Source organism: Triturus cristatus, chromosome 9 (assembly GCF_964204655.1).
Source record: "Triturus cristatus chromosome 9, aTriCri1.1, whole genome shotgun sequence".
In the NCBI taxonomy this organism is placed as follows: domain Eukaryota; kingdom Metazoa; phylum Chordata; class Amphibia; order Caudata; family Salamandridae; genus Triturus; species Triturus cristatus.
The window spans coordinates 962,561,684-962,850,041 of NC_140592.1; positions in this window are offsets into that span (position 1 = coordinate 962,561,684).

Below are 288,358 nucleotides of genomic sequence, written 5' to 3' on the forward strand. Positions count from 1 at the left end.
AACATCCTGGATTAAGCAGAAACAGTTACCTTCACCCTGCTTGTCCTCTCCACGGCTTTTAACACTGTCTCCCACAACACCCTCATCACAAGGCGCCGCGCAAGTATCTGCTCTCAAATGGATCTGTTACTCACTCACAGAAAGAACCCAAAGTGTCAGTCTGCCACCCTTCACATCAGAGACCAAGAAACTGATATTCTGTGTCCCACAGGGATCGTCCCTCAGCCCTACTCTTTTCAACATTTACATGACACAGCTCGCCAACATCATCCAATCTCAAGACATCACCATCATCTCCTACGCCGATGACACCCAACACATTTTCTCCCTGACGGACAATTCAAACACCGGCAGAACCAACTTCACCAACTGCATGACCATGGTAGCAGACTGGATGCGAACCAACTGCCTGAAGCTCAACTCCAACAATACAGAAATACTGGTCTTTGGCAACAGGACTAGGCCTGAGCGTAAAATTCTGCTCTACTTGTGGAGTTTACATAGTTTTTCTCACTCCACACTCCACGTAGAGTGCAAAGTTCCGAAGAACTTTGCATAGTGGATTGGAGTTTTGCCTCTCTCATGGCTCACCAACGTTAAGTTGGCGAGAATGGGCGAGGAAAATTGCACACTTGACCACCTCCCAGTGAAATCTCTAAACATGGGTGGTCGCGGCAGGTCACTACCATTCATGTTGAGGTACCTGCTACTCACGTTGAGGAAGTTGCCGCTTGAGTAGAGCATCTACTGGAGTGGCAGAAAGAAGCTGTGCCCTCTTGTGCTGTGCCCTCTTGATTGCACCCTTTGCGCTAATTTTACAGTGCGGGACAAACTCCCAATTTTAAAAATCAACTCAAGCAGAGCAACTTACCTCACTCTACTGCTTATGGAACTCTGCAGAGCGTGGCAGAGTTTTTCCAGCACACACAGAACTCAGTGAACTCAGCCTAGGCCTAACCAAGACCTCATCATGAGATTCCACCTGGTGATCATCAGAGCTAGGACCAACACTCACAGACCATGCAAGAAATCTAGGGATCATCCTAGATGACAAGCTCAACATGAGGGCTCAAGTCAACGCACTGCGCACCATCTGCTTCTGCATCCTACACATGCTGTGAAAGATCTTCAAGAGGTTGCCTCAGAACACCAGACGGACCGTCATGCAAGCACTCATCACCAGCAGGCTGGACTACTGCAACACTCTCTAAGTCAGAATCTCCAAACAACTCCTACCCAGATTCCAGAACATGCAGAGAGCAGCTGCAAGATTCATACTCAACCTCCCATGCTGTACCCACATCACACCACACCTCAAAAACTTTTACTGGCTCCCCATTCACAAGTACAGCCAAATCAGACTTTTGACACACACGTACACAAAATAGGACTAGAATACCTGAACAGCTGCATACACTTTAACCAACCCACCAGACGTATATGATCTACCTCACTCTCACTTGTGCACACTCCCTTGCATCTACACAAGCAAAACTGGAGGTTACTCATTCTCCTACATCACACCCAAAACATGGAATGACCTCCCACATCACATCAAAGCATCCTCCTCACTTCTTGAGTTGCACAAAAAGCTAAAGGCCGGCTCTCCATTTAACTCCTCTTTTTAAACAACAAGGGGGCCCAAGTAAAGTCTGCCAGGGACCTTGGGAATCAATTATTCTACACAACAATGGTCCCTAGGAAATTAGGGATAAGCAAACAACAGTGAATACAGACTCAATCAGTAGTTAAACTTGTCCAGCCGGACAGAGGTTCAATATTTATTTTATCAAAAATTCTTTAAGATATATACAAATGAAGATACTGAGAGTGGGACACAAGCCTGCATCCTACTACAGAAACATAAAGACATACAGTTTGGGGAACATTTAAGGGAGGCTCAGGCAACGCTCACCGTTTGTTTTCAAGAAAAAATACATTAATTAGGTAAACAAATCGTAAGGAACTCCTCTACATAGTAAATGATAACATCAAAGTTAATGTATGAGACGTTTTAGGGTGTCAACGGCATTTCGATCCAAGAGAGCAATGTGTGGATCATCTTCAGGACATTAAATAAGCATGCCTGTTTGTAAGTGCCTTACATTACTATATTAATTTATATTTGTTGGGAGAAAAGAGGAGGGAGGAAACATAAAAAGGAAAGAATTAGGAGGATGTATATTAAGTTCACGCAACCTCATATAATTGGCGAGCTAGTCAGAATACAGTAGCACCATAAGAGAATTGTAAATCACATTATATGACATAGTCTGATTAGATTGGCACAGAGGGTATAAAATAATGCAGTGACAGGGTGTTCAGCATAAGAATTACGGCGCAGTGACTCGATTTATATGACATAGTCAGATTAGATTGGCATTAATCGCATTATATGACATAGTCAGATTAGATTGGCACAGAGGGAATAAAATAATGCAGTGAGAGGATGTTCAGCATAAGAATTACGGCGCAGAGACTCGCATTCTATGATATAATGCGAGTCACTGCGCCGTAATTCTTATGCTGAACACCCTGTCACTGCATTATTTTATTCCCTCTGTGCCAATACTTTGGATGATAATAATCTTGGGTTTATGACAGATTACCGATAGGTAGTAGAATTGAATTTCTACAGTCATCAGCTAGTCATAGGTTCTAAATCATAGAAGTACCTTAGCGGACAATTCAGTTTGTTTAAGTCATCACATTCATCAGGTGTTGATACATCTTATCACTGAGACAGCAATAATTTAAATATATATGTCGGATTACAAAACAGAAGATCATGAGCTAATAGCTTTAAATATGTACATCCATCATGTGACTTTTAAATCAGGTAGGTACATTTGAGGTCAGTAACCTCTAATTACAAACTGATTGCAGAAGTAGGTCCTAGGACTCCACAGAGGTTCTCCACCTGGATGTTCAAGCATATTTAAGAAGAAAATGTTTGAGGCCTCTTTTAAAGAAGGATATCAATGTGGTCTTTTTTGTTGTTGCATATTTCCATAGCGCGAACTCGAATCGAAGGCATTGGAGCTCTTCACATGAGCACAGCATTTACATTACACACTCAGGCACCGGGAGATTAAGTGATTTGCCCAGAAACACAGGATGTGGACGTGACACCGAGGCTCGAACCCTGGTTTCCAGCACCAAAGACGGCAGTCTTGCCGACGGACCACATCCTCTCTCCAGGGTGCTGGAGAGCATTCCAAATCTTGAGTACATTATCAGAGAAGGAACGTTTCAGTGTGGGTGTGTTTTTAATGTGGGTGTGTTGTGCATCAGAAGGGCATGTCTTTTCAGGACTGTGTTTTTGCTGCAGAGTTGAAGCTTTTTGAGACTGGCATATATGGGTGCTTGTAATTGAACAGAGTTCCAGGGGCAGCAGCCTGACGAATGCGAGAACTCAGACCTTTTTTTGTAGAGACCCTACAGGCAAATGCGTGCAATACTGACTTGAGAGAGCCAGGCCATTGTGGTTTTAGCAAATCCTTCCTACCACCTCTCATCACAGTTAGAAGGACATTTCCGTTACCAATGTCTAAGATCACTAGGCCTAGGACCACCATTCTGAGGTCTTACTTAGGGAGAAAAAGGCTTGAGTTTGCAGAGTAATATACTTGGCGTTTGACATTTCTGGTTATCTTATTGAAATGAAAGTTAAGAAAGAGTAATTTATTTAGTGTGAAGTCCACGGATTTATCAGAAATCACTATCTTGGATGAGAAGTCCATGGTTTCTAGTTAATGTTTCCAAATTATGGGCATCTCCTGACCTTTGTTAGGGAAATGTGTGAGGAATTCTGTCTTTTATGGGTTCAGTTTGAGCTCCATGTTTTCATACTGGACTGTGTTTTCTTCTGTTAGTAAGTTACATCTGGGTGTTGTTCAGAAAGTCAAACTTCAAACCTAACCAGCCGTGGCCTGTGCAGGCAAGAGCAGTGGGGCTGGGTGGGGGGAATTTCGAAGGACGATGAGGAGGGATAATTAAAATATTTGTTTAATTTTCCCTCGTCATCGTCTGTCGAAATCCCCCTCCCAACCCGGCCTCACCACCCCACCGCTCTTACCTGCACGGTCCGTGGCGAAACATAATTGAGTGTCACTTTTGTGAAAACAGATTCCCTGTTTCATCAGTATGTCACAATGGTTCAACATACACAATACAGAGTAAAGGGGTGAGTGCACAGTATTTTGGGATCCTGTAGGGGACATTTATAGGACTGGGCATTGAGTTGCTAGTTTTAATGCACTGTGAGCTTTTTGTCGCATAGGAATTGAACCAGTTATGCTCAGTTTATCCAATGTCCATTGTTTCCCTCTAGATATTGTGGGGTACAATACCTACCAGCATTGGTAATGCAACGGTTTTTCTTATGTAATTAATATAGAGCTGTTTTCATCAATCATCGTCCAGCAGAAGGAAAGAGATCCCTGACAAATAACACGGGAATGGAGAGGATGTGACACAGTGGCCAGAGCTGCTGACTCGAGAGGTGAGAATCCCAGTTTGAGTCTCGGCAAATCACTTAATTTCTCCAGCTGATAAATTGTTATATAAATATGCTGCAATAGTAAAAGGCAAAACTTTATGAAAACCAAAGTGGATGTTAACAGTATTTCGGTAGCTGGAAACTGATAAGAGAAGCAGATGCAGATCAAGCATTGGTAAATGCAGGAAAATATGCTACAGCCAATAGAAATGGAGGAAAGGTAAGCGGCACACACATGAACCACTGCAAAGCCAGGAAAGAGAGGAAACAGGATGCAAGTCCCTTTTAGGTTTATATTAAAAACAATAGATTTCTCAAGCACCGAGGAAGCGCTCTACAGGCGAAACCTAAAAACCATGGATAAGTACAGGAAGGGACGCCTGATTTCCCTCCTCAAAGTGGCATAAGTTATCATTGACAGTTTGAAGGATGAAGGCTCCAGGCCTGTATTCGGATTGGTATTTAAATTTGAAGTCGCCTTGCAGATCTTTTTCGCCTGTGCAATCATCTAAGTGGTTGGCAACACATCTTTCCAGAAGGGCAACCCCGCTTTATTACAGCACCAGGAAACAGCAAAAGCTTTGCAGGAAGAGCTCTATAGCAACAAAAAAGGTATGGCTATTATAAAATATAAAACAGACACTATCCACAAGATAAGGCCCCTCAATAAAACCACCCATGGTACAACCGGTAAAGGAGTAGCAGGAGGCCAATGTTTATTCTTTAAAACAGGAGTTTAAGAATTTCTGCTTCATTTCAAACGCAGCTGCCTGTGTCCTATCCACTTTAATGAGTTTTGCCTTTTAGTGGGCCACGAATTTAAAATGAATTTTGTTGAAAAATAATGCATATTTCCGCGATTCCTTGTTGCAGAAACTGTTTTACCCATCAAAACTGAGCTCACTGTAGCATGGACTATAATTACATTTCAGAGTGATATATACACCACTTCCTACTCCCCGAACAGAGATTCAGAAAGCAAAATACCAATTGTCTTCTGGAATAGGAAAAAATGCTAAATACAGCAGATTCACCTGGTCACTGAGCAAGAGCCATTCATTCACCCACGCTTAGGCTGTGCACAGCGCATTCCATTCCATTCATCATGTACCCTTAATGGGTGCTCCTGATTGTCAATGTGCGCTGTTAGTGTACTAGGACCATCGCACGTGGTCATCTGACACAGCCTCGTGGAGGATCTTCCAAGGAATAGAATAGATGTGAACAGGTAAAACCCCCAATCTGTAGAATCTGTAAACATCCGCGATGATCAGTAAACGTGTGGAGATCTTTTTTTCCTGTAGATTATGCGGTCATTGTATTTCAGTGTCTGGCTGTTGTATTAATAGAACTTTTTTTTTTCACTTAACATTGAAAAAAAAAACCATTTACTATTTTTTTTATTCTTCACTGCTTACCACGAACCCAACGTTTACGCTGTTTCTCTTGTGAAACCCCGCATGTCCGATTTAAAAAATCAAGTAAATATTTAACACAATTTCCTTGTCATGTAATCCCTACGAGGGGTTTCAGTTTGCGTTTTAATCCTACCCAGTTCGTCCTTTTGCATCAATATATTATTTCATTGATTACTTTATATTCATTTTGTCACCTTGCAGTGCCGCAGATGGACTCAACAGGAAGGGAAGCATCCTCTACTCTCTGTAGGAGTGATTTGGGATGAGGAAATGCCCTGCACGGATGTAGGGTTTTCTTCTTCGCCTAAGTGATTTAGGGTAGATTGCAGTAGGGAATGGAGATAATAAGCGTGTGTATGGGACAGAACAGGACATTCAAATGCATTGGTTGAAAAGTGACGAAAACTGGTACATTGTGCACTAAGAGAGTCTAGTTAACCTGGTCGGCAGCCTGCCTGCCTACCAACTGGTGCAGCAGAGGAACTCCCATCCAGTCTAGAGTTCGTCAAAGGCTTGGCAGAGATTGTTTTGGTAAAAGGGCTTTCACAAATACAGGGGGAGCACCTTTGGCACAACCGCAATGCAGATCAGCCACCATATCATGACGTGCGGCTGTTCTGGTGCCATGTTTTGCTTTATTTGACAAACAAACCCCCAAAAGTGGGGAATTATCTGTTCAATACAAAAATCAGTGGCCCTGACTCAATGGGACTCTTCTCCATGTCCATGGTGGCCATATATATTTTCTGCACAGGGCTCCTCGCATTGTGGCCCTGGTCAGGAAAGTTATGCATCAGAATATCCACCTCAAAATACAGTGGCCCTTCCAACCCATTGAGGTGCGGTCAGTCTGGTGATAGGCTTTATTTGGCAGAGACAACTGAGGCTCACAAATTGAAAACGTAGAAGGTCCCTCATCTGTAACTTAGGCGGAGAAACCATACAGGAAAAGAGTCCTGCCAATTTATGGTAGAGATTCTTCTTAGACAAAGCCTAAAAGCCCATCTAATTTTTCTTTTATGTTTTCATTCAAAATTAGGTTGTTGCAGGACATTCAGGAATGTTACGGTGATTATGGTTGAGAGGAAAATATTTTGGTACGCGGGAAACTGTTGGTAGGATTCAACAGCCACAACGTGGGAAAAGAGGACTAGAATTTAACATTAATGGAAATAATCTTAGGGTCTGAGAAAAGGGGAGACACTGATTTCTGAGAAAGTGAGACTAGGGCCACTAGAGAGGAGACCGCAACGTTTGAAGTAGTGGGAGGTGAGGTCTGGGGAAGTGATAGCTGTCAGATTACTGATGGGTGGTTATAGTTAATGATCTAATAAGCTTACCATATATTTGTAAAAGGAAATGTAATAATCATGTAAGTCAATAGAAAACCAAGTTATGGTAGCTGGATGTTCAAATCTGTCTTCATCAATTGCAGCCTTTTTTTCTTATATAAAGCCATGTCTGTAATGGCGCTGCACTTTGTGCCCTAAGGTATTGCACACTCACTCACAGAAGTGACAGGTTTCAGACCACTGAAAGGGGTCCATAAATTCGTTCTGGACTTTTCTAGAGACACTTTCTGATGGATCTTTTCAGCAGTATGAAAGTGTAAAGGGAAGAAAGTCATTAGCACACAATCAATTTGACCCACTACGTCCAAACACATAACTAAAGGAACATTTTGAAAGGTTAGTTTGATTTCTTACAACGCCAACAATAGTTGGACATAAATGTAATTCAACACAAGTGTATCAGTTTCAGTTCCTCCGCTATGGCAGGGGAACGTCACCCCACTGCTTTTGAGCAGCGTAAAGGAAAGGAAATATAAAATGATAATAACTTTGTGTTATTATATTTTATGTTTCCTTTGCGGGCGGGTCTGCTCTGCTCATGGAGCAGTGCAGGTGAAGAGTGGTTTGCCCACTCCTAAGTGCTCAATGACTGTTTGGTCTGCCCTTTTGGGCCTCCCAAACCAGTCACGTGCACTTTCCCCATTCTCCATGCAGGCTGCATTACAGCCTGCATAGAGAACATGCCCAGGCCCCCATTCCCTGGTTTAACATCGAAGTAGGACACTCACAACCAATCACAATGCTGCACTGCAGTGTTGTGATTGGTCAGGAGAGCCTGGCTGTTCTTCCTGGCTTCCTGTCCCACGAGGAGAGCAGGAGCAAGGAGCATAGATGCATTTTTTGTTTCACATTTACCTCCCAGCCCCCGCCTCCCCCCGCCGATGCCCCGCCACCCACTTGTCATACTGGCCACCACTGCAGTGTATAGAAAAACAAAGGAAACAGCATAAAGCCAAATCTACATACCCAACTCAGATGGTGCAACATAAATAGAAGTATTAGTTCAAGAAAGAGGATGCAGATGATCAGGAAGCAGGAGCCCAAATTTCCCTGCATCGAGGCTTGGTGAATAAAAAGCATCAAACCTATGATGATGTTGATGATGAGAAATTTGTAGAGCGCGACAAACACCCTGGGGTATCTAGGCGCTGCCTTTAATCCAATCAGTACAGACAGAGAAGTAAACAATTAAACCATGAACAACCTAGTTTTAAGGCCCTTCCTAAATTTAAAGAGACTATGTTTCTTTTTCAGCGTGATAGGCAAGGAGTTCCAAAGGTTGGCCATTGTGGCCGTAAAGCTCTTACCACCCCATCTCACCCTGCTAACTCAGGAACAGTTAGGTTTCCCACTTCGGCCGATCTGAGGGCTCTGGCAGGGGTGTGAGTTTTAAGGAATTTTGTCAGCTGTAATGGCCCCATGTTGTTCAGAGATTTAAAAGCGATACACAATGATTTAAATTGGATCCTCTGAGCTACAGTTAGCCAGTGGAGTCGGACTAAAGCTGAGGAGACTGAGTCAAATTTAGAAATGCCCAACAGTAATCTTGCCGCAGCATTCTGGGTCGTTTGAAGTTTATTGATGCTACGCCGTGGAGCACTAGACAAGAGGGCATTATAGTAGTCCAGTCTTGAGGAAATCATCACTGAAACCACCGTCTTCTTTTGATCCATAGGTATTGCCTATCCATACTCTATCACTAAAATGACATCCCTATGTTAATAGATAAACAATTCAAGTCAAGAGGAAAAAGATCAGTCGTGGAGTCTTCCTAAGAAGTCTCTCCATCCTCAAGATGGGCCAGGTAGCACCAAGCCACCATTTCAAAGGAAAGACCTCGCTCGGAGAGGCTCCCTCTTCAAAGGCAAGAAAGATGTGGGCACTTTCACTAGTTTAAAAAAACAGTTATCCACGGGTAGTTTCCCATGATGCACAGCTTTACATGAATCCCACGATGAATGCAGTCATGCGCATACTTTTGTCCGGTGTTCTCCATGTACATCTTTTGCAACAATTGGTCCTTGATTCCCAGGCCCTTTCCCATGTGAAACCAACATCTTTCGTTTATCACCTTTGAGTCATACGATTGTGATTTCTTCTCTCCTGTGCTAGCTGCTAAAACAAAGACATTATTTTGCCTAAAGAATGCTTCTTCACCTGCAATGCAAAATGTGAGAATGAACAGTTCCACTGTGCACATGAAATTTAGAACATTGATTCTAAAGCGAGAGTTGTATTGGCTTCCATTTCAGACCTCCTACTTTGGTTAACATATGAACGTGTCACTTAAGCATTAAGGATTCACATATTTACTATTACATTTCAACTAATAAGATAAGCTAATTATGAAATTTACCATGGATGAACACCTTCAGTACATGAGTAGTGCCGGATTCCACAACACAAGTTCTACATAGTAAAGTAATCTGCTAGGTACATGCATTTCCTAAGCTAATTCTCCATGCACTTGTTAGTAACTTAAAATATGTCACGTAGTTACGTTAGTACATTTCAAAGTTCTCACACCTCACATTGCACAATATATGATTAGATGCGGGTGCGCTCTACACGTGATTATGATGCACCTCTACAATTGGAATGAGACTTCCTCTCCATTACCATGAATACGTTCACTTGATTCACGCTCTGCCATGACATAGGAATAGTCAATATGAAGGGGAGATCATTTTAACAATTAAAATGCTTTGACAGAAGGGTGTAAAAGAAAAGAACATAACACCAAGAAAACTTTTGGTGAATCTAATCAACTTAAACATGAAAATAAATAGCAGTAATGTAGAAGAGCAATGGAGTCTCAAAAACAAAAAATAACGAAGACCATTCTCGTGTAAATATTCAAAGAAAGTTGTAAATTACAGGACAAGAGAGTTTAAAGGCGTGAATAAGAGGCTGCAAACAGTCAACATGTGAAGTAATTATTGTAGGCGACTCCTAAGCATGAAATATTTTTGAAATACCTACTTAATGCACTTATTTTCATGTCAGTGGGATCACAGGTTTTTCAAAGAATCACAAGGCTATTGGGGAAGTAAACTTGTACATGGATTAATGCAATGTCTTATCTGTAGGGCTCTCTTTCTTCCGGAAATACCCACTTTAAGCTTGTTAGAATGCTTTACAGAGCTTCGTGTTTTTAGAAAAACTGAATATGTACCAACTTCCTGGTATTCATCTTACTAACGTGCCATTTTCCAGTCTGCTCACGGTAAGTGGTAAAAAGTCCATCGGTCCAAGTGGCTATATTATCAAATTCTTTCCCTCTTGATATTTGGAAGAGACAACTCTCACCTCTAGTTTCAGAAGTAACAGGGATCACTGAGCGACATTAAAGTGAACAGTGTGATCCCTTTTTACAAACCCAGGAACCCGCTGCTTTTCCCATTACAGAATTCAATTAATTAAAAACAAAAGCACAAAAGAACCCCATTTACCAAAGGTCACTTTATACATGGAAGCCAATAACAGTCGCGCACCCTTACCCACCTTAATAGGCTTGGACTTCCTTAAAGTGTTCAGTGGTCTTGGTAAAGGGAATGCTTTTCAACTTCTGGGGATTCCTTGCACTGGATCTCAGAAGCAGACACTGTATCAATTTCTGAATCACCTTCACATTCTTGAATGCCTTGGGTCTAGTTTACTTCATTAGCCAAATAATTTCCCATCAACTGGCTCAGTTACTTGGGAATATCTATCACCCTCCTATTTAGTCCCTTCCCTTCTTGTTTCTATTCCAGGTTGGTCCCCCAGTCACTGCATTCCATGCATCTGTCCTCATTTCTCCAATATAATTTCAAAATTGACGTGGCAGCCCCTTCTCTTGTATGCTTTTCTCTTCACCTTCATGCAGTAAGCCAGATTCTCTCTTCAGCTTTGCATATCTGGGGGATTCTGCCCTCCCCACCATCTGGCCCCATCATTTCTTGCCACCATTAGCTCCACATTATAAAACCATGGGGCAATTATCAAGGACGGCGTTAAAATTATCGCACCAGAACATGGGCTTCTATGGGAATTCACAAGGGCATATTATCAAGCCCATTATCTCTGCTTTAGCGGCAGTTTTCTGCCGCTAAACCAGCGATAAATTTTACCGCCGTCCTTGATAATATGCCCCCATTTTTGGGGGGATTGCGTTGCATCGCTCTTTGTGCGTAACACCATTGTTTTTGGGAAGATTTCAAAAGAAACCTCCGAAACCATTATTAAAATATTGCGTTATATTTTCCCCAAACTTCTCAATTAGGAGATAGTGCCAAGTAATATGATAGAAGAAATAATTTTCCCACATCCTCTCAGGCACACGGCGTCTTGAGCCCACATTTGGTTGCTAATATATGGCACTTGGGGCAGGAGTTTTAATTGAATCAATTAAAATCTAGTTTTAATGGCTGCCTTTCTAGGATAGCTACATGCTTCTTCCCAAACTTTCTCGTCAATCTGGCCTAAGTCCATTTCCCACCAGTGCCTTTGTTTGCAGACCCTGGCAGATGTATTGTTGATTAGTATGCAAAATATTTATGATACAGCCTTCTTATGTAGTTGTGAGGACAATACCCTGTATTTCAGTGATGACCTATCCTGTATGTCTAGTAATTTCATAGAGTGTTTGACTAATTTGCATACCACAGGTGTAGGTACTTATATCTTTGTGACTCTACCAGAGACATTTATTTAGTCTTGAGCTCCTAAAACGTTTTGGTTCAATCTTGTCCCCATATGTCCCCTTTATTTGAGATTCCAACGAAGTCCCATGTTTAAGCCCAGCCAGTCCTTTAACTTCCCTTAGGCTGTCACTTTTCTACAGTCTTATTTCTAGGATAATTCTTTATCCCTGGTAGCTGGGCTCTTGCTGTAGTCATCATTGGAGAAAATTACCTTTTCTGCTTCTGTGGTGCCACATAGAGTGCAGGGGTACCACCATCTGTTTTATTGAGGGCTGTTGGGGGCTTTCAGAGGCTCAGAAACCTCCAAGAAGAGTATCTCCAAATATTTCCCTAAGTTTCCCAAGCCATGGATATATGAACTTGCGAGGCTGTTCTACATTATTTAAACCAATCCTGGAACTTGGGCTTTTATTCTAAAGGCTGTGGAGTGCGGAACTTAATGTTGAATGGTCTTAACGTTCTAGGGTGTAGTGTGTACATCCAGTTGGTGGTATAACCATGTAGCGGTACAAAGTCAAGAAAGGGTGTGGAAAGATGAAAAATGAAATTACTATTTTCTATAGGAGAACACAGTGAACGTTAGGTAGACAAGTACACTAGTAAGAAAATGTCACCACAAACCTTTACTCAGAGCTCTGAGCATCTTCATTTTATGAGTTTTCTGAAGCGGTATACTGCTAGAAATCACTTTCTTCCCTTACACATGATCACTGCCCCTCTCAAGTGGAAAGAGTTTACATCCAGCCACTCAGAAAATGATCAATGTCAGATCACTCATTATGGAAACCGAGGCATTACAATGTGAACCCCAAAGAAGTATGTTGGATAAGACCTAGAACGAAAGGTTTTCCTCGCAGTGTTAGCTCCAGATTCCCCCTATCGCGTGTCTCCGGGTTGGGGTGGTATACGGTAGTGTTTGTGGTGGTTAAGGCAGCATGGTCAGAGATGGCAGAGAATTCAGCAGAACACACAAAAACGGCATTGCACAGGAATTATGCGGTAATTACTGTACATACCTTATTTTTTTCCATGGAGAATTTTGGCATGTCAAGCATGCCGAAATTTAACTGGAGAGAATGTATAGATAAAAGATACAGAATACAGAATTTGGTGCTGAGAACACTGATTCTGCAAGGTCTATCCCGGGTTCTGTGGAAGCCGCTAAATCGGCTCGCAACTTGGGAGTGTTGTTCGAACCTGGCCTACAGCTGGATGCTTCAGTAAGTAAGACCACAGCGACCTGTATGGGCCTGCTTCGTGCCTTGCGCAAAATTTTGCCATTGCTTCCACCAGGTGCAAGAGCAGAGGTAGTGCGTAGTACCATTTTCAGTAGGTTAGACTACTGCAACGCACTACTTCTAGGAGCTCCTAAAATTCTGATCCTTAAACTGCAGAGGATTCAGAACATGGCTGCGAAACTGGCTTTGTCGCGACCACGCTCTGCTTCCTCTTCAGCGGCTTTAGCTGATCTGCATTGGCTGCCAGTGCAGCAGAGGATTGCTTTCAAGGCACTATGCCTTATATTTAGAGCGCTGCATGGATTGGGGCCTATCCCTCTTCAGCATCTCTTCTCATGGTATCAAACTGCCCGACCATTGAGATCGTCATCGGCGTTTCTGGTGAGGATTCCTAGGATCACTAGAGTAAGGATGGGTGGCCGTGCTTTTAGCTATACGGCTGCCACATTGTGGAATTCTCTACCTCTGATACTGAGGAGTAGCCAACATCTGCTTTCTTTTAAAAAGGATCTTAAGACCTTCCTGTTTCCAAGCGCAATATAAACATCTGTGATGGTTTGATAGGATCTCAGCGCCAGGATACCCTTTGGGTGACAGCTGCGCTTAACAAGAAATAAATACATTACATTACATTACATTACATTACATTACATAACATTTCCAAGTGCAAAACTTAGAAAGACCTCACACAGTTAATATGTCACCCCAGGAAACCAGCATTTAGAGGTTGCAGTACATACATTACAAGATTCCACTACACCCATAATCAAGCCTTGGCACTCTCCCTCCAATTACAAAACAATTCATTATTAAAAAGACAGACAAAAGTCACAGGCCTGACAGTGCATTCTCATCCTCTCCTTGTGCATGCACCCTTTTGGCTGCCATAGCGCCAATGTATGAACCCTTGTGCTATGGTGAAAGGATGACTGCATTGTAGGCAGGATTGTTTTAGTGCTGGAAAGTTCACCTTTGTGCACTGAAACAATCCTCAGAAGTATTTTCCTCTTACTAAGTGTGCAGCAGAATGCAAAAACTTAGAAAGAGGAAACAACAAGGAGAAATAAAGACATTTCTCTTGTCACGCCTCCCATGGGGAGGGGTAGCACTTTGAGGAATACCGGGTTTACCAGTGTTGGTAAATTTTCGAATGAGCCAAAATTCATGGGTGAATGCGTGGTAACACCCACACCCACACTCCTCTCACAGAATGCCTCCTATGGCCAGAGTAACATAACGCAGCGATTTGCCCTGCATTATGTTACTCCAGATTTATCAGGCCACGCAAGGTGGCCTTGCATGGCTTGATAAATCATACTTTAGTGTGGCGTCACCCTTGCGTCCCCCCTTATGTGGGGCAAGGGCAATGAAACACATTGATAAATATGCCCCCAAGAATGTAAACTATCACTAGGAAGAATGAAACATGTCTGCACTGGGTACTGCTTTATTTTGGGTACACCGTGAAATAACTGCGCTATTGGATTCACATGAAACAAGTTATGTGAGAGTTACAAGCAATGTTAATTATCACGCCCTGACAGTTTTCCCCTGCTAAATTCTGGCATATTAAACCTGCTGAAACTTATCGACCTGGGGACAATTATGTCTGCCCTTTTTTATTTATCTATTTATCCTCCATTTTCACATCCCTTTTTTCTGTGCCACTTGATAAAGCTCCACCAAAACACCCCAAATCACAAGTCTCAGAGTGCAACAAATGTAACCACTTTTATCATCCTACATTTCAAACATCTGAAATGCACAATTATCTATGATTGATTTAACACGCTCAGCAAAACTGAATGTAGATTTAATGTTTGAACACCAGATTATATTAGCATATATGGGCCAATAAACCTTTATTGGCCAGGATAGTCAGGTGGATTGGGATGTCATCAGTGGTGCAATAAATCCCTCTACTCTCACAGGGGTACATTATTTGCTTTGTACTGGCACAACTTGGGTTAATGTTGCCGAAGTCTCAAAGAGAGAACAAAAAGTTCTTTACTTCTGACTATTTCTTTAAATGACGCAAAACAATCTCACATTAAAAAATATATTTTTGGGAAATCAAATACAAATGTAACTTAAATGTTATTTTTTAAAATTTCCTTGAGGAGTAACTATAATTTACACTACTTGCAATGCACAGCTTATGACCTCACATTTCATCACCTGCATGACATGGTCAGTGACATGACTCATAACATCACTGATGACATCAGTGAGATCACTGACCATGTGGTAAGTCCCCCCTCAGTGAGCCAGGACTAGGGTGGGGAAAATATATATATTTGGGGCAGTGGCCCCCTCCCCAGGCCAATTTTAGCCTCAGTGACCTCATCCCCCAAGGTCCGGCCTTGTAAAAAAGGGGAAGGGGGAAACAGCCCCCCAGGTCACTTTCGGCCCTTTGGACATCCCCCATGGTGCACCCAGATATGTGAAGGGGGAGGGGGCCATATGACCCCCTCCCTGGGCCATGTTTGGCCCCGGGTACCACATCTCCTGGGACCGGCCTTGCATGAAATGTGGATCAGGACAGTGCGGCCCGCTTTCCTGAACCATTAATGGCCCTGGGGACCCAATCCCCCAGGACTGACTCAGGCTATGTCCCGAGCAGCCCAGTCCTGAGGCGTAGTGGCTTCCCTACCGCACGGGCAGGGAAACCAGTGATTGCTGTCTCATGGTGGGAGCAATTTCAAATCTCTCGCCAAGTGGGAGCAAACACCCAGTCTGATCCCAGCGGGCGGGAGCATGAACATTTTTTAGCTGTTTGACTGCCCAAGGTAAAGCGGGCAGGAAAACAGATAAAAACAAAGAATGCTCTCACCTGCAGGGAGCACAAACATACTGTGGTGGGTGTCCTGGAGGGGCACCATGGTGCCCACCCTTTGTTGGCCGGGTCCCAAGGGATATGGTCCCAGGGGCCATAATTGACCTGGGGTGGAGGGCCACACAGCTTTCAACCCCTTTGGTCATTGGCCAGGCCCAAACAATGGTGTCCACGTGGCTGAAACTGGCCCGGGGAGGGTGCTGTGTGCCACCCTTCACCTTTGGAATATGGCCAGTCCAGAGGAGATGGGATTTCCAGGGCCGAAATTTGTCCGTTAAGTGGCTGTATGCCCCATCCCCCTTTAATACAATGGTGAGCCCCGGGGACTGGGTTCCCCTGGCCAAAATAGGCCCAGGGAGGAGGGGCACATGTCCTCCTCTGCCACTAAATGTGTCGGGACCCCGGGGAATGGACCCGTCTCCCCATTAAATATGGTGCTGGACCCCGGGGGATTGCATCCCTGGGGCCAACATTAGCATGGGTAAATTGGCTGTATGCCACCCTCCCCATGAATTATGTTGCCAGGGCCTGGGGGATGTGGTCCTTGGTATCAAAAGTGGCCCAGGGAAGAGGGCCTGTTAGTGTGTTCACGGGTTTGTGAGTGAATATGTGAGTGGCTGAGTGGTTCTGTGAGTGGTTGTGTGAGTGGCAGTGTGAGTCTGTGAGTGGGTGTGTGAGTGCTTGTGTGTGTGTTTGTAGCTGTTTGAGTGTGTGAGTGGGTGTGTTAGTTTCTATGTGAGTGTCTCTCTGGGTAAGTGAGTGGGTGTGTGAGTGATTTTGTGGGTCTGTGAGCGGTGTGTGTGAGTGGCCGTATGCTGTGTGAATGGGTTATGAGTGCGTAAGTGGGTGTCTAAGTTAGTGTGTAAGTAGGTTTGTGGGTGTGTGAGTGGGTGTATCTAAACCTCTATCCTAACCTGCTTCTATCACTTTTCAATTTTATTTTACCCTCTTGGATCTGAGTCCGGATGTAAAAAATAGCAGCCAAAACTTTCCTCTCAGGTTGTGGCCAGTCAATCATGGCACTTCTGTTGGCATGTGGCTCCATGGAGCCACTGTGGTGGATCTGCATCTCTAGATATACACAAATCTTTTTTCTTTAATAACTCCAAAAATACTAAACATATTTAGACCCAATTAATAAAAGCACTCTTTCTGGACCATGATCTAGCTTTCTGCAAAATTTAGTGTAATTCTGTTCAGAGGTTCAGGCTGCACTCCAAAACTTTCCATTCAATAGCTGAAGTGACTGTCAAACTTGTTTTGAAAATCTAGTAAAGATTATCAAACAGGGCTAAACGCTCTTGCTATGGAAGCTAGATCCTAACCATAACAATCAACTGGTGGCCGCCAGTAGATTATATATATATATGTATTCACTTTAAAAAACGTAGGTTTCAGGCACGTTATAGTTAGAAATTAGCATATAAAAAACCTTAGAAATTCACTGGAAAAAACATAGGTTTTAGCGAAAGTTATAGTTAGTTGGAAATTTCACTCGTACAAAACCATAGAAATTCCCCCGTTATAGTTAGTTCAGCTAACTATAACTCGCGCCCCCCAAATGCACTGCTGATGACGTCACATATTACATCACTCATGACATGGTCATTGACATCACTGATGACATCTCAAATGACATCACTGATAATATCACTGATGATATCATCCAGTGACTATGTGTTTCTGTAAACTTTACATATCTTTAATATATATAGGGAAAGGCATATTGAAGAATAAGTGGGTGTATAAGTGTCTGAAAGGATGATTTAGTAGGTGAGTGATTAAACTTATCTTACTGTATGAATGGGTTAGTGAGTAAACTGTGTGAATGTCTGTATCTGTCTGTTGGTGTGTAAGCTGCTGCATGGGTTTGCGAATAACTACATGAGTGTCTATATGGGTTATTGATTGGTTGTATGAGTATCTGTATGGGTGCCTGAGTGTTTGTGTGGGTTGGGTGTGTGTGACTCTGTACATAGATGTGTGAGTGGGTAATTCACTGGGTGCATGGTCTCAAGAGTGCATCTGTGATGGACTGTATGTGTGGGTGAGTGTGTGTATGGGTGTGTTAGTGAGTGAATGTATATCTCAGTTGTATATGTGTGGGTAACTACATATGTGAAAGGCAGTATATATGTTTTTGGAGGATATAAATGGCTATAAGTGAGAGTGTGTGATTGTGAGAGTGGCTGTATGGATGAGTCTGTGCTTGTATCAGTGATTGGATAAGAGCACAAGAATGTGCTAGTATTTGTATGAGTAGGTGAGCTGGTGTGTTTATAACTGTATAGGTGAACAAATGGGAGTGTGATTAATTATTTGCATGACTGACTAGGTGTGTGAGTACCTCTATGGATGAGTGGCAGTGTGTGAGTGTCTATATAGGTGTATGAGTGCATATGAGAGTCCTGTACTGAGTGACCGTAAGTATGAGTGACTGTACGGGTGAGTGAGTGGATGTGTGTGTAGACCTAAGATAAGAATCAGTGAGTGGGTATGTAGTTATTGGTGTTGGAGTGTCTATTATTTTGAGAATGGCAGTCTGTAATTTAGAGTGGGTGTATCAAAAGTTATATTAGGATAAGAGAAGATGCATGAAATTATCACATGGATGATGTAATCAGTGATGTCATTTGATATGTCATCATTGATGTCACTGACCATGTCATGAGTGATGTAATATGTGATGTAATCCGCAGTGCATTGCGGGGGCGCAAGTTATAGTTAGCTGAACTAACTATAACTGGGGAATTTCTATGGTGTTGTACAAGTGAAATGTCCAACTAACTATAACGCCCCTGAAACCTATGTTTTTTTCAGTGAATTTCCAAGGTTTTTTAAATGCTAATTTCTAACTATAACATGCCTGAAACCTATGTTTTTTTAAGTGAATTTCAAAGGTTTTTTAAATGCTAATTTCTAACTATAACATGCCTGAAACCTATGGTTTTTCAGTGAATTTTAAAGGTTTTTTAAATGCTAATTTCTAACTATAACGTGGCTTCTATTGTTTTTTAAGTGAATTTCTAAGGTTTTTTAAATGCTAGTTTCTAACTAATCCTACAGAGGGAGAACATGTGAAGAAAGAAGAATAAACACACAGAAAGAAGCAAAAGAAATGCAGAAAGAAGCAACAGAAGTCCACAAAGATGAAGAAAGGTGCAGGAAGAAGCAATACATGTGCAGAAAGAACCAACAGAGGAGCAGAAAGAGGCCTTCTTGCAAAATCATCCTGTGCCCACAACTTTTTCAGACGGGTACTGGTGGTAACTGACTCTGACAAACCAGGCCTAGAGCCAGTGCTATGCTAAAAGAAACTTAGGGGCAGGTTTACAACAAAGCAACGCAGCATGGTGCAGCAAGTCATTTTGCTGCACCGTGCTGCATTAGTTTGGAAAGCACAGAGATGCAACATATTTAAAAGAATATGTCGCATCTCTGTCCTTCCCCTGCGCTGGCGCACAAACTGCAGCCATGCGCCGGCACCCTTGCACCATGGTGCAAGGATGCCTGCGTCGTGGGGAGATTGTTTTTGTGCAGGAAGGGACACCTTCCTGCACAAAAACAATCACAAGAGGCTTTTTCCTCTTTCAATGCGTGCTGTAGAATGCAGCATGCATTGAAAGAGGAAAAAACTAGGAGAAATGAAAAATTTCTCCTCGTTGCGCCTCGCTATGCCACCTCTAGGGTGGCGTAGCATTCACACGCATTTCCTGATTTACGATTTCTTGTAAATCTGGAGATGTGTCTTGTTCCATGGGTGTTGCGTGGGAACACCAACAGCAACACCCATGGAACGCCCCTTCAACGCAGAGTGCTGCGTGTGAAGAGGCCATATTTGCGAGGAGAGGAAAAGTCACGCAGGGTGGCTTTTCCTCTCCTTGTAAATATGGAGGAGCCCCCTGCGCCACCAGTACGTCACGAAAAGTGACGTAGTGGTGGCGCAGGGGGCTTGTAAATCTGCCCCTTAGAATACAGTGAAAACACCTACATACACTAGGGAACACTATGCTTTGGGGTACCCTTGTGATTAGCATGACCTCCTCTGTAAGTCCCTAGTACATAATAGGGCAGGGGGACTAAAACTACCTCTTAAAATGTGCTACGGGGCGCGTTTGCACAGTGGTGAAGGGAGGGGGTGACCTGAGGTGACATGTGTGCAAACACGCCCTCTAGCCGTTTTAAGTTGGGAGATTAAGTCCCCTTGAATCCTGACAGTCCCTGGGGTCCAACTAGCCAACAAGGTACCTCCAGTAAGCGCCACAGAACTGCGTTGCAGAGAGGTGTAAAAAGGGGCATGGCCTGGCACACCTCTCTGCAACGCAGCACAGTGGCGCTTACTGGGGGTACCTGGTGGGGATGTTGGCCCCCAGGGAACCGCAGGATTGAAGAGGAATTAATTCCCCAACTTAAAACGCACCACAGGGTGTGTTTGCACACATGTCGCCTCAGGCCCTGCCCCCTCCCTTCACCACTGTGCAAAAGCGCCCCGTGGCACGTTTAAAGTTGGGAGATTAAGTCCCCTTGAATCCTGAGGGCCCCTGGGGTCCAACTAGCCCACGAGGTACCTCCAGTAAGCGCCACAGTGCTGCGTTGCAGAAAGGTGTAAAAAGGGGCATGGCCTGGACCTCCTCTCTGCAACGCAGCGCAGTGGCGCTTACTGGAGATACCTGGTGGGCTAGTTTGCCCCCAGGGGCCTCAGGATTGAAGGGGACTTAATTCCGTAATTTAAAATGCGCCGCAGGGCGTGTTTGCACACCTCACCTCAGGCCCCGCCCCCTCCCTTCACCACTGTGCAAACGCGCCCCGTGGCACATTTTAAGTTGGGGGATTAAGTCCCCTTGAATCCTGAGAGTCCCTGGGGTCCAACTAGCCCACCACGTACCTCCAGTAAGCACCACAGAGCTGCCTTGCAGAGAGGTGTAAAAAGGGGCGTGGCCTGGACCACCTCTCTGCAACGCAGCCCTGTGGCGCTTACTTGGGGTACCTGGTGGGCTAGTTGGCCCCCAGGGACCCCCAGTATTGAAATGGAATTAATTCCCCAACTTAAAACGCTGTCAGCTCTGATAGCTTCACACAGAGATCGTTTGGTACCTCGGAGTTGGTTCGTTGCAGAAAGGGTTCCACCTCTTGATCGTCTCAATTCTGTAAGCTATTACAGCACAGAAGGTTGATTAGATCAAGTGAGGGAAGGAAAGGATAGGAACAGCAGGGAGGGAGACCTGTGAAAACAAGGAAACGATTAGACACCATTAGCTAAATGCTATTCTTACTCTTGAGAGCTGTTCTAGATAAGTCGCTTACACTCTCTAGTACCTGTAAAAGAAAACAACAACACCTGGTCTTCATTATCATCATGAAATGCATATGGTTCTTTCTTTTCTTTGTTTCTTGTAATTCAATCACCTTTCAAGACATGAAACAAATAGCAGCATAAATACACTAGAACGAAGAAACCGTACATAAGCGTATTGAGAGCGTATCCAGTAATAAAGAGGAAGGTGTTTTTCTCTTGTACCCACCCTTCAACTCAGGGCACTGTGCTTCACAGGGAGCTGCTCAATACGTCCTTCTAATGCCCCCTGTTACTCAAAACATAATTGGTAAAGACACTGAATCAATAGAAAACACAGTTTCTCAACAGCACCAAAACCCAAATAGTGGGATACATTTGATAGGATATGATCCAAGAAATATTCACAGTTATAGGATATATCCACCGTTTCTCAACACAGCTTCGTCATACCATTCCAATGTAGCCCCGTAAATATTGCCGTTTCTAATCCTGGCTTTGGCCATTAGTGCATCCTCCAGAATACCACGCACACACTTACATCGGTGTTCTCTGTAGGTTTATGAACACCCTGCAAAGCTAGAGTTTGAGCCGTTTCCATCACGGCTGTCATATCACAATCAATGCCCAGCACTCTCGAAGTCACCGTTACTTTGCACGTTACTATTAAAGACACATCAACTAGACTTTTCTGCTGCTCTCCATAGCAGTAAATTGTGGTGCTGCTCTTTTTTATCCAACAACCTATTGTGTGTCCCGACAACCAAATCTATAAAGTGTTACCCACGCCGTTTACATCACGGCCGCGTGTAACAAATGGAATCAAATCACACTCACCCAGAACTACTCGTAATTGAAGGTTGGTGCATGCGCACCCTTCCCCAACGATTACAGCCCAAAAATGGGAACCAGCAACCAGTGTCTTAGCAGGATACAGGAAGAATAACTGGCATCGCGTGTTCCCCCGGACTTCCTTTAATGCCGTCTTGATGCCGGAACATACGTCAGGACGTCTTGCGTGCGATGCCCGATGGGAATCAAAGTCCCAACTCCGTGGGTGGTGACGGGAAGCCCTCACAATGTTCTTAACGGGCTCCCGTAACAAATGCGCCACAGGGTGTGTTTGCACACATGTCACCTCAGGCCCCGCCCCCTCCCTTCACCACTGTGCAAACACACCTGTGGCGCGTTTTGAGTTGGGGGATTAAGTCCCCTTGAATCCTGAGGGACCCTGGGGTCCAACTAGCCCACCAGGTACCTCCAGTAAGCGCCACAGAGCTGTGTTGCAGAGTGGTGTATAAATAGGCGTGGCCTGGACCACCTCTCTGCAACGCAGCCCTGTGGCACTTACTGGAGGTACCTGGTGGGCTAGTTGGCCCCCAGGGACCCCCTGTATTGAAGGGGAATTAATTCCCCATTGTAAAACGTGCCACAGGGCGCGTTTGCAGTGTGTTGCTAGGAGAGGGTGGGGCCTCGGCATGATCTCAGAGTTTAAAAAAAAAATAATATTTAGAAGGGGGAATGCGTGGCCCCTGTTCTTTTTACTTTTTTTGGGCCCTGGAGTCCCCATCCCCCAGGGCCTTACCTCCATTTAAAAAATAAATAAAAAATTGAATGGGAAGGGGGCCGCATGGGCCTCCCTCCCGTGGCCAATTCCAGCCCCGGGGACCCCATCCCCCTGGGTATGGCCACATAAATATTAATTTTTAATAATGGAGGGGGGCTGGGTGTTTATACCCTGCCTCCTTTTCTTTTTCTTTTGCATTTCTTTTTCTGTTTTTTTGTGCCTCGGTTACCGAGGCAAAAGATGGTTGCCAACACTTCCTGTTTTGGAGTGTTGACAGCCAATTAGAATCAAGCTCACGATCGGGAGGGTGCGCGGATCTTCCGTGCCTCTAAATATCGAAACTTTTATTTTTTTATTTTCTCAGTAACTACTGAAGTGATTTACACCATTTAAAAAAAGGATGCTTTCTGAAGCAAGCACTACCTTTTTGCCAAATTTGGTGTAATTCCGTTCAGCAGTTTCGGCTATAACAGTGTCTAAAGTTTCCTATGGGAAAAATGATTTTCCCGACCTCTATTTTTGGAATTTCTTAGAAACTTATGAACGGATTTACACCATTTAAAAAAAAGGTCTCTTTCTGAACCAAGGGCTACCTCCTTGGTGTAATTCCGTTCAGCAGTTCGGGCTGTAGTCGTGTCTAAAATTTCCAATGGGAATTAACATGGAGAAAGCACGTTTTGGGACCCCCTTTTTTCTCAGCCCCTGCTTGCCGAATCACCCCGAAACTTTCAAGATAGGAGCTGGCCGGAGCGGGCCATAAGTTTTGAAAATTTTGCGAAGATTCATCAATCGGCGCTAAAGTTATTGGGAAAACAAAAAAAGCTTTTTGAATAGAAACAAGGTCCTAACTATAACTACCTACTGGTGACCGCCAGTAGGTAATATATATTACCTACTGGTGGTTGCCAGTAGGTAGTTATAGTTAGCACCTATTTTCCATAGAAAATTCACAACATTCTATTCCCAATAACTTTGACGCCGATTGACGAATATATATATATAGTTAGGACCTAGTTTCCATAGGAAGAGCATTTTTCCTATGGCTGTCAACACTCCAAACCAGGAAGTGTTGGCAGCCATCTTGTGACTTGGAAGAACCGAGTCACAAGAAAACAGAAAAACAAACGCAAAAAATAAGAAAAGGGGACAGGGTAGAAATACCCTGACCGCCTAGGCCTGCTCAGGGGGTCTCACAAGGACCCCCAGGGCCAAAAAAAGCTGTTTTTAAAAAAAAGAATCTGTGAAATTCACGCTCCCAGCACAAATTTTGGCCGAAAAAACCCAAAACCAAGCGCGGGCTCCCGTGCTTTGTTATTATTTAGCCCCCGGGTGGGCCACGTCCCAGGGGCATGACATATTATAATTAAGGGGATCCAGGGACTGCCACCCCTGGGGCTTTTTTAAAATATGTGCGAGGGGAGCATTGCCCCCTGCAGCCCCGGGCTTGTTTAAAAAAAATAATAATAACATGTGTGGGGAGGCTCGAGCCCCCCCCACATGCCCCGGAGAATGCCGCCTCCCAGGGCACTAAGTATTTGAATGTGGGGGTCCGTTACGGACCCCGAGCCCCGGGGACTACCACCTTCCCGGGGCTGTGCAATTGGTGGGAGGGGGAACGCGCGGACCCCCTCCTGGAGCCCTTGATGGCCCTGGGGAACTCCCCCCCCAGGGCTGGCTCCTGCAGTGTCCCGGGGTGCCCTGGGACACTGCTGTTTGCAATGACAGGGCTGGAGCCATGCGGCTCCTGCCCTGTCATTGCAAACTGCTTTTTTTCATTGAAGCGAGGCAATTTTGACCAATAAAGGATTCATTTCCGATCAGTGTGTGAGTGCGTTCCTGCCGAGAGGGGCAACTGGAGCTTGAATATAAACGCAGCAGCCCTTGCCGCGAGGCACGCACCAACCCGTGAAGATTGGGTGCCATGGGGCTTGGTATGTGACCTTGCTTCGAATATAGAACACTGACTATGGTTTTTGATTGTCTCAAGGTGCGGAGGCCCATTCAGGGCTTTGAATTATGCAAGAAACCGCTGATATAAGTGCACCCATTCAGGGTTTGATGCAAGACACACTACGAGATCCAGAGGTCTTTGCCCATTGAAGGGCGTGGTATAACTACAAATGAAGGTGTGTCCTGTAAATGCACGTGGCTGTCGAGCCTTTGAGAAAGAAGCATCACGGCTTTGAAACGCGTCAGGCTGAAACGACAACCTTTGCTGTGCAATGCGATCTGCACATTGGAGGCAATTTTGACCAATAAAGGATTCATTTCCGATCAGTGTGTGAGTGCGTTCCTGCCGAGAGGGGCAACTGGAGCTTGAATATAAACGCGGCAGCCCTTGCCGCGAGGCACGCACCAACCCGTGAAGATTGGGTACCATGGGGCTTGGTATGTGACCTGGCTTCGAATATGGAACACTGACTATGGTTTTTGATTGTCTTCAGGTGCGGAGGCCCATTCAGGGCTTTGAATTATGCAAGAAACAGCGGATATAAGTGCACCCATTCAGGGTTTGATGCAAGACACACTACGAGATCCAGAAGTCTTTGCCCATTGAAAGGCGTGGTATAACTACAAATGAAGGTGTGTCCTGTAAATGCACGTGGCTGTTGAGCCTTTGAGAAAGAAGCATCACGGCTTTGAAAAGCGTCAGGCTGAAACGACAACCTTTGCTGTGCAATGCGATCTGCACATTGGAGGCAATTTTGACCAATAAAGGATTCATTTCCGATCAGTGGGTGAGTGTGTTCCTGCCGAGAGGGGCAACTGGAGCTTGAATATAAACGCGGCAGCCCTTGCCGCGAGGCACGCACCAACCCGTGAAGATTGGGTGCCATGGGGCTTGGTATGTGACCTGGCTTCGAATATGGAACACTGACTATGGTTTTTGATTGTCTCCAGGTGCGGAGGCCCATTCAGGGCTTTGAATTATGCAAGAAACAGCGGATATAAGTGCACCCATTCAGGGTTTGATGCAAGATACACTACGAGATCCAGAAGTCTTTGCCCATTGAAGGGCGTGGTATAACTACAAATGAAGGTGTGTCCTGTAAATGCACGTGGCTGTCGAGCCTTTGAGAAAGAAGCATCACGGCTTTGAAACGCGTCAGGCTGAAACGACAACCTTTGCTGTGCAATGCGATCTGCACATTGGAGGCAATTTTGACCAATAAAGGATTCATTTCCGATCAGTGTGTGAGTGCGTTCCTGCCGAGAGGGGCAACTGGAGCTTGAATATAAACGCGGCAGCCCTTGCCGTGAGGCACGCACCAACCCGTGAAGATTGGGTGCCATGGGGCTTGGTATGTGACCTGGCTTCGAATATGGAACACTGACTATGGTTTTTGATTGTCTCCAGGTGCGGAGGCCCATTCAGGGCTTTGAATTATGCAAGAAACAGCGGATATAAGTGCACCCATTCAGGGTTTGATGCAAGACATACTACGAGATCCAGAAGTCTTTGCCCATTGAAGGGCGTGGTATAACTACAAATGAAGGTGTGTCCTGTAAATGCACGTGGCTGTCGAGCCTTTGAGAAAGAAGCATCACGGCTTTGAAACGCGTCAGGCTGAAACGACAACCTTTGCTATGCAATGCGATCTACACATTGGAGGCAATTTTGACCAATAAAGGATTCATTTCCGATCAGTGTGTGAGTGCGTTCCTGCCGAGAGGGGCAACTGGAGCTTGAATATAAACGCGGCAGCCGTTGCCGCGAGGCACGCACCAACCCGTGAAGATTGGGTACCATGGGGCTTGGTATGTGACCTGGCTTCGAATATGGAACACTGACTATGGTTTTTGATTGTCTTCAGGTGCGGAGGCCCATTCAGGGCTTTGAATTATGCAAGAAACAGCGTATATAAGTGCACCCATTCAGGGTTTGATGCAAGACACACTACGAGATCCAGAAGTCTTTGCCCATTGAAGGGCGTGGTATAACTACAAATGAAGGTGTGTCCTGTAAATGCACGTGACTGTCGAGCCTTTGAGAAAGAAGCATCACGGCGTTGAAATGCGTCATGCTGAAATGACAACCTTTGCTGTGCAATGCGATCTGCACATTGGAGGCAATTTTGACCAATAAAGGATTCATTTCCGATCAGTGTGTGAGTGCGTTCCTGCTGAGAGGGGCAACTGGAGCTTGAATATAAACGTGGCAGCCCTTGCCGCGAGGCACGCACCAACCCGTGAAGATTGGGTGCCATGGGGCTTGGTATGTGACCTGGCTTCGAATATGGAACACTGACTATTGTTTTTGATTGTCTCAAGGTGCGGAGGCCCATTCAGGGCTTTGAATTATGCAAGAAACAGCTGATATAAGTGCACCCATTCAGGGTTTGATGCAAGATACACTACGAGATCCAGAAGTCTTTGCCCATTGAAGGGCGTGGTATAACTACAAATGAAGGTGTGTCCTGTAAATGCACGTGGCTGTCGAGCCTTTGAGAAAGAAGCATCACGGCTTTGAAACGCGTCAGGCTGAAACGACAACCTTTGCTGTGCAATGCGATCTGCACATTGGAGGCAATTTTGACCAATAAAGGATTCATTTCCGATCAGTGTGTGAGTGCGTTCCTGCCGAGAGGGGCAACTGGAGCTTGAATATAAACGCGGCAGCCCTTGCCGCGAGGCACGCACCAACCCGTGAAGATTGGGTGCCATGGGGCTTGGTATGTGACCTGGCTTCGAATATGGAACACTGACTATGGTTTTTGATTGTCTCCAGGTGCGGAGGCCCATTCAGGGCTTTGAATTATGCAAGAAACAGCGGATATAAGTGCACCCATTCAGGGTTTGATGCAAGATACACTACGAGATCCAGAAGTCTTTGCCCATTGAAGGGCGTGGTATAACTACAAATGAAGGTGTGTCCTGTAAATGCACGTGGCTTTCGAGCCTTTGAGAAAGAAGCATCACGGCTTTGAAACGCGTCAGGCTGAAACGACAACCTTTGCTGTGCAATGCGATCTGCACATTGGAGGCAATTTTGACCAATAAAGGATTCATTTCCGATCAGTGTGTGAGTGCGTTCCTGCCGAGAGGGGCAACTGGAGCTTGAATATAAACGCGGCAGCCCTTGCCGTGAGGCACGCACCAACCCGTGAAGATTGGGTGCCATGGGGCTTGGTATGTGACCTGGCTTCGAATATGGAACACTGACTATGGTTTTTGATTGTCTCCAGGTGCGGAGGCCCATTCAGGGCTTTGAATTATGCAAGAAACAGCGGATATAAGTGCACCCATTCAGGGTTTGATGCAAGACATACTACGAGATCCAGAAGTCTTTGCCCATTGAAGGGCGTGGTATAACTACAAATGAAGGTGTGTCCTGTAAATGCACGTGACTGTCGAGCCTTTGAGAAAGAAGCATCACGGCTTTGAAACGCGTCAGGCTGAAATGACAACCTTTGCTGTGCAATGCGATCTGCACATTGGAGGCAATTTTGACCAATAAAGGATTCATTTCCGATCAGTGTGTGAGTGCGTTCCTGCTGAGAGGGGCAACTGGAGCTTGAATATAAACGCGGCAGCCCTTGCCGCGAGGCACGCACCAACCCGTGAAGATTGGGTGCCATGGGGCTTGGTATGTGACCTGGCTTCGAATATGGAACACTGACTATTGTTTTTGATTGTCTCAAGGTGCGGAGGCCCTATCAGGGCTTTGAATTATGCAAGAAACAGCTGATATAAGTGCACCCATTCAGGGTTTGATGCAAGATACACTACGAGATCCAGAAGTCTTTGCCCATTGAAGCGCGTGGTATAACTACAAATGAAGGTGTGTCCTGTAAATGCACGTGGCTGTCGAGCCTTTGAGAAAGAAGCATCACGGCTTTGAAACGCGTCAGGCTGAAATGACAACCTTTGCTGTGCAATTCGATCTGCACATTGGAGGCAATTTTGACCAATAAAGGATTCATTTCCGATCAGTGTGTGAGTGCGTTCCTGCTGAGAGGGGCAACTGGAGCTTGAATATAAACGCGGCAGCCCTTGCCGCGAGGCACGCACCAACCCGTGAAGATTGGGTGCCATGGGGCTTGGTATGTGACCTGGCTTCGAATATGGAACACTGACTATTGTTTTTGATTGTCTCAAGGTGCGGAGGCCCATTCAGGGCTTTGAATTATGCAAGAAACAGCTGATATAAGTGCACCCATTCAGGGTTTGATGCAAGATACACTACGAGATCCAGAAGTCTTTGCCCATTGAAGGGCGTGGTATAACTACAAATGAAGGTGTGTCCTGTAAATGCACGTGGCTGTCGAGCCTTTGAGAAAGAAGCATCACGGCTTTGAAACGCGTCAGGCTGAAACGACAACCTTTGCTGTGCAATGCGATCTGCACATTGGAGGCAATTTTGACCAATAAAGGATTCATTTCCGATCAGTGTGTGAGTGCGTTCCTGCCGAGAGGGGCAACTGGAGCTTGAATATAAACGCGGCAGCCCTTGCCGTGAGGCACGCACCAACCCGTGAAGATTGGGTGCCATGGGGCTTGGTATGTGACCTGGCTTCGAATATGGAACACTGACTATGGTTTTTGATTGTCTCCAGGTGCGGAGGCCCATTCAGGGCTTTGAATTATGCAAGAAACAGCGGATATAAGTGCACCCATTCAGGGTTTGATGCAAGACATACTACGAGATCCAGAAGTCTTTCCCCATTGAAGGGCGTGGTATAACTACAAATGAAGGTGTGTCCTGTAAATGCACGTGGCTGTCGAGCCTTTGAGAAAGAAGCATCACGGCTTTGAAACGCGTCAGGCTGAAACGACAACCTTTGCTATGCAATGCGATCTGCACATTGGAGGCAATTTTGACCAATAAAGGATTAATTTCCGATCAGTGTGCGAGTGCGTTCCTGCCGAGAGGGGCAACTGGAGCTTGAATATAAACGCGGCAGCCTTTGCCGCGAGGCACGCACCAACCCGTGAAGATTGGGTGCCATGGGGCTTGGTATGTGACCTGGCTTCGAATATGGAACACTGACTATGGTTTTTGATTGTCTCCAGGTGCGGAGGCCCATTCAGGGCTTTGAATTATGCAAGAAACAGCGGATATAAGTGCACCCATTCAGGGTTTGATGCAAGACACACTACGAGATCCAGAAGTCTTTGCCCATTGAAGGGCGTGGCATAACTACAAATGAAGGTGTGTCCTGTAAATGCACGTGACTGTCGAGCCTTTGAGAAAGAAGCATCATGGCTTTGAAACGCGTCAGGCTGAAATGACAACCTTTGCTGTGCAATGCGATCTGCACATTGGAGGCAATTTTGACCAATAAAGGATTCATTTCCGATCAGTGTGTGAGTGCGTTCCTGCTGAGAGGGGCAACTGGAGCTTGAATATAAACGCGGCAGCCCTTGCCGCGAGGCACCACCAACCCGTGAAGATTGGGTGCCAGAGGGGCCAGAGGGGCACGGTGCGCGCTTATAGATATATATGTACTTTTAACTGAAATTTTCTCTGGAACTACTGAACAGATTGACTCTAGATATTCAAAAGGCACATCCCTGACCTGAGGACTACCTCTCTGCCAAATTTCAAGTAATTCTGTTCATCCGTTCGGGCTGTACCTTGGACTAAAGGTCCCTATGGAAAAATGCATGGGGAAAACGTGTTTTGGGACCCCCCCTTTTTCTCGGCCCCCACTTGACTAATCACCCCGAAACTTTCAGGGTAGGAGCGGAGCGGAGCGCCCCACCTATTTTGAAAAATTTGCGAGGATTCGTCAACCGGCGCCAAAGTTATTCAAAATAGAATTTTCAGATTTCCTATGGAAACACGGTCCTAACCATAACTATCTACTGGCGACCGCCAGTAGATAATATATATATATATATATATATATATATATATATATATATATATATATATATATATATATATATATATATATATATATATATATATATATTATCCCAAAACTTGCTCAGATTTGAGGCCGCAACTCACCTGCAGGCGGCTCACAAAGCCCTTGTATAGCTCATTGCAGTTTCCCATACCAGTGTTTAATCCTTTGGCCTGACGCGCGTTTCGAAGCCCATTCGCTTCTCATCAGAGGCCTCACGCAAGACAGTTCGTTTGTGCCACATCTTCCCAGCATGCTTTTTCACGACCACCATTGGTCTTCTCTTAAATTAGAGTTCCATTTTCACCAGTGCCTGCTGGGATATGTAGTTTTGGGCCATTTCACTCCCCTCAAGTGGGTTCCGTTCTTGCATGACATTTCAGGATTCATTTAAAGCCCTCCATTAGGCTCCCGGATGAGATTGTGCAATGTCAATAATGCTCCCCGCTGGTGCCGATCAAAGAGGAACGTTACCTCTCTGTTGGTTCCTGTAACACTTTCAGGCAGCGCGATCCCTCCACGGCCGAAGCCGCCGTGATATTTATTATCCCAAAACTTGCTCAGATTTGAGGCCGCAACTCACCCGCAGGCGGCTCACAAAGCCCTTGTATAGCTCATTGCAGTTTCCCATACCAGTGTTTAATCCTTTGGCCTGACGCGCGTTTCGAAGCCCATTCGCTTCTCATCAGAGGCCTCACGCAAGACAGTTCGTTTGTGCCACATCTTCACTTTACTTAAAGAAGTGACTAATGGCGGTCTCATTAAAGCATGCTGGGTAATGCGGCATAAATGTTCTGATTTCCTGCGTGGGGCCTCTGAGGAGAAGCGCAAAGGCTTCGAAACGCGTCAGGCCGAAGGACAAAATACTCGATGGGAATCTGCAATGATCTGTAAAATGGCTTTGTGAGTCACCTGCTGGCGAGTTGCGGCCTCAAATCTGAGCAAATTGTGGGATAATATATATATATATACATATATATATATATATATATATATATCTCAATCACTCGATGACTTGACTTCCCTCCCACTCCCATATATGTGTGTGTAACTGAAGAACTTAACAAATTACGGTTTATAACCAACTTTAACGAACAAGCATGGGAGGTCAGAAAAGCCTTGAGTAAATTCTGGGATGTACTGAAGGTTGATAAAGACCTACCAAAAGAAATTCTAGACTATCCCCAGATAACATATCGGAAACCTAAATCTTTAAAAGACATGGTCTGTAGAACACTGATCTCACCAGAGAGTAAAAGAAGTACTGTACAAGGATTTTATACATGCGGGAAATGCAAAGCATGTAAGTATAGGACTAATGTTAAGGAAGTCAAACTCTCGACTCACTGTAAACCCTTTAAAATTCTTAGACATTTTTCCTGCAACACTGAGTATGCAGTGTATGCGCTTAAATGCCCCTGTGACAAATACTACATAGGAAGCACAATACATCCAGCAAAGAAACGAGTACTGGAACATTTGAGGGCTATAAAAAACCTAGATAGACAGTACCCGGTGGCGAGACACTTTGCCACTCACCATAAGAGCAATAATAGCCTCATTTCATTTTGTGTTCTAGATAATGTTCCAGTAAAAGCACGAGGGGTTGATAGAACTCAAGAACTAAGAAGATTAGAGTCTAGATTTATTATTAAGTATCACACCATGCAACCAGAGGGACACAACTGTGATGAGGCGCTTGCAGTACATTTGGGTTAACAAAGTCCAGTATAACCATAGGTCCATGATTTGTTCTGTGGGATGAGGTGCCCCGGTTCTAAGGAAGCAAATATTATGTAATACATGTACTCACTACTCCTCTGTAATTTTAATTGAATTAATTGAACTAGTGTATGTAAATAATCACAAATATATATATGTTTTGACTTTTATTTTTAACTTCACTTTTACAGACTGGTGCTGAATACTTTAAGGAGAGTTTAAGACAGGACCACAATACTGGAAGTTTATATAATGGAGGATTGAGTGAGTTGATCACGTAATGGTTTAAATTACACCCACTGGGGTTGAATCAACATCGTGTGCTATTTGACATTGGCCTGACAAAGCAGATTTAAAGTGAATTCGCTGATAAAAATGCATGGTATAAATCGTTGTTAATACAATGTGTCATGAAATTCAGCAACAGCGTTAAGGAACGAATTTGTTTTTTTATATATGGTATTGAATCTCAAATAACCATTGCCTTAAGAAAAAGGAGTAATATATATACTGACAAACTCCAAAAAAGCAAAACGATACAGAAGTTTGTAGTCTGTTTTCTAGCCCCACGATGGTATGTAAAAGCACAGAGTCTGTTTTCAGTTATTTTCACTGAAGGTGTCACATGATTGTATAAACTTTGTGTAAACACATACACTCGTACTCGTGAACAAGGAGGTTTCCCTCCGAAACGCGTCGAGTGACTGGGCGTTTTTGGAAAATAAATACGCGCTGATAACTAAAGTGGCCTGGACATCGTTTTCTTTATACTGGAGACGGATTGTTTTGATTTTTGGGAGTCGCGACCCGTCTGTGCCCGCCGCTGCGAGTGGCTGGGGTTTCAGCGCGAACTTGTGAGTGGTGCTATATATATATATATATATATATATATATATATATGAAACACCAAACGACTTCCAATGTGAAATCACACGGACACCCAGGAGATTTGCAGTTCAGATTGATTTATTAACTGCAAACACAACGCGTTTCAGCTTTCGCCTTGTTCACGCTCATGGCGAAGTTTTTGGAGTAAAGTTAAATACACTTCAAAGTCTTTAAACACAAAAGACAGACTGCTTACTTCGGCAGTATTGAAACTTTTTACGATAGTGGCGGCCATTTTAACAGTGTCAAGGTGATAAATGAAACAACTGTGTAAAATATGCATGATGTCATTCCAAGCTCGTCAAAGAAAGAATTTTCTCGACATAATTCAAATCTTAAGCAAATATAATGATATAATGCCCAAGTGGGCAAAATAACAAGGGTAAATGCTAGAGCTTAAGAAGGCTTAACTACATGATTCAAAATAACAATAATGTGAGGACCTATAGACATTAATTGGCAATCAATATCAACAGGAGGTATATAATCCCTCCTCTAAAAATAATGAAAATATGCCAGTCAGTGTATCAATCAATCTAGGTGCACACAAAGGTCCATAGCGTTGTAAGACATATATCACGTCGTACAAAACAGCTCTAACAGTAAGCACAAGTGGGCCAATAAACAGCAAATTATGAACCAATAAAGTCGCAAAATGGAATAACAAAATACTTGATTTAATCAGTGGTCTGTTCAAGCCTGTAGTGCCACTACCGGAAAAATACAATAAAATGTGTTTAAGTATAAAATCACAAATGACAACATCTAACACTCAATATAGCGTACATGCAAAAATTCTCACATATCAAGTGTGTGAATGCACTGACAATTCTTCGCTTGAATTCAGACCCTTTGGGAACATAGTTTCGAGGTCAACAATATATCTTGATTCAAGTTGTCTCAAATGGAGTAACTTGTTACCTCCTCGTACATTATCTTATATCGCATCAATTACAACCATCTTCAATAGCCTCTCATTTTGCTGATGTTGATTAAAGAAATGCCTAGCCACTGGATATTGCCTATTGTTATGTCGTATAGCCCTAACATGCTCAAGTACTCTTTTTTTGGCACGATGGATTGTGCAACCAATGTATGCTTTATTACATGGGCATATCAGAGCATATACACAATAGGTTGTGTTACAAGTAAGGGCTTTTTTGATTTTAATTTCCTTACTCATGCTAGAAAAATGTACCATCGTGCAATCAGAACTATATTTACATGCCCTACAACTTTTACAGCACCTAAAACCTGGACGGCCGCCCACTCTTGGTTTAGCAGATTCAGTTTCCATATTCGGACTCAGTTCATCCCTTAGTGTTTTGCTCTTTTTGAATGTAACTTGTGGATGACTGTTCAAATATTTTTGCAGATTGCTGTCAGTCAGCAGTACATGCCAATATTTGTCCAAGATCTGCCTCACCTTCTGTGCTTGTCCTGAAAAAGTTGTAATAAACCGTAAATTTTCTGAATCCGGTGCACGTTGAGTAGGATGTAATAAATCATTACGTGACACCCCTTCTACTCTCCTGCAAGCCTCACTAATAGTTTTTTGTTGGTAGCCCCTATTTTTAAAGCGTTGTATCATTTTTGCTTTTTCTTTTAGGAAGCTGTCTTCGGTACTGCAATTACGCTTGGCACGCAATAGTTCACCATACGGAATGCTATAAACTAGCTTTCGAGGGTGTGCACTAGAAGCATTGAGAATGCTATTACCAGCAGTCTTTTTGCGGTATAATTGTGTATGTATTGAATGTTCTTCAATTTGTACAACAATGTCAAGGAACTCAACAGATGTTTTGCTGATATTCTCTGTAAAGATCAAATTAAACGGATTGTCATTTAGCTTATTAACAAATGAGATAGCCGAATCAGCATCACCATTCCAGATAAAGAAAATGTCATCAATATATCGGAGTCACAGGACACAGTTGGAAAATTCAGCCAATTGGAAGGCCACCTGCTCCTCCCACCAGCCCATGAATAAATTAGCATAGCTGGGGGCGAAGCCGGTGACCATGGCCGTGCCCTGTGACTGCCGATAGATGACATCATCAAAAATGAAAAAATTGATAGTCAGACAGAACTCAATCATATCTAAAATCATTTGTGAATGATTAAACAAGGAGATAGAACGAGTCTTCAGGAAATGTTTCACAGCACCCAAACCAAGCTGATGTTCTATGCTGGTATATAGGCTGCCCACGTCCAGAGTAACCAAGTGGTGAGATTGACCAGGTGTATGCTGAACTGGAGAATTTGGTGGCCAAAGATGTCTTGGAGGGCTTTATGAAATCCCTGCTAGCACGGATGGATAAGCTAGAAGAAGAAATCACGGCCAAGAAACAATGTAAGTTCCTAAGGGACTACAAGGATTATCTATCAGGTCGTACCCTAACCTTCCATAAAAAATACGATCATTTATTTTTAAAGGATGGAAGTGTATCTTTACCATTGGCTACTGCAACATTGGCTGTGGATATAGTTGAAAGTGATGTCTCTGGCAGTTTGTCTGATGTACCCACATCAGGAGCTATGACTAGGGAGTCCAGTTTCTTGATGTGGAAATCTATGTCGATAATAATACTTTACGGACCAAACTGCATAGAAAGGTAACAGTGGGGAATTCCATGCTACACTCCAGCAGCTCCCACCCTAAACATCTAATAAAAAGCATACCGTACGGAGAATTCTTAAGAATTAAGAGAATCTGCAGTTTAGACACGGATCTCCAACAGTGTCAGGCTGAAGCAGTACAGAGATTCTCAGAAAGGGGCTATAAGATGAAAGACTTGATCACCACATTTTCAAAAGCCAACAGGACTGATATCACAGTTAAAACTGACACGAGAATTCCCCCCAGTAATTTTGAGGCAATTAAGAACCAACACATAAGTAGTGACTCAATAAGGATTATAACAACCTTCAGTCACCAAGAAAAACAACTAAGAAAAATAATATACAATAACTGGCATATTGTTAAAACTGAATGTTGCCTGAATTGCCCTCAATAACATTTAGAGGGGCACCTTCAATGAGGGATGCATTAGTCAAAACCAGTCCTGAGGTTACTGCACCTAAAATTGGTTATCGAATAGGAAAGGTTTTTATAAGTGCAGTTCATGCAGAGCGTGCAAATTTGGGGTCAATAAACAAGAATATGCCAATTCATTTGAACCTCCACCCACTAAAATCAAGGGAATGCTCACTTGCAGAACGGAATCCGCGGTATATGTTCTTGAATGTTCCTGCCACCTACAATATGTGGGCAGCACAAAGCTGCAGGTATTTAATCGGATCCTTCAGCACCTTCATGCAATAATCAATTCAGACCCCAGCTACCCAGTTGCCCGGCATTTCAAGTTAGTGCACAATAATAACCTAAATGAGCTAAGGTATTTTGTTATTGATGCTGTGCCGAGGTCATCAAGGGGAGGCAATGGAGAAAGAAAATTATGGGGCATATTATCAAGAAACAGCGTTAAAATTATCGCAGCTTAAGCAGCGATAATGGGCTTGATAATATGCCCTTGTGAATTCCCATAGAGGCCCATGTTCTGGTGTCAACATGGGCTTCTATTGGAATTCTCTGCGGCATATTATCAAGCCCATTATCGCCGCTTTAGCGGCAGTTTTCTGCCGCTAAAGCGGTGATAATTTTAACGCCATGCTTGATAATATGCCCCTATGTTAGTTGAAAACCCAGTATATTTTATCACTTGACACTAAGATGCTGAAAGGATTGAATAAAGGTGAAGACAGGCATAATTTTCTATAATGTGTTTTAAGATGAACTTCCCAAACTGGCTCCTAATGTGACTCTATCTGTTCAATAATTGTGGTGGACTTGTGTTTATATTAGTTTTCACTCCGATCATTGTGACCTTGTCTTTACCCAATTATTTTACCTTGTTTTACCTGATAATTTCTGGTTTTACATGGTTTTTACTGGATCAATGCTTGGTTTTTAGTCGGTTTTATTGAATTATTTATATTCCCTCAATCATCTTCGTACTGTATTCTGTGTATTGAATAGTTGCACGGGCCACAATAATTGTGATAGTATTATGTGGTGCATACTGCTCAATTCTCTGATAATTGCACATATCCTTAGGCTTATTTGCGCAAATCTTCTTTACCCCAGATTCTTAAGTATCAATATATGTCATCATGATCTGATGTCCAAGATGCACTCCTAGGCATCTATAACATTAATTTTGCACTTTAATAATATGAAGTATATGTAAGATTTAGCCTGCTGTTACCTGATCAGACATTCAGTTGTTTAGCTATGATGTTTTAGTAGCTATTTTAACCCCTTCGGTGCTCATGACAGAATGGTTCCGTCATGACCCACGGTTGAGCTGTGCTCATGACGGAACCATTCCGTCATGACCACACCCGCGCAAGATTCCGTCAGCACAGCGGCGGAATCTGCGCAGCATCGAAGGGGTTAAATAATGATGAAAAGCACTTTCTTGCACTAGCACTTTATTTATTTATTAGCACTTGCATTCCTCCGGTGAATTTAACTAAAGCAAAATATGGAATAACTGTACCGGATTGGGTTGTTTTTTTCCTCAAATGTCCGTATGTTACTGATCAACTACTGCATTCAGCCAATTGGCTACAGTCTATGACTCAGGATTGTTCCGTGTTTATTTTCAGGCAGTTATTTAATTGTAAACATGCACACTGACGTTAGTAAAAGAAGATGTTCGTTAAGTATTTTGTTTAGCTTCATCGTGTCAGGGGGAGTGGTTTTACAATTATCACATCACTATATATTGTGTCATTTGCTCAAGCACGTCATGTGATCAAGACCTGGGAGACCCGGTCGAAACGCGTCATGCTGTGTAACTAAGGATTAATTGTCAGGAGTTTGTATATATACATATATATATATATATATATATAAATATATATATATATATGTATATATATATATATATTCACTTAAAAAACCATAGGTTTCACACACGTTATAGTTAGGTGGATATTTCACTCGTAAAAAAACAATGAAATTCCCCCGTTATAGTTACTTCAGATAACTATAACTCGCGCGCCCGCAATCCTCTGCTCATGACGTCACATATTACATCACTCATGACATGGTCAGTCGCATCACTCTTGACATCACTGATGACATCATTCTTGTGATAGAGTGGCGGTCGCGCGAGTTATAGTTATCTGAAGTAACTATAAAGAGGGAATTTCATTGGTTTTTTACGAGTGAATTATCCACCTAACTATAACGTGTGTGAAACCTATGGTTTTTTAAGTGAATTTGCAAGGTTTTTTAAATGCTAATTCCTAACTATAACGTGTGTTAAACCTATGGTTTTTTCAGTGAATTTGTATGGTTTTTTAAATGCTAAGTTATGTATGTATTATAATTTTTTTTATATATTTATTTTTCAATAAACTCCGTATTACAATTTTTTTTCTTTATGGGTTTTCACCGTGCGCGCACGGTGCGCGCACCCTGCGATTTAAAAAAAAAAAATTCAATGTTTTTTTCTGCCTTCGGGGTCCTCCAGGGACCCCCTGACCAAGGCTAGGGGGTCAGGAACTCTCTACCCTGCCCCCTTTTCACATTCACCACCTTCCTTTTCCACTCTCACACTGACAACAAACAAAATGGCGGCCAACACTTCCTGATTTCGACCGATTTAAACGTTGACTGACATGTAACAACCAATCAGAATTACGCTTGCGCACGTTAGGGTGCCCGCACCGTGCACGTACGGTGTGCTCACGGTGCGCGGCTATAGATATGTATGTGCTTTTTACTGCAATTTTCTCTGGAACTACTGAACAGATTGACTCCGTATATGCAAAAGGCACTTCCCTGACCGGAGGACTACCTCTTTTCCAAATTTCAAGTAATTCTGTTCAGCCGTTCGGGCTGTACCTTCGACTAAAGGTCCTATGGGAAAATGCATGGGGAAAACGCGTTTTGTGACCCCCCTTTTTTCTCGGCCCCCGCTTGACGAATTCCCCCGAGACTTTCAGGGTAGGAGCTGAGCAGAGCGCCCCATTAGTTTTGAAAATTTCGCGAAGATTCGTCAACTGGCGCCAAAGTTATTCCAAATAGAATTTTGAGATTTCCTATGGAAACACGGTCCCAACTGTAACTATCTACTGGCGACCGCCAGTAGATAATACATATATATATATATATATATATATATATATATATATTACCTACTGGCGGTCGCCAGTAGATAGTTATAGTTAGGACCACGTTTCCATAGGAAATCCGCAACATTCTATTTGAAATAACTTTTGCGCCGGTTGACGAATCCTCGCGAAATTTTCAAAATAGGTGGGGCGCTATGCTCCGCTCCTACCCTGAAAGTCTCGGGGGGATTCGTCAAGCGGGGGCTGATAAAAAAGGGGGGTCCCAAAATGCGTTTTTCCCATGCATTTTTCCATAGGACCTTTAGACACAGCTACAGCCCGAACGGCTGAACAGAGTTCCTTGAAATTTGGCAGAGAGGTAGTCTACAGGTCAAGGAAGTGCCTTTTGTAGGTTTGGTGTAAATCTGTTCAGTAGATTCTGAGAAAATAGCCTTTAAATCAATATATATATCTGAGCCAGCTTAAGGTGCGCTTACGGTGCGCTTACCGTACGCGTACGGTGACGTGCGCGAGCGCGATTCTGATTGGCTGTTAGATCTTAGTAAACATTCGAATCGGTCGAAACCAGGAAGCGGCGTCCGCCATTTTCTATCTCGCACTCTGAGGGGGTTGGAGAAAAACAAAGGCAAAAAACATATAAAGGGGCCGTTTAGAAAGCTCCCAACCACCTTGCCTTGATGATGGTGTCCTCAAAGAACCCCCAAGGCCAAAAATTCAATTTTAATTTTTTTCGAAAAATCGCCGATTACGCTTACCGTACGCGTACGGGAAAAAAATTAAAAAAATAAAAATATCCATATTTTCCACACCCCGTGTGCAAATGGTGCCTGAAGAGCACCATTTGTGCATGGCACATGTATCAAAACCATAGCACTTCAAAAAATCAAACATTACCTTTCACAACGAAGCGCATAATATGTCCTCCATGTGCGCACGGTGCGCGAAGCGCATCATGCGTACATGGCCCATCCAGTGTAACGTGGGCACGCGGCGCGCGTAGCGCACCGCGTGCCCACCCTGCGTGCACGGACTTACTGCGTAAAGTGGGCGCGCGGTGCGCGAAGCGCACCGTGCGCGCACGGAACGAACTGCGTTAAGTGGGCGCGCACGCCACGAATGGCATAAAGTAACTTAGCATTTAAAAAAACGTACAAATTCACTGAAAAAACCATAGGTTTCACACACGTTATAGTTAGGAATTAGCATTTAAAAAACCTTGCAAATTCACTGAAAAAACCATAGGTTTCACACATGTTATAGTTAGCTGGACATTTTACTGATAAAAAACCAATGAAATTCCCCCGTTATAGTTAGTGCAGGCAACTATAACTCACGTGACCGCAATCCTCTGCTGATGCTAATACTGTATTTAGACACTTATTTGCCCATGTCTTCTTCCATTAAATTTTAGCTATACATATATTGCAAATATTTTTTTTCATAAAGACACATATGTCATCAGCAGAGGATTGCGGTCACGTGAGTTAAAGTTGCCTGCACTAACTATAACGGGGGAATTTTATTGGTTTTTTATCAGTAAAATGTCCAGCTAACTATAACATGTGTGAAACCTATGGTTTTTTCAGTGAATATATATATATATATACTTTAAAAACCATAGGTTTCACACATGTTATAGTTAGGTGGACATTTCACTCGTAAAAAACCAATGAAATTCCCCCGTTATAGTTAGTTCAGCTAACTATAACTCGCGCACCCGCAATCGACTGCTGATGACGTCACATATTACATCACTCATGACATAGTCAGTGACATCACTCAAGACATCACTGAAGACATCTCAAATGACATCACTGATGACATCACTGATGACGTCATCCATTGAGTATGTGTTTCTTAACAATTTTAATATGTTTAATATATATAGGTAAAGACCTGTTGACGAATGAGTGGGTGTACAAGTGAGTAAATGGATGATTTTCTGTGGTGTGTAACTAACTCTATAAGCGAGTCATTAAATGTATCTTACTGCAGAGTAGTGACTAAACTGTGTAAATGTCTGTATGTTTGTTTCTGTATGTTGGTGTATAAGTGGCTGCATGGTTTTGTGAATAAAGCTTGCTGTTCATTTGGGATGAATATGTTATAACATTGAACTTGCAATCAGAAGATGTAAAATTCTAAATTTCTGAATCTCTTCCTATTTCTTTTAATTGCATCATTTATGACATTGCGAAATATATGAGAAATGTTTAGTTGTTGTTGATGGATCACATTACATTAAGATGTTGTGCAATGGTATTTCTGGTAGAATGCATAAGTATAGGCCCATCTGTGGGCGAGATTTCATTTTTTGATTTTTTGAATCACAACAGTAGTAATGAAATCATCATTCGTAATTGTTTTTGGCCATCCAGGGCTTGTATGAATTGCCAATAACGATTAATTCACGTTGTAATGTTTAAGAAATGCTATATTTATTGCATTTTAGTTCCGTTTTCAGGTATTCAAAGATGGGGAAACGATGAGAACTGTTGCCGTTTTTATGGATGGTCCTTTTTCTATTGCAATACCGGATACCACCAATGAATTTGTATATATAAATGAAATATGGCCTCGGCGTTTTGTGCAGAAATTGACAAAGGCTAAGTGCCGAAATGCGTCTTGCTTGCCCGGAGTTCATAAATAAATTCTCTGAACTCTCCCCCCGCGAGTGCTGTCTTCTGTTACGGGTACGATTACCCGATGGAGCTGTGAGCTGAATATATATATATATATTCACTTAAAAAACCATAGGTTTCACACAGGTTATAGTTAGGTGGACATTTCACTCGTAAAAAACCAATGAAATTCCCCCGTTATAGTTAGTTCAGATAACTATAACTCGCGCGCCCGCAATCCACTGCTCATGACGTCACATATTACATCACTAATGACATGGTCAGTGGCATCACTCATGATATCACTGATGACATCATCCTTGTGATAGAGTGGCGGTCGCGCGAGTTATAGTTATCTGAACTAACTATAACGGGGGAATTTCATTGTTTTTTTACGAGTGAAATGTCCACCTAACTATAACCTGTGTGAAACCTATGGTTTTTTAAGTGAATTTGCAAGGTTTTTTAAATGCTAATTCCTAACTATAACGTGTGTGAAACCTATGGTTTTTTAAGTGAATTTGTACGGTTTTTTAAATGCTAAGTTATGTATTTATTAACATATATTTTTTTTTTTAGGTTTTTCACCGTGTGCGCACCATGCGCGTGCTTTGGGCACACAGTGCACTTCACGCACCGTGCGCGCACGTTGGGCGCTCGGTGCGCACGCCGAAATTTTTATAAAAAAAAAAAAAATGTTTATTTCACCCATGGGGGTCCTTCTGTGACCCCCTGACAAAGGCTAGGGGGTCAGGAACTCTCTTCCCTGCCCCCTTTTCACGTTTTCCACCTTTTTTCCCCCTTTCCTTTTCAGTGCGAGAGACAAAATGGCGGCCGACACTTCCTGATTTCGACCGATTCGAATGTTGACTGACATCTAACAACCAATCAGAATTTCGCTCGCGCACGGCACCGTGCGTGCACGTGCGCGCACCGTGCGCGCACGATGCGCGCGTATAGATATTTATATGCTTTTAAATGCTATTTTCTCAGGAAATACTGAACAGATTGACACCAGACCTGCAAAAGGCACTTCCCTGACCTGAGTACTACCTCTCTGCCAAATTTCAAGTAAGTCTGTTCAGCTGTTCGGGCTGTACCTTCGACTAAAGGTCCTATGGAAAAATGCATGGGGTAAACGTGTTTTGGGACCCCCTTTTTTTCTCGGCCCCCGCTTGACAAATCACCCTGAGACTTTCAGGGTAGGAGCTGAGCGGAGCGCCCCATTAGTTTTGAAAATTTCGCGAAGATTCGTCAACCGGCGCCAAAGTTATTCAAAATAGAATTTTGAGATTTCCTATGGAAACACGGTCCTAATTATAACTATCTACTAGCGACCGCCAGTAGATAATATATATATGTATATATATATATATTTTAACACAATGGCCTGAAAGCTTGAGAGAGCACTCAACGGGTCACTGCCATTCGGCTTCGCACTTCAATCCGCCTCAGTCCTCCGATTTCAATTCATTTGCCGACACGTTTCAAGGTCTCACACCTCTTTTTCTTGGGCTGCTCAACACAACTGGCGCATTGAATGCTCACATTTTCTGCTTTGATCTTATTGGTAGGCCCCTCATGGGCTGCGTTTGGTATGTTTGTGTCATAGAGCATGCTGGGACATGTAGTTGAATACGAGTCCAATATAACCTTTAGTAGGCTCAGTGGCAAATTGTAAGTGTTTAAAAGCATATTGTTTCCTTAGTAGGATTACGGAGTAGAATTCCTTCAATAAGACTCCCCGTGCTGACTTGATGTGGAGATAGTTCCACTCCAACAGCCTATTTAAAATTCACAGATGGTGCTCTTCTCCACGGCAGGGCAGCCGTGACCTTCATTTGAACACAATGGCCCGAAAGCTTGAGAGAGCACTTAACGGGTCACCGCCATTCGGTTCTGTTTGTGGCACAAAAAAGATTTATATGCATATAGATAGATATATTGACAGATATATAGATAGATAAATAAATAGATAGATATATTAAATGTGGAAATGACAGCTTCTCTGGTGTCCAGTCCAAATAGATCTGGGACTCACATCTTCTACAGTCAACACTAGTTTTGTGATCCATTTTTCACAAATGTTGTCTTCTGACAGTTGGTATAACTTTGTTTTTTGTCTAAGTTCTGATTGACCCAAAACCAACTCAATAAAGCAAAGCTAGCTATATTTTACATGTGCTCCTAGTCTTCAAAGGAATTTGGAAAATATAAAATGTAAGTTACATTTGTATTTCTCTTCCACAAAAATATACTTTTAAATGTGAAATCGTTGAGCCGCATTTAATGAAACGGCCAGAATTAAAGAGGATGCTGTTTTATCGTAGACAATTCTGTAAAAAACCCAAGTTAAAATTGGTAATGCCACCTGAAGCTATATGTCGAGACCTATTTGTCCTCTTTCAAAGCGTGAAATGGCCAGTGTTTATTCCTTCTTCTCCCAGGTGTTTCTTGCAGGCTTCTTGCTTAATTTGTCAATAGATGGAGAGAGTTTTTGAAAGTACATCCGTGGCTTCTAGGACCCGTTAGAGCAGCCTCTTCCCTGGCCGCGGTGGCCAGGGAAGAGGGTTGCACATTACTTCCCTGCTTCCTTGTGCCTGCAATCCAAAACATTTCCTTTCGTTTTGGATAAAGACAGCAGTTCTGGGAATGCTAATTTAGATCTTTATCAGCTGAAGTTCCATCAATTGAGTCTCTTGTGCTGTGAAAGGTTTTGTTGCAGGGTGTGGGCTTGGCTGAGTAAAATGCAAATGTGCCTATAAAATAATCTGCAAGTGTAAAGGGTGCTTGGGGGCTGATTCTCACTTGATTTGATCAAAGCACTCCAAGCTTTGTGATGACAAAGATTTTTGTTTTTTTGTGGTAGTGCAAAGATTTAATAACAGAACTGTGAAGTCTGTGAATTTAATTTTAACTGCATTTACAGAGACCTTAGTACCCCAAAGGTGTGTTGAAGGGACTGTTGTGTAAAAAAGAAAATTGCATTACATACAAATGGTCTGGTATTACTAAAATCAACATTTTGGAAGCACAATTTTATTGAAAAATATTTGCATGTTTTGCAGCAATCTATCTTACACTGTGATGTCCTACAGTGCATTTGCCACAGAGTAACAATTTTTTTAATTTATCTTTCGTTTACGGTGCCCATTATTTTATATGTAGATACCTGATAATAAAAAACCTAAAAAACGTACAGAATATTTTGGGGCTTATTTATGAGAGGCTTTCATCACCAGAGGATTACTTTTTTTTATGCTCCGGCGGCGCAAGTGTCTCAACCATACCTATGAGGCTGGTCAAAGTCACCCTGCATGGCTTTGCATGGCCTCATAGATATGGAGTAAGACATTACAGCACAAGTCAATGTGTTGCCTTACTCTGCGTCAAGGAGGTGTTCTATGGGTTTTGCGTGGGCTTCCCACGCAACACCCATGGAATTTGATGCTGCTCCATATTTACAAAATCACGTAAATCTGGGGCAGCTCCAAAAACAGACGCCTCCCCAGCGGAGGTGTAACAAGGAGAAATGTTTTAATTTCTACTAGTTTTTCCTTATTCCATGTGTGCTGCATTCTGCAGCTCACATCGAAAGAGGAAAACACCTCTCGGGATTGTTTTCTTGAAGGGAGGTGCCCCTTCCTGTACAAAAACAATCCTGTCTATGTTGGTGCTAGGCAGCAATGTATGCGACAACGTGAAGGAAAAGGACAGGAATGCACCGTTTTTCATAAATAATGTGCATTCCGGCCCTTCCACTCCGGCATAGGGCAACGCAGCAAGAAGACTTGCGGTGCTGCCCTACTCCAATTCATCATAAATAAGGCCCTTTGTTTTTAGCTACACCTTTGAATACACCCCCAAGTTCACTGACCTTTGGTTTGCTAAACACTGTTTAATATTATTTCCCCACCGTAAAAATTATTTGCTGTGGAAATTGGGGGCATTTATGGTTGTCGATAGTTGTCTATGATGAGGAATACCAGGTTCTTGAAATTTTCATCAGAAGTTGGTCCTTACGCCTAAAAACGTTTGACAAGGGGGTCTCGGCATCAAAATTTTGAAGACCTCTGCGCTAGAGGCATATTTTCCTTTCATCCCAAGTACTCCTCTGGAGCTGTCACCTTCGGGTGCAATGAACGCGATCTCTTTCCTGACAGGGGTGTCTCAAGATGGATTAAACCCAGATCTGTGACTGGGGGTGAATGTTTTGCCAATGTGCAACATTCCGTCCATCATCTTGTGTGTTTTGCTGTTCACCCTATGTGGGAAGGGTATGCCCAGACGTGGGTCCCGTGCTCACTACGCCACTGGAGTCAAGCTATCCTGGCTGAAGAGGGGTGAAACCCCGAAACCGGTCCTAGGATGCTTGATTCCGGTACAGGGAAGACATGGCTTGGCAGTTCGGGCTGGACTGTTCCCATGAGGCACAGGGTCAAGATTGATTTGCAAATGGCCATGTCTGAACTGGGGTGGCGTGGTGAGCAAAATAACGATGGATTAAACCCAGATCTGTGACTGGGGGTGAATGTTTTGCCAATGTGCAACATTCCGTCCATCATCTTGTGTGTTTTGCTGTTCACCCTATGTGGGAAGGGTATGCCCAGACGTGGGTCCCGTGCTCACTACGCCACTGGAGTCAAGCTATCCTGGCTGAAGAGGGGTGAAACCCCGAAACCGGTCCTAGGATGCTTGATTCCGGTACAGGGAAGACATGGCTTGGCAGTTCGGGCTGGACTGTTCCCATGAGGCACAGGGTCAAGATTGATTTGCAAATGGCCATGTCTGAACTGGGGTGGCGTGGTGAGCAAAATAACGATGGATTAAACCCAGATCTGTGACTGGGGGTGAATGTTTTGCCAATGTGCAACATTCCGTCCATCATCTTGTGTGTTTTGCTGTTCGCCCTATGTGGGAAGGGTATGCCCAGACGTGGGTCCCGTGCTCACTACGCCACTGGAGTCAAGCTATCCTGGCTGAAGAGGGGTGAAACCCCGAAACCGGTCCTAGGATGCTTGATTCCGGTACAGGGAAGACATGGCTTGGCAGTTCGGGCTGGACTGTTCCCATGAGGCACAGGGTCAAGATTGATTTGCAAATGGCCATGTCTGAACTGGGGTGGCGTGGTGAGCAAAATAACAATGGATTAAACCCAGATCTGTGACTGGGGGTGAATGTTTTGCCAATGTGCAACATTCCGTCCATCATCTTGTGTGTTTTGCTGTTCACCCTATGTGGAAAGGGTATGCCCAGACGTGGGTCCCGTGCTCACTACGCCACTGGAGTCAAGCTATCCTGGCTGAAGAGGGATGAAACCCCGAAACCGGTCCTAGGATGCTTGATTCCGGTACAGGGAAGACATGGCTTGGCAGTTCGGGCTGGACTGTTCCCATGAGGCACAGGGTCAAGATTGATTTGCAAATGGCCATGTCTGAACTGGGGTGGCGTGGTGAGCAAAATAACGATGGATTAAACCCAGATCTGTGACTGGGGGTGAATGTTTTGCCAATGTGCAACATTCCGTCCATCATCTTGTGTGTTTTGGTGTCTCAAGAATTCCCCAGGGTCACATTGCTTGGAGATTGATCGGTGATACGTTTCAAAGGCACATACAACTTCAAACTGGTCAGTTTATGGAAGCTTTCGCCAGAAGTTGAAGGGATTCCTGCATCGGCTTGTTCCCTGGGATGTTAATATTTAATGCAATTTGTCCAAAGAAAATCAGCTGAGGCAGCCCGCCATAAACATATATTAAAGAAACTCTTCTGTACGAGTTGAAGATGCTGGGGGAACCTCAAGCTGTGAAGGTAAGGGCTTGCTTTAACCAATCAGCTTTATAGCTGACACAATGTTTGAATTCCTGCCAGTGGTGCCAAGCTGTCACTGAACTAATACCGAATTGGTTGGATTGGCCCCTCTTTGATGACATCAATGCTTAGATGGACCATTTATTCTCCATAGGCCAAGCAGATGCCTTTTTTGATGCAATGCTAGTGGCGAAGGCAATTGCTTCAGCATGACTGGATGTTCATCTTAAAACTATGCATGCCTTACTAAATATACTGGATGCATCTGTGCTCAGTTTAAATACAAAACAATTGCAATAATGGCCATTTGTTCAATCTAAAAACTGAAACAGCTCCATGTGCTAGAAAGATAACTCATATTAGGGTTTGATGTTAATCACTCATTTTATTAATTACAAAAGAATGAACTCCAGAGTTGGCCTGGCAGAATTCAAGACATCATTACTATTTATTTTAACATCATCTATTTATTAGTTCACGTCTGTGACCTGTTGGTATGAAACCAACAATAGCATTTTTAAAGTTGTTTCTGCCCCTTTATGTCCCTTTTGCATAAATAATTAAGGGTTCTTGCTTCACAACTGAAAAAGATGTTGGCACCTTCCTCACGTTAGTGTTCAGTGCAAAATAGTTTTGCTGCTCTGCATCATGAAATGCCACCACCCACCACACGAGCTCGGAAGGAAGCTTGTAGTGGAAGTGGTATAAACAGAGAGGGATCCCACAATTCAAAGAGGCAGGATGCCACACATAGACTATCCAGTCACATAAAAGGCTCCCTTTGGGTATGTTACATTCAACCTCACAACCAAATCATACATGCTTATAGTTGCACTCATCATACCATACGTTTCCCTAGAGACATCAAGGTAGGACCCTGTGACATTACACTTCTTTTCTATATTATAAAAGATTATATCTATGCTCAATAAAAACTTTTCATACATCAATTAGAAAACTCATGTAAAAACAGACTGTAATAGTTGAGAATTTCATTCAAATATAATTGATAACAGCAATTGACCTGCTGAAAGCATAGATATTAAATTCAACAGTAATTGGAAAAAGATTTCAGAAAAATACAGTGGGCAATCACATATCTCGAAATCAAGACATATACACATATGCAAACAGAACCGAGAGAATACAATAGACAAACACTTTTGTCTTAAACTCACTAATCTATTCAGTCATGATATGAGGTACGATGTATCTGTAATTCAATTATACCCATTGTATCACTCAGTGCCTTTTAGATTTAGTTTAACATTTTGCATCAACGCACTTCGGTGGGTTCCCAATGTTTATAGCCACCTTCTTCAGGGTGGAATAGTTCTCTCCTACAGTTTCAAAATACGTAATTCATGATAGTGTATTAAAAAACCCTTTTGTGTCATACTCATGATCGTCGCAAATTACCAAAGGCTTTATAGCAGGATAACAGGATAATCCTTTTTCGTAAAGTATATTCAAAAACCCTTTTGCGTCACCCTCATGATCGTCGCAAATTACCAAAGGCTTTATAGCAGGATAAACTTTTATATGATAGTGTATTCAAAAACCCCTTTGCGTCCTCCTCATGAGCGTCACAAATTCCCAACGGCTTTATAGCAGGATAAACCTTTATCTTAGGTCTTTCCCCAATTATTCTTAAATCTCAATTTTTCAGGGAAATGTAAAATTCAATTCCTTATGATATGTTTCATTCCGGTTCATTCAATAAATGCCGCTATATAAAGAGGATGACAAAGGCATCCCCAATTGAGATAAGAGTCGGGAGCTCTGAATAAATATGTGCTAAGAAGCCCCATACTGCATTGCAATTAAATGAAGAAAAGTTGCTGAGGTGTGTAGTTACCGGAATGAAAAATATCATAAGTAATTGAATCATATAGGTAGACAGGTTCAATTAGAGAGGAAGCAGCCATTATGGAACGATCTTGGTTTTTTAATGTCCTTCGATCCCTTTCCTCATCGTACCCCTCTTGGGTTCGACTGTGTGTTGCTAGACCTCTGGTTTACCTATCCCCCACCACGCATGATTGATTGTAATGCACATTGGTGTCGGGTAATCCATCTTATTATTACCTGGACACCTTTGACCCAGTTCACTAAGCACTGAGTGCTGTGTATACATCTTGATTTAGAGGATGGTGAATTGAACCACTACTTAACAACCTAAACCACTGATATGGAATGATGTTGGTTTTTAATGTCTTTGATCCCTTCCTTTATTGTACCATCTCTTCCCTCCTTCCCTCCCCCTTTTTGTCCCTATTCTCCTTTAGGTCCCTACTCAGAGGAACCTTGTTGCGGTTGCTGTATTTGGTGAGGGTATGGTTATCTACTTTTACACACAGATACGAACCGCTCCTAAATGAGTAGTCAGTAGGCTTTTTAGGTCCTGAAGAAATGCCACAATCTCTAAGAGACAAAAGGGCATGAAACATGTTGACTGACTTCCTTATTTAAATGCTTGATGAGACTACTAGATTCTCTTCTTGCAAGTATTGTAGGATTTTAATCATGACATGGAACATGCTAATTAAACTTGGATCAGCTGGTTCCCATACTTATTTTTAATTTACATATTACCCACACTCTGCTCACCTTTGTATATACACCTCACATTCCACACACACCCGCTTCATCATCGGCCAAGATCACAGGCAAAGGATCTCTGGCAAAGAGCCCCATGCGGGGCCCGTTGGTCATTGCAGCACCAGCCCAATGAGGAACTGCCCTATGTTGAAGCATGACATGCCTCGGGTGTGTGATGGCCCTTGCGCCTTATAGCAGTTTTCCCCCAGTAAGGACTTTACCTCCTTCCATCTTCTATTAGGAACAGCATACCTCTTGGTTTCACAGTACATTTCTTGGAGCTTGTGTGCTGGACCTTTTTTGCCTCTTGTCCCTCCTTATTGATTTGCTGCTCAAAGATCATGTCCATGACATTGAACAATGAGCAGTGATCTGGCTCTAAACACTGGTAAGGCTAAGTTTATAATAGTCATCCTAATAGTAAGAAGATAAGAGTTTATGTGGTTACTTGTGTCTTTGTTTGATGCCTATAAGGATGGTATGAGAGGATAGATTACAGGATTTAATCTCTGAACATTAGTTGATGAAAGGATCAGTCCTTCAGCTCACGAAATATGCAGTCCCCCCCTCCCCCCGCTTAAGATGTCAGTTTTATAAAGAGTAAGCTAATACTACTTTATGTTAGATTCAATTAGGGTTGTTGACTTTTTCACAGAACAAATAAATCAATATCAGACTACTGGCATGGTGGAGGTAATTGTATGCTGTTATCATGCCACATCCACCTTAAGACAACTAACTACATTGTCTACCATAAGATTCAGGTATCAAACACAGGTTTAAAAATCCATCTGACACAAATACCCAGCACGCTGCTGGCAGAAGCTCACTGGATATCCTGCCTACAAGACTCTGAGATCTTCGACAAAATATCTGTGCATATTGCCACATTTTACATCTGCCATTTTATGGGTGAGAAGTTACAGATGGAGAGGTCTAGGCTCCTGAGTGGACTTCCTTTTGAAACTAAACTGGGCAATAATCTTTCCTGCTTTAAAAAGGTTAACAAATTCCAGTTCTGAGTAGTAATCAACGCTTTATGTTATTATAGCGTCTTCACAGCAGAGGGTGTTGGCACTTTATGAGTACTACATAACCAAGGAACCATGAGGTATTCTAAATACGTTCTACCCACTTTGTGCAATACATTTTAGTGGGAAAATGTAATTCTGTATCTATTTCCAAATTCCACTTATTTGATTATTACAACAAAGAAAGTATGAGTGAGGCTCCATTAAGTATAATATGAGAGTGATGTGGAATTGTATTTTATGGACATGAAGAGAGTAATGTGGGGAAGGGTGAGATTACATGGCTCTGCAGGTGGTCAGTAAAGTGACCACATTGAGAAAGTCCTATTGAAGACTACTGAAGTGTTGGAGATGAAATGTGACCTAATGGCCCGACCTACACATTTTGGATCTAAGAAACCAGGTGTGAGTCCTGTCATTGATTCACCAACTTGTGTTTCTGGGCAAATCACTCAATAGCCCCATGCTAAAAAACACACCAAAAAAAGAATTTGACCTTCTGCAGTATAATCTGGTGTTCATGTAAAGCGCTCTAATTCCCTTGTGCCAAGTTCGTGCTATATGAAACTTGAAAAAAGTGAATGTAAATGTGATTCAGGGAAGAGTGAGACTTCTTTGCAGAATAGGAGGCAGTGATGTGAGATTGAGAGAGAATCTTTAAATTGTTTGAGAACAGAAGAGAATACATTCTGTTCCTTAGAAGTGTATGATGCTACTGATTAGGGAATGAGCAAACCTCTATGGATACATGTGATAGACATAATGACACTCAGGTTTGTAGCCATAATACAGATTAGGAGAAAGGATAATGACAAGAAACCATTGCCTATTCAAGTGTACTGATAAGGCAATTTTGTGAGTGTAATACAGGCTAGAGCATTAGCTCAAAGTTACATTTTCAGACCAAAAGCTAGACCTACTGACTTTGCAGGTGCTTCTCTACCAATGAAATGAGACTCCCTAGCTTACAGGGCTATGTTTAGACCCGGGTCCCTGGCTTACTGTGTCATAAGGACTCAATATTCATCTCACCTATGGAACATAGAGCTGCCATGTATTGGCAGTGCCTGGGTGCCCATTCAGCGTGCTTACGACCTAGCTGACGGTCTGGATTGCTCCATTTCAGGTGGGCATATAATTAATGAACAATTTGAATATGGTTGTCCACTAATAATGAGACTGTCTTTGCTTTACTTCTAAAGACCAATCCACTGGGGCTGTATGATGCCTTCTGTTGGAAACGTTACTTCTTGTGTACAGAAATTCTGCGCCTCGCGTGAGGAGCCTGCTCGGGGGTGTTTTTTTCAACAATTTCAATTAGCCGAAACTCAACATTTTACTTTTATTTTCTGTAGAATTTGTAATCCTACCTACAGACCACATTGGCACTACTGGTTCTACCCTCGATCCATTTCTTTATATTGACAACCAAAATGTTTTGCAGATCAGACATAATCCTTTGTCACAGGTGTCAGATTGTGCCGGTGGTTCCAAATGATGAGCATCGGCACTCTTTTTTGAGCATATTTTTCATCATCGGACCACGACTCAAAACAAGTGATAAAAGGCAGAAAGTGAAGAGCAAGGAAGGGGAAGACAGGAAAATAATGACTATGGGTGTAAGGGGAGATTTAAAAACTGCAAGAGTGAGATAAACAGATAGGAATCGTAGGGGGATGAACGTAATAGGCATTAGGTGAAATCAAGAAGCTTGGTATTCAGTGCAGGCTCCTAAGAAAAACCTTGCGCCCCTGCACTTATGTTTTTTGTACCAATTTATATACCGATAGTTTATACCAATTTAGAGACCCATTGTGCGGATAACACGCTGCATGAACGACCAGTTGCATACCCGATCTAAGTAACCAGATGTATTCACATTTAGGTGCCGATTCCGATCCGTTAAAAAAAATTACCGTACGACTCGTATCCTTTTTTTTTACGTACGAGTCATACAAGTACCATACAAACGGCCAAGTACGATTCGTACGTGAAAAATATCTACGAATAGCGTTGGGAAAAGTCTACGAGAGTGCGTCTGAAAGTTTTCACGTCCGAATATCGTCGGGAAAAGCGTACGAGAGTGAGCCAGACATTTGTACGTGCAAATCGTAAAACACAAGTCCGACCGTGCAAGTACGATCCCAACCGTCCGTCCGAATACACAATAGCACGGAAAATGGCCCGTACGGAGCTAACGCAGTAGCACACATGTACACGGGTAAACCCATGCCCGTGTACGAGCCGTACACCCCCCAACCCCAAATATGTCAGCACTGTACACCACCCTGTCTGCACTGTACCCCAGCCCCGCAACTGTACGTGCCGTCCCCCCATGTAAGCGCATCACCCCCTCATGTACGCGCCGTACCTCCGCATGTACGCGCCATACCCCAGGGCCGCACGTGTACGCACTGTACCCCCACCGTATGTACGCACTGTACCCCCAGCCCCCCACCACATGTATGCACCGTACCCCCTGCCCCCCCACCGCATGTACGCACCGTACCCCCTGCCCCCCCACCGCATGTACGCACCGTACACCTTGCCGCCCACCGCATGTACGCACCATACCCCCTGCCCCCCACCGCATGTACGCACTGTACCCCAGCACCGCATGTATGCACCGTTCCCCCTGCCCCCCCACCCCATGTACGCACCGTACCCCCTGACCACCACCGCATGTACGCACCGTACCCCAGCACTGCATGTACGCACTGAACCCCCTGCCCCCCCACCGCATGTATGCACCGCACCCCCCATGTATGCACCATACCCCCACAGCATGTATGCGCCGCACTCCAACACCGTACCCCAGCACCCTCACCCAGCATCGCGTATGTACGGATCGTACCTAAGCGAAAAAGACTCATACAGAACCAGGACACTGTAAAACAGCACAAGGAGGGTCAAATCGACTCGCACAACAACACAAAACACGTCTACACGACAAAATACATCTCAATGACTGACCTGCCACATCCAAACAGGCAAACAGAGGCCCCAAATCACAACCACCTCTTATAACACACCCACCACAATTCAAACACAGCCACACCCAAAAATTGACCAATAAAAAGGGCCCACACACACAAACCATGAGCCTTTGCAACAGACCCACTGCTGCCAGACCCCACAGAGAAACAACTCCACATTACTCATACCTTCACTACACCTTCACTCACACACCTTCACACAACCTCCTCCACAAACATCCCCCTCTTCACATTCACACACTCACACTCACATTCACACCCACACACCCACAACCATCCACACCCACACCCACACCCCACACCATGCCCACAGACAAGAATCCAAAGTTCACTAGGGCGGAGCTGGACCTCCTTGTCAACGAAGTCATCAGAGTCGAGCCACAGCTGTTTGGAACATTGGTCAGACAGACCAGCATATCTGAAAAATCTGCCATGTGGCAGAGGATTGTCGATAAGGTGAATGCTGTTGCGCCCATCCGAAGGACCAGGCATGAATGCCAAGCCAGGTGGTACGATCTCCACCGGGCGGTCAAGAGGAAAATGAATGAAGAATATGCCCGGACTAACATCACTGGAGGTGGGCCGCCCCGCAGACCCGTACACTACCATCCCTGGGAGGAGAAGGTGATGGCCCTGCTACCGCCGGTGGGAGTACACGGAGTTGAAGGAGTCGCAGAGCCTGGTGAGTACACAAACAACTTACGTGACATGGGGGCAATGGGGTCCACACCACATATACACCAAATGCACGTAACTTCCCCCAAGCACTCTCCGCACACAACCACACTCAAAAACCACGCTCATGCCACTAACGTCTCCATGCACCCTTCACAAATCAAGGCAAGGCCATGTCCAAGGCTACAACAACCACAAACAAAAGACTGGATGTCCGGGACGGCTGGGAGGGTGGGCCCCACACAGCACATTGTGGAAATGAGACGCAGACAACAATGCCCTCAGCCCATATGGCATAGGTACATACCCATGCACAATGCACAGGGACAGGCAAACTACTGACAAGGTAGCTGACACTGGGCCCTGCTGTATGCAGCACAAGGCCCTCCTGGGACCACTGTACACTCAAACACCAACTCCACAAGCACAGGTATCTAGCACAGGAACTCACACTCACTGTCATGCCAGCATGCACCATGAGGGGACAGACACATCACCTGGGAGACCCAATGACAACTCACACTACACACAACAGCAGGCCTGGTCACACACACACCCCCTAACACAAGCACACACCCCCCGGGGCAGACAACGGATTTACACACTCCCACAATGGACATGTGACACAACAAGACCAAACCAGAGCCAAATAAGCATCAGAGCCAACAATCTACAGGTCAAACACTCAGGAGAACATCCCAATCTGTCCCCCGCAACATACCCATCCCCAAGTGGACGCTGAGAGGAATGCAAGGAACATCCAACTACCTGGAAGAACTGTGTCAACTTGAATATGTATGAAACATAGATGTTGCATGAAACACCATTAACATTGTCTCTCTCTCACACACAGGGCAACGTCGTTGATCTCCCCCCAACACGGGAGGGGGAAAATCACAGTCCCAGGCTCCGCATGAAGATGATCCCACCGGCAGCGACGACTCTCACCACTCCGTGGATGACCCCGACCAACCTGGACCCTCTGATGCCCAAGCCCCTGCAGCACCTGCGTCAGGTACATCTGTGCCAACCACCACCCCCATTCCTGCCACATCCCAGGACACACCCAGGAGCCCTGCTCACACTGAACAACAGAGCCAGTCTGACCAGAAGGGACAAGGTTCTCCGGGCACCCAGGAGGAGGCAGGCAACCCTGCAAATGCCATACCTCAGGGGTCCCGTAGACCCGATGTGTCCACAACGGCAGGCCAGGCTCAAGTCGGCAGGGGTGGTGGGAGTGGAGGCAGGCAGAGGCGCGAACCTGACCAGCCAGCTCAGGATACCGGTATGTCACACATACGCAACATCCTGGACTCATACTGGCGTGACACCAGAGGCATCAACCAGGTCGTGTCAAGACTCTCCGGGATGCAGGGGACCCTCGATGAGATTAAGAACCTGCAGGTCGAGCATCATGCCAGTCATCAACAACACCAAGGATGGATGGAGGCAAGACTGGCTGAGCTCCTGGCGGTGCACAGGGACGTGAGCCAATCACTCCGTCAGATCGCCCAAAGCATGGGCAACCCTCCCTGTGCCACCAGGCGTAGACCAGCACCAGACACAGGGAGGGAGGAGGAGGAGGAGGATTTGTCTCACGGAGCGTCCCAAGCATCGTCAAGGCCTGCATCTGAGGGTCCCCGGAGGAAGGTGGGTCGTCCACGGAAAAGACCGTGAGAGTCAGCGGACCATCCACATCTCCCAGGTCACCTGGCCTGGCACCTGGCCCTCTGGCGCAACAGCAGCACCTCATCCAATGACATTCTCTGCCACATGGACTTGCTGGTCACAGTCTGACCAATGATGACCAACACTGTGCCCTGGACTCTGATGACTTCCAATGCCAAGGATACCATCTCCCCCTCTGAACTTTGGATTCTATTCCCCCGGTAGAGCACCTTAGCACATCTACCAAAAGACTCACCCCACCAAAATCAAAATCTTATTTTTCTTCACATGAGATGTTGCTGTCATTTGGCATTATTCAACGGCATATGTGTGTGGAAATGTCTAACTATGCCTGAGTATTGAACTAACTCCACCCATCCATACCCTGGGATCAGAGTCTGGTACAGGACACACATGGGTCAAAAGGTATCATACAATGTCGGCATGGAGCACAACATTCACCTGTGATGGCCTCTGGCTGCTGAGGGGGTGCTTGCTAAACTGTGCGGAGAGACCTACTTGTGAGATTCTCATCAAGGCGTAGAGGTCATGGCTCATGTGGAGGTACCCGGGGAGGGAGTCCCAGGTATGTGTGGCAGGTGGGAGAACAATGTCCTGTATGCTGGAGTACGGTGGATGTGAAGAACGGTGGCCAGGGCAAGGTTGGATGCACAGAGATGGCCCCACGGGATCTAGGATGACAGACGTACAAGATTGGTGTGGGGTCGGGTTCGTGGACTGCCTCCTGAGTGTGGGTGGGCAGTGTGGAGGTCATCCTGCAGCAGACAGTGATCCATTGCAGCTATCTATGGTGGACGGTGAGGTGGCTGAGGCGCAGGGTGTTGAAGCTGAGGTGTGCAGATGCCCCCTGGAAGTCGACCAGTGTCCTGGGAGTTTGGATGTACTTGCTTTGTAGAGGGCAGGGCAGTATTTGACACGGATGCTGTCATGGACCTGGGAGATGGTCTGTCTTTACTTGGAGTGGATCTATCAGTGGATCATGTGCATAATGCAGAGGGCGTTGCAGCATGAGGTACAGATGCTGTGGACTAGCATGGCATATGTGAGCGAGCCAAACATGATGCACACCATCTTGTGTGTGTGGCCACTGGGTGCTTGTGCAGGGCTCTTGCGGGTGAGACACAGGCACTTGACCCAGCTGGAAGGGGACAATCCTCAGATGCTCACCTCATCCCTGTCCTAGTCCAGCCTCAGGTGGCTCGTGTTCAGCCATTCATCAATGGATCTCATGCATACTTGAATGACGGAGCTGGCAATGTCTGTGTCTTTGTTGAGGGTGAGGAGCACCTGGCTGACAATGGCATACAAGCTGATGATGAGGTGCTGTGTGCATGTGATGGTGGAGAGGGGGGTCCTGGACACTCTGTAGATTGACATGCTGAGAGATGATACCTGTGCCATGTCCCAGACGATGACACCATACTACATGCTGAAGCCTTGAGTCCCACTCCCATGCCCTTGCTGGGGTACAGAGCCGGTGGGGAGTAATAGGGACGTGACCTGGTTGGTGTGACAGGGCCTGGAAGGCAGGGCAGCGCAGTGTAGGCAGTTGGAGTTGCACACTCAGCATGCAAAGGTGTTGTGTGTGTGCCCAGGGTATGTCTGACAGAAGGCATTAGATGTGCGGATGGACATAGCTCTGAGTGTGGCTGATACATCAGACTGTAGTGTGATGTGGGTTATGCAAGGACAGGATGGTGTTGCAATGTGCACCTTGCATGTGCTGATGGTTCAGCCTTTGGCACCGCGTGGCGGCAACAGTGGCATAGACAAGCCGAGGACAGCCAAATGAATGGGTGAAGGGAGGAAGTGAGGAGCATCTTGGAGGCGTGTCTGTTGGCAAATCTGGATACTCCGTGGGCCCTTGCTGCAGGGGCCGCAGCAGCAGGCGGCATCTCCTTGCAAAATGACAGAATTTGCACACAAAGACTAGGATGTCAGAAGGACAACTTCAACAGGCGCGTATGGAAAGTAAGGAGTGTCCATTGTCACATGGCACACCCAGAGACAATGCATGCACAATCACCAAAGAAGCATGACACCGGATCATGAAACAGAAGGCTGACCTGCGCACAGGAGACACACCCTTAGCAGCTGTTGATGGCTCATTGTGTGGACCAACATGCCAAAATACATACATGACCGTGTACTTCATGCCCAATAGGGAGCCCAATCCATGAGCTACTGCATGCATGTTGCTAAACTACACATGGACTCCTATGCATAATCTTCCACAACTATGCCAGATATGCCGCATGCAAAGTGGCAAGATACCTGCATTGACAGAGATGAGGCACCTTGGAGTGTGACGAACACCTTTATTACACAACCTCACACTAATGCAAATGCATCCATTGGAACAGACTCACAGGTCATTTGGCTGACCATGTGTGACCTACACTGGACACCCCCTTCAACACACAGATGTGGTAAATCCTACTGAGCTGGCACACATGTGAAGGGGTTGAGCCTAACACCCCTTGCTGCACACAGAGAGTCTGAAATTCCCCATTGAGCCTCATATTGGGATGTCCCACACTATGTCCACCATTAGCATCCCGTATGTGCCTGAGGGACGTTATACACACATTGATGCCTTCATCAGAATCCACAAACCATGACAGATGACTGCCAGGAAGGGTGACTATCAATTCATGGGAGCCATGCAACACGTCATGTGGCCCATGGTGAGTCGACACGTATGCATGGTAACACTACATGCACAGGAGCAGTTCCCACATACCACAAACACGTACCACCCACAAAATGCCTTGCTGCACTCCTTACCCCAAATGACTTTTCACCATGTCTGTGCATGTAACTCCGATCCAGCACACGTTGCAAGAATCATGAGGAATAGCAGGAGGGCAATGATGACATGAACAGACGACAGCCGCAAGAACCTGGGGAGGACAGACACACAACAAGTCAGCAAAGAGCTAGTAATCCGCGGGCATGTACATGTACTCTACAGGAATGATGTTGTCACCATGCTCTTAAGAAATTTAGTGTCCCAGCTAAAATGTGTGGAATGACATCAACACTTGAATGACACATCAGAACACACCTCCAAGTCACTTAGCACACTGTCAGCTCAACACACACATTGCAACACATGCCACTCAAGCCTCAAAGCGTGCACACTCAGACACAGGGACTCACCATCATGAGAAGAAGTTGCGGATAAGCTGACTCCGGATGTCCTCATCCTCATCCTCATCCTCACTTGCCCCGTGCCCGAGTCCTTCATCCTCCACGGGTGGATGATCCTGCTCATCCGGATCAAGGATGAGTGACACGGCCTTCTCCACTGCCATGTTGTGCAGCATGCAGCACACAATGAAGATTTTGCAGACCTTCACCGGGGCATATGGGAGGGTGCCACCGGTCTTGTGGAGGCACCGGAATCTGCTCTTCAGGAGTCCAAACGTCCTCTCAATCACGCGCCTCATCTGCCCATGTGTGTCGTTGTACTGGTGTTCTGCGGCTGTTCTGGGGTTGCGGAGAGGCGTCATCAGCCATGGCATGGAAACATCATGTGAAGAAGTGGGTCAGGAGATGCCGTAAGATACAAAGATAGCGCTGAACACAGGACCAACAGAGTATACCCACCAACAAGACATGCTCGTTCCCGTGCAGCTGCAGCATCATTTCTGGCCGTACACACATGAGTACATGAGTACGGGCCTATCACTATAGTTGGGGTGACCGTAGGTCCTAGTGATACGGCCCGTACTCACGCGTGTACGGCCCGTACACGCGTGAGTACGGCCCGTATCACTATAGTTGGGGGTACCGTAGGTCCTAGTGATACGGCCGGTACACGCGTGAGTACGGGCCGTATCACTGTAGTGATGTTGCCCTAGGGGTATGTGTGAAACGCGCCGTACCTGTGTGGGGATGTCAGAATTACAAAGGGGACACATGAGGGACAAGTATTAGGGCCTAAATGCATGCTGGTTGTCATGGATACCGAGTTTCAGGTTCAAAATTTGACATCATGTGGTCTGGAAAAATCAGTTGGCCACATTTAACATTGTTGCAAAGTGGTTGTTGACTTGACATGATGCTGCAAAATCGAAAGATGCAAAGGCTGTCACTGGTGTATGTTTAAAGGGATTGGAGGAAACGTAGGATGCAAATGAGTCTGACCAATCACTCTGTCCTCCTGTAAACGAAATAGGCCAGCAAGGCAGATATAAGGCAGCCAGAACCCATGAGAGGGCACTTGCCTGCACAACATGTCAGTCGATACCACTGCTGCTGTATTGTCTCCCTCTGGCACCATGTCAAGGACTGTGGAGAGGGCCCAGCCTTTCACCCAGGAGGAGAACCAGGCCCTGCTGGATGTGATCCTCCCACAGTACCCCATGCTGTATGGTCGACCAGGGGAGCAGGTGAGTGCTGACTCCACTACCTTTGCCTGTGCACCTTTCTTGTGTCTGTCACTTCTGGCATTGTGGCCAGGTGTGACAGACATGCAATGTTGGTTGGAGTGGGTCCCAGGGGGGGGATGACTTATGTCTCTCATGCAGGGCTTGATGTAGTTCATGTGTGCACTCCTCACTTGCATTGTGCTTACTGTGACATTCACTGCATAGTGCATGGCACATTCCGCCAGCCTAATCCTCTTGGGCATTCTTGTTCTATTGTCCTGCCATGAATCAGTGGTCACCTCGGTGTGACAGGTGACTGCACCCACAGATGTGTGTGAGAGTTGAGTGGAGCTGTGGTGAGAGTGGTGAGAGTGTCCAAATGATGTGTACGCCCCCTGGACATTGATGTGTGTGAATGTTTCTTGTCATGTGGGTGAGTGTCTATGTGGAGTGTTGCACCACATGGAGGAGGCAACTGCTCAATCCATCTGATGTGTGAAGTAAGCCGTGCTGTGTGTCTGACTTGCTGAGCTAGCCCCACACCTGTGACCCTCCCCTGGCAAGTGGCACATGTGCAGAGTGAGGTGTGCATCCGCAGTTGGCAATGGCAGGTGATTGATGTGTGCCAGTGTGTGTCTGTGTACTCTGCTGAGGTTCAGTCAGTGGCCTGGGGCATGTGACTGATTTTCGGTGCTGTCCATCAGCCTTGTGTTGCTTGGGATGCACAGTGTGTGCAATGATCAGGGATTGTTTCGCACCCCTCATGCCACCTGTGCACTTCCTATGCCATGTTGTGCATTGGTGCACCCACAGTGGAAAATGTCCCTATGACTAAGGTGCTATTACTTGCCAGCATACTATGCCCTGTTCAACAGATCAAAGATGTTCATATGTGTGTCTCTGTGACATGGTGCAGGTGTAGTGATGTTGTCCCACTTTGTCATACACACAGGTATCCCCCTACCACAAGGGGAAGATCTGGAAGGATGCCGTCAAGGCCGTGCAATCGGTAAAGGGTCGCAGGTGGCGCCTGCCACAAGTGAGGAAGAGATTGCAGGACATCCGGTGCTGGACCCGGAGGATCGCCTGGGTCATGCTGAAGGAGGAGGAGCCTCGCAAGCATGGCGGGCGCCGGCGCCTGACCCACCAGATGCGGCGTGTGCTGGCGGTGGTCTTCCCTGACCTGGATGGGCGGATACGGGAGTTACAGCAGCAGGAAGGGGGTAGGTACATGTGTGTTTGTTGTGTGTCGCCAGCTTTTGGATCTGCTCAGTCGCCTGGATACACTGCCAGGCTATATATGTGCAGTGCATATCCTGTTCCTCCAAGTCAACCTGTGCTGTTCTTCCTCCCGTTCCCTCCTTGACATGTGTTACCTGGTCTGTGTGCCATCACTATTGCACATGGTCATCTAGGCTGCGAGTTTATCAAGGTGCACACTGCTTTCAGCATCATGTGTGGGGGTGGTCTGCCTGTGCCCTGTCCGGTTCGGTCATTTGGGGGTGCTTAATTGTTGGCACTGATGCTGAGTCTCAACATAGGAGTGTGAGAGTTCAAATGAACAGACTTGCAGCATGCATTACCAATGTTGTGGCCTCAGACATGATGTGCATGAGTGGGACATATGCTTAGTGCCGGGACGGTTGCTCCTGTAACAGTCAGCACATTCCAGGACCATGGAGCAGTGTGCACACTACAGTCCCCTGACACAGCCTGCCCTCCTACTCATGTGTGTCATCCAACACTGTGCACATTCACTGTGGGTACATCATGGCTCTGCCTCTGTGGCATTGTTACTGGCCTAGGTAGTATTTTTCACATGTGTGATACATTTGTCCACTGGACAGGGATACACCAGTTTGCTTGTGCATACTCACACTGGGCAGTGCCTGTGTGGCTATTCACAACAATCTGCTGATGTTTGTTTCTGACCAATATGTTTTGCCAGCCCTACAAGGTGATGTCGTGTTAATGAAGCTAGTTTTCAAGCACAGTTATTGTAACCCTGAATAAGAGGTTTAACTTCTTGATCGGTATCAGTCCCATTGACTCAGGTATGGTGGGTGTGTGCGGGAGGGGCGTATATGTTCAACCCTGATGTTTCATTGCCAGTTCTGACTTGTGTGTGATGAGTCGCAGTACAGAAAGTCATCGTGCAGTGCCCCCGTGATGTTGGCCAGTGCTTAATGTTCGTGCGTCATTGCCAGTGTCAGTTTTTGACAATCCTGTATCCTGGTTGTACATTTTTGCCACCTGTGTGTGGTTCAGATGCTACACAGTTGTGACTTTGTGTGCTGACATCTGTGGGTACATTCTGGCTTGCCATGAGGGTGTCCCCACAGTACAGCTAGGCTTTTTTTACAAAACAATTGCAGGCCCATTAGCTTATTCGTTGTCCTGGGTGTGGACATGTGTGCCACTCCAGATGACAGTCAGTAGGTCATATGTGTAGCCAAATGTGTCATCAGGTGACGGATAGCCATGTGACAAATGACATTATTCAAGTTGTTACTCAGAGAAGATGTCCATTGGCACTCACTGCACCTGTCAACATGTCTCAATGTTTCATATGCGTGACCTTGTTGTTTTGTTGTGAAGGACAATGATGTGCCTGCATGACAGATGTCTCCCAAGGAAGTGCACAAGACACCACCTTTACACTTTCCAGGGACATGCTGGCACATTTTAAAGTAAGGCACAGTTTGAACAAAACTTGTTTGGAGTTCATACATATACATCTTCCCAAAGTGTGCTAGCAATTGGGTTAAACCTTGGTTGTTGCTGATACCAACTTATCAAGTCATCCAGACCACCCTGGTGCCATGTATATGTACTTACTGATACGCCATTTCTGTCTAACAGTGGCTGATTTGAATGATTCTGGCAGCTCAGACAATGACTGTGTACATGTAGTTTGGTGTGCAACTCCTTGTTTGACTTCTGCTATACAGACACATGTGTGTTGTGTTCACAGAGTGCCACATTCACACATGTTAGACATGTCCATTATGTAAAGGGTTGTGATTCTCCAGGAGTCACAATGTATTGCTTTGGGGGGTCAAAAGTACTCACAGGTCTCTGAGTGTGGGGACACTTTCTGCATTGGCATGTGGTATTTGGCCTTGGTTGCGACAATACTGTTTGTTTCACAGTGAACAAGAGGTGGCATGCCTTCATAGTCTCGCTGTGCTCAACTGATCCCAGACAATAGCTTCTCATGATCTTGTGATTTCAAGTTATTTGCTGTTGTGTCCTAATTTTCTTTTTATCCAAGTGGCATGGTGGGTCAACCAACTGGGGAGTGCAGGGCTTACACATGTGGGGAGTATCCTAGATGCCTTTCCTAATATGCAGTGTGGCCTATTTTGTTAGGACTCATGTGTCAGATGTATACAGATGACAGATTTTTTCCTGTCTCTTCACCTTGCCCCCAGCATCATCGGAGGACACCGAGGGAGACACCGGCACGGACGTGGAGGAGGGATCGAGCAGTGGTGCCACCACTGCTGAGGAGTCGGTGGAATCTAGTGGCACGGAGGGCGAGGGGAGTGAGGCGGAGGACCTGCCCAGTACCAACACTGACTACGAGGCTGACCGGTCCGAGGCTGCTCTCCCAGAGGGGGCGGAGGCTGCTCCCAGAGCTGAAAGCAGCAGTACATCTCTCGCCGCCCCCTCCATTCCCATCACCGCCCTCCCACTTGCTCGGGTCCCTTCTGTCCGTGCTAGGCCACACCGTGTCTCCTTCGTGCCAGGCACCGCACCCCCTAGCCCTGTCCCCCCTACTGCCCTCACTGCCGAGTCTGTGGACATTCAGCGGCAGTTGCAAGTTGGGCAGACATCGATCCTGACTGTCCTCCATGGCCACACCAGACTGCTGACCCAGATGGTGTCGCACATGGAGGGCATGTCATCAGCGATGTCTGACCAACGGAGGTTGCTGAGGTCCCTGGATTAGACACTGACGGCAGTAGCGAATCACCTGCAGCGCTGCGTCCCCCCCACCCCTGCCCCATCCACAAGTCCCACAACCATGCCTGTCACAGGCACACCAAGACATCCACACACAGCACCCCACCAGACAGTAGCAGCACACCACCACATAAGGGCAAGTGCACACCTCCTGACACGCACACTCAGGGGGAAGCAGGCACACCCACTGGGTCTGCGGCACACAGGCAGGCACGCAGCCACAGTCCTCGTCCACATGACTCACTCCCCAGTCCCTCCGATGTGACTCCCCTTGGCTCCCCTGCCCCAGATTCGGAGAAGGAGGCCTACTTTGCTGGGCTGGGCCTCAGCCCCACTAGTTCACCTGGACGCAAACGGTCAAGGCACTCCACGGGTAGGGGAGTTAAGTCTCCCAGCCTGTCCACCACCTCCCCCAGTAGTGCTGCAACCCATCCCTCTGACCACCCCCCTCCTTGGGGCCTGTTGTTTCTCCGGGTGCAGGGGAGACGCTTGAAGAACTGGCAGAAGTGTGCAGCGCCGAGCTCGCCTCCACCTTTGGCGCTGCCCCACCCCCTGTGGTGGAGTCGTCCGTCCCTGCACCCACCACACCTACCCTTTCCCCTCCTGTCCCTGCGGTGCCTGGTCCTTCCCCACATGATGCCCCCCCCCCAGTCGACAACACAGTCTTGTGATGTGCAGGCAAGCTAGGGGAGACGCATGGCCATGTGTCCCCCCCAAAGACTGATGATATGGACTGGCCATTGGCCTCTGTGAATAGTCTCGTTTACACATTCTTATTTTCATGCTGAATAAAGCATTTTCTTTTTCATTAGTAAAGTCTTGCATTTCAGGTATTGATGTTGATGCTGATGCTACAGGAGTTGGGGTTGTGGGCATGTGTTATGTTTCAGGGACATGTTGTACTCTGCTGCTCATGGGGTGGGACCTGGTATCTGCGTGCCATCACAAGGTCTCTGCAAAGATTCTTTGTCGTGTATGCTCTTTGTGTTTGGAGACATTGTCCCAAGGAGTGTTCTTTCCTCTGTGTCACCTGACATCTCCCCTGCAGAGAGTTGCACAATTGTTGTGTTGCCCTGTGTCTACATTTCCTTTGCTGGTGATGGATCCCTTCAACTCTGGCCATGCCTGCTCAGCAATGTGTCCGGCTGCATAGTCTGTGCCATCCTTGGTACTCACTGTACTTGTGTATAGAGTGTTTTGCCATGCCTTCATGGAGACATTGTCCCTTTTCCGCACAATGCATGTGTGTAATCCCAGCCTAGTACACATATGGTACTTGTCCTGCTGGGTATTTGAACACCTGACTCACAATTGTGGCCTTTGTATCTGTGGGAACTCCACCCGATTCCTTCCGTGACAGACAACATCTTGGTGGCTAGCCCAGGACCTGAACATTCCTATCAGTCCTGGGATGTGCGTGTCAGTGTGTGTTCTCTTTGGCTCTCTTAGTTTATTAGGCAGTGGCATGACTATACAGTCTTGTGGCATGATCTCAGTGTGTGTATTGTGCTGCATCCGCCAGGGGTGGTTATGCATGTGTTATTTGTCCTCACACCCACATGTGGTGTGTTATGCAGTGGGGGAAAGACATCCATCCTCCTGGGAGTGGGACACTGCTGTCAGCGATGTGTTGTTATGGCACTATCATCATTGTCCTCAGTTAGGGATACGTACATTCACCCATGGAGCTGTGGTCATCTGATAATGATGTACAACCCCCCCCATATCTGTGTCCACTGCTGAGAGTCCTCTGCACCCACCCCTCATATGTCTGGGCACTGCTGGGAGTCATAGGCACCCACCCCTCATATGTCTGGGCACTGCTGGGAGTCCTCTGCACCCACCCCTCATATGACTGGGCACTGCTGGGAGTCCTCTGCACCCACCCCTCATATGTCTGGGCACTGCTGGGAGTCATAGGCACCCACCCCTCATATGTCTGGGCACTGCTGGGAGTGATAGGCACCCACCCCTCATATGTCTGGGCACTGCTGGGAGTCCTCTGCTCCCACCCCTCATATGTCTGGGCACTGCTGGGGGTCCTCTGCACCCACCCCTCATATGTCTGGGCACTGCTGGGAGTCCTCTGCACCCACCCCTCATATGTCTGGGCACTGCTGGGAGTCCTCTGCACCCACCCCTCATATGTCTGGGCACTGCTGGGAGTGATAGGCACCCACCCCTCATATGTCTGGGCACTGCTGGTATTCCTCTGCACCCACCCACCCACTTGCGCCCTTGCTGTGGTACACTGCTGTCCTGGCCATACACCACCCCCAATTTACAGCTGATGTGCTGCACCAAGCCGTACACCTGCATCCGTGCCATGTGTACGCCTTGTATCCATCATGTAATGGGGCTGTAGGGGTACACGTGGTATGGGCCATACCCACGCTCTGGGGGCGTGGGTTCGGTCCGTACACGCGTACCCCTCCATCACCACTCCAATGGTGGTACGGACCGTACGCATGCTCTGAGGGCGTGGGTACGGTCCGTACATGTGTACCCCTACATCACCACTCCAATGGTGGTACGGCCCGCACCCACGCCCCAAGAGCATGGGTACGGTCCGTACACGCGTACCCCTACATCACCACTCTAATGTTGGTACGGCCCGTACCCACACTCTGGGGGGCGTGTGTACGGTCCGTACCACCATTGTAGTGGTGATGTAGGGGTACGCGTGTATGGACCGTACCCACGCCCTCAGAGCGTGAGTACGGTCCGTACCACCATTGTAGTGGTGATGTAGGGGTACGGGTGTACGGACCGTACCCACGCTTTGGGGGCGTGGGTATGGGCCGTACCACCATTGGAGTGGTGATGTAGGGGTACGCGTGTACGGACCGTACCCACGCTCTGAGGGGCGTGGGTATGTCCTGTACCACCATTATGGTGGTGACGGGTACGCGTCCACGTCCACTTCCATTGTGGCGGGACGTGGGATTGGTGGACACGCCCCCCGAAGTGACCAGACCATGGAGGTAATTAATGTGCAGGTTGTATTTGTATTTTGTGGGGTGTGGGTTATGTTTCCTGCCCCTTGCACCCCCCCCTTTGCCCCTGGGGGTTGTTCTGACCTTCTGCGGCGTCTGCGTCGGTTTCTGAACACGAGATCGTAGTCTATGAGGGCCGGGATGACGCGTAGGTTGGGGTCCATCGCTGTCCGTCGCGTACCGGTGCTCCTTGTTCGCGTCGTCCTCAATTTCCCGGCAGTTTTTGGCTCCCGTAAAAAATGCTACGTGCGGAGTGACGTCGGCACGAATCGTACCTGCTGGTCCGTGAAACGCTGCCTGACTCCGTCCGTACGTCGCGTATGCGCCGTCCGGAATGAGATTTGTATGTATTTTTTTGCCGGTCTGTGTTTTTTATGACTCGTACGGAAATGGTGTTTCTGTGCGAATCGTACTTGCGAGTTAGTAAGGTCGGACGGTGAAAACGCTCCGTACGACCATTTGTACCCAGGTTTTACCGGATCGGAATCGGCACCTTAGTAAGAAAACAAACAAAAGGGAATACAAAGAGAACACAGTAGGAAATCCCTGGTTCAGTGCTCTAAGCGCTATTATTGCGCACGTGATCACACAGATTTCCACTGCTTTGAGCACTGCGACTTCAGAAAGTAACAAGTAGTCTAAGCATTACAACCAATGTTAGTGCTTTTGATGGCTTTCTACCTTGCATTATAAAACCTTTCGCCTGAAACTTTGTACTGAGTCCTATTATACCTAAATTACAATTACAAATCATGTGCTTTGCCCTAGTAGCCTCTGTATTTCTTGTTCGAATTCATTGATCCCAGTGCAACAACATTGTAAACTTTACTGACAGGCAAATGAGAATACCTGACAAAATGGCACAGTTCCCATTGTACCGCTGAAAAAGCTTTATAGCTGAAGAAAAAAGTACATTTACAATTCATTGCTAAACAAGCAGAAGGAATATGTTTCTGTAGCTTTTGTCTTTATTAGGGGAAAGTTTAACTAGCTGTACACCATGTATGATCATTTTGTCAGATTACAGGAGGTTGGGTGATGTATTTCACTGGTGTGGTAAATACCTCATGTTCTGAGATGTCATCTTGGAAATAAGGCATAATATACAGAATTGCAAGCCAATTGTGCTACTAGTGCATCACTTTTTTAGACGCACATGTGGTGCAGTGTGCCTGCCCATATTTACAAGGCCACGTAAAGTCACCCTGCGTGACTTTTCATGGCCTTGTAAATATGGGTCCCTTTCATGTATTACTCTGCATTGAAGGGGCGTTCCATGGGTGTTGATGTGGTTTTTCCCAAGCAACATCCATGGAACCTGACATATTCCCACATTTACAAGTCTTGTGTAAACCTGGAAATGCATCAGAATGTAGGAGTGTCGCAACTTCTAATTTTTTGCTCTTTTTCTGTGTGCCATTCTGCAGCACACGAAGGAGCACAATGCCATTGAAAATTGCTTTTGTGCATGAAAGTGTCCTTTTCTGAACAACAACAATCATCCCTGCAACGCAGACACCCTTGTACCATGGCGCAAGGGTGTCTGCATTGGAGCAAAGCTGCTGTTTGTGCAGCAGCGCAGGGGAGAAAGACAGGAATACGCCGGTTCACTGACAGAATATCGATGTAAAAAATATAGAATGCAAAAATATCGACTCCCTATACTGAAACAGGTGAGTACAAAAATTGCGGAAAAAAATATCGATGTTAAAAATATAGTTGTACAAAATATCGTTTTTTACATATATATAAAATAATACATATTAAATATATTAAATAATAAGATTAATTTCAAATAAAGTAGATTTAATATATATAGCAAATACATTTATTTGGAAAAAGTTAAACACATACATAATTAATAAATATATATATTATTACTTTAAAACAATTAATAAATTATTAATGTTAATGTATTTTCTAATTTTAAAATTATATAATAATTTACACACACTCATATATATGCCAACAAACAGTCCAGATTCAGCGCACGCTATTTTCAAAACGGTGCAGTTTTCGAGGTCGTTCTTAACCTCGTGATATGTCAACCAACAAACAGGATACCGCACTCCACAAATCTTCATATATTTGTGCTTTATTGCAAGCGCATATTTACACCACTACCACCACCAACGTTTCAGCCAAAAAATGGCCTTGATCACGGTATCGTGAGTCCTTCGTTTGTCTCTCCACTATATATTCTTTCCATTTCAGCCCATTACATATATATAAAAGAATTCAAAAATTTATGAATTGCAATACTCCGTACACGATGTATTGTCTAACCTGCCCATGTGGCCTGAGGTATATTGAGAGCACTATACATCCCACCAAGATCAGGATTTTGGAACATCAGAGAGCCATCACCACATGTGATGTCAACTACCCAGTTGCACGTCATTTCAAAAGTCATCATGGCAGTAATAGGGACCTACTACGATTCTTTTGCCTTGACCATGTCCCTATAAACATTCGAGGAGGAGATAGACTTTTCAAACTCCGTAGACTAGAGTCTCGATTCATTATTGATCTACAAACAAAAATACCACAGGGCCTCAATAGCAGTGAGGAATTAGCAATACACCTTTAATTGTTAACATCTATAGAATAATCTTTATATGTATTGTTGAGTGCAAGTGAAGTTATGAATCCTCCTCGGAGCATAGGTGGCCGAGTAGGACACTGTTTCCTCTTCCCACATCTGTAAACTTTTACTCTTATTATTCAATTTCTAATTTTTATTTTCCATTTTCTCTGTATATAGCCTTGCATCACATTTTGTGGTAGGTAATCAATTTGCCTAGTTTTGGTGCTCCAGCAGTGAGCTTTCTTCTTTCGAAATAGGTTTCGATCTCGAAACCCTACGATAGAGTTGGATGGAGAATGCCCATCTGTGGGCTTTATAGTCACGAAAAACCAACTTGGGTCCTTTTGGGTTTGAAAGCCACGATATAGGACTTATTTAACAATGACAGCCCATTCAGGGCATAATCATACGAAGATGCAGTATATATGTACATGTATACGTATTTCATGCTGATGAAATGTCTTTATCAATAATGAATTCATTGTTTGATTGTATTTGCACGTTTCAAGATGGCCGAAACTTTTCTTTGAACGCATTGTTAAGTCCTCTTTTGATGTTTGTTTAATGGAGCACCACATCACCAATCATTGCAGAGCTTTTAATTAAAATTATGCTGTCCCGGGACGCCGTGTAAAATTGACAAAGGCAGTCGCCGAAATGCGTCTTTTGTCTGATTTTTAGCCAAATAAATCTGGTTAAACAATTCCCCATGAGTGCTGTACTTCGTACCTTCGAGCAGTGTGATATATATATATATACATATATATATTCACTGAAAAAACCATAGGTTTCACACACGTTATAGTTAGGAATTAGCATTTAAAAAACCTTGCAAATTCAATGAAAAAACCAAAGGTTTCACACATGTTATAGTTAGCTGGACATTTCACTCGTAAAAAACCAATGAAATTCCCCCGTTATAGTTAGTTCAGCTAACTATAACTCGCGCACCCGCAATGCACTGCTGATGACGTCACATATTACATCACTCATGACATGGTCAGTGACATCACTCATGACATCACTCATGACATCTCAAATGACATCACTGATGACATCACTGATGACATCATCCAGTGAATGTGTGTGTTTCTGAAAATTAAATATGTTTTATATATGTATATCTCAAGGTCGATGGAAGAATAAATGGGTATATAAGTGTCTAAATGGATGATTTGTTTTTGAAAGATTGATTGTGTAACTGACTGATTAAGTGTATCATAGTGAATACATGGCTTAGTGAGTAATGTTTAAATATGTAAATATCTGTATCAGTCTCTCACTTTGTGTATAAGTGGCTGCATGGGTTGGTGAGTAGCTACATGGGTGTCTATATAGGTTATTAGTTGGTTTTATGAGTATCAGTCTGAGTGTCTGCATGGTTCGGTGGGGGTATTACGTAGTGCATAGGTGCATGAATGAATGACTCACTCTTTGTATGTGTTGAAGACAGCATGTGTGCAGGACTCTATGGGTGGATGAGTGAGTGTATGGGTGTGTTAGTGAGTGAATGACTGTCTCAATAGTGTCTTTATGAGTAACTACATATGTTTTAAACTAGTATATGTGACTATTGGTGTATATAAGCGAGTATATGTGAGAGTGAGAGATTGAAAGAGTTCCTGTATGAATAAGTATGTGTTTCTATAAGTGATTGTTAAAAAGACTAAGTATGTGTAAGTTTCCGTAGAAGTAAGTGTGGTGGTGTGTGTATAACTGTATATGCAAGTAAATGTATGTTTGATTCTTTATTAGCATGAGTGACTATGTGTGTGAGTAACTCTATGGATGAGTGGCGTTGTGTAACAGGATGTATAGGTGTATGAGTACATATGATGAGTGAGTACATGTATGAGTGACTGTATAGGACTGTTGGTGAATGAGTGGATGTGTATGTGGATCTTAGAATTACTGAAGAGGTTGTTGTAACTGGTATTGGTATGTCCATTGTTTTTAAAATTTTAATTTCTATTTTTGAATGTGTGTATCAAAGGTTATATTAGGGGAAGAGGAGGTCTGCCACTCTATCACAAGGATGATGTCATCAGTGATGTCATCAGTGATGTCATTTGAGATGTCATCAGTGATGTCATGAGTGATGTCACTGACCATGTCATGAGTGATGTAATATGTGACGTCATCAGCACTGCATTGCGGGTGCGTGAGTTATAGTTAGCTGAACTAACTATAACGGGGGAATTTCATTGGTTTTTTACGAGTGAAATGTCCAGCTAACTATAACATGTGTGAAACCTTTGGTTTTTTCATTGAATTTGCAAGGTTTTTTAAATGCTAATTCCTAACTATAACGTGTGTGAAACCTATGGTTTTTTCAGTGAATTTGCAAGGTTTTTTAAATGCTAATTCCTAACTATAACGTTTTTGAAACCTTTGGTTTTTTCAGTGAATTTGTACGGTTTTTTATATGCTAATTTTTGTATTTTTAATTAAAGATATTTTTTTTATTAAAATAAAATTACTATATATTCATTTATATATTATCTGTATCTTTTTTTTAAATTATTTTTAAAAAAAATTCATTTAGGATAATTATTTTTTTTTTTAAAATTTTTTAAATTATATTATTTATATTCTTGGGTGCGCGCTCTGAGCGCGCTCCTAGTACTATTTCGTAAGTTTTTTATGAATTCCGGCGTACGTTATTTACGTACGCAAATATACTTCATGGTGCGCGCTGGGAGCGGGCACCCAGTACATATGCGTACGTACGTACGCATGCGTGCGTGCGTCCTACGCGCTCGACGCGGTTTACTTCCGCATACGCTAAAATTACGCGCAATAACGGTCGCGTATACGCGTGCTCAACGTATGCGCGCTAGGTACGCGCATATGACGTATGCACTTGCGCGCTTACGCGTTCGTGCATACGTCATCAAGGGGTGCGCGCTCGGAGCTTGCGCAGTGCGCGCACCTCGGGTTTATACATAATAAAACAATATTTCTTATTGGTTATCATTACTTTCAGTTTCTAATTGTTTCAATACCACACCCAATCCCCTCATGGCAAGTCATGTGATCAAGAATCATCACTTTTGATTGGTTTGAAGTACTTTCAGTTCCAGATTCTTCCCAAACCACACCTACTCCCCTCATTATTAGTTCTGATTCCTTTGGAGAAGGAGCTATTCTGTTGTTGAGAGACAATGGCTGAACAGCAACCTACTTCAGACAGTGACCAGGACACTCTTGAGAGGCAGAGGAACAGGAAGCAGAAAGACAGCTTTATATGGCAGTATTTCTCTTTTCCAGAAGGTCAGAAAAAGGTAAATGCATCGAAAGTTACATGTCTACTTTGTAAAAAAGTCTTATCTCGTGGGAATCCTAACAAGAAATATTCTTTTAGCATTCACACTATGTTGAGACATGTTTACAAAATGCATCCAGTAACTTTTCGTCGAGCTTCTGGAGAAAACCCTCCACCTGCTCAGCCGACGACATCAGCAGCAGCTCAGCCGAGCACATCTTCGGCAGCTCAGGGGAGCACTTCAGCTGCGATGGTGCCTTCACCTGTTTCTACACCTCTTGTTGGTCCACCTTGTTTGGCGAGGTTGTCTACACGGTGCACTGATTGCGGTTCTCTTATTTCTGTGGGGGAGACCAGTCTTGATCTCCTTCAGAGAAAATTTGATGCGCATCTGTGCACTAGGCCAGAGATGTTTTTTCTTTTTTTGCGTTTTTCTCTTCCTGTTTCCCTCCATTAACTCAAGGGCTCTTTTTAGAGCCACTTATAAACTAAACCCCCCAAATTTTTTTTTGAGATATTTTTTTTTGAGATATTTTTTTTGAAATTTTTTTGAGGTGCGCGCCCCCTGCGCACACCCAAGGTTTTTTTTAATTTAAAAAAAAAAAAAAAAAAAATTAATATACAAAAAGAGGTGAAGAAATTGTAGCACACAAAGTCATGCCATCATTTTAAGCACATAACACAGGCTGCCCCTTTCATGGGCTTCATTTCTTTCAGAATAACAACTTCACAAATTAAATCTCTGCCCACAATTCCTGTGCGCACACAGACTCATGCTATGTTTTTTTGAACAAAACAGTGTCCCTGAATAGTACCAAATTACTGTTACAGCCTGATACATTTCCCTTATTATTTACAGAAGCAGAAAACAGCACATTTCCTAACAGCTCCTTAAGACCATGTCCATATGTTACAGAGTGAGTAAATAAACAAGATCAATTTAAATGAGGCCATGGTGACATTGAATGTGTTTGCATTACACAGTGCTATCTGAAACAGCACACAGAGCTGAGTACTACACATGAGAGTGTTGGAGAAGCTGCTGCGTGTGTGCCAAGAGTGTGTTTCTGCAGACTATGTATTGTCAGCTGCAAGAGAGATGAGCAAGGAGATTTCCAGAACTGTAACACAACAGGCTGCCTCTTTCCTGGGACTGCATTTCTTACTGAACAACATCTTCACAAATTAAATCTCTGCCCACAATTCCTGTGTGCACACAGATTCATGCCATCATTTTAGGCACATAACACAGGCTGCCCCTTTCCTGGGACTGCATGCGCTTAACAGTCACTCCCCGACACTTTTGCCGTAAGCGTACCGTAAGCGTACTGTAAGCGTACGGTAGGTCATGTGATCATGAAACACAACTTTTGATTGGTTGAAACTACTTTCAGTTCTAGAACTCTCCTACACCACACCCATTCCCCTCATTTCTGCTTGTGATCCCTTAGGAGAAGGAGCTGGGTTGTCTTTGTGATAAGATGGCAGAACAGCAGAGCCCTTCTGAGAGTGAGGCTAGCACTAGCAGCACTACCTTGAGGCAGAGAGCGAGGAAACAAAAGACCTCTTATGTATGGGATTATTTTACTTTTCCTGAAGGCCAGCAAAAGGTAAATGCACCCTTAGTAACTTGTAAGCTGTGTAAGCGTGTACTTTCAAGAGGTAATCCTGACAGGAAGTATTCCTTTGGGAATCATACCATGATGAGGCACCTCAAGGATGTACACAAAAGGACACATGCTCGACTTACTGGAGGTAACCCTTCAGTAAGTCAACCAAGCACATCCACAGCAGCTCAGCCTGGACCATCATCTGCAGGGCCGAGTCCTTCTTCTGCAGGTCAGGTAAGCCCTTCATCTGTGGGGGGAGCATTTCCTTTTGCTGGCCCTCTGGAAATTAACCCTCGATTTCTGAGGGTTGATATTCGATGCGCCTCTTGTCATAATCTAATTTGTCATAGGGAGACCAGTGTTTCCCTAGTGAACTACAAAATAGATCAGCACACTTGTCGCAGAGACTAATTTTCCCAATCTTTCTTTCCTCTGTCCCTGCATGAACATAACGGCTGTTTTAAGAGCCAACCTTATCTTTCATTTTTTTATATATGTTTTTAAAAACTTTTTTTATTTTTTGTTTTTACCGTACGCGTACGGTGCGCGTAATTTTTTTTTTTTTTTATAAAAAACACTAAAAATCAATTATCACATTACAAGATCCTTGAGAGACTACAATTAAAAACTGAAAATGTGATTGTAGAGAAGTAGAAAAAAAGGAACCATGATATTGTTGACTTACCATACCCACTCAAAAAAATATTTATTCATTTATTTTTATAAAAAATTGCTTTAAAAATGGTTCTAGTTTTCGTAAATTTTCTATATCAATCTGAAAAAAAAGAAAAAAGTATTAATATTTTTTAAAACATTTTATAATACAGTACACATATTTACATATTTATCAAAAAATATTTTTGCCTTTCTTTTGCTGTTTTCAGAATATATTGCATTTCACTATAAATTGTGAAAGCAATTGCATTCATCATTTAACAGCGGGCAAAAAAAAAATAACAATCTCAAAGATTGTATTAAAAAAGCCCAGAATCTCTTCTCACTTAAACTTAACATTACAGAAATGCATAATATTCTAAAAAAATATCATCTAAAAACAATACTTATTTCTTTAAAATACCGTCTGATATTTTTGTTTCAGAAGTATAATCACAATATTATATCTCAAATAACTCCACAATACATCTGGTTCCATTTCCTTTAGGCCAAATAGTAATTTTAAAATTCTTTTTTGATTAAATTTCCAATGGTAATCCAATAAAATTCTAAAGTTAAATTTGTACAGATCTCACCGATTCTCTGTAACATTTTGGTTCCCGAAAGATTTATTAATAATTTATTAAGTCCACAATAGAATTGGTTACTTTTCCGCATGGCCAAATAGTAATTTTAAAAAACTTTTTTGAAAAAATTTCCAATGGCACTCCAATAACATTCCAAAATATAAATTGTGCAGATGTTACCGATTTTATCTAAATTTTTGGTTTTTGAAAGTTTCATAAAAAATTAAAAAAGTCCGCATTACAATTGGTTATCTTTCCATTAGGCCAAATGATAATTTAAAAAATCTTTTTTTTTTTAAATTCCAATGGTAATCCAATAAAATGGTAAAATTGTTTTGTCCAGATTTTGCCAAGTCTCTCTAAAATTTAGGTTTCAGGAAGATTAGATAGGAATTTGCTAAATCAAAAGGCAAACGTTGCTTAAAAACCAATTGGGAATCATTACACAGTGTCCAGCCTTTTTCACATTTAAGATAAACTGTGTAATGTCCAGAAGTAACAGTAGGTCCTTCATGGAAAATTATTGCAACAGTTACAAAAGTTTTTCCTGAAATTGATAATTGCTGTCCTGTAAACTTCTTTATTAAAGTATCCAATTTTGAACCATCAGCTCTACATCGTTGCATCATTAAAATTACATACTGTCCGTATTCCTTTAAAATTAATGTTGAAAACATGTCAGATTGACACTCACCGCATTGCATGCTATGATTAGCATCTTTAACTAATTTAGCAAAAGTGACTGTTTTACTCTCTGGCAATGTCAAATAAATAAACCTTTCATTATCAACATTAGAGCCACATATATTATAACAGTTTTCACAACTATGTTCCCATTTATAAGATAGACCAAATAAAATATCAATTGCAACTTCTTCTTCTTCCAGTACTTGAAGAAAAAACATCAAAAATTCGTGTGCATCTTGCTGTTCATTTTGAGAAAACTGTGTTCGTCCTGAACATACATCTAAAAGTTTTCTAATTTCAGTAGCACTTTCTATTTGAGTTTTATCATTACTCAGCTTTTGAAAAAGGAGACTCAGCTCAGAACAGAATCTTTTTCCCTGATTTACTATTATCTGCTCTTGCAAACTTTCCAGATAAAATGCAACATTCAGCACTACATTAGCGTAGCAGTTGACACCAGAGCTATTTTCAAAATGACATCCTACAACCTGTTCTTCTTTTTCCTTACTCTTTTTGCTTGCAATTACATCACTCCTCTTTTTTTCACATTAGTCACAAAACGAAATTTCTTTGCCAATTTGAAAGCACACTTACTGCTCTTTTTTTTTGACAAGTGAAAATCACTTTTACAGACTGACACATTATGAATCCACTTTTTAGTTTTTTTTAAAAGCCCATGTCCAGACTGCTTTTTCAGACCACCACCATGCGTTTCCTGGGTGACTGCCTACACTCCAGCAAGGGCAACCAGCCTTAGTGATGCTGAATGTATTTGCATTACAGACTGAAACCTCAAACCCCACTCGCTTGTAAATACTGTGCATGATTATACATGGAAAGGAGCTGGGTGTGTGCTAAGAGTCTGCTTCTGCACCAAAAAATCGCTCCCCCTTTTTCCTACTAATGCAAATATAAAATTACCAGAGTTGTACACAATAAATCTCTGCCTATATTTCCCAACATGTGTAACCTGGGTGACTGCCTACATTCCACCAAGGGCAACCAGCCTTAGTGATGCTGTATGTATTTGCATTACTGAGTCCAACCTCAAACCCTTAAACTATTCTTTTTTTATACCAATACACCTTAATTTATCGTGAAAACATAGTCCATATTATTTTACATGTTCCTCACATTTAAATTTCTCCCAAAACAGAAAATAATAAACACAACTTCAACAAAAAGAATTACATTTCTATTATTCATTTCTTAATTTACCATATACATCTCCTCTCAAACTCTAACCTCACCTTTAAAATTAGTTAGTTGTGATAGAAATGTGGCACTCAAACAGCATATTATCAGAGCCAGGATCTCTGTTCTCTACACCTCTCTCCTCTCAGCAGAACCAGATAATGGCAACGTTTCCCTCTATTTTTCCACACATATACATGTAAGTTTCAAATCTCAGTGCTTCCCCCTTTTTTTCAAATGTAATCACACATTTCTATTGGTTGAAAACCAACCCTTTTCCAAAAGTACCCTTCCCCCAACTTCACTTCTGCCTAGTACCCTTCCCCCAACTTGAATTCTGCCTGCTACCATAGCAACAGCTCATGGAACACTGCTGTGTGGAGTTAGGTCAGAAGTTCGCCAAACAATGTTTCAATTCCACAGAGCAAGAGTGCTTGACTTTTCAAACCTTACAGCAAATCCATAGTACTGTTCTTTAGTAACACATTTTTCTGTACCACTACAAAACATGCTTCTATAAATTTACACATACAGCCTAGTTTTTAGTGTAGAATGGTATGAAACAGCCAATCAGTTCTTTTTTTTAATAAAAAAATATGTATGCCTCCATTTCCAAACTGTCTTTCATTTCTTTTTCCCATTCTACTGAATTACACCTCCTGAGTGCATCCAGATCTCCTTTGAAGATGTTCACAGTGTGGATTGTAGGACACAGCTATGTCTTCTGGAGTGAAAAATTTGCAGAGAAAAGAGGTATGGTGAGAGACCTTGCTTTGCCAAATGTAGACATCAAATGGATTGGTCAGAGAGGGTTAAAGTGGCACCAATTAATGCCTTTGGTGAAAACCTTTCTACATCTCCCACAGCCTAACCTTATTATTGTGCACTGTGGTGGTAATGATCTAGGCACTTTAACTGGGGTAGGTCTGGAAATGCTTATTAAGGACACCTTTGTGCAATTGATGTCGCTTTTTCCACAAACTGCCTTTGTATATTCTAATATATGCCAAAGGCAAAAGTGGAACTGGTCCAACCAATTTTGTCCGCAGATTGACAAAGCAAGGAAGCACGTCAACAAATCTATTTCTGCTTTCCTCAGAGACTATGGTATGGGTTCTATATACCACAACAACTTGTGTTACAACATGCAAGACATTTATAGAGGAGATGGTGTACACTTCACTGATGAAGGCAACAGAGTCTTCCTCTTGAACCTTAGACTCTGCATCGGTACTTACTTGTAGGTACCAAAAAACAAACAATAAACACAAGGGCTCTTTTTAGAGCCACCTTATATCTAAACACTTAAATGCGATTTTTTTTTAATTTGTTTAATAAAGGTTTTTTCCGGGTGCGCGCTGGGTGCGCGCACTCGGCGATATTTTTTAACAAAATATAAATCTTTTTTTTTGCCCTACAAGGTCCTACTGTGACCCCCTTACAATGCCTACTGGGTCAATTTCTCCCCACTCTGCCCCCTTTTCAAGTTCTCCCCCTTTGTTTATCACCCCCTCTTTATGCGATAGACAAAATGGCGGCCGCCGCTTCCTGATTTCCACCGATTTGAATGTTTACTAAGATCTAACAACCAATCAGAATTGCGCTCGCGCACGGCAAGGTGCGCGCACCCAGCGCGCACGCTGCGCGCTTACAGATATATATATTGATTTAAAGGCTATTTTCTCATAATCTACTGAACAGATTTACACCAGACCTACAAAAGGCACTTCCTTGACCTGAGGACTACCTCTCTGCCAAATTTCTAGTAATTCTGTTCAGCCGTTCGGGCTGTAGCCCTGTCTAAAGGTCCTATGGAAAAATGCATGGGAAAAACGTGTTTTGGGACCCCCCTTTTATCTCAGCCCCCGCTTGATGAATCCCCCCGAGACTTTCAGGGAAGGAGCGGAGCGTAGCGCCCCACCTATTTTGAGAAATTCGCGAGGATTCGTCGACCGGCGCCAAAGTTATTCAAAATAGAATGTTGCGGATTTCCTATGGAAACGTGGTCCTAACTATAACTACCTACTGGCGACCGCCAGTAGGTAATATATATATATATATATATATATATATATATATATATTGTGATCAAGGCCTTCCGAGGCGAAAACGCGTCATGGTGGCACAGTGCACAATATAAAAACATTTGCACAAGAAATTGGAGTCCGTTCCATTTCTGATTCGGCGTCGCAGGAAGCGGTGTAGAAAAGGATTGTTTACATATATGTATGTGTGTGTATATATATATATATATATATATCGCGATGCACTCCTTCAAAGCCGCACCTTCTCGCTGGTAGCGCACTCAACAGAGCACGGACCACAGGATTCTTAAAATGCCACTTGGTTTATTTCTGTCTTCTCACAAACACATAGCGGCAGAAATGACACGTTTCGTCCCTCCCAGGGAACTTGATCACATGACGCGCATCAACCATTGGCCTTTCATTTTTAAAGGTTACACTTTTTTTCTTTTCTTAAAACTCCAGTTTTTTTTCATAGCCCACGTGATTGCAAGTTTGAAGTGCCAGGTGCTTTCTAAAACAAAAAACATCATTGTTAAAAGATAAAGGTGAAATCCTGTGATTATTCGACAAAACAACATCTGATTGATGCTGGATTATTGTTCACAGTTGAGTCCATTGTTCAATGTGCAAATATGCATATGTAAATAAATAAATAAATACATACATATATATAGATTGGAATCTCCACCACGGTAGATTGACAGTTATAACAATCAATTGAGAATTCATTATTTAAATATATACAAAATATAAATATATAAATAAATGAATAACTAAATAGGACTATAATGGGATAAAGCCGTCCTAGTTGTTTCCACAAAATTAATAGTACAAATACATTTGAACTTTTCATAAAATTTCTTGTTAGATTGCCCGATTGTTTATAAATCTGTGGTAATCATAATAAGCCTGGATTTAGTCTGTCTTTTTTGCCCTCAAGTCAAAGCTTTAAAATATTTAGGGCAAATCCTTGTTTTTTATTATCACAATGAACGTTGCTGGTTGTAAAAATGACTATGTGCAAAAATAGTGCTTAAAAAAGTGAATAGTGCCTAATAAATAGATAAAAAATGGTGATTAGAATTTAAGGGAAGGTGTTTTTTCTTGTACAGTAAAGGTACTTAGTGCAGATTGTATGGCTATGTTTTAAGGGCTGAAACATATTTGAACATAGAGGTTCAATTTATTTGTAGGGAAATTGCTGATAGAACTGACTAGCAGGGTTCTCAATATAGGACTAATGGTTATTGTCTGAACAAGCTAGCCTTCAAAATCAGACAATGTTGACGCAATTGTAGCCAGTAATAATCAACCAATACAGGAAGAGCGTACTAAGGCCACAAGCAACCAAGAATCACAAAATATGGTGGAAATCCTATATGATCTAATACATGAGGAAGATCATGGAAGTCAAGTCAATGTTGAAAATTCACCATCAACTCAAACCAAGCAGTGCCAAACACCATTTAGGCCACCTTCTACATTTTATCCACTAATGATCAAGGATACAATTGACATCTTTCAGGAGCAAGTCATTAATGGTTTAAAAAACCTGAATAGATCTATATACAAAGCAAAAAACAAGTCCACAAAAAATAAGAAAGAACTTCAATACCACCAACTGATGACAAGATTAAAAAACAACAAAGACATAGGTGCCGATCACAATCCGGTAAAAACCGGGTACGAACCGTCGGACGGAGCATATTCTCCGTCCGACGCGTACCCGGTCTTCAAAATATACAAACATGGAATTACGATTCGCACGGGTACACCATTACCGTACGAATCGTAAAAAAGACCGACCGAACAAAAAACACCTACCAATGCGATCCGGGAAAGCGCCGACCTGACGTCGGGACGCACGCAGCCAGCCATTCACGACCCAGGAATCACGATTCGCACCGACGTCACCCCGCACGGTGAATATTTTGCGGCAGCCAAAAACTGCCGGGAAATCAGGACGACGCGAACAAGGACCACCAGTACGCGACGGACAGACGGCGACGCGAACAAGGAGGACCAGTACGTGACGGACACACAGGACGACGCCACCAAGGAGGACCCGTACGCGACAGGACGACGCGATCAAGGAGGACCCGTACGCGACAGGACGACGCGAGCAAGGAGTACCAGTACGCGACGGACAGACATGGACCCGAACCTACGAGTCATCCCTGCCCTCATAGCAGTACACCTCCTCTACAGGTTACGACGCAGACGCCGCAGAAGGTCAGAATAACTAAGGGAGGGGGGAAAGTGGGGTGGGGTGGGGGTGGCACGACCAGGGCAGGCCACAAAACAACCACATGAGTGACACACTACACATGGACTGGACATACCTGACTCCCATGCCCTGGTCACCACGAGGGGGTGGGGGCGTGTCCTGATAATCCAGCGACCGCCACAACGGAAGTCCGTCACCACGCGAACCGGCAACACAACCAGACAGGTACGTCCCGTACCCACGCCTGAAGAGCGTGGGTACGAGTCGGACCACGCCCACACACGTCACCCCAACAATGGCGGGACGGATCGCACCCACGTGGCAAAGGCCTGGGTACGGGCCGCACAAACATCACATAGCGTGGGGACGGATATGTACGGACCCTACCCCCACCCCGTATGCAAGGAGCGTACCCCCAGCCCAACAGTGCAAGTACGACCCGTACCCCCACCCGCGGACGTACGGAGCGTACCCCCAGCCCAACAGTGTAAGTACGACCCGTACCCCCACCCGCGGACGCACGGAGCGTACCCCCAGCCCAACAGTGTAAGTACGACCCGTACCCCCACCCGCGGACGTACGGAGCGTACCCCCAGCCCAACAGTGTAAGTACGACCCGTACCCCCACCCGCGGACGTACGGAGCGTACCCCCAGCCCAACAGTGTAAGTATGACCCGTACCCCCACCCGCGGACGTACGGAGCGTACCCCCAGCCCAACAGTGTAAGTACGACCCGTACCCCCACCCGCGGACGTACGGAGCGTACCCCCAGCCCAACAGTGTAAGTACGACCCGTACCCCCACCCGCGAATGCAAGGAGCGTACCCCCCTGCCCAACAGTGTAAGTACGACCCGTACCCCCACCCGCGTATGCATGGAGCGTACCCCCATGCCAACAGTGTAAGTACGACTCGAACCCCCACCCACGAATGCAAGGAGCGTACCCCCCTGCCCAACAGTGTAAGTACGACCCGTACCCACACCCGCGGACGTACGGAGCGTACCCCCACCACACCAGTGTCAGTAGACTCGTACCCTCACCTCTAATGCAGTGTGCGTAACCCCACCGTGTATGTGCCAAGCGCACATATCCAGAAATCGGAGGTGTGTGTGCAGAGTCCACCCAGCAGTGCCCAGACACAGGAGGGGTGGGTGCAGAGTCCTCCCAGCAGTGCCCAGACACAGGAGGGGTGGGTGTGGAGTCCTCCCAGCAGTGTCCAGACCCAGGAGGGGTGGGTGCAGAGTCCTCCCAGCAGTGCCCAGAGACAGGAGGGGTGTGTGCAGAGTCCTCCCAGCAGTGTCCAGACCCAGGAGGGGTGGGTGCAGAGACCTCCCAGCAGTGCCCTGAGACAGGAGGGGTGGGTGGTGAGTCCTCCCAGCAGTGCCCAGAGACAGGAGGGGTGGGTGCAGAGACCTCCCAGCAGTGCCCTGAGACAGGAGGGGTGTGTGCAGAGTCCTCCCAGCAGTGTCCAGACCCAGGAGGGGTGTGTGCAGAGTCCTCCCAGCAGTGTCCAGACCCAGGAGGGGTGGGTGCAGAGTCCTCCCAGCAGTGTCCAGACCCAGGAGGGGTGGGTGCAGAGTCCTCCCAGCAGTGCCCAGAGACAGGAGGGGTGGGTGCAGAGTCCTCCCAGCAGTGTCCAGACCCAGGAGGGGTGGGTGCAGAGACCTCCCAGCAGTGCCCTGAGACAGGAGGGGTGGGTGGTGAGTCCTCCCAGCAGTGCCCAGAGACAGGAGGGGTGGGTGCAGAGACCTCCCAGCAGTGCCCTGAGACAGGAGGGGTGTGTGCAGAGTCCTCCCAGCAGTGTCCAGACCCAGGAGGGGTGTGTGCAGAGTCCTCCCAGCAGTGTCCAGACCCAGGAGGGGTGGGTGCAGAGTCCTCCCAGCAGTGCCCAGAGACAGGAGGGGTGTGTGCAGAGTCCTCCCAGCAGTGTCCAGACCCAGGAGGGGTGGGTGCAGAGTCCTCCCAGCAGTGTCCACACCCAGGAGGGGTGTAACACATGTGTGTGATGCCACAATTACCCACATCCATACTGCCTACAAGGGAACATGTCCCCATGAACTCATGTCAACTGACTCCACACACAAGTACAGTGATCACCAAGGATGCCACGATTGTTGCAGGTGGAGAAATGGCCATGCATGCATGGCCAAAGTAGAAGGGCTCCGTCACACACACAGCTCATGTACACACAGCTCTGCGCTAAACATTGGGAACACCCTGCAGGGAAGAAACTGGGTACACAGAGGAAGGAATACACCCTGGGACAATTGAACCATGCAGTAACTGCTGACATGACCTAAGGAAGTTAGCCAACACCTTGTGATGGCACACAGATCCTAGGGTGGCCCCAAAGAGCAGAACACTACTACAAATCCCACACACCCAAAGCCTTAAACACCACCCAAAACAATGTAGCAGCCCCACCAACACCAATACCACCATAGCAGGAGTGTGATAATGAAAAAAAATAATAAGCTTTATTCAGCATGAGCACAATGTCCGTGGATCAAAGGCAGTTCAAAGTCAACAAAGGCCATAGGGCAGTCAATTATTCCCAGCTGCATGGGGGACACAGTGGGATGTGTGTCCCCTACCTTGCCTGCACAGTCAAATGCCATCGTCTTCCATACTGGTGAGGGCATCAGGGGGGGGGGAAGCAACAGGCACCGCAGGGACATCAGGGCAAAGGGGCGGCGTTGTGGGTGCAGGGATGGAGGACTCAACCACAGGGGGTGTGTCATGGCCAAAGGCGGAGGCCAGGATGGCACTACACACCTTAGCAAGGTCCTCCAGGGAGTCCCCTGCACCCGAAGTGACCTCAGGCCCCAAGGAGGGGGGGGGTTCAGAGGGATGGGTTGCAGCGCCACCGGGGGAGGGTGGAGACAGGGGGGGAGACTCAACCACCCTGACCGAGGACTTCCTTGACCGCTTGCGTGGTGGCGTAACTGTGGGGCTCAGGGACAGAGCGGCCATGAAGGAGTCCTTGGGGGAGATGTGGCCAGGAGAGCTGAGGGGAGGGGATTTGGAGGGAGTGGATTGTGTGGAATGCGGACTCCCACTCTGGCTGCGTGTCACACGTTTGCCCCCCGACCCAGTGGGTGTGCCTATCTCACCCTGTGTGTGCGTGTCAGGAGGAGTGCGGTGGACCTTCCCTGCTGGTGTGGTGCCTGTGTCTGTTGTGGTGGGTGCATGCCGACGTCTGGGTGTACGTGGGACAGGCATGGAAGTGGGAAGTGTGGATGGGGCAGGGGTAGGTGGGGGGAGGTCGCGCTGCAGGAGACCCACTGCTGCAGTCAGTGTGGAGTCTAGGGACCTCAGCAAGTTGCGTTGGTCAGCCTGCAAAGAATGAATGCCCTCCAAGAATGCCTCGATGTTGGTGAGGGTTTTCCCGTGGGAATGGAGGACATTCAGGATCGCAGCCTGACCAACCTGCATTTGCCGCTGGATGTCCATAGACTCAGCATTGGCGGCAGCAGTGGAGACAGGGGCAGGGGGTGCGGTGCCTGGCAGGAAGGAGACATGCGGTGACCGGGCACGCTGGGAAGGGACACGAGCAAGTGGGAGGCGGTTGGTGGGAACTGAGGGGGCGGTGGCAGGTGTTGTTCCACTGTCAGCTGCTGGTGCAGCCTCCGCCAACTCTGAGACATCCTCCTCGGACCTGTCAGCTTCGTAGTCTGATGTGCCAGTCGACAGGTCCTCGGCCACACTATCCTCCGCCTCTGTCCCACTCGATGTGCCAGCCCCGATGTCACGGCTGCCACTGGTGCTCGGTCCCTCCGCCTGGTCCGTGTCCATGTCTCCCTCTGTGTCCCCCGACGATGCTGTGGGCAGGGTGGAGAGACAGAAATTAATCAGACACCTGTACACATCTGTCACATGAGTCCAATCTACATAGTCAACATTGCATAGCCTGAAGAGGCAGATCCCTAACATCTGCAAACCAAGGTACCGATGTAGGGCATGAAACACAGTTGGTTGAGCCACCATGCCACTGAAATACCATGGAGAGCATGAGACAATAGCTGATGACAGGAAACGGAGTCTGACATAGCACCCAGGCCCTGGGGACAATCCTGCACTGCCTCTGCACCACACAGCGTTTGTGAAAATACCTATGACCAGGGACAATATCCATGAACTTGAGACACATGCTGCATAGGTAATGCTGCAAACATGCCCAACATAACTCGGTCACTGCACCTTGCGTGTGTGTCCAGTAACATCACACACTGTCCAGACCCAGCAATTAGGAATCAGGATTTGACACATAGGCATTGCCCGCCCCAAGCAACCCCCACACGATGCTAATTGCTGAGACACAGGTGGCACCAACATCTCATAGTCTGGGTGATAAACACAGTGGCAGGCAAAAGGCAAGATTGGACGCAAAACAGCAAAGGTGCGCCTGTACAAATAATGAGGTACCAGTGCCCATCCTCAGATGAGTATAACAAGACACACAGGCACTGGCAACTGTGAGTATGAAGAGGGACAATCAGGTCAGGCTGCACAGTGGACACCTGTACATAATAGCACGTCTATATACATGGTGACAGGGGACAATGGCACAGAGCACAACCTACGCTGTAGACAGTGAGAGTGTCCACGTTGATGATGACACAAACAACACTGAGGATAAGGTGCCCCAGGGGACAGTATTGGGCACGCAACTACATGCTACTGAATGGGAATGACTGCTACACACGTCACCATCCCTGCACTATGCGTAGCGCACACTCATGCACATCATGTCACAGGCCACTACATAGGACATGCGCGCTGTAAGGCATGACACATGAGAGACCAACTCCCATGTCTGGAGCCAGCATCAGTGCCAACTGACATGGAACCCACATGCAGTGAACTTGACAGTTCACAGGCAAGGTCCCACAACCTGTTACCCACCACCACCACCCATGATGCTACAGTCATTGTTCTCGTGGACAAAGCGCCAGCCTACATTACCTTGTGAAGGAGTGACTACACACAGACCAGGGAACACATTGCAAGGAGGGGAAGGGTGGCAGGGGCGCAGCGCTACACTTGGGCAAACTGGATGGGCACAGCACCTTTAAACCCTGCCAGTGAATTAATGCCACTGTGCCCTTACAAATGCCGGTGACACACAACAAACGCACATGTACCTACCCCCTTCCGCCTGCTGCATCGCCTGTAAGCGCCTCTCCAGGTCTGGAAAGACCACCGGCAGCACACGCCTGTGGAGGTGGGTCAGACGGCGGCGGCCGCGGTTCTTGTGGCTCTCAGGTGAGTCCCCCAGCAGGAGCCGTGCAATCCTCCGCGTCCAGCACCGGATATCCTGCCAGCGTTTCCTCACCTGGGACAGGCTCCGCCTCCGACCATCCACACGCCTCACGGCACTGACGGCGGTCAGCCAGATCTGCTCCTTGGCAGAGGCGCCTACCTGTGAGGAAGTACAAGTGACACCACATCAATACACCAGCCACATGTCACAGAGAGACATATGTGAACATAATAGCTGGTTACTACATGGCATGTAATGCAGCCAACGCATTGCACCTCTGTCATAGGGACATCATCCTCTGGTGAGGGAAAAGGCAGTACGTGCCATAGTGGGTACTCAGGTGGAATGATGGCAATGTCACAATCAATGATCAAGGCTCACACTGTGCATCACACCCACCCCTCCTGTCTCAGGGCACTGCTGGGAGGACTCCACACCCACCCCTCCTGTCTCAGGGCACTGCTGTTAGTGATAGGTCCCCACCCCTCCTGTCTCAGGGCACTGCTGGGAGGACTCCACACCCACCCCTCCTGTCTCAGGGCACTGCTGGAAGGACTCCACACCCACCCCTCCTGTCTCAGGGCACTGCTGTGAGTTATAGGCCCCCACCCCTCCTGTCTCAGGGCACTGCTGGGTGGACTCTGCACACACACCTCCTGTCTCAGGGCACTGCTGGGTGGACTCTGCACACACACCTCCTGTCTCAGGGCACTGCTGGGAGGACTCTGCACACACCCCTCCTGTCTCAGGGCACTGCTGGGAGACATCAGGCACCCCCCCCCCTGGTACCCCCCCGACAGTACATGGCATGTGTGTCACACCGGGTCACAATGCCTGAAGACACAGTCACAACATAGGGACAGTCTGTGGCAGTGGCCTATGCACTCACCTGATACCCTGGTCGCCCATACAGCATGGGGTACTGTGGGAGGATCACATCCAGCAGAGCCATGTTCTCCTCCAGGGTGAATGGCTGTGTCCTCTCCACAGCCCTTGACATGGTTCCAGGGAATCAGTAGCAGCAGCTTGGTCGACAAATGCAAAGATGTGCAGGCAAGTAATCCCTCATGGGACCTGGCTGCCTTATATGTGGCCTTCAGCCCAGTCTCATGCACAGGAGTACAGAGTGATTGGTCACTCACATTTGCATCCTATGTTTCCACCAATCCCTTCAAACCTAGCAGTCTGTGGGTTCTCTATCGGTTTCATTCTCCTGCATGATGTCAGCCCCACAAACACATTGCAACAAAGTAGAAGAATTCCAACTGACTTCTGCTGTGCACCTTCCAGAACAAAATCGAAATTTGAACCTGGTCGCCATGACAACCAGCATGCATGTAGGCCTTAATACTTGTCCCCTATGTAATTAGGAGAATCACACACAGGTACGGTGCGTTTCCGGGCCCTAGGGCACCCCAAATGCATGGCAACGGCCCGTACATGCATGCCTACGTTCAAAATCACTATGGGTCTGCACGCGTATGCGTACACGTAGTGGTACGGACCGTACACACGCATGTACGCTCACTATCACTATGGGTCTGCACGCGTATGCGTACACGTAGTGGTACGGACCGTACAAATGCCTGTACGCTCACTATCACTATGGTTCTGCACGCGTATGCGTACTCGTTGTGGTACGGACCGTACAAATGCCTGTACGCTCACTATCACTATGGGTCTGTGTACCCGTAGTGATAGTGAGCGTACATGCGAGTGTACGGTCCGTACCACTACGTGTACGCATACGCGTGCAGACCCATAGTGATAGTGAGCGTAGATGCGAGTGTACGGTCCGTACCACTACGTGTACGCATACGCGTGCAGACCCATAGTGATAGTGAGCGTAGATGCGAGTGTACGGTCCGTACCACTACGTGTACGCATACGCGTGCAGAACCATAGTGATAGTGAGCGTACAGGCATTTGTACGGTCCGTACCACAACGAGTACGCATACGCGTGCAGACCCATAGTGAGAGGGCCGTACACTCGCATGTACGCTCACTATCACTATGGGTCTGCACGCGTATGCGTACTCGTTGTGGTACGGACCGTACAAATGCCTGTACGCTCACTATCACTATGGGTCTGTGTACCCGTAGTGATAGTGAGCGTACATGCGAGTGTACGGTCCGTACCACTACGTGTACGCATACGCGTGCAGACCCATAGTGATAGTGAGCGTAGATGCGAGTGTACGGTCCGTACCACTACGTGTACGCATACGCGTGCAGAACCATAGTGATAGTGAGCGTACAGGCATTTGTACGGTCCGTACCACAACGAGTACGCATACGCGTGCAGACCCATAGTGAGAGGGCCGTACACTCGCATGTACGCTCACTATCACTATGGGTCTGCACGCGTATGCGTACTCGTTGTGGTACGGACCGTACAAATGCCTGTACGCTCGCCATCACGATGGGTACACATACGGCAGCACTCCCACAGTGATTGGGGAACATACACAGGCCCTCTTAGCAGCAGTACGCCGGTTTGTACACATCACTGTGGTGATAGTCGACACACAGGTAGGAATAGGGCGAACATACTTGTCCATGGATGGACATACTTGTCCAGGAATGGACATCAAGGCATCGTCTGTGCATTACTACATGTGTGGGGCACAGGTGTGACAGGCTGTGATGTGGAACATGCCTCCTGAGTGGAGGAGGCACCAGATGTATGATGAGATGTGTACAGGTGTACTGTGTGAGGGTGCAATGTGTGCCAGGCATGCCCTTGACTCCTTTGACATGTGTGCATGTCGTACTGCGCACTTGGGGTGAGCGTCACTGGCATGGCACGGACACCAACACACGGAAGTGTCCCATGATGGCCGGTACAGGGGTCATGAAACCTGACTTGTCACTACCCACAGTGCACAATGTGACTATGTCATTTATGTGTCCGGGATTTACATCAGGTTGATGTTGTAGCACCCTCAAAAGCTGCAGCCGTTGCAGCAACCAACATGTGTCTGTGTGTAGATTATCATTGCACACTGTTCCGCACACCATGCCACATGTGGTATCTGATGTGAGGTGCACATGTATGCATGGGACACGGAGTAGCGTGACAAGGCCATGTCAGCATCCTCACAAGGAATGTGTGGTGAGTCATGACATGTGCACCTTCATGGCAAGGTGTGTGGGCAGGCCTAGTGTAATGTCATGTGACCTGTGGCTCCGGTGTTCCGCTACCAGTCTCTACAATCGGCATCCTACTTCTGCTGATGTGTGGGTGTATGTCACTTCTGTCTTGCGTCGGGCTGTTCACTTGCACTGGGACACAGCTATTCCCATGGCGTGGCATGGGGAGGTTCTCAATCACCGTGTGTGGCTGGGTCTTGGAAGGAGTGTCACCTTGCATCCATACGTGTCCTGGGCATGTAGCACATGCCTGACTCCCTATGTGGCATGTGTGTATTGGCAGATTTACATGTGCTCAGTAGACATGCGTTGTTCTCGTAGTGCACTCACTCTTCCTTGTCACTTCCAAATTACTGCAGAGCGCCTCCTGTTGCCCGAAGAATTCCAGACTTGGCCACCATGCAGGAGAATGACAGGATCCGGCTCTACCGCTTCACCCAACCGTTGATTCTGGAGCTGACGGCGAGACTGGCACCACACCTGCAACCGCAGCACAGGTATCCTACGGCACTGACACCCCAGCTGAAGGTAATGGCTGCCCTACATTTCCTTGCCACGGGTACCTTCCAATATACCATAGCTCATGTTGGTGGCATGTCCCAGAGCATGTTCAGCGGTGTGCTGCATGATTTCTTGGAGGCCATGTTGATTCACCTGGATGACTTCATCAAGTTCCCAACCCCTGAACAGATGACTGAGGTCAAACGTGGTTTCTATGCCCTGGGAGGGATGCCCCATGTCATTGGGTCCATAGATGGGACACATGTAGGTTTGGTACCACCACACGCACGGGAGGTGGCGTACCGCAATCGGAAGCACTACCACTCCATCAATGCCCTTGTGGTGTGTCTGTCCAACATGGTGATTTCACATGTCTGTGCTCGTTTTCCAGGATCAGCACACGATGCCTACATCATGAGGCGTAGCGGGATGCCTGATATGATGATGCAGCTGCGCAACGAACGTGCATGTGTTGTTGGTGGGTACAGTCTGTCTGTCCTGTATTCTGTTTGGCCGAGCAGCACTACCGCTTCGCCTGTTCTAACGATATCCATGTGCTTTCCATTTAGGGGACGCTGGCTATCCCAACATGCCTTGGCTGCTGACACCTCTCCGCAACCCCATCACGCCGGCCCAGCTCCGCTACAACACCGCCCATGGCCGGACAAGGCGAGTGATAGAGAGGACGTTTGGCATGCTGAAGAGCCGATTCCGGTGCCTCCACAAGACCGGCGGCGCACTCCCATATGCCCCGGCGAAGGTCTGCAAGATCTTCATGGTCTGCTGCATGCTGCACAACATGGCAGTTGAAAGAGCTGTGCCCCTCATCCTGGATCAAGATGACGAGGACCATCCACCCGTGGAGGACGAAGGGCTTGGCAATGGGGCTAGTGATGTGGAGGATGTGGAGCCGCAAGAGGACATCCGGACTCGGCTCATACGCGACTTCTTTGCTTAGTGGTGAGTACCAGGGTCTGAGTGTGCACGCATTGGTCCCCGTGTGGCATGCGTTGTGATGTGTGTCTCCACCTGCATGTATGGCACGTGGGTCAGAGGTGTGTGTGGGTGTGTCACTGGAGTGATGGTGGCAGTGATGGTAGTATTTCCCCAGACATAATTGTGACCTAGCATGTTGTCATACATACATGTGTCGAGTACATGCACATGCAAGTGGCTGTGCTTCTTGTGGCTGACTTCTTGTGTGTCTCTCTTCCCCAGGTACCTGCGCATGCCGTTTGCTGGTTGCATTGTTGTGGCACTGCTATTCCTCATGGACATGGCATCGTGGGCTGACTCAGCGTTACAGGCACGGACACGTTTGGAAGTCTCCATGGGGTAAGGGATGCATCTGGGGTGTATTGGGTGTGGCAGTTGTTCACGATGTGTGCACACTGCCCCGGTCGGGGTTTGGGTCCTCTGCAGACATGTGGCATCCCCATGGGACACGACATGCAGCTGGGTACACCTGAATAGATGGGCTGCCTGGTTGTCAGTCATCAGTGATGGGATGGTGGATTGTGATGAAGGCATCAATGTGTGTGACACTGCCCTCGGACACATACGGTTAACATTGTCTTGACATGGCGTGGGACTTCCACATCAGCGGATGTATGGTGTATGGCAGGCTCTCCGTGAGCAGCTGTGGGTATTTAGCTATTATCCGACACTTGTGTGCCAGTTCCATGGCTATCACGCATTTGTGCTGCAGAAGGGGGGTGCCAGTGTTGGAGCCACATGTTACTCCACATGATGTGTTCATGTGTACTTCAAGTTGCCTCTGCAATCCCAAACACATGACTATTAAAGGTGTCCCTATGCCTCCAAGGTGCCTCTTCTCAGTCAATGCTGGTGTGTTGGCACGGTGCATCCTGCATGTCTGGCATGGTATTCCCTGATTGTGGCTATGTGTCAATGTGTCGAGTGGCAAGATGCAAGCTGTGTGTGTGTGCTGAGACTGTGTAATGGGCATGATGTCCATGACTGTGTGGGTATTGTGACATGTGCCATCCCCATGCATCCAACGTTGTCCATGACCCCATTCTCTGCATCCACCGGACTCAAGCTTGCAGGACATGGTTCTGCCACCTGTCTACACGTACCTGGGTGCCCCCCAGGACACGGGCCAGGATCCCTGACCTCTGCGCATGACTGTTGCTGTACTCAATGTGTCTGTCAGCACGGTTGTTCGGCCACCCCCTCAGCTGGTTCTGACCATCACGGGTGTGTATGGTGCTCCATGTCTGTCTTGCCTAGAAAACTGTGACCCATGTGTCCTGTGCCAGACTCAGGCCCCAGGGTGTGGATGGTTGAAGTGAACAGATGACTCAGGCATGTTTAGACTGTACAAGACACATGTTAGGTAATAATGCTACCAGCAGGCATCTACTCTTAATAGTGTGATTTATTATTGGGGGGGGGGGGCCAAGTGAGGGCCTTTCCGGGATTAGGGAATCCAAAGTTCAGTAGGGGAGTTGGTGTCCTTGCCATGGGAAATCCTCAGAGTCCATGCCACAGTCTTTGTCAACATTGGTCAGCCAGTGACCAGCAGGGCCATGTGGCAGAGAATGTCTCTTGATGCTGTGATGCTGTTGCTCCAGTGGGCCAGGTGCCAGGCCAGGTGTCCTGGGAGATGGTGATGTAGCAGCCACCCTCACGGTCCTTTCCGTGGACGACCCGGCTTCCTGCGGGGAACCTCAGCAGCAGGCCGTGACGACGTCTGGGATGCTCCGTCGGATGTTTCCTCCTCCTCCTCATGATCCCTCCCTGTGGGTGGTGATGTTCTCCGCCTTCTGGCACAGGGAGGGTCGGCCATGGTGTCGGCCATCCGACGGAGTTCAGCGTGAATCCCCTGGGACGCCGTCACTTGCTCAGCCTGTCTGTCCTCCATCCTCCGTTGGTGTAGCTGTAGACAGGCTATTAGCTCCGCATGTTGCTGGGCCTGCTGGACCTTGATCCCCTCGAGGACGGACACAACCTGGGCCATGCCCGTGGTGTCCTGCCGGTATGAGTCCAGGATGTTACGGACATGGGAAAATACCGGATCCCCAGCCAACTGGTCAGGCTCGCGCCTCCGCCGCTCTCCACTCCCACCACCCCTGCCCACTTGCGTCTGGCCTGCACTTGTGGGCACATGGGGTCTCCGGGACCCCTGAGGGGTGGCATTGGCGTTGTCGCCTGCCTCCTCCTGGGTGCCCGGGACACCGTGTCCCTCCTGGCGAGCCTGGCTGCATTGTGGTGTTGGGGCAGGGATCCTGGGTGTCTCCTGGGATGTGGCAGGAGTGGGGGTGGTGGTTGGCACGGTTGTACCTGACGCAGGTGCTGCAGGTGGTTGAACACCAGAGGGGCCAGGTCGGTCGGGGTCGTCCGCAGAGTGGTGAGAGTGGTCGCTGCCGGTGGGATCGGTCTCCTGCAGATCCGGGTCCTGTGAGTGTTCCCCCCCAGTGTTGGGGGGTGCAGCACGACGTTGACCTGTGTGTGAGAGAGACAATGTTACTTTTGATCCATGCAACATCCATGTTTCATCCGTTACAAAGTTGGCACATTTCCTCTTGGAATTAGGATCTGTCTTGCATTCCACTCACAGTGCACTTGTGCATGTGTGTGTCCCTTGGGCACCAATTTGGCCCCTTTAACTATGTGTGGCACAGTCTTACTTGCTGCGTCAAGTGTGACTGCAGTCAGCAGTGGAGTGTGCATGTGTGCCGAGCTATGCGTTTGCGCCTTCCTTGTAGCACTGTACATGTGCACATGGAGTGGATCCACACACTCATATGATGCAGGTGGCTGTCCTTGTGCTCGTGTACAGGTTGTAACATGGCCCTGCGTTTTGCCATGATGAAGAGGGGGGGTTCTGGCACTGGGCACCCTTGTCTACATGCACGCAGTCCACCTGCTGACGAGCAGACATTCCCACACACCAAAGGACTGATTTGCTCTCCCTGTGTCTCCCTCCTTCTCTGTCCCCCTCTCCCTCCCTCTCTGTCCCCCTCTCCCTCCCTCTGTGTCCCCCTCTCCCTCCCTCTGTGTCCCCCTCTCCCTCCCTCTGTGTCCCCCTCTCCCTCCCTCTGTGTGTCAGCCTCCTCCCTCTGTCCATCTTCCTGTGTCTCCCTCCCTCTGTGTCCCCCTCTCCCTCCCTCTGTGTGTCAGCCTCCTCCCTCTGTCCATCTTCCTGTGTCTCCCTCCCTCTGTGTCCCCCTCTCCCTCCCTCTGTGTGTCAGCCTCCTCCCTCTGTCCATCTTCCTGTGTCTCCCTCCCTCTCTGTCCCCCTCTCCCTCCCTCTCTGTCCCCCTCTCCCTCCCTCTCTGTCCCCCTCTCCCTCCCTCTGTGTGTCAGCCTCCTCCCTCTGTCCATCTTCCTGTGTCCCCCTCCCTCTCTGTCCCCCTCTCCCTCCCTCTCTGTCCCCCTCTCCCTCCCTCTGTGTGTCAGCCTCCTCCCTCTGTCCATCTTCCTGTGTCTCCCTCCCTCTCAGTCCCCCTCTCCCTCCCTCTGTGTCCCCCTCTCCCTCCCTCCGTGTGTCACCCTCTGTCACCTTGGCCCAGCTTCCTGGGCACACACTGTTAGCAGATCTTTGAGTGGCCCTTGGCCTGTTGATGTGAGTTTGTTTCTGATCTCCAGGCACCCATTTTGTCTGCTGTGTGTCTGTGCGCTGCTGCTGTGGTGGTGTGTGCTGCCACTCTTTCACACTGTTGGCTGCTCATTAGCTGCTGGCATGTGCAAAACAGTGCCTTCACCCCCATGTGTTGATGCAAGGCATCCGCCATTTGCTGGCAAGTCATTCCTGTGTTGGGACACAGTGTTTGTCTGGCTGTGACCTAGGCCATATGGGCAGAGGGCATTGTTGTCTGCTTTGGAGTCGCACTATGTGATTCTTGGTGCCCACCCTCCCGCCATCCGGGTTACCGTGTCATGTGTTGTTGTCTTCTGTGGCCTGTGACTTGACATTGTCCAGCTGGGTGCATGGGGCATGGTGGCAGCAGTGGCATGTGCCTGCTCATGGAGTGTGGTTGAGTAATGCGATGGCTTGTGGTGTTTGCGTGCCTGTTATTAATTTTGGTTGTGGTTGCAGTTCCCCCCATGTGAGGTGCGTTGTTTGTGTACTCACCCGGGTCTCGGAGTCCTTCTACTCCTTCAACTGCCTCCACCGGCAGTATGGCCATCACCCTCTCCTCCCAGGGATGGTACTGTACGGGTCTGCGGGAGGGCCCTCCTCCGGTGGCGTTGGCCTGGTCGTGTTCCTCCTGTCTCTTGGCTCTGACCCTCCTCCGCAGATCGTACCACCTGTTCTGGCAATCCTGCTTGGTCCTCCTGGTGTCCGCAACAGCATTCACAGCATCGACGATGGTCTGCCACATGGCTGTTTTGGCTGCCTGGCTGGTGCTTCTGACCAATGTTCCAAAGATCTGTGGCTCGACTCTGAGGATTTGATCAACAAGGACCTCCAACTCTCGGTGACTGAACTTTGGATTCTTGGTAGTGGGCATGGTGAGGGGTGTGGGTGGGGATGGTGTGGGTGTGGGGGGTGTGTGGATGTTGGGGGGGGGTGTGGATGGTTGTGTGTGTGTGTGAATGTGATGAGAGGGTGTTTGTGAGGGTGGTCGTGTGAAGGTGTGCAAGTGTAAGATGTGGTGTCGCTTGTAGTCTGGTTCTGTGGTGTCTGGCAGCAGTGGGTCTGTTGCAAAGGCTCATGGTTTGTGTGTGTGGGCCCTTTTTATTGGTCCATGGGTGGGTGTGGCAGTGTTTGAATTTTGGGTGGGTGTGTTATAAGGAGTGGTGGTGTATTGGGCCTCTGTTTGTTTTTGACAGTTGCAGGTCAGTGATTGTGTTATTTTAGTGGTTGTTGGCCATGTTTAGTGGCTGTGTGCCTTTCGAATGGTGTAATGTTGAGTTGTTTTGTTTTGTCCTTGTTGTGTACGTGCGTTTTGAGCGTGTGTACGGTGTGTACATGGGCCATTTGGTTGTACGATTTGGTCCTTGTGTGTGGCTTTGTACGACTCGTACATGCGGTTGTGATGTTGGGGCATGGGGTGCGCTCCGTACTTAGGAGGTTGTGTTGGGGGTGCGCCAGGAACGTACTGGGGTGGGGGTACGACTGGAACGTACTGGGGTGTACATAGACGGTGGTACGACACGTACAGGGGTGGGGGGGTGTACATAGACGGTGGTACGACACGTACAGGGGTGGGGGGTGTACATTGACGGTGGTACGACACGTACAGGGGTGGGGGGGTGTAAATTGACGGTGGTACGACACGTACTGGGGTGGGGGTACGACTGGAACGTACTGGGGTGTAGGTAGACGGGGCTGTGACACGTACTGGGGTGGGGGTGTGGCTCGAACGTACTGGGGTGTAGGTACACGGGGGGTACGACACGTACTGGGGTGGGGGTGCGACTGGAACGTACTGGGGTGTACATAGACGGTGGTACGACACGTACAGGGGTGGGGGGGTTTACATTGACGGTGGTACGACACGTACTGGGGTGGGGGGTGTACATTGACGGTGGTACGACACGTACAGGGGTGGGGGGGTTTACATTGACGGTGGTACGACACGTACAGGGGTGGGGGGGTGTACATTGACGGTGGTACGACACGTACTGGGGTGGGGGTACGACTGGAACGTACTGGGGTGTAGGTACACGGGGGGTACGACACGTACTGGGGTGGGGGTGCGACTGGAACGTACTGGGGTGTACATAGACGGTGGTACGACACGTACAGGGGTGGGGGGTGTACATTGACGGTGGTACGACACGTACAGGGGTGGGGGGGTGTACATTGACGGTGGTACGACACGTACTGGGGTGGGGGTACGACTGGAACGTACTGGGGTGTACATAGACGGTGGTACGACACGTACAGGGGTGGGGGGGTGTACATTGACGGTGGTACGACACGTACAGGGGTGGGGGGTGTACATTGACGGTGGTACGACACGTACAGGGGTGGGGGGGTGTACATTGACGGTGGTACGACACGTACTGGGGTGGGGGTACGACTGGAACGTACTGGGGTGTACATAGACGGTGGTACGACACGTACAGGGGTGGGGGGGTGTACATTGACGGTGGTACGACACGTACAGGGGTGGGGGGTGTACATTGACGGTGGTACGACACGTACAGGGGTGGGGGGGTGTACATTGACGGTGGTACGACACGTACTGGGGTGGGGGTACGACTGGAACGTACTGGGGTGTAGGTAGACGGGGCTGTGACACGTACTGGGGTGGGGGTGTGGCTCGAACGTACTGGGGTGTAGGTACACGGGGGGTACGACACGTACTGGGGTGGGGGTGCGACTGGAACGTACTGGGGTGTACATAGACGGTGGTACGACACGTACAGGGGTGGGGGGGTTTACATTGACGGTGGTACGACACGTACTGGGGTGGGGGTACGACTGGAACGTACTGGGGTGTACATAGACGGTGGTACGACACGTACAGGGGTGGGGGGGTTTACATTGACGGTGGTACGACACGTACAGGGGTGGGGGGGTGTACATTGACGGTGGTACGACACGTACTGGGGTGGGGGTACGACTGGAACGTACTGGGGTGTAGGTACACGGGGGGTACGACACGTACTGGGGTGGGGGTGCGACTGGAACGTACTGGGGTGTACATAGACGGTGGTACGACACGTACAGGGGTGGGGGGGTTTACATTGACGGTGGTACGACACGTACTGGGGTGGGGGTACGACTGGAACGTACTGGGGTGTACATAGACGGGTGGGGGTATACATATACGGGGGGTACGTGTCGGACGTACGGGGGCTGGGGGGAGTGTTGGGCGCGTATGCGGGCACATGTCTCCATGGTTGCTATTGGTGTTCGGTGCGGACGGTGTTTTTTCCATACGGTTGTAGGCTCGGACGCACGGGATGGATCGTGATTCCTCGGTCGGACTTGGATTTTTACGTTTGTAAGGTAAATCGTCCGAGGACGTGTCGGACACATTTTCCGACCCGAGGACGTGTGGGGAATGATTCCCGGTGCGGGTCGTATGGACTTTTTACCAAGCGAATCGTGATTGCCAGTTCGTACGGCACTTGTACGATTCGTACGGTAAAAAGACCCGATACGAGTCGCACGGGGGAATTTTTTACCGGATCGTGATCGGCACCTTTGTCATTAGAAATGCCGACAAGGGCGGCAACGTGGTACTGTGGAGAAGAGATGACTATTTAAAGGAGGCAATGAGTCAACTTAATGACAAATCGTGTTACTGCGGCAGCAACAAAATGACTTTGAATTTGGTTCATTCAACACACAAAATGAAATTGATGGGTTGGCGTGACACCGGTCTAATAACTACAGATGAGTACACATTTTTATGGATTGCAAACCCAACAACTCCAATAATGTACTTTATTCCAAAAGTACACAAAGATGAAAGAAACCCCCATAGAGGCCGATTATATCAGCCAGAAACAGCATTTTTTAGAACACTTCAATATACATAGATTTCTTTCTACACCGCCGGCCTGGCGGTGGTGGTCCTACCGCCATCATAATGACCCCCTAAATTACAAACATATTTATTATTAAATAAAAAACATATTATAATAATGTTAAATACATTTGATAAATACCTACAAATATTATATTAACTAAATTAAAAAATATGTTTCAAACAAATAAATATTTGTAATTAGAAATGAATTGGAAACAAAAACATTACTTATTACATAAATTACCTTTTTTATATTTCCTACCCTATAACACCGAACAATTCACAACTCGCATCAAAATTTTAAAAAAGTACTTCAATAATTAACATAATTAATTACCAATTAAATAAATCTCATTAATTAAAAAACAAATAAAAACTCATAAAAATGCATAAAGTTCTCACACTTTTGCCCTATAATCCGTACAACCCACAGCTAAAATTAAACTGTATAAAAAATAATTACACAATCAAAACTTTTAACAATTAAAAAACTAATAGTATTTAACAAATAATTATAAGGTAATTAACATTACTTTACTCCCCACCCTTAACCCCTATAAAAGTAAAGCTCACACAAAAAAATATAAACAATTACCCTATTTAAGTATCAATGAATTAATTATTATTAATGATGAACTAATTATTAATTAAACATAAATTACTTCCCACCCTTTACCCCTAAAAACTCCACAACCCACACCTGAAATTAATTACTGAATTTCCATAATTAATTGACAATTAATTAGTTTTCATTAACAACCAATTAATAATTAATTACAAATAAATTACTTCCCACAATTAGCACTGTAAATCTCAATTAAATAAATATTAATCAATAAAAACAAATATTGTAATAATAATAGAAATACTTCCCATCCTATTCCCCTATAAACCCACATCTCACTACAGAACTAAATAACGCTAAAACTTAATTAAAATAAAACTGATAACTACTAAAAATGTAATACATATATTAAAAAACAAACAATACTTATACAAACACATACATCACTTACCTTAAATTTGATATTCTTGAACACGATATTCTTGCTGTTGATATTTTTGTGTCACAATATTTCCAACTCGATATTTGTGTAAGTCGACATTTCCAAATCAATATTGTGTTCGCATACCGAATACCTGCCCTTTTATTTAGGCGCACAGTAGCACAGCAGGAAGCTTGTTGTGCTGTGGGTGTCAAAATATTGTCACTGAGGCCCCTGGTATTTGACAAATGCCCCATTTTGCATATTTTGCTTTTTTTCCAGGTCTTTTCCCTCATAAATTTTAACAGAGTCTATCAGAAGAAAACTGTTAAGGTCTGATAATCATCACATATCTTGTTAGTTTAGTCCCTATACAAACATCGTTATGCACAGGAATTAAGGGGCTGATCTGATTCTTGAAAGGAAGGATACTTTGTCACAATTGTGCTGGAGTATTCTTACCGCCAAGAATCATTGTTCACCCATCAAACTTAACTGATGTCAGACCTTAGGGTTAATTACAGCAGAGACTACTCCGTCTCCTCTGTGTTTAAACCCCTCTGACAGCCCTGCAGAGTAAGGCTGACCCGTCATTCGTCCCATTTATTTTAGATGGGCAGAATTACAAGTCAACTTTCACTGTCCATCACCGCCAGGAAAACCCTGGCAGTAAAGGGCAGTAAAAACTGATAAATGTTCCCTTCGCCATGGGAGAGGACTCCCCTGGCAAGAAAAACATCTTATTTTTAAAAAGAAGATTCCATTTAAGTTTTTTTTTTTGAAAATTCAAAACAGGAACTTGTTTGGTGCAGGGCTCCATTACGGGGACAGAGACTTGCACCAAACCTTGTTCATTGGCACCACATGGGGCTGTCCTTTATATCTATTGTCATTTTTACTTGCAGCAGAACCTTACCATAATCTATTTGCGAATCTGAAATAAATAAAGGCACCCCTGTGGCAAATCTTAATTGAAAACGTTGACATATGCCGATGATGTTTCACTATGTATTCAAGACCCAATGATTACTCTGTCTCATATTTTTGATAGTATAACTGTTTATACGAAGCTATCTGGACATACAATAAATATTAATAAATCAGATTTTGTTTCCCTAAAAATATCTATTGTACTCCTGATACTGTGGTATTTTATGGTGTCAAAATTCATTTAAACAATTTTGAAATTACTTTTTTCAAAACTATCAAAGAAACACCAAATCATATTTGTGAAATTATTCAGGAAAAAACGAAAGATAAATTTGAAAAATTGTTTTATCTTTTTTTCTTTAGGACAAAATTGAAGATGTAAAAACATGGGTACTCACAAACTTTATCAAGGGCAAAAATTACAGTGTGGTATTGTGGCCGAGGGCCCCACCACTTGGGTTGGGGTCAATGAGGGTAGGGTCAGTGGGGGGTGGGGCTAGAGTAAAAAAAATCAAACCTGTTTCAAAACATTAGACAATGCGACAATGCTGTATTTCAAAACCAAATGTAACTACAAAGAGCACATTTTGATAATACATTGTTATTAGCAGACAATAGCAATCTTAAGAGGCATTGCATAGCTTCATACACACTTTGACCCCAATTCCTTCACAGTCTCTCTCTCTCTCTCTGTCAGTCAGTCAGTCTCTCTCTCTGTCTCTCTCTGTTAGTCAGTCTCTCTCTCTCTCTGTCAGTCAGTCTCTCTCAGTCAGTCTCTCTCTGTCAGCCTCTCTCTGTCAGTCTCTCTCTCTGTCAGTCAGTCAGTCTCTCTCTGTCAGTCAGTCAGTCTCTCTCTCTGTCAGTCTCTGCCAGTCTCTCTCTGTCAGTCTCTCTCTCTCTCTTATTCAGTCTCTCTCTGTCATGCTCTCTCAGTCTCTCTCTCAGTCAGTCAGTCTCTCTCTCTGTCAGTCTCTCTCTCTCTCTCTCTCTGTCAGTAAGTCAGTCTCTCCCAGTCAGTCTCTCTCTCTCTGTCAGTCTCTCTCTGTCTGTCTCTCTCTCTGTCTGTCAGTCAGTCTCTCTCTGTCAGTCAGTCTCTGTCTGTCAGTCAGTCAGTCTCTCTCTCGGTCAGTCATTCAGTCTCTCTCTGTCAGTCAGTCTCTCTCTCTCTCTCAGTCAGTCAGTCTCTGTCAGTAAGTCTCTCTCTGTCAGTCTCTCTCTTTCTGTCAGTCAGTCTCTCTCTCTCTGTCAGTCAGTCTCTTTGTCAGTCAGTCTCTCTCTTTCAGTCAGTCTCTCTCAGTCAGTCTCTCTCTCAGTCTCTCTCTCAGTCAGTCAATCTCTCTCAGTTAGTCAGTCTCTGTCAGTCAGTGTCTCTCTGTCAGTCTCTCTCTTTCTGTCAGTCATTCAGTCTGTCTCTCTCTGTCAGTAAGTCTCTCTGTCAGTCTGTCTCTCTCTGTCAGTCAGTCTCTCTCTGTCAGTCTCTCTCCGCCAGTCTCTCTGTCAGTCAGTCTCTGTCAGTCAGTCAGTCAGTCAGTCTCTTTCTCTGTCAGTCAGTCTCTCTCTCTCAGTTTGTCTCTCTCTCAGTCAGTCAGTCTCTCTCTCTGTCAGTCCCACTCTCAGTCAGTCTCTCTCTCAGTCAGTTAGTCTCTCAGTCAGTCAGTCTCTCTCTCTCTACTCTCTCCACTATCTCTCTCTCCACTATCTTTCTCGCTCTCTCTTGCTCTCCACTCTCTCGCTCCACTTTCTCTCTCCCCACTTTCTCTCTCTCCACTTTCTCTCTTTCTCCACTCTCACTCTCCACTCACTCTCTCTCTCTCTCCACTCTCTCTCTCTCTCTCTCTCTCTCCCTCTCCACTCCCTCTCCCTCCACTCTCTCTCTCTCACTCTCTCTCCACTCTATCACTTTCCCTCTCTCTCTCTCTGGGGGGCCATGGGCACATTACCTGCAAGGTCTGCGGGCAGCCAAGGAAGTCCTGCCGGACCACGGTGTAAAAAGAATTACTATACTGCAAATATCAGATCTACTTTTAATGCTTCCTGTATAGTTTCCTAATTATTTCTTTTTGAAATTTTACAAAATTATTTTAAAATGTATTTGGAATAAAGAGAAACTAACAGGATTTAGTTTACCAAATTTCTGCAAATATCATTATTCTCTCCTACTTGCTGCTGATGCTATGGGATCCAAAGACACTCATCCAGATTTATCACCCAAATGTCTTACAATAGAAAGAAATCTTGACAATATTTTTCCTTTGTCAGCGTCACCACCTGTGTCTTATAAGAATCTAACCATGTTTTCCCCAAAACTTCAGACTACTAGGGATGCTTATCCTCAATTTAGTTCTAAATTTTACACAAATATTATATGTTGCAAAAAAGTCTCATTATGATATAATCCTCAATTTGAGTAGATAACATTCTCTTTTTGGGAAATTGTGGATTGCTGCAGGAATTTTCTTTTTGAATGCAATTTGACAGGGAAATATTTTTCCTTTTATTAAAGAATATTAGAGCTATAATTTAAATACAATCTACCATCTTCTTAAGTTTACAAATATGAAATACTTTGTGGTGCTTTTTTAAATGCTTTTCCATTTTCTTTCAAAGACTTGTCATTTAGCCTTGAAAATACATTAAACAATAATATGCTCCTAATTTACACTAAATATTATCTCTTGTTTCCACTTGGAATCAAAATCTATTCTTCAAGTCTCTCAGATGAGCAACAACAAAAGTGTTGGCTGGAGGACATAACTGGAATACCTTCAAGTTTCTCTATTTCCAACTAATACTTGGGCCAGAATTGGAACTTGGCAGATCTGGTCCTGCCATCACTTTTTCAATGGTTTCACTGCCCTTTCTATTTAGATGTTAGCGGGTCCATGGACAAAAGACCGCTCGAGTGCTCGAGTGCTGGCGCCATCCAGTCAAGATGACTGCTGGGCCAATCATGATGTGCCTTTCCATCGAGGAAACTCTGGCAGGGATACCTCCTACTTTGAGTAGGTGGAATCAAAGGAAATGAGTTAAAAATGTACCTGTTGTTCTGTTTCCCACTTCCATTTCTGTCTTGAACTCCATTGTCCAGGTCCTCCCTTTGCTGCTACTACATGATCACAATGCTATTCAACTCCGTTGTTGCTGGGATCTAAGGTAAGCTTCTTTTACACTTGTCTTACTATAAATAATGTGTTGACAATTGCTTTAGTCTTGTGTATTTCTGCATTGCATTTACTTGCGTTTTTTTAATGTGTAGTGCTTAAGTGTAGATTTTGTAACTTATCTTGGTAAAATAAGCACACCTGTATTGACACTTTATGTTATTGTGGTGGATGTAGCTGTTGTACTTGTGGTGCCTGTGGGTGTGAATTCAATAGGGTGTGTGTGTTGTTTGTATGCTATGCAATATGTAAGGAAAGGGGCATAACACATTATCTATATATATTTTAGAAGCAAACAACATATATGTGTTTTGATGCATAAATCAGTAATACTTACCAGTCTCCACTCCACCAGGGACTCACTCCATTAGCAAACTGCCACTAGGACAACACCAGCACAACGGGGACATCTAAATAGGCTTGGCGCAAACGCGCTGACCTGATGGAGTACTGTTAGCCAGCAGAGGAGTTTGCCACCTTGACGACGGTGCTCCGCTTATGTTATGGGAAACAGTCTGTCGATGCGGATGGGAGTGCAGCCAGCACACATCTAAATATGGTGGGTGGGATACTGTCAGCTTGGAGGAGTACTTGAATACTCCGTGGCTGAGGGATCATGGGAGTCCTGCCAAAGTCTAAATCAGGCCCTAAATTTTAATTAAAATGGTTTTGGAGACCTGAAAAATGATTTAAAGTTAAACGATATGATTCATTCATATGTCGGCATTGTAATATTCATATTGGTTCTCTGAGTCACATGTTATTTGAATGTCCAATTGTTTATGAATTTGTAAAAAAGATTTGGGAACTTATTGTCAAAATGTTGTCAATGTTAGAAGATATTTCATTTCAAATGATAATTTGTAAAGCTACTTTACTTGTTTCCCCACTTTCATCAACAAAGATTAAACTTCCGAATTTTATTTCACCTACCATTAAATCTAATATTTAAGTTTGAAAATATGCAAAATTCCTTTCAGTGCATCCTCGGTGGTCATAGATTATATTTTACTGGAAGGGTTTTGATATTTCTATGACCAAGATGTCAAAAGTAGTACCACTCCATCAACACTTTTGGAAACCTTTACATTTATATAGTCTACAGAATTTTTTTTCATTTAAATTCTGAAATAATATATTGTAGGATATGTACTAACGTTATGATAATAATCTGCTCTATAATATTGCTCTAGCCCACATTTTTCATTTGTATTTTAACTTTGTTTTTAGGATCATTTCATAATAATTTATAAGGTTACTATTTTAAGAATTAATTCTATATCTTATTCATTGATTATGCCATGTATATGGTTTTGTATTGCAATTAATGTTCACTATTAAATATTCAATAAAGAAATTTGAACACAAAAAACAACTGCAAATTCATTGACCTTTATTCAAGCTTTAAACCCCTGTATCTTATATTACACAAGCCCTGTTATCTTTTTGATGTCCTAAATGTTTTTGTCTCTAAACTGTGAGATTAGACTTACTTCAGACATTGTTAATCTGCATAATCATATTATATCATAACAATGTTTTGAGACAGGTGAAAGAACATTTTGCAGTTTCCAGTATGGCACTAGCACTCAATGTTCGGGAGCTAGGGCTTATTGTTCACCATCAATCTTTGATGCAGATCATGACAGAAAGGCAGACAGAGCAAAAAGAAACATAATAAGGAAATACTAAAACAGTGGCAAAGGAAATAAAGCATGGGGAAAAAGAACTTGCAAAAGTGAGATGAATAGATAACAAGTCTAGGGTGGAGGAAGAAAGAGACAGGAGATGGAATCAACAACAGACAGCTTTTTATACAACAGTGAAAGCATTTAGTAATATCAGCAGTGTGCTACTAGGAAAATCGTTTGGTGCCTGCATTGTTTATGTTTTGTCACAAAATAAGCACTGCATGCGCATACATCCAGGTAGTGTGCGAGCTGTCTGCATAATATGAATTTTAAAGAGAGTCTGTCGTAAGCTACTCACTTGCAATGTCAAAGGTCTGAACGATTAGTGCTGTACAGCAGTCATAACTAAGAGTTTGCTTGACCATGAAGGGGGTACATCAAAACGTTCCCCTACCACAGAGCAGAACAAAGTCGCACAAAGGGCCTCATGTAGGTAGCGAAATACCGGTCGGTAACGGCCGAAAATCGGTAAATATGCCGTTACCGACCGGTATACAGACAAGTGAGATGTAGGAGTCCAAAAACCACTGTTCGGTAAATATGAGGCGGTAAAAACCGATTCATAGTTACCGAATACATAATTAACGAATCGGTAAATATGAAGTGGTAAATATGAAGTGGTAAAAATCAAAATGACATGTAGGAGCACTCGGTAATTAAGAAATCCAAGAAAATCGGTAAATAAGAGTCGGTAATTAACACGGATTGAAAGCAGGTGGTAACCAACAACAGTGCAGCTGAGCAATCCCAAAATGCAACAGCGTGGACACCCTGGCTGCTATTGACGTCATTGCAAGGCGCCTACGTCTACAGGCAGCAGGACTGAGGGTTTGTCGACGGAAGGAACGCATCCACAGACAGCGCATCACACTATTCCAGCTGACTGATGCAGAGATACATGAGAGGCACAGGCTACACCCCGAAACCATCATGGACTCAATCAGGGACCCGCACCCACTCCTGGACCAGCCAATAAGAAGGGCGCACGCCATACCCCCACATGTGCAGGTGCTCTGCAGCCCACATCTGCTGGCATCCGGCATTACTCAGGTGGTGACAGCTGCGGTGGGTGGTGTATCCCAGAGTTGCCTGTCCCGTTCCTTCAGGAATTTCTACCACCATTATATTGGCAGCATTGATGGGACACACATCCCACTCTGTCCACCAGCTGACACAGAGCACATCTACAGGATCAGGAAGTCCACCCACTCCATCAATGTGCATACCGAATGGAATGATGTTGTGAATGGTCCCGTGGGTGGCAGAACCAAAAGGTGCGCGTATGCTAATTACAACGAGGTCTGCAAGTTGTCGCACAGTGAGGCGGCTTCCAGACTGAGAGCTATTGCCCAAGCAAACATGGTGAAGGCCTAAGCCGTTATAGATATTAGCTCTAGCACTCTCACTTCTAGGATTCATACATGAGACAATAGGCACATGCAAGTACACGGCGCATGCAATGTACAAGCCCCGATTTTGGCGTGCGTCCTACGAGGTATCCCAGTGCCTGTGATCACACCTTCTTTCACTGTGCTTACAAACGGTATTCATTTAATTATGATTAATGAAGTTTGCTGCGGGATGTGAGTGGTAATCCCGTACATAACTGTCTCGCATGCAGTTGTCTGCTGCTATACTGTTCTTTTTCCACCCCCGCATGGGCGCCGGGATGTTTCCTTCTGGCCTTCGATTCCAACCTTGAAGGCAGAGTCCAACAAGTTGAGCAGAATAGAGCGCCATTGTCCCACAAAGAGGTGCCTTTGACTTCCTCTCGTGAAATATTTGTCCTTCACGTTGCTACTTCGCGCACTGAGGAACAGGCGCCTCTGAATACTGACCTCTCCCTGCATTTCGGCTCTTTGATCCAAAGTATTATCAATGCCTCGTCCACGACCGGCCTGGCTCAATTTTTTTGAACATGTGGGGCTCGGGTCTCGTGACCTCTTTCCAAACTATTTGTGGTGTAATTCCGGCATTTGTACATTCACTGTGCTCGAGCATCTTTGGAGGTGTTCCGCTGCTTCTGGCGCTGGTGGCAGGTGTGCTGCTTTTACTTTTCATACTACGGAATGGCTGCTCCTTCTGTGCCACACGAGCACCTGTCCCGTCTGCATCTTCTTCGTGATAGGATGCTTGACTACTATGGTACTTTGCCATTGGCGACTTTAAGCCTGGCATATGGATTATCCTTCAGGTATTCCTACTTCACCTGCGTGCAACCTGTATTTCACTGCCTGGATTGTCCCTTTGAATGGCCTCTGGATTTGTGCTTGACCAACATGGTGTCTCCGGTGCCGGATTTCGATCGACTGATGCGGCCCTTAGTGGCTCACGAGTTGTCCTGTTCTGGTGTCCGGATCATGGCGTGTGGAGCGGCGCATGGTATCCTGGGTAATTGGGACATCTCAGCGGCAGCCTACGACTTCTTGTCCATGAGCTATTTGGAGGAACATTCCGGGTGCCCTCTGATTGTGCTGGAGGCTCCGTTGGTTGGAGAACACGTATGTTCCTTTTCTTTACTCAATTTGATGGCTGAGACTTTTAGTGGCCCTGACAACGATTGCTTGTTGGAAGCCGTGGCCACATATGCTGCCTATACATTCATGGATTAACTGGATTGTCGTCCATTGCGCCTGTGCTACTGGACAGCACCCTGGCGCAACATTTATTTCTATTATTTCTCGTGTTTCTCTTCCTGATGGTCTGCTTGAGTATTTTACTATACTTGCATTGTGTTTTTTGGAATTGTATGCTGCAATGAATTGGACTGTAGGACTTTGGCGCTGCATTGGTTACGCCCTGTTCTGCTCTGACGAAACTGAACTCTGCGCACTCTCTTTTCTTGCCTATTACATATTGCTTCGCTGAAGGGGGCGTGTAGTGAGTTCTCCCTGAATACGTACATGCATTGTTCAGTTGGCATTACCACGTTAAATGTTATGTAGCCATGTTTGTGTCTTTGCACACGACACTGCGTTTACATGTTCTTTCTTGAATAAACTGCTGACTCGAGACTTCCTTCAGACGAGTGCATTCTGTTGTTCCCATCCCAAGCTCTGCGCAGCGACCTTGGTCTGTACATGCTGTGACACACAGTCTGGAATGTTACACAATGCATGTTTTCCACTATCGGTTGTTCGACCCACGATTTAGCCATGGCACACGCGCAACTGCACATACCTGACAGTTGGTGCTTTTCATAGCTCAGACATCATGTTAATTATTCAGACCGAAGACGAGCCTTCCTGCGAGGAGACTCCTGATGCTCCTGTGATGTGATTTCACTAAGCTGATCTTTGTGGTATGGGGTCCCCTATTCAAGCCTGAGAGACCTTCTGTAATGACATGATTGTGATATTGGCTACTTAGTTAAGGGAAGGTGGTAGTATCCTCGGTATTTTCCGATTCGCTAAATTCCACCTCGGTATTTACCGATTCGGTGGATACCACCTCGGTATTCACCGAATCGGTGGATACCACCTCGGTATTTACCGAATCGGTGAATTCCGATTCGTATTTACCGACTGTTACCGAATCGGTAACTGTTACCGAATTTTTACCTACATATAACTTACCGGTTCTACTTTACCGATTCGGTACGGCTCGGTATTTATGAACCGGTAAAATTTATTTACCTACATGAGGCCCTTAGTCTTGATAAAGTACTTACTTTACAGCGCAAAACATTTTTTGCACTGAAAAGTAGCCTTTTCATGGGTGTGACTTAGGCATTCCAATAGAACCAGCCCTGGTTTTGTGATACAAAAGCAGATCTTGAACAATTGTCTATCTTGGTTTTGTGTAAAAAAAAAAATGCCTTCGTACAGAAAGCTCAAAGTAGGAGAAATGTTTTCGTTTCTCATAATATTTCACACAGCATTGCATATGTGCTGCACTGTGCAGCACACAGTTAATGTGTAAAATGTAAAAAAATCATTTAGACATAGGTTTTCGTACTGAAAGTAGACCCTAGCAGCACTAAACACTATACACAGGGAGGTGTTCCCTTAGTTGCTCAACATACACTGTTTCTAGCCAATGGTATATTGCTCCTAAGGTGGCAGCAAAACTACACTGCAAATGCTAGAACCGGAATTTTATTCTAATTAACTGCTCAACACAATGTTGTCTTTGCCTGCCAGGAATACATACAGAGATAATTGTTATCTACAGAACTGGGAAATAAAATGTGAAAAAACGGCATATGTGTTTATTATCAGAGCATCGTTCTAACAAAGAAAGACAATTAGGAGAAAATAAAATGAGATAAAAAATAATTCGACATTAAAGGCAAGGGAAGATGCGAGATTAGACTACAACGGTGCAGTGGGCTTGTTTTATAATTGAACGACATGTTAATATTTCTCAAAATTAAAATCTTCCGAACCACCCGCAGGAGTGAACTACATTCTTTATTGAGAAGAGATGACAGAGGATGTATTGTGCTCATGGTTTTCCGCTTTATGGTGGAATGAATTAGCCGACACAGCTTAGTGAGAGGTATCTACTGGTATTGCAAAGGCTGTGAAATTTGGGCAGAATTCGGCAGTGCTTGATCTTTGCCATCTGAGGGCCTAAGGAGCTTTCGCATCAATGTAGAGCATGTGGAACTTACCTGCTGCACAAACATCAAATATATGTCTTAGGTTGCACACACCATCCAAGTTCTTTCCCCTGATTGCCTTACACCCTACAGCATCACCAAAAACGACCCCAGGTCCCAGCTGTGTTGTGCATGGTAGTGTTCCTTGCACCCACATCAATAGCCAGTTGTATGTCAGGATATCGAGTATAAAAATATGATCCAACAAAAATATTGTGATCAGAATATTCTCTTGCATAACATCTAGAAGGACCTGATTAGGATGTTGGGCGGGCCGTTTCAGATTGGAGTGGGTGGTAGGTAGGCACAAATAAAAATACATGGATTCAATAATTGTTGGCGTCCCCCTACAGTCAATAACATATGGCTAGATAGATTGAAACACACCCTGGCTGCGCAAAATGGTAGTAGCTAGCTAATCCACCATGTGCCATGAAAGCAGGAGGCATGAAAAACAAAGACAAAATGGTCACCACCCACACACAAATACACACACACACTGGCTACACAAAAAGGTCACTGCCACATTGACAGCACAGAAGTAGAAATGGAGAACAAATATTTGGTTGCCCTATTCTGCCTATTCTGCCTGGAGCTCCTCCTTCCCATCCAAGAAAACATATTGTAGCATTGGGGACGCGCATCGCATGGTGTACAGATTTGCCGACTGGGTGATTGCAGAACTACTACGACCAGAGGCAGCTGGGGGCAGTGTCATCATCAGCAGCCCCTCCTTTTCCACCGGCGACGGACTTTAAAAAGACCTTGCACCTCCCGCTTTGCGGGACGCGCATCGCATGGTGTACGGATTTGCCGACTGGGTGATTGCAGAACTACTACGACCAGAGGCAGCTGGGGGCTGTGTCATCATCAGCAGCCCCTCCTTTTCCACCGGCGGCGGACTTTAAAAAGACCTCGCGCCTCCCGCTTCGCGGGACGCGCATCGCATGGTGTACGGATTTGCTGACTGGGTGATTGCAGAACTACTACGACCAGAGGCAGCTGGGGGCAGTGTCATCATCAGCAGCCCCTCCTTTTCCACCGGCGGCAGACTTTAAAAAGACCTCGCGCCTCCCGCTTCGTGGGACGCGCATCGCATGGTGTACGGATTTGCCGACTGGGTGATTGCAGAACTACTACGACCAGAAGCAGCTGAGGGCAGTGTCATCATCAGCAGCCCCTCCTTTTCCACCGGCGGCAGACTTTAAAAAGACCTCGCGCCTCCCGCTTCGCGGGACGCGCATCACATGGTGTACGGATTTGCCGACTTGGTGATTGTAGAACTACTACGACCAGAGGCAGCTGGGGGCAGTGTCATCATCAGCAGCCCATCCTTTTCCACCGGTGGCGGACTTTAAAAAGACCTCGCGCCTCCCGCTTCGCGGGACGCGCATCGCATGGTGTACGGATTTGCCGACTGGGTGATTGCAGAACTACTACGACCAGAGGCAGCTGGGGGCAGTGTCATCATCAGCAGCCCCTCCTTTTCCACCGGCGGCGGACTTTAAAAAGACCTCGCGCCTCCCGCTTCGCGGGACGTGCAGCGGGACACGCCGGGCTAAGCCCGGGCAAAGGGCGGGCCGTCTGCGGCCGTCCAAGGCCGACCGAGGCTGGGCTGGGCCACCCCCCTGTCGTTGCCTACTCAAACGCTACAATTTGATCCAGAGCCAGGTGACTGACATTTGTTCTGTCTCCCCTTTGGGTACAAGGGGGCTGTTCTCTACAGCCGTTGACTGTCTTCTGGTTTATGTGTCCTATCCTCTTCACTGAATGTTAGCATTGGCTCTCATTTTTATCTGTGTTTTAATTTCATAACGTAAATTAATATGGCCACACATTCTACAAAACCAAGGCTTTCCCTGGTAGGGGGCTCAGTTAGGGGGACTCTAGATCATTTTATTACCAGGGCGGCTTCCGTGCTAGAACAAGAGATCGCCATCACGGAACGCCGTTTATCATTGGACCCTGTTTTTCAGAAGCGTTCCTCTCTGGGCCACATTCAACAGATTTCCTCACCGTCAATCAGGACTTCTGATCCTGAACTATCCAACGACCCTGGGCCCCCCGCGCAACTCTGTGATCCAACAGATATAGTGCCTATCTTAAACAAAACTGATATATGTCCCTCCAACTCCCAATCTTTAATGGGCACTTCCCTCGTGGACTTATCCTCCACTTATACTGCTAAGACTTCTAAGAGAAAACCTGCAAAAAATAGGTCCTCTTGCCCGAAGATCACAGCAAAAAAAATCCTTACTGTTCCAACAAAAAAAAAGGAGAAAAGACTGCTATCCGGATGTGCCCAAAACTATGCCCCAATCAATATCGACTCCTACACGAACCAGGCCTCTAACACCCCCGACACAGCCTCCCATTTCTCCTTTTTCTAACTTACTGACCGATATAGAGCATCTGGTAAGATCTCTACTTTCACCCTTAATAGAGAGAGTTAAGAACATTGCGATACAGCTAACATGTTTGGAAGCATCTCATGCCTCTCTCATTGCATCAAACAACGATCTGAATTCCCACTTATGTAAAAATCCCACTGTGGCTATTATGCCTCCTCCTCTCACTCAAACAACTACTCAGTCTAATATATCAAATCACACACAGAACATACAAGTTTCCCTGCCCATACCAGAGAAACAATTCACCGTTAAGGGGGATTTAAGAGAAGATCAAATCTCCAACCCTGTAGCGCCCCCGGGTAATAACATCAATAGGCAGCCTTCCTCAGATTACAAACTGGATAAAAGTTCCCACATTGACTTGCCCCCCGAAGCGGCTCCCTACGTAGTGACTCTCATTGGTGTCCCTGCGCTCGTTCAGGGTAAAACAGAGAGATACCAGGAACTCAAAAATAAAGTAGTACACTGGTTGACTCAAAATAGACCACTCCCCCCTGAAATTAACGGCAAAATACTACATGTCAGGAGACTGAAATGGTTGGGCCCTAGACCTAAGGACAAACAGGGTGATGTCATTATAATTAACTTTCGAGACCGTAGGGTGCTACCCCACATAGTGGACTGGTATACCCCGGGTAGGGGTTCGGGAATCTCAACGGTCGATTTAAGTTATTTTTACCCCCGCTCTCTCTTGACAAATCCCACACTTTCATACCCATCATCGAGGGCTATCATTGAGACATCCCATTTCACCATTCCAACTTCAAACAGATATGCCACTTTCTCAGGCCTGGACGAACAGGATTGACTTCCTAATCCTGGACTCATGGTTGACAATCCCCCTATCATGAGTATTTCGTCATTCATTCTAGCATCACACAACCCTAACCCCAAGAATAACACCTTGCCCATTAACAACATGGGGTGGACGCCAACTTCTGATATTGCTCCTCACTTTTCATCTTTAGAGTCAACGCCTTTGTCTGCTGGTCAGATTACCAATCTTCTTTTCACCCACTCGGCCCACAGAGATATTCCTCTCCCTAAAATTCCCTTGCATCTTTTAGAAACTGCTGAGGCTGTAACAGACTCTATGACTGGTATTATTGGTACGGATGAGTCCCTGCTGGGCGATAGCCTTTTGTCTTGGAACGTGGCAGGTCTCCTCGACAAATTGTCTAATGCCGCATGGATTCAAATCGTTTCACGATACAGTATCATCTGCCTGCAGGAAACCTGGACCACTACAGAGCTTCATCTTCTAGGGTACCAGACTTTTCATACCCCAGCTTCCCCCAGCCTCCATGGCAGAAACAAGGGAGGACTTACGATTTATATTTCTGTAGAATCCCGACTAAAACCAATTTATATCACAGGGTCTTCATATTATCAGTTAATCAGCCTGACTGGTGGCTCCTTTAAAAACGTCGTCCTTGTCAACTTCTATAATAATATCCCAAACTCACATTTGGACCTGGTGCTTAATGGATTAAAATCCGACCTAATAAAAAAAGAGTCCCAAAATAACTCTGACACCCTAATCATCTTGGTAGGCGACTTTAATTGCCCTCTATGCCCCCAGAGTCTTAAAGGCATTTGTGGCCTGACAACTGATATGGACGATTCTCCCAATCATTTTTGCCATACTAAATTGGGAGATCTCTTAAATGGATTAATATCCCATTTTAATTTATCCTTTGTCAATGACCTATGCCTTCCACCCAAGTGCTTTAAACCCACTTATAATGGGAGAGGCTGTCACACCACGATTGATTACTCACTTATATCTTCTTGGTACTCAAGGTCGATACTTACTTGTGAGACCCTTGACACTGTTATTAGCGATCACTATCCTATCGAGGTAACTCTAAAGTTAACCTCGTACACCAATGACATGGTCAGTCAGAATCCCTCTTATTCTCCTCCCCTGCAGCTGGGAACCACCATGGGCCTTTTCCTTAAATGGAACAAAGTGGTCCCCCCTATTTTCCTTAAAACCCTGGTTACCAATGTTTACGACCATATCCAAACTTGTTTGTCACCTACAGAAAACTCGCAGACAATAACAAACTCCTTCTCTGCAATTCTCTCAGAAATTAAAACTCTCCTTGCACGTGCCCCAAAGAAATCAGCCCCACTCACCCACGGCTGGTTCGACAGGGATTGTTCCAAAGCCCTGCGACTTTTGAAACTAGCTTTGAAGTCTAACCCTAGAAACCGTTTAGAGGTCCAGCAAGCCAGACATAACTACCGTATCAAGCGTCAGGCAAGGAAAAACCATCTGAAATCGCTGGCATGGTCAGCCCTTGTGGAAGCCTCTGAGAAGAGGGATAATACCGCCTTCTGGAGGGCAGTCAATGCCCCCTTTTTTCGATCCTCTCAGCCCCCGATTTTGGACTCAGCCATTACCCCTGAAACTTGGGTTAAACATTTCAGTACCGTATACAATCCTACTGATTTGGATAATCGACCACCTGAGTGGGAAACTGATCCCAACTCCTCTCCTGACTTAACTACTTTCACCTCTTTCCCCCTAAATATCTTTTTTGACCACGCTGAAGTATTGATGGCCTTAAAAGATAGCTCCTCCGGGAAAGCCCCAGGCCCAGATTGCGTCCCAATAGACGTTTTTAAGTCACAGCCTGACCTATGGGCCCCATTGCTTACTAATGTATTGAATTCTCTGAACACCACCGGCTTTATTCCCACCTGGCCAGAGGCAATTGTCGTCCCGATCTTTAAAAAAGGCGCAAGGGATAATCCCGCCAACTACCGCCCAATCTCACTTTTAGACTCCCTTATGAAGGTAGTCGGGCGAATCATTTTAAATAGAATACATGATTGGTTAAGCACTCAAGATATTATTTCTGACACGCAATATGGCTTCAGACAAGGCAAGGGTACTATTGAACAGGGCCTAAACCTGACCCTAATAATAACCAAATACACTCAGGCAAAAAAAGGAAACCTCTTCATAACCTTTGTAGACCTCAGCTCCGCATTTGACTGTGTTGAACACAGGCAGTTATGGGAATCCCTTACAGAGATTGGCTTAGACCCCCTCATTATATCATTCATCAAAGAGCTGTATAGGGATGCATCGGCCCGCGTGAGATATGGTAACAATGGAGAATGTTCTGACAGGTTCTTTATCAGACGAGGTGTCAGACAGGGTTGTATACTAGCTCCTTTACTCTTTACCCTCTATATTAACTCTGTTAGCCACCATCTGACCAGAACTTTCCATGATTACCCCACAATCAATGGTAAACCTATTCCCATTTTGCTCTACGCAGACGATGCAGCAATTATGTCCCAGACCCGCATGGGGCTACAAAGGGCAGTCACTGAATTTACTGACTTCATGTCAAAGAGAGGCTTAAATGTTAACACCTCTAAAACTTACACCATGTCCTGTGGCCTAGGGATTGGAAAAAAGCCATGCACCATTTTTTTGAACGGCAATCAACATTGATAGTTTCCCTTATTTGGGCATTACTTTCAATAAGAGAGGCACTTGGCGAGCCGCGGCTCAAGCCAGAGGTTTAGCATTGTCTAAAGCCATAGGTGCACTGACCAACTTTTCTAAAAAACTAGGGGGTCGCTCAATAAGCCCTTTACTTCAGATCTATCGGGCGAAGTGCATTTCAACTGGTACCTATGGATCTGGGATCTGGGGGATTGATCCCGTCGAACAAATCCAGCGACTTGAGAATGCTTTTCTACGTTACCTTCTGGCTGTCCCTTCAGGCACTCCTACCTATATGGTGCATACTGAACTGGGCCTCACTTACATTGCGGATACGATTAATTCTTCCCCCCTTCTCTTATGGCATAAAGTCTGAACCAACGAAGAAACTCCATTTAATAGGGAAATTATTACAGACTGTCTAAAACTGAAAGAGGTCAGGAACATCAAATGGTTGAATTACGTCAAAAGGTTGTCCACTGATATCGGGCACCCTGAATGTTTTGCTGACCCATCAACCCTAGTTAACATAGCAAAAGTCAAGCTAAAGCGACTTGTCTTAAATCACTTGTGCTGTAAACGATGGTCCCTAGAAAAACAGAAGAGCACAATTGCTGATTATCAAAATATGATTACTGTGAGTGGTATACAGCAATATTTACTCTTAGAACCATCACTGTTTACCCGCATGCTCCTGACCCGCTTCCGTACCAATACTTTATTTAGACTTCTAACCTTTCCTAACCCAAATTGCTGGTCCAGTGACTTACAGAAATGCCCTTGTGATGGCCTTTCGACTCAATCCAACATTCATTGCATTCTATTTTGTAGATTTTATCAACTCCCAAGGACCACTTTTTTAAAACCGTTGCTTAAATCATGGGGATTACGCTCATGTAAATTGGCTTACCAAAAATTAAAAACCCTGGAAACACCTTTAGCCCTGGCAGCCATCTCATCCTATCTGAAAATGACGATGAGGCTGAGGACATCAATGCAGACCTAAGTGGTCTTATATCTTGATGCTTTGATTGTATCTATTCTCTTGTTTTTTGTGATTTTAATTATGTTACAAATTGAATGTAATTTTAATTGTTTTTATTGGATTTTTTATATGTATGTACTTTTTTGATATTGTTTTTATACATATCGAATAAAGCTCAATATCTATCTATCTATTGTAGCATTGCAGGGAAAGTATTGCACATATATATATTATATCCTCAAAATGTGCGTGGGCCCACACATGGGATTGACTTTTATCCACCACCAGCAAAACAGCAGTATAAGAAAAGAAAATTAAACAAAATTTAAAAATGCCCCAAACATAAACAGCTGAAGGCAACATAAATTTATTCTCAAAAATACTTTTAAAATTTACAACAGCAAGCATCCCACATATACACAAAACATGACAGGCAAGCACATGGTAAAGAAGGTTGCTGAGAACAAAGGAATATGCCTGGTTATATAGGCCTGGACTCCAGGAACCAACCAACCTAACCGACAAACAGGCCCATGCAGACAAAAAAATACCTACATTTTGCATTTATTTTGTGGGCATCCACAAGTCCCTAAAATCATTTTTAAAAAGCTATAGCAAAGCAGCAGTGAGATTGTGAACAACACCTTCAAAAATACACCTAGAACCTACTGCAGGGCTGACTAAGTCTCAAACTACACACTAAAATACTTAACAAGTCTGTACAAAAATCACACAAAAAAATGAAGAAACGTAAAAAATATGTATTGCAAACCGCAGGACTCCATTTCATCATGCCTCGAAAAAAACTTTTAGAAATGTACTGCATTGAATTTACTTGATTTTTCCCAAAAAGTAAGCATTTCAAGGGTGTGGATGCAGAAGAGATGGCAGACAAAAAGAGAGTGAGGCTTTCCCTCCAAATTCCAAATGCAAAATGACCAAGGACTGAACATAGCACCAGAAGGATTCTTCAAGATAGGAAGATAATGTTGCTACTACATGTACAGTAGCTTCCTATATTTTAAGGCACTTTCGGGCTGTGAAAAAAAAAACGGAAAGGTGCATTTTGTGCTCAAAAATGTACCCAAACGGTCCAATCAGGTAACAATTTAACTTGAAAATGCATTTTTGTGTTGATTTTTCAGTCGCTTGCTTTTAGAAAACTGTGATTGCGTTCAGATTTTTAGTTTCACACTAAAAGAATTAACTGAATGGACAACTAATGTTCAAATTAAACCTAAGATGTTTGTTACCCACTCAGGTTATAGAGCTTTTGTTTGAGTTGTGAAGGTGCAGTTCGTGTTTATGCTGATTAAGTTGTTTTAATGCATCAAAGGTTAAGATTTTTCTACAAATGGGATTTTTGGTATGTGATGTGATGCATACTCAGCGATTATGCAAAAAGTTGGTTACACAAAATTGCAAAAATTACGCAGGTGTAATTACATTTTTGACTGCACGTGGTGTTTTCCTCTCTTCCAAGCTGTAAACATATGTTCTTTCTTAGTAGTTATGCCTTCAGTGTTGAGATAAAATCTAATCATTATCATGGGGCTTTTCAATGCATAGTACATCACCAATATGTTCCCTCCTCTTTGCAACTTTTTCTGAGGGATATCCAAATGTTTGCACCAATTATGTCCACCTTGTATCCTTTATACCATGTGCTCAAGCTGTGGACATGCTATTCTCCTCTACCATCACAGGTTCTCATAAAGAAATCCAAATGATCCATGATTCTCCAAAGTTTGTAGTCTTCAACTTTCTCCTTATCCCTGTCATGTTATCACAGTATTATGTTTTTTTGTAGTGGAGCTTCTGACGCAGAAAGTATAGAAAAAACATTCTGTGAATAAGTAATCCTTTTTGGGGGAGCACCCGTGACCCACCCTTACTTCTGCAACTAATTTCATTCCTCTGTCATCACAGTTCTACTCTACATCATAACATTCTAAAGTTGACATGGAAGAACTTCGCAAGATGGTGATGCCTCAAGTTCAGTTAATATTGAAAAAGTCGATGTCAATATAAATAACAAAATATTCATGTAAAAAATGAATCGCATTTTTATTGATGAATTTGCCGTCTACAGGAATCATAAATATGTAGTTAAACAGGCTCCTAGATCCAAGGTCACTGATTGACAGATTGCAGGTGGGATGGCACATAGCCATCAGACAAATGTGTAAACAGGAAATCCCAGATTGATCCCACACATAGGCACAGCCAAACTACAGTGGTCAAGGGAGATTGACCCCAATAAACCACACAGTGGTGCGTGCATTCCCAAAACACCATAAAGTCAAATGCAACATGAAGTTAGAACACTCAGCCAATGAGGAAACAGTACACATGGTACAGGCAGTGATCACATGCTCCCCATGCAGAACATTTTGACACGTTACCCACTGGCCACATTGTTGCCACGCAAGGTCAAGGCTCATATGGATTCCTCATCCAATGCATTAATTTGTGGCTCCAAAGACAGAGGTTCACATGCCTTGCAAAATAAGGATTGCCGAAACCATTTATTGTATTTAATGGAATGTATAAAAGTCTATATTAGACCGATTGTAAATTGAGACAGTCCTCAGACCCTATGCCTCCGACTGTTCTCTCGGACACATTGCTTAATTAAATGAGCTGTTCCTGTTTTGCCAAACGCCTCTTGTCTCTTGTTTGTTCAAGGTATTTCATGTTCAAGCAACATTTTGGTGAGCCACCAACAGAGCTGATTTATAACTTGAACCTGCAGCCAAAGGATGTCGACCCCTCTAGAACGGATTCACACTTGCACAATAAGATTGATGAGCAGACACCACAATTGATTGGATTTTTTGCTGAATCCGCAGGGCAGAGGTCCGTCGTGAAGCAGACGTCATGGAGGTTAAGAGACTGCATCAGAACCGTGGCAAATCATGTGGCATATAGCAAACTAGGGAGAAGCGTAAAAAGATAACTTAAGTGCCCTATCACTGACAGACATCTGGCATATTACCTATTTTATATGTCCTAGCTAAGTAGTCGCAAGGCGGCGGCGGACGGGATCCCACGGAAGTCACCTTTTTTGATAGTCAGCCCACTAGAAAAGGTTACTATTTATTGTATTTATTGTCAGAGTTGACATCTCAATCGTATTTTATAGTCTTAAAGTGTTTCTCAGTGCTACCAGTTTCCCAATACAATTGGAATCTGAAAGAAGTGAGAGGTGTTGGTCACTTGGACCGCTGGGCATAGCACAAATGGTATGCTTTATCTGCTGGGCTTGACACAACAGGTATGCTTGAACCGCTTAGCATGACATAGATGGTACACTTAGCCCCTGAGTGTGATATAGGGTGAAATTCGGGCATGGAGGAAAAAAAGATTTGGTCCTGGTAGATTAAGTGTTTGGCCATGAGGGGCCTGTGGTTCTCAAGTTATTCCTTTTTTTCTGCAAACTATTTTTATCTTTGTCCCAGAGCTGACGTTGACAGACTATCATGCTCACTTTGTCCTGTGTACTGTGCAGATCTTCCTCCAGTCACAGGATAGCACGTGCTAGAATCGGAGTACAAGATTGTTTTTGACATATTCATCACTTTGTCTCCGTCAGTTATTTAGGTTTTGGTTGCATGGACCGCTAGGTGTGATACAGATGCTACGCTTGGCCTCTCGGTGTGATACAGGGTGAGATTATTGATGTAACGTATATGTGGGATTTTGTGCTACTGTTAAATTATTGCAAACTGTGTTTTGTTCTAAGTATTGGGTTTTTGTTGCTGGCCCAACCCAATGTTTTATATGAAGATGCTGCTCTTTCTTACCAGCCGTAATTGATGGCAGGAGTCAGTATTGTTCAGATACTGCTTTCATTGACAAATTGTACTTTATCTGCAACCTTTCATAAGCATTGTTATTTGTGTTTATGAAATGTTCATGTTGAATTGTTGATGCATTTGTACATAGCGTTGAATTTATAGCTACGTTCTTAGAAACAGTAACCCCCTTGTGTATTTTCCCATGATTTAGATCGAAACCAGAGAGTCTTTAAAACAAAGATGCTGAGGCACAGGGCACCAATTGCGTAAAAGTCAGAGGTAAAATTAGCTTGGAGGCTTTTGGCTGGGATCCAAGCCTCACCAAATTTTCAACAAAGGAGAGGTTCTGACAGGGAAATAAGGGACCATGGTAGCCTGGTGCTGACCCAGCCAAGACATTGGAAAAACCGAATGGAACCTTTGCACGCACACAAGGGGAGAGGCAATAAGGACATACGCTACTCCTGCCGAACGCACAATATAGATAGACTGACCCCAATGGAGATAGTGGCCAGAGAGGAAGGCAAGACCTGCTCATGGTCATTCTGTTACCAGCTAGGCCATTGTACTGAGGGAAAAGACCACTACAATAGACCTTGGCCATAGGGGAAGACTGCACCCAGCATGGAGGAGGATATCCTGAGTGGAACATCCCCTACATGCAGGAATGCCTATAAAGATGGGAATGCCATGTTAAGGAGAAACCAGTAGGGTTACCAAAATCAAAGATTTACTCACTGCTACAGAAGGGCACATCAGGGACCATGTATGTGCCATGGGCACAAATGTACAAGGAAGGGCTAAGGACAAAGTTACCGCCATTGGTGAATGGAATGGAGAAATTGATCTCATGCTTTGAATAGAACACTGGGGGAACAGACCTAGCTTTAGGTAATATCAAATGCCTACTAAGCAGTCTTATCACGGAGCGGACTAACACTGTGTTGGCCAAAACTTGCATCCCTGATGTAGGAGGGCTAATGGTGAAACAATGAAAACAGAGGAGGTGATAACTAATTTTCGGGATTGGAGGAGGGTACGATGGTGAAAAGAGACAGGATAGGCATAGACTGACACAGGCCCACAAATCACATTCTTTTACAATATTCTCAAAGATTAGCTGACCACCAAGATACAAAGCGGATTGGGCAGCGTGGTTGGGTTAGACACAAAAGCCCTGGTGGGAGATACAAGCCCATATATTGCATTACCACAAAATGAAATGGATAGAGAAATAGAGGAACAAGCCAAGAGAGGCACTGGTACATTGGTCCAACACAAATTGAAAAAGACCACCCTTGAGGGGGCCTTGTTTGCCACATTCGTGCAAATGGCACCAGTCTTAAAGGGGGCTCCACCGCAAAACTCCTGAGGGTTTTAACCTTGCTAAAGTGGCAGAGGCCAGGGAGGTTAGTAGCAACCAGACTTTAGGAAATGGGCCACCTGGTAGACAGATGCTGGTTAAAAGCATACCACAAACAGAGATCGATGGGCCAAGGTCAGCCTCTGAAAAATCCTTATCCACAAAACCAAGCCCAGGGAAACCTGAATACACCTTACAGTCAGCAGCAGGGAGGCCAGTCAACCACTGCACCCCCACGACAGTGATCAGGTAATTGGACGAACACATTGCAACAGCAACCACAGACAGGGAACTCAGCCCAACAGGGACCGAGGACACAGCCTCAGCAGGGAGGGGTAACTATCTGGAGAGGTAATGCGTCACCCAAACACAGAGTCCAAATGTGGCGTAAGATAATACTCCAGAGTAAAATGCCACCCATTCACCCACATACCAAGAATGTACTGTACCAAAGCCAGAAGAAGGACCAATGATGTTGGGTATACAAACCTCTGCTTTAAAAAAAAAAAGTGTAAATATGGTCTGGAGAACACACTCTTGTGGGAATTACAGGAACCCAATGAAATTATCATTAACAATGGCACACATGCAATGTTTTCTGAATTAACAAATGAACCAAGGTCTTCTCCAACAGGTCTGCAATCGATCCTCCAACATTTCAGCTGCCACATTATCACCCCAACTAGGATCTAAAGTGTGTGAATCAAACTTATGAACTGCACTGTGGGCTTTTTGATTGAACTGTTGAATGAAAATACCTTATATCCAGAGGACCACAGACATCTCACCCTCGATCCATATCAAAGACCTGCAATGTTCAATTCCAAGTTATTAATTTTTGCACGTCTATCTACTCTCTGTCTAGTTTTGGTGCAGCTGCGCCTATTTGCTACCAAAGAGTCACCTGCCAAATGTAGTCTGTTCAGAAGCTATCACATCACTTGCGTAGTGATCTCTCCCATCTCACTTATAGTTACACCAACCAGAACACTAGCATTCAGCATGCACTACACAACACCCTCTTACACAACACAAGGTATCAGCAGATGACCTCTGTGTGCTCTAAGACATCAGACAGATCGTGTTAGGTGTGTTCGCTGAAACCCCATGCAGTATGTATAGATAGACTTTACTTGTCCCAAGAGTTGACCCCTGAAAAAGCAAAATCCCTTTTCCACTTGTACCTTTGCAGAAGCAGGACCAAAATCTAGGCCAACAAGGTAGAACCCCACAGAGTAGTAGTGAATTTGACCTGTTGCAAGACCAACCCAATGGCTCTATACCTTTTCACCCAGCCTAGCGATATTCAAACTGAGCTAGACAAGGTGTGCAGAAAGAGCACCATGGGGGAGGATACTGTTTGGCCCCTAGACTTGCCAGATAAAAGGTTCTTGGAGGTAGCAAAATCCCCAACTCAATGGACAAACATATCTGCTCCTGCCTCTATTTTTGGTCCAAGGGTGGCCCTTACCGAATATGGGGCAGGCTTCTTTAACACCAAGTGGACTAATGACAAGGAATTCCTGCGTAGGGCCACTGAGCTCGATGATTTGGAGGGAAATGGAAGGTTTGAATGAAAACATAGACACCCCATGTCAGGAAATCTGGATATCGAGGTGGGAGGATGCACTTGGCTAGAAGGGAAGGAGCAACCTCTAATTATATGGACACAAATGAAAACTGTGGCAACACCCATGGAACTCCCCTTTCACGCAGAGTAATGAGTGAAAGGGGGTCTATATTTTTAAGGCCATGAAAAGCCATGCAGGGTGGGTTTAGGTGGCCTTGTAAATATGGGTAGGCACACTGCACCGCTGGTGTGTCCAAAGAAATTACGATGAAGCAATGGGCTTGTAAATAAGCCCCAAAGTCCACAAATTGGGTAGAATGCAAGTAACTGAGAAAGTTGTAACTGTCAAAACTAAAGAACAACAGTCCCCTAATAAAGTAACTGTCAGGTCAATCCCACAGGTAGGTGCAGCAACATCACAACGGTCCAGAGAGATTGGCCCCAATAAAGCACACACGGTTACATGGGTACATGTGTTTCCAAAAGTACATAAAGTCAGATGACACAGGATGTTAGGAACACTTAGCCAATCAAGGCACAGCACACATGGTACACACAGTGATCATGAATTCCTCATGCCAGTCATCTGGACACGTTACCCACTGGCTGCATAGTGTCCACGCAAGGTTGAGGTCCACATGGATTCCTCATCAAATACCTTAATTTATGGTTCTAAAGACAGAGTTACAAATTCCTTACCAAATAAGGATCACCTGAATGTTTGCATTCAAGGAACTGTATAAAAGTCTTTGTTAGACTGATTCTAAATTGAGACAGTCCTCAGACCCTATGCCTGTGACTGTGCTCCCGGTCCCATTGTTTAATTAAATGAAAGGTTCCTGGTTTGCCAAATGCCTCTTGTCTCTTGTTTTTTCAAGGTATTTTATGTTCAAGCAACATTCAGATTTTACCAGTCACAACACTCTCCAAAGATGAATCCTCGCTAAATAACGTACTCCATGATCACTATGTGTGCTTATTACCTAATAGGTCAAGGCCAAAGAAGGGTATGCTGCTGCACCTCTACCTGTAGGGGGTAGCTCCTTCAACTAACAGTAGAACCATCTGGAAGAGAGAGTTATTTCTTGTAATGATTCAGTACACTGCAGTCCGCTTAAAATCCATAGAACAGGATCTATGAGTTATGAATAATAGCAAACAAACAGCATAATGTTAGACATTGACAGGGTCTTGGAGCATCAGTTAATAATATGGCATAAACACCCTTTCACTGAAAGAGAGCCAAATGAGGCTGTTGTTGCAAGTCATATTTGTAGACATTGTGCTGTTTGATATCTTGCTGTTTCTAACAACATCTATCTTATCTCTGACCCATGCTTGGGTTTAAATGTATGTATTAGTCCTCCAAGGAATTTTTAAAGCAAATGTCTTTATTAGAAACGATAAAGAGAAAGTTAAAAAAAACTGTATCCCAAAAGAATTACAAAAATCTTCATCAAGCAGACAGCTTTTTTTAGTATTCAATTGTTTAGCTATAGATATGAATTGACATCACAAGAGGGAAGCTGCTGTTCAGGAGGATAGAGAGGACTAAAGAGTTCCATAACCAAGTATAGCACATTCATAAAACACACAAATAACTACTCCAATCCAGAAAAGGGGCTATGAGATAAAGGATCCAACAAGGTACAGAACAGATTGAGATCCAACAGGGTACAGAACATATGGCAAAACAATTATTTATCAATGGCACCGATAAAAAGAGGCACTTAAGTACAAGAAAAGGACCAGAACATACAAATGACCATTAAGCTGTGCAGCTTTCAACGAAAGGCATCAACCAAACTGACACCGAGCGACGCAAAGACATGCTGAGTCATGCTGCACCAAACTCATCTGAAAGCTGCATGAGATCTAACACAGTGACGCCTTGTCCCGCAGCTCCTACCTGAAGGCTGATGCAAAGTGCCATATTGTCTTTATGCGCAGTTGAAAGATTCAATGGATTGGACTATGAGGAACGCAAAGCCTCACAGAGCCACACCACACATACCTTGAATCAAAGATGAGAGGTACAACTCCCAACAGGCCAAACTTGGCCCTGTATCCAGTCCACGTTCCATTAAAATGGCAACTTCTCACCTTGTCCCGGTCTGGCACAACCACATACTTACAGTTGCCACTTTGCCCCTTTTGGTTCTATTTTCATCTTAACATTTTAAAGCACATAATTCGTATCATACTGATTCCATTTTTGCTCTATTGGTAAAAATTACTCTATTTTTCTAGATAGGTGTGAGATTTTTCTTGTGTATTGCTGTTTGAGTGCTACATAAATACTTTGCACATTGCCCCTAAGTTAAGCCTAACTGCTTTGTGCCAAGCTACCAGAGGGTTAAGCACAGCTTTAGTTAGTGACTTTAGTGGTTCACCTTGACAAGAATTGTACTTATTACTTGAGTGGGGCTGTCACCCTCTCCGCTAATAACTCAATTTCTTACACTCCTGCTTCCTCCTTGATAGCTATCCCCTTGATATTTTGTGATTTTCTGAAGGGAATTAGCAACAGTTTACATTGCATCTTATTGCTGATGTCTTTCTTAGTTAGAAGAGTGTTCTCTAATGACAGAAGTTTGTACTTAGGTGAGATCTTCAAAGGGAGTGGTCAGGTTTTAAGACAACTCTAAAACATGCACTGAAGTTAAAGGGATTATATATTAAAGCCTACTGATCATATCTATACCTCCTTACATCAGTGTCTCCCTGCATTTGGGGTGAAGTACAGTGTATAGTTGTGTGAGTCTGGTAGATGCAAAGTATTCTCTGGTAGACTGAGTGGTACACTTCCAGTCACTGTACCAATGCTTCTTTCTGGTCTGGCTGAACTGCCCCAGGTTTCAGTTACCTCTCCCTTCCTATTTCTCTTCCACCTAAATGTTCAGTTACAAAGGTTCCACCTCATTATGTCCCTTCCTCTGTCCCTTGAAATAAAATAGATAAACCTAAAGCAAATACATTTAAAAGACCTGGTAGAGACCAAAAACTGAGTAAGCATTTTTAGAGTGGATTGAGTGGAAGGGAATGTGTGTGGGGAGCATACAGAGAATTAGGCATTCTTGTTTTTTTATGTCTACGTAATAGTCTCATTTTGTACCCTTTAAATCCTTTGTATCATTTGAAATCATTATGTAAAGAAGCTGGGCCTGTTCTTTGATTTTCCAGTAACCAGTTGAAGCTATGGCTGGCAATTGTCCATAATTGTATTCTTCCAGGCTTCTATCACTCAGCTGGAAGGATGACTGTGTGACTAATACCTTCTCAACAGACTCCATTGAGAATCAAAACTGTATGAATGTATATACTGATGGCTGCTGTGTTTTTCATAACCTCTCTTTACTTCTAACTTTCAGTCCTTCACCTAGCGGCAGATTTTTCTAGTAATATGACATCCTTTTTTTAAATCTTGTTGTGTGTATGAAAAAGGGTTTAGATGGTACTTTTGTGTTTCATCTGCAATAGTGTGATAAACCTCTGATATTTGCTCTCTTAGCCGCATAGATGCCGTGAAGATGGGGATATGTCACACAAACTCTGTAGGAAATTGGAGCATTAGGTGAAAGGGAGAGACCAACCTCAAATAACAATCACAATCCTTGTCAGGGTGAACCACTAAAGTCACTAAAACACATCTGCTTAATCCTCTGGTAGCTTGGCACAAAGCAGTTAGTCTTAACTTAGAGGAGACATTGTGTAAAACATTTATGCAGTAGTCAAACCTTAATAAAGTGAAAACACAGCACAGGAAAAGCCCCTAACCAATTTAGATAATTAGAGAATAATATAAAATATTAAACAACAAATTAAATGCAATCAGTAGAACTGAAGATGTGAATTTTAAAAGTTTGAATTAAAATGAATGCCAAAAAGCACAAAGTGTCAACCGCAGTTATCTGATAGCGCTAGACCGGCTCAAAACCAAATGTCAAGGACAACAATTTATGAGCGCAGGTCAGATACATGACCCAGGTTCATCCTGGTGGAAAGTTTATCTTCTGACTTTGAAACTCTTATGGAGAAAAAGTGGTCGTCGATGAGTCGTCGGTGGGGCAAGCTGCAAGATGGGTCCAAAGTGGAGCTTGACAATGGCAGATTGCTGAAAATGGGGCCCCATCACGATCGTTGACAAAGGCGTGAAAGCTCCAAATAGACAAAGTCCAAAGTCTGTGCTCAATTAGGCCTTGCTGTCAATTGAATGCTGCTCAGCATTGGTCCTGAAAAAGTCCTTTACATTCGGACTTAAAAACATTTCTGGCAGTCAGATCTACTTCAGCAGGGCAAACTAGCAAGCTGAGGTCAATTAGTGATTCAACATTGACGGCTGCCCAAGCTTTGATGGTGATCCTGATCTCAGACAGTTCTCCAGGCAGTTACTTGGGAAAATGATTATAAGGACCCCTCCTTGCAGTTTGGAGATAGGGGGTGTACATTATAATACCAGCAAAAGGTTCATAACCAAGAAGGCACATTTTGAGCGTTAAGACCCACTCTAACAGCCGCCAGCAGCAGGGACCAGGACTAGTCCAGTTTGAACTGGTCAGCTGGGCAGTTGCAGGGAGAGTGGCCTCTGGAAGCATGCTTTGTCCCTGTAGATGGAAGAGAAGGGTGACCAACTGACCCTTGGAGTCACTTCTGGGTACCTGGTTTCAATGCAAGCAGGTCCAGTCTTCCTTCAGATTTCAGACAGCAGGGCAGTCGTCCTTCTGATCTTCACAGATCTATGAATGTTCTGAGAAGAGGTCTGTGGGGTTTAGTTGTATGGCCAGTGCCAGCCTGTGGGTAGAGGGCAAGCCTTTGTCCACCCCCTAAATCAGCTCTAGTCAGTTTTTCTACTCCCACTGGGTTTGGCGCAAGCCTGACAAGAGAGAAAAAAGGGAAGCAGGCCTAGGGGTGAGCTTCATCTGACAGTGACAAGGTAGGCATTTTTAGAAGCTCGGAAAGGGGCTGGACATAGCCCCTAACCATCCTGTCAAGGGAGGAGTACCACTTCAAACACCCAGAGCCATTGGTCAACTGTCCTGTAGCAACACAACTCACCATAGGGGAGCTATTCATGGTCTGGTAACAGCTGGACACTGGCAGGAAAGCCTTTTGTTTTTAGGCAGGAAAATGACAACTTTCTAAAAGTATTGTTTCCAAAATAGTAATTTTAAATTACTATTAAAATAATTCCTTGAACCAACTTTCTAGCTATTCCTAAAACAATCCGGAAGCCGTCCTGATACACGGTGGGCATGTGCGCAGGATGGCTCCCGGACTTCCTCGCACATGCCAATTGAAATCCCTCTGGTGAACGCAGGAGAGGAATTTCTCTTTACCCCCAACAGCCTCGGGAGCTGGGGAAGAGCTTCCCCAGCTCCCCAGGCTGTTTGTTTTCCCCCTGACGTTGTACTGACGGCATTTCAGTGCAATCGAAACTGAAATGAGCCGAGAGGCTCATTTAAGTTTTGCTTTTTACGTGCTCAGGGGGCTATCTCAGACCCCTGAGGACATAGACAGGCAGGAGAGGTATCGTTGGAAAGGGGGAGAGTCTCCCATGTCCAATGATATCCCTCCCTAGTGGATCCCTGCTTGGCGATTGTCCCAGGAGGGCCATCCCCATATAGGGATCCTCCCACTAGGCACCAGGGAGGGGTGAGCGGCCCCTTGGGCAAGGGCCTTTGCTCCTCATATATTAAATTGGGAAAATTCAGTCTTTCTGCCCCTCTCTGGGGCAGATGGCGGCAGTAGCCCCAATCACCCTTCCCGGGTGGATTAAGGGGTGGGGCTGCCCAAGATGGGTATGCCAATGCCTCCACCCGTGCTTACTTACCTGCTCTGAATCTCTGGAACTGTTCGTCCTGCCGTGAGGGGAACGGCTTGCAACTTCTTGAAACCCGCTGGCAATCCTCGGAACTTCTTTTCCTGCTGTGAGGGGAAGGGCTAAATAAACTACACCTCCCAGCATTCCCTGCCCTGGGTGCCTGCCAATAACGTAATCAGGCAGCGCCGGGGAGGGATTTAAGCACGGTAGTCGTCCCGCAGCGCGGGTCGTGCTTACTTACCTGCTCTGAATCTCTGGAACTGTTTGTCCTGCCGTGAGGGGAACGGCTTGCAAATTCTTGAAACCCGCTGGCAATCCTCGGAACTTCTTTTCCTGCCGTGAGGGGAACGGCTAAATAAACTACACCTCCCAGCATTCCCTGCCCCGGGCGCCTGCCAATAACGTAATCAGGCAGCGCCGGGGAGGGATTTAAGCACAGTAGTCGTCCCGCAGCGCAGGACGCGCGCGGGCTGCGCCCGGGCAAAGCCCGGGCCAAGGGCGGGCCCGTCCTTGCCCATCATCGCCAGGACTTGCCAGGGCAGGGCCAATCTCCTAACGCTGTCTTCCCGAGGGGGTTCTTAAGGTATTGGTTCCATTGGTGCTGTTGGGGTTTACATAATTTGTTTCTGTTATCACTGTAACGAGGGACCAAGATCTTATTGTTAGTAGCGGATATAGTACAGCTTAATTCGTATTCTTTGTGCCGCTGTTACAATATCTTGAAATATTTACAAGCATTTATATTTGGAGCTTGGAGTGCACTTCTGATTCAATAGAGAACGAAAAGTGTCTTTCCGCAGAAAGAAATGACAACAAAGTCGGGGAAGCTGGGGAAGAGTGGGAAAGCGGTCCCTACAGGCTCAGTTATGGGAACACTGGACCAATTTATCGTACGTGCATCATCTATTTTGGTCTATGAAATTGACTGTACGGAAAAAAGACTATCATTGGACATTGCGGCCAATAGAAGGTCCTCTATAGGTCTCTTAGCTGGTGCATTGTCCCCTATTCCCTCTAACAGCATTTCATCCATCCCTATTACCATCCGGGGCACAGAAATCCAACCAGTTGATTGTATTGGAATGGTCCAGAATGCTCACACCGCTCTAGTGCACGCAGCCTCTAGCGAGCCCCATAGGGGGCTGGGTCTCGCTACAACACTAGTATCTCCATCTGAGGCCCAAATAGGCTCTTTTGTTGGTAGTATATCGCCTGATCCTGTAGAGAATAATGTCAGGACTCGCTATAAACGCAGTGTAAAACCAGCGCTCCCACTGCCAGTAACCAAAAGGAAGCGTGGGAACATGGCACAGAAGGGCAGTAAGGCTAAACTCCTGAAGCCAAATGTCTTAATTGAAAATCCTGGAGATAGATTGCCGCCCGTAGAGAATAGTGCTGAGTTCTCGTTCCCAAGGATGGCCGAGTCAGGTCAAGAATTATTGCCTGGTGTAGTTACTCCGTCTAAACTATCACAGTCAATATGGGATAAAATTGAACAGCTATTCAATAGAATTTGTATCCCTATTTATAAAAGATTGATCTCTATAGAGGAAAGACTCGACTTATTTGAAGGCGCAAGTGTAAAAACTACTAATAATGTCAAGACCATGGTTAGTGCTAGAACGGGTCAGAATTCAAGAGGATCCACTGAGACTAGAACCTCTAGCACAGCCCCCACAGATTGTTGTATCTATAAGTAACCCCACTCTGAACGCGAGTGCTCCTAATGCCCCGATTTCCCCTCGGCCTAGCCTAAGGCTAGAATCCCTAGCACAGCCCCCACAGGCTGTTGTATCTAAAAGTAACCTTACTGTGAACGCGAGTGTTTCTAATCCCCAGACCTCCTCTCGGTTTTTAACGAGATTACAGGCCCCATGTGGAGTGGATGTACCATTGGGTGGGTCTTACATAATTCCCCCGGTATTTGATAGGGGTAGTAGGGTGCCAAATGATTTATCCCTAGACAGACTCCCATGTATAGACCTCCCTCCTGCATCTACCCCATATGTGTGTATTTTAACAGGGGTACCAGTTTTGAGGAAGGGTCAATGTGAGGATTATATCGATCTAAAAAATAAGTGCGTTCATTGGCTCAACGCAAACCGACCATTACCGCCTGGTGTCTTGGCAAAAATTATTTTTGTAAGGAGGGTGGATTGGGTTGGGCCAACACAGAAAACGATCAAGGGTGACTGTATTATTATTAATTTTGGGGATACAAGGGCTAGGGAGCACATCTGTGGCCGATATCACCAAGGCACGGCTTCTAGGATAATATCCCTTCCCCTAACATACTTTTACCCTGCCCCCCTTTCTGGTCCTTGGGAAGTTAGCAAAAGATGGAATGGTACAGCTGGGGGTCTTGGGGGTGAGCAAGGAGTTCTGTTGGAAAATAGATTTGATGCTTTATCTGGATTAGATGAGTGTGATTGACAACAAGCCACAATTAATCATCACAATACGGAATATAACCCAAAAGGTATATACTTTTCAGATTCAAGCTCGAAGATGCCCGATGTGGGACACAAAAATTGGATTGTATATAGTCAACCTCTGAACAGGATTTTAGCAAGCAAAACCCCTACCCATGTTAGTGGGAAAAGAAACGGGGAAAATAGGAGTAATGACCGTTCATTGCAACTTAGGACGTCTACGACCTTGGGTCCTCCCTTTCCCAACCTAGCTAGCCCTATGAGTAAGGATCCTTGTACTCAGGGACCACTGACTCTGAAGTTCCTGTCCTGGAATATTGCAGGCTTGGGTTCTAAAATGGCACATTCCGAATGGTCGGATTTTATTGAAACCCATGATTTATGCTTTTTTCAAGAAACATGGGCAATAGAGCCCCTGTTTCGTTTGGGGTATCTTACCTTTCAGATCCCTGCAGTAAGACAGGAGAAGGGCCGCCCAATGGGGGGTTTGATTATTTGGGCAAGGCAAGCTTTAAGGTGTAAAATCATTCAAGCTCCCACAAACAGTATCGACATCCTTGCAATAAAAATCACTCCAGAAAAAAGCCCTAGCCTATACATTTTTGATGTTTATGCTAGAGGTTTGGTAGGTGGACGACGTTCTGATGTTGTAGCCAACCTGGATAGGCTGTTGGATAATGTACCAAGGGAATTTAGCACAGTGGTCGTGGGGGATTTCAATACTACGTTTGAACCCCTTGGGCTAAAGGACCATGACCTAACAGAGGATGAGGATTTAAAATGGGGCATACCCGCCCTTGAGGCCGAGCCAATAAAAAATGGACAGAGGCGGCCATACAAATGAAAGGGCTGTGTATTGGGCATCGGTTGAGAGCCGTAAATGGGCGCACAACATCTGATAAGAAAGGGGCCAATACCTTTAACAATGGACGTAGGGCAAGTCGTATTGATTATGTCTTGGTAGGCCTGGACCTGTGGCACTGTGTGAGAGATATGACCGTGGTTACTAGGTTGGAAAGTGACCACGACCCACTTATTGTCTCAATGTACGAGTTACTTGGAGAGGCTATGCAAGTTAGCCCAGTGGTAGAAAGTGTTGACCTGGTACTGGCAAATGATGTTCGACACCTACGATGGAAAAATGTGGCAAGATCGCAGACAGCTCTGTCAGCGATGAATACTGAGGTGGACAGGGTATTAGAAATTTGGGGTTTAGTGAAGGTAGCCAGATTCCCTTGACCCAGATTACTGAGATGCATACAGCCTTGTTTGAACAATTGAAATTGTTCTTTTCTAAACCTGATAAGCACAGTCAGGGCAAGAAAAAGGATACAGTTCGATGGTTTACTAATAATTGTCGACAGTTGCGGAGACACTTGGACCTAGCTATACGAGAGGGAGACACAGGGAAAGTAAGGTTGGCACGGGACTCCTATAAAAGAGCAGTCAAAGCCGCAAAAAAATCATGGGACCAGGCAAGATGGTCTGAGCTCAAAGAAGCTTGTGAGTCACATAACTCAAAAGCATTCTGGGATACATTCAAGTGGGACAGGGGAGGGAATCTGGACCCCCCGCAGAATAATGTTGCACACCACTTATGAGTGGAATACTTTAAATCTCAGTACGCCTCCTTTGAGGACGATCAGTCCATGGGCCCTATTGAGTTAACCTTTTTCTCTGGCGAGGTGTTTATGCTAGGGGAAGTAGATAGGGCCTTGGATACCATCACCCCTAGTCGTGCTCCTGGAATGGATAACATTCCCGGAGATGTGTTTTTGAATTATAAAACCTCATGGCGTCTGTATATAAAATATCTAGCAAATGCCATTGCGTGTGGGGCACCAATCCCGGCCTCTTGGAAAGGGGCCGAGATAATACCGGTCTTTAAAAAGGGGGATAAATCTGTTGCCGCCAATTACAGACCAATAAGTCTTATAGACTCCATCCAAAAGATCAGGGGCTGAATGATTCTACAAAAATTACAACTGTGGATGGATGATGAGCAAATCCTTACCCCACTGCAAGCGGGCTTCCGCCCCCTTACAAGCAGGTCTTCCATTTTATCAACATCTATTGGAAGACAGTCATAGTCGGGAAAGGAGCCCTCTATGCGGTATTTGTTGATTTGAAGGCTGCCTTTGATCTGGTGCCACGATGAAGGCTGTGGGATGTCCTAAGCGGAATGGCGATGCCGGCTGAATTGCTGTCCCTGATTGTCCGCTTACATGAGGATAACCATGCGCGGGTCCGGTGGGGTGTTAAGGGTGAGGTTACTGAAGCATTCCCCATTGACAGAGGAGTGCGCCAGGGTTGCGTGCTTGCGCCTACCCTGTTTTCGCTCTTCGTGAACGGGGTGGCCGAATTCCTCCTTGAGACCCCCACCGACGCCCCTGTATTGGCGAAAGAACATATACCCATCCTCATGTTCGCTGACGACACCCTGATAATCTCCAGGACCCCTAGCGTTTTACAGAAAGCCCTTAGCAGGTTTGAGGCCTTCTGTGTAACCCGGGGTCTTGTAATAAATACAGAAAAAACAAAGTTTATGACTTTTAATGAGCATAAATCTTTTAGGGGTAGGGTATTTATGAATGACGTACCCCTTGATAGAGTAGACGCTTTCACGTATCTGGGGGTTACACTTCAGTCAGACATGAGCTGATCTAAACAAATTAATTTAGCCACCCTAAAACATAAACAACGGGCGGGGATTCTTATAGCTAACTTCAACACTTCCTTTTCTAAACCCATCGGTCCATTGATGGAAATTTATGGCCCGAACGTTCTAAGCTCCACCCTATATGGTGCGGAGTTGTGGGGTTCCAGAACCTCCGGACCATAACTGTTGCCGACAACTCCTTTTTGTGTAAGATCATCGGTGTCCCAAAAAGCACCCCCATGTGCCCATTATTCCTTGATCTGGGAAGGAGAGCACTTAGAGATTTGGCTAAACTTCGCCCTCTACTATACTGGCGAAGATTGTGGTGCACAGTTGAACTCTCCCATTACGCTAAAGGGGTAAAAGACGTAATGGACTTAGACAGTTTTCACAGGATCAAATGGCTATGAGAGTTAAGGTCGTTGTTGGTCAAATTAGATCTGTTTGAACTATGGGCTGACCCCCAAAATGCTTCTTTTCCCACAAAAAAGATATTGAAGGAGAAGTATTGGGAGATGATAATGGAATCCGCTCGTCTGAAGGAGGCATCAAAACATCTGTCAGGCCGTTTTCTTGAATTTAAGGCAAAACCCGTATTAGAACAATATTGGGACCTTATAGAGAAACCTCTAGACAGGAAGCTTTATTTTCAAATGAGGATTGGATCCCTTCCTATTAGATTGTTTACCGGCAATTGGGCTGGGGCTAGCATGAAAGTTTGCCCTAATTGCCCAGATAAAGATATATCGGTTAGCCATTTGTTGTTTTTTTGCCCACTGTATAAAAATCCTCGGGCTAAGTGGGTAATTCCCATTTGCAAGCTTTTAGGCTTTAGTAAACATGGGGAGGCCCTAAGAATCCTTACAACGGACCCCTCACAGCCTATAGCTGTTGCAATGGCTAAGTTTCTAGGTTGGGCCTGGCTCATAAGATCTAGGATGTTGACCAGGCTTACCGACTCTATAGCCCTCAGTCCCAAAGATATGAATTGCCTGAGATAAATTGAATGATTATGTGTTTTAATGTTTTAGAATCAACTTACTCGGTAGTACCTATGTTTAATGCGTTTTTAAATGTTTTAGCTTCAGTATATTTATAATCTTATTATATATGTTTTATTGTATACGATCTGCTTTTATGACTAATCTGTCAAATAAAGCTTTGTTGACTGGTAAAAAATCCACAGTCTTTCTGCCCCCCCAGAAGCAGATGGGGGCAATAGCCCCTGATCTGCCCCCTGGGAGGCAGAAAGTCTACTAGGCACCAGGGATTGTTTTTTGTATGCGTGGGGGGCTCCACAAAATGGGCATGCCCAAGCCCCCAGCCCCCCAAAACAATTCCACAGCCTTTCTGCCTCCCCCGGGAGGCAGGTGAGGGTAATCGTCCAGGGGGGCAGAAAGCCCACTAGGCACCAGGGATTCGTTTATGGGCCTGCCAGTGAGTAGCCCCATAGGCAAGGGTAACTCCCTTTTTTTTAGGCGCACATTTTGGCTGTTTCCTTGATATTTTCATCCTCATCTGCACCCACGCAGGGGCAGAAAACCACTAGAAACCAGGGAGAGTTTGTGTGTGTGTAAACTGGAGTATGGCTGATTGTCAGCCTGTGCTGACCTTTGGCTGGCATTTTGCTGGCAGTGTGTGTGGACCTGCACTTGGCTAATGGTGTTTGTGGACTCGCTCTTGATGACGGTGTATGTAGATTGGCGCTCGCCTTGTGGTGTGCATGGAGTGGCGCTTGGCCGGCGGTGTATGTAGACTAGTGCTTGGCTGGCTGTGTGCATGGATGGTGCTTGGCTGCAGGGCCGATTAGCTGTAGTGGGCAACAGGCATTTCTCTGGAGGGCCAGAGGGGTGGGGGCCGTTTTTCTGGCCTTGGGGGTGGTTTTATCACTGGGGGCCAGTTTTTCAGTAGTACTGCAATATCGGGCCCTAGTAACAAAAGTGGGAGTAGTGCTTTTTACTAGCACGCCCCCCCCCAGGGCCAGTCGAGCAGCAGTCTGCCAGGGCTGGTTGCTGTTCCCAGTCTGGCCCTGGTTGGCTGACAGAGTGCGTGGGTGGTGCTTGGCTGGTGGTGTGCATGGATGGCGATTAGCTGGCGGTGTGTGTGGATGGCGCTTGGCTGGCTGTGTGCATGGATGTCGCTTGGCTGGTGGTGTGTGTGGATAGTTGTGTGCATGTACTGACTCTTGGCTGGTGATGTGGCTTGCATGGATCCCCCAGCGTTTTCTTACCCAGAATTCCTAGGCACTTTGCAAAAAAAGGGTCAGTTTTCACTGTGAAAATGTGGTGTGTTCACATTCCGTTTTGGGACGTTTCCTGTCGCTGGCACCAAGCCTACCCACACAAGTGAGGTACCATTTTTATCGGAGGACTTTGAGGAATGCGGGGTGGGTGGAATTTTGTGGATCCACGCAGATTCCAGAACTTTCCATCACAGAAATGTGAGTAAAATGTGTTTTTTTCACAAAGTTTGAGGTTTGCAAGGGATTCTGGGTAACAGACCCTGGTGAGAGCCATACAAGTCACCCCATCATGAATTCCCCTTGGTGTCTAGTTTTCAAAAATGCATAAGTTTGCTATGTTTCCCTAGTTGCAGGCACAGCAAGGGTTCAAAATCTACAGCTAGGCACTTTGCAAAAAAAGGGTCTGTTTGTATTGTAAAAATGTGGTGTGTTCATGTTGCGTTTTGGGCCGTTTCCTGTCACGGGCACTAGGTCTACCCACCTAAGTGAGATACCATTTTTATTGTAAGACTTTGGAGAATGCGACTGGGGGGAATTTTGTGGATCCACACAGATTCCAGAACTTTCCATCACAGAAATGTGAGGAAAATGTGTTTGTTTTTGAAAAAGTTTGAGGTTTGTAGGGGATTCTGGGTAACAGAACCTGGCGAGAGCCACACAAGTCACCCCATCCCCTCTGTGTCTAGTGTTAAAAAATGTATAGGTTTGATAGGTTTTGCTTGGTGCCGGCAGAGCTAGGGTTCAAAATCCACAGCTAGGCCCTTTGTAAAAAAAAACGGTCTGTTTGTATTGTAAAAATGTGGAGTGTCCATGTTGCGTTTTGGGCCGTGTCCTGTCGCAGGCACTAGGCCTACCTCCACAAGTGCAGTACCATTTTTATCAGGAGACTTAGGGGAACACAGAATTGTGAAGGTACTGCTATTACCTATTGACTTTTTACAGTTCGGCCTTCCAAATGTAAGGCAATGTGTAAAAGAAGTCACTTTTGAAAAATGTCCTATATTCACATGCTAGTATGGGTATCCACATATTCGAAGATGTGCAAATAGCTACTGTTCTAAACTCTATATTTTGTTCCCATTTCAGAAATTCATAGGTGTCTTTCATACCGATTTTTCACTGTTAAATTCTCCCAAAATATTTGCGATAGACCGGGTACACAATACAAACCTTTGCAATATGCTGCTCAGTGATTGGCTCTGGGTTCCTCCGGTTCTTGGTGAACCTACAAGTCCTATATATCCCCACAATCAGAAGGGTCTGGTGGATGTAATGGTATATTTCTATTAACAATCTGTCATACTTAGAAGAAGTTACAGGTGAAAATGTTGGCACAAACGGCTGTTTTTTAACTCAATTCACATTTTCCTATTCTTAACTGTTAGTTTCTATTAAAAACAAAACTTGAAGGATCTACACAAATGACCCTTTGCTCAATTCAGAATTGTGTCTACTTTTCTGAAATGTATAGCTTTCCAGGGTCTGTTATTGCTTTCATAGCCACGTCTACCAGTAACTCGATGGAGGTTGAAATTAACACAAAGAATAGCAAAAATAGGCGTTGTTCCAGTAAAATGCCAAAACTGTGGGAAGATTTTTGGTTTTCTGATAAACGTTTGTCAGTCCCTGAAAGCTGGGAAGATGGTGATTTCAGCACCACAAACCCTTTGTTGATACTATTTGCAGGGAAAAAAACAGATGCTTTCATCAGCAGCACTTTTTTCCCATTTTTCCCCAAAAAACTAAATGTAGCTGTATTTTGGATAATTTCCGGGTCCCCTCCAGGAAAATCAACAAACCCTGGGTACCTTTAAAATTCCCATGATGGTGGAACAAAAGGACGCAAATTTGGCATGGATACCGTATGTGGTCAAAAAGTTACAGGGGATTAAGCGCAAAAAACCCCAAATAGCCAAAAAAAGGCTTAGCACTGGAGTGGTGGTGGGGGGCGGGGGGGGGGGGGTGTGGAAGTGACTTTAGAGATTTTCACTACCAAGACAATTAAAATATTAAATATAAATGTCCTACTTTTAAAATATCATGCACATGCCCTATGGGCTTACCTTAGGCGTGGCTTATTATTATCAAAAAGAATGGTTAGGCCTGGCAAATCAAATAGGGACATTCCGTTTGGAACATGTTTAGAATGGAGAGAACAAGCACTCTACCACTGGTTAGCAGGAGTAAAACGTGCAGAGTCCTGTGGCCAGCTAATGCGGGTACAGCAAAAGAAGGCAAAAATCTTGGAGAATGCCATGCAAAAGATTGTCATTTGCAACAAGCTCTGCGTATTGGTCCAAGAATATGTGGCTTGACTGTGCCTTTCCTAAGGATGCAGGTTATTGCAAAATCTGAGACAGTGGTCCTTTGCTCTCAAATTAATTCCAGTATTAGCCGGTCAGTATGAGGGCATTTGAATCTCACCTCACCTCACTAAAAACCCAGTTTTTCTTTCTATCTGATAATAAAATTGAACTTCCCGGCACAGAAGTCCATCCAGCAATGGACAGAGGGCACAGACTTCTGTCATTGAAGGTGGGGCTGGTGTTGCATTAAGGAAAGGCTTGTGTCTCTGCAAGACAAAACCGACATGAGCATCTGTGATAGACCTTGCATCTTTTGGTGTTGTTTCCCTTGTCTTTTTGCTTCTGGCCTCCTGTTTTTGATTGTGTGCTGGACTTAGTTTTTGCTTGTGTTTGGACTCTGGGCACTTTACCACTGCTGACGAGGGCTTAAGAGCATGCTCTGTGTCTTAAATGTAATGGCCTTTGGTTTCTCCATGATTGGCACATTTGATATACTAGTGAGTCCCTTGTAAAGTGCACTACATGTGCCCAGGGCCTGTAAACTAAATGCTACTGTTGGGTCTGCAGCCCTCCAAACATGTCTCAGGCCTCCCACTGCTGAGCCTGTCTGAGCAGTTTTTAACTGCCATGTTGACCTGCACCTACTTACGGGCCCAAACCTTCCCTTTTACTATATCAGTCACCACTAAGGGGCAGGGTGCTGTACATTTAAAAGGAGGAACCTGTGCTTTTAAGTTTAGTGAAAAGCTGCTAAAAAAGCTTTTTACTAAATCAAGGCCCATCTTTCCAATAGGTTAGCATTGGAGCAGCCCGGTGGCATTTTACTGGATACCTTCGAATTGGGAGCTGATAGAAAATTGGCAAGGTAAGGTAATACTTTACTGTACAGTTAATTAAAACCATTACAAACCATCATCAATAAAAACAGTTTTGTGTGTCTATAACAGCCATAACAAATTACGATAATACTGTGGTAGGGTGTAAGTAAAAACTGCGATTAAAAGGTGCTGAAGCTAAAACTATTAAAATACAGGCAGGATGTGAGATTGGCCCAGAAACTGGCTCACTTCTATCGTACCATTGAAAAACTTTGCATGGTTGGGCTAGCTTAAATTCCCATTCAAATTCAGTTAATTATTGCAGTCCACAATCTGCCTGGATAACAAAAAGTTATCCTCTATGTAAGCCTGTGCTTTGGAGCAAAAAAAGCTCAATGGATACCGAAAATGCCAACTGAGCCCTCGTTGCTTTCTGATTATTTTGGCTCTAAGGGTACAAGTGTTGCGCTGGGTTCCATCACTGTCCTTCCTGCTTTTTCGCTAATGTGAGTGCCGTGCCTTCTTCATGCAGGTTGTGGAGCTGGCTTCTGCTCTACAGCCAAACCAATTTGGCTTTTTCTGTTTATTCTTTCACTTTGTTAAGGTGGGCATCTATGATTTCAAGGTATTTTACCAGTCGGCAGCTCAGTTGGACTTCATCACCGGAGAAGCATGCCAGGACTGCTTGCCTGCATGACCTCATCCGTTATTTGTTCAAAAGTGGTCTCAAAAGGTTCTGGCGATCTTGTAGCAGATCCTTACAGATGTTGATGAGGTGTATGATGTTTTCTTCGCCGTTGCCACAAAGGCAGCACTTTGCTGGCATTGAGGGATGCAGCCTAGGGGCCAAGTGCTTTACAGAGAGCAACAGTCCTAGGAGAAATCTCAAAAACGTCAATTTTGTCTTTTTGGTGAAGCTGGTCTGAAGATATGTTTGGGGCCTGAGTTTGGTGTAAGATTGTATGGTTAGCCAGCCATGTGCTCGCTCCGCGAGTAAGGCTTTGTCCTGCAAAAGAGATTCTTTTTTGACGATGTTATTTACTGCTTTTTTGAAGCCTGCCAAGGGCCCTCGGAGATCCCATAGTTGACGCAACCCCAGGTGTTTTATTGCATCCTCCAGGTAAAGCTTTGCAGGGCAGTTTTCTTTAGTTTGCAGTTCCTTCCACAGGAGAGCGTTGAGTGTTTTTGCTTCTCCTCTGCTTATTTTGTACCCGCTTTTTAAATATACTCCTTTGCGTGCCAGCTCTTCCTTTGCAAGCCCAAATTCGAGCCTAATCTGCGTGGATGATGTGTACCTCGGCAAGCCAAAGATCATGCGCAATGCTCTTGTTACTGTACCTTCTACCGTTTCAGCATCCCTTCCTCTCATCGCTTTGCTTCCGTAGGTGATAGATGGGATCAGTTTTGCCTGAATCACCTTTATTAGAGGGAGGAGGCTTGGTCCAGTGATCTTATTTTTTAGGTTTCTTAAAGATACCGCAGTCTTTAATCCCCTAATTTTTATTTCCTCGCATTGTGGCTTAAAGCTGCCCTTGGAGTCTAGAATGACCCCCAGGTATCTGTATTTGCTTGCGACATCCAGCTTCCTTGAGTCCAAGAACCAGTTGTTTGTTATTTTCTTTTTACGTTTAGTGATGCACATGACTTTAGTTTTTTCTTGATTGATTCTGAGTTTGTTTGTTTTAGAATGTTGCGATGTGATGTCCAACAGTTGCTGTAGGCCTATCGGAGTTCGGCTGATCAGCACCAGATCATCCGCGTAGAATAAATTTGACAGCTAGGTGCCCCCTAACTTGGGTGCATGGGAATTACTTTCATTCAGCAAGATTGACAGTTCGGCCATGAAAAGATTAAATAATGTTGGTGCGAGCACGCATCCTTGTTTTACCCCTGTGCTTTTAGGGATCTTCCTGGATAAAAATTCCCCGTGCCTAGTTTGACCTGGACAGCATGTTTCTATTGACATGGTCAAAGGCAGAGCTATAGTCAACATAGCACAGGTATAAAGGTTGTTTTGCCGTAAGTGCGGAGTCAATCAAAAGCGATAGGGCTAGTATGTTAGTGGTCGTCACCATGTTTTTGCAGAAGCCGGTTTGATTGTATGGGATTGCTGTTGTATCTTCCACCCAAGATGTTAGCTCCTGGAGTAAGAGGCCCGCTTAGTATTTCGCCTCAATATCAAGTAGGGCTATAAGACGATAGCTTCTTGGGTCGTTCCTATCTCCTTTTTTTAAAATTGGGGAGATAATTGCTCCCCTCCAGGATCGTGGGATTGTTGAGGACTGCAGGATTTTTTCAAACATTGGTTTGAAGACGACAGCCCAGTATTCCGGCTCTTGTTTAAACACGATTGGGGGAATACCATTTGGACCTGGTGCACCCTCGCGTCTCCCTTTTGAGATTCTTTTGCATATCTGTGCGTTCGTAATTGGGAATTCCCGATTTTGTACAAGAGCTTTGTTATGTTGAGATGTCCACACTTCGGAGACTTTTTTGGGAGTGTATGGCTCTTTCCAAGCTTCATGGGCTTCATTCAGATGTGTGCCAAGGAAAGTTGTCCAAGCCTCTTCAGTGGCATAGGATTCGATCCCCTGACTTCGCTCACTGATCAAACTGTTGATCTTTTGCCAAAACTGCGCGTTATTATTCGTTTTGGCATGGTATAGGAGTTTGCCCCAGAAGGCCTCATCAGCTTCTTTTTTGAGTCGCCAGATCAATTTCCTGTGAATATCTTTTAACTGTCTCATCACTTGACGTGCTGCGGGATCTATCCTTACTCTTCGGAGAGTATGGTTAATCAAGGTCTTTAACTTTTTTAGCTGGGTGTTGTTTCCAAAATTTTGATGGTTCTTGTGTTTTGAGACTTTGCCCGTTCTGTTAGTCCTTACATTATTTTATGTTCCGGTGTGGTACTGTAAATTTCGGAACCATGTTGGTAGCATGGTCCTACCCTACCGATTTTGGTATCAGCGAACCGCAAATGACTAATGCGGTATGTATGAGTGTTTTCGTCATGTTTCACCGATGAATTCACCGTGTATACGATACTACATATCGAACCCTCGGGTTCCATTTTAGAATGGTAACGATTCTGTGGTTGCCCTCACATAGGCAGTTGTTTAAGGCCATGCCTAGGCCTAAAGGACACGCACACCTTCTGTGCCTTCTTGTTGACCCGTGCAAACCCGACTCCACGGCCCGAGGTCAGTCCTGTTCGGCCGGTTCCTTTTACTGCGGCCAAATGAGATTAGCACCAGGGCTTGACACACCATAAAGTCGTTCTTCCCACACGAACCCTGACTAATCTCTTTCACACCTGACTCTGTTTCCTACTTTATGGCTTGTTTTACGAGTAGGAGGTGTCCGTTTTATTGGGGTCTGCTGATATCTGATGAGGGTTCTGAGCCTCGCTGGGTAAATAATTATGTGCTGACCGAGCTGAAATGTGGGATTATCATCATGACTGTGCTCTTTCTTTGAAGCGAAAATATGTGAACGACCACTTGTAAAATAGGGGCGGTGTTGCCCAGAGCGTAATATTCTGTATATAAGAAAAGACTGTTTTTTTGGTTTGGAGCAGTCTCCTGAGAACATACATCGTGTTGTACTTCTCGGATACCTGTGATTGGTCTGCAGCCAATAAATACGATCTTTGACTTCACCTAGAAGACTCTGTGTTTCTGTGGTCTGAAACAGGAAGAACTCGAAGTCTTCGGGTGTGTCCCCTGGCACCACTGGGTTGGTTCTGAAAAACCCAGTACTTCAGTTGGTGCCCAACGTGGGGATGATTTCAGCGGTACCGGTCCAAGCCAGAGGTTCGTGAGGAGCTTTGTGCGAAAATTCTGGAGGAAGGCCGCCACTTCATCGACCCCTGCATGTCGACGTGGTCCGAAAGTCTTTACTGCGAGGTTCTCCGCGTCCCGACGGCTACAAAGCACTGCTGCCCTGACTATCGCCCTGTTTTGGACCCTTGATGATTTGGTAGAGCGAAACGATTTAACGAGTCTTCTGGTGACGTCATCGATACCTTAGTTAAGTATAAGTGGAGCGTCTCCCAGTCCTTAGTTTGGTTCTTAGTTTGGTATCCCTTTGGGATCGCTTTGATTTGGAACTTGCAAGTGCCAAAGCCAAAGGACTCGTGTATTCACAAGACTATCGTATTCGATAATCCTTTGAAGTTTGAAACTAGACTAGTGAGCGACGATGCCTGATTCTAGTATATTTGGAAATTTGTTTTGTTTGGGTTGTAATAGGGACTCCCGATTAGAGGATTCGTGTCCGGTTCCTCCAATTGGAACTCCAACGTATGAGCTTTATGTGAAACATGGCGTGGGCCCCAATGCGTATAATGAAGTATGGATCCGATACACCAGGAAGGATGGTGTTTTAAAATGGCCCCAAAATGGTAGTTTTGACACAGAAATCCTAGATAACTTAGAAGTTAAATTATTTAAAAAGAAAGCCCGGCCGGCGATGTTTGATTCTTTCCGCCTATAGCGAAAGGAAGCCAAGCAAAAAGAAATTAAATTAGCCAAGAAAAATAAAAGAGAGAAAGGTATGTCGATAATGCAAGCAGCCTTACAGTTTAAAGATAATGAAGAAGAACAAATGAATGAGCAGCTGCATAGGCAACGTAAACTAGTGATTGATAAATGCTACCCAGCTTTGCCGCCCCTTCAGCAAGATGCGTCAAAAGAAAAGGAGAACGATCCCCTAATGTCACATTTGCTGAGTTCGCCACCCCCGTATGCGCAGAGTGCTACAGCGCCTCCGCAGCCTTTAAATGTACGGCCGCCAGTTAATTTGCCGCAAGCTTTCCCGCAGCCGCCAGCTCCTCCTCACCCGGCTCCTATGCCCACGGCGCAGCCCTCTCAAGGGCCGCCGGTTTCGCTGCCTATCTATTCTGCGCTTTGAAGTACTGGGTTTTTCATAACCAACCCAGCGGTGTAAGGGGACACACCCGAAGACTTTGAGTTCTTCCTTTTTTGGACCACAGAAACACAGAGTCTTCTAGGTGAAGTCAAATATCATATTTATTGGCTGCAGACCAATCACAGGTATCCGAGAAGTACAACACGATGTATGTTCTCAGGAGACTGCTCCCAACCAAAAAACAGTCTTTTCTTATATACAGAATATTACGCTCTGGGCGACACCGCCCCTCTTTTACAAGTGGTCGTTCACATGTTTTCGCTTCAAAGAAAGAGCACAGTCATGATGATAATCCCACATTTCAGCTCGGTCATACTGCCATACTGGAGCCAACAACTTACAAATCCCTTTCACACTGATATGCGCCATTCCATGTGCCATCGTGACAACTGGAAGCACATATGCATCAGGTAACAACCATCGCCGGTGTTCTGGCAAATCAATCCAACAACCATTTTCATCCAATTTACCCTTACTTTCTTTCCACATGCTCAATTCTTTCTCTGTGGCTTCAGCTTGAAGGGACTTCACACTCTCTATCGTGTCTTCACACATTCCAACATCACCAACCCATCTTGCAGGGCCTACAACATACATTCGATTCGTCACATCTTTTGCTGTTTCTTTCGCGATTTCGTCAGCAAACGCATTACCACGACCAACATCATCAATAACCTTCTTGTGTGCACTGCATTTCACAATCGCAACTTGTAATGGCAAGGTCAGCGACTCAAGGAGATCATTCACCAACTGACCATTCTGAATCTTAGTTCCATGCGAAGTCAGGAACCCACGTTCTTTCCACAAGCGCCCAAAACTATGGGCCACGCCAAAGGCATACTGGCTGTCAGTATATATGTTCACTTTCATTCCTTTCGACAACACGCATGCTCTTGTAAGTGCAATTAATTCTGCTGCTTGAGCCGAATTATGTGGTATACGTGCAGTTTCAACAATCGTGTGCAAAGTCGTGACAGCATATGCTGCAGTCGTATCACCATTCGGAAGCTTGAAGCACGAACCATCCACCCATAAGGTACCATCACACTCAACCAGGGGAGTATCTTTAAGATCCACTCTCCCTTTTGTTTCTTCTTCTGTTCTGAACAGACAATCATGCTGTTCAATCTCAGCTGTGTCTGTTGAAATCGGTAATAAAGTAGCTGGATTCAACGTATTGCACCTATTTATGTGCACATGACTCGCTAGCAGTGTCAACTCGTACCCTGACAATCGAGCACTAGTTAAGTGCTGTGTCTTGGTCCTGTTTAATAACGTGTCCACTGCGTGTGGCACCATCACAATCAACACGTTGTTCATTACTAACCCAGCAGACTGTCGAATAGAAACAGCTGCTGCCGCTGTGGCTCTCAAACAACTTGGCAATGCCTTGGCTACCGGATCCAAAGTCGACGAAAAATACGCGCATGGACGCTGTCTGTCTCCAAAAGACTGTGTCAGCACTGACAACGCACAACCTTCTTTCTCGTGAACATACAATGTAAAAGGTTTACTGTAGTCGGGGGTACCCAACACAGGAGCCGAACATAATGCCTTACGTAATTCCGAAAAACTTTTCTGACACTCTTCAGACCATGGGACGGGATTCGGTGTATCTTTGCATGTTAATGCTATCAAAGGTTTTGCCAGCAAAGAAAAACTCGGGATCCATTGCCTACAGTATGAAGTAATACCCAAGAAAGCACGCACTTCTCTCTGTGTTCTTGGCACGCTCAATTGTGCAATGGCCTGAATTCTTTCTGGGGTCAGTTTCCTTCCCTCCTTCGACAAGAGATGACCTAAGTAGGTCACGTCTTGTCGACAATATTGCAGTTTTGAGAGAGATACTTTGTGATGAAAGGCAGACAAATGACGCAACAATGGCGATGTAGCTTCTTTACAAATTTCCTCAGTATCCGCGGCGATTAGTAAATCGTCAACATACTGAATAAGGGTAGCACCACTAGGTAAGACAATTGTATCAAGCTGCGCCTTTAAAGCCTGACTGTATATTGATGGACTTTCACAGTAGCCCTGCGGAGCGCGTTTAAAGCGGAAGCTGCGACCTCCTAAACTAAAACCAAAAATATCCCTGCTTTCCTCTGCAAGCGGAATGTTAAAGAAAGCATTCTTTAAATTAATCCCTGAGAACCAAGCAGCGGAAACTGGGATCATAGTTAACAAGGCAGTTATATCAGGGACAACTGGAAACTGTGGCACAACTATCTTATTGACCTCTCTAAGATCGATCACAAATCTGTAAACAGGTGGCTGAGAAGGGTCAGTACGTTTTAAAACAGGCAGAACCGGACTATTGCAAACGTTGCCTCTTGTCTCTTTAATTACATCCTTTTCAATCAAGTCATAAATGATCGCTAACAACGCTTTCTCACCTTCATTAGAGATCTTGTACTGGGGAATGCGTGGCAATTTAACATTGGCTTTCAAAGTGACCACATATGGCGGTATTTCCAAGAGACCTACATCGTTAGGACCAGTAGCCCAAAGGACATCCGGAAGAGACGACAATTCAGCTGGCAGTTTATTCTTCGACAAATACATTGGAGAAATCACTTCCCTACCCAGTGTAAGTTGTACTCCCGAGGGGGAACAATATAATGTCGCATGTAATGTCTTTAACAAATCTAATCCTAACAGGTTTTCACCACAACCTGTCGTTAGGATAAGGGGTGCTTTCAGCTCACAGGGTCCAACAGAAAGGGGCATAGGACTAGAGATCGGGTTCCTAACCGGGGCGCCAGAAAAACCTACTGAAACATTCATTTCACCAGACAAAGGCGCGCCAGGGAGTTTTGAGTGCATAATTGAACTCTTTGCAGCACCAGTATCCAATAGAAAAGGCTCTGTCACACCCGCTGTAGTCACCTTAACATACGGTCCACTCTGATCCACTGGCACTGTAACAACTCCCTCTCTTTGTCTACGCCTGTCCTAGTAATCATTACCTTCCGCATTTCCATCTTCTGCATAATAGTCGTTATTATAGTACTGAGCTGTCCCACTAGTTACATTGGCCTGCTGATCAAAACTGTTCATCGTATTTTGAGGCGGAAGAGGACGCGCGTTCTGGGGAACATTCCCACGTCCTCTACCTCTAGGAGCTTGCTGACCACCTCTACCTCTCGGGCCATAAGCATTATTCGTGCGCTGCAACAATATAGGACAACTATACTTAAAATGACCTTCTTGTTTGCAATACGAACACTGATTGGGACCCACAGGAACACGCGGTTGGGAATACCCGAACCTTTGCGAGTTACTCTGAAACTGTTGGGGTTGTTGATAGTTACTCTGACCTTGCTTATAGTTATTCTGATCTCCACGATCTTAGCCATTCTTTTCCTGTTCTGTCTATGTATACAGTGTGCTCCTGCAATGTGTTGCCTCTGTGTTACATCATGTGTAAGGAACCCTGTATCAAGGGACGAACTAAGCAATAGGATGATGCTACAGCAACATCTTCATGACTTTATGAATATGGACCTGGACTCAGATTTGTATAAGTATAGTTATTGCCTATGTAAGGGCAAAAGGAGGGTCTGTGGTACTGTAAATTTCGGAACCATGTTGGTAGCATGGTCCTCCCTGCCGATTTTGGTATCAGCGAACCGCAAATGACTAATGCGGTATGTATGAGTGTTTTCTTCATGTTTCACCGATGAATTCACTGTGTATACGATACTACATATCGAACCCTCGGGTTCCATTTTAGAACGGTAACGATTCTGTGGTTGCCCTCACATAGGCAGTTGTTTAAGGCCATGCCTAGGCCTAAAGGACACGCACACCTTCTGTGCCTTCTTGTTGACCCGTGCAAACCCGACTCCACGGCCCGAGGTCAGTCCTGTTCGGCCGGTTCCTTTTACTGCGGCCAAATGAGATTAGCACCAGGGCTTGACACACCATAAAGTCGTTCTTCCCATATGAACCCTGACTAACCTCTTTCACACCTGACTCTGTTTCCTACTTTATGGCTTGTTTTACGAGTAGGATGTGTCCGTTTTATTGGGGTCTGCTGATATCTGATGAGGGTTGTGAGCCTCGCTGGGTAAATAATTATGTGCTGACCGAGCTGAAATGTGGGATTATCATCATGACTGTGCTCTTTCTTTGAAGCGAAAATATGTGAACGACCACTTGTAAAATAGGGGCGGTGTTGCCCAGAGCGTAATATTCTGTATATAAGAAAAGACTGTTTTTTTGGTTTGGAGCAGTCTCCTGAGAACATACATCGTGTTGTACTTCTCGGATACCTGTGATTGGTCTGCAGCCAATAAATACGATCTTTGACTTCACCTAAAAGACTCTGTGTTTCTGTGGTCTGAAACAGGAAGAACTCGAAGTCTTCGTGTGTGTCCCCTGGCACCGCTGGGTTGGTTCTGAAAAACCCTGTACTTCACCGGAATGGTCTCGTAATGTTTATCCGCCTTTCATTTGTTGAATATTCTGAGCCTAGTGTGTTGGCGGTGGGGCTTAGTATTGTGGGAGCCACGATCGTGGTTTCCTGACGGAGATAGTCGCTGTAGTCCATTGAGCCAATATGGAAATCTCTTGCCTTTTGATACAGGCTACGAGAGAGGAATGTAAATCAATTGTAGAGCTAGCCTTGGTGCTATGAAATGTAGCTGCTTGGGGGCGATCCCCTGAGAATCTACCGTTGAGTGCTCGGAGGCCCAGCTCTTCTAGTGTTGCCAGGAGTCTCCTGTTTTCGAGCTTCTGCCGCCCGAGGTGTTGTCTTGGTGGCTTGGCTCCCAAACAAAGGGATCCTCATCTTCAGTATCTGAGGCTGAATTGCTAAGCATATTTAAGTTGAAGTCCCCGCTGATGATAAAGCTGTTGGTTTTCTCAGTTTTTAGTAATTTTATAAGTTCTTCCTTCAGCTGCTTTGCTCCCTTGGTTTTTTCCGGGGGGTGTAGGTAGAGGTTTATTAGAACTATGTCCTCTTTTTTGTTATGCTCACAAGATGTCAGTCGCAGTGCTTGTATTGCGTTCGGAGGGGCTAGCTTGTAAGCCAAGGGCACTACTGCAACAATGGTCTTTAGCAAGCTGTTTGTGGCAAGGCCTCCCTTCTTGTGGCCAAACAATGAACTCTGTGTAGGTGGCAAAAAGTTCAGGTTATAGCCTGACAATGCTGGTGGAGTATCGGACCAGGTTTCCTACAGTGTGATGATGTCAAATCTTTGCAAATAGATGTTTAATTCCGAGTCCGTTAACTTGTCTCCTAGGCCGTTGATGTTCCAGGAGCACAGGTTGAAGACGTTAAGCGTCTTTCCGGCTTTGGCTTTACTTAGAAAATTGGAGTTTGGTGTCTCTGTACTCACAATTTATAAACACATCTTTTAGTGAAGTTGTTTTTTATATGGCAGGCCTGGAAATGCGACTTTTAGAAAGTTGGCATTTTCTTACTTTAACCATTCAGTGCTTCTGCCTGTGCCTTGAATACACATCTGGGTTGGATGACGGCTGGAATTTGTGAATCCACTCTAGAAAGTCACACACAAAGGAAGCTGAGTTGTGCCCTGCATATCCCGATGGCCCATCACCAGGCTATGGGTCTTCCTGAGCTAGAGTGGTAGACAATTGCACTGTAGGCCTGTGCCTGTCCCCACACAAAGAACTACATACCCCTGTGTCATATCGCCATGCCTGTCCTGTTCGAAACCCAGGACCAGGCATGGCAGGAAATGGAAGGGGTGGGGCTTTCAGGGGCAAGCCGGCAGTGCACGCGAGGATAGAAAAATAAAGGTGTGCTGAATCTCCCGCTGGTGTCCCGTGTGTTTCCTAAGGCGGGGGCATAGCGGGGAACACGAAAACTGGCGACGAATGGACACACCCCCCTCTATCCTGCACACAAAAGCGCTACTGTGAGCAAAAAAAGTGGAGCGCTATTACGATCCACAAGGTGAGAGCGCGAGTGGTGGCTGGAACGCTGACACGACGCCCCTCTTGGGGAAAAGATCAAAGAGTCTGGGGACACGCTTACAGCCTGAATTAACCCAACAAAGTCACTACAGGATAGCTGGCAAGAGTCACTACGGCGGCCATCTTAAGATCAGGCACCGCCCATTGACCAAGCCTGGTTCCTAACACTGCGGCCATTTTGAAGTCAGGCAACACTCAGAAGAGCACCCCAGAGCCTGCCAAAAGCGCAACTAGGGCCCCTAGACGCCAGTGGGGTTCATTGAGGCACAGAGTGAAGCCACTTGAAGTCAGCCACTACCAGAAAGCACCCCAGAGCCCGCCAGAAGCATGACTGAGGCCCCTAGACGCCAGTGGGGTTCCTTGAAGAATAGAGTGAGGCCACAGATGCCTATCATGTCTACGCAACCCGACTCGGCGCAACAGGCGGCGACCGGCTCTGCACCCGCCGGCCCACCGCCTGGGCCAATGTTCATGGGAGTATCATTCCTGTGTCCTCCCGAACCTTTGATACTGACGACTGGAAACAGTATGGGCCCCAAATGGAAGAATTGGCTTGAAGATTTAGAGGATTTCATGAAGGGCTCCCAAGTCCGAGATCCTGACTAGGGGTGGGCGGAATTTGCGAAAGCGACTTTCGCAAATTATCGCGAACATGTTAAAAATCTCCGCAAACAAGCGGAAATATCGCGAAGATGCGGAAGTTTTTTTCCGGCATGTTCGCGAGATTTTCTGCATGGTTGCGGGTCGCCAACTTACCCATGTGGTTGCTTGCGGGCGCGGCCATCTTGTTTTCAGTTGTCTCGCGGTGCATGATCGCGAGAAAAAAGACGTGATCGCGCAACGCATGATGTCACTGCGGACGCGAACTGTCGCGAGACAGCGCAAATGACTAAAACAATACAACATCTCATGGAAAACGCGACCGGATCGGGAAAACTTGTCGGCGAACGCGGGGATTCAGGTAAGGCGATCGCACGCGCGCGAGAATGTATTATTTTACAGCGCGAGCAAGAACCAAATTATCGCAAAGCTGCGGAATGCGGAAATTTTGACATTTCCGCGCTCTTCGCGGAACACGGAAATGCCAAATTATCGCAAATTCCGCGAACGGAACGGAAATTTTGCCCAGGCCTAATCCTGACCAGCAACTCATTGCATTATGAAACTTAGTGGGCAAAGATGTTGGACAAATCATTAAAGAACTGCCCCCGGCCAATATGGTGTCTTATAATGACGTGAGAGAAGCCCTTAACAGGAAGTTCCTTCACAAGCGGAACCTTGACTATGAGCGCTACACATTCAACCTTGCATCACAAGAGCGAGATGAACCCATGAGCGATTTCATCTCCCGTCTCAAACGTCTAACTCGCTATTGCGAATTCGACAATTTCAGCACGCATCATTGATGGTTGTCAGTCCGAATCACTACGCCATTGACTAGTAAAAGAACACTACTCTCTCGAAGACCTAGAAAAGCTCACCCGAATAAACGACCAAGCGGAGGAGCATGCACAAAAGATGGAAGCCAGCAAAATGGAAAAGACAGAAAAAAGAGATCAGGCCCTCCGTGTACAATCTCACACTGAACCGAGACGTCGTTCAGATCATCAGCAGTCTGGAAGATCCAAGAAATCATTCCATGCTAGGTCACCTAACAGCGGAAATAAAGAAGTCACTCTCGAAGACACCCGTCGCAGTGTTATCGGTGTGGGCAAGATTACCCTCATACGGGCCCATGTCCAGCCATCGGACAACAATGCCATAGATGTGGGAAAGACAACCATTTTGAAGCTGCTTGTCAAACCCGTTGCAAGGAAACAGGACCGGTTAAGCGAAGCACAGGGTCACGTCACCATGTCAGAGCTGTACAAGGAAGAAGAGACCGATCAAGGTCCAGTACCCAGTCCCACAGATCATATCGATCTCAAAGGTCAACGTCCAGAGAGTCATATGCACTTACTCCAATATCGCAAGACAGTGACGAATATGTATGCATAAAAAAGTATCCATGGTTAGACATTCAGATGGGAAGACACTCTGCCAGATTCATTCTAGACACAGGCGCATCGCTCAACTACATTTGCCCCACCGAATACCAGAGAATGAAACCAAAACCAAAACTGGAATCAGCCACGGTACGAGTGTCCACATGGATGTCCAGAGAACCACTGCCGTGTCTAGGACAGTTTCCCACAACTCTGACATTCAAAGACAGGACGACCCAGGCACGCGTCCATGTGATTGAAGGCCCCGAAACAGACGATTGCCTTCTTAGTCTACCGACTGCGGAACGTTTGAAGCTGGTGGAGAGCCTACACAGAGTGGATGACTCACCAGATATCGTCAGCAAGTTCCCAAAGTTGTTCAGTTGTCTAGGAAAACTAGCCCACTTCAAGGTCAAACTGCACATCAATGAGCAAGTGACACCCGTGGCGCAGCATCACAGGAAAGTGCCGTTCCACTTACAGCAAGCGGTAGATGACGAACTCCAAGACCTACTACGGGCAGACATCATAGAACGCTCGACTGGGCCCACCCCATGGGTGTCGCCAGTAGTAGTTGTACCCACCCAAGAGAGGGCAGGACAACAAAGTACGCATGTGTGTTGATATGCAAGCCCCAAACACAGCCATCGAAAGGGAGCGGCATCCAGGACCCCACATCAGCGACATGATCACCCGCCTGAACGGAGCAACTGTCTTCTCAAAACTCGATCTCAACAAGGGGTACCACCAACTGGAGCTGCACGATAAATCAAGATATATCACCACGGTCACTACACACCAAGGGCTTTTTCGATACAAGCGCCTTAATTTCGGAAACTCGTCTGCAGCCGATATTTTTCAGGAAGCTGTCCGGCGAGTAATCCAGCACATCCCGAACGCATTCAACTACAGTGACGATATTCTGGTGTTCGGAGAGACTCAGAAAGACCATGACAAGGCTTTAGACCGGGTGTGCCACGCTCTCCTGGATGCCAACCTCACACTCAACAAAGACAAATGTGAATTTCACAAATCAACACTCAAATTCTATGGACACATCTTCTCAAAGCAGGGCATGAGAAAGTTTCAGCATTAGCCGACACCTCACAACCGCAAGATGTCAGCAATGTTTGCTCGTTTCTGGGCATGGCAAGCTACTGCGCCCGATACATCCAGGATTATGCAACAATCCGCTACCCACTATGAGAACTGACACGACAAGGGCAGAGTTTTCACTGGTCAGATAAGTGCGAACAAGCGTTCAACGAAATTAAGACTGCTGTGAGCACAGCCATCAACTTGGCATATTTTAACGGAAGACAGAAATCACGGTAGACGCCAGCCCCGTGGGCCTAGGCGTCATTCTGGCACAATATGATGATGAAGGAGATCAACGTCACATCGTTGCATATGCCAGTCGCAGTCTCATCGACACGGAATAAGCATACTCTCAACCGGAAAAAGAGAGCCTGGCAGTCGTATGGGCCTGCGAACACTTCCACCTCTTCGTCTATGGTAAGCACTTTACCCTTATCACTGATCACCAGGCTCTGACGACCATTTTCGGCAACCCCCGGGCGAAGATGTCTCCGAGGATTGAACGGTGGGGGATCCGCCTGCAGGACTATACATATACCAACATTCATACAGAATATCATGCACCATGTCCGCACCAATTCATGGAGACACTTGGAAGAACCAAGTACAAATGAAGCTATCAACACACAGGAACTCATGGCATTCAAACACGTCAAAGATGACCTCTCCATCAGCACCAGTGGTCTGTTACTAAGAGACAAGAGGATTGTAATCCCTCACCAGTTGAGGCAAGGCACTTTCAACCTGGCACACGAAGGACACATGAGGAGTGGTAGCCACGAAGAAAGCGCTGCAAGAACGCATCTGGTTTCCTTCTCTCGACCAGATGGCAGAGACCACACTACAAGACTGCCCACACTGCCAACTGGTAGGGCAAGAAGAACCACAGGCTCCCCTACAGATGTCAGACCTCCTAGCTGGTGTATGGCAACACGTGGCTGTTGATTTCTTCGGCCTGCTGAAATCAGGAAAGTACATCATTGTCATCATGGATGAGTACTCTCGATTCCCCATTGCTCTCCACATCTCGTCTATCAAAGCAGCCACTGTCATACCAGTCATCGATGAAGCGTTTGCCGCATGGGGAATCCCTACAGTCGTAAAGACAGATAATAGACCACCATTCAATAGACAGGATTTTGCTGAATTTGCGAGAGACCTAAATTTCAAACACCGAAAGATCACTCCCCTATGGCCTCAGGCCAATGGGATGGTCGAGTGATTCATGGCTACCATAAAATGCAACAAGCTGAACTAGCTCATCGGGACATTCAACCAGCTTTAAATGAAGTGCTACGGGCGTACAGGATCACGCCACAGGGCACTACAACTCAATGTCCTGCCACCCTGATGCTGGGGTGAATCCCACATACTCGGATACCAGCCGCAGACGCCGTCACACAATCCAGATTCACGAATTTGGACCATGAAACACTAGTAGAACTTGATCGAAACAAGGAAGCAAAAATGAAAGAACATGCGGATCACCTTAGACATGCCAGAACCTCTGACATCCGAGAAGGTGACTGGGTGCTAGTGAAGCAGGAAAGGAAAACCAAGGCTGACAGCCGCTACTTCGCCCAGCCACTACAAGTAATCAAGAAGAAAGGGACCATGATCACGGCAGAATCAGGAATCAAGAAAACAACCAAAAATGTGTCACACTTCAAGAGATGTAACCCCACAATATACACTCGAGCTCAAGACTTAAACTGGGACACTAGTGATTCAAGTCAAGAGGAAGATGAATATGAAGAACCCCAACCAACATCGGGAGCCTGTGACAGTAAAGAGAGGTGCCTCTCTATCCGACCACGAAGCGGCCTCCCACAGAGAACTGTTCGAAAGCCCACCCGACTCATTGAAGAACTTGGAAAATAGATCTTGAACTTTTAAAATACAAAAGGGGGAAATGTCATATCGCCATGCCTGTCCTGTCCGAAACCCAGGACAAGGCATTGCAGGAAACGAAAGAGGTCGGGCTTCAGGGGCAAGCCGGCAGTGCGCGCGAGGATAGAAAAATAAAGGTGTGCTAAATCTCCCGCCGGTGTCCCGTGTGTTCCCTAAGCCGGGGCATAGCGGGGAACACGAAACCCTGTAGTGTGTCTGGAGCCAGGGCCAGGAAGGGAAGGGTCTCCCTACTTCAAAGGCCTAAATGGGTATAAGTACTGGACCTCTGACACCATAACACTAGAAACACTTCTGGACTGAGGACATTCTGGCAGGAAGAAGAGCTGTTGGACCGCTAGGAGGGACTGCCACTTTGTTTCTTGCTTTGCTGTGTTGGCCTGCTATCTGCTGCTTCTTGCTTGGGAGTGAGAGGACTGGATCCCCTTTCTCTCTGCATCCTGCTTCCTAAAGTTCTCCCAAGGGCTTGAGTTGAGCTTGCCTCCTATTGGAATCTCAGGGCCATAGATGATTTCACCAGCATCTTGCTACCAGCACCTGGGCTTCTCTGCTGTGAGTCCTGTCCTGCCATGTGGTGCCAAACCCAGTCCTGGACCCTTTCAGGTAAATTTATAAAATGTTTTTTATTTGCATGTATTATCTTTGTTTTTTTGCCCTGGAGAAGTCTTTATTTAGGAACAAAATGTGTTGGCTATATCAAAACTCAGAGAAGAAAAGTTTTAGAAGAACAGGAAGATTGTGTTTAAAGAACTCAGTTTTAAGAAAAACATTAATGGAGTCTGTGCACTGTGCTATTTAAATTGTCCTTATATCTCCTATGATGACTGATGGGCTGCATCATTTTCTTGCAATTAATCTATGGATTTTGCTACTGTATGGAAGGTTGTGAGACTGGTCTTCAAGATTCGTGCAGCACTCTCTTTGTACTTGTATAATCCACTACAAGTGATAAGTGTGATTGTAGTTGCTTCAGTCTCTTCTTGTAAATCACTTAAACATTTAAAGCGTGCCTTCTTTTTGTTATCAATGCAAAAAGAAACATTGATGGACAGAATGCAGAACAGTGTTATACATTCACCCCAGTACAGAGATCTGGGCCTAAATACATTGTTTTTTTGCTCACCATGCCATTCCAGTTTGAACCCAGCCATATGCAAATCAGTCTTGACCCTGTGCCTCATGGGAACAGTCCAGCCGAAACTGCCAAGCCAGGTCCACCCTGGACCGGTTTCGGGGTTTCACCCCTCTTCATCCAGGATAGCTTGATTCCAGTGGCATGGAGAGCATGGGACTCACGTCTGATCATACCCGTCCCACTCGGGGTGAGACAGGCAAAAAGAACTATTGATGGACAGAATGCAGAACAATGTCATACATTCACCCCAGTACAGAGATCTGGGCCTAAATCCATCGTTTTTTTGCTCACCATGCCATTCCAGTTTGAACCCAGCCATGTGCAAATCAGTCTTCCGGTCCAGGGAAGACATGGCTTGGCAGTTCGGGCTGGACTGTTCCCATGAGGCACAGGGTCAGACTGATTTGCATATGGCCATGTCTGAACTGGGGTGGTGGAGTGAGCTACAGAATGATGATGGATTAAACCCAGATCAGTTGACTGGCGGTGAGTGTTTGATTTGTTCAAACGCTCCGTCCATCATCCCCTTTGGTACTTCTTCTTGTTATCAATCATTTTATTATAAACAGTTTATAAAACCATGCAAACAATTATATAAAAGAAGATGTTAAAATTACCATTGCAGACAAAAGGAATAAAATCCCCAAAAAAAGTAAATATATATCAATTCCAATAAATTACTCATGCATGGATTAGACTTCTTTGGCGACTAGACGCCTGCATAGCAATCTATAAGAATTCGACAACTTTAAGGCAGTGCCCCTGAGTTCTAATAGAGCAAGAAAGCAAAGCCCAGATGCCAAATTCCAGCCGTGTCTAAGCAAACCCTTGCCAAAAGCGGAGCCAATGGGCTGATTGAGGGGGCAATCGATCCTAATGCTGAGAAGTGATTCCACCCGCATGCTATATAGCGTGCTCTGACAATTTTTCTTCCAACTACAATTGTAGGTGTGCAGTCTTTGGGAGGGCCCAATGCTCATACAGCTTTGCTGTGTCTAGTCGTAAGTATGACTCTTTTTAGAGAATTATCCAAAAACGTATGTTTTGTTGCTTACATTGGGCCGATTTACAAGCCCCTTGTGAGACATTTACGCCGCCGTTGCGTCACTTCTGTGACGCAGCGGCGGCGTAAACCATGCGCCATGTTGCGCCTTATTTACAACGTGACGCATCTAGGGAGATGCGTCACGTTGTAAAGCCCTGCGCTACATTAAACCTGCATCAGGTTTAATGTATGCAGGGTGGGCGTTCCGTCGGAAAAAGCCTCGGAAAAGTGATGCAGTGAAATCTACAAGATTTCACTGAGTCACTTTTCCAACGCTGCTGCGTCAAAACCCTGCGCCTGCTTGAAGCAGGCGTAAGGCATGACGCAGCATGTTCGGTATGGGCAGCCCCTGAGCATTGCTGGAGTTGCGTCGTGCTTGCGACACGACTCCAGCAATGCGCCGCCCTTATGCCATCAGATGCGTCACGCATCTGTTTATCCTTGCGCCATGATGCGCTGCATTGTAAATGCGGCGCATCTCTGGTGGCTCAAGGGTAAACTTGCGTGACGCATCTTTCCTGGCGCATCCCTGCTGATTTGCAGGGATGCGCCAGGGAACGTAAATCTGCCCCTTGGAATAAGCGTGGCCTACCGCGTAAAATTTATGACTTGTACTTCAAAAGGCATACTGAGCCCAAAAAGTATTTTTTAAGTGTGCAAATTTCGCAGGTGCTAATTAACACTGACAACATTTGTGCTATATGGAATGCAGTGCAAAAGGTACGGCAAAACGCAAACTCGTGCACAATTTAGTGCAGCTTGCCCAGGTGCAAGTCTTTGCCCCGCCCATCTAATGCAGTCTCAGGACCGTGCATTACTAGAAAAGATATGCTTCAAAATGTTACGTCGGGATGTTATATTGTATAAATTACTAACAGAAGAGCAGCAGATTTTCAGGGCTCTATGAAGGGGGGGGCGCATGGGGGCGAGACAGCACTGTTGAAAGCCTGTTGCCTCACCCTCAGTATCTTCAGGCCATGCTTAGGAGTCATTACAACATAACAGAGATTAAATGCAATTAACTGGAAAGAAGACCATTAAACCCCCTGATAGGTGCTGCATTGTGTGCATCCAACTTCATAGCGGAAAATGGATTTCCTTTAGGGCATAATGGGAGATAATGAACGTGGAAACAATTAAAGAAAACTGGAGTCCAGTGATTATCAGAGCTATCGCTCTTTGCATATTAGGCTGCGACGAGTTATTCATCAGACAGATGTTTTATTAGCGTGAGCTCCTGAGTGGAGAAGGCCATTCATACATTTTAATATTCATTGTGTTCTGGAAAAAAAATCTTCGTGGGACTGCTGCACTTGCGCTCTTGTGAGAGTCATTTATTTTATTTAAACCTTGCAGAAAATGGCCTTAGCAACAGCTCAAATGATGAGCCTGGATATGCCCTTCAACTATTTGCAAATGGGGCAAAGGAATATTTGAATTTCGCCATCTTTGCCTACGGGAATGAAACAATCATGTCTGCTAGTTGTCATCTCTACTTTTGGGATTAGATTCACAAACGTTTTTCCCCAACTAAGGTTGAGTTAGGTGGCAAAAATAGGAACTTGAGGGAGTTTAAATTCTATTCCTAGAGTCAGATCTGTGAAGTTTTAGTCTACTAATTTACATTAACAAATACTGAAAATCTACCTGTAGGAGCAGCAGTCAACACCAACAAATTCCCACACATGTGGTTAATAATGAACAATTTGCAGTTTCCCAAATCGGTAGTATAAGCAACTCAACAACTGTGGAGCAGCCTCATTTTAGCTTCACCCTTTCATGTTTGACCAGGCCACATATATGTTTCGGTGTGGCCTTATGTATTTGTGTGACTTAATATTATTGAGGTTATGTAGACCTCTTGAACAGTTACAGAGAGTGCATTCACTGTGTAATCTTGAAATTTATATGAGTGTGTATATTAACGTTTTCCTTTACAGTAACATCGAATTACAGTTGTCACATATATCTGCATTTGTGGGGTTTGAATAATATTGTTAATTCTTACAAAGTGTGCATTCATTTAAATAAAACTCTGCATTTATTATATAACTGGAAAAGTATTTCTTTGAATAGTACTCTATATCCATATTGTAACTGTACATCTATCCGTAATCATGCATTTAAACGTGTACTGAAATGTTTACTGCACAATGTTGACCAAATTCCTTAAGCATTAAGATTTCTTAATGTTTCATTTTTAACGTGAACGTTTGCTTTGGATGGAATGTTTCCTCTCCTCTGCAGGTGCATTTGCATGAACTCATAGTGAAAGAAAGGCACATTGGGTGAAAGAGATAGTGGGGTTTGGGAGGATTACTTTTGGCAAGGACAAGAAGCCTAACAAATGAAGGGTGGACTACTGTTAATGCAGAATAGCGAGACAGGAGGGATCCAAGGATTTTCGAATTTGTGGACCAAAGGGAAGAAATCTTGGGTGTAATTGCTAAGTTTTGTTGTTTGAAGATGGAACATAATGGGACATGTGACATGGGATTCCCAAAGGTTCTATTGTAGGTATAATTGAGTATCATACTTCAGCTTGATTCAGATTACTTTTAGAGCCTGGGAGGTACAGACCACTTTGAGACAACTCTGTTATGCGGCTTCATGCTATACAATATTATTTCCCTTTAGAGATCTTCTACAGAGGTCCTGCTAAGCTGACACCTTTTTCTGCTTCCCTGACTTAAATAGGGTTTTCCTGATTCCTAGTATAACATAGGGCTTAATAGATTTTTCCAGATAACCTCATGTATAGGCAGGAGGATCAAAACTTTAAATCTAATCACCAGGCTTTGTTTCTCATTGTCTGAATTGCAGCTACGGAATTCCTCATTTGCTTCCTGTTATTGAGGATACATTTTGTCAGGCAATTTGGGTATACATTAGTAATTCTGTATTTTTATTATATGTTTCTGAGACTGATTTATATCAGTATGGCTTTCAATCTGTAATGAATCCATACTTAATCCAATCTTCCGACTCACAGTTTTACTGTGTGGCCAAATACGTAGCACTGTAAGAATGAAATCGTTATTGATTCAAACATGTTTTATTTCCCAGCCACCTACAAACTTCCATTGCAAGGACAAGGAAAAATAAGCCCAAATGTTATGCCTTAGTAACTGTGAAAGACATGACAAAAGAGGAGTCATGTGAAGTGTAGCAATGACGTGATGCATTTGTGTATGCATGGGCATCGTAATAGAATGCTGAGTGCAGATGCTTTCAGAATCTGATGATGCATTGAAATTTGGGGTCTGTGTGCTGGGTGAAGCCAGGGATTTGATAACAGTTGGAGGGAAAATGGAGCCCTAACATGCATACCTGCTGTGACTGTTGCCTATAGGCCTAGTATTGAATAAAGAACTTACTTACAACTTGAATGGCTCCAGACTAATGAGTGAAGAATTTCCCCTCCAACTACAAACCTTTGTTGATTAGCTGTTAAAAGTACCTGCATTGGGATTGACCGGACTCTGGTGGCAGTTGGGAGCTGGTCCTGACAAAGAAAGAGACCTATTTCAAGTTGGAGTGAGGCCATGGGATAAGGCGGAGGAAGTCTAGGGCTACCCACCCTCAAATTCTCCAGCAAGTGGATTCTTCATAGCTCCTGACCAGAAGAGCCCCGTGCGGAGATTGAGCATAGGCCAGGAAGAGAGGACAAGGAGGAAGCTGGGTGAAGTTAAAACTATGATGATCTTCCTCACTGAAGATTTCAAAACATAAGCTGTGTAATATGAAGAAACAGAAAGTGTGTGATATAGTGATCAGTTAACTGAAGTATTAATCATTTACGCTTGATAACTAAAGGTACGGAGTGAAGGGAAATCTTTGTGAGCAGTGTGCAATCATCTGGAGACCTAAGGAATGGGTCGCTGGTGCAGGGTGTCCCAATTATATGGCATTCAGTCCATGTATAGGAGACATCAGTGCATTTCTACAGTGACTACAGTTTTGAAGGCACCTACTCCAGAGTTATAAGAGGAGATGGTGATTAATAGAAGGGTTGTGGCAGTGGTCAAGGAGTTTAATGTATGACTGCTTCACTTTGTAACCATTGTCATGACAGAAGTAGAGGAAGGACTAGGAAGCAGAATCCAGCAGCGAGGTCATGGATAAGGATGGCTTTAGGACTTGGCCCTCTCCACAGGGTCACGCCCAAACATTTTGCCTTTACACACCTCATTTTGCTGAATTAGTTTTTGCTGCCTTATCACGCTGTGCACTGTACCACTCCTAATCAGTTTTAAAGTGCTTGTGCTCTCTCTTTAAAACATAGTGGAAATGGCTTACACCCGATTGCCATATCTAATTTACTAATAAGTCCCTAGTAATGTGTACATGTACCCAGGGCCTGTAAATTAAATGCTACTAGCGGGCCTGAAGCACTGGTTGCCTCACCCACTTAAGTAGCCTTGAAAACATGTCTCAGCCCTGCCTTTGCAGTCTCTGCGTGCTGCTTTAAACTGCTATTTTGACCTGGTAAAATAAACTTTTTGCAAGGCTCAAACTTCATTTTTAATACATATAAGTCACCCCTAGGGTGGGCCCTAAACAGCTCACAGGGATGGTGCAATCTATTTAAAAAGTAGGACAGATTACATTTAATAAGTTTTAATTGCAAATCAGAAAACGTAACCAGATCATGTTTGGTGTCTTTGGAATTATAACAAAGTTGGATTTTAAATTGCAGTTAAGTAAATGCCACTTTTAGAGAGTTGTCATTGTCGTGCCTTTGCCATTGAGTGCCTACAGCCTGTCTCTGGGTCACATGACAGGGTGTAGTTGATAGTTGGGCTTTGTGCATTCCTCCTAGAGAGCCAGACACAATAGAGAGGGTAGATGTGCCTGGATGGGCCATCACTGATTGAATGGGAGGGCAGAGCTGAGCAGAGCCCTACTTGCACTTGAATAGAGTATAAATACTGGACCTCCAACACCAACTCTTCAGTACACTGATGGACCTGTGGATACTCTCCCAGGAAGAGGGACTGCTGTGCCGCTGAAGGACTGTCAATCTGCTGGACTGCTGCCCTGCTGAACTATTGCCTTGCTGGACTGCTGCCTTGCTATCCTGACAGGCTGCCTGCTGCCTGCTTGCCTGGGTGAGAAGGACCAGACCTAAATATCTTGAACCCAGAACCCCAGGGTGATGCCACAGGCTAGTTGACTTGCCTCCTGATTTGAACCCTCAGGGACAAAACAGGCTTCAAAAAATGTTGAACCTGCACCTGGCTTCTCTCATATGTGAGTCTACCCTGCAAAGTGGTGCCACCTCATTCTTGGACCCTTGGAAGTGGGCTTCACTTGCTCTGACAGCCTCTGTGGATCCAGCAGAACTGACAAATCTCTGCTGCGCAGCCCAGCCCCAAGCAGAGCCGGTGCATTGCTGCTGCTGTGTGGATTGGAACCATCGCAAAGACACTTATCACATTGCAGTCCGTCACCACATCAGAACTTCTGCTGCGTGATACATCCTCTGCATAGGCCCTCGCATCCCACGTTCATGGCAGCCTTGATGACGGACTCTAAATTGCATTCTCGCAGCTCCTCAGAACCGACGCATTGCCCTAAATGAGTGACCCATCTTCGACGCCAAACTTTACATCACCACCCCTCACCAACAGGATCTTCAACAACGTTGCAAGACCTTGCATCACAGCCTTGCCTCATCTCAAAACCGACACATCACCTCTGCTGCACAACGCATCTTTGATGCGGATCCTTGTAACACTCTACAAACCAGGATTTAAGGTACTCTGTTCTAACAGGGTTCCTGTTGCTAGCTTGCGATCTATCTCTGCAGCGTGAACTTGTGAATTTGTCCCGGTCTGTGCGACCAGATAGCAATCGTTGGTGCTTTACAGCTTTTGGCGCTATTTGTACAAAAATCTTATGAATTAAATATCTCCGGTTCTACTGATTACATTTTGGGTCATTGCGGGCTTGTTTTATTTATTAAAAAGTACTCTGTTTTTCTAAACTAGTGTGGGGTCCTTGGTGGTGTGTTTTCACTGTGTTACTGTTTGAAGTGTTGCACAAATAATTTACTTATTACCTGTAAGTTAAGTCTGACTGCTCTGTGCAATGCTACCCAAGGGTTGAGCGCAGGTTAATTTACGGATTACTTGTAACTTCACCCTGAGACGAATTGTGGTTGCTGCATGAGAATGGTCAACCAGTAATCCAATTTCTTACAATAGGAGCTTCTAGAAACCACAAGGGAGAATGGTGGAGTGGATACTTTCAGTTATTTTCAGCTTTGAGGGGGCAACGAAAAGGATATCACACAATTATTCACGTGTGTCAAGTTCAGTATGAGCTGTGGGCATAAAGGAGAAGAGCACTAGTGTTATATACTATTCTGTGGTGCATTTAAAATGCTGATAATGTTATTCTTGTTTATCTTTATCTCTTAGTACAGTACAGTTTAATGAATATTACTTCAGATTTAGGAAGAATGATTTGAACTATCTTTTTTCTTGTTAAAAATGACTCTAGACACTTGTGTAAGGGCTCTCCCCTCCAACTATAACATTAAACCACAAAGCCACTGTGCTTGGGAAGGCCCTGCCTCTGCCTGACATTTTTATTGCACCTGTTTCAGTCACATTTCTTCACCATTTCAATAAAATGTGCCAGACTGCTTATAAGTAGGGCCAATTTAGCACTTGATCAAAATTCTGCCTGCAGATTTGAACAATTACAGACCTATCACCAACCTTCCACAATTGACCAAAGTCCTGAAGAGTTTTGTTGAATACAAACTTAGTAACTACATATTTAGTAGAAGGGGAGGAACTGAGGCTGTACGAAGGATTGCCCTCCACCTCATATTCAGTAGAAGAGGAAGAACTGAGGCTGTACAAAGGGATGCTCTCCACCTACAGGCTAATAGTTGGTATAAATGAGGACCCCACAGACCTTTCTTCAGAACTCTCCTGGACCTGTGAGGAATCAGAAGAATCTGCTGTGTGAAGTACCTGAAGGAAGCCTTGCCCTGCCTGTCTTTACCCCAAGGTTGACCTTTCTCACTTCAAATGTCCAGCTGAACTGTTCCAACTAGACCTCTCCTGGGCCCTGTAGCTGGCCTCTGTTGGGGAGTGCCATAACCCCAAAATGGTGCCCCCCAGGTCCTGGATGACATTAGAGTGTACTCTGACTATTTTTAATTCAAACTTTAAAAATTCACATATCCGGTTTTGCTTACTTATTTTTTGATGCTTTTTTTGTTTTGTTAATCAAAATCTTCTTTATTTTTGGCAATTAGTTTGGGATTATTCTTGTGTTTTCACTTTATTGCTGTTTTAGTGCTGCATAAATACTTTTCACATTGCCTCTAAGCTATCCCGACCTGCTCCAGGCTAAGCTACCAGAGGTTTAAGCACAAGTTTGTTTAGTGGCTTCAGTAGTTCACCCTCAAAAGGGTTGTGACTAGTATTTGAAGTGAGTACTCACCCCTTCAACTCAAATTCTCTAATTTCTTACATTCCTTTATTGAATAACTTGTGTTAGCTCTCCCCCTTCCTTGTGCCTTACCATTGGTTTATAGCTTGGGAATACACATTCATAAAGAGCACTAGTGACCTTCTGGCCTTGCCTGCACTATATAAAACTTCTATAAATATATAAATGGGAACAGTATTGACACTCTTGTGGGGCAGCTTTGATGAAAATGAGTACGGGAACTTGTCGGAAGCACTTTCATCAATATGTAATACCAAACCAGCTGTGAACCTTTGACAATTCTTCATGCTCCGGGCTGTTCATAAACGTGGAGCCCAGTGGCAGATGGATTGCTGGTCAAAAATGTCCAATGGTCAACCAGCTGATTCCTTGCTAGTGTAAATCTAATTGTTCTCCAACTCGAAAGGATTTGATTTTGGTGGAGTCGGGTATTTACCAATTTACGGTGTTTTTTATTGTGACTAATTCTAAAACTTATTTTCAGGATGGGAAAAACAAGGGAACAGTCCCATATTTAGATGATGTAGAGCATTAGGTTATTTAAAGGAAAAATATTTTCCTTGTGAAAAAAAATATGGTCCAATTCTGAATAAACGTTTCCACGTAATTTTTTCATGTCTGATGAATTCTATGTATTGGAATGGTACCTAATGCCTGCTCTAAATTTCCAGGACCACACCTGCATCTTTTACAAAAAATCATCTAGAGACAGCACGCGGCACGGGAAGGCGCAGCCGGAACGGTAAAGGGCCCGCGACAAACCCCTACCGAGGGGCGGAAACAGGAGCGGGCAGCAGCTGACCCCAGAAAAAGGCCGGCATTGATTGGTAGACTTGGTTTAAAGGGACCAATCGGCAGGGGATCCCTGGGGTGCGCCCAGGGATAAAAGGGCATAGGGGTCCACTCTATAGTCATGTGCCTTTGCTGTTGGAGGTGCTGAGCGGCCGACAGCGGCGTGGGTCGAGCTCGCTGTCGGCGACAAGATTGAAGGCAGCAGCAGGTCAGTAGCATGCTGCCTGAGTGTGAACAGGCTCCGGGTGTGGTGAGTAACGCGGAGGGTACCGGCAGCGGCGGGAGTTGAGATCGCTACTGGTGACATGGAAGAATAGGCAGCGGCAGGGCCAAAGCGCATTGCCCAAGAGGTGCTTTGTAGGCTTTCACACTGACGTGTCTCAGAGCCGGCATTGTCAAAGGTTCCCCGAGTTATGCCTTCACGTGGAGCTCCTGATTTCACCCTTGTGACTCGTCTCCTCTTTTTTACCCTCTTGTGTTGCGGCGCCCGCTCATTGAAGAATCGCGGAGTTGCACCATCGCCGTCCCCTGATTTCAACCACAGGTTCATCAGGCTTTAGGCCGTTTCTCCAGCCTCGTCATCAGTCAGTGTTTTCGCACCAGAGGGCTCCAGGTCAGTTCACTCCCACTCCAGCCCCGGGTACAGGAGGGGGGGGGCAGGCTGGAGGGTGACCCCGGGGGTTTGTGAATTCAAGGTACTTAAAGTAAGCTTGCATTGTGCAGCGGCTGTGCCGTCAATTAAATTAAACTTGCATTGTGCAGCAGGAGTGCTGTTACTTATAGTAAGCTTTCATTGTGCAGCAGGGGCGCCGTCACTTAGAGTGAGCTTGCATTGTACAGCGGGGATGCTATCACTCAGAGTGAGCTTGCATTGTGCAGCAGGGGCGCCGTCACTTAGTGTGAGCTTGCATTGTGCAGCGTGGGTGCCGTCACTTATATTAGGCTTGCATTGTGCAGCACAGGCACCATCACTCAGAGTGAACTTGCATTGTGCAGCAGGGCCGCCGTCACTTAGTGTGAGCTTGCATTGTGCAGCGTGGGTGCCGTCACTTACATTAGGCTTGCATTGTGCAGCAGGGGCGCCATCACTCGTGGTGAGCTTGCATTGTGCAGCGGGGGCACCTTCACTTAAAGTAAGCTTGCATTGTGCAGCGGGGTGCCGCCAATTAGTCTGCCGGGAGGGCTCGTGGCCCGCAAGCACCCCTTCAAGCTATTACTCGTTAGCTGGCGAAGGTCCCATTAGAGTGAGCTGGGAGCTGTTGAATCGGTCACGGCCCCTCTTTCAGGTGCAAAGTTTTTTCTTAAAGGGACAGGGAGACTAAACAGGGTACTTTCAGAGTCTGGGAGGGCCAGCGAGTCAGCAGGAGTGGGGCTATTAGAGATTCATTTTACTAGACGGGGCATTTCCAACACGGTCAAACACTTAATGGCGGACCTGAAACAGTGATGCATCACACAGTGGAGGTAAGCAAAAGCCAAGCCCCAGTTAGCAAAGAAGGATGAGGGGTGAGTCACTGTGGCCTAGGTGGAGAAGGAGGTAAGTACTTTGGTCTTTAGTGTGATGGGCCCCTTGAAAGTGGAGGGTTCAAGACCAACAGTGGTGGCAAGGGCAACGTTTTCCAATACTACTGTGTGAAGAACATCAGGCTCCAGCATGCACAAGGGCTATTATACATTTCAAAAACACATTATACAATCAGGATGTGCAATTTACTCCGGCTTTGCTTCCCTAAGCCCAACATGTAGTGAATGAAGCCTTTGAGGGGAAGGACAACCTATGAGACAAAACCAGCCAAATACATTTCTTTTAAACTCTGTGTGAGGCATGGTCTGAAAGCTGTGAGGGGAGGATTTGAACTATATCACTCGATTCTCTCACAGCAGACGGGGAGAACTCATCAATGTCACATTGGCAGGTGTGATCCTCAATTATATGGATTGATTAGTAAACATTATGAAAACAGAGGTAGCGCAGCTAATAGGATATAGCGCTACTGTAAGTACCAGGCGTCAGTCCGGTAGTGTTATTTGGCACATTTGGAATGACTTCTCAAGATAGGCTTCAATCATGAAATTAATTTCAGCCCCAGATTCAGATTATAATTCCTCTATAAAACGCCATCCGTAATATCTTCTGGACTCAGACTGCCCAATCCAGACCCTTAGATTGGCAACATCCCAAAGCTTAAAGCAGGGATGGGGAGTCTGTTAGGAACCTGATAGTGAATCTTTCAGGATAGTCATATCTCTTCTGAAAATCAGGAGTAAGTCCCATCTAATCCTGGGGTAAGACACAACACTGCTAAAATCTTTATAAAATACTCAAGGCTTGAGTGGGACATGTGAAGTAATTGGGGACTGTCAACTGTAACTCAAAAGTGTGGGATCTGGGCTAAGACAGAAGCATGTCAGGCCTACTGGCCTCCCAGGGTCATGCTTGACTCCAGCTCCTCCAATGTTCTTGTTTCACAACAAGCATGTACTCCGACAGGGACCCAACTCAGAACCAGGAGGTGCAGCGCAGAGGCAATGTCGTCAGCCTGCAGTGTCATAGGCCATTTTATTATTATTTTTTTTTTAAAGATATTCCCTGTCTTTTTTAAAAAAAAATTTTAATACATTTTTTATTGAAGTTCTTGTATCATAGTTACAATATAGCAATAACATAAATTGGCAACCACATAATAAAGGTGCAAAAATAAAGAAAATTATTTGCGGAATACAAAAATCAACCATTACTCAAAATAAAAACTCCAAATTTTGTTGAACTTCCTTATCCCACCAATTCGCTGTGCATATCGCAATTCACTCTTTCTAAAATTCCTGATTTTTTGAAGCCAAGCATTAAACAAAGGAACTTGGATTGACTTCCATTTCTGGAGCACCAGGGACCTTGCCACTGCCATTGCAATAAATATTAGTTTAACCATCTGTTCTGTCAAACCGAGATCAGAATCATATCCATGCAGTACTAATTTAACATTATAAGTAATCTGTATCCCACAATATTTTTGCAAATATTCGAAGATCTCATTCCAAAAAGGCACAATTTTAGCACAGTGAGCTACAATATGAGACCAATTAGCAGGAGTATATTGCTGACATCTAAAACAGGTGGCACTGGTATCAACGTACATTTTGGCAATGGCTGCGGGAGTGCGATACAGGAGCCATTTACTGAAGAATAGCATTCTTCTCCAATTAGATCCCCGAAGAACACTAAAATTCAGCTTATTTATAGTTTTCCAAGTGTTAATAGTAAGTACGTGATTCTCCTGTTCTTGCCATTTTTTTATGATTTTCTGGCTCAGATCTACCTCAATATGTTGAGCTAAGCAGCGTTTCCATGCCCCTGGCTTCCTCATCCGAGAAGTCAAGAACAAATCGTCCCATATCTGACTAAAGGATCCAGTAATTCTTGGCTCCACTTGTTCCAACATTTTAAAGATCGAAACGTAAGAGCCTAATAACAAAAAATTCCCCGAAATTAAATGCTGCATCTCTCCCGGTGACAGCCATGCCCCTTCCCTTAAAAAATCTGAAAGAGTATAAATCCCAAGACGTGCCCATTGTAGTGCAATATCCACTCCAATTTTCATTTGCAGAAAAATGAGAGCATTCCTTAAGGGAATTCTGATATCAAACTGCGGGAGAGAGTATCTTTTAAGAAAAACGTCACGACGCTTAAAGAGCCAAAGCATCGTCTTGTATCGAGTAAGTTTCGGTGATTTGGGAATATGCAACGGACATGGAATCTGGGCCTCATGACAAATTTGATCCCAAAAAAAATTTATGAAGACATTAGGACTCTGTATTGCAGATTTAAACCGCTCTAAATATTGGGCAAAATATGCGCTATAATAGTCTCTAATATTAGGTACGGATAAACCTCCCAATTCAGTTTCGACATAAAGAGTCCCCATTGCTATCCTGGGACTTTTTTTTGCCCATATAAACCCTGAAAATAATGATTCTACTTTTGAAAAAAAAGCACTGGGCAAAAAGCAAGGAATAGCAGAAAATAAAAAATTAAAAAGCGGGAGAATAGACATTTTTATAAGTGCCACCCGCCCCAGGATGGAAAATGGGAGCGAATCCCATCTGAAAACAGAGATTGAACCTTATGTAAAAGAGGATCAAAATACAGCATAGCTAAATCGGAAACCAAAGTGGAAAACATAACCCTCAAATACCTCTTCGGTCTTAAATTAATGCAGCCAAGTAAATTACTATGGAGATCCACCTCCCCCACACCACAGACTAATATTTCCGTTTTTTTTTTTATTAATTCGATAACCACCCAAAGCTTTGAATTCTTCAAAAAGCAGGAGAGCAGCAGTTTGAGATTGGATATCCGTCTTAATCAATAACATGATATCATCAGCGTATAGTTTGATTTTTGCCATGGAAGGGATCGGCGGAGAAATATTCACCGATTCACGAATCGCTATAGCTAACGTTTCAATAAAAAAAGCAAAAAGAATAGGGGACAAGGGGCAGCCCTGCCTGGTGCCCCGTTGAACCGATACTGTACCCACCATAACTGAATTGATCATTATATTGGCTTTGGCACCCGTGTACAAATTCTGAATTAAACTAATAATTTGTGGAGGAATTCCAAAGTGCTTTAAAATAACAAATAAAGTTGTCCATACCACCAAATCAAAGGCTTTTTCCGCATCTAATAATAAAATTAAAGCAGAGATTTTTTTTGTCTGAAAGTAATCTAAAGCCTCAGTGAGAAAATGTGTATTAGTAGCTAATTGCCGGCCTGCCACAAAACTATTCTGATCCAAATGAATAAGATCTTTTGCAATGTAATTGAAACGTATTGATAATAATTTAGTAAGGATTTTATAATCAGTGTTAAGTAATGTGATAGGTCTATATGAGTTAGGGTCTTTAAGATCTTTGCCTTTTTTTTGGGAAACTAACAACTGTCCCTTCGCCAAAAGAGTCTGGAACTTGCCCGCCCACTAACATATAATTAACTAATTGTAATAGTAAATCAGAAAAAGCACTAAAGAAAACCTTTAAAAATTCTGCTGGGAGGCCATCCGGGCCACAAGCCTTGCCAATTGGTAAATTCTTAACCACTGATTCAAATTCTGACTTGGAAAATAAACGCGTCATTGCTCCACTATCGGCCTGAGATAGAGAGGGCATATCATATCTAGCTAAAAAATTAGAGAGCCTAACATGATCTATCTCCTGATGTTGATTATATATCTGTTTATAGTGAGAAAACATTATAGTGCCAATAACATCAGACTGTGATGTTTCTATCTGAGTGGCAGGACACTTTAAAATATGAATCAGATTTGCGGCAGCTTGTTCTTTAGCCTGCCAGGCAAGGAGTTTACCAGAAAAATTACTCTCCTCATAAACCCTCTGAGATTGTGTAAGAAATTGCTGTTCAGTCTGTGTAGAAAAAAGCATACTGAGTTCGCGTTTGGCCTCATTTAATTTGTTTTGCGCCATACTAGAAAAGTTGAATTGTCGAAGCAGGGTAAGCGTACGAATTTTTTGATAGAGTAAAGTTCTAGCTTGTTTAACAGCGCGCCATTCTTCTGCGTCTTTTCCGATGATAATACCGCGAATAAAGGCTTTTAATGAGTCTCAAATAATATGAAGTGGAGCCGTGTCCGAATTACGAGCAATAAACTCAGCAATCTCCAATTTTAAAAAAGAGACCCAGTTGCAATCTTGTAGATACACTTTATTAAATATCCAACTCTTAGGGGGTCTAATTGCTTCCCCTACTTTGAATTCAATTACCAACATTGAATGGTCTGAGAATCCATTATGCAAAAATTTTTGATGAGAAAATTTTAATAACCTAGAGGCCAAAAAAAAATCGATACGAGAAGAGGATCTATGTCTTCCCGACCAATACGTAAATTCTTTTTTTTGTGGGAATTTTAATCGCCATGGATCACAAAGATCCAGTAAGGCTATATTCTTCATAATAGACCTTCATCTTCAAACTGAATAATTTCTGCATCTAAGTTACGATTTAAGAAATGCGCGACCCCCCTTTTAGATTCTTGGGCACAGGAAAACCCACGATATGAAGACCAAGTTTTAAACATAGAAAAATAATTAATTTTATCTGCGGGAATGTGAGTTTCTTGCAACATCACAACTGCTGGGCACTCTGTTTTAATCCATAACTCAATGGCACGCATTTTTTTCTATTATTCAGCCCATTAACATTAAAAGAAATCACTCTAACCCCCCCGATAGACATATATTTGAATCATTGCAAATAACTTCTTGCCAACATATTTTCCATCACAGACACCAAGAACTTCCATTTTCCATTTCCCCCCCCCACCCACCCCGTTCCCCCACCCAGGTGCTCCCCCCCTGCACCTAGCCCCGTGGCCCTGTACTCCGGCTTCACCTCCCTCCCACGCTGGCCACATGGCACTAACCCCTCTCATAAGGGTGCCTTGGTGTTGCGCCCCTGTTCCTATACCCCCCCGTTCCCCAGCTGCCCCCCCATCTAAATAATAGTATCCAATTTTACCGAAGCAAAAAAGAACAAAGAAAGAGGAAAAAAAACAAAAGCCTGCAATAACCATCAGACTATATCAAATCAGATCACATTCCAAAATTATCCTAACCCTGCACCAACTGATCAAGCATCTCACGTGCCTCCTCAACATCTGTAAACAAATAGAATTTGCCCTTAATCAAAACTTTTAGCTTTGATTGCTGTGCAATCAATGCTTGAGCACCTTTGTCCTTAAATAACTGAAGGATCTTTACAAAGTCTTTTCTCCGTCTAGCAGCGGCAGCCGACATGTCGGAGAAAATCCGACACTTAGTAGTAGGATTAACGTGGAATTGTCTTTGCTTGAAGGCCTGTAATAGGATATTTTCTTTAACACGAACATCAGCAAAATTAACAATAATGGTCCGGGGAAACGGAGAATTGAGAAATGGACGAGCTGGAACTCGATGCGCCCGCGTGATTGTTAAGTCTCCCTTAAACTCAGGGACAACCTCACGAGAAAGAAAAGAAGTAATCCAATGCATCATGTCAGTCCCCTCAATGTTCTCTGGTACGCCCACTATTCGAAGGTTTGACCTTCTATTATAATTTTCTAATTCATCCAGTTTAGATTCAAAGGCCTTCGAGCATTTGGATACACTGGCCATCTCTTTCTGCATAATGGTCAAATTGTCCTCCACCCCTGAAATTCTAGTCTCCGATTCTTGCAGTCGATTTGGAAATGAAGCCATCGAATCTTCAATCTTATCCAAACGCTTACTAATCACCTCCATTTCCATCTTTTGAAATTGCTTCATCTCTCTTATTTCTTGCAAAATCAAATTCAACATATCCTTTACTGAAATCTGAAAGTTACCAGTAGTCTCAGTATCAATTCCCCTAATCGGACTATGAGGCATAGAAGCACCCCTAGAAGCGATCATAGAAGTACTCATAGTAGAAGTAGGAAGCTCTTTATCACTAAGAGAGGTGGCTCTTACACAGAGACTTATAAAAATCAATCTCAAATTGATGACTATTTAGATACGGTTACATGGACTCAGCTTTCCCAAACCGACAGAGACAGCTTGGCTGAGGCGCCGCAATGGATCGAAATATTACTATCCATTAACAGTCTTCGCTCGGGTAAAGCAAGTGGGCTTGATGGAATTCCCTCTGAATTTTATGCTAGATTCAGTAAACAGCTAAAAGAGATACTTATAATGTTGATGACCCAGGTCTTTAATGGTGGACAGCCACCAGGATCTTGGGCACTTGCAAAAATAATTGTATTTCCAAAGAAAAATAAAGATCCAACTGAGTTAGGGGCTTATCGTCCAATCACCCTAATTAACAACAATTCCAAAATCTACTCTAAAATACTTGCCAGTCGGATCGCCCCACTCATACATAAAATTATATCAGTTCGGCAACACGGATTTGTTCCCGGTAGATCTACCATCGATCACATACAGAGAGTTATCACACTCTTCGACTTGACCGAGGTGGCAGGAGACCCTATGGCACTGATATTACTAGATGCCGAAAAAGCGTTTGATAGGGTCTCCTGGCAATACCTATGGACGGCCATGTCAAAAAGTGGAATCGGGGAAAATGTTATCAAAGCAACCCGTATGATGTACCTTAACCCAGAAGCACCAGTGGTGATAAATGGGGATATATCCGAAAACTTTAAACTGACGAGAGGAACGAGGCAGGGTTGTGCCTGCTCCCCTTTGCTTTTCGCTATTTTCATAGATCCTTTTATTCGGAGGCTAGAATTAAATCTAGCAATAATACCAGTGAGGACTCCTCATGGAGACACCAAAACATTAGCCTACGCTGATGACATCGCCCTATTCATAACCAACCCTAGTGACGCTATAAACCTAATTGAAATAAAGGCTAACCATTTTGGCGAAGTTTCAGGTTATAAATTAAACCAAAATAAAACTCAAATAGTCATTAATAATCAAATCAATTGTGTTGATGAAAGGATTGTTGAAAATGCGACTTACCTAGGAGTAAATATCACCTCTAAGCTCAACAACTTAGTCAGTTTAAACATGAATCCACTTTTGAAACAAATGGGCTTATCACTGAGGAGATTACATAATCTACATTTAACAATTTTTGGAAGGAGCAACTTAATAAAAATTGTATTTTTTCCTAAATTTTTATATTTTTTTAGAAGCATTTTTTTAATTTTTGATCAGCATATTTTTACAGAACTGGATCATATCTTTTCTCGTTTTATCTGGGGGTACAGTAGACCGCGAAGAGCCATGAAATTTATTAATTTACCCAAAGATAGAGGTGGACTTGCCCTACCCAATTCTAAAGCATACTGGTGGGCAAGTACACTTAATTATAGTAGAATGCTTCTAATTCCAAATCCCGTTCTAAATCCTGTAGGAAGGGTCCCAACCGCTCAAGAACTTATTCTCGGGGCCACAACGGGAGATCATCTTTGGCGTCTGACCTATGACTGACATTTTAAAAAGGTCCGGTTCAAAACCCTTAAAGGAATCTATTACGTTTGGGGTAACGTACGCAAAATACTGGGGATTGGTAGATTTTCATACTATACGACTATCTACTGCAATCAAAATCTCCCTGCAATTTTCTCAGATTCATGTATGAAACACTGGGTTATGTCAGGAATCACAAAACTTGGCTTATTTTTTAATTTAACTGGGCTTAATACATTTGAATCATTAAAGAATAAATTCTTACTAGAACATCGCGACTTTTACAAGTATCTGCAAGTAAGAGACTTTTTGTTGAAAAAAGGGGGTGGTAACATAGCTTTTCAGAAAATACAGTTAATAGATATGATTATAAAGAATAACACAATTAAAATTGGAGAAATCTGCAACAATTTAATTACTAATTTACCTGATGATCTTGACAATCATTTTCAGATATGGCAGGATAAATTAGAAATCTCCTTAAACTCCATTCAAACTGCATTCAACCTCTCGCAATCAATTTTAATATCAACCAAATTACAAGCACAATTTTACAAGACCTTTTTTCAGCTATATTACACCCCCAAAAAGATTGCAAAATGGTGCAATGGTAAGGGGACGAATTGTCCAAGATGTGCACTTTCCGAAGTGGACTTAATACATATGTTTGCTACTTGCAAAGAACTTTACACCATCAGACGGGACATTTCGATCTTTCTTTCTAAAATTCTCAAAAAAGATATTGTAATAACAACAGCAGAAATAGTTTTGGGTGTGGAAGGGGATTCTCGACTAACTCAAATAAGGGGATTTATATTTGTTGCAATGTCAATATTGAGAATCTGTTTAGCATCGGCTTGGTTAGACCCACAACCACCTTCATTTCAACAATGGCGAGCACGCTTACTGGCAACTTATAGTTTTGAAATAGCCATATACAGATGTAAGGGTTTGAATAAGAAAAAGAAAGGTCTAGCTATTTGGGATCCACTCAGAGTTTGGATAGAAGGTATTGAATTATCAAGATCAAATGAAGCTATGCTATAATTTTCTTTTGTTAAATGTATATTTATACAAATAAATTGTAATGCCTGTAAGCTGATGGGTGGTGGGGGGCGGGGGGGTTGGGTTATGTAAATTAAGTCAAAAATTTAATAAAGATTTGTTTAAAAAAAAAAAAAGAGAGGTGGCTCTTATATTTAAAAGTAAAGGATCGGTAAACTCGACTAAATCAGCGTCAGACATCACTATTCCTAAATTCTCGGAATCTTTCAAAGGAGGAATGACTGTAGGAGAAATTGGAAGGGTTGGAGTTGGAGCCCCTGGTAACCCTGCACGAATACCAACTGTATTAGCAGAGACATGTATTGCGCCCTTTCGTTCAAATAACGGAAATTGTTTAGAAGCCTTAAGAGCACAAACTGTCGTTACCTCTTTAGGCACCTGTAAATCGAGTGAGGCCGCTGGAATCAGACACTGAACTATTTCAGGTAATTTGAGTTCTGAGCCTAAAAAACCATGTCCATCCCCCCCACGGGCGACTCCAATACCTCCTGCGCCTCACTAATAACAGATTTGCCAAGATTTTGTTGATGAACCTGAATCGGGCTGTCACCCGGGAGATCGTCCTCGCCTTCTCCGGAGCAATCCGAGATTTCAACAGAAGAAGTTTCTCTCTCCGCAGTGGGCCCAGTCCGCTTGGCCCTTTCTGAATTCTCTTTCTGCTGCTGTCGTCGTAATATCGCCTTGGCCCTGGCCGTTAGTTGCTTGCCCATTATTAGCACGGAAACACTCCAAAACAAAAAAAAAAAATTTTTTAAAGAAAGCCGGGTGATATCTTCTCACCGCTAAATCTGTAAACCTTCAATCCTAGGCACAGATAGCCACAGTCTCTATGAGTCTCAGTGAAATACCAAAGAGAGTCCAGGGAAAATCTTACCCACACAGCGGCTACAACACAGATCTATAAGGCTGCAGCGGCGGGGCAGACAATTCCACTCACAACTCGCAACTAGACTGTAACATTGCACTGTCCGACTATATTAGAGTACCTGGGCAAGAACAGTAATCTTCAAATCAAGTCGCCATTACCCATGGAGCTCAACAGTTCAATTTCCACTGTCCATCGCCAGGGATGCTGGGACATGTAGTAGCCCATACTGCGGCTGCTACCAGAGACCGAAAGGCTGCGGCAACTTTTTAGATGAAAATCCAGTTTTATATGAGCAGGCACAGAATGAAAAAAGAGACCAGCAGTAACAGCCAGGCAGCGATTATCACTCACTGAAGTCACCTAACCCTATCTGCTCCAAGCAACTCCATCTCAGCAGCTCAGCAGCTCTCCCATCCAGCTCTCCTATCCAGCGTAATTCAGAACGAGTTTCCAAGAGCAGAAAACGCGATGCTGCCGTTTCTATCCAAATCCGCCGGTGGCCCAAATCTTCAGAGCACCACCAGAGCGCGTCCTCCGGCTGCCGCAACCGCCACCATCAGCCGCATGGAGAAAGAGGGAGGGGCAGGGAAACCAGGTGCGGGAGCTACGTGGAGGCATGGAACACCACCGTAGCCAGTGTCATAGGCCATTTTGAGGTAGACAAGAGTTCAGGCGTTGCTCCCCAGGGACTCCGCTGGTGTACTTCAGCAAATTGGTGATAGAATTGACATATTTGCACTCACGTAGCATACGCAATGTCCTTCCAGGGGATCACCCAGGGCACAAGCAATGTTACTCCTGTGAATTGACATATGTTAGGCAAATACACTACCACAGGGAAGGACATAAGTCACGTGCGAGCACTGGATGAACAGGCAGCCCATGCGGCACAGTGATTCGCACTATGAAGATCACAAGGAACAAAGATTTAGCTTCACCCATTTGGAGGAAAAGACCTTCCTTGCAGTATATAAGCGCAGAAGCTGCTTAAGCCCATGCTAGGTGATCTCATCTCTACTTGAAGCGAGGTTAAGTGTGCACCTCCCTGCCTGATGAATCAGGTATTAGTGGTTCAGTTTCAGAGGTCGGGTGGAAGAGCCCGCCGTGCTAACGCAGGCCACTAGACCCTATCACCATGAGAAGGTGGTAGGGCCAGGCAGATACAAGTAACTCACTACATGCTAAGCAGCTCGCAGGGGTTAAACAACGCACAGTGGAAGGGATGTATGTCGTTACAACGCACACTTTTACAACGCATGCACTTACAACGCATTTTTTACAACGCAACATCCACTACACGCATTCCATGACAACGCAGGACACTACAACACATTTTTAAAAACTACCTTTACAACGCATTCCATTACAACACATACTACCTTTACAACGCATACCATTACAACGCATAATATTACATTGGATTTCAGGTAAGTATTGGATAGTATAGGGGTAAAAATTACTATTCTTACTCCAGGGGGTGCAACAGTAGGGTAAGTGTTGGATAGTATAGGGGTAAAAATTACTATTCTAACTCCAGGGGGTGCAACAGTAGGGCAAGTGTTGGATAGTATAGGGGTAAAAATTACTATTTCTAACTCCAGGGGGTGCAACAGTAGGGCAAGTGTTGGATAGTATAGGGGTAAAAATTACTATTCTAACTCCAGGGGGTGCAACAGTAGGGTAAGTGTTGGATAGTATAGGGGTAAAAATTGCTATTCTAACTCCAGGGGGTGCAACAGTAGGGTAAGTGTTGGATAGTATAGGGGTAAAAATTACTATTCTAACTCCAGGGGGTGCAACAGTAGGGTAAGTGTTGGATAGTATAGGGGTAAAAATTACTATTCTAACTCCAGGGGGTGCAACAGTAGGGCAAGTGTTGGATAGTATAGGGGTAAAAATTACTATTCTAACTCCAGGGGGTGCAACAGTAGGGCAAGTGTTGGATAGTATAGGGGTAGAAATTACTATTCTAACTCCAGGGGGTGCAACAGTAGGGCAAGTGTTGGATAGTATAGGGGTAAAAATTACTATTCTAACTCCAGGGGGTGCAACAGTAGGGCAAGTGTTGGATAGTATAGGGGTAAAAATTACTATTCTAACTCCAAGGGGTGCAACAGTAGGGCAAGTGTTGGATAGTATAGGGGTAAAAATTACTATTCTAACTCCAGGGGGTGCAACAGTAGGGCAAGTGTTGGATAGTATAGGGGTAAAAATTACTATTCTAACTCCAGGGGGTGCAACAGTAGGGTAAGTGTTGGATAGTGTAGGGGTTTTAATGTAATATTATGCGTTGTAATGGTATGCGTTGTAAAGGTAGTATGCGTTGTAATGGAATGTGTTGTAAAGGTAGTTTTTAAAAATGCGTTGTAGTGTCCTGCGTTGTAATGGAATGCGTTGTAGTGGATGTTGCGTTGTAAAAAATGCGTTGTAAGTGTAGTGCGTTGTAAAAGTTGCGTTGTAAAGGTTGTATACCCAGTGGAAGTCATGAAGAGTTTAACATTGAACACAAGCCAACTCCAGGGCAGGGCGATTGGCGCCATCACAAGATATACGATAAGTGCATAAGTCAGTGGTTACTGCATTTGTCAGAGAACCTTGCGGTACATGCTGTTGGAATTAAATCGTAGAATAGTGAGCTACCACCTGTTAGTAAAGAGCTGCAGGCATACTGCAAGTATAGACTAGATCGTTATGGTTCTCTCCGGTCCCTTGTTATCCTAATGTTGCAAAGGGTTTCCCCTGGGGTCGTATTCAATGCTAACATTCGGGGGTTTCTACCTCCGCTTCTGACCTTTAGGTACCTGGTCAGCGCGCAGTGATAACTGTAGTTTGCATCCCCTTTTTGACGATCAAACCAGCAAGCAATCTAGTGGAGGTGGGTCCATACACCAGGGAGGATCAGAGTCGTTTTGGAAAGGGACTAATGTATAATGTACCTGGGACATGTGGGCACAGGTCACAATCTAAAAATTTGCAGGGCCGCCTAGGCACCCCTCAGCCGTGAGTAATGTGCACTAGAGAGGGTGTTAGGATAGAGAGTTGGAAGGGGCTGAAGTAGAAGAACTCCAGCCGCTGCTAATGGTAGACCACAGCAGTAACGAGAGTCAAGGGGTAAAGAGAAGTTAGCAAGGATAGAAGGAGGCCCCGTGCTGGTGTGTGCGGTACAGAGCTAGTACATGTCAGTAAGTGTCACAGCACAGGAAAAGGTGTATTAACATCTGACCCAAGGGTGCAGGCTGGGCGCACGCCAGGGCGAAGAGGCCAATGAATCCCGTATTGGACCAGGGAGAAGTGGCAGAAAACCTCGCCAGACTCATGGTGGTTAGTGCAGTCAGTCCAAGATGACAGATTGGAGACAAGAATCAGGTATAGTGGGCCAGCTAGCCAAGGGCGAGTCAGGATGGGATAGTATGCTAAAGGGTTGCAGGTTGCAATCCAGAAATTGTTGATTCGCATAGGCACATTTTTGCAAAGGTTGATGGACGATGGGTACTTAGAGGGGCACGCCTGTGGAAGAGCAATCAACCCAAAGCAAGGCAACTAGGTGGCGTCATGCATTCAACTGATCTCTACTCCTGGGTACAAGTGATGACTTTGAAAACAAGAACCGTGTCCTTGTTGTATAGTGGTGCCCGGCTAGGGTGATCCAGAGCCACGCACAAGGTTTGAGAAGAGCAGGAGTTGTTTGGGAAAGGGCCTGGGGTTTAAACAGTCACCGAAAGGCTAGAAAGAAACTGGAGTATCAGCATGTCCGGGTTGTGCAGGATACCGGGCGGGTTGCATAAGGCATGCCCCATTAACTGCAACAAGGTAGGCACCAAGATCCAGAATGGGTACCTTAGTCAGAGGTAGGTACGGACCATTTCCTCCTCAACATTGGGGCTCTCAAGTTAAATTTCAGCCAGGGAGCATCAGGAGGTGAGCAGGGGGGAGCTGCCTGGGGTCTTTGAACCGCAGGCAGCGTGGCAGAGACAGCACAAAGGGACAGCAGAAGGAGAGCAATTGCCAATGGTGGAGCAGCTCAAACATGTGCCCTTGAGATGCCTTACGGAGGGGCACGGGTGAGCAGGCTAGGGGTCAGCGGAGGGCGGTCATGGCACTTGCAACCCGGGTCAGGCAGGAGGGCCACCCACATCACTTGACAGCAAGGTGTAGCCTGGAAGCTGCAGGAAAGGTGCCAGACCCTGGCTGGGAAGAGGCATTTGGCAGGGCGCTGTCAAAAGGTGCTGTTACGGACTAAGTACTGCAGGACATGAACTACAGGCAACTGAGGGCAGTGATGAATTGATGTATGTTTTAACTTGGAATGTATGATTTAAGCAGTGATGAATTGATGTATGTTTTAACTTGGAATGTATGATTTAAGCTAATATGTGAATAAAGTGAGCTGCGGCCGTTTTGCACCATCAAGCGTGTTTCATCTGTTAATGCAAAGGAAGGTGGGTTCAATTTTGGCTGGGAAGCTCGAGGGCACTGGCCTATCTGGGAGGGGTTAGGCGATTACACCTATGGGAGAAATGCCCCTCTTCTAAAACCTTGGATTTTTAGTAAGTCCTTCAAGGTTACATTGTCTTAATTAGATGCGTTAAATAAAAGCCTCCTTCACCGCAAATCAACACTAATGATTATGGCGCCGAACTGTCACACCCTGCTCAATATCTTCTAGACACACAATTACAGTTTCCGAGCCATATAACAGAACTTTTGTACTGGTGCAGTGGTAGACCAATTTTAGGTTTGCCCCTGTTTTATGTTTTAAACAAATTCAAGTTTTCTCCAACATGGACCAGCACTGGTGAAACTTGTTAGGACTGATTCTAGGACAAGATAATGCCAAGGAAGCGCCAACAAGCGCTTTATAGGCAGATAATACTTGACTTCTAGGCGTGAGGGTTGGACAATTTTTAGTGGTCTTGTCTTAGGAATGTGAACAGAATTACTGTTTTTTCATTGGTCCATGTTTGAATCTTCTGACTGGTGCTATTGAGGTTGCACTAAGAGCACTTCCTCCACCCGATTACCCCACGTCCTCTGCAGCAGCTCAGGTGAAAACGTGTTTTGCGCTGTCACACTTCTTGCCTCGCGAGAGTGCAGGTCAATAAATCGAAAGTCAATACATATTTATGTACCTCCATTTTTCGACAAAAAAGGATGTCTTCTAGCCGTGCCTTGTTTATTCCACTGACTTTTCAATGTATTGTGGCTTCATAAATATGCTTTTACTTCTGAACAAAAACTACCGAGTGAATAAGTATATTTTAACTTTACTTACAAGTCATTTGAAAAAAATCCTACCACTCCGAATAACTGTATTTACCTCAAATCATACTATCTTTTCGTTTGATCAGTGCATCCTCTCATTATACAAATCCTATGCTCTTTTCTCCCCAAGTACATTGATTTTCAGTAAAAGCATGAGACCTTTTCATCTTGCCGCGTTGCCAGCAAAACAAATTCCAGGCCATCCAGAAGCGTTGTTGCATATATCAAGACTAATCCCTACTCATAAACTTCAACTGATGTCTACGCATATTTTCTTACTTTTAGGACACTTTTAAAACAGCTATTCTTTCCCTTTTATTTCATGCACTGGCCGAACTTGCTGACCCAATAATGTGTTATACAAGTCCCACTCCGACCCCAATGGAGGCCTGCCACAGGCGGGCGGCAGCTGGGGCTCTATGCACCGGCCTCATCACAAGGAGCAACAAATGATAGTTTTTCATTTTTTGGACAGGTGAAAGCTAGAGAGAGTCTCGCCAAAGCCTTTTTACTTGGGCCGCATAAAGGCTTCGGCAGGCAAACACGCTGGCATGCGCTGTTTTTGGAATAAAAGGGTATTCTCTTTTACTCAGGCCTGGTCTACAAATTCAAAAGCTCTTCCCTTATGAATGTGTTTAATGTTTTACGTGAAATGTGGTCTTCTAAACATTTAGTTTAAGCGGGAATAATGTCTGTCTGTCAGTCTACATTGTCATGTCCATTTATTTAAATCAGGCCTCCCAAAAGTTATTGTGAGGTCCAGGCCAATTTGTTTTTAAGTTTAAAAAACATTACCACCAGGCAAAAAAGAGCGCCCATCAGCCCCAGCATCCGATGCCATCTAGTTTATAGAGTTTCTCTGCATCTTCATTAATAAACAAGCTTGCTTCAAAGTTTATACATTCATTTTTTTGTAGCAAGAGTGAAGGGATTTATTAAAGTGAATTATGCCCCATCAGCCCTCCTCTTGTGGGGGTCGCAATGCAACTTCATTTTGTTGTGTTTTTCAAATGACAGTCTTGCCTCTAGTGTTATGGGAGTGTGTGTGAAAGACTCATCATCAGAGCGGCTTCAAGCCAAATGAGTCCCACAGAACAAGTGTTGGCAAACTTTAAATGTTTGACTTTTTTTAAAATTCATCCTCAGTATGATATTTAAAAGTGGAGATTGGTTTTTAGTTGTTTTAGATATGATGTGGCCACTTAGATTCACTATGTGCATGCCTGCTGAATCATTGTAGACTATACTGAGCCATGAGGCTACAAATGTGTGATTTACATTTGAAGATAGAAATAAGTAGATATTGAAGAACATGGAGATATTTGGGTTCATTTAAGCTATCCATTCATTCCCGGGTTTGCTTCAACACCACAGACTATACCTTATTCCCAGGACTAAGGCTCTCATTTCTGGGGATTTGGGATAGGGAAGCACAGCAAGTCAGCTTGCTGCACTGCCCTACGCCAAAGAATCTATGCAATACAATGCATTCCTGTCTTTTCCCCCTGTGCTGGAGCCACTAAGGCAGCCTAATTCCAACGCAGGCACCCATGTACTATTGTGAATGGGTGCCTGTGTTGTTGGCAGGATTATTTTTGTCTAGGGAAGGGGGCCCCTTCCTGCACATGTATAATCCTAAAAGGTGTTTTCCTCTGTCTATGTGTGCTGCAGAATGTATCCTCTGAATAGGCCCTCCTTGTTACGCCTCACCGTGGGATGAGTAAGGCTATAGCATTTCCCCAGGTTTACATGCTCTGATAAATCTGGGGCAGCATCAACATCCATGGATGTTGCATGGGAAAACCCTCTGCAATGCCTATTGATGCCTCTAGAGTGCAGAGTAAGGCAACAGAGCGATTTGCGCTGCCTTGCCTTACTCCATATCTATGAGGCCATTCAAAGCCACGCATAGTGGCTTTGCATGGGCTCCTAGATATAAGTTTGTGAATTGCACCACTGGAGCATCACAAAAAGTGTGGCCCTGGCGGCACATGGGGCTTATAAATATCCCCCTGTATCTGTAAATATATGGGTACATAGATATATGGGTTCTGAAGGCAGATAAGGGACGCCTATCTTCATAGTCCCTCATTAAACAGTGGTTGAGTAACGTCAAGTACAAATGGTAATGCAAATTTTTTTTTTTACAAGCTCCCAAAGAGTGAGTTAGATTGTTTAGGAAAAACAAATACCTTATAGCTGCCACACCCAGGGACATTTCTCCTAGGGTGTGGAGGGTCATTATTTGTATTCTGTCTGTGACAGGCAGGGAGGCATAAGGAGAAGAACCCAGCCTGGAGCTGCGCTGCTGCAATATTGGCGAAGCACAAGAGACAGACCCAGTAAGCCCTTTTTGGAAGTCCCTTCCGAGGAGGTAAAACTAGCCATTAGAAGGGAGAAAGGATTGTTCTGGATCTTCAAAACTGTCTATTGTAGACTGGGATAGGATATAGGTTCTTCAACCAATTGAGCAGATTCCGAAATTATGACTTTGGCACAAGATTCAATATGCAGTCTGTTGGACTTGGCCCTTTTTTTGCAGGCTCATCTCTGAACATTTTGCCCTCCTCCTATATTTTTTCTGACCTGTTGTTGGCTGTTTTTTGACTGTGGGCACTTTACCACTGCTGATAAGTGCTAAAGTACATATCAGCTCTATGGTAAATTAATGTATGGATTAGTGCCTCCATGATTGGCTGGTTTGGTTTACTTGTCAGACCCTAGTACAATGCACTGCATGTGCCCAGGGCTTGTAAACCATATGCTGCTGGTGGGCTTGCAGTACTGGTTGTGCCACCCACAGAAGCAGCCTGTAAAATGTGTCTGAGGTCTGCCATTGCAGAGCCTGTGTGAAGTCTGGTACTGCCATGCTGACTGGGCAAGTGCAACCACTTGCCAGTCCCTAAACCTTCCCTTTTCTGCATATTAGTCACCCCAATGTTAGGCCCAAGGGTAGGGTGCATTGTAAGTATAAGGTAGGACATGCCCTGGTGTGTGTGGCATGTCCTAATAGTGAATTACAGCCATTTTCGTTTTTCACTATTGCAAGTCTATCTGTTCCCCTTAGGCCAGAATGAGCAGTTTGATTATTACATCTTATAATCCTGACTGACTCAGGGAACTAGGTAGAAATTCGAGTTTAGTATGCCTGAATTCAGAATGATAAAATACATCTTTTAGTGAAGTTGGTTTTAACATTCTGTGTTTGAAAATACCACTTTTAGAAAGTAGGTATTTCTCGTCTAACCATCCAAGCCTGCCTCTGCTAGGTTATGTATTCCTTGTCTGGAGTTTGAGTGACAGGGGCTGGGGGATTCCAGGAGACAGGGTGAGCCAGCACAGGGCTGAATAGAGAGATCTGCATGGATATGGGTGGGAGGAGTTGCACCTGGGACCTGAATAGGGCTGTGCCTTCCCTCCACAATGCTGGCTCCATCTCCTAAGGTGCCTCTGATGTCCCTGCCCTGCATTGTGAAAGGAAAGAAGGAGTCTTGTCAACAAAGTGCTCCAGGACTGACCAGAACTGGTTTGGTTTTTTATTTTTCTATTTTATTGAGAGGCAAGAGCATATCACAATAAATACCACATCAAAGGAACCAGCTGACATACAGAAATATAAACCAAGGTAAGGACATAAGGGAGTACAGTTGGGGAATAGAGGCATCAAACATAATTGACTAGGGTTTTATAGACTTTCAGTAAAAAAAAGGAAAAGAAAAGAAAAAATCAGTCCAGAAATACGGAAAAAAGGAATTCGGCATTATATCAATTATTAATAATAAGGAATATTAGTGCTTTAACCATTCCTCTAAGGGGAGCCAAATCTTACAAGCGACCTCACGCCTCCTTCTTCCCCTTAATTAAAAAACTGCTGACTCCAGATTAAACAAAGCCAAAATCCTGGCTCGCAAGTTGAAAAACGTGGGGTCTGCGGGGCTTAGCCTTTGAGAAGTAATACACAGACAGAACTGGTTTGGACTAGGCAAAGGCCTCTCTGCCTTCAGAGAACAATGATAAACTGTGTATAAAAAGGGGGACCCAGACCCCAAAACTTTAGATAACTTTTGGGAAACAAGAAGAAACCTTTGCTGAGGAGAGGAACCTGAGAGACTAAGGAGAGACTATCCCTAAGCGTGAGGGATTGGCCTGCAGTGGTTGCCGGACTGCCAAAGAGAGGAGAAAGACTTTGTGCTACTTTCATTCAACTTGTGAAGTATCTCGAAGGGTTTGAGATAGAGCTTGCCTCCTTCTGAAGTCTCAGGGACAACAGACTTCACCCACCAGCTCCCCAAGAGTTCTTTGGAAGTGCCTGCAGTTGTGTTGGGATTTCTGAGGGACAGCGTGTCGCAAGGAGCTGGAAGTGCGACACACGAAGAAGAAGGATGTCACCGAACTGCCGCTGTTGCTTCACAACGCGAAAGCGCCTCGCATCGCCAGAGAAGAGGATCGACGTCGCACCAGACGCCGCTGCAGCATCATCGGAGAAGCGTGTTGCTACCGCAGCCGCTGTCGTCGCATCGCTGGGAAAGCGTGTCGCCACTGCACTTGTCGCAGCATTGTCGAAGCGCCTCGCATCGCCGGAGAAGAGGATCGACGTCGCATCAGATGCTGCCGCAACACCGGGAAGCGTGTTGCAGGGCCTGTCGCAGCTCAGAAGAATCGCTGAGTCGCCGCACAGCCGTCGGGCGTGCACGCATCGCGTCGCATCACGGAGAAGACGCCATTTTTGTTTCTTTGCACTGGATCTTCATCGCATAACGACGTTGCGGGTTCGCACTGCCACGGAAGCGCAGTAAGAAACTGACGCATCACCTCCCCACGCCGAGAAGAAAAGACGCATCCCCTACGCATCAGTAGGGACCCGACGCATCACCGTTCTTGCGTGTAAGGAACCGACGCATCACCTTCCCTGCAATCAATCAATCAATCAAAGCATTTGTATAGCGCACTACTCACCCGGAGGGTCTCAAGGCGCTAGGGGAGGGGGTCCGCTACTGCTCGAACAGCCAGGTCTTGAGCTGTTTCCTGAAGGCGAGGTGGTCCTGGGTAAGGCGGAGGCGGGTCGGGAGGGAGTTCCAGGTCTTGGCGGTGAGGTAGGAGAAGGACCTTCCTCCTGTGGTGGCTCTTCGGATGCGGGGGACGGCGGCGGGGGCGTGGCTGGTCGATCGAAGCTGGCGTTTGGGAGCGTAGAAGTTGAGGCGGCTGTTGAGGTATCCTGGGCCTTGGTTGTGTAGGGCTTTGTGTGCGTGGGTGAGGAGTAGGCCTGGGCGGTAAATTCCGTTCCGCTCGCGGAATTTGCGTAATTTGCGTAATTTCGCGTTCCGCGGAGAACGCGAAATTGCTAAAAAGTCTGCTTTCCGCGATTTCGCGAAATTTTTGCTTGTTCGCGATCTCAAAATGCGTGTTCGCGAGATATTTCTCCCCGAGCACGCAAACAGCAATTGTGAACAGGAAAAAAGCATCGCGAACAAGCAATTCCGCGTGTCCGCGGAATTTCTGCGTGTTCGCGGAGATTTTTTACCGTTTCGCGGAGATTTGCGTAACGCAATTCCGCAAATTCCGCCCACCCCTAGTGAGGAGACGGAAGGTGATTCTCTTGTTGACCGGGAGCCAGTGCAGGTCTCTCAGGTGTCCGGAGATGAGGTTGCGGCGGGGGATGTCCAGGATGAGACGTGCTGAGGCGTTCTGGATCCGCTGGAGTCTCTTCTGGAGTTTGGCGGTGGTTCCGGCGTAGAGGGAGTTGCCGTAGTCCAGACGGCTGGTGACGAGGGCCTGGGTGACCGTTTTCCTGGTATTGGTGGGGATCCACCGGAAGATCTTACGTAGCATGCGCAGGATGTTGAAGCACGCCGAGGAGACGGCATTGACTTGTCTCGTCATGGAGAGGGAGGAGTCCAGGATGAAGCCCAGGTTGCGAGCATGGTCTGTTGGTTTGGGTGCGTTGCCTAGGGCGGGGGGCCACCAGGAGTCGTCCCAGGCAGAGGGTGAGGAACCCAGGATGAGGACTTCCGTCTTGTCTGAGTTCAGTTTCAGGCGGCTGTTCTTCATCCATTTGGCTACCTCTTTCATCCCTTCGTGTAGGTTGGTTCTGGCGGTGTCGGGGTCGTTGGTGAGGGAGAGGATCAGCTGGGTGTCGTCGGCGTAGGAGATGATGTTGAGGTTGTGCTGGCGTGCGATGGCTGCGAGGGGGCTCATGTAGACGTTAAAGAGGGTTGGGCTAAGCGAGGAGCCCTGAGGAACGCCGCAGATGACTTCGGTGGCTTCTGATCTGAACGGTGGGAGGCGGACTCTCTGTGTCCTTCCGGTGAGGAAGGAGATGATCCACTCCAGTGCCTTCTCCTGGATTCCGACGTTGTTGAGGCGCTGCACTAGGGTACGGTGGCAGACCGTGTCGAAGGCTGCGGAGAGGTCTAGGAGGATGAGGGCCGCTGTTTCTCCGTTGTCGAGCAGGGTTCGGATGTCATCGGTGGCTGCGATCCGGGCGGTCTCGGTGCTGTGGTTGGCTCGGAAGCCAGACTGCGAGAGGTCGAGGGATCCATTCGTCTCGAGGAAGGCGGACAGCTGCTTGTTGACGGTCTTCTCGATGACTTTTGCTGGAAACGGGAGCAGCGAGATGGGGCGGTAGTTCTTGAGGTCGGTGGGGTCGGCTGCTGGCTTTTTTAGTAGAGCGCTGAGTTCAGCGTGCTTCCAGCTCTCCGGGAAGGTAGCGGTGTCGAAGGAGGTGTTGATGATGTCTTGCAGGTGGGGTGCGATGACAGCGTCGGCCTTGTTGAAGACATGGTGGGGGCAGGGGTCGGTCGGAGACCCAGAGTGGATGGAGTTCATCGTGCGGACGGTGTCTTCGGAGCTGATCGGGGTCCAGGCGTGGAGGGTGGTGGTGGGGGGCGGTGGTTCGGACGTGGCGTGCGACGGTAGAGTGCTGAAGCTGTTGTGTATGTCCGCGATCTTTTTGTGGAGGTAGGAACCGAGGGAGTTACAGAGGTCTTGCGAAGGGGTGATGTCGTTGTTTCCGGCGTTGGGGTTGGAGAGCTCTTTAACGATGTTGATGGTGGCGTGGATCAGTTGGTGGTGTTTTCGGGTGGCGAGCTTCAGGGCCGTCATGTTGTCAGGTGTTGGGTCTCTGCGCCAGTCTCTCTCGAGGGCTCGGCAGTTCTTCTTGGAGCTCTTGAGTTCGTCGGTGAACCATGGGGCTTTCTTGCTGCCGGGTCTGCTAGGCGCGGTCCTCAGAGGGGCGAGGTCGTCTGCGCAGTCGCTGATCCACTTCGTGAGGTTGGTGGCCGCTTGGCTGGGGTTCGTTGCGCTGGTGGGTGGGTTCTTGCTCAGGGAGGTTGCGAGCTGGTCGGCTGTGATCTTGTTCCAGCTGCGGCGTGCAACCTGTTGCTGGTGGTGGTGGATCGTGGTCCTTCTGAAGCTGAAGTGGACGCAGCTGTGGTCCGTCCAGTGGAGTCCGGTGGCGTGGCTGAAGGAGATGTCCTTGCTGGATGAGAAGATGGCGTCGAGTGTGTGTCCCGCGTAGTGGGTGGGGGTGGTCACCAGTTGCTTGAGTCCGAGGTTTGCGAGGTTGTCCAGCAGGGTGGTGGTGTTGCGGTCGTTGTTGTTCTCCAGGTGGAAGTTGAGGTCCCCGAGGAGGAGGTAGTCAGCGGAGGCGAGGGCGTGCGGGCTGATGAGCTCGGCGATGTCTTCGCTGAATTGTGTGCGTGGTCCTGGGGATCTGTAGATGAGGGTGCCTCTGAGGGTGGTCTTGGGGTTGATGTGGATCTGGAAGTGCAGGTGCTCGGTGGGTGTGAGGGTGTCGTCGGTGTTGGTCGTGATACGGATGGTGTTCCTGTGGATGATGGCGATGCCTCCTCCTATCTGGTTGACGCGGTCCCTTCGGATGATCTTGTAGCCGTCTGGGATGGCGATGTCGATGTCGGGCGCTGAGGAGGCGTTCATCCAAGTTTCCGTGAGGAAGGTGACGTCTGGGGCTGGGGTGTCGAGCAGGTTCCAGAGTTCAATGGCGTGTCGGTGGACGGAGCGGGTGTTGAGCAGGATGCACTTCAGGTGGCTGTTGCTGTTGCTCGTCTTGGTCTTGGTTGGTGCTGGTGTAGTGCAGGTCTGGATGCAGGTGAATTTGCAGGCGTTGCAGCAGAAGGGTCCGTGGGTGCGTCTCGGGGTGGCTTGGTAGCAGCTCGGGATTCGGCCGGCGTTGAGTGCGTTGAGTTTGGTGGTGTCGTAGGTCTGGCGGGTGGGCGGGTGACTGCGGGGTCCAGGGGTCCTGGCACTGGTCGCGGTCCAGGCGCGGACGGGCGCAGACGGGCTTACCTTTGGCGCAGCTTCGGCGCTCAGTCGGCGCTCCTGCTGCGCGCGTCCGCTGCGCGCGTCCGCTGCGCGGTCGCTCAGGGGGCGTCATAAGTAAGGAGCCGGGGGGGAGGAGCAGCTGGGAGGCGGGAGCGGGGTGTCCAATGGGCCGGAAGGGGAGGCGGGTCAGCAGGGTCAGCGGCGGGAAAAGAAGTCACTGGGCGGCGGCGGCGAAAAAATGCGGGAAGCAGGCAGCAGGAAGCGGCAGGCAGGCAGCACTAGCAGGGCAGAGAGGGCGAGGAGCGACCGGCTGTGTGGGGCACAGGGGTCACACTTTCGTTGTTTCGTTGTTTAGCGTTACGCATCCTAAGGTACATTGAACTCAAAGTGACGCATTTTACATCTTAAGAGAACTAAGCTAATTTTACCATTTTTAAAGTACAATATTGTGGATTTTTGTCGTTTGTGGTCTTGTGTTAAGTCTATATAAAATACGTATTTTTATACTACAACTTATGTGGTGTCCATATGTAGTGTTGTCACTGGGTTACTGTATGTGTTCACAAATGCTTTACACACTGCCCCTGAGATAAGCCTGTCTGCTCGTGCCAAGCTACCAAGGGGGTGAGCATTTTAAGACCCCCTTACCCTGACTAGAAGCAAGGGTCCCAATTCGGTCAAAGGTACCAACCTCTGCCAACTAGAGACCCCCAGTTCTAACATTGGTGGTGAGCGGTGAGGATTTGGACTTGCATTTGTGACTCATATACAGTGATTGGTGAACACTACTAATGAGTGCAGACCAAACGCAACCACATACTTTTAGTAGATTATTTTTCTGGGATTTTCTATTATTGCAAAGAACTGCCAAGTTTAACCACCATGAGTAAAGCAGCATCCATAGCATCTGTTGATTTTGATTGCGAAGAGGAAAAACTAGAATGCTACAATGTGAGACAGCTAAAGCACTTCTGCAGTAAATTTAAAGTTGCTTTGACTGGTCTCATCAAGAAGGATGAGTTCCAAAAGGCGCTGAGGGCCTGGATCGAAGCAAGGAATACCCCTGAGAATGAGGAAGGAGATGAAAATGCAGAGGAGCAGCTGGTAGGACCATTGGGTCCATGGGGAAGGAGAGCAATTTCACCAGTGGGTAGCAGTGTTTCTGCCAAAGGTCTGTCCCCAGAAGAGTTAGAGGACAGGAAGGAGTGTAGGATGCATGAAATGGAGCTGGCCAAGCTCAAGTTGGGTAGGCAACTGGAGTTAGAGGAAATTGGCCCTAGAGGAAAAGAGGATGCAGTCTGAGCATGAGTTGAGAATGAGGGAGCTTGATTTGGAGCTCGAGAGGCTTGAGGCCATGAGTGTCTCAGCCCAGAAAAAAGAAATATGTGTAGCTCAGGAAGTGAGCTTGGCTGAGTTGGAGGTGGAATCCAGCTCAGATGGTGGCAGCAAAATTGAGTTATCTAGTGCTGAGGGAGCAGTACATACACCCAGAGATGTGGCACCTGACTTGAAGGAGAGGAGGGGGTTAACATACACCAGGGGGTTCAAGGACATGAGGTAGCTCCAGTGGTGTGTAGTGTCCCTAAGGAGGATGGGGAAACTGACGCAGGGGTTCATGGTCCTAGTGGTGGGAGGGACACTCTACTGACTCTATATGAGAGGTGCAGGGAGAGTGGTTCCCCAAGGTTGAAGTCCTGGTATGTGAGTGTGAAGACTGCCTAGAAGAGTGTGGGTGGAGTGACAGAGACAGTCAGACACTGTCTTGCCAATCTCTGGAGAGTGGTGTGGAGTTCGTGTGTGAGGCACTGGATGGTGAGGTAAAGGATAGTTTGGTTCACCCTTATAGGAGGCTGTGTGATCCAATCGTGGGACAGCATATTGTAAGTCCCTGTTTTCCAGAGCTATGCCAACACCTGTTGGTGAGTGAGTTCTCTGACCCCAGGGAGCTCACATTGGAGTTAGACCTTTTGATGAATTCCAGAGGGTCTGGAGAGGCATTGGGGAGTGATCCTAAGAGGAGTGGTTCAGGTATCTTCAAACCCAGAGTGGGGGAAGAGGTGCGGAGTAGCCCAGCTAGGTTCCACTGTAGTGGGAGTGGTATAGGGACTCACATCCTGTCTTAGTGGAGAAGAAGTGAGTGTTGGGCTGCGTGTCCCCAGGTGCCCGAAACCCAGTCTCAGGGCCTGGATGGTTCTTTAAGGGAACACCAGGTAGGGAGCCTAGGCTGTCCTGATGGACCGCCCATTGAGGAGGATCCCCTAGTGTCTGGTGAACTGGGAGTGTCTGTAAGCAGGTCTCCATCAGTTCTGGTGTCTGGCAGTGCCACTCCTAAGTGGAGGGTGCAGAAGTCCAGAGTGGGGGGTGAGAGGGTGAAAGAGTTGCCAGTGGAAGAACCAGTGGGTCAGGGGCCAGCCAGAAGGGCTGAGTCATAGATAAATGACCACGGTGACACCACTTTTGTCCTGGGGGATCTTCACACGCATGACAGATGGACAGGGGTCTGGAGATGTACGCCAGGCAGACTGTCACATGATGCATGAGTTATGTGCTACCCTCGGGGGGGCATATGTGCTCCCAATGAAGTCCTGGTGCGCCAGGCAAGTGTTCAACAGCAGAGGTTGGTCCCTGGGTTGGGAAGACAGGTTCAGGTGTTGTCTGACCTGGAGGAAAGGGGCAACTGTAATCAGTGTCCTGACCGATGTAGCTTCTAGGGTTACCAATCCAGTTGGGAGGGTGCAGTGCTCTGGAAGGGGGAGCAGAGGGAGGGAGTCCTCACCTCTGACCCCGGTGCAGCCTGAGGGTTTAGACCCTAGGTTGGTGGGCCAGGATCAGGGTGTCCTCCCCTGACCTGGAAGCCCAGTTGCAGGATAAAACCCCTGAACTGGTGGGCGAATTGTGCAGGACACCTGCCACAGGTGCCCTGGCAATTCTAAAAGGGGGTACCACTCCAAGTGGGAGGGTGCAGAGCCCCAAAGAGGAGGAGGACTGGGTGTGGGAGAGCCCACCCCAGTCTCCTGTCCAGCCGCTGGGTACAGGCCTAGGGCTGGTGTGTCAGTGTCAGGATGTCATACCTGACAGGAGCGAGAGTGGACAAAGGGTGCCAAGCACCTGGGGCACTGCCCCTGCTCTCTGACGCCCCAGCGGTTTGAGAGCCCTGAGAGGCATAAGGCCTGGGTCTCATCACTGGCTACTGTCAGTGGCCACTGTGGCTTGCTGTCTGTCTGTTGGGAGACCCCTGTGAGCGAGCTAAGGTTAGGTGATGCACAGAGGGTGTCCAGAGGTGATTAGAAGGGTTCCCCTTGGGTTAGCATGGTGTGCTCTGAGAGTATGGACAGTGGGATTGAAATGAGTTCAGATTGGCGTAGAACTGGAATATGCCCCTGCTGTTGCAGGCCGGGGTCCATGTTCTATCACCCAAAGCAGAGAAGCCCATCAGGGTAGTGATTGGTCTCCCCTGTGTTTTGGCTGGAAGGGGGTTGTGTTGGACTTGGCCCTTTTTTGCAGGGTCATCCCTGAACTTTTTGCCCTCCTCTTATGTTTTTCTGACCTGTGGTTGGCTGTTATGTGGCTCTGGGCACTTTACCACTGCCTATCAGTGCTAAAGTGCATATGCTCTCTATGGTAAATTAATGCATGGATTAGTGACTCCATGATTGGCTGGTTTGGTTTACTTGTCAGACCCTAGTACAGTGCACTGCGTGTGCCCAGGGATTGTAAACCAAATTCTGCTGGTGGGCTTGCAGCACTAGTTGTGCCACCCACAGAAGCAGCCGGTAAAATGTGTCACAGGTCTGCCATTGCAGAGCCTGTGTGCAGTCTGGTACTGCCATGCTGACTGGGCAAGTGCACCCACTTGCCAGTCCCTAAACCTTCCCTTTTCTGCATATTAGTCACCCCTATGGTAGGCCCAAGGGCAGGGTGCATTGTAAGTATGTGGTAGGACATGTGGTGTGTGTGGCATGTCCTAATAGTGAAGTACAGCCATTTTCGTTTTTCACTATTGCAAGGCTATCTGTTCCCCATAGGCCAGAATGGGCAGTTTGATTATTACATCTTATAATCCTAACTGACTCAGGGAACTAGGTAACAATTCAAGTTTAGTATGCCTGATTTTAGAAAGTAGGTATTTTCTTGTCTAACCATCCAAGCCTGCCTCTGCTAGGTTGTGTATTCCTTGTCTGGAGTTCGAGTGACGAGGGCTGGGGGATTCCAAGAGACAGGGTGAGTCAGCACAGGGCTGAATAGAGAGATCTGCATGTAGATGGGTGGGAGGAGTTGCACCTGGTACCTGAATAGGGCTGTGCCTTCCCTCCACAATGCTGGCTCCACCTCCTGTGGTGCGTCTGTTGTCCCTGCCCTGCACTGTGAAAGGAAAGAAGGAGTCTTGTCAACAAAGTGCTGCAGGACTGACCAGAACTCGTTTGGACAAGGCAAAGGCCTCTGTGCTTTCAGAGAACAAAGAGAAACTGTGTATAAAAAGGGGGACCCAGACCGCAGAACTTAAGATCACTTTTGGGAAACAAGAATAAACCTTTGGTGAGGAGAGGAACCAGAGAAACTGAGGAGAGACTATCCTTAAGCATGAGGGACTGGCCTGCAGTGGTTGCCTGACTGCCAAAGAGAGGAGAAAGAACTTTGTGCGACTTTCATTCAACTTGTGATGTATCTCCAAGGGCTTGAGATAGAGCTTGCCTCCTGCTGAAGTCTCAGGGACAACAGACTTCACCCACCAGCTCCCCAATAGTTATTTGGAAGTGCCAGCAGTTGTGTTGGGCTTTCTGAGGGACTGCGTGTCGCAAGGAGCTGGAAGCTTGACGCACAAAGAAAAAGCGTGTCGCCAAACTGCCGCTGTCGCTTCACAATGCGATAGCACCTCACATCGCCGGAGAAGAGGATCGACGTCTCACCAGATGCCACCGCATCATCGGAGAAGAGTGTCGCTGCCGCAGCCGCTGTCGTCGCATCGCTGGGAAAGCGTGTCGCCACTGCAGTTTTCGCATCATTTCCGAAGCGCCTCGCATTGCCGGAGAAGAGGATCGACGTCATATCAGATGCCGCCACATCGATGGGAAGCATGTCGCAGGGCCTGTCGCGGCTCAGAAGAATTGTTGAGTCGCCACACGGCCGTCGGGCATGCACGCATCGTGTTGCATCAAGGAGAAGATGCCATTTTTGTTTCATTGCACCGGATCTTCATCGCATCACGGCGTTGCGGGTCGCACCGCCAAGGAAGCGCAGTAAGAAACACATCACCTCCCCACACCGAGAAGAACTGAGTAGGGACCCGACGCATCACCGTTCTTGCATGTAAGGAACTGGCGCATCACCTTTCCTGCAACACTTTCGTTGTATAGCGTTACGCATCCAAAGGTACATTGAACTCAAAGTGTCGCATTTTACATCTTAACAGAACTAAGCTAATTCTACCATTTTTAAAGTACAGTATTGTGGATTTTTGTAATTTGTGGTCTTGTGTTAAGTTTATATAAGAATACTTATTTTGATACTACAACTTGTGTGGTGTCCATCTGTAGTGTTGTCACTGGGTTACTGTATGTGTTCACAAATGCTTTACACACTGCCTCTGAGATAAGCCTGTCAGTTCGTGCCAAGCTACCAAAGGGGTGAGCATGGGTTATTTTAGGAGTGTACCCCCTTATCCTGACTAGAAGCAAGGGTCCCTATTTGGTCAAAGGTACCTACCTCTGCCAACTAGAGACCCCCAGTTCTAACACAGTCCCATTGCAGTGGTAGAGATTGGACGGGGAGCCGAGGGGGTGAATAAACCATTTAGTCAAAGGACAGGGAGATCTGTAGTGTGTCAAAATGCTCCACAATGACAGAGGCACTAGAGACCTGAACAATTCTGGCTGTCAATTATAGATGACAGATCTTCGCTTGAGAAGAATCAGCAGGGGGCTTTGCATTCCTAATAAAGGACGCGTCAAAACTCTCATCTCTCAAGGAATAGAACTTAAAATCATGCAGAGAACACCCTCAAATGCTTGCAGAAAAATGAATTAATTACAAACCAAATAGATGAGAATAGTTACAGGGCTGTTTGAAAAGTGCTCCTCCAGCATATTACAGTGTTACATTTTTGATTAGTGCCCAAAATAGCCTGTTGAAATTGGGTGACATCTTTTTTTCTCATATCCCAAAGTTGATAGCGTCAGTGATAATCTGCACAGGGGGGGATGCTCTGTGTCATACTCTTAATGATTAGGAGGTAAAGATGTTAGGAGAAATAGGAAAAGGGGTTTTGTTGACAAAGGCTGACATTAGCCTTCGGTGCTCACGATTGCACCAGATACAAGTGTCATCTGACTCATTCTTCCTCAACATAAGCTTCCCACCCACACCTTCAAGTACCATCCCTAACTTGTCAGTCTCATGCATATTTCACAATAACTCCCAACGGTCATTCTCACGGACAGAAGTCTGAAGGCTGAAGGTGGTCTAATTCCACCAGTCAGGCCCACTTGGGTTAGAAAGAATCCATTTCTTCTTTTTCAGTCTTAGGCTGTTTTTTCCCATCCCTCCTTAAGAGAATGAAGAAACATTGTCAGAAACATGGACTAGTATTTTTCCTGGGAGTGACTGAACATGAGTTTCCTCTAACCCGCAAAACCTTCAATAGCTTGTTCCAAATTTATCAACAGTTGTGCTACACAAGATATTTGAAGGTTAATTGAAGGCATTATTCGTCCACATTATTGTTCATTGAAAAAGGGCTGACTGTAGAATATAAATGTATTGCAATTATATTTTCCAGATAACATTTTAAAGGTGTAGGATTCCCTGTCTCATGGGTGGGGGTTGGCTCATACATAAAATTCAGGATTTGAGTGCTGCATTTGTTCAGACAGCCAATTCCTCCCCCGGTTTTTTAATACAAATGGTTCAAATGCTTTCCTCAGAGGTCCTTTTTGGTGTTAGTTTCATTGTTCCATAAATATTTGAGAAAGTAAATCCTGGCTTGAATGCCTAATTCTTTTTCCTAAATAGCATGTCTCCCATGATGCCAACTAAAAGTCTCTATTCTCAAACTTTAACTACACCTTACTGCTAGCCATTGGCTTCCGCTCAACCTCAGTCAAAACCCACTCACTTAAAGCCGGGCCAGATGGACCAAGATATAAACAATAGAAGGCAGGAGAAGCAAAGGAGAGGGTTGCAGAATAAGAAGGACCTCAAAGCCAGACTGGACTTCGCTTCTTCTAGAGGAAGTTCATCACAAGAAACAAGTCTACCAAGTAAGTCACTGAGGCATCCAAAAGACGTAAAGAGTACTTCAAAAGCAATCATGAATAAATAGCATCACCTATGTACATACCAAAGTAGACCCTCCACCCCACATTGAGGACTTCTCAAGTCTAGTATCGTATGAAGGTGAGAACTTCCCAGCATCAATAGTGCAGGCTATCTCTGGCACCATCACGTAATAATGACTCTTCTGTATCAGCAAGTCACTTTCCCAAGCCATCTACCCCAAGTTCCACTGTTATACAAATTCGATGCTTCCTGAATAAACTTAACATTAACTTTAATGGCCTAGCTTCTTCCGATCCCTCACACACCTATTATTCTTGGATAATGCCATCAAAAAGGCAGATGCCACTCAGTTCAGTGGAAAATCATGAAGAGCAACCTCCTCCAAGCTTGCCAGCATACATTCAGGGACCAATGCAGAACACACCTAGTCATCTAAGCACTCCAAATCATTGATATTCTTGTCCCATGACTTCTTATCCTGACTGTTGTCTATGAAGCCTTCACCATCACTAATTATCCAATGCTACACAAAACTTTCCTCAAAAATGGGCTTGATGCATTGTCCTTCAATGTGCCATATCTTACCTGAACAAAAAGTCTTAGCTTATTCAGATATTAGCCAGTCCATGTGACTTACAGAGTACTCCAAGGAACCATCTTATCTCCTTGGATGCATAAATTCCACGAGAAACCTCTGGAAGTCCTCTTGGTAAAAAGAAACATAAAAATCAATCAGTATACAGATAACCCCCATTTCATCCTAAAATTGCCAATTCATATTAGGAAATGTTGTTATGTCATGCACGGAATGCTTCACACACATCCAGGCATAAATGTACAAGTCATACTTGAAGCTCAAATTCCCGAAGACAAATAGTTTGTGCTAATCACCAGTGTCAACCAACAGGCACATGTGCAAAAAGGGCTCATTCATGAACTTTAATGTCTTCGCTCCAAAGCTCAGCAACTGTGCCGGAACATGAGACTTGTACATTGTCAAAACTGCTTCAGAATTCACATTTAAAACAAATGCAAACTTTTCACCAGATCATCCAGCTCTGAAAAATAAGTAATCTTCTTCCTAAGGAATACTTCAGAAGAACCATCACAGTTCTGGTCCTGTCTGACCCTGATGGGGGCAGCCTTTTACAATCACACCTGACACGCTGAAGTGTATTCTTTATGTAGCTGCCTAACTAATGAAGTTTATCATGATGTTTGACAGAATCTTTCTAACCCTCAAAGAGTTTGACAGGCTCTGTTTACCAGATCTCATTTCTTCAAAGTCTGCAACATCATCTACAAAACAGCACTCCACCCTATCTCGCAAGAACAATAGAGATCTCCAGTTGGCTAACCCTTTCTCCTAGTTGTACCCAAATAAAGCAGGTGCCAAAAATGCATAAAAAAGAAGGCTAGATGCCAGACTTTTCTCTTTTTTCTTCTGGGATCTTCAAATTCACCTCCTACCCAGATCCAATAGGCTAATTCACTCCTGCATTTCAGGAAGGAAATGAAGACCCTCCTTTTTGAGAAACAGTTGGTCCATGTGTAACCCTAGATAATGGAACCCATGTGATTATCCCCTTGCTCTTTCAGTATTCACCTTTAAACCTTTCAACCCTTTCTCTGCATCCTTCCTCACATATGTACAGTGCTCCATTGATTTGGAGTTTGATTTGCATACTTATAAATCTCCATTCAAAAAGAAATGCACACACATGCCAGGCACTATGTTTTTCATACTTTTACCATCATGGCCAATCCTATCTCATAGGGCTTTGCACAGGTGCAGTCAAATGACTTCAAAAATCTTTGTTCATACTAGCATGATCACTTAAGAAATCTAAGTCAATGGGACAGATGAACAGGTGAAGAGTCTTTCCTAAGTATGATAACTGCAGTTTTTCACTATTTAGCTTCAAGAAGTCCTACTTCATGCAGCTGGCAACTGATGACATAGATTCAAGAAAGGTATCCTTGGTGGCAGATTGTTTTATATATTCTTCACCCAGTTGAACAACTATTTTACAGCTAATAAACATATCAAACACATGCGGTGCAACAATGCTTGTAGTTACTCCAGATCCCTACTAGTGCAAGCAGTCAAAACCAGGGATTTAGAGGGGATAAGAAACGCGAGGAAGGAACTCTGGAGAGCAAAGCGGGACTGGGATGAAGCTAGATGGCAGTCCCGTAAGGTTGCATGCCAAGCTAGAGACAGCAAAAAATTGTGTTCATTGCTGGCTCGGGGTGCTGAACCAGTGATTACTGAATTAGAAAACCATATTACACCTGATGTCTCGTACATTCATTTTTCTACAATTGATACCAATCAAGACGCGCCCAAGCAATTGGCTGTTGAACCCAGAAGGTACCCTTCATCCAAACGGGGCCCTTTTTTCTATGGAAGACATTTTGTCTGCTATGAGCACTATAGTTCCATCCAAACCTCCAGGTCCTGATGGGATACTGGGCGATCTTTTCCTTTGGGATACCCCCGGATGGACACACTATATGTACATATTATTTAACGCTATTGCTGAAGGTGCCCCATCCCAGACTCTTGGAAAGTTGCTGAAGTTGTACCAATATTTTAAAAAGGCGATAGGTGATCCCCCAGTAATTATTGGCCAATCAGCCTTATTGACACAATGCAGAAGGTCTTTAACAGGGTGCTCTTGAAAAAAATATAGCTATGGGCCAATGATAATAATATCTTATCCCCCTACCAAGCAGGGTTTAGAGAGAAAACAGGGACTGTAGACCAAGTGTTCTGTTTTCTCCTTCTCTGCTGGAAAACAGTGTTAATTGGGAAAGGCAGTTTGTATGTCGCATTTATAGACCTTAAGATGGCGTTTGATCTCGTGCCTAGGCAGGAACTCTGGCAAACCCTTAGAGACCTAAGTTTGTCGGAGGAAATTATAGTTTTACTCATTCACCTGCACAAAGGAAATTCTGCCAGAGTGCGTTGGGGCTTGCAAGGCCAACTCACAGACCCAATCTCTGTTACCAAGGGTGTCCCGCCAAGCCTGCGTGGTCCCAACCCTTTTTTCACTGTTCATAAACACTGTGGTACAATTTCTTAGTATGAAACAAGTACATGCTCCTATGGTGGGCAGGGAAAAGGTAGTACTCTTTGTTTTGAAGATTATACCCTGCTGGTATCCAAACACCTGGAGGGCTTCAACAGTTGCTAGATATGTTCCAATAATTCTGTGATACCAAAGGCTTAATAATGAATACAACAAACACTACATTTATGGCCCTAAACCCTCATAAATCCTTCTGGAACTGTCCGAGGCTTGGAGGCATTCAGCTCGAAAAAGTCAGTGCTTTTGACTGCTTGGGTTTAAAGATAGCAGAAAACCTGTCTTGGAAATCCCACATTAGCAAGATGGCTCTGAAGCATGAAGAGCTGTCTGTAGTTCTAGGGAGAGAGCATCGATTGTCTCATAGTAAACCGATTGGCCCTGCACTCCAGCTATAAGATTCTAAAGTGGTGCGCTCTGTGACGTACGGTGCAGAATTATAGGGCCTGGATCATGTAGAGGAGCTAAGTATCCTTGATTTTAAGTACTTAAGAGGCTTAGGGATGATACACCAGAGCACCCCCCCTTCTTCCCCTCATGTTAGGCCTGGGCAGACATTCCCTTGCCTCTATAGTAAGATTACACCCTTTGTTAGTTTGGCTTAAGATCAAGACAACCCCTGAATTATTGCAGTATGCTTGTGCTTTAAAGGATGTAAAATGTAGGGATACAGCCAATAAAATCAGCTGGTTTAGAGGGGTCAAAAATCTGCTTATAGCTATTGGGATGGGGGAGGCATGGGAAGTCAGCAATTTCACCTTGCTCCCCCAGAAATGTGATGTAAAGAACGCCTACTGGGAGTGGGTGTTTCTGGAGGAATTGAACTGGGCTCAGGAGAAGCTTACTTTGGATTTTATGGCTCATAAATTAAATCGATCCCTGGAAGGTTATGTTGATTTTATAGAACATCTGGGGGATAGGAAACTATATATCCAGTTCAGGTGTGGTACATTGCCCCTGAATGCCTTCACTAGTAATTGGAATTGTAGGAACGAAGCTATCTTTAGCTGCCAGGGTTGTAAAACCCATCTAGAAACCCTACCCCACGTATTGTTCGCTTGTCCATTACATTCTAGGCCAAGGAAAAATTGGCTTACCCCAATTTTTAAGATAATAGAAACAGATACCCATCAGATTGCACTGAGAATCCTGAAGTCAGATGCCAGGCCACTATTTGCTTGTGCGATGGCAACATTTTTGGGTCAAATGTGGGGCATTACGAGTAGGGCCCAGAGGACGATAAATAAGTAAATTTGTTTTCATTGGCCATAGTACTGTTAAAATTCCCTTGTAGATGGTGCCCTCCTGGGGCAGATTACGTAGTATTTCGCGCACTGGTACTTTGATGTTACTATATGGATCCAATATTGTTTTATTACATCTGATGAGTTTTATATGTGATATATTTTTATTATGGTCTTGCTGTTTTTAAAGCATATATTAGATGCGTTTTTATATAGTTTGATACTGATTCCCATTGTAACAAAGGAACTGATGTGAATAATTAATACCTTTTTAATGATCAATTACACTCAACTGTAAATACTCTACTTTATGATATGTATTTAAATAATGATAACCTAGTATTGCTGCTACCCATCTTCCCATGTGTTACACAGTTGCAGTATAAAACTCCTTGGCTTGTACCACTGCTAGGAGACAATCCATCAATGGCAGAACCCCCCTTCACCACTGTTGCACTTTTGTACGTTCTAAATAGGCCTGGGGTAAGTTCTGCACCTGATTGTACCATTTTAATACCATTTCTGTACTGTAAGTGAACTTTTATGACTTGAAGTCGAAATAAAGTATATATGATGATGATAACGACAATATTTTGTGTGTCCTCAGCATAGGGCATTATTTCAAACCCAAAGGAGCGAACTAAAGAAGCCAAGCGATTGACACAACATTGAATAACATTGGGCGTAAAGGTGAGCCCTGTAGCTGCAGGTGACAAAAAGTCAGAAGTGAGACAGACTGAGTCCTACTAGAGAAAAAAGAGCATAACCAATTAGGAGCTTGTTTGCAGATTCACTGCTTTAAAAAAAAGTGAAATGAGGGTAGGATGTGAGAGTGGTGCAGATCGGAGCTTCCGAATCCCCTCTACTTCCACGGACAGAGCGGTCTCACAGTCACACACGCATACACACATCACACGCTGGTGGGGCCCATTACACCAACATTCATCCTACCACTCTTATCCGTGCCATATATAAGGGGAAACACACCTTCTAATACCTATCCGATCTGCCTGTACTTTGAGGTCAATGGCATCTGCTTAGTTGCTTAAAAATCTAGCGAAAATATTTCATAGAATATACAAATAAATTCAATAAACATGACCAGAAATAATCACCCGGCACAGAGATTCAAACAGAATTATTTGTTTATCTAAAATTGTAAGAAAAGCCAATTAAATGCAAATTCATTTCTCTCATATTTACCTATTCTGTCTAAATGTCAGATCCTAAGTCAGAACCGGTCCTCTGTAGAAGAATTAAAGTTTCCTGCCGTCATGTAGAGTCATCGTCCTCTCCGTCAGCATAGGGACCTCGGATCATCAGCTCGGGAAGAAGTGGCGCTAGACCTCTCTAGCCTACTAATATTTACACTAAAATTTACATTCTGTAAAGTTACAATTTATTATTCAGAACGGATGAATGGTGGAAATAATGTCATCTTGGTACATTTACGCTACTGTGCGAGATTTTCTCACACATAGATTGTCCCAAATAATGAATAGGAAAATTGAATCTCCATGACTAATTCGATACATCTACGGATGTCTCTACTGGATACATTTGTATCAAATGGTGGGATCATTATAAGTTCATGAAGTCAATATTTCAAAATTGCAACAACTCCATCTTCCAGGGGCACTTGGCAGATTTCCTGGACTTTTCATCATGCTCATGGCTTTTCAGTTCATCGGAGGTGCAAGGTCACAGGCAGCGCGAAGCCTTTTTGTAAATTTCCATCTACTCGAATGCAGACTGCGGATGGTAGCCATTTTCGGTTGGGCCACATTAGACAACTTAAGTAAAAATTAACATAAAACAGAATTACTGCACGGAAATGATTAAACAGTGTTATACCCCTGCTAATACCCTTATGTGTGTGTATTTATCTAGCCATTTGCGACATCAAAAGCCATTAATGCATATTAATTATAAGCGCAAACAAAATAACATCACATAAGCAACATCGATTTCTGTCAGTTTGCTCACCAACTTAGTTAACTTATTATTTCAGCCATGCAATAGCGTTCCCACGTGTAATTCTTTTGTTAATAAGGTTGGTTAGACAACATTTGACAAACTTTTAATAATTAATAATTAATCAGTAGTACTTTTAGTTATAACATGCGAAAATGAAACAGGTATTCGGTTTTAAAGTAAAAACCCTGCTCCATCAATCCCCCCTTTGGTGATATCTAATCACCACAAAAATCAAAACCCCAAACAATCAATTAGTTTCCCCTTTTGGAAGAATTCAAAATATCTTCTTGTTCACTTTTTTAAACCCTTGTTTCCATCTCATCTTCCTTTTTAGTTTCTATACATGCTTTCTCTTAGCTCTTCTAATTCTATTTCTTGTGGATCTCTTTCTGGTTTCTTTTGTCTCCTTTTAACATTTTCTTTTGTGATTTTCTTTTAATTTTTCTATATCTACAACACATACACCCTAATCTAAGGATCAATAATGCAACAATTACACATGTTAATTGGAAATAATATCTTACCAAAAATGGTACTACCTATTTTAGCTATAAAATTCTTAATAGCAATCATCTTATTAGCCATTCTAGTCCAGATACTTTCAGCTTCCAGTGGTACTAATTCTTCATGCAAATCAGTAATATTTTTTATATAAACTTTTAGATCTTTACTTTCGTCAGGAATGTAAGTGCAACAATGTTGAACTTTCAGCATTCCACAGACTCCACCCTCTTTTGCCAAAAGAATGTCAAGGGCAAGTCGATTTTGCATCGCCATAGCAGGCAAAGCAACCATTTCTGTATTAACCAAAAGAAAGCCTCCAGCGGTGCTTGTTGACAAGCGATCCACCACAGTTGACAGCTTCCGAATGCCAAATGCATTTAAAGAAATTCCCACTGCTGGAATTAAAGCTCCAAAAATATCTCCTACAATTTCTGTCCATGTTTCTCTTCTATAGCGTGTTAATAAATTAGTTTGTTCAGCATCATCTACTCTATCCATGTGAAAAATCTTTGGAAAGACTAGGCCAACATAACATGTACCAAACCAATGGTCAGGCAAACGGTAATAAGCCTTGTTCCCACAAATATAATACACTCCCGGGAAAACTGGATCTTCTCCTCCTCTAAATCCCCATCCGGTTGCAATAAAGTATGTATCATGGCACTCACTCGTCCCTATGAAATAATAATCATACTGGGATCTCTTCCTGGTAATGCACAATTTTCCTTTCTGTGGGGCATCTATAGCCATAGTTGGACTGGCTCCATTTTTCAACTCCTTTTCTTTCTCAATATCCCACATTGTGTCACTCATTTTATGCCCTTCTGCTTTCTTGTGCATGTTCAATCTTCTTCTCTCAACCATGTCTAGAAAATTCTTCTCTTCTCCTTTCAAACTGCAAGTTAAATTATTTCTAAAAACATATTCTAATGTTAATTCTTTGGTTTCTAAAAAAATCTCACCTAAAGTGTTAGCTTGCTTTGCAGGATTCAGTGCTTTATTCATAGGCAACTGCCCAAGAATATTATCTACATTAGACATATTATAATCTAATTTCCCTAACTGATAAAATATACTAATCAGCACACTACAGGAAATTCCATACGTAGCCGGAAGATGATGACAAGTCACTACTTCCGAAACAGAGGCAGGTAATTGCATGCAGACGTAGCAATCCCTTACTTCCATTGTCTTTACGTACTCATACAACAATTTAGAAAAAACATTGCTAGAAAAATCATTAATTGACCTATCCTTATGTATATGTATATTGCTAGTTCTAGTCGGTACTATTTTCGGGGAACTTTTCCCTATATTAGTTTTGTTCTCAGTATGACCTTCTAAAGTGTCTATAGCGACTCTAAATGAAATCAATAGAGCAAGCACGCTCCAGAGCAACATTAATAAACCTGTACAGCAGCAGCACATCTTGCACCATCTTTTCAGAAAGGTACATCTACTTTTATTATTCTCAGTGTTAGCCATTTTGTTAATTTGACCGTGTCTTTTGACTTAGCCTTTTCTACTCCTCTACCGAACTTTTAAGGGCAGCAAATACCCAACAGATTATTACAGTCTCCTAATTTTTAGTATTTCTTTTTCTTCTCTTCTCCAAGTGATTTTCCTTGGATTTACTCAATTTGAATTTTCATCACTTTTCACTGTCTCTTCATCATCATCAAACTGTATCAGGTCCTGAACATCCGTCTCTTCTCCAATATCGGACAAGATAACTCTCAGGATTCCCACAGCTTCTTCTTCAGCAACCTCCTTCAGTAAAGCCTCCTCTGGACTTCCTTGGCTGTCCGCCTCTTCTCCTTGTTCAGGCAGTGCCACATACGTCCATTCTGGTGACTTGTACCTCTGGTTTGGTTTCCTTATTCTTTTAGTTCTCTCAGGTATCTTTGTTTCTTCTTCTTTGGTTGGATTTTGACTTGACACTTCGTTCACTTGTTCAGCTTTCGAAGAGTTAACTCGTGTCAGTCTGTACCTCAGTCTCTTTATCTTATTTGGCCAGAGATCACCTTTAGCATTTCTCTTTTGTTTTCCCTCTTTATTGTTTCTTTCTCCAAGCCAAGTTCTCTTTCTCAGAACTCGTCCTCCATGTATCTCATTGTCAAATTCATCAGACTCTGTCTCAGTTGCCTCTTGTTCATTAACAGTTTTCTTTTCCCCAACAACTTCCTTTTCTCCAACAGTCTCTTTTTCCCCCAATTGAGATTTCCCTACTTCTGTCCCTCCTCGGGTCTCCGACACGCAATCTTCTTGCTGTCTACTTGTCCCTTCACCTAGCTTGTTGTTGATGTTCCCTACACCTCCTCGGGGTTTTTCCGCAATCTGTCCCTCACTGTCTTTGTCTGTCCCTTTTTCTTCAATATTTATCTCAGGTGGAACTTGTCCAATTTCCCCATGTGATTCAGGTGTCTCTTCTGTTGGAATGTTCTTTTCTTTTCTTTCTTTCTTTTTGTGTTGGTCACTGTCAATTGGAACCTCGGGTAATTCTTCTGAGTCTGAACTTGCTTCTGCAGTTTGCACTGTTCTCTTCAGAACCTCTTCTGGTGGGATGAAAATTTCCCTTGACTCACTTTCCCCACTTTCAGGATTCTTTTTCCTTCTTACTGCCTCACTGTCTGCATCATCACTAGAATCTGATTCTTCAAAGTATTCTTTTCCAGTGCCGTCTCTTGGATTTGGAACTCTCAGTGTGTAACTTGCATGTATCCAATTTTTCACACCAGCACACTTCACAGCAGTCGTTGTGGTCAAGATGACTTGTCTTGGCCTTCCCCACCTTGGAACCAGGCAATTCCTTCTTCTGTGGACTTTTATCCTTACCCAGTCCCCTGGGCTCAGATCATGGGCTGGTTTCTTTTCAAGTGTGGTGGCGTCTTCTCCAACCTGGTGAAACACAGAATGAACTGCGTCAGCCAGGCCTTTACAGTAATCCAAAATCATGTCATCAGTTATTGTCATCAACTTGTTGACTGGTACATATGCATGTCTCATTGCACGTCCCATGATAATTTCATGTGGACTCAAACCTGTCGTTCTGTCTGGAGTAGACCTAATGGTCATCAGGACTAGAGGCAAGACATCGGGCCATTTCATTCCTGTGGCTAAGCACATTTTGTCAATTCTGTTTTTGATGGTACCATTCATTTGTTCAACCACACCAGAAGCCTTTTGGTAAGCACAATGTAGCTTCTGCTGTACACTCAATGCTTCACAAATTAGACCCATGATTTCATTATAAAAATGTCCTCCTCTGTCTGATTCAATGGTTACTGGGAACCAGTACCTTGGGATGAACTCTCTTAACAGTAATTTGGCCACTGTTATCCCATCATTTCTTCTTGTTGGATACGCCTCCACCCACCTGGAGAACAAACAGACCACCACCAGGACATACCTCAATCTGTTGACTGGGGGCATTTCAATGAAGTCTATCTGCATTCTTGTGAAGGGTCCTCCCTCCCTGCCTATTGTTCATAGGCTCACCACTGTTTTCTTTCCAGGATTGAATTGCTGACATATCAGACATCTCTGGCAGAGACTTTCTGCTATCAGTCTAAACTTTGGACTGTACCAGGTTTGCTTAAAGGCTCTTATCATAGCATCCCTCCCCAGATGTCCTTGGCCATGATACGTCCTTGCCATTGTTGATAGCATGCTATTTGGCATGACTGGTCTTCCATCCCTATAGACCCGCACATGATCTTTCTCTCTAGGTGCACAACCTGCTTTCACCCAATCTCTCATTTCTTCATCTCCTGCCTCATCTTACAGCTGTTTTACTTCCTCCCATGTTCCCACCTCATTAGTAAACATTAAGGAACAAGAAGATATTTCTCGCTCTTTACTCCGGTTAATGGAATGATTGTTTCTTGCACAGTATTGTGCTATGTCATTGGCGAACATATTTCCCACAGTTACAAAATCATCACCATGACCATGAGCAGCACATTTTACAACTGCTAGTTCTTTAGGCAGCTGTGTCGCCTCTAGCAGTTTTCCAACCACTTCAGCATTCTTTATGGGAGTTCCACTTGAGGTCAGGAAACCTCTTTATAGCCATAGCTGGCCAAAATCATGGACAACTCCGAAGCCATACTGGCTGTCAGTCATCACAGTCACTCTCACACTCCTCCCAATCTTGCATGCTTTTGTCAGTGCCACCAATTCTGCCACCTGAGCGGATTTAACTCCTTTCAAGGGTGATGTTTCCACAACTTCTGAGACTTTACACACAGCATATGCAGCACTCAACACTCCTTCATCTGTTCTCAGACAAGATCCATCCACAAACAACACATGATCAAAAGGATTGCCACATCATGAGGTACGAATACCCGTACAGGGTATCCCATTATGATTCCCTCACTTTGTTCCAGACTTTCGCAGGTAGCAGCTACTGCTTTCAGGCAACCTGGTAAACCCACAGCTACTGGGTCAAGAGTTGCTGAGAAATAGGCAATTGGCCTCCTCAGACGTCCATGTTTCTGGATTAACACTGAAAGTGCACATCCATTTCTCTCACTACAATACAACTCAAATTCTTTTTCATAATCAGGCATTCCTAGGGCAGGAGCTTCACATAGTCTGTCTTTTAACTCTCTGAATGCAGCCATTTCCTCTGGGTTTAGTTCCAATGGGTCTTTCACCTCACTTTTGGTCAATTTAATCAATGGTTTGGCAATCAGGGAAAAGTTACTTATCCACTGACGACAGTAACCCACCATTCCCAGGAACATTCTCACCTCTCTTTGTGTCATTGGGGCTCTCATTCCTCTAATGATTTTGATCCTGTCAATGGTCACTTTTCTCAGGCCTTTCTCAATATTATGTCCCAGATACTGGACTTCTTTCTTACAGAACTGCAGTTTGGCTGGAGATTACTTTAATCCTCCATCTGCCAAGTGATTCAGTAATGCAATGGTGTCTATTTCACAAGCTTCACGTGTTTTTGATGCCACAAGTAGGTCATCAATATACTGGACCAAGACTGAATTTTCAGGCATTGTCAGACTTTCCAGAGATTTCTTTAGCAATTGATTAAATATTGAAGGGCTCTCTGTATACCCCTGTGGAATTCGGCACCATGCCAAAATCCGTTCTCCAAATCTAAAAGAAAATATTGTCTGGCTGTCATGATGCAATGGGATTGAAAAGAAAGCATGACACAAATCAATTACCGTATACCATTCTGCATCATGGGGAATCTGATACAAAATCACTGATGGATTTGGCACAATAGGACAACATGGCACAACAATCTTGTTAATTTTTCTCAAATCCTGTACTATTCTGAACTTTCCATTAGGTTTCTTCAGTCCCATTATCGGTGAATTACATGGGCTGCTCAATATTTCTCTTAACACCCCTTGCTGGATCATCCTTTCAATTATGGGTGTTATTCCTTCAATTATTTCAGGTTTTGGTTTACCCAAACATATTGCGGTATGTTTGGGTAAACCACTCCCTCTTTTACAGTAATCTTTACTGGATCTACATTTCTCATCAGACCCACATCTTCTCCAGTAAAATCCCACACTGCTGCTTTCACTGTCTGTTTCAATTCTGGGGGCAATGCATCTGGATTGAATATTGCATATGTTCCCAAAGCCTCACATTCCCTGTTATCCATGGTCATTCTGTATAGAACATCCTCATTAGGTGTCTCAAAGGTTATTCCATCTGGAGTACAGAAAATAGTGCAATTCATCTTGCATAGCAGATCCCTGCCTAGCAAGTTCACGGGGCTCGTGTCACACACCACAAATCGGTGCATGTCTGATAATTTCCCTATTCTAACCCTTACTGGTTCAGTAAGTAGAGTTTTAATCTGTGTGTTGGACACACCAACCACTTGAATTGCTTCGTCCGAGAGAGGAAGATTCTTTATATCAGCTGACCTGACAGTTGATCTCGTGGCCCCTGTGTCAACTAGAAAAGTGACACTTTCACCATTAATTTTCCCATCTACAAAAGGCCCTGCCTGGTCTATTTCTAGAGTTGCGCCAAGTACGCACTCCTCTTCCTCTCTTCGGCAATGTCAGAAGTCTCCCTCGGAGTCGCTTCCCTCATTTTTCAGCCAGTACTGAGAAACTGCGCTTGCGTGTTTTGGTTTGATTACCTGCTCTTCATCGTAGAATCCCGACTCTTGGCTGTACTTCTGAGATCCTCTTCTCTGTGGCAAGGGTGGTTTTGGCACCTGATTCTGCTGCTTATCAGCCTTCTGCTGTTGCCGATCCTGACCACACCCCTCACTCTGCACCTGTGAATTCAATGATGGATTATCATCATTAGTAAACGGTGGATTCTTACACTCGGATTTCCAGTGTCCCAATTTTCCACAGTTGTGGCATGGGAACTTTTTCTTGGCTTCCTCGATGTTCCCCTTTCCTTTTCTTGGACCAAACCTGGGTTTATTTCCTGGGTTATTTGCCTGTTCAATCAACTGAGCTTCCTGTCTTTCTGCAACTTTCACCTGTGCCCACATTGCCTTTTCTTTTAGCTTCCTCTGCTTTGCCTCAATCTCATCACTGAAGTATTTTGCATGTCTCAGAATCTCATCAATATTCTTACTCTGCCAGTCTACGGTGTGCTGCCGTATCATTTCACTGATTTCAGGTCGCAAACCATACACAAATCTATACACAAAATGACTCAGATCCTTGTCACCCAGGTGTTCATCTCCACTGAACTGCTTAAAAGCTATTATCAGTCTTTCATAGTAAGCATGAACTGATTCTTTCAATTCTTGGTGTGTTCGATCTATTTTAACCCAGTCTGTTTCCTTGGGGGGTACTTTATTTTTCAAGAAGGCCATAACCTGCTCATATTTCTTCATTACCTCCGGATCTGGAGCTCCTGTTTTTGGATCTCTTGGGTATTCCTTAGTAGGCCAGTCTATGACTATTTTACATTCTGCCCACAGGTCTGCTGGTACAATTATATCAAACAGACTATTCAGGTCAATCCACAGTACTTTTGACAGCTTTACAAATCTGTCGACCTGTCTGTACCACTCAACGGGCTTTTCCCTTAGTCGATGGAAATCATTTGTAAATGATAAAATATCCTGTCTGGTCCATGGGACATGTACGTACCCACCTCCTGGGATCTCTCTCATGGGGTAAGCTGTCACTGCCTTCTCTTTTTCTTTCAGGGGGAATGCCAAGTAAGTTCTATCTGCCCCATCCTCTCGCTTTCGGTACCATCTGTCTTTCCATCTTTCTACATCTCCCCATTTCTTCAGCAAAGCAATCATTTCCTTAATCTGTCCTGTTCGGCCTGCATTGTTCAGATTCTCAATGTCCTTATCTGCAAAATCCACTCGGTAAGGCTTTTGTACAGCTTTTACCTTATCCATGTCAATTCCCAATTCACTGGCTATTCCTTTCAACCTGTCATGTATGTTCTTTGCTCTCCATGTGATACTCTTGCATAGGAAGAGGATCTCCCCTTCCTGATAATTCTTCAGTGTTTCTGTAGGGATTATTCCTTCTATCATCTCTTCCATCTCCATATGTAGCCTAGCTACATCAATTCCCTGTGATTCTTTTTCTTTTCTTTGTAAAGTTTTCAGCCAATCATTCAAATCCTCAGCAGTTATCACAGATTTTTCTGCACCCCCTGGTTCTGTCACTCTTTGCGGTTCTAAAATTGATCCTCTGTTCCCCTCCACACATCCAGAATTCAAACTTGAGTTAGTCTGCACACTCAATTCTCCTCCACATATGGTATGTCTCCACTGTGTTTCTCCTGCTCTCATTTCTGCCTGCTCCGGAGATACAATCAATCTATTGCTCACATATGGTACTGTCAAACCATTCTCACCCGTCCTCTGCTTGTCAAAAATTGGCATAACTGGGCCTATTGTCACAGGCACTGTAACTGCCTCAAGATTTTTAGTCAGTTCTCTGATTTTCTCTGTCAGTTCAAAAGTAGTTCTTGCTAGTTCTCTGGTCTTTTCATCCTCAAGTTCATTCTCTCTTTCTATCTCTCTTTCTCTCTCTCTCTCTCTCTCTCTCTCTCTCTCTATTTCCCTCTCTCTATCTTTCTCTCTTCCTCTTTCTCTATCTTTCTCTCTTTCTCTTTCTCTATCTTTCTCTCTATCTCTCTCTCTCTCTCTCTCTCTCTCTATCTCTCTCTGTTTCTCTTTCCGCCAGAGAACAACTGCTTTTCAACCCAGGGGTGGTACCCTCTGTCTTAATAATCCGTAGGGTGTCTCTCATCGGGGTCACTGCTGTTCCTACCTCTGGTTCTCGTCTATACGGGGGTGGTCTTTTATAGAGCATGTCCTCCAAGACATCATCATCAGACTCATTTGCCCCATATCTCCTGGGTTCTATATTATGTTCTTTCTCTGTACACTTTCTCCCTCCTGATTCCTCTGCCGTTCTTACAGGATATAATCCCTCGGTCATACTGGCATCACGCCACCTTCTCATCCGGTCATGATGGGTTTCGCGATCATACTTTCGCCCAAACATGTACCTGTAGCTACCCCCACCCCTCTGCTTTTCTCGTTCATGCATTTCATCTTCCCATTCAGTCAATGCCTCAAACTGCGTCGGCCTAGGCCGAGGCTCTAGATTCATCATCTGCTCCCGTAAGTTCCTCAGTATGGCCAGATTGAATGAACCATGTTCCGGGAACGCTAACACTCCATCATCCTTAGTATACTTCACCCAGTTATCTAACCAAATACAGGTATGATACCCATACTTCGCAACCATGAAGGATGCCGGGGTTCTTATCGGGGGCAATAACTGTCCTTCCCTAGTCACTATATCTTTATCCTTGTCGAACCAGTTCTTTACTTTACTAAGCAAGGATTTCTTCTTCTTTTCCTCAGTCTGGTAGTACATTTTTCTTATTTTCCACAAGCTGTTTGCTCTTTCTACAACTGTACGATCTCTTGTACAATTGCAGCGCGACTCACACTAACGCACCAATCCTGGAGCGTCTACGTCACTGACTCAGTCCGCGAATCCCAGCGCGACTCACACTAACGCACCAATCCTGGAGCGTCTACGTCACCCTGTATGTCTCCCAATCCTAGCGCGGCGTACACTAGCACACCAATCACCGTGCTTCCACTGTTCTAACCCACTGTCCAATCACAGCGCGGTCTCCCTGACGTCAGCAGTCGCTGCAGTTGCTTCTGCTCCTGTCTCCTGTCCTTCTCATCTACCCCTCCTTTACAAGACTACTCGGTAGACTTTGTTTCAACTTCTACGAGTCTGTTAGTTACAACATACAAACATCTCCATTGTCTGCTTCGCTAGCCACAGAACAGCAAAAGACCTTTCCCACGAGAATTCTGCCTTTCCCGAGAGCAGTGCTTACCTCTGCCCTACTACAGAATCGTTACTTCCGTTGATAAAGTAGCACATCCCTCTACTTTACCCTTCTAACAAGCACCAATTAACTGTTTTCTCCGGAATGCTCCTAAGAGTTTCACAATTAACCAGAATGCCTTTTCATTCACGCACTTTCACACCTGAAAATGTATTTCATTCACACAGAATTCTGTCTTTCCCGAGAACAGCGAACAGTCTGTCCTACTACAGAATTATATCACACGTTAACAAAGCAGCGCTTACCTCTGCCCTGTCCTTCTAACAAGCTCCGAGAATACCTATTACCTCTCTAGTGGTAAGCTTTAACGGAATGCCATACGGATCCCTGAGACCTAAGACCAGAGCTTCACAGATAACCTTCGCTATCATACACACTTCTCCCACACCGAAAATACGTTTCTAATGGCAACACACGGCGATGCTACCTCATCGAACCCAGACAATGCGACGCGCAACTTCAATTGTCACACGTTTTCCCCTGTCTGCATACAGGGCCAACAATCCCGCCTTTTTCTGAGAGCAACACTCCCTCTGCTCTACTACGGAACTGTCACCGACTCCCTACGTCCCAGAAGCCGTTCACAATACATAAAACTCAACACAACTTCAACATATAGTGTTAGTACAAATATCAATCAATAATCAACAAGCCTATATACACGCAATTTCGCCAGACCAAGACAATAGCAAACCATCCTCTGCTACCAAGAAACTGGTGCAGATCGGAGCTTCCGAATCCCCTCTACTTCCACGGACGGAGCGGTCTCACAGTCACACACGCATACACACATCACACGCCGGTGGGGCCCATTACACCAACATTCATCCTACCACTCTTATCCGTGCCATATATATGGGGAAACACACCTTCTAATACCTATCCGATCTGCCTGTACTTTGAGGTCAATGGCATCTGCTTAGTTGCCTAAAAATCTAGCGAAAATATTTCATAGAATATACAAATAAATTCAATAAACATGACCAGAAATAATCACCCGACACAGAGATTCAAACAAAATTATTTGTTTATCTAAAATTGTAAGAAAAGCCAATTAAATGCAAATTCATTTCTCTCATATTTACCTATTCTGTCTAAATGTCAGATCCTAAGTCAGAACCGGTCCTCTGTAGAAGAATTAAAGTTTCCTGCCGTCATGTAGAGTCATCGTCCTCTCCGTCAGCATAGGGACCTCGGATCATCAGCTCGGGAAGAAGTGGCGCTAGACCTCTCTAGCCTACTAATATTTACACTAAAATTTACATTCTGTAAAGTTACAATTTATTATTCAGAACGGATGAATGGTGGAAATAATGTCATCTTGGTACATTTACGCTACTGTGCGAGATTTTCTCACACATAGATTGTCCCAAATAATGAATAGGAAAATTGAATCTCCATGACTAATTCGATACATCTACGGATGTCTCTACTGGATACATTTGTATCAAATGGTGGGATCATTATAAGTTCATGAAGTCAATATTTCAAAATTGCAACAACTCCATCTTCCAGGGGCACTTGGCAGATTTCCTGGACTTTTCATCATGCTCATGGCTTTTCAGTTCATCGGAGGTGCAAGGTCACAGGCAGCGCGAAGCCTTTTTGTAAATTTCCATCTACTCGAATGCAGACTGCGGATGGTAGCCATTTTCGGTTGGGCCACATTAGACAACTTAAGTAAAAATTAACATAAAACAGAATTACTGCACGGAAATGATTAAACAGTGTTATACCCCTGCTAATACCCTTATGTGTGTGTATTTATCTAGCCATTTGCGACATCAAAAGCCATTAATGCATATTAATTATAAGCGCAAACAAAATAACATCACATAAGCAACATCGATTTCTGTCAGTTTGCTCACCAACTTAGTTAACTTATTATTTCAGCCATGCAATAGCGTTCCCACGTGTAATTCTTTTGTTAATAAGGTTGGTTAGACAACATTTGACAAACTTTTAATAATTAATAATTAATCAGTAGTACTTTTAGTTATAACATGCGAAAATGAAACAGGTATTCGGTTTTAAAGTAAAAACCCTGCTCCATCAATCCCCCCTTTGGTGATATCTAATCACCACAAAAATCAAAACCCCAAACAATCAATTAGTTTCCCCTTTTGGAAGAATTCAAAATATCTTCTTGTTCACTTTTTTAAACCCTTGTTTCCATCTCATCTTCCTTTTTAGTTTCTATACATGCTTTCTCTTAGCTCTTCTAATTCTATTTCTTGTGGATCTCTTTCTGGTTTCTTTTGTCTCCTTTTAACATTTTCTTTTGTGATTTTCTTTTAATTTTTCTATATCTACAACACATACACCCTAATCTAAGGATCAATAATGCAACAATTACACATGTTAATTGGAAATAATATCTTACCAAAAATGGTACTACCTATTTTAGCTATAAAATTCTTAATAGCAATCATCTTATTAGCCATTCTAGTCCAGATACTTTCAGCTTCCAGTGGTACTAATTCTTCATGCAAATCAGTAATATTTTTTATATAAACTTTTAGATCTTTACTTTCGTCAGGAATGTAAGTGCAACAATGTTGAACTTTCAGCATTCCACAGACTCCACCCTCTTTTGCCAAAAGAATGTCAAGGGCAAGTCGATTTTGCATCGCCATAGCAGGCAAAGCAACCATTTCTGTATTAACCAAAAGAAAGCCTCCAGCGGTGCTTGTTGACAAGCGATCCACCACAGTTGACAGCTTCCGAATGCCAAATGCATTTAAAGAAATTCCCACTGCTGGAATTAAAGCTCCAAAAATATCTCCTACAATTTCTGTCCATGTTTCTCTTCTATAGCGTGTTAATAAATTAGTTTGTTCAGCATCATCTACTCTATCCATGTGAAAAATCTTTGGAAAGACTAGGCCAACATAACATGTACCAAACCAATGGTCAGGCAAACGGTAATAAGCCTTGTTCCCACAAATATAATACACTCCCGGGAAAACTGGATCTTCTCCTCCTCTAAATCCCCATCCGGTTGCAATAAAGTATGTATCATGGCACTCACTCGTCCCTATGAAATAATAATCATACTGGGATCTCTTCCTGGTAATGCACAATTTTCCTTTCTGTGGGGCATCTATAGCCATAGTTGGACTGGCTCCATTTTTCAACTCCTTTTCTTTCTCAATATCCCACATTGTGTCACTCATTTTATGCCCTTCTGCTTTCTTGTGCATGTTCAATCTTCTTCTCTCAACCATGTCTAGAAAATTCTTCTCTTCTCCTTTCAAACTGCAAGTTAAATTATTTCTAAAAACATATTCTAATGTTAATTCTTTGGTTTCTAAAAAAATCTCACCTAAAGTGTTAGCTTGCTTTGCAGGATTCAGTGCTTTATTCATAGGCAACTGCCCAAGAATATTATCTACATTAGACATATTATAATCTAATTTCCCTAACTGATAAAATATACTAATCAGCACACTACAGGAAATTCCATACGTAGCCGGAAGATGATGACAAGTCACTACTTCCGAAACAGAGGCAGGTAATTGCATGCAGACGTAGCAATCCCTTACTTCCATTGTCTTTACGTACTCATACAACAATTTAGAAAAAACATTGCTAGAAAAATCATTAATTGACCTATCCTTATGTATATGTATATTGCTAGTTCTAGTCGGTACTATTTTCGGGGAACTTTTCCCTATATTAGTTTTGTTCTCAGTATGACCTTCTAAAGTGTCTATAGCGACTCTAAATGAAATCAATAGAGCAAGCACGCTCCAGAGCAACATTAATAAACCTGTACAGCAGCAGCACATCTTGCACCATCTTTTCAGAAAGGTACATCTACTTTTATTATTCTCAGTGTTAGCCATTTTGTTAATTTGACCGTGTCTTTTGACTTAGCCTTTTCTACTCCTCTACCGAACTTTTAAGGGCAGCAAATACCCAACAGATTATTACAGTCTCCTAATTTTTAGTATTTCTTTTTCTTCTCTTCTCCAAGTGATTTTCCTTGGATTTACTCAATTTGAATTTTCATCACTTTTCACTGTCTCTTCATCATCATCAAACTGTATCAGGTCCTGAACATCCGTCTCTTCTCCAATATCGGACAAGATAACTCTCAGGATTCCCACAGCTTCTTCTTCAGCAACCTCCTTCAGTAAAGCCTCCTCTGGACTTCCTTGGCTGTCCGCCTCTTCTCCTTGTTCAGGCAGTGCCACATACGTCCATTCTGGTGACTTGTACCTCTGGTTTGGTTTCCTTATTCTTTTAGTTCTCTCAGGTATCTTTGTTTCTTCTTCTTTGGTTGGATTTTGACTTGACACTTCGTTCACTTGTTCAGCTTTCGAAGAGTTAACTCGTGTCAGTCTGTACCTCAGTCTCTTTATCTTATTTGGCCAGAGATCACCTTTAGCATTTCTCTTTTGTTTTCCCTCTTTATTGTTTCTTTCTCCAAGCCAAGTTCTCTTTCTCAGAACTCGTCCTCCATGTATCTCATTGTCAAATTCATCAGACTCTGTCTCAGTTGCCTCTTGTTCATTAACAGTTTTCTTTTCCCCAACAACTTCCTTTTCTCCAACAGTCTCTTTTTCCCCCAATTGAGATTTCCCTACTTCTGTCCCTCCTCGGGTCTCCGACACGCAATCTTCTTGCTGTCTACTTGTCCCTTCACCTAGCTTGTTGTTGATGTTCCCTACACCTCCTCGGGGTTTTTCCGCAATCTGTCCCTCACTGTCTTTGTCTGTCCCTTTTTCTTCAATATTTATCTCAGGTGGAACTTGTCCAATTTCCCCATGTGATTCAGGTGTCTCTTCTGTTGGAATGTTCTTTTCTTTTCTTTCTTTCTTTTTGTGTTGGTCACTGTCAATTGGAACCTCGGGTAATTCTTCTGAGTCTGAACTTGCTTCTGCAGTTTGCACTGTTCTCTTCAGAACCTCTTCTGGTGGGATGAAAATTTCCCTTGACTCACTTTCCCCACTTTCAGGATTCTTTTTCCTTCTTACTGCCTCACTGTCTGCATCATCACTAGAATCTGATTCTTCAAAGTATTCTTTTCCAGTGCCGTCTCTTGGATTTGGAACTCTCAGTGTGTAACTTGCATGTATCCAATTTTTCACACCAGCACACTTCACAGCAGTCGTTGTGGTCAAGATGACTTGTCTTGGCCTTCCCCACCTTGGAACCAGGCAATTCCTTCTTCTGTGGACTTTTATCCTTACCCAGTCCCCTGGGCTCAGATCATGGGCTGGTTTCTTTTCAAGTGTGGTGGCGTCTTCTCCAACCTGGTGAAACACAGAATGAACTGCGTCAGCCAGGCCTTTACAGTAATCCAAAATCATGTCATCAGTTATTGTCATCAACTTGTTGACTGGTACATATGCATGTCTCATTGCACGTCCCATGATAATTTCATGTGGACTCAAACCTGTCGTTCTGTCTGGAGTAGACCTAATGGTCATCAGGACTAGAGGCAAGACATCGGGCCATTTCATTCCTGTGGCTAAGCACATTTTGTCAATTCTGTTTTTGATGGTACCATTCATTTGTTCAACCACACCAGAAGCCTTTTGGTAAGCACAATGTAGCTTCTGCTGTACACTCAATGCTTCACAAATTAGACCCATGATTTCATTATAAAAATGTCCTCCTCTGTCTGATTCAATGGTTACTGGGAACCAGTACCTTGGGATGAACTCTCTTAACAGTAATTTGGCCACTGTTATCCCATCATTTCTTCTTGTTGGATACGCCTCCACCCACCTGGAGAACAAACAGACCACCACCAGGACATACCTCAATCTGTTGACTGGGGGCATTTCAATGAAGTCTATCTGCATTCTTGTGAAGGGTCCTCCCTCCCTGCCTATTGTTCATAGGCTCACCACTGTTTTCTTTCCAGGATTGAATTGCTGACATATCAGACATCTCTGGCAGAGACTTTCTGCTATCAGTCTAAACTTTGGACTGTACCAGGTTTGCTTAAAGGCTCTTATCATAGCATCCCTCCCCAGATGTCCTTGGCCATGATACGTCCTTGCCATTGTTGATAGCATGCTATTTGGCATGACTGGTCTTCCATCCCTATAGACCCGCACATGATCTTTCTCTCTAGGTGCACAACCTGCTTTCACCCAATCTCTCATTTCTTCATCTCCTGCCTCATCTTACAGCTGTTTTACTTCCTCCCATGTTCCCACCTCATTAGTAAACATTAAGGAACAAGAAGATATTTCTCGCTCTTTACTCCGGTTAATGGAATGATTGTTTCTTGCACAGTATTGTGCTATGTCATTGGCGAACATATTTCCCACAGTTACAAAATCATCACCATGACCATGAGCAGCACATTTTACAACTGCTAGTTCTTTAGGCAGCTGTGTCGCCTCTAGCAGTTTTCCAACCACTTCAGCATTCTTTATGGGAGTTCCACTTGAGGTCAGGAAACCTCTTTATAGCCATAGCTGGCCAAAATCATGGACAACTCCGAAGCCATACTGGCTGTCAGTCATCACAGTCACTCTCACACTCCTCCCAATCTTGCATGCTTTTGTCAGTGCCACCAATTCTGCCACCTGAGCGGATTTAACTCCTTTCAAGGGTGATGTTTCCACAACTTCTGAGACTTTACACACAGCATATGCAGCACTCAACACTCCTTCATCTGTTCTCAGACAAGATCCATCCACAAACAACACATGATCAAAAGGATTGCCACATCATGAGGTACGAATACCCGTACAGGGTATCCCATTATGATTCCCTCACTTTGTTCCAGACTTTCGCAGGTAGCAGCTACTGCTTTCAGGCAACCTGGTAAACCCACAGCTACTGGGTCAAGAGTTGCTGAGAAATAGGCAATTGGCCTCCTCAGACGTCCATGTTTCTGGATTAACACTGAAAGTGCACATCCATTTCTCTCACTACAATACAACTCAAATTCTTTTTCATAATCAGGCATTCCTAGGGCAGGAGCTTCACATAGTCTGTCTTTTAACTCTCTGAATGCAGCCATTTCCTCTGGGTTTAGTTCCAATGGGTCTTTCACCTCACTTTTGGTCAATTTAATCAATGGTTTGGCAATCAGGGAAAAGTTACTTATCCACTGACGACAGTAACCCACCATTCCCAGGAACATTCTCACCTCTCTTTGTGTCATTGGGGCTCTCATTCCTCTAATGATTTTGATCCTGTCAATGGTCACTTTTCTCAGGCCTTTCTCAATATTATGTCCCAGATACTGGACTTCTTTCTTACAGAACTGCAGTTTGGCTGGAGATTACTTTAATCCTCCATCTGCCAAGTGATTCAGTAATGCAATGGTGTCTATTTCACAAGCTTCACGTGTTTTTGATGCCACAAGTAGGTCATCAATATACTGGACCAAGACTGAATTTTCAGGCATTGTCAGACTTTCCAGAGATTTCTTTAGCAATTGATTAAATATTGAAGGGCTCTCTGTATACCCCTGTGGAATTCGGCACCATGCCAAAATCCGTTCTCCAAATCTAAAAGAAAATATTGTCTGGCTGTCATGATGCAATGGGATTGAAAAGAAAGCATGACACAAATCAATTACCGTATACCATTCTGCATCATGGGGAATCTGATACAAAATCACTGATGGATTTGGCACAATAGGACAACATGGCACAACAATCTTGTTAATTTTTCTCAAATCCTGTACTATTCTGAACTTTCCATTAGGTTTCTTCAGTCCCATTATCGGTGAATTACATGGGCTGCTCAATATTTCTCTTAACACCCCTTGCTGGATCATCCTTTCAATTATGGGTGTTATTCCTTCAATTATTTCAGGTTTTGGTTTACCCAAACATATTGCGGTATGTTTGGGTAAACCACTCCCTCTTTTACAGTAATCTTTACTGGATCTACATTTCTCATCAGACCCACATCTTCTCCAGTAAAATCCCACACTGCTGCTTTCACTGTCTGTTTCAATTCTGGGGGCAATGCATCTGGATTGAATATTGCATATGTTCCCAAAGCCTCACATTCCCTGTTATCCATGGTCATTCTGTATAGAACATCCTCATTAGGTGTCTCAAAGGTTATTCCATCTGGAGTACAGAAAATAGTGCAATTCATCTTGCATAGCAGATCCCTGCCTAGCAAGTTCACGGGGCTCGTGTCACACACCACAAATCGGTGCATGTCTGATAATTTCCCTATTCTAACCCTTACTGGTTCAGTAAGTAGAGTTTTAATCTGTGTGTTGGACACACCAACCACTTGAATTGCTTCGTCCGAGAGAGGAAGATTCTTTATATCAGCTGACCTGACAGTTGATCTCGTGGCCCCTGTGTCAACTAGAAAAGTGACACTTTCACCATTAATTTTCCCATCTACAAAAGGCCCTGCCTGGTCTATTTCTAGAGTTGCGCCAAGTACGCACTCCTCTTCCTCTCTTCGGCAATGTCAGAAGTCTCCCTCGGAGTCGCTTCCCTCATTTTTCAGCCAGTACTGAGAAACTGCGCTTGCGTGTTTTGGTTTGATTACCTGCTCTTCATCGTAGAATCCCGACTCTTGGCTGTACTTCTGAGATCCTCTTCTCTGTGGCAAGGGTGGTTTTGGCACCTGATTCTGCTGCTTATCAGCCTTCTGCTGTTGCCGATCCTGACCACACCCCTCACTCTGCACCTGTGAATTCAATGATGGATTATCATCATTAGTAAACGGTGGATTCTTACACTCGGATTTCCAGTGTCCCAATTTTCCACAGTTGTGGCATGGGAACTTTTTCTTGGCTTCCTCGATGTTCCCCTTTCCTTTTCTTGGACCAAACCTGGGTTTATTTCCTGGGTTATTTGCCTGTTCAATCAACTGAGCTTCCTGTCTTTCTGCAACTTTCACCTGTGCCCACATTGCCTTTTCTTTTAGCTTCCTCTGCTTTGCCTCAATCTCATCACTGAAGTATTTTGCATGTCTCAGAATCTCATCAATATTCTTACTCTGCCAGTCTACGGTGTGCTGCCGTATCATTTCACTGATTTCAGGTCGCAAACCATACACAAATCTATACACAAAATGACTCAGATCCTTGTCACCCAGGTGTTCATCTCCACTGAACTGCTTAAAAGCTATTATCAGTCTTTCATAGTAAGCATGAACTGATTCTTTCAATTCTTGGTGTGTTCGATCTATTTTAACCCAGTCTGTTTCCTTGGGGGGTACTTTATTTTTCAAGAAGGCCATAACCTGCTCATATTTCTTCATTACCTCCGGATCTGGAGCTCCTGTTTTTGGATCTCTTGGGTATTCCTTAGTAGGCCAGTCTATGACTATTTTACATTCTGCCCACAGGTCTGCTGGTACAATTATATCAAACAGACTATTCAGGTCAATCCACAGTACTTTTGACAGCTTTACAAATCTGTCGACCTGTCTGTACCACTCAACGGGCTTTTCCCTTAGTCGATGGAAATCATTTGTAAATGATAAAATATCCTGTCTGGTCCATGGGACATGTACGTACCCACCTCCTGGGATCTCTCTCATGGGGTAAGCTGTCACTGCCTTCTCTTTTTCTTTCAGGGGGAATGCCAAGTAAGTTCTATCTGCCCCATCCTCTCGCTTTCGGTACCATCTGTCTTTCCATCTTTCTACATCTCCCCATTTCTTCAGCAAAGCAATCATTTCCTTAATCTGTCCTGTTCGGCCTGCATTGTTCAGATTCTCAATGTCCTTATCTGCAAAATCCACTCGGTAAGGCTTTTGTACAGCTTTTACCTTATCCATGTCAATTCCCAATTCACTGGCTATTCCTTTCAACCTGTCATGTATGTTCTTTGCTCTCCATGTGATACTCTTGCATAGGAAGAGGATCTCCCCTTCCTGATAATTCTTCAGTGTTTCTGTAGGGATTATTCCTTCTATCATCTCTTCCATCTCCATATGTAGCCTAGCTACATCAATTCCCTGTGATTCTTTTTCTTTTCTTTGTAAAGTTTTCAGCCAATCATTCAAATCCTCAGCAGTTATCACAGATTTTTCTGCACCCCCTGGTTCTGTCACTCTTTGCGGTTCTAAAATTGATCCTCTGTTCCCCTCCACACATCCAGAATTCAAACTTGAGTTAGTCTGCACACTCAATTCTCCTCCACATATGGTATGTCTCCACTGTGTTTCTCCTGCTCTCATTTCTGCCTGCTCCGGAGATACAATCAATCTATTGCTCACATATGGTACTGTCAAACCATTCTCACCCGTCCTCTGCTTGTCAAAAATTGGCATAACTGGGCCTATTGTCACAGGCACTGTAACTGCCTCAAGATTTTTAGTCAGTTCTCTGATTTTCTCTGTCAGTTCAAAAGTAGTTCTTGCTAGTTCTCTGGTCTTTTCATCCTCAAGTTCATTCTCTCTTTCTATCTCTCTTTCTCTCTCTCTCTCTCTCTCTCTCTCTCTCTCTATTTCCCTCTCTCTATCTTTCTCTCTTCCTCTTTCTCTATCTTTCTCTCTTTCTCTTTCTCTATCTTTCTCTCTATCTCTCTCTCTCTCTCTCTCTCTCTCTATCTCTCTCTGTTTCTCTTTCCGCCAGAGAACAACTGCTTTTCAACCCAGGGGTGGTACCCTCTGTCTTAATAATCCGTAGGGTGTCTCTCATCGGGGTCACTGCTGTTCCTACCTCTGGTTCTCGTCTATACGGGGGTGGTCTTTTATAGAGCATGTCCTCCAAGACATCATCATCAGACTCATTTGCCCCATATCTCCTGGGTTCTATATTATGTTCTTTCTCTGTACACTTTCTCCCTCCTGATTCCTCTGCCGTTCTTACAGGATATAATCCCTCGGTCATACTGGCATCACGCCACCTTCTCATCCGGTCATGATGGGTTTCGCGATCATACTTTCGCCCAAACATGTACCTGTAGCTACCCCCACCCCTCTGCTTTTCTCGTTCATGCATTTCATCTTCCCATTCAGTCAATGCCTCAAACTGCGTCGGCCTAGGCCGAGGCTCTAGATTCATCATCTGCTCCCGTAAGTTCCTCAGTATGGCCAGATTGAATGAACCATGTTCCGGGAACGCTAACACTCCATCATCCTTAGTATACTTCACCCAGTTATCTAACCAAATACAGGTATGATACCCATACTTCGCAACCATGAAGGATGCCGGGGTTCTTATCGGGGGCAATAACTGTCCTTCCCTAGTCACTATATCTTTATCCTTGTCGAACCAGTTCTTTACTTTACTAAGCAAGGATTTCTTCTTCTTTTCCTCAGTCTGGTAGTACATTTTTCTTATTTTCCACAAGCTGTTTGCTCTTTCTACAACTGTACGATCTCTTGTACAATTGCAGCGCGACTCACACTAACGCACCAATCCTGGAGCGTCTACGTCACTGACTCAGTCCGCGAATCCCAGCGCGACTCACACTAACGCACCAATCCTGGAGCGTCTACGTCACCCTGTATGTCTCCCAATCCTAGCGCGGCGTACACTAGCACACCAATCACCGTGCTTCCACTGTTCTAACCCACTGTCCAATCACAGCGCGGTCTCCCTGACGTCAGCAGTCGCTGCAGTTGCTTCTGCTCCTGTCTCCTGTCCTTCTCATCTACCCCTCCTTTACAAGACTACTCGGTAGACTTTGTTTCAACTTCTACGAGTCTGTTAGTTACAACATACAAACATCTCCATTGTCTGCTTCGCTAGCCACAGAACAGCAAAAGACCTTTCCCACGAGAATTCTGCCTTTCCCGAGAGCAGTGCTTACCTCTGCCCTACTACAGAATCGTTACTTCCGTTGATAAAGTAGCACATCCCTCTACTTTACCCTTCTAACAAGCACCAATTAACTGTTTTCTCCGGAATGCTCCTAAGAGTTTCACAATTAACCAGAATGCCTTTTCATTCACGCACTTTCACACCTGAAAATGTATTTCATTCACACAGAATTCTGTCTTTCCCGAGAACAGCGAACAGTCTGTCCTACTACAGAATTATATCACACGTTAACAAAGCAGCGCTTACCTCTGCCCTGTCCTTCTAACAAGCTCCGAGAATACCTATTACCTCTCTAGTGGTAAGCTTTAACGGAATGCCATACGGATCCCTGAGACCTAAGACCAGAGCTTCACAGATAACCTTCGCTATCATACACACTTCTCCCACACCGAAAATACGTTTCTAATGGCAACACACGGCGATGCTACCTCATCGAACCCAGACAATGCGACGCGCAACTTCAATTGTCACACGTTTTCCCCTGTCTGCATACAGGGCCAACAATCCCGCCTTTTTCTGAGAGCAACACTCCCTCTGCTCTACTACGGAACTGTCACCGACTCCCTACGTCCCAGAAGCCGTTCACAATACATAAAACTCAACACAACTTCAACATATAGTGTTAGTACAAATATCAATCAATAATCAACAAGCCTATATACACGCAATTTCGCCAGACCAAGACAATAGCAAACCATCCTCTGCTACCAAGAAACTGGTGCAGATCGGAGCTTCCGAATCCCCTCTACTTCCACGGACGGAGCGGTCTCACAGTCACACACGCATACACACATCACACGCCGGTGGGGCCCATTACACCAACATTCATCCTACCACTCTTATCCGTGCCATATATATGGGGAAACACACCTTCTAATACCTATCCGATCTGCCTGTACTTTGAGGTCAATGGCATCTGCTTAGTTGCCTAAAAATCTAGCGAAAATATTTCATAGAATATACAAATAAATTCAATAAACATGACCAGAAATAATCACCCGACACAGAGATTCAAACAAAATTATTTGTTTATCTAAAATTGTAAGAAAAGCCAATTAAATGCAAATTCATTTCTCTCATATTTACCTATTCTGTCTAAATGTCAGATCCTAAGTCAGAACCGGTCCTCTGTAGAAGAATTAAAGTTTCCTGCCGTCATGTAGAGTCATCGTCCTCTCCGTCAGCATAGGGACCTCGGATCATCAGCTCGGGAAGAAGTGGCGCTAGACCTCTCTAGCCTACTAATATTTATACTAAAATTTACATTCTGTAAAGTTACAATTTATTATTCAGAACGGATGAATGGCGGAAATAATGTCATCTTGGTACATTTACGCTACTGTGCGAGATTTTCTCACACATAGATTGTCCCAAATAATGAATAGGAAAATTGAATGTCCATGACTAATTCGATACATCTACGGATGTCTCTACTGGATAAATTTGTATCAAATGGTGGGATCATTATAAGTTCATGAAGTCAATATTTCAAAATTGCAACAACTCCATCTTTCAGGGGCACTTGGCAGATTTCCTGGACTTGTCATCATGCTCATGGCTTTTCAGTTCATCGGAGGTGCAAGGTCACAGGCAGCGCGAAGCCTTTTTGTAAATTTCCATCTACTCGAATGCAGGCTGCGGATGGTAGCCATTTTCGGGTAGGCCACATTAGTCAACTTAAGTAAAAATAAACATAAAACAGAATTACTGCACGGAAATGATTAAACAGTATTATACCCCTGCTAATACCCTTATGTGTGTGTATTTATCTAGCCATTTGCGACATCAAAAGCCATTAATGCATATTAATTATAAGCGCAAACACAATAACATCACATAAGCAACATCGATTTCTGTCAGTTTGCTCACCAACTTAGTTCACTTATTATTTCAGCCATGCAATAGCATTCCCACGTGTAATTCTTTTGTTAATAAGGTTGGTTAGACAACATTTGACAAACTTTTAATAATTAATAATTAATCAGTAGTACTTTTAGTTATAACATGCGAAAATGAAACAGGTATTCGGTTTTAAAGTAAAAACCCTGCTCCATCAATAGCGAATCAAATGCAGCAGAAAGACACCTTTATCTGGAATTAGTCTCAGGTACTCTGAGACTGCCAGAAAAGTACTAAGAGATGGTCAAAGGCATGATCTTCTTGTCTCTTGGAGAGTGGCATCTAGGTAGGCAGCTGTTTATTTAATTATTTTTCAAGGACTTTAGAGGTTAACGGCAGTGGAGATATGGGAAAAATGTTTCTAAGAATGCTGGATTCAGCAGAGGGCTTCTTAAGGAGCAGTACAGCCAAAGCATTCTTCTAAGAGGGAGGAACTGTAGCAGAGTGAAGAGACACATCTTATAATTTGGCCTGAGAGCGGCATGTGACAATAGGTGTCAATATGAGAGCGTGAAGTGTCAAGAGAGGATCCCGACTTAGAGGTAACCAGGTTATGCATTTAGTCTACGCTTGTCAGTAGGAAATTAGTTAGAGATGATCCACAGCAAGAGATTGATACATTTTTAAATAGGGTAATGAAGACAGGGAGGTTTGGAGTGAATATCTGAATTCAATTTTCACAATTTTTATGTGAAACAACAGGGAGAGTTTGAAACAAAGATGTTGCTAGTGCACAATAGGGTGTCGTTTTCAGCTGGTTTCAAAAGGTCGTTTAATATCATAGAATATCACTTCGAGTGGTTTTCCAGCAGAAATTAATTGTGAAAAAAGTGGGAGATACGCACAGCGCGTATAAGCCTCTGGTAGTTTTTAGACGCAGCTGTCTGACAACTTGAATTCTACACAGTAGGTTTTCCTCCATAGGCATTCAAGAGTTTTACCCTATCGCTTGGCAATGAGTGGCTCCTCAGTATACCACAGCGCAGACATTTTGAGATGGGCTTTAAATTATTTGGGAACATTTTCATCATTAGAATAGATTTGAGCACATGTACAATCAGACCCTTAGCTTATTTTGGGTTAGATGTCGTACTTGAAGGACCAATTTACAATCACGATCTGCATATATTTACACCCACATATTGAAATTAGTTCCACAGAAAATCATTCAGTGCAGCAGATTTTCTACACTAGTCAGCTCTGTTATAGTGGTAGAAGCATACATGTGATAGAGAGCGATGCTGTTTTAATCTTTTAGGGATACATTATAATCATGATTGTACCGCATACACATGTATTCTTTTGCCATATTATTCTTAGGATATTAGAATGTAGATTAGAGAATCATGTACGCAGAATATTATATATCATTCTTTGTAACCAGAGAATTAATGTAGTAGAAATGCATGCTAAAGGGACTATATATTTATGAAGAATTTAACTGATTGATTAATGTTTCATATAAGTGGCCCATATAGGTTCATATGTGTTGGAAACCGGGCAACCGGGTTAGCAGTCACCAGGTTCCCAGCACAATGGTAGCTTGGCTCGAGCGGTTGGGGGTCAGGCACCGTGTTAAGCGTACGTCACACCCTCACAATAACCATGCGTTCATCCGTTCCAAAAACGACACTACACCGTAAAAATTATGAAAGAAAGTAGTTTGTCTTTATCTTATTTTCTCTTAGTTGCAGTGTTCATAAAATAAATACAGTACCATAAGATTCTCCTTTAAAAGGGCAGGTCAAATAAATAATACCACAGTGGGGTTTCAATAAATAGGATCAGGTCATAAATAAGCAAGGAATAAATAGGGGTGCAATAAATACAAATGGCTAATAAATACTGTCAGACAATAAATACAATGCAGGAATAAATACAGTCAGACAATAAATACAGTCAATAAATAAAGCACCTTCAATAACTTAAATAACACAATTAATGACCATTACAGTTCACATTACTTTCCTGAGGTAGTTTGGTTTTACTATGCCCAAGTACAGCTTGTGGTCATTTGGATGACATGGGGGGTGTCCCACCTAGATTGGTCAAGGCTGGGCCTGAACTGAGGTAGAATAAGGGTAACCTAAGGATCTGGCTCTCCCAAAATACACAACCCCTCACAGAGGTCACTGAACCAGTCTCAGTTCACCCCTGGCACTCCCAGGTTGGTTCTAACACCCCTCTAGCCCCTAGAATGGTCTTTTAGGGCTCCACAGGGCCTCAGATGCCCTTTCTACCACTTACTGCCCTTTTCACGATGATCGGCTCCGCTCGGCGCCGTGTCGATGTCGTGAGGCGGCTCCGGCTCGATGTCGCTGGGCGGCTCCGGTTCGGTGTCGCTGGGCGGCTTCGGATCGGTGTCGCTGGCGGTTCCGGATCGATGTCGCTGGGCGGCCTCGGCTCGGTGTCGCTGGGCGGCTTCGGCTCGATGTCGCTGGGCTGCTCCGGCTCGATGTCGCCTTCCGGCGTCGCAGGGTCACGGTCTCCCCGCTTCCGGGTGTCTCCGAAGTGCGACCTCCACTCCTGACCTCCGGCGCGCTTCCCCTCAGATTCCGGCGTCTCCGGAGTGCGATCTCCACTCCCGACCTCCGGCGCGCTTCACCTCGATCTCCGGCGACTCCGGAGTGCGATCTCCACTCCCGACCTCCGGCGCGCTTCACCTCGACCTCAGGTGACTCCTTACTCGACCTCCGGTGCCTCTCCACGACCTCCGTCGGCGCCCACTCTCGACCTCTGACGGCTCCGGGTACGACGTCTGCTTTCTGTCAGCGCCGCTTCTCCACCTCAGGCCTCAGGTCTCCAGGCTACTCGACGTCAGGACTCCAGGAGGACACCGCTAAACAGGTCAGGAGCTTGCTGGTCTTCTTCTTTAAGGCCTCTTCAAAATATTTAGGTCCTTAAGATGGTTTTTCTGGTCTTGGTCCCACACAGGGCTCTAGACTGGGCTTGGTCAGTAGGGACTAGCATCAAGGGTGGGTTTCTGGACCCCACTCCAAGCACTGGTTTCCACCCCTGCTGCCTTACTCCGACCTCCTTCTGAACTGGTCCTCTCTCCTCTCTAGTCAGATGCCAACTGCCACTCTGAGATGGCCTCCCAACATTCTAAACTGCCTCTCACTGTCACAGGGTTCCAGAATGTTACGGAAGGTTCTAGAAATCTCCAGTGGGTTCTGATGATGTCACAGGTGACAATGGGTGGCCACCATTTTGTGTCTCAGGCCCTCAGACAGAAGTTCCAGGGGTAGGGAAAATGGCTCCCTGACCCTGCATCAACACTAAAAAGTCTGGTGGTTCCCAAAAAGGAAAAATTCTAACAGGGTTTGAGGCAAAAGTGGGACAAAATAAATAATGATGAGGAGGGACCACCCAAAGGGCTGACAGGTCTAAAAATATGTTATAGCTGTATACTGTTCTTATGAATGTATGACGTTACATTGCATACATTCACAACGCGGTAGTTTACATCGCGCTCGTTACACCGCAAGTCGCTACAACGACTTGCGCTAGAGGCGCTGGACTTAGGAATAGCATGATTTACTATTCCAACTCCAGTGTGTGGAACAGTTAGGAAGGTGTTGGAATAGTGAATCATACTATTCCTTAGTGTAGAGCGCCATCCAGCGCAAGTCGTTGTAGCAACTTGCGTTGTAATGACCGCGTTATAAAGCTGTTGCGGTGTAACAACCGAGTAGTAAAGGTCGTTCGCCTGTTCTTATATCAGCCAAACTAGGTAGGCCTAACTTTTGTTTCTCCCTGTTTGCTCACCAGTTGAAATCATTAATTGGAAGTCATACTCCTGTGGAGTGTTTTCTTTTTCTGATCTTTCATGTATCTGCTGCAGGTGCAAGGATCCAACCTCGTAAGCCAGAATAACTCATTTGTTTTAAGAGTTAGGCAACGGTAGGGAGGAGGGGATGCCTTCGAATAAGCAGAGCTGTTAAGATGGGAGGATGTTTCTCACGTCTGGAACGGGCTGGGAACCAAGGTCATCAAGCAGGAGCTTGGACGTGCTATTACTTTATGGTTACCTACAAGGAGGTTCCAGTAAAGGAGGCGATCACGTGGTGTAATGGGGGGGGGGTGTTTTCTGACTTTACTATCAAGCTTTAGGGAAAGATTCAGGAGATTGCTGCTTACCTGGGGAGAAGAGAGCATCTTAAAATGAGCTCTGTAGCTTTATGCTACTTGACCCAACCAACGTGAGCGTACTTCCTAGGAAGTCTTCACGCGCTGACACGTTAGCTATAGTGTAGGTCGAGATTAGGGTTTTACTTCTGATTATGAATTGCAAAAGTGATATCCATAATAGGTTGTGTCTTGATTTTAGAATTAGTTATCCTATGTATCTTACAATATCTGAACGTTGGGTGTAGATTTGGTTTTGTATTAGTGCCTATGTATTTTTATACTCTTGTTAGATGTCTATCTGTTCTACTTTTCTTGGCTTTATAATAAAACCCTGAAGTATAAAATATTAGTTAGTGTTCTTTAAGGTCGTATCTTATGATAATGTATAATTGGGTGTGATTCTCCCCTCCACACTTGCAAGCAGCTAAAAAGATCATTGACAGAGGGTTCCGGAGTAAATCTAGAACATGGAACCCGGCCCCATCAAATGTTAATAAGGAAGACGTGGGAGAGTGGCTAGTGGCTACTGGAATGGTAGAACACTGACAAAGCTAGAACACCCTCACCAATGGTCTATCAAATTTCTCATGTAAATATATCTAAAAAAATGTGTGTAAAATGAGACTGAAAGGTTTCCCAGCCACCAACACTCAAAAAAGCTTACACATTTCCACCATACTTACTCCTGAAGATTGGCTGATTTGAGAATAATCAGGTTTGTTGGAGGGACAGAACTACTGTAAACTGTTGGCTCTCTTGCTTTTCAAGCTTGCTGTTCCACCACCCAGTTTAATGGTGGGGAAGCACCAGGTTTGCACTGCCAGAACCCCAACTGGCTCAGCAGGCACAAACCTTTGACCTGGTGGCCCGTCTGCTGGAGGACCGTTTGGTCACAGCGATGGTTACCCCACCTTTTTCAGTAGGACGCCCTTCACTAGATTTTCCGCCCCTGGACCACTATATGATGTCAGCATGTTTTTTTTTATTGTGAGACAACCACTACTGTTTTTTCTTTGGGGACCAACAGACATTGCATGGCATTCTAGGGAAGAAAAATGTTCAGATGGTTTTGCTCCACAGGAAATAAAAAAGATCACTGCGTTTCAGAGACGTTTGTCTGTTGCTTTGCAAATAATCTTTAGCTGCAACACTGAAGAGAATACCTTTAGATATAAATAAAAAATACTTTGATAGCACCTTCAGTTTTATAGATATATACACTGTAAAAATAGTAACCAATGTATTTATTTTTATTTATTAAGGAGTTTTATATAGCGCTGGCCGGACCCGGGGGGTATCGGAGCGCTTTACAACAGTTATTTTAAGAGTCGTGCAATAGAGCAGTGATTATACATATTGGTTCGGACGTCCAAGTGTGCGGTGCAGCATTGAGGTAGTACATGAGTCCTGAGATAACCTCAATGAGTGCACGTTGTCTTGGGTTGAACCTCTTAGGGGGAGGAAGGAGCAGGAATAGGTCAAAAGGGCAAGGATGAGGTAGGTCTTTGTGATACAATGTCAGGAATGAACGAGGAGCAAGGATTTGCGTTCAGGCGGCGGCTATCCTTTCGGGAGGGAGCGGTTGAGGAAGAGGATTTTTATGTGTTTTTTTAATTTTGTGAAGGACAAGATTGTTCTGATATCTGCTGGGATGGAGTTCCAGATTTTGGGCACGTTTCCGACAATGGACCGTGCGGCGGTTTTTTGTTTGCGTGTTTTCATAGGGATGAGAAGTAGGGTATTGGAGCTCCTGAGGTTTCTTGTCTGACCAGCCCTCTTGAGTTTGGCGGCCAGGTAGTCAGGTTTTCCAGTGTGCAGGGCTTTGTGCGTGAGGCATGCAGTTCTGAAGCTGGCACTCAGTTCGACTGGTAGCCATTTTAGCTCTCTGAGTGCTGTTGAAATGTGATCGTATTTCTTAATTCCAGTGACCATTCTGGCTGCTGCATTGAGAGTTGTTTTAAGTAACCCTGGGCGTAGTTCGCGAAGTAGCACTTCGCGAAGCTACGCAAAGTGCAGTTCGCACTACGTGAGCTACGCGTAGCACTTCGCGAACTGCGTAGTACCTTGTTCGCACTGTGCCAGATGTCGTTTTCAATGATTGCACAGTGCGGACAAGCAACCGGCACTGTGCAATCATTGAAAATGGCATCTTGCACAGTGCGAGCTGTAGTTTTCTGCTGCTCGAGTAGATTTTTACTCGAGCAGCAGCTTTCTCAACGCGAACTGGTAGTTTCTCATCGCAATGAGAAACCTGACCTCCTCGCGTTGGGAATCTCGCCGGGAGGTTTATTTTCCATGCTCGCGATCGCCAACTTGATGTTGCTGATCGCGAACAAGGAAAAAGTCTCGCCGGGATGTCATTTTGCTTGCTCGCGGTCGCCAACTTGACGTTGAGGACCGCGAGCAAGCAAAAAATGACCACAGCACTACGCAACACTACGCTACGCATGTTCGCACTGTGCTACGTGCAGTTCGCGTAGTGCGAAGTAGCGCGAACTTCGCAAACTACGCGAGCGTAGCGTAGTGCTTTGCCCAGGCTTAGTTTTAAGGGGAGCTAGGTGAGATTTTGTTGTACCAGTGAGAGTTGCATTCTCATAGTCAAGTCTGGATAGCACCAGTGATTAGGTGGCTTGTTTGAGGTCTTTGTTTGGGATGAATGATTTTGTTTTGTTGAGTAGCTTCAAATTGAGGAAGGCACTCTTTGCAGAGTTTTTCATTTGTTTGGTCATGTCGAGTTTTGGGTCAAGGGTGATTCCTAATGATTTTATGGAGCTTGCCAGAGTGAGATTATTTTTGAGAGCATCCATAGCTTTTACCCACTCTGCAATTTGAGGGTTTTCTTCTTTGTTGGAGCTGAGGAGGATCTCAGTTTTGTCTTGATTAAGTTTTAAGTGGGTTAGGGCCAGCAAGTGTTGGATTTCTTTTAGAGTGTCATTAAGTCTGTGAATGTCTTCTATAGAGGAGTTGCTGGGTAGATTTGGGTGTCGTCTGCATATAGGTGGAAGGGGATGTTGGCATTTTTAAGTATGATGGTGAGGGTTCCATGTATATGTTGAACAGTTGTGGTGAGAGCACTAAGCCTTGGGGGATGCCCCTGTTGACGGGGTGTAGATCGAAAGTAAAGTTTTTGATTTTTATCCTTTGCGAGCTACTGTGTAGGAAGGCGGAGAACCAGCGCAGGACCACCTCATCAGCACCTACACTTTCTTGTAAAGCCTTGATGAGTAGTTGGTGATCGACCGTGTCAAAGGATGCCAATAGGTCCAGGAGAATGAGTAGGCAGCATTTGTAGGTGTCGAGGGATTTGTAGATATTGTCTGTGATGATAAGGATCGCGGTCTCGGTGCTATAGCCTTTTTTGAAACCCGATTGGTGGCGATCAAGAAGGTTGATGTTGGCCATGTGCTACGTCAGTTTTAAGAGGACGCATTTTTTCGAGGATTTTCGATAGGAAGGGGAGATTGGAGATGGGTCTGAAGTTATTTAGGTCCTTGGAGTCAAGGCCTGTTTTTTTTAGTAGTGGCGTTACTTGGCCAACTTTGAGGCATTCTGGTATGACGCCAGTTCTCAGGGAGCTGTTTATGATCTTGCACCAGACCGGAGCTATGGAGATTTTCAGTTTTTTGATCAATTGACCCCAGGGTAGGTCGCTCCCCTGTCCTCACAGCGCCACCAGATCCCCTGTTCTGCCTTCTCCTTTTGCCTGCATCGCTGCCTGTGCCCCGAGTGCCTGTGTTGCCGCTTGTCTGCGTTCGCGCTCCCCTTCTTTTCCTTCTGTATCCCCGAGTTCCTGTGCTGTGTGATCGCGCTCCCCTGGTTTCCTTCTGTATCCCCGAGTGCCTGTGTTGTGTGATCGTACTCCCCTGGTTTCCTTCTGTATCCCCGAGTGCCTGCATCTCCTGAATGCCGTCCCCCTTGCCCTCCCGCTGTCTCCCCCTCGTTTTTCCTGTTTTTCTGCGCCTTTTTCATTTTTCTAGGCCTCCTCGCCTTCGGAGCCTTTTTCCCGCCGCCGCTTTTTTGCCGCTTTTTTCCCCTACCCGCCCTCCTCCCGCCTCCCAGCTGACCCCGCCTCCCCAGCTACCCCTTAAATGGCGGCCGCTGCGAGGCCGCGCAGCGGACGCGCGCAGTGGGCGTGCCGCAGGCGCGCCTAAGGCAAGCCCGTCTGCGCCCGTCCGCGCCTGGCCCGCGCTCAGCGCCCGAACCCCTGGCCCCCGCGCCCCCCGCCTGACCTACGACTCCGCCACCCTCGTCAACCTCAACCCCGGCCGCACTCCGGGCTGCTACCGCGCCCACCCTAAACGGACCCACGGACCCTTCACCTGCAACAACTGTCACTTCACCTGCCCACGGACCAACACCGCTCCCGTCAAGAACAACTCCCCCGGAAGCAATCTCCACTGCATCCTGGTCAACACCCGATCCATCCACAGGCACGCCATCGAACTGTGGAACCTCATCAACTCTACGAACCCGGACATCGCCTTACTCACCGAGACCTGGATGAATCCCTCCTCGGCACCCGACATCGCCATAGCCATCCCCGACGGCTACAAAATGATCCGGAAAGACCGCACCAACCGCATCGGAGGAGGCATCGCCATCGCACACAAAAACTCCATCCGCATCTCAACCAACACCGACAACTCACTCCCCGACGCCGAACATCTCCACTTCACGATCCACAGTGACCCCAAGACCACCCTCAGAGGCACCCTCATGTACAGACCACCAGGACCCCGCACCAAGTTCAGCGAAGATATCGCAGGCTTCGTCAACCCTCACGCACTCTCGTCCACCGACTACATCCTCCTAGGAGACCTCAACTTTCCCCTGGAGAACCTCACCGACAACAACACCACCGCCTTACTGGACAACCTCACCAACCTGGGACTGAATCAGCTAGTCAACACACCCACCCACTATGCCGGACACACGCTCGACCCCATCTTCTCCTCCAGCAAACACATCACCTTCAGCCACACCACCGAACTCACCTGGTCGGACCACAGCTGCGTCCACTTCATCTTCAAGAAGATCACTGTGCACCACCACACCCAGCAACCACCAAGAAGACACTGGACTCGTATCACCACGGATCAGCTCGCATCAACCCTCTCCCAGAACCAACCCACCAGCACCACCGACCCAAACGAAGCAGCCAACAACCTCACCAACTGGATCTCCGACTGCGCCGACCTCCTGGCCCCCCTGAAAACTCAAGCCAGCACCAACAACCACAAGAAAAACTCCAGGTTCACCCCCCGACCTCAAGGACTCCAAGAAAGAATGCCGCGCCCGCGAGAAGACGTGGCGCCTCAACCAGACCGAAGAGAACATGTCAGCTCTCAAGGACGCCACCCGCCAACACCACCAACACCTCCACGCTGCACGAAAAACAGCCTACCGGAACAGACTTGACAACAACGCCCACAACAGCAAGGAACTCTTTGGCATCGTCAAAGAGCTCTCCAACCCGGACGCAGAAAACAACTCCATCCCCCCATCACAGGACCTCTGCGACTCCCTCGCGACCTTCTTCCACCACAAGATCACCGACATATACAACAGCTTCCCGACCACCGACACGAACCCCCCCCCCGGAACCCACTACCGACATCACCACCATCCTCACCGGGAGCCCAACCACCACCGATGAACTCGATCCACTCCGGATCCCCATCGGACCCCTGCCCGCACCACATCTACAACAAAGCCGACGACATCATCGCACCGCACCTCTGAGATGTCATCAACGCCTCCCTCACCACCGCCACCTTCCCAGAGAGCTGGAAACACGCAGAGCTCAACGCCCTCTTAAAGAAACCCACAGCAGACCCCACCAAACTCAAAAACTTCCGGCCCATCTCTCTCCTGCCGTTCCCCGCCAAAGTGATTGAGAAAATTGTCAACACTCAACTCTCCAACGCCCTGGAAACCAACGACTCCCTCGACCCCACACAGTTCGGTTTCAGGACCAACCACAGCACCGAAACCGCCCTCATCGCAGCCACGGACGACATCAGAGCCCTGACCGACAAGGGTGAGACCGTGGCCCTCATACTCCTGGACCTCTTCGCAGCCTTCGACACGGTCTGCCACCGCACCCTGATACGACGCCTCAGCAATGCCGGCATCAGAGGCAAGGCCCTCGAATGGATCATCTCCTTCCTCTCCGGAAGGACTCAGAGAGTCCGCCTGCCCCCCTTCAGATCCACAGCCACGGAGATCATCTGCGGCGTACCTCAAGGATCCTCCCTCACCCCTTGCTCACTTTGCCACTGGATTCAAGCAAGCCTGGCTGAAGACGGCTGAAATGCCAGAAACCGGTCCTAGGAAGCTTGTTTTCGGTCCAGGGAAGACATGGCTTGGTAGTTCGGGCTGGACTGTTCCCATGAGGCACAGGGTCAGGCTGATTTGCATATGGCCATGTCTGAACTGGGGTGTCAGAGTAGGCTAAAAAACGGCGATGGATTAAACCCAGATCAGTTGACTGGGGGTGAGTGCTTGCAATGTTCAACACTCCGTCCATCATTTCCTTTGGTTTTTGCTTTGTTCGCCATAAGTTGGCAGGGTATGCACCGACGTGAGTCCCTTGCTCACTTTGCCACTGGATTCAAGCAAGCCTGGCTGAAGACGGCTGAAATGCCAGAAACCGGTCCTAGGAAGCTTGTTTTCGGTCCAGGGAAGACATGGCTTGGCAGTTCGGGCTGGACTGTTCCCATGAGGCACAGGGTCAGGCTGATTTGCATATGGCCATGTCTGAACTGGGGAGCTATGAAGAACATGTGACCCCTAGACCTTGTAACCCTCACTGTCTTTTGTAACACATCCTTTCCATCGATTTCCACACATATATAATTTATTGTCAATCTATGTTATTTAATGTTCTGTTCTGTTATGTTCTGTTATGTTATGTTATGTTATGATAGACCTGGTCCTTTTTGCAAGTTTATCCCCTTACTTTGTATGTCTTTTGCTTCCTTTTTTTCTGACACTGTTTTTGTTGGCTTTAAGACAATGGGTACCTTACCACTACTAATCAGCGATAAAGTGCATATGCTCTCTGTGTAAATTGTCATTCTGATAGATTCTCCATGATTGGCATATTTGATTTACTGATAAGGCCCTAGTAAAGTGCACTGTGTGTGCCCAGGGTCTGTAATTCAAATGCTACTGGTGGGCCTAGAGCACTGGTTGTACCACCCACATGCGTAGTCCTGTAAACTTGTCTCAGGCCTGTGATTGCAGTGTCTGAGAGTGCAGTTCTAAACTGCCATGTCACCCTGGCAAGTGCATTCACTTGCCATGCCCTAACCATCCTTATTACTACATGTGAGGCACCCCTAAAGTAGGTCCAAGGTAAGCCCATGGGCTGAGTGCAGTGTATGTGAAAGGTAGGACATGTACTGGTGTGTTTTACACGTCTTGATAGTGAAATACTGCCAATTTCGTTTTTCACTGTTGCAAGAACTAGCTCTCCTATAGGCTATCTTTAGAGCTGCCTGGTAACATTTTACAAGTGCAACTTTCAATTAGGAACAGCTAGAGATTTGGAGTTTGATCTCCCTGAGCTCAGGATTTAAACATACATCTTTTAGAGAAGGTGTTTTTTAGGTTGAGCCTAGAGTCAGCACGCATGCGCTGTTATGCGAGCCTTGTTGTTGTGGAGTACAGAGTAGAAGCCCGCCTACTCTCCACCCATGTTTGTAATTGGCTTGTGTATTTAACCTTTGTAAAATACCGGCTTCTGATTGGTTAATCGGCTTGTTAGTCCCTCCATAGCACGGTCTTGTCTTCATTAGTAACCTCTAATCGTGACTGGCCCCTTTACTTCGGTTGTTACACTGGATGCTTTGTTTGAGTCTGTAAGCACTCTTTTCTTTATTGAGTTACTTGCAGGCATGAAGTGCTTTACTACATTCAGCACGCCATGCCCACTTTCTGCCATGTTTGCCCCCCCCTACCACCGTTCAGAGATCGCAGCTTTTAATTTTTTCTTTTGTTTCTGGTCAGCTCATTCCCCCTTCTTTGCTTTTCTTTCACTCAATGACTTTTCGTTCCTTTTCTCCCTCCTTCGCGGGCCCCTCTGCCTCCAGTCACTAGCGTGCCCCCCTCTTTAGTCTGCATTCCTCCATTCTCCCCCTTCCACACTAGTGTTTTTCTGCCCTTTTCCCTTATCCGGTTTCCCTGGAACCTCGCCCACTTTTTTTAGAGGTAGTAGTACACTTTCACATTTTTTCTCTGGCGAATATGATTGTTCACATCCTAGTTCGTCCTCACCCGTCTAAATGATCTGAAGCAGCAGGGTGCAAGATGGCTCCTGCCACCCCATCTCACTTGACTGACAGACAGCTATGGCACCGAAACTGCTGGGTGTGTTACATTTAGGTCATGAAAGGCAGGAAATGCCCCTGCTACATGTAATTGTACTGAAAGACACGTTAGTGTTAACGCGTAATTAATAATGTTGCTAATTGTTGCAGTAGATTTAACATTTAACAAAGGGCATTAGTTTCTCATTAATACCCTGGCACCCGCCAAGGGAGCTGGGGAGGAGAAGATATTTCCCCTCTTTTCTTACAAATTGCTGACCAGACTGCTCAGTAATTATCTAAGCTGAATTCTTTTTTTCAACTAATTTCTTTTTTTTGCTAAAAAGTATTTGTTGATTGTATTTTGAAGGGGCACAGTGTTTTTTAACCTTGTTACTCACTGCCTGCGGCAGTTTTACTGACAATTACTCTGGACCTGGAAATGCTCAAAGCTCTATTGCCTTTTATTCTCTATATTACACGCCAGGTCCCATCCCTTTGTATTGAAGTTTTTCTAAATTTTTAGCTGATATGATTTTTATTGTCTAGCGACATGTATGGTAACATGCATTTCATGAACTGTGTTTGATGTTTAGTAGGTTACTATGTAGTGCCTTCCTTCCTAATAAGTCGCCGTGGCCGCTGGAATTGTGCAGCAATTAAGGTGCCAACTTTTATAGCATGGGTGACTAAAGTTATGAGGCAAGGAATCGCAAACCTATACAATTTTTTTCCATATCCCAAAATAAATCACACATTAATATCACAAGATGCCACGAATGAAAAAAAAGGACCAATCAGTGTTCAACTAGTCGAAAGTTATAAACCAGAGCGACCCATTTTAATGCTCTTGGTGTCGATAAGGGGTTCCAAAATCATCAAATATGGAAAATGAAAGAAAAATAATTGCTCCCTGATTATGATGCTCTTTTTGAAAATAATTGCACATATGTAGAAATCTTTCTTTTTTTTTTTCTTTAATTTTAGAAGTATTCCAGCCCTGGTCCTGAAGACAACCTATAATATATATGATTCGAAACGCGTGGACTATTAATTTTTGTTTTTCATGTTCAAACTACACTAATATGGAGGACAACTAAGGACTTTCTATGAAAAGCAATTATTTTTCTTTCATTTATATGGAAAAGGCTTGTATAGGTTTACGATTCTTTTTGTTATCACTCTCTGTTATTCAATATTGAGCAATGTTATGTTAGGATGATAAAATGTTATTAGTGTTTTGGTTTTTGATTTTTAGAAAGTGGGCATTTTCTTGCTTTACCATTTTGTGCCTCTGGCTGCCTTTGGAATCAATATCTGGTATACACTGACAGTGGTTGTTTTGTGCATTCACTCTAGACAGTCAACCAAAAGGGAGTTGAGGTGTTCCCTGCATATCCTGAGGGCCCATCACCAGGCTGATAGGTCTTCCTGAGCTAGAGTGGTGGGAGAAGCCGTCACCAGCACCTGAATAGGGCTGCGTCTGCCTTTCAGAATGCTGTCTCCATCCCCTGTAGTGTAACTGGACCAGGCAGGACAGAACTGGTTCTACTAAGCAAGGCAGGCTTTTGTTGAAGCCTGCATACTTCAAAAGCTGAATGTAGTATAAGTAGAGGGGCTCTGTCCCAAGACCTTTAAACCCTTCTGGGTCAAGAGGACTGTAGTGAAGAGTCACGCAGAATTTACTAGAAACACATGGTTTATTCTGGACATACATCCATCCAAGAAGGGGCTCTGGAGCAACTGACACCATGAGAATCTTGGTACAGGAGAATAGAACACTTGCTCCATGAGCTCACTACATCCCAAGTCAGAGACTAAGTAAGTACACATTACCACAAGGACACTGCCAAGAAGAAAAGCTGGAGGTCTGTCAGGAGGAGTACTGCCACTTTGCCGTGTGTTGCTTTACTGAGTTGGCCTGCAGTTGCTGCATCTCTCTCTGGGCAGTGGAAAGCACTGGACTTTTGTTTTGCTGTATCCTGCTTGAGAATATTCACAAAGGATTTAAATATGTGCTTGCCTCCTGTTAAAAAGTCTCAGGGACACAAAGACTTCACCTACAGCATCCTTGAACTCCACTGTTAGGAGTTCTGACCTGCCTTGTGGTGCCAATTCGGGTTCTGGGTCCTTGGAGGTTGTTCCTGCTGCACAAAGCATCAGGAAGACATCAAAATCGATTTATCACCCTTCCAACACCTGTTTTTCTGGAGCATCATCAGATCGGGAGATATTTCTATGTGCTGCCGCCGTGCAGCCGAAGAGCCTACGCAGCTCGAGTGCAGCGCACATGTCTCAGAAGTCAGAGATCACTGTACTGACTCCGACGCAGACCCTGCAGTGCGGCTGACAAGATTGACGCATCGGGGGACCGTGGCTGTAGAAACTGACGCCGCATCTGCTTGCCGTAGTCGCATCATTCTCCAGCGCGTTTGGATCTCAATGCATCGCATCTGTGCGCCAACTTTTTCCGATGCATCATCCTCAGATCAGAAGTGTCTTGGATTTTGACACATTGCCTCACCCTACAGTCCGGATTCAATGCAACACTTCTCCTGCGTGCAGCAGAACAGATGCATCGCCTTTCCGTGGACTCAAGAATCAACACATCACTGTGTTTTCCGATACTTACCTCCTCTGCGACTGTTTTGCCCTGTGGATTCTGACGAATTTGAGGTATTTTGTGTAAAATAACCACATCCATAGAGTTCAAAGGACAGAATTGCTTGAAACCTTTTAAAAGTCATGTTTGAGTTGTGTATGTTGGATGTCCGCCATTTTGGTCTTGGTTGGTTTAGATAAAGATACTTTATTTTTCTAAACTCGTGTGGTGTCCATCTGTAGCGATTTCACTGTGTTACTGTGTGTGTTATGTACAAATGCTTTCCACATTGCCTCTGAGATAAGCCTGACTGCTTGTGCCAAGCTACCAAGGGGTTGAGTAGGGGTTATCTGCAGTTATGTTATGTTATGTTATATTGATGTGTATGGTGCAGCTTATTACCCATGAGGGTTTCCAGGCACTGGAGCAGGGGTGTAGGCCAGGTGGCGCTCCTAGTTGAACAATGTACAATATGTATGCATTACAATACAATATGCATGTGTGATGTAAAGCTTTCTGACACCCTACAGTTGATATCAGTAGCACTAAAAATAAATAAAATAAAACAGAGGTATTTAAATTGTTACTGTAAATATTGGGACACACCAACACCTGTGACATTCTTACAGTGCATGCACATCTCATATACAAGGACTGAACAAAGTAAAAACCATGCCTATCTTAAAGACTTGTGAAGCTGTGTGCTTTTGCTTCCCATCCATTGCATTTGCATCTAGGTGTGAGATAGCACCCTGGCAGGATACTCAAACAGTCGAAGGCCTGATGGCCCGTTAACTTTAGCCTCTGCTTTGGATCCAGCTTGAATTTAAAATAGTAAATGCCCCTTGACGCCTGCATGTTGCTGCTGAGAACAAAAGCAATGTACAGGCGCTGCTCAATGTGTCCCGGTGTAGGAAGATGACACTGGCATAGATCAGGATATTTTAGTGGGGCTCAGTTCTTGGCATGGTGGACTGCATCCACCCTGTTAAAACAGTGGGGGGACTACATCTACACGTGGGTACTCCCGACTTGTGCTGGGACTACCAATAAAGAAACTGGTACAAATGCATCTGCCCATTCAGAACCATGACAGAAAGACCCACATATGCCTGAGTCAATGTAGATCTCTGGGATGCTGGAATGGGACTCAAGAGCACATGTTCAGTCCTTGCTGCTAGGTAGTAGCCCAAGGCCAATGTTATCTAGAACACCAGAAAAGTTAAAAAAATGTCAGATTCCTCCTCTTTACCATAGTCCCACAGTGTAATGCGGAGTCTGCGGCCTATGTGGCACTACAGACCAGCGGGTATTTCTCTAACACAAACGAACATCTGAAAAAGGAAAACAAATGTCTGAACATTCAGACACCTGAAAGAATGAGGGAAGATACCGCGTTTTTAATTGGAAAACCGAATACTCATCAATTGCATTCTATTCTACAAGTGCGCTCTGAATAAAGTTCTTAGTAACGATTAAACCAGAAAGTGAACTAAAGTACAAAGAATTCTATTCACGTTCTCAATTTAAGGCAAATTAATGAGGGCTCTGTTTTCCCATTGATTTTTTTGTGTGGATAGTTTTGCTTCTACAGAAGAATATTACCTAGTAATTGGTGCACATTTGTTTGCCACAGGGGGGCAGTGAATACACCATATTGATTGTGTGGGAATTTCATACACACGGCATTGCTGGAGAGATAGGCACATTTTCTTCTTCTTCTAACACTTGCATTTTTTTGTTTTGAAAGAGGGTGTAAAGTCGGTGTAGCCAGCAATAGGTATCCCCCCTTCTCCTTTTTCTGTTATTGTGAAATCATTCAAATACGAGGCCCTGAACATCATTTCTAGGACCCAAGGTGGTGAAGTAAATCGTTTTCAATCTCTTTTCTCTAAGATTGTCATGCTCTTCACTTTATTGATCAGTGAGATTGTTAGACAGTTGAAAAGGTAGCGAATGATTTCATCTACTCTGATGTGCATCGACAGCGTCTTTCCACGTCACTGATATAAAGTCTGAGGAACCTCGGAGCTGATGGAGCATGTAACATTGGAAGACATTTCTGACAATGCACTTTATAACAGTTGCCTCTACTCAATATTTCACAACAGGTGTAGAGCCAGAACATTTCTTATGCTACACGAGAATTTGTGCACGGTAGTGGTAAGTTTATGCCACCTCTGGTCCGACTTAAACACCACCGCACTTTAGCAAGCGGCCACCAGAGGGTGCCAGATTGAAACAAATGATCTAAGATAATACTTTTTTGCTTGGGAGTAAGGAGTATCTAAATAACAAGCTGTTATATGGCTGGGGCTGCTAAAAGTCATTTTACCGGAGGTGCTCAGCAGCTATGACTGTGTGAGACAACGAAGCCGAGGTTCACAAATTGGTCAATGTTCCCATGCTGGATGTGACACCTGCCACAAAGCCTAACGTCATCAGTGTTCAAACGTGTAAAGTGGTGGCCAGGTTCATATTATATGTATAATCAGGACAGAAAGAGCATTACGGAGCCTTATAGGAATTAAAGGAAAAGATGCAACATCTGGAATTCATGCCAATTGACCTTTGACAACAATAATATCAGAGAAAGTAACACACAGGAGGTGACATTCAGATGTGTCAGAAGACTCAACATCAAAGTCCATTCTTAAACAATAGGTGTGAAATAATAAAAAACCCTAACACATGACATTTGCTGCATTTCATCAGCTGTGAAGTGCGTAAAAGCAGCACAAAATCTACGAGGCATAAAATGATTTTATTGTTAATCTATTGACATCGAACCAGAAGGCCTAATTTCCAATCTCTGGCTTCACAATGTGATCACATTGGGTGGTCGTTTGACAAGTGCTCTAACTGTCTGGGCTTTAGCCTAATTATTCGACAAAGTGAATCAAAATTAATTCAGCGAGTAAATGAGTACCACAGAAATAAACCCCTTCAGGCTTAAAATCTCTTCTCCCAATCAAGTCGACGTGCCTGAGCAACCGTGTACCGTGTGGTTTACAAATTACATTTGTGGCAGTGCCTCATTTTAACAGCCTTATGATGCACGTGAAGCACCCCAAAGTTGAATGCAACTACCTGGAAAAACAAGGGTTACAGATATGTTTTTGACATTGAAGCTAGAAATATCAGGGTCATATGTACAAGCCCCTATTGCCACCACAACGTCACTTTTAACAACGTTGTGGTGGAAATAGGGTCTGCGCCTTATGTCCAAGGCAGTGTTAAGCCACTTAATGTATGCCCAGACCTTGGTCCAGTGCTCACTACACCACTGGATTCAAGCTAGCTCGGCTGATGAACGGTAATGCCACGAAACTGGTCCCAGGTTGTTTGTTTGCGGTCCAGGGAGGACCTGGCTTGGCAGTCCGGGCTAGACTGCTCCCACAAGAAACAGGGTCAAAACTGATTTACATATGGCTGGGTCCAAACTGGGGTGGTGTGGTGAGCAAAAGAATGATGGATTTAACCCAGGTCCTTGTGACTGGGGGTGAATGTTTGCATTGTCCAGCATTCAGTCCATCAATTGTTTATTTGTTTATTTTGCATATGTCCCTCTAAGTGGGAAGGGTATGCCCAGACGTGGGTCTCGTGCTCACTACACCACTGAATTCAAGCTAGCCTGGCTGATGTCGGGTAATGCCCTGAAACTGGTCCCAGGATGCTTGTTTCTGGTTCTGGGAGGACCTGGCTTGGCAGTTCACGCAGGACTGTTCCCACAAGGAACAGGGTCAAAACTGATTTACATATGGCTGGGTCCAAACTGGGGTGGTATGGTGAGCAAAAGAATGATGGATTTAACCCAGATGTTTGTGACTGGGTGCGACTGTTTGCATTGTCCAGCATTCCGCCAATCAATTGTTTCTTTTGCATATGTCACCCAAAGTGGGAAGGGTATGCCCAGACATGGGTCCTGTGCTCACTACTGCACTGGGTTCAAGCTAGCCTGGCTGATGAAGGGTGATGCCCAGAAACCGCTCCCAGGATGCTTGTTTCCAGTCCAGGAAGTACGTAGCTTGGCACTTCGGGCTGGACTGTTCCCACAATGAACAGGGTCAAGACTGATTTGCATATGGCTGGGTCCAAACTGGTGTGGTGTGGTGAGCAAAAGAATGATGAATCTAACCCAGGTCCTTGTGACTGGGGCTGAAAGTTTGCATTGTAAGGCATTCCGTCGATTGTTTATTTTGCATATGTCACCCTAAGTGGGAAGGGTATGCCCAGTCATGGGTCCCGTGCTCACTACAACACTGGATTCAAGCTAGCCTGGCTGATGAAGGGTGATGCCCTGAAACCAGTCCCAGGATGCTTTCTTCTGGTCCAGGGAAGAACCTGGCTTGGCAGTTCGGGCTGGACTTTTCCCACAAGGAATAAGGTCAAGACTGATTTTCATATGGCTGGGTCCAAACTGGGGTTGCGTGGTGAGCAAAAGAATGATGGATTTAACCCAGATCCTTGTGACTGAGGGTAAATGTTTGAATTGTTTAGCATTCCGTCCATCTATTGTTTCTGTAAGCATATGTCACCCTAAGTGGGAAGGGTGCCCAGCCGTGGATCCCGTGCTCACTACACCACTAGATTCAAGCTAGCCTGGCTGATGAAGGGTGATGCCCTGAAACCGCTACCAGGATGCTTGTTTCCGGTCCAGGAAGGATCTGGCTTAGCAGTTTGGGCTAGACTGTTCCCACACGGAACAGGGTCAAGACTGATTTGCATATGGCTGGGTCCAAACTAGGGAGGTGTGGTGAGCAAAAGAATGATGGACCTAACCCAGGTCCTTGTGACTGGAGCTGAATGTTTGCATTTTAAGGCATTCCGTCCATCAATTGTTTATATTGCATATGTCGCCCTAAGTGGGAAGAGCATGCCCAGACGTGGGTCCGTTGCTCACTACACCACTTGATTCAAGCTAGCCTGGCTGATGCAGGGTGATGCCCTGAAGCCGATTTCAGGATGCTTTATTTCCGGTCCAGGGAGGACCTGGCTTGACAGTTCGGTCTGAACTGTTCCCACAAGGAACAGGGTCAAGATTGATTTGCATATGGCTGGGTCCAAACTGGGGTCCTGTGGTGAGCAAAAGAATGATGGATTTAACCCAGATCCTTGTGACTGAGGGTAAATGTTTCCATTGTCCAGCATTCCGTCCATCCATTGTTTCTGTAAGCATATGTTACCCTAAGTGGGAAGGGTGTGCCCAGACGTGGGTCCCATGCTCACTACACGACTAGATTCAAGCTAGCCTGGTTGATGAAGGGTGATGCCCTGAAACCAGTCCCAGAATGCTTGTTTCTGGTCCAGTGAAGAACTGGCTTGGCAGTTCGGGCTGGACTGTTCCCACAAGGAACAGGGTCAAGACTGATTTGTATATGGCTGGGTCCAAACTGGGGTGGTGTGGTGAGAAAAAGAATGATGGATTTAACCCAGATCCTTGTGACTGGGGGTGAATGTTTGCACTGTCCAGCATTCCATCCATCAATTGTTTCTTTTGAATATGCCACCCTAAGTGGGAAGGGTATGTGCAGACGTGGATCCCGTACTCACTACACCACTAGATTCAAGCTAGCCTGGCTGATGAAGGGTGATGCCCTGAAACCGCTACCAGGATGCTTGTTTCCGGTCCAGGAAGGATCTGGCTTAGCAGTTTGGGCTAGACTGTTCCCATAAGGAACAGGGTCAAGACTGATTTGCATATGGCTGGGTCCAAACTAGGGAGGTGTGGTGAGCAAAAGAATGATGGACCTAACCCAGGTCCTTGTGACTGGAGCTGAATGTTTGCATTTTAAGGCATTCCGTCCATCAATTGTTTATATTGCATATGTCGCCCTAAGTGGGAAGAGCATGCCCAGACGTGGGTCCGTTGCTCACTACACCACTTGATTCAAGCTAGCCTGGCTGATGCAGGGTGATGCCCTGAAGCCGATTTCAGGATGCTTTATTTCCGGTCCAGGGAGGACCTGGCTTGACAGTTCGGTCTGAACTGTTCCCACAAGGAACAGGGTCAAGATTGATTTGCATATGGCTGGGTCCAAACTGGGGTCCTGTGGTGAGCAAAAGAATGATGGATTTAACCCAGATCCTTGTGACTGAGGGTAAATGTTTCCATTGTCCAGCATTCCGTCCATCCATTGTTTCTGTAAGCATATGTTACCCTAAGTGGGAAGGGTGTGCCCAGACGTGGGTCCCATGCTCACTACACGACTAGATTCAAGCTAGCCTGGTTGATGAAGGGTGATGCCCTGAAACCAGTCCCAGAATGCTTGTTTCTGGTCCAGTGAAGAACTGGCTTGGCAGTTCGGGCTGGACTGTTCCCACAAGGAACAGGGTCAAGACTGATTTGTATATGGCTGGGTCCAAACTGGGGTGGTGTGGTGAGAAAAAGAATGATGGATTTAACCCAGATCCTTGTGACTGGGGGTGAATGTTTGCACTGTCCAGCATTCCATCCATCAATTGTTTCTTTTGAATATGCCACCCTAAGTGGGAAGGGTATGTGCAGACGTGGATCCCGTACTCACTACACCACTAGATTCAAGCTAGCCTGGCTGATGAAGGGTGATGCCCTGAAACCGCTACCAGGATGCTTGTTTCCGGTCCAGGAAGGATCTGGCTTAGCAGTTTGGGCTAGACTGTTCCCATAAGGAACAGGGTCAAGACTGATTTGCATATGGCTGGGTCCAAACTAGGGAGGTGTGGTGAGCAAAAGAATGATGGACCTAACCCAGGTCCTTGTGACTGGAGCTGAATGTTTGCATTTTAAGGCATTCCGTCCATCAATTGTTTATATTGCATATGTCGCCCTAAGTGGGAAGAGCATGCCCAGACGTGGGTCCGTTGCTCACTACACCACTTGATTCAAGCTAGCCTGGCTGATGCAGGGTGATGCCCTGAAGCCGATTTCAGGATGCTTTATTTCCGGTCCAGGGAGGACCTGGCTTGACAGTTCGGTCTGAACTGTTCCCACAAGGAACAGGGTCAAGATTGATTTGCATATGGCTGGGTCCAAACTGGGGTCCTGTGGTGAGCAAAAGAATGATGGATTTAACCCAGATCCTTGTGACTGAGGGTAAATGTTTCCATTGTCCAGCATTCCGTCCATCCATTGTTTCTGTAAGCATATGTTACCCTAAGTGGGAAGGGTGTGCCCAGACGTGGGTCCCATGCTCACTACACGACTAGATTCAAGCTAGCCTGGTTGATGAAGGGTGATGCCCTGAAACCAGTCCCAGAATGCTTGTTTCTGGTCCAGTGAAGAACTGGCTTGGCAGTTCGGGCTGGACTGTTCCCACAAGGAACAGGGTCAAGACTGATTTGTATATGGCTGGGTCCAAACTGGGGTGGTGTGGTGAGAAAAAGAATGATGGATTTAACCCAGATCCTTGTGACTGGGGGTGAATGTTTGCACTGTCCAGCATTCCATCCATCAATTGTTTCTTTTGAATATGCCACCCTAAGTGGGAAGGGTATGTGCAGACGTGGATCCCGTACTCACTACACCACTAGATTCAAGCTAGCCTGGCTGATGAAGGGTGATGCCCTGAAACCGCTACCAGGATGCTTGTTTCCGGTCCAGGAAGGATCTGGCTTAGCAGTTTGGGCTAGACTGTTCCCATAAGGAACAGGGTCAAGACTGATTTGCATATGGCTGGGTCCAAACTAGGGAGGTGTGGTGAGCAAAAGAATGATGGACCTAACCCAGGTCCTTGTGACTGGAGCTGAATGTTTGCATTTTAAGGCATTCCGTCCATCAATTGTTTATATTGCATATGTCGCCCTAAGTGGGAAGAGCATGCCCAGACGTGGGTCCGTTGCTCACTACACCACTTGATTCAAGCTAGCCTGGCTGATGCAGGGTGATGCCCTGAAGCCGATTTCAGGATGCTTTATTTCCGGTCCAGGGAGGACCTGGCTTGACAGTTCGGTCTGAACTGTTCCCACAAGGAACAGGGTCAAGATTGATTTGCATATGGCTGGGTCCAAACTGGGGTCCTGTGGTGAGCAAAAGAATGATGGATTTAACCCAGATCCTTGTGACTGAGGGTAAATGTTTCCATTGTCCAGCATTCCGTCCATCCATTGTTTCTGTAAGCATATGTTACCCTAAGTGGGAAGGGTGTGCCCAGACGTGGGTCCCATGCTCACTACACGACTAGATTCAAGCTAGCCTGGTTGATGAAGGGTGATGCCCTGAAACCAGTCCCAGAATGCTTGTTTCTGGTCCAGTGAAGAACTGGCTTGGCAGTTCGGGCTGGACTGTTCCCACAAGGAACAGGGTCAAGACTGATTTGTATATGGCTGGGTCCAAACTGGGGTGGTGTGGTGAGAAAAAGAATGATGGATTTAACCCAGATCCTTGTGACTGGGGGTGAATGTTTGCACTGTCCAGCATTCCATCCATCAATTGTTTCTTTTGAATATGCCACCCTAAGTGGGAAGGGTATGTGCAGACGTGGATCCCGTACTCACTACACCACTGGATTAAAGCTAGCCTGACTGATGAAGGCTGATGCCGGTCCCAGAATGCTTGTTTCTGGTTCAGGGAGGACCTGGCTTGGCAGTTCGGGCTGGACTGTTCCCACAAGGAACAAGGTCAAGACTGATTTGCATATGCGCGGTCCAAACTGAGGTGGTGTGGTGAGCAAAAGAATGATGAATTTAACCAAGATCCTTGTGACGAGGGTGAATGCTTGCATTATCCAGCATTCTATCCATCGATTGTTTCTTTTGCATATGTCGCCCTAAGTGGGAAGGGTATGCCCAGACGTGAGATCCGTGCTCACTACACCACTGTTTTCAAGCTAGCCTGGCTGATGAAGGGTGATGCTCGAAAACTGGTCCTAGGATGCTTGTTTCCGGTCCAGGGAGGACGTGGCTTGGCAGTTCGGGCTAGACTGTTCCCACAAGTAACAGGGTCAAGAGTGATTTGCATATGGCTGGGTCCAAACTGTGGTTTTGTGGTGAGCAAAAGAATGATGGATTTAACCCAGATCATTGTTACTAGGGGGTAAATGTTTGCATTGTCCAACATTCCATCCATCAATTGTTTCTTCTGTATGAAGCAGCACACATGAAAGTGACAGAATTGCTTTTTAGGATTGTTTATGTGCAGAAAGGGACACCTTCCTACACATAAACAATCCTCCCCTGCATGCAGACACCCTTGCACTATGCTGAAAGGGTGCCTGCATTGGCGCTAAGTTGTTAAACTTAGCACCATTGCAGGGGGAAACGCAAGGCTGCGTCACATTCTTGTAAATATGGTGCAGCCTTGCATTTCAGAAGTGGCATATCGCTGCGTTAAGTAAAGGAGGATAACAACACGCTCCGCCACTTCCTTTACATATCACCCTCGGTTTCTTATCTTCGCTACAGATTAAGCATATTGTATGATCTTGTGTGGAATGCTTTTGCTCCTTGTTCAATTACAGGCTTAAACAGGCTGGGAATAAGCTGCTATATTCCGAACTGCAAAAATATAACCCAAACCAAGAAAATGCATAATTACAACCAATATTGTTTTAATAAGGGGAACAATGTAAAATGTCCTTCCAAAAAAATGAATCAATTGGAAGCCATGATCAGTGGCATATAAAGTGTTCAAAATGTATATAATTATCTCTCGTTAAAGTCTTTTATCTTTATCTTTGTTACTTTGAAATACTGGAATCAGACATTAGTAAAAAAAAAACAATACTAGACTTGTCAGAGGTGTTGCAACTTTGCTGAAATGCGCTTAGAGGCTGGAGCAGCTCTGCCTGCACATCAGAAATGTCCTGCAACCATGGAGCTCTGCACCTATGGCTTATTTGTAAAAATAAAAGTGAGAAGTAATTTTTCAGGATACAGGTGGAGTTTGCACCACTCTGGGAGAAATACACAAAGATCATCTGCCAACTACACCTAATCATGTGATCCGGTATGCAGGCAGCAGAAACTAAATAGTTGGTAAAAGAAAATGCAATCTTTCTAAAAGTAGAATTTCAGAATAATGATAAAAAATATGGCTTCACCTTTAAAGAAGGCTGTTAATTAGAATTCTTTAGACACCAAACCCAAGCTGACCACCTGCTCCCAATTGGAAGTTACGCTTTTTAAAGGTAACTCCAATGCTATGGGAGAGGTAGGTCTTGCAATAGTATAAAAATAATTTAGGACGTTTTTCACGACTAAGACTCGTAAACTTAAGAGAACAAGCCGAATTGTTTTAAAAACACTGCACCCAGCCCTATGTGCTGTGTAGGGCCTATCTTAGGGATGACATATGTATTAAAAGGGAAGGTTTGAGCTGGCAAGAGGTTTATCTTGCCAGGTAAAAAGGGATGTTTAAAACTGCACACAGGTTACAGTGGACGGCCTGTGACATGTTTAGGAATGCTACTAAAGTTGCTGGCATAGTCAGTCCTGCAGGGCCATTAGTAGCATTTAACTTACAGACCCTGGGCACATGTGGTACCACACTACTAGGGATTTATAAGTAATGTAAAAGTGCCAATTGTGTATAGGCCAATTCCACCATTTTTACAGGAGAGAGCACAAGCACTTTAGCATTGGTCAGCAGTGGCAAAGCGTGCAGAGTCCTAAGGCCAGCAAAAGTGTGATCAGGAATTGTAGAAGAGGGTTAGGTAAAAGGTTTGGAGGAAGACCAACCTAAGGCTGACAGGTCTAACATGTGTGCCCATAGGTGAAAGTGGGGCAAACTACCCAACCTCCTGGGAGTTCTGATCACTAAGGTAAAAAAACCTAGAGAGACCATCAGCATTGGAGTGGTCTGACACAGAAGATGTTCCATGGTAAAGTCTATTTCCTGTAGGGAGATGGACCACCTCAACAATTTGGGATTCTCCCAGCCATCTGAAGGGACTGTGGTCTGACTGAGCCTGGAAGTGAATACCAAACAGGTACAGTGTCAGATTCTTCAGCGCTCAGACCACAGCAAATGTTTCTCTCTCGATAGCACACCACCTCTGTTGCCAGGGAAATAATCTCCTACTAATAAAGGCTAGAGGTTGGGCTGGACCCTCCTCTCCAACTGCAAAAATACTACCCCATGCAATGCTCTGAGGCATCAGTTTTCACAATAAATTCCTTGGAAAAATCAGGGGCTCTAGTTACAGGGGCTGTTGACATGGACTGTTTGATAGAGTCAAATGCTTTCTGACTGGTCTCTGTTCAGATCACTTCCTTGGCTGCTTCTTCGAAGTCGGTTCAGTCAAGGGGGCAACAATGGTGTCATACCCCTTTACAAACCTTCTGTAGTAGCCAGTGACGTCAAGGAAGGCCCTCATCTATGCCTGAATTATGGAGGGCTCCCAGGCCATAATGGTTTCTATCTTGGTCTGGAGAGGCTGCACATTACTTCCGCCCACCAGTCGTCCAAAGTACACCACTGACCCCTGCCCTAAATGGCACTTACTGGCATTGATAGTCAGGCCTGCCTTTTCAAGGACCAGAAGCACTTCTTGGAGGTGAAACAGGTAGTTCCCTAAGCTGCTACTGAAGACAGCCATGTAATTCAGGTCAACAGCGCTGAAGGATTCCATTCCAGCCAAAACCAGGTTCATCAGGCTCTGGAAGGTGGCAGGCGCATTTGTCAGGCCAAAGGGCTTTACCTTGAATTAGAAGTGGCCTTATGGTGTGGAAAATGCCGACCTCTCTTTATCCCCCTCAGTTAGGGCAATCCGTCAGTACCCTGAAGTCAAGTCAAAAAATACTCAGGAACTGGCAGCCCCCAACCAATGAGCTTATCAGCTCGTTGGATGGGGTGAGCATCAAGTCTTTGTGACTGAATTGAGCCCCCTGTAGTCTACAAAGAACCAAAGTTCTGGTGTGGTGCCCGGTGGGGCAGCCTTCAAAATCAGCACCACTGGGCTGGACCCTTGACTACTGGAGTGCTCAATCACTCCTACCTCCAGCATCTTTGAGACCTCCTGCTGGCCCTCACCTTGTCTGACAGTCTGCAGATTTTGTTTTTGATAGGGGGATTGTCACCAGTGTCACTATTGTGGGTACACAAGTGTGTAAGCCATGGGGTGAGGGAGAACAGCGAGGCAAACTGTCACAACAGTTGGAAAAAGTCGCTCCACTGTTCTGAGGTCAAGGTAGGGGAGAGGCTGACACCCTCCACTGACTCATCTTTATCCTTGCGTGACAGGAGACTAGAAGAGGTTTACCCTCCTCTACTCCATCTTTCGTCATCAACAAAATTGTGACCACAGACCTCTCATAGTGAGGCTTCAATCGATTGAGGTGGAGGTTTCCGTAGGGGGTTTCTGCGCATCTTGTGGCCCACCAGAAAGGTCGCCACCCCTTCTTCTCAATCACCTCATAAGGGCCCTGTTCAATGATCCTGGAGGGCCCTGGGCTCATCGGGCTCCATCACCCACAACTTCTGGCCATAGATAAATTCAAAGGGGCTGAACCCTATTCTTTTCTGTGGTACCACCCTGTATACAAAGAGTAGGCAGGGCAAGAAGTCGTCCAACTTCCACCTCATGAGCTCTGGTAGGGACATAATCATGCCCTTGAGGGTCTTGTTGAACCTCTCAACAAGTCCATTAATCTCGATGTGGTAAGGTGTGGAGAATTTATAGGTTACTCCACATTCCATCCACAAGTACTTCATGTATGTGACATGAAGTTGGTGCTCCAGTCTGACACCACTTCCTAGGGGAAACCCACCCAGGTAAAACTCCCCATCAAGGCAGGTGCAGTTATGGTCCTCAGAGGGATGGCCTCTGGGTACCGTGTAGCATGGTCCACCAAAACTCGGATAAACCTGTTGCCCAGGGCAGTTTTGCGGCCCAGGAGCCCAACAATGTTGAGGTGCCAATTACAGGCTTGGGAGTCAAGAAAGCCTTGAGCTTCTTCCCTGTCCTCCCACTGGCCTGGCAGGTGAGACAAGCCCAACAGAAAACATCTTGGACTGTCTTCATTCAGTGCCTATAAAGGTGAGTGACAAGCCTGTCACAGGCCTTGTCGTGCCCCAGATGTCCTACCAGTGATACCTCATGAGCCAGACCCAGTAGGATGGCCCTACAACATTGGGGGCCACCAGAACATGTGCTACCCCATGCATAGGAGCTTTAGGCTCAGTGTAGAGAAGGTTGTTCTCCCAGTAAAAAAAGTGATCACCAGCGTCACTAGCTGCCTGGGCTTCGGCCTGCCACCTCAGCCCCTCTACCGTTGGGCACTCTCTGTGCATCTTGCAGTGCTCCTCCCTGGTTGGCCCAGCCTCAACTTGCCACCCAGCAAGCTTAGGTAGGTCTCCTAGAGAGGCAATGTCCTCCCCGGTTGGCTCCGGGTCTGCCTACTTCAGCTCCCCAGCTACCTGTACCGAGGGAGGTTCATAGGCTGGTTTCCCTCACCTCCTATTCTTCCCTTTCTTTGCAGATACCTGGGCTATTTTTCCTGGCTCTAGGCTCTCTTAACTCTCCTCTTGGGCAGCCATGGACTGAGTGGTTGCGCAGACCCACTCAGGCAATCATATTTCCAGGTGTGACTTGAGCTCCACTTCCTTCCGTGCAGTGTGCTTCAAGTCCTTCCATTGCAAACAATCCACAGGTATAGCAGGGCAACAGTTACCATAGTGGCTTTCATGGATGTCTGCTACTACAACCTGGTGAAATGTATTGGGTATCACCTGCTCTGAGGAGACCAGTATACAAAGTGCACCGGGGGTGCAACAGGTGTTTGAGCCCGCTTTACATGCCTCATGGGAACATTGGTATTACAGAAGGGGCAGCAGATGCTTGTGGGGCCCCTTCTGTAATCCAGATAGTGCTGGCACGCGTACAGCGCCAGGTCTATCACCAGAAGGTGTTCCCTCATTTGCATGTGGGCGTGGTCCTATGCAAATGAGTGAATCCCTTTGTTTCTGCACCCATGCACTGTTATAGATGCGGGCACAAAAAAGCTGTTAGGAGGCGCACTGACAGTGCATCATCTAAAAGGATAGCAGCTCTCTGGAGGCAGTAAAGCAGGTTCTATAGACCCCCCACATATCCCCTTGCAGGCAGGTGCAATCACTCACTGCACCCACCTGCAAGGGGATTTCTAATTCCCCTTAAAAGTGCAGGCGGGTTGCCGACTGCACAATAAAACACGTGAGCGGCTGCTTCAAAGCCGCTCTATATTTCATTTGAATATTCAAGGCTGCCCTGAGTGCAGTGCATTCATTATAATATAGGGCACTCTCCTTGTTAGCGCCGAGTGCACGTTTCAAAAGGTGCACCAGGCGCTAACAAGGAAAATGCGCTGCATTGTATAATATGTAAGGAAAACAAACAGTCCCTAACACACCTGAATACACTTCAATTAGTAAGTATATTCTGGATTTAATCCATCTAGCACAAGATTTCAAAATATACGCACGTTCAACAGGCAATTAAATGGTCACCGGAAATCAATTAGATTGAGAACATAAATGTATTCTTTATGTCCAACACATGGAGAAAATACATAGGACATAGTGTGTTGCAAGGTTATTTCCAAGGTAAGAGAAAAGGGTGAGAGATAAGTGCTCATGTGTGAGATAGTAAAGGAGAAATAAGAGTACATCAAGGGATATTTTACAAAGAACAAGTTAAAATACTTCAAAAGGAGGGATCCGGTCAAAATATTGCTGATAAAGCCGGTACCCCTACAAAGACAGGCCTACCCCTATTTACATTCGCTCGCAATATCATTTGATTATCTGTAAGGTGAGACTTAATCTCTGATGGCAGTGGTTGGGGGAGTAGATTAGGGGTGTGGGCCCCAGGGGGAATTGTCGACGTTTTGACCCTATTGCCAAAGGGTAAGTAGACTCCTCGGCTGCGGGTCTTCCTCAGAACAGGGAATGGGGGAACCTAGGAGAATAACCATGTAGTCAGAGGGTGACCCAAATAAAGACCATTTAAAATTGGATGAATGTGCTAGCAGAACTCTGCCGAAGGTCAAAGTCACATGTGTAAGTCAAGAAGGGGTGGAAAAACTCACTCGACCACGGTCGTGGTCTGACGAATTGGAGTCAATCAATAAGTTAAGGTTCAATGAATGAAGTTTTGAATACACAGGGGAAGAATCACCCCGGAGTTCTAAAAACCAAACACAGAACTAAGCATTATAAAAACACCAGTGTGCACAAGGACATACAATTCAATATACAGGTAAAGTGACATGTGGATTGGACTCACCCACTAGGATCATGAGGCGCAAGACCTTCTGTCAAGTCGCTGCAATAAGAGTAATGAGGTGTAGAATTCTGTAACAGAAATAGGATGTATTTAAAAGTAGGTCCATACATCATGAACTCAACCCCATAACTGGGTATGGCCTGTTGATTTAATTACCTTGAGCCAGGGGGAGATGAACCGCATCCGTCGGTATCTCTCAAAAATGCCTCACCCGCTGGGGTCATGCGGTGTGGGACCGTGATTATAAAGGCGCTGATTTCTGAAAGTAAAGCGGCATGTATTTAGAATAAGATACAGCCGTAATTATCTCCCCCCTAAGCTCGTCTAGACCTCGCCTCTGTAGTAGATTACCTTATGTGGAGCAAGAAGGCAACAGACCGCATCCATGGGTGTCTCTCACGGCACTGAGAAGTCGCGCACTCTGCAGCTGCTATATTAAAGTCAAGGTGCATGTCGCCGTCAGGTGCATTATGTCCCGATCGGTAAAGGGAAAACAGACTGGAGATCTACCGCGATGCCCAGTCGGGTTCCTTGGTGCGGTAGAAAAAGGAAAGAAAAAAGACTCTGGAGCACATCAGCAAGCAGGCGTTCAAAAATTATCGCCGCTTTTGCGTCCGTTTTTGGACGAAAAGCGGCAATAGTTTTATAGCCTTATCTGCAAGGTCACGCTATCGTGTGAAACCTTGCCTTATCTCCATTTCCCTTAACGCCCATCTTTGCATCTCTAATGAGATGCAAACTGGGCGTTCCTCCCCAGGATAACGGGAGAAATGTCGCTAAGCGACATTTCTCCTATTATCAAGCCTCACTCAAAGCAGCATAGCGACAGGAAAAGTAGCGATAACCTCTGTTATCGCTACTTTCCTTATGCCTGCTTTGAAACTGACTTAGTCATGATATCCTATGGAAGGTGGATATCATGGCTAAGTATGTGAGGCCCTATCAGCAAGCTATCGCCAAACTTCGTGGGATTATCACTGGGTTTCCAGCGATAATCACACGTTTGGCAGTTAGCGCTAGGATTTTTATCGCTTTTGAAATAAGCGTTGCTAATAGCACACTATCTCAGCGATAAAAATCCACGCTAGCCGGCGATAATTATCCTAGCGCTAAGTGCGCTTAGTGATAATTATCGCCGGTTGTTGCTGATATGCCCTTCTGTAGGTGGGACACTGGTAACAACACCGTGTCCAAGCCAAGATTCTGTGGAAAGGATGAGTGATTCTCAACCCCGAACATGTCAGTGGAATAGAGTTCCAGCCTGAAACCTCAATACATGGCAGCATTTCACAATCAACAATGCAATCTACATTATACACAATGCATACAAGAAAAACGTTGTGGCTACACATATACAATAAATAATACAGTGGTCAATAAGAAACAATGTAGTTTCTATCCATTATTCCAGGTAGCGATTTGTCTTGCAATTTCCTCCTACTCGTTCAAACCTTTGTGTACCGTTTCAAAAATGTGGATTCATTTGCACTCATGTGTGCTCAAGATGTTGGCAAAGGAATGAGTATAATGTAGATTGTATTGTTTGTATCACTGTACATTTGTACATTTGTCTGTATTGACTAAACTGCATCGTCTGTATCACTGTACATTTGTAAATATTGTGTAATTTTATTCAATCTGTTAAGTATGTTTATTGTGAAATGCTGCCATGTATTGCGGTGTCAGGCTGGAACTCTATTCCACTGACATGTTTGGGGTTGAGAATCACTCATCCTTCCCGCAGAATCTGGGCCTGGACACCGTGTTGTTACCAGTGTCCCACCTACAGAGTCTTTTTTCTTTCCTTTTTCTACCGCATCAAGGAACCCGGCTGGGCCTCGCGGGAGATACCCAGTCTGTTTTCCGTTTACCGATCGGGACGTAATGCGCCTGACGGCGACGTGTACGCTGACTTTAATATAGCAGTTGCAGAGTGAGCGACTTCTTAGTGCCGTGAGAGACACCGACGGATGAGGTCTGTTGCCTTTTTGCTCCACATAGGGTAATCTACTACGGAGGCGAGGTCTAGACGTGTTTAGGGGGGAGTTAATTACGGCTGTATCTTATTCTAAATACATGCCGCTTTACTTTCAGAAATCAGCGCCTTTATAACCACGGTCCCACACCGCATGACCCCAGCAGGTGAGGCATTTTTGAGAGATACCGATGGATGCGGTTCATCTCACCCTGGCTGAAGGTAATTAACTCCACAGGCCATACCTGGTTATGGGGTTGAGTTCATAATATATGGACCTACTTTTAAATACAACCCGCTTCTGTTACAGAATTCTATGCCTCATTATTCTTATTGCAGCTACTTGACAGAAGGTCTGACGCTGCACGATCCTAGCGGGTGAGTCCAATCCATATGTCACTTCACCTGTATATTGAATTGTACGTCCCTGTGCACACCAGTGTTTTTATAACGCTTGGTTTTGTGTTTGGTTTTTAGAACTCCGGGGTGATTCTTCCCCTGTGTATTCACAACTTCATTCATTGAACCTTGACTTATTGATTGACTCCAATTCGTCAGACCACGACCGTGGTCGAGTGAGTTTTTCCACCCCTCCTTGACTTACACACGTGACTCTGACCTTCGGCAGAGTTCTGCTAGCACATTCATCCAATGTTAGATGGTTTTTATTTGGGTCACCCTCTGACTACATGGTTATTCTCCTAGGTTCCCCCATTCCCTGTCCTGAGGAAGACCCGCAGCCGAGGAGTCTACTTACCATTTGGCAACAGGGTCGAAACATCGACAATTCCCCCCTGGTGCCTACACCCAAAATCAACTCCCGAAACCACTGCCATCAGAGATTAAGTCTCACCTTACAGATAATCAAATGATATTGTGAATGTAACTAGGGGTAGGCCTGCCTTTGTAAGGGGTACCAGCTTTATTAGCAATATTTTGACTGGATCCCTCGTTTTGAAGTATTTTAACGTGTTCTTTGTAAAATATCCCTTGATACACTCTTATTTCTCCTTTACTATCTCACACAGAAGCACTTATCTCTCACCCTTTTCTCTTACCTTGGAAATAACCTTGCAACACACTATGTCCTATGTATTTTCTCTATGTGTTGGACATAAAGAATACATTGATGTTCTCAATCCAGTTGATTTCCGGTGACCATTTAATTGCCTGTTGAATGTGTGCATATTTTGAAATCTTGTGCTAGATGGATTAAATCCAGAATATACTTACTAATTGAAGTGTATTCAGGTGTGTTAGGGACCATTTGCTTTCCTTACTGATCGATAACCAGGCCCTTTGACACTTAACTGGGTTACCCCATTTTCTATAATGACATTGTATAATATGGACCCAGATGACACCTTTGCAGTAGTCTTACTGGCTTCTATTTCTCCCAGAGCCTCTACCCTCTGTGCATTTATGGTGACCCACTGCCTATACTTGGAGGTTTTAGCAGGCCTGTGGACCTTAGGTACCTTCTCTCCATCACTCAGGGACATCACTCAGGGACAATAAGGTAACCTCAGCTTCCCACCCACACTGACTGGGATCATATCCTCCCCAAGAGCTACAGTTGCCAAACCTGGAGACTGCCCACCACTGGTGTGCTGTGTCCTCATATAGCACTTAACATATTTCTTACCAGTAGCACTTGTAGCACTTAGGGACAAACTTACCAGTATTTTTGTCTAAAAACATTTCTTTTGGGAATGGGACTCTTTCCCCTTTTAGCTATTTTGAGGGCCTTTTGAGGACTCTTTTTTGTTTTTATCTCCCTTCTCCTTCTTCTGGTGGGAACCCTGACAACCCTTTTGGGAGTCCCCTGCAGATGCCTTGATAGCCACCTGGGTTGTGACCCAAAATGTGAGCCTCCTCAGCAAGCTTCCAGAAATCAGTCAGCTTGCTATCCACCACGCTGGTGTAGCTCTGTAAACCAAAAATTCAGCATGGGCTCCCTTAGAGTCAGGTTGTGCAGCTCTTCATAATCATTTACTTTTCTAAACCTCACCCAGCCATTCAGTGCCTTACAGGAATAATCCAAGAAAACTACCGAAGTCTGGTATGGGAGTTTGTGACTATCCCTAAATCTCTAGCGCTCTATCTTAAGAGTCAACCCAAATTTGGCAACAATGATGTCTTTCATGAGGGCATACTTGGTCTGTTCATCTACCGCTAATGTGAGTAGTGTGTCCCTTCCCACTGCAGGCATTTGTTTCCACCTGTTACTCCCCCAGTAATACCTCTGGGATCTTGTGTTAGGCACACTGCTCCTTGCCTCCACACTGGACTCATTCCATGCTGCACATGCGGTGCTGCTGTTTTTAAAACTTTAAAACGGTGTCTGGTGACCTAAGATGGCGGGTCTTATAGGGCCAGCTCAACTGTAGCCCAACCAGCCCAATTGGGCTTTGGGCTGCACCAAATGGCCCAAAATCCCCCAGGGGGGGGGGGGGGTCAGGCCTCCCGATGGTTAGCCGCCCCCCCAAAGCCCTATTCTGTAACAAGACAAATGAGTCTAAATTTCTTAGATTTAATACAGAAACTATAGAAAATATAAAAATATCTTCTTCACTGAAATGCACCACATTGTAAAAATAAAGAACTACATGATGTTGTCAGACCAACTGATTATTATGTCCAGTGGAATGCACTCCTCATCCTTGAAATGCTATGCAGATGAGAAAATGAATATCAAGAAGTTATCAGCATGATGATCATGGGATAATAAATGGAAGTAGAAGTTTGCTGGAAGGTTTTCTGCAGCGTGCTCAAGAAATGGAAATGACCTCCAATTGCTGAGCTTCCAGATAGCTTAGGGAAATTGGTCATCCGCCGCCTTTTCAGATGACTGTACCTCTCTGGTAAGAAAATGATGATGGAGAGCATCATGTTCCAATGTTGATAGTGCTCTCTGTGCAAAGGGGAATGGCTTGATGCTCCACTTATCACTTAGATCACACAGTTGTGTGGCATGAGTGTTAGAAACTGTTCTAGGTGTGCAAAAATCCATTGCAACTTCTGGAGCAGATTCACAAAGATTCTTAAAAATTAGCTAGAAGCCCACTTAGTTTATGTGTATTCCACTGATTTGAAGAAATGAACGCCGTATGGGAAACTCACACATTCAAACTAAGAACAAAAGCCTTTACTTCTCTAAATGGAAACTTCTAGATATAGCCTCAGTCATTCAGTTAGTGAATGACAGCCAGTGGGCAGATCTACAAGAAACTAATGCAGTGTGGTGCTGCAAGTCATTTTGCTGTGCCGCGCTGCCTTAGTTTCGAAGCATAGGGATGTGACATATTTGCAACAATATGTCACACCTCTGTGCATGTTCTCTACCATGGTGCAAGATGCCTGCGTTGTGAGGAGATTGTTTTTGAGCAGGAAGGGGTACCTTCCTGCACAAAAACTATCAATTGAGGTGATTTCCTTTTCCAATGTGTGCTGCATTGAAAGAGGGAAAAAGCGAGGAGAAATTTAAACATTTCTCCTCGTTGCACCTAGCTACACCACCACTAGGGTGGCGTAGCATTCTGACGCATTTCCAGATTTATGACTTCTTGTAAATCTGGAAATGCATCAGTGGACATGAGTGTTGCGTGGGAACACCCACAGCAACACCCATGTCACACCCCTAACAGGCAAAGTGTTGCGTGAACAGGGGCGATATTTACAAGCACAGGTTAAGTCACGCAGGGTGACTTTACCTGTTCTTGTAAATCTCACTGAGCAAGCTGCGCCACCGTGCGTCACGCAACATGATGCACCGGCAGCGCAAGGGGCTTGTAAATCTGCCCCCGAGATTTTCACTCCTTTTATGACTTAACGTACAAGGAATCATTTGCTTTTTGATGAGAAGGCTGAATAGTATAAAAAAATGCCTTACAACATTTTTAACAAATATGACATATTCCAAAGTATTATTGCAAAATGATTTGGTTCAAATTGGGCTGTTACCTCCGTCTCCTGAAAATGTGCTCAGCTACCATGGTTTATATACAGAATTCTCGATGGGTATAAGGAACTGGAGCATTAGTTAAAGGGGTGAGATTCTACCTAAACTAATAATCACAATCCTTGTCAGGGTGAATCATTAAAGTCACTAAATAAAGCTTGTAGCTTACCACAAAGTGATAGAGTGATAATTTATTGTACAGTTAATAAAGCTCTTTACAAAAACAAAAGCACAAAATTCATTATTCGTATTGTACAATATCATACAATGGGGCATATTCTCAAGCCCCCATCGCCAACACAACGTTACTTTCAGTGACGTTGTTATGGCGATAGGGGCTTAGCCCTATTCACAGGCAGTGTTAAGCCACGTTAAGTGGCTTAACACTGCCTTGTGAATAGGGCCCCCTTCACGCTGTTTTTAGAGTGAAAGGGGCGTGCAATGGGTGTTGCGGTGGGCGTTCCACCGCAACACCCATTGAGTTTGATGCTACCTCCTATTCACAAGGGCAGCGTAAATAGGAGGTAGCGCAAAACTAAATACCAGGAAAAATCTGGTCTTAAGGTTGCAAAATGAGGAGAAATGCTTTATTTCTCCTCGTTTTTGCTTTTTCCATGTGTGCTGCCTTGTGCAGCACACATGGAAAAAATAAAATGGCATGGTTTGTTTATGTACAGGGAGGTGTTCCTTCCTGTACATAAACAAACCTTTTTTTAAATGCCATTTTGTAACTTACATGTGTGCTGCATGAGGCAGCACACATGTAAATTACAAACTTGCATTTAAGGTTTTTTTATGTGCAGGAAGGGACACCGTTCTGTACATAAACAAACCTCCCTGCTTGCAGACACCTTTGCACTCTGGTGCAAGGGTGCCTGTGTTGGCGCTAAGTTGTGAAACTTAGTGCCATCGTAGGGGGAAAAGCGAGGCTGTACCGTATCCTTGAGAATAGGGTGCAGCTTCGCGTTTCCGAAGTGGCAGAGAGAGGCGTTGAGCCAAGAAGGCTAATGCCTCTCTCCGCCACTTCCTTGAGCATATGGCCCAATATTTCTTCAAAGCCATAGAAAGATGTGTTAGGCCTCCAATAATACAGAATTGCCATCCTTGGTGTTGGTCGAGGCTCTATGAAAATTTACATGAAGAACAATGGATAATGCAATAAAATAGCCTGGAGGGATTTGAAACTCTGGGACAGGACCGGGTAACAATGTTGAACCATTGCCAATAGCACCTTGCGATGTTCATTATTGATCTGTCCAATATAGACATGAATTGGCTCTTGGAAGCACCGTCTGGCAGGTCAAAGCTAACTGCAAAGCATTCATTTATTTCTTGCCACCAAAGTCAGTGTGTAGAATCAAGCGGAAAGGGGCAGCAACCAGACGGACCCAGTCACTTCAAGGGCTGGATTCCACATGGTGCTTGTGTTTTTACGCAAATGGGCGAAAAGTGCTAAGTGCAAAGTGTGACATGATTGTAGGAGTTGATGTATCCCAAAAGAGATTCAAATGATTTAGTTTGCTGCTGTACTTTACAGTGGCCTGAGCGAGCTCAAGCAGGTGGATACAGCCTATGCAGCAGCAGCCGTAGTAACCAAAGGAGCCGTCAGATGTTTGACTGCAGCTGTAATGTGTTGGCTCAGGTATTAGGGCCCTGCCCCGCTCATCTGTGGTGCATTGGACTCCAATGTTGATGCAGCTGCCTGAAGAGATTTGATAATTTTGATATTTAAAAAAATGTTCGCTGGGTTCAGCAGGTGTTTACAGCTTGGCGGCAGGTTCACGTTACTGTAATGTTTCTCAGGTTCCCCCAGTGAAGATCCGTAGTCAGGATGTGCTCACACCTTCTTTTCTTGAATTATTACACTTATACCACAAGAGAGCGCCGGGCATACCGCTCCGATCGCTCTGTCCGCCTCACACGTTCTCGCACATGCGCAGCAGCGTCCAATATGGCCGCTACACGCATTTGCGTGCCTACGTAGTGCGCGTCCACTAGACCGCGACACTACATATCTCCCCCTTTTATACCACACAAAACTAATTACATAACTGTGAGTGTTATTCCAGTTCATAGTCTTTAAACTTGGATGGTCTCACCACCGCTCGCCTAACTCGGGTGCATCTTACTGGGGTAGTGTGTCCAACTCGACCCCCTTCTGCGACTGGGCTCCCCCTTCTTCCTACTTGGGTACCTTTTCCTTCTCTGTCTCCATTCTCGCCCACTTCCCTGGTCCTTTCCTCCGTTGTAGGTCCTTCTCGTACTTTCCTCTCACTGTTAAGGTCTTCAGGAACACTCTCTTTATTCTCTCCATTAGGAGTTTCTATTTCGTTTCTCGTGTCCTCTGGCAATGTCGCTCCTTCCTTGTCCTCGCAGGGCCACTGTAGGATTTTGTTGCATTTGGCCATACGGTCCTGGGACCACACATTTCCATCGCTGAGCAACGCCGCTCGGTCATACACTTCTTCCACTCTTAGGGGTGGGGAGTATTTGCTGTCTCCCTTTCTTTTGAGTATTGACATCTTTACTCTGACCCACTCCCCTTTTTCTAAGGCTTTCTCCTTCACGTTTTTTCTGCGGTTGTAATGTTCTGTATATATCCTCTGTGCTTTCTACAGGTTGTGTTGCACCACTGCTGGAGACCATTTGCTCGTGATTGTCTTCTCTTTCCAAGCGACATTGTCTTTGGTGAAGGGTTGCCTTCCTCGTAGAATTTGAAACGGACTATACCCCGTGCTAGTGGGGGTGATGCGGTAGGCCCATACCGTGCTTTGTACTTCCTTCTCCCAGTCTTTGCCCCGGGAGATGGCTGCCTGTATGGAGCCCATTATCACCCTATTGAACCGTTCTACTTGACCGTTGCTGGCCGGGTGATATATTGACGTGTGTTTGAGTAGAATGCCATTTCTCTCGGCAAATCTGGTCCATTTGTCCGAAGTAAATTGGGGCCCGTTGTCACTAATTATGGCTCTGGGGATGCCTTCCCTGAGGAATACCGTCATGAGGAATCGGAGTATAGTGTCAGTGTCCATTTCTTCTTGAATGTGTACCTCTGGCCACTTTGAGTATTTGTCCACAATAACACATATGTACTTGGGGATTCCCTGGTTGTCAAGTACTGGCCCCAAGATGTCCACTGCCACTTCTTCCCAGGGATTACTGGGGTTCGTGAACTTTCCTAGAGCAGGTCTCATTGGTTTCAGGATTTTGGCAGCTCCTTGGCATTGCTCACAGTCTCTTACATGTCTCTCCACCTGTAGATCCATTCCTGGCCACCAATACGTTTGTTTGGTTCTTGCTTTAGTCTTCACGATTCCCAGGTGCCCTTCATGTATTATAGTCAAAAGATATGGTATTACATTCGCTGGTGGGACCACTCTATTTACTCGGTATACAAACACTCCATCATTTCCCACCGACAACTCGTCCCTGACCTCGTAGAATTGTCGAAGTTGGGGCGTCTGGTGTTTCCTATCGGGCCACCCTTGAACTATGCATTTCTTGATTTCCTCCAGGTCCCTATCTGCTTCATACGCATCCTTCCATTCTCGTCTGCTTATTGCCCGTTCCGGATCTTCTGTCAAGGCTACCATCACGTCATCTTCTTCTGTGCCGTTGGTGGCACTTTCCATTGCTGATGCTCTGCTGAGATAGTCTGCTATCTTGTTTTTTGAGCCCGGTATGTATTCCAAATCATAACGATATTCCAAGAGTTTCAATGTCATTTTCGCTATGCGGGGTGTCACACTGGCATGTCCGCTTGGCGTTAGTACTTTCACTAATGGTTTGTGGTCCATTTTCAGCAGGAATCTCGTGCCCCACAGGAACTGGCGATACTTCCCCATGGCCCATACTACGGCTAACATCTCTTTCTCTATCACACTGAACTTTTGTTCTGAATTCGTTAGTGACCTGGACGCGAAGCTGATCATCTCCTTCTTGCCGTCTTGTCTCTCTTGCATGAGCACTGCTCCTAACCCCTTTTCGCTGGCGTCTGTCATAAATATCGATTTTCCTAAGGGATCGTACCCTTGTAGCGGGATAGCCTGGCTGATTTCTCGTTTAACTGTGTCAAACTCTTCTTGTGTGTCTTCCGTCCATGCAAAAGCTGTTTTCTCCCTCGTGAGCTGCCTCATGTGGTGCGTTTTCGTGGCAAAGTGCTGTACAAACTTTCTGTAGTATTCCGCCATCCCTAGGAAGGATCTTACTTCTTCCTTGGTGGTGGGTGGAGGAGCATCGCAGATGGCTGTCACGTTCCCTTTTTTTGGTGTTATTCCCTTTTCTCCAATCTCATGCCCGAGGTAGGTGACTGATGACATGCCAAAATGGCACTTCTTCCACTCTGCTGTTAGTCCGTTTTCCTCCAGGATCCTAAGTACCACATCCAGCTTCTCGTCGTGGTCTTCTTGTTCCTTCCCCATCACTAGGATGTTGTCTTGGAAGTATTGTACTCCCTCTATGTCTCTGAACAGACGGGCCATTAACTTTTGAAAAACTGCTGCTGCTGATGCCAGACCAAAGGGCATGCGGCAGAACTGATAGCACCCAAATGGAGTTATGAATGACGTCAGTTTCTTGCTCGTGGGGTGCAGGACTACCTGGTGATACGCCGACTTTAGATCGATGGTGGAGAACCATTTCACTCCTTTTGTTCGTGCCAGCATTTCCTCTATGCGTGGTAGCGGGAACTTCTCCACCATGATACATTTATTGAGTTCTCTGAGATCCACACATAAGCGCACCTTGCCCGTCAGTTTCATGGCCACCACCAAGGGTGCCAACCATTCCGCGCTGTCGATGGGTTCAATAATTCCTTCTTCCTCCAGTCTGTGTAGCTCCTGTTGCACTGCCTCTCTCACTGCGATCGGTATGTTTCTCACTTTGTGTGTCACCGGGTGGGCATCCTCCTTGAGCACAATCATGCGGGTAAATTTTCCCAATTTCCCTATCTTGTCACCAAATATTTTCGGGTATTCGCTTCGCAGTCCCGCTTCCTTAGACCATTTTCCTTCCAACGTTACTAACACTTGGGTGTCTCCTCCCGGATTCAGTTGCATTCCCAATTCTCCTTGGTCCATCCACCCTAGGACCGAGGGTCCTTTCTCTGCAACGTACAATTTGCACTGGGCGCTGCGTTCTTTGAATTGAAAGAGCAGTCTTCGGAATCCTACCATTGGGATAGGTTCAAATTTCGCATTCCACACTGATCTTTGGATGATCGTGTAGGGGGACCCCGAATCCGCTACTATGGTGATTTCCACTCCTCCGATGTGAATGTCGCACTGGGGTTTGCGAGACCTCCTGCCGTCTATGCCTAGCACTTGGTCTTCCACGCAAAGGACGTCGTCGTCTTCCTCTTGACCCTCTTCTTCCTCTCCTAGGTCCTGTGCCACGTATTTACTGCGCGCTGTTTCCACTTCCTTCGACACACCTTCTCATAGTGGCCGACCAGGCCGCAGAACGCGCACTTTGCTCTGAAGGCGGGACATCGTTTGTCATGTGCTGCATGGTTCGGGCTCCCACACCTGTAGCACTTCGACGTTCCTTCCTTGTCTTGTTTCCACATTTGTCCTGGTTTTCCTTTCCCTTTGTGCGTTCCCTTGTTTTCTCCTGGCGCTGGTTTTACTCTTCCGTATTGGTCGGCGTCCTCCACCTTGTTTATCGTGGGTCTCGGGACTTGGTCTCTCTTTGCTGCGTCTGCGCAGCGCTTGGTTAGTTCTGCCCTTTTCACAATGGCTATCAAGTCTTTTAGCGTCGCATCTCCACTTGCCCACAATTTATCCTGCACCGTCTTGCTTGTTGTGTGCATTACTATTTGGTCCTTTATAAATTCGTCGTGTAGAGCTTCGAATTTACACATTATCGCTAGCTTCCTTAGTGCTGCGACGTAGTCGTCTATCGTTTCCCCCGCTTCTTGTTTCCTCTGCTGAAAATTGTAGCGGTCGATAGATGTGCACACTGCGGGGCGATAGTGGTTATCTAAGTCTTCGAGGGCGTGTTTGAACACATCATCGTCTGCTGCTGGTCGGGTGACCGGTGTTAAGTTTTGGAATACTCTTATGCCTTCTGGTCCCAGATTATGTAAGAGTATCCTCTTCCTCCGGCTGCTGGAAAACGCCTCTTCATTCTCATCTTCCAATGCCTCAAGATAATTTTTGAAATATTCTCTCCAGTCCTCCCATTTCATTTGAGGCTCCCCTGGCCTTAGTAGGAACGGAACTGGTGTCGTTAGTGCTGACGCTTGTGCGCACATCTTGGCATGCTCCCTGTCCTCTCCTGCCTGTTTTCTAGGACTGCCTGGCGCTTCCGTCTCTTCTCCTCTTCTTCGGGTCGTCCGGGCCTCTTCAGTGCCTTCTGCGCTGTTCCTCCCTGATTCCGCCAGGGCCTCCTCTATCTCTTGCTCCGGTCTGCTTGCTCACGCTTCCTTGCGACTGGTCGGCACCCTTGCTTTCCTCGTGCCTCCCTCTGGGTTCCGTCTGCCACTGCCGCGCTCTCTCGTGGTGTCCTGGTGTCTCTCCTGTGACCACCTGGTGTACCTACTACAGTAGGGCGTCGTCCCCTCCGGCTCTCCTGCTGGTGGGGGTCTTTTCTTCTCTGGGTGTCCTTCATGGTCGATTCATCCCAGCCTCGTCGCCACTGTAATGTTTCTCAGGTTCCCCCAGTGAAGATCCGTAGTCAGGATGTGCTCAAACCTTCTTTTATTGAATTATTACACTTATACCACAAGAGAGCGCCGGGCATACTGCTCCGATCGCTTTGTCCGCCTCACGTATTCTCGCGCATGCGCAGTAGCGTCCAATATGGCCGCTACACGCATTTGCGTGCCTAGGTAGTGCGCGTCCACTAGACCGCGACACTACAGTAGTTACCAAGCATACAAACTCTTTGCAATGGAAATTTGTCCTCAGTTGAGGCTACGTGGGGCAAATCCACAGAGTTTTGATGATGGTTTCCTCTCCCAGTCCGCATAGGAGGCAACTTGCTCTTCGAACTGCCTATGACTGCCTAGCAAGACGTCTGCCATCCATATTCCATTTTCCCAGTCTGAGCGTGACACATCTGTCTTTGAGGCACAACAAATAGGTGCAAGAAATGTACTTCTGTTGGATCCAAGGTGTGTACGAGTTGACCACTGCCCCTTCATACGACTGCTTGCTCATTTTTGCAAAGTCGTCCAGCGTTGATAAACTTTTTGCTGTAGCCACTACAAGTTTTTAAATGTTGATTGTGGGAGGTGTTTTTCCCAGGCTTCAGTAAGCAAGAGGACTTTTAGGGGCAGATTTACGAGCCCCTTGCGCCTCTTTTACATCACCGTAGCATCACTTTTGTGACGCAGCGGCGGCGCAAAACCAGCACCATGCTGCAGGGTATTTACAACGTGACGCATCTGAGAGATGAGTCACGTTGTAAAGCCCTGCGCCAGAAGTAGGCGTTCCTGCTCAAGGGGGGGCGTTCCGTCAGAGGAACGCCTTCTTAAAGTGGCTGAGTGAAATCTACAAGATTTCACTCAGTCACTTTTGAGCCCATGCTGCGTCAAAACTCTGCGCCTGCTTGAAGCAGGTGTAAGGATTGACGCAGCATTGTAAAGATACGGCACCCCAGAGCCTTGCTGGAGCTGCGACGCGCTCGCGACGCAACTCCAGCAATGCGCTGCCTTTACGGCACAGATGCGTCACACATCTGTCCGTTTTTGCCCCATGGTGCAACGCATTGTAAATACGGCGCATCCATGGTGGCGGAGCCGTGACGCACAATAACTGGCGCATCCCTGCTGATATGCAGGGATGCGCCAGTTATTGTAAATCTGCCCCTTAGTTTGTTATGAAGATGGCACTTGTATGAGGCTTCTGAGCTGTCTAGGTCTCGCCAGAGTAGACCGTTCATTGTGTCTGGCCGGGGGAATCTAAGCCTGTGCCATAGGATTAAAAAAGCACTGCTTCTGGCTCGTGATTGCTTTGTTAGGGCAAATTTGAGCCATACTTGCACAGGTGATGCTTGGATTGGTAGACTCTGTGACGCTTTATAAATCTTCATTGAAATCTTATCTGAAAGTGGAGCCTCAATGGCAAGCATGATTTTGGACAAGGCAGGGATGATTTTAGCCTTCATTCAGAGGGTCTAAGCTCGGACATTTGAGATTCTGTGCAAGTGGCATGAGGGTGAGCGTAAAGCTGGTGCCTTTTTTCCCTCTTGGTTTGAAGATGTGATTTGAATAGCCACCAAATGTCCAGAAGAATTCTCAAGAATTTGTACTCATTGGTATTCAACAGTCATTCCCCATTTAAGTGCCACCTGCCACAACCAGCCTTTTTCTTCCCAAATCTGACTGTCATTCTTTTCTTTTGATTTGATTCTGGACGGTTTTTGACGGTGTAGTTGTGCAGGCTGGAAACTTAGCACTGCAGGCCAACCCTGGTTTGTCTTAGCAACACAAGATAATTCTCCTACAGTAGATGTGTCATGCGCCAGCCCCCCAGCTTAGGAGGATGATAGTTGGCTTCATTTAAATCCTATGGCATGTCGGCGATATGCAAGTTGAAAAGCATAGGGATGAGAATGCAACCTGGTTTCAGGTACAGTTTTGTGGGGATTCTCCTTGAGATGCGTGTGCCGTCCCCCAATTTGACCTGCACCCATGTGTTGGTGTACAGTTGCACCAGTGCCCTCAGAAGGTCAACTGGCAGAACCCAGTCCTGAAGTTTGTGCCACATCGAGTCTCTCAGGATGCTGGTGAATTCAGCTTTAAAATAAATAAAATAAGAGTAGAGCCGCACCTGTACACTTTGTTGGGCATTAGCGCCATCAGACTTGCTGTGGTGCCGCAGTTATATCTGAAGCAGCACTTATTTCTGGAGATGATCATTGCATAGTCTGCCCAAGATGTTGAATTGTCAAGCAAAAGGCTGGCAAATAGTTTGGCATCATTGTCAATGAGTGCTATGAGGTGATAGTTTATGGGGTTAGATCGAGAACCCCCCTTAAAGGTCAGCTGAATAATCAATCCCTGTTAGAAATGGGAATCTCCAGTTGACAGTGGTAAGCACCGTGTCCATGTAGGGACCCTTCCTTCTAGTCAGGGTAAGGGAGTTATACACCCAACATAACCTCTGCTCACTCCATTAGTAGCTTGGCAAGAGCAGTCAGGCTTCTCACAGAGGCAATGTGTAAAGCATCTGTACAAAAAACACACAGTAACACAGTGAAAACAGTATAAATTGACACCACACCAGTTTAGAAAAATAACCAATCCTTATCGGAACCAAACCAGACCAAAATGACAAAAATCCAACATACAAAAACAAAGATATCCCTTTTTAAAGGTTTAAGCAAGTTTGTCCATAGAGCTCTATGGATGCGTTGCTTTTAGCAAAAGTACCTTTCATGCGGCAAAATCCGAGATGAAAAACAGCTGCTGTAGAGGGCAATGTCAGGAAAGACAAGCGACTCATTGATTCTTGAGTACCAGGGGAATGGAGGCATCAGTTTTGCTGCAAGCAGGAGAAGTGTTGCGTTGATTCCTTACTGGGAGGAGATGCGATGCGTTGAATTCCAAACACGCAGCCTTGTCTCCATAATACATCGCTGGAGACTTGGTGCACAGGTGCAATGTGTGGAAAATCCAGTCATGCTGGGTCGATGCAGTGGCGAAACAAGCGCTGCGTCAATTTTCACAGCCGCTGACAGGTGTTGCAATGATTTCTTCAGCTGCATAGCAGGGCATGCATTGAAGTCAGAGTCGGGGTCTTGGACGTCGAAGACACGGTGCTCAGGACTTGGGCTGTAGCATTCTTGAAGCCATACGACAAAGGCGATGCGTCAATTCTTAAGCAGCAGTGCAGTGATGCGTTGATTTTTCAACCGCTCAACAAGTTTGCGGCAGGAAAAACAGACGCTTAAGGGTGATGCATGGAGTTTCTGTCCTTGAAGCATTAAAACCACCTCCAAGGGCCCAGAACTGGAATTTGCCGGACAGAACTCTCATCAGAGGAATTAAGGGGAGCTGCAGATGAAGTATTTGATGGCCCTGAGACTTCCAACAGGAAGCAAACACCCAAACCCCTGGAGAACCTTGAAAAGCAGGATAAGAAAGTATAATTCAGTCCTTCCTATGCCCAAGAAAGAAGCAACAAGTGGCAAGCTAGCACAACCCAGCAAAAAGTAGATTGGCAGTTCTCCTCTTACAGCTTTTCCAGCTCTTCTTGGCAGAATCTCCTCTTGATCCTGAAGTCCTGAAGTGTTCTAAAATGTGGGGTACAGGCCCAATACTTATACCCCTTTCTGCCTTTGAAGTAGGTATACTTCAAAGGATAGAATTTGCAGTGCATTGATCCTGCCTTGCCCTGATCTGGCTCCAGACATGCTACAGGGGGGGTAGGGACAACACTGTAAGAAGACAGGCACATCCCTATTCAGGTGTCAATGACAACTCCGCCCACCACTCTTGCTCAAGAAGACCCATCAGCCTGGTGATGGGTCATCAGGATATGCAGGGTACACCTCAGCTCTCTTTGTGTGACTGCCTAGAGTGAATGCACAAACAGCCCCTGTCAGTCTAAACCAGACGTTGATTCCACAGACAAACAGAGACACAAAATAGTAAAGCAATAACATAGCCACTTTCTAAAAGTGGCATTTGTAAACACACAATTTCAAAACCAACTACACTAAAAGATGTATTTTTAAATCCTGAGTTCAGGGAACCAAAACTCCAAATCTCTCTCTTTCCAAATTGAAAGCTATACTTGTAAAATCTTACAAGGCAACTCAAATGATAACCTATGGGAGGTGATAGGCCTTGCAATAGTGAAAAACATAATTGGCAGTATTTCACTATCAGGACATGCAAAACACCCCACACATGTCCTACCTTTCACATAGACTAAACCATGTCCATGGGCTACCTTGGGACTACCTTAGGAGTGCCTTAAATGTAATAAAAGGGAAGGTTTGGGCCTGGCAAGTGGGTTCACTTTCCAGTTCGACATGGTAGTTTAAACTGCACTTGCAGACACTGCAGGGGCAGGCCTGAGACATGTTTGCAGAGCTACTCATGTGGGTGGCACAATCAGTACTGTAGGCCCACTTGTAGCACATGATTTACATGCCCTGGGCACACACAGTTCACTTCACTTGGGACTTACCAGTACATCAAATATGCCAATTATGGAGAACAATCACAATCATATTTTACACAGGGAACACTTGCACTTTAGCACTGATCAGCAATGGTGAAGTGCTCAGAGTAAAAATAAACCAGCAAAAACAAAGTCCAGCATACAGTCAAAAATACAGGTGGTAGAGGCAAAAAGACGGGAAACCAAGGATGTCAGGTCTAACAAACCCCTCTAAGAATTAGGGTTGCATGATGTTACCAAGAAGGAACCGAATAATGGGGATATTACCTCGGACCAAAATGAGGGGTCAGAAGCAAAGAAGGCTGTTGGTAAACTATTAGGGCCAGGAGACCCATCCTTCTGCATGCTGGTCACTTTAAGCCTGATCCAATCTTTCGTCACGCTGGTTGCGTGTGTTGGCAAGATATGCCTCTGGCAAGGTACGGGTATCAATCCTTGTGTTTCCCGTGGTGTCTGATTGTGGCTGTGTTAGTTGATGGAGCGACTGGAGGTCCTTGAGCTGTTTTCCAGTTACAAGATGAGCCATTAGAAAGTAAATCTATGCCATTTCAGTGATGTTTGATTTTGAGCCTTTCTTGCCCCCGGTTATCATCTGATTGACAATGGACAAAATTGTTTAGAGTTTTTTCTTTTGCTTACGTGTAAAAGCTGGGCCTAAAACTCACCCTTATTTCCCTTTTGGACAGCTGAATGGATTTTCTGAAGCTTGTCCTTGATGCTTTCAGCTTCGCCGTTGGAGAGAGAGGATTCCAGTAGAGGGTATGCAACTTGTGGCTCACTGTGCACTGCAGAGCCTTCTGATGGCTCATCAGCTTGAGTCTTCCTGAGGACTTGAGTGTCTTTGCACGAAAGTTGTGCTTGACCAGATAATTCTGTAAGATATGGAGGGTGGACTTTTCCTGGTTGTAAAATGGTTGCTTCTAGGAGTGCTCCACCTGCCGATTGACAGTCCTACATCATCCTGGTATATATGACACACTAATTCATCTGTGACTGACTGCATGTTGCTTGTTGCTTGCGGAGGGCTGAAGACCCATGACTGAGCAGCTTTCGTGCACTGTCTGACTGCCACAGACCTGTGCAGGGAAGAGCTTCACAGCTGGGCTGCTGTGCACTGGGTTTGGCGACCTCGGAGCATCAGAGGAAGCCCGCGCGACCAATTTCACCTGGAAGTCTATGATGCTCCACGTGGGGGCTAGCAACTGGTTCCCTGCTTCCTCCACCCTAACTGCACTAGCGGCCCACTCTGGACTTGAGACTTGATACTTGAGACTTGGGCTGAGCATGCCAATTGCTGTGGAATGCAGCGGCCCGGGGCCGCAACAGATGGGTTGAGTGCTGTGAGTCCTATGTGCGAGGTCTGGCCAGCGGTCGAGGCTGTGAGGCCGCGTAACCAATCTCACATGGAGCCCTGCAATGCTTGATGAGATGGTGAAGAACTGTTACCTGTCCCCCCAACCACGACTACACTGGCGGCCCACTTTAGATCTGAGGTGGGGTGGGCCCACGCTGCCAAATGCTGAGGAGTGCCACGGCCAAACCAAATGTGGTAAACACCGTGACTCCCTGTGGGTGGTCAAGCCATCGGCCGCATCTGCAATTGAACTGGGGATCATGTACCTCAGGTGGTGGCCCTTCTGCAAACCGTACAGCCCATAGAGGAGACAAGGTGGGTGAAACCAATGGCTGGGTCATTGCACAAGTGAGGCAATAGCAGCATAGAAAAGAAGTCCTCAGTGCCTTACTATCCTGGGAGAAGGCGGGGCACTGGGATGATGGCTGGCAGCCAGCGGCCGTGAGTGACTAGGTCCCAGATTCGATATACATGTGGGAGCACTGCCGCTCCCAGGCTGTTCTGCCTAAATCAGAAACCTGTTCACCACCCGAATTCAAGCCCAAATTTTGGCTCGGGGGGCACCCGGGGATAGAGTTTACATCAACCACGGACAGCAGGTATTGTTCCCCTCCTGTAGCAAGAAAATTGGAGCTCTAAAGAGGGCTCCCATCGTGACACAGGTATAGACTGCCAGGTCAAGAGCTCCTTGTGGTTGTGTGATCCGACCTCTGGCTCGGAGGTCCTGCTAGCCGACCATTCCCAGTGGATAGCCTCCTGAAGTATGACTGTTAAATGAACAATTTGATAACCAACTCTTTTGGGAGCATAATGTCCAGGAGTAAGGGGTGTCAGGCACACACATGTAGTACCTGATCACCGTGCTGGGAGGCACAGTAGCCCTCACTATGTTCATAGAGTGTAATAACCCTAAAGGTAATGGCTAGAAAGGTAATATAGGTTCTGTAATGTAATTTGATCACTTTGCAGGAGGAAATGATGAAAGATGGACAAATGCCTCCTACTATGTGGGAGGCACTGTAGGTCATTCTCTTGAAACCTAGGAAAATGTTGAACAGCTGCTTGTCGTATAGGCCACTGTTAGCCACTGTCACTCTTAAACGTGGATGCAAAACTCTCTACCAAAATTCTTTCTGATTGACTTGCCCCTCTACTCCTGGGGATGATGGGCCCTGAGCAGACTGGGTTCATCCTGGGGTGCACCTTAGCATATAACCTTGGAATTGCATTTGTATTCACCTCATACACTGCCTGTTCTTCTGGGCCAGCTCCATATAAGTAGGCTTGTGTAAGGCCCCCAAATATCCCTCGGGCGGCTGCATATGGGAAGTAGCTCTTGAAAAGTGTCTGACTGTGTACAGCAGTACGCCATGTCATTCCTTAATCATTGGTAGCGGGCCACAGGTTCAGTGTTATGCCACTTGTTATCAGTGCTGGCTTCTCGTACTGTGATTGTCATAAGACCCGGGGGTGCTCTGTGAGTTGTATATCATTCCCCCTGTCCTGGGGTCCTGAGTATGGCTTCCATGGTTTGTTGCAGAGAAGATAGCCTACTCGGAATGGGCATGGACATGGGCCTTGGGGCCTTTGGTGGACTTCTGTCAGAGCAACGGCAGCTTGTGCTTGTCTAATCAGGTTGTTTAGAGCTTTAAGTTTCTTGGCCATCCCTGTGATTAGGGCCACAATGGAGCTTCGAATGTCTACTTAGACATCCAATTTCTCAGAGTGGTAGGTCATGGCATCTGGCATAGATTCTATAGTGTGAACTCTATAGTGCCAAGCAAGGGGGACCACATGTTGGTGATTTGTGAAGGGAGAAGGTTGGAAACTTTGCTATCTGTGGGTTTAATGCCATGATATGGTGGTCACTCTTTGGATTACACCAGCATCTTCTGCTCTGAATCACTAAGAATTCTCAAGGAAATTAGAGGTTTACTGAATGAGTTAGACAAAGGTACCAAGAGGGCTGGCAAGCCTCTATCTAGGTCAAATCGGTGGGCTGGGCTGGGATATGGTCTACTAGCTGGTCTAACAACTGGAACTGATTAAATTGGGCCATTGTCCAGGCATTCTGTCGCAGTTCCATCAGGTTTTGTGCGGGGCTGGGGCCACTTTTACGGCCTCATCTGGTGCATCAGAAAAGACTGCTGGCCTCCATGATGGCCTGAGGGCTGGTAGAAATCTCACTCTGGTCACTGATCAGTGGCGTTTTGAGTAGGAGGCAGGAGATAAGTGCACCTGCTTGAACTTGTGCTTTGGATGTGCTGGCAGGTGTGAGTGGGAGATGAGGTTGAAGTGCCGCTGCACCTGCAACTCTTACCCCCTGTAGCAGTGGATCCTTCTGAGTGGGGCCAATGGTGCTAGATTCTTTGTGCATGGATAATGGTACTTCCTGCAAAACGTTTGTGATCTGCATTGGTGAGTGTGCCATGGGAGCTGCAGTTGATTTCATGTAGGAGTTACTCTGGGTTTTCCTGAGTTTCCTGTCTGTTGTGAGGGTCCTAGACTTTCCTGATTTCATGCTCCTTCAGCTGCTTGCCCCTGAGTCAGTTGTTGCCACGGTGCACCAGCCGGTGTTGTCAAAGGGCAATTACCAAAGGGCTAGAGATTGGAAATGATGATGCAGTTTGGCTGTCGCAGTGGCCAATCGTGGGAGTTGCCTAATGCCTGGAGCTAGAAACAGAAGCTAGAAGATACAATTCAGAAAAGACAAGACAGACACTCCCCAGAGTTGCTCGTTGCTCGTGCTTCGCATAGGAGGTAATCCGGCTCAGTGGAGCAGTTAACCTTTGGGCACAGGCATTAGTCCAGGAATCCAAGGGGGTACCGATGCAACAAATGTGATAATTGCATGAGCTGCAGGGTGGTGTTAGGCAGCAATGCCTGAAACGCTGAAATGCTGAAGCCCTGAAACGCTGAGTCACTGAGGGTTTGAGGGACTGAGGAGGAGCTGCTGGTTACCGCACCGTGCACAAGCTGCACTGGACTAACGCCGGCAACTTTCATGCAACGGGAGCAGTACTGCAGCTCAGAGCAGCAGGAGCACCGGCCTCCTCTCTACCGCCTGTGCCACTCACCTCTAGAGGCCTCTGGTGCTTGCCTGGGGCTTACCTGTCCTGAAGGGTTTCTGGTGGAGGTGGACCGCTAATCAGGTGGGGGCCTCGGTGCAGCAGTGAGAACCTGGCACTGCCTACCCTCCCCAAGACCTATCAAACACACTCGTTGGCTGCCCTCCCGCAAAGTAATTGCCCCGTGGCCCTCTTGCACAGCTATAGATGGAGTTCGATGGTAAGGCCAGGCGGGCTGAATATGCCAGGGCTGTGCCGAGGAAAGCCGGGGTCAGAGAAGGAAGCCCAGCAGCAGCAGCCCCGCTTGAAACTATTTGATGGTGATGCAATAATTTGCAGCATTTGTTGTCAGCATGTAACCCTCAACATCTCAGGAGGATGCTTCAGGAGCACTTGCTTGTTGTGGAACTTTGAATGATGCATAAATACTTTAGCATTGACTCTAACAAGTAATAAAGTGATAAAACAACTTAAGGAAACACGTCAAGCTATCTTACAACATTGAGAAAATTGCAATAAATAAAATTACACCAAAACGACAAAAATCCAATGTGTAGAACCAGAGATATGATTTTTTAAAGTTTTAATTAATTATCACACTGTTTCCAAGTCAAAGTTAAAGCCCATTGAAATGAAGCGCGTGTTGCATACAGGGACCCGGTTCATCCTGGTGGAAAGTTTACCTTCTGACTTAGAAACTTTTATGGAGAAAATGTGGCTGCGACAAGTTGGAGGTGGGACAATCTGTAAGCTGCATAGAAATCGGGACTCGACGACAGCAGTTGGGGTCCTAGGTTAAAGGCAACCAGGTCCCTTCTTCCTTCAGGTCTCAGACAGCAGGCCCATCCTACTTTGATCATCACAGGTCCAGGGGTGTTCTGAGGAAAGTACTGTGGGTGCCACATTTATGCCCAGTGCCAGCTGATGGGTGGGGGAATCTCTGGGTCGCTCTGTAGGCAATAGGATAAAAGTTCCCAGCGGGGAGCCTTCATGTTTTTGCAGCACTTCCTGTGTGTTTTACTATAGACTAGCCCCGAGTGCCCTTCTGTACCTACACCCAACACGACAGATCATTTGTTCCATTGGTCAGAACTCCTCATTTTAGGTTATGTATATCCCTCAATGTCAGCTGTCCCTACTTTCAACTGTTTACCAAGAATAGAGGAGTAATTGGGAGCAATGCATAACACAGCTTCTCCTCCCTGTCTTAAATACTAGAGTAATAAGTAGACTCCAGCCACCAACCAACCACCCTTAGTGCCATCTCACACCCTCTCTCTCCTCCTTCAACAGTCCCTCTGTTTTCCATCACTTGGGTGGTCCTTTTTTCTGCTGGGTTGCACGAGCAGTGTTGACCTTCAGGACTTTGAGGGTGGGGAGAAGAGGGTTCTGCTTGGCTCAGAGAGTCCCAGACATATATGATAAAGACTCATCAACCTTCAAAACAGTGTATTTATTTATCATGTGATCTTTGCAACGCAATTTAATCTAGTATATTAAAATATACTATTGTGTTTAGTGGCAAATCTTAGAAATGGACGATTCTAATCAGGAACTTAGAAAAAATCATGCCTCCGCCACCACTTCCCTGACAATGATGCACTTAGTAAACCAAGAGAAAAATCAGTTGTCTTTTGCCCTCTCTACATGGCCTTTGGTACTACTATAGATGAAGAAATGATCTAGTTTTTCGATTTCTGCTGCACACTCCCTGAAATGATGTGTTTAAATGTACTCTCATGTGATTATGAAGGCAAAGGAGAAACTGTGAACAAAGTAATTACCTAGGATCACATAATGTGGACAAGTGGCAGCCAGGATTAATGCAAGGTTTCCAGTGTTCACATTGTGCAATTCAGCATTCTGGGGCATATTATCAAGCCAGGCGATAAAATTATCGCCGCTTTAGCGGCAGAAAACTGCTGCTAAAACCGCGATAATGGGCTTAATAATATGCTCTATGGAATTCCAATTGAAGCTCAGGTTAGCTGTCCTTCAAGCCCATTATCGCCGTTTTAGCGGCAGTTATTTGGCGCTAAAGCAGCGATAATTTTATCGCCTGGCTTGATAATATGCCCCTCTGTCTCCTATTTTATGTCATAGGTTTATGCTTTGTGTTTATATTTTAAGGTGCTAAATAAATGCACTGGGTTTAATATATCCAGGGTATGCATGTTTCATATGGAGAGGTGGTAGTAGTGCGATGGAATAGTGATGTTTTAATGCAAAAGCTAAAATAAAAAAAACAGAACACCCACCCTTTATTCATTGTCATCCATTCTTGAATTATTTCATCTTTCCACTCCTCACCATCCAACCATGCATTCAGTTAGGTACGGTGCTATGACACCAATCTCTATCCATTCATTCAATTTTCGGACATGGTTCTATTATGAAAAAATGAAAAATTGCGTGATAAACACACTATATTTACATTTTCTTTCAAAATCTCTGCAATGGTCAGTCTAGCTCACTACATGCAGTGTGGGGGTTGGTCCGACAAAATTTACCAGGGCTGCAGTTAGGTCACATTCCAGCGCTGGTCAGAGCGACCTGGGATTCCTTTATAACGTAGCAAGAGTACAGCAACGTTTGCTATCTACTGTTGCTAATTCATAGCAGTGTATAGTGTTCACTCTAGTAGTTCTAAATGAGAGGCATCCGCAATAAAATCATAACAAATTAACCTTTTCAGCTACTGGAGAAACACAGGGAGGATTAGGAAATATACCTGTGGTATCTTTGAAACACTGTGTCAATATAGTGAATATGTGTTTTGACTACAGAAAAATTGTTTAGCAATTCCATTCTTATCTGGCCGAATAATTCAAGTCTATTAAAATGTACCTTTTTTATATAAAAATACTCGTTATGAAGCTTAGAACTATTTCATATTTAGGGGAGACTTAACACAAAAGGTAACACTCTTATCACTTTATCTGCGAACTTTAAAACAATGTATTCTGGACCGGCAGACTTGCCTGTTGTGACTAAAACATGTATATTGACATTTTGATCAACTTTGAGATTAAAAAACGATATTACTAATTAAAAAACGATATAATGACCCACTTTTTCAAAATATTTGTGCATGATCATGGAGCAGGGCTTAGTGAAAGTTTATGCCAGCAACATTAACTTGTGTGCATAAACCAAACCAATGGTGGTAATAAGAATAAATGGTTGTGCACTCGTCATTTTTTAGATATCTCAGGAATAGGAATTCATCAGAAAGTTTAAATGCCTGGTGCGATTACAATTGGTGGAGAACTGAATTAATAGAAAGAAGTTCATCCAGCAATGAATTTCTTTAGTAATATTGCTTTACAGAGAAAGAATGAGGATAAATTGTATTGCACCCACCCTGCTGCAAACTATACAACTTCAGGATACAAACATTTCTGAAGGTTATTTCGAAGACTTCAAAAGCTTTAAAAATGCAATCGCTGTTCCAATATCTGAACAAGACCGTAATGGAGCTTTATACCTCAAACTAATTAGTGAAGTATCGCAGTGGGAAAATACTATGGGGCATATTAGCAAGGGCTGGCGATATAATCATCGCCGCTTTAGCGTCCGTTTTTGGTTGAAAAGCAGCGATAATTATATCGCAATATCATCAAGGACACGCTAGTGCGTGTTTCCTTGATGTAGAGCCCGTTTTTTCACAGCCTCGCCTCGCTAATGAGATGCAAAGAAGGCGTGGCTGTGAAAACAACACGTTAATATCGTGAAGGCAGCTTCGCGATATTAACAAGGAGGTGCAGCGATAAAAAAAAATCGCGCTACCTCAGCCGTAACTCAGGAATTTAACGTCTGTTAAATTCCAGACTAAGGCATACTAATAATGGTAGGTGGATTATGCTGATAGGACCACAGGGTCGTATCAGCAATGTTATCGCTGTTTTCAATGGAACATCGCTGGAAATCCGGCGATGTTCCATTGACAACACCGCTATCGCTGAAATATTATCGCCATAGCGCTATGCATTGTAAATATAACGTTATCATGGCGATGATATTCAGCGATAGCCGACGATAATATTTCTATCGTTATGTATGGCCGTTGATAATAAGCCCCTATGATAACTGCAAATAGTTTGAACCTGTGTTTAACAGTTGATAACGTAATCATTATAATTAAATTATGGAAAGCATCCCATTACCGGGAACAGATCGGACTTTTCAAACATGAGCAGGTACAATGAGTGTGGATACTGCCACAATATACAAAGATTGCAATCTGCTGGAGAGAGCACTGAATTAGAGGATGCAAAGTACTTGGGTAGCTCTATATTAAAATGTGTAAATATTTGTACAGATTATTAGGGCTAAAGTGTGCCGTTGAACTCAGCTGGGAAATGATTTTATAAGCATTTACTACGCATCACCCAATCTAGCGTGGAATCGAAAGAATTTATATAATTAGAACAGTTGAAATCCCTCCTGAATGCCTCATAATTAGATAAAGTCCTCATTTTATTCACGGCAAACAAATATAGGGAAAGAGAGAAGGCTCTGGTGTATGTTTTTTACATATATTTTTCTACATCTTTTTTCTACAGCTTTTGAAAGATTGACATATGCAGACTATCGAGGAAAAATGTGCGACTGGCCAACAAAGATGGGTATCAAAATTGTTACTTTCACTACACGCAGATATGTAGGTGCACATGTTAATGGGAGCCGATTGAGGCCTGTCTTCTAGAACGACCTTCCGCTCCACCTCAGACAGATAACATCCCTCCCCATCTTCGCAAGAAACCTCAAAACCTGGCTCTTCGACAGACCCCCTCCTTGATGGACTGGAACCTGCGACTCCCCCACCCCCCAGTGCCTTGAGACCCTTACGGGTGAGTAGTCGCGCTTAACAAGCCTGATTGATTGATTGATAGGATTAGCATATAATGATCTATGCCAATACTTCCTATTTTCTATACATTTTTTAGAGCTGCCTAATTATTTAAATTACATAAAGAGATTTCCACCAATGGCTGGAAGGAGAATAATAATTTGTTACTTTTGGTGAATGATTTTACACAGATTGATTTACAGGTTTACAACAGGAATCAAACAAACTCTTGCATTTTCCCACCAGACTTCATTTGCGCATAAATATTGATTTTGTCAAAACCATCAAAAAAATCACATTTAGGTGTGTGGAAATGTGTGGCTCAAGGCCATCGCGTAATATTCCTAATTGTCTAAGAAACTAAGTACAAAAGTATATGCTGTAGGAGCTTAATCAAACTATCTCTCCTTTTATAGGATCAAAATGTTCATTATAACTCTGTGGGTTGGCGATGTTTATTTACTCTTCCAGAAGGAAGCTTATGAGGCAATGTGACAGCACCACTGATGCATGTGACTGAGTATATTCGTAAAATAGAATCTTTATATATGCATAACTGAAGATGAAATCTCAAGAAGGCAGCTAGGATTTTGAAATAGTTTATTTTATCAAGTACTGTGTCTGAGATTGAGTTTATGCAGGATTTACTGGAAATAATGAATAAACCAAATTGGCTGTCCTTAGGAGGAAAGCACTAATAGGGTTCACTTCCTTGTTCATAGACCCCCCACACCAGGTAAAGATAGACCCTTTCCTCTCCAAAGTAGCCAACATCCCATGCAATGTCCCGCATGGCTCAGACCAGTCGCCTCTGCTATTCATCAGCTCAATGGTTCCCCTCCATGCCATACTAGACTCTTACAAGCTGTGGTATCAGATGTACATAGATGGCCCTCAGCTCCATCTCAAGCTCAGGCAAGAACAAGACAACTTTACCAACCTGGCCCATAATCCCTGTCAGTTACACACATGAATGCAATTCAATTCTCCGTGTCACAATGGTGACATTGGGAAATCTTCTAATGGGCCCAGTCAATCCAGTACTTTTCTTGCTTCCATTGCATGAAGAACTGGATTCAGGCCATCCTTTTGGACTCATTTGTACTGTGGGCAGGCTCTTTGACAGGGGACTTTTGTTTCCCCCTCACAGACAAACCTAGTCAACAAGACTGCTGCCAGGACAGCTGCAGCAGCTCTTCCCTCTCCAAACTTCAGAGTTCAATCTGGTTTAGCTGGCATAATACTGGGCTTGAATAGTTTACGCAGACACGCATCGTGCTCCGAAAACCTGAAACCCCTGAGGACCACTGATGCTAACTTGACTCGCACTCAAACCTAAAGTTTATTATCTGAGTAATCGAGAAACTATGAACCGGATGTGCTTTGTGATGCTCCTTTTAACCTACACTTGTGGCTAGTTAGGAAACTCTGAAACACTAGGCTAGACTGCTGAGCATGCCCTCCTTACCACTGTTATGGATCATTGGGCCATCTCCCCCCCCCCCCCCCCCTTTAGCTGTTCACACTCAGACACCTGTAATATATTCCCCCTTTAAAGATGCATGCTTCGGTTTCATTGATAGACATCATGATGATGTTAAAACCAAAAGAAACAATCCATGCAATAGTGAAACTGACCCATGGAACCAAAGAAGGTGTTAGTTATTTAATTGTCATACAATGATGGCTTGAAATGTTTCATAGCGTGCGGATTTTCAGGTTTCTGTCAACCCCTATATTCGTTTTGCATGAAACTTGAATCTGCAATGTTTAATTTGATGATAAATAGAAATGTAATTATCTAAAAAGAAAATGGATTTAAAGCCAGTATCCTTCTTTCCCGGTGCTGAACAGCTTTACCCTGAATGTGTAATTTACCAATAGCAAACTGACAACGAGAAACAGTGCATAATGCGGAGCTAAAATACACCCACGCCACGGTTCAGCATAGGCCATCCTGCTCAGCTATGTCAGCCCCACAGGCTCAGAAACCATCGTTGAGCAACTCAGCTACCTTTCATTTGGAACTAGCGCTGAACCACTCCTGCCCCTTCCGCCGTGAAAGCCATTGAAGTGAAACCGACCATGTCACGGCTCTCATCGCATTATTGCTTCAAATGAAATCACCTCACTAATTGCCTATCTAATAACGTGTTCCTGCGTAGCTTGTCACGTGTCCCTGTCTCTCTATGGTAATTATACACTCAGCTCTAATCT